This window comes from Pelecanus crispus, chromosome 5 (assembly GCF_030463565.1).
Source record: "Pelecanus crispus isolate bPelCri1 chromosome 5, bPelCri1.pri, whole genome shotgun sequence".
In the NCBI taxonomy this organism is placed as follows: domain Eukaryota; kingdom Metazoa; phylum Chordata; class Aves; order Pelecaniformes; family Pelecanidae; genus Pelecanus; species Pelecanus crispus.
In genome coordinates, this window is record NC_134647.1 from 38,393,432 (window position 1) to 38,681,789 (window position 288,358).

General features: G+C 38.1%; 1 protein-coding gene across 2 annotated transcripts in view; it reads right to left on the reverse strand.

Moving 5' to 3' along the window:
• Positions 1-284,299: 284,299 nt before the first annotated feature.
• NUP35 (nucleoporin 35) overlaps positions 284,300-288,358 on the reverse strand; it is a 9,478-nt gene continuing 5,419 nt past the window's right edge. For both annotated transcript variants that reach the window (XM_075710961.1, XM_075710960.1), the window contains exons 6-9: positions 288,125-288,194; positions 287,906-288,034; positions 285,680-285,847; positions 284,300-285,316 (exon numbers count right to left, since the gene is read on the reverse strand). In XM_075710961.1, coding sequence (XP_075567076.1) covers positions 285,239-285,316; positions 285,680-285,847; positions 287,906-288,034; positions 288,125-288,194 — 445 coding nt within the window. In that variant the 3' untranslated portion in view covers positions 284,300-285,238. The remainder of the gene's footprint in view (positions 285,317-285,679; positions 285,848-287,905; positions 288,035-288,124; positions 288,195-288,358) is intronic.

Genomic DNA, 288,358 nt, shown 5'->3' on the forward strand with positions numbered 1-288,358 from the left:
TTGAATGTCTCTAAGCAGTTTAGGTAATTGCTTCAAACAGTGTTCCCTGCTTGAGAAATGCAGTGCACACCTCCCCACCCACTCCATGGCAGCCTACAAGTTTTGATTTAAAGCAATTAAAAATAAGTGGCATCTTGTCTTACTCATCACCATTTTGCTCCAAAACCGTTATATAATATAATGTCAAAAAGTGACGTAATTATATGTAATATTACAATGAGAACCCAGGGTCGTGGTTTAGCCCCAGCCAGCAACTCAGCACCACGCAGCCGCTTGCTCACTCCCCCTACCCCGGTGGGATGGGGGAGAGAATCGGAGGAGTAAGAGTGAGAAACACTCCTGGCTTGAGATAAGAACAGTTTAATAATTGAAATAAAGTAAAGTAAAATAATAATAATAACAATATAATAATAATAGTAATAATAATATACAAAGCAAGTGATGCACAATGCAATTGCTCACCACCCGCCGACCAATACCCAGACAGTTCCCGGGCAGCGATCGCTGCTCCCTGGCCAACCCCCCCCAGTTTATATATTGAGCATGACGTCATATGGTATGGAATAGCCCTTTGGTCAGTTTGGATCAACTCTTCTGGCTGTGCCCCCTCCCAGTTTCTTGTGCACCTGGCAGAGCATGGGAAGCTGCAAAGTCCTTGACTAGCATAAGCAGTACTCAGCAACAACTAAAACATCAGTGTGTTATCAACATTCTTCTCATATTAAATCCAAAACACAGTACTATGGCAGCTACTAGGAAGAAAATTAACTCTATTCCAGCTGAGACCAGTACACCCAGTCTTCAGGAAACAAGTATAAATCCAATATGCTGAAAATCAGCTTTTAAGAATTTTCTTTGCTACAGTACTTCGATTCTAAAGGTTCAGCTTGAGACAACGTTGTAGGTCCATGTGTCATAAAAAGCTACTTAACATTTATTTTAAAAACGAGAAGTATGGCAGTCATCTGTTGTGTGGGGACACAGTAAAACACGTTAAATGTGAAGTTTGCTGGAACAACAAACTATGCTTACCTTCAAATATAAATCTGAAAAATGTAAAGCTGTCCAAAGCTTGGTCCAGTGCTCAGATTGAAACCTAACTGGTCTTTAATCCTCTATCACTGCAGAAAACAGGAGAATTACAGATTGCAAATGACAATGTTGCTAAACCCCAGGAGTGTGGAAGCTTCTCAAAAAACCACTGAAGGGATGTGTACTATGCTGGTTTTGTCATTAATTTGCCTATCCTAATTTATTTTGAAGAATCTTCACACAATAAAAGCAAAGCAAAACGGGGAAAAAGTTTTAAGGCAGAACATTTCTACTATAGGACATACCAGCTTTTGATTTTGCAGATGTCCTACCATATGCAATTGATGTGCAAATTCAGTTACTCATAATCAGTGAAGTACCAGGTTTTGTATACTATAAAATCTTAAAATGGAATAGAAGTATAGTCAGACACTCTGACTACAAAATTCACTACTCTGTAGGATACAGAATTGTGTCCAGTACTGAACCCAGAGGAAAAAATCCTTCCAACATCACCAACATCACAGGAAAATACTGATATCTATTTTTATTTGGGGGGGGGGGGGGGGGGGGGGGGGGGGCGGGGGGGAGCAGGTGTCTGCCTCTTGTATAAAGTGGGTACATTTTACAACAATTTTACTAAGACCATGTGCTTATTGCTTGCTTTTGCAAATGCTGTAGAGGTCTATGTACAAATCTTTACCAAAATTTTATTACATCTGCTACTTTACCCTAACCTCATATCCTTCTCATTTAAGCATGTTATGAGCAGTCAAAGAAGAGGTATGATTTGATCTCGACAGTCCAACATATCTACAGCTTATTCTCAGTTCCTACATATATACATACGGATTATTTAATTTTACAGCATCTTCTTTGCCTTTTGTAATTAGGCTGCCTGCTTAATATTTCCTGAAACACTCTGTATGCCATCTGCCTTTGGAAATAACACTTATTTTGGGCCATCTCTAGTTCTCTGGGATTTTACCCAATTTTAAGCACAGTCATTGCTTTAGTTAGTTCTGAAATGCCCTAGAGTAAAATTCATCAGATCCTGTTTAGCTGACAGCATTAATTGATGTAAGAGTTCTTTGACCTGTTCTTTATTCTGTTTCTGTCCCCTGTTGTGTTTTAATAATTGTATTAAAAATAACTAACCTTTTATGGGAAAACTGAAACAGAATAGGCAGTTAATACTCTATCTTCCGCTCTTTGCTCACCTTTCTCATGAAGTCATTTGCACTAGTTTAGCAGTAATTTATTTTAAATGTTCCTTAAATTAAATGGCCACACATTTTCATATAGACAAAGTTTCTATTCTACAGCACAATCGGATCTTTTTCTAAACATTCAGGTTCAAAGATAGCCACTGTACAATAAATTGTGGCAGGATTCAGTAGAACATGGAAAACTTTGCTGCCATTAAACTGTACAACACCAAATATAGCCAGTAAGATAAAAATCTATCAAACCTATGAGTTTTTCCACAGTGCAGACCTATATGGAAAAGACTGACACACACCATCACATTAAGTCTGTATATATGCCCAGCATGTCTCAATTAACACCAGCAAGTCTATGGTCACAAATGTAAGGTAAGGAGATAATTCTTGACTAAAAATCATTTATTCCAAATAAAACACTAGCAATTATTTTTGCCTTAAGACTGCAGTTTTACCAGCAGTGATGAATAATACTGCAGGCAAGAACTAGAAGCTTTTTTTTTTTTTTTTTTTCCTAATTCGGCCACTGAATCACCTGTAAACAATGCAGCAATCCTTTTATAGTGGCTTGTGCATGAAAACTAATTTTGTTGTTGATTAAGCAGAAATACATCTCAATAGCTACTTTTCCATCTCTTAAAATAATGGAGTGTCAAATGCTAAAAACCTTTGTTGGATACCAGCTATTGCCTCCTGATAATCATCATGCATCTCTTTTATAGTGCCTAAGACAGATCCATAACATTACCGTCATTACTCTCAGAAGCAGACCTGTCTCTCTGTGTATTTATATAAAAGTACTGAAATCTCAGACTTTGCCAGGACCCTGTTTCAGGTGATACCACCTCCGTTCACAGTTCCTCACTGACAACTCAATAATCTACTTTGTTTTTTACCACATATGACTGTAGTGGATATCGTGAGTTATATACTTAAATTTACTTCCCTCAGTGCCCTAGTTTACATACATGACTATGTTCTCCTGTATCTATGACCCTAGAAATACCTCTTAAATGGAGGATGAGAGACAGTATTTGATTATTAGCATCAGATAAGAAAAATATATAATTATAAAAAGGCAATCTTCAACACAAAATGAATGCTTAATTTTGATGGAGAAAAAGTCCTTGCCTCTACAATATGTTTTCAGGAAGCATCCTGCACAAATAGCTATTTCTCAGGCTTTCTTTTGCAGGGATCTGGTTTTCATCCAGCAAAAATCAATGCGGATCTACTGATTTCAAGATTCAAAAGTATTTGATCAGGTGTTTTGCCTACTGAGGACTCAAAGATAATCTGTCAAAAGATACCACAGGACTTTGTACTTTGGCTGAAAAAAATATGATTAAACATCTTTCCTCTAGTCTTGCAAAGGATGAAGGGCTCAAAGCTCTGTGTTTCACTTCTGCTTAAGCTCACAGCTGTAAAGTAAAATATTTAGTGATTTTGAAATACCACTAGGACAAACCTCTCTACACTCCCTTTTTTAACTTAATATAAGGGGGGGAAACACAAATATTTCCCATGTGGCCAGAAAGAGGCAGAACACAGTCGTAATGAGTGGTTACTTCACATTCAGTAATCAAATGTCCTTATCTCCCTAGTACGCAATCTCACCACAGGAATTATTAGTGTCCCTACTATACCAGTCCTAATCTACAGTTTGAAACACATCAGTCCCATGGAAAGAAGTAATGTAACAACTTCCGAGATTACACAGTGGAGTGATTAACCCTAAAGCAGATCAAAAATATCAGTGGTTTGAGCTTGAGGATAAATAAAACCTGATATTGGTAACAGGTTAATTGTGTTTCAAGCTGCTCATGCTAGTGATAAAAATTTGATAAGACTGAAGATTTCAAAGGCTTGTTGGTGTTGGTTTGTTTGGGTTGGTTTGTTTTGGGTTTTTTTTTTTTGTTATGTTATGGCTAAACTAAAGGTCTAAGCTTAGACCATAACTCAATTAGGCTGAGAGATAGATATGAACAAGAAAATAAAACCAAGGAATTTCATCTTATGAAGTGTGATCCTAACTCTGCTACACTGACAACCCAATGTGTCATTCTTCAAGTATGAGATCAACAGCAGGAGGCTGTTCTGCTTTGCCAGCTTAATTTAATGGAAGTTTTTCAGTTTCAACCCAAGTTTCCTTAGAAGATAACAGGGGCCAGGATCTGACCTCAATGAAGCTGATTCTGTACCTTTGTGATCTTCAGCACCCGACAGGAGATTGTTCAATGTTTTCTGGCTCTAAGAAATGATGTAAATACATGGAATGTGGCTTTTTTTTTTCCCCCCCAAGCTATACTAAACCACTCAGAGGTAAAATTGTGCATTATTGAATGATCAAGCCACTAAAAAGCAATATGGGTGTAACCAATAGAGGCAATTAAATGCTTCTTTTAACACAGTATATTGACATTAACATTTTGCCTCAGATTTGCTCTGCATTACGGAAAGCCTCCTAAACAAATATGCTTAGAATATAAGTACTCAACTTTTTGCATAGTGAAGTGAAAGTAGTAAGATCTCATTTACACTTGAACTCCTTTATATTTTCCAACAGTTTGAAATGGTTTCTGGTAGCAGTTAGTTAACAGAGAGGCATGTTATAAACGAGTTACATGGAGTAAAAATGATTATTTTAATGTTGAATATGATTTTTCTCATTTAAATGATCATTGGATTCAAGGTGACTCAATCATGTGCTGAATCCAGGGTAGTTCAGGAGTGAAATTTAATCATAGAAAGTATCTCCTGAGAAACTAAACATAATCTTATTGTGGTAATATGGAAGCAGTCACTTACAGAAACATCTCTCATTTCAGCCTTAATTCCCCTCAGAGTTTTCTTTTTTGCACAAAACTCTGCTTGCTATCTGGAATTGCTCTTCCACTGTTTGTGTGTTGCTCTTGCTGACCGGAATATTGGAGTTATATCTGTATGTGGCTGTAGTTACTTACATACACATTCACCCCATCTCTCACTTATGTCTTTGCATTTACTGATTAACTCTAGGGAAGAAAACTGTCAAAGGCATCCCTGGAGACTGCATGCCCAAATTCCACTGATTTCCAGAACTAAATTTTTTTTCCTCCCATAGAAATTAACTGGCTAACCTTTGCACATTTGAAAAGCTTTGCCTATCACCACCAACAGTTTTTTTTGCTGAACCTCTGTGTTTTCAATCCTAGTAATCATATGTGTCCCTGTACGATTTTTACGTGTATTTTTTTTTAGTAGACAGATGCGTTATATAACTCTGTGTGTGCAGTTAGCTTTGAGAACCTGGTAAACATTAAAATTACTATCTTTCTCTTTCCCACATACAAATCCCTTGCAAAAGATGTTTTCCAATTAATGTTTTTAGATACACTTGCCTTTTTGTCTACTTTTTAAATTAAACTACCTTCTAATTCAATCTAAGTAGATGCCCAAGATAAGATTTCAATATTAGTTAAGAAGCCTCCTGGTAAAACTCACTGTAAAAGAAAAAAAATACAACAGCAGCAAGGCTCCTATAGTGCTGTATTTCCTAAATAAGAAATAAGGCTAATTAAAATTCTACCCCTTTTCAAAGGAAGAAAAGTTTTCCTAATCTCTGTGTAAACAATTATAAAACACAAATATTTGTCCATTTATGTGTAAGGAAATCACCATTTTTCTTTCCAAAATAAATAGGTGTGGAGTCAGTTTTAGCAATAGTCCCTGGACTCTGTAACAGCCACTATCTGACCAGACCAGCAGACAAAGTGTGAGGAGCACCAGAGAGTTGGAGTTCATCTGCTGCCAAATTAAAAAAAGTTTCCACAATATTCTTATTCCACAAATACGACTCAGATCTGGAAGTTTTTCACCACAGAATACTCTTTTATTTATTTATTACTAGGTTAACGCTTGTGCTTTAAATATGTAACACTGGGGTACCTTCTAGCAAACTACACATTGTACTGTTTAATGTCACTAAGACTTTGTAGATACTGGGGAGCAATATTTCAAAACAGGTGATCTGACCTTTAGAGTCTTTCTGGGGATTCTAGTCATATTTGTCTCAGACAGAAATTGTATTTTGTTCTGGATTTTATTTGATAATGGAAGGTTAGGCAAATACAAACAGCCAGAGCAACAATCGCTTGCTCACGTACAGATACAAGTGCTGAACGTCCCAGCTGTACTGTAGGCATCTTCCTAATATTTCCACACATGTTAACTTGTAGCTTTGTCTCTTATCTGTTTAAGTTTCCACTTTTACAAAATGTGATTGTTGCTGCTTTGAGGCTACATTTTTCTACCGGTGAAAAAAAAAAAATAGGCCAAAAAGTGGCACTAAAATTTAAACAGACCATAGGGCAGATTGTCTCATCCTAATCCTGCTTATTATTTACAATGGTTTTAATCACAAAGACAGCAGAAGGTCACTTCTCTTAAAAAAAAAAAAAAAACACGACAAAAAACACAAACAAAAAAACCCAAAAACCAAACAAACCCCAACAACAATTAAAAAAAAAAAAACCACAAAAAACAAAACCAACTTTGCTACATTTAGATCTTCCACAGTGCTGGAGCAGTGCCTTATGGAAACATACGCTAGGCTGTTTTAATTATGCAAGTCATCAGAAGAGAGGCAGAAACCTTAGCATCCTTTGAGTACAAATTCTGATCCTACCCAGCAAAGCCTGTGGAAACTCCACAACTTTCAAGCAGGAGCTTGTATTTCAGAGTCATCTGCAAATGCAGATGTAAACTAAAACTGATGAATCCCAGTAGTAAGAGAAGGATGAAAGGACTTGCAGCAAGATGAAAGAGAAAGAATAGGGCATAGATCAATAAACCAAGTACTTTAATTGGACTGAGCCATTTGCAGGGAATATTTCAGAGGAATGAAACATTATTAGTTATTAACAGACATATTTACCGATCAATTATAGACCATTATTTGCCCAGATAGGAAGCATTTAAAAAACGATACCTAGTTACATTTTCTGCTGAAAGTACTCATAAGGATAGGTCCTTGCTTTCTAAGAGATAGTGCACCAAAACTTACCTCCTGATCTTCTGGAGTACCCAGTGACCAAGACTACATATTTACTGCTGGTGAGAAAATTAATGTTTCGGGACATACAAACTACTCATAAAACTTTAATACACTTGCTGTGTTGAGATTGTGGAAGAATATCATCCCAAAAAGCCTCCTACCACATCTTACTGAGTCACTTAAAACATATACTTGAATTTTCTCTTGAAATATATATATACACACACACACCAATTACAGTTATGCTCTACATGTTTTATACAGCCTCCGTCCAAGAACAAATAATTCTTTAAGGGATTACAAAAAAGTTATGTTGGTTAACTAGAAACAAGACCAACCAATAGTGAGAGAAAGGAAGAACTAAAGAAAAAACACCAAGGAGTAGGATTTATCTAAGCCTATTTATGAGAAGTTCATCACAAATATACAAGGAACTTAAGAAAGGTCAAACATAGACTGAACATCAATAAATGTTCCTGACAGTGAAAATGCAGGCTAAAAGCAAGAATTATTCTTGACAGTGAAATTTTGCAGTTGGTGAATCGATCTTCCAAAGGAAGTGCTCGGTGACCTCTTCGGCTGGAGTTTTGAGAACTAAACGAAGCAAGAAGGGATGTGCAAAATTTTCAGAACCTTGGGGTTTACATTAACTGTCCAGATGCAGATTGGCAGGACCTACCCTGGGTGACATAAGAAAAGCTGTTTCTTTCTCGCTTTGTTAGTAGTTTATGGTAAGACACATCTGAAACTGCCAGTGTACCCTTATGTACTTCTCTAGGTGATTTTTTTCTTAACATTCATTTTTATTACTGGAAAAGTTTTATTTCCAATTACTGTACAATCCATATAAAGACTGTATAAAAGGCATTTATAAAAGTAAAAAGTGGGAATTTCTAACAGAGCCATGAGTAAAGCAGTATACATTTCTCTATAATTAAAATTTCTGCCCTCATCACCAAAGTCACTACCTTTATATAAATCTCACAATAGTCATCTTGTTTGCACCTAGCTGTGAGACAGAAAGCAACTGCAGTAAAAGCAGTATTAAAGGCATCCTTTAAAAGAATTCCTACTGTTCCTTTCTTTTTCTATTTTACCTCAGATATTATTACTTTATAATGGATTTTAGCAATACCTAACAGATGTAGAATTAAAAGCCCAGATTTAAAAACCACACAAACCTTAAAGATATTATTTTTTTAAAAAGCTTGTGACTCCTGGCTATCATTGCCGAAAGAGTTATTGGTATAAGATGGAGCGGGTGGGTGGAGCAGACGGCCCAGCTGCAATGCAGAACAGCAAAGCGTACAGATCTGCTGCCCCTCAAGTATCTATCCCAGCTGTATGGCAAAATAGTCATTTAGTGAATAAATGAAGCAGTGAAATTATGAGAACAGGGAGGAAGTCCCCCAAGGATGCTAATTTTCATGGACTCTGTAAGGCATTTTAGTTTGTACTTTGTGTGGGAACATATTTAATACAGTACACACAACACAAGTCAGCACTTACACCAGTACAACTCCAAACTCACCTCCAGTAGCAAAATAAGTGTAGCACACATTTACACCAGTATAAACCTAGAGTTGAATTTAGCATTCTAATTATAACAGTTCATACTTTCTCCCTTGCCCCTCACCCCCCCATCTCGTTCATTTAAAGCAGCAACAAAAACAAACCAAAGTCCCCAATACAGCCATTACCTCTTCATTATTGGCTTGGGGGATGTCAACCTGCAGTTATTATTGTAGGAGTAACCGTGGGTGAAAACTTTCTGAATGCCTTTGTTTTGGCTCAGTGCAGCATATAAATCAAAAATTGTTATGTACAGCTTGCATGTTGTTTACTCTCCAGCACTATTCTAGCTGCATTTTTACAAGCTTAAGCTCAAAACAGACATTATGGGGAATTTTAGACACTTCAGGGCCCATCATTGTCATTAACAGGAACTAAATGTCTATATGGACCTGTGAACTGAAAACTGTTCTAGGTCTCATCTGTACCAGTGAAGTAGAGAGAGCAAGATTATCATCTTATAACAAATGCCATTGTAGCAATCATAATACAGTTGTGGATGAACTATTTTCAAACTGCTGAGGTATCTGAACTCTGACAGGACTGCCTTAAAGAATTCACTGCAGAACAGTGATTTCTCCCAGAAGAATCTGGGACCCTTCCTATTTAGAGATCTGCAGAGTATCTTTCAGGACAGAGCACAGACTGTTCCAAACAGGTGTTAAAAACCTAGAGCTAGAGAAGCCTCCTTGATTAGAAAAGCTACTGTTCTTCAGGGATGAAAACTTAGCACTGAGTTTGGATGCCATGTTTGCACAGCCTCTTCACCCTTTCACTGTGTTAATATAAAGCAACACTGGGAAGACAATTGTTTACTGTTTTCTCTGCAATTTTGCTAAAGACTTTCTACATACATTCCGTAGATGTCTTATTGACAATAACTTTCTCTCTTACAGCACATCATCTGTGTGCCATCAGAGTTCACAGTCTTCCAGGAGGTTTTTGCTTTCCACATTGTGAAATATATAGGAATTAAATGCCATCAGAATATTGTGGACTACTCCACAACTCCTCCATTTCACTTCCAGTGCAACAACATTGCATTATGCACACGCAAATAGTAAGTGGCAAATTTAAGCTCTTTAGACTAGACTGATTCATTTTTACCAGTCTTCCTATTATTAAGCAGTTTACTTCTGATGATGTTTTTCTCTTTACACTATTTAAATGTCTATGGTTTTAAGTTCTGCCTGATATAGCTGCATAACATACTTACAGTACGTGAGAGAGAGAGAAATCCCTACTGAAAGATGGCCTTCAGTGATCAGAAATGAGGATTTGTGAATTATACCCATACTTTAAATAGCTTTAATAAATTCAGGCATTTTTTTTTTTTTCTAAAAAAAGCATAGTAACACTTTTAGATCAAATTTTCCTAAGGACTGCACATCACTGAAACATTGAAATTAAATAGGCTGCAAAAAATTTTGCATTTTCTGGTTCACCTGTTATGTATTTCCAATTTTCTACCCAACATATGTGGAGAATTAGTACTCGCACACAGAAATTGTTTCAGTGCCAAATAAGTGATGGAAAAACTGGAGGAACAAAGAGTGGCTCCTATTCAGAACCTACAGGGGGAAAAAAAAAAAACAAACAAACAAACCCAAATAAACCAAGAGCAACAGCTCTCTTAACACTGTCCTAAAAGGCTTAATTAAGCTGCATAGTCTCTGAGTCGCTCTTAAATTTATTCCTACCATAAATGCAATGGAGTGTTCTGGTTCCCACCATCTCTTATCACTTCTTCCTGGCTTCCTCTTTCCTATTTTGCATTATCTTAATTATTTCTTCCTTTGCGATATCACGGATTTCTCTGTTGTATCCCTGAGCTGTAATGCTGAAACCTCAGCACTCCTATATACATGAAGTTCAAATCCAAATTTCCAGGCGATTACCCTCTAGCTCTGTGACATACTGTTTTCCTGAACTGTATTACAATGACTGTCAGCAATGGATCACTCTGAGTATAAATATAAAGTAGTATTTCTGCTTTTAGCTTTTTGCACACTACTTCTTGAAAGGATCTATAGACCAAAATAATTAGTGGCAGAGCACTGAAGATCTGTCAGTGAATCATGATAGCTCTAATAGGAGAGCAATCAATACTTCAGTAATGGTCCATAAATACCTGAATAATTATTTTCAGTCAAATCACAATCACACAGTGTGCATGATTTACCTAGAGTATGATTTTATAGCAAACATTACGAATATAGCACACGGTGTTAGCAAAGGATTGCTTCAAACAGCTTGCAAGCCATCCAGTGGCACCTGCCATGTTACACACTGCAAAAACATCCAGTAAACTGTTCAAACAGCCGTACAACTACACCTAGGTAGGTGTGCATCTCGGTTGTCAGATGATTTAGCAAACAAGTTGCTGCCAGTGCTGTATATACATGCTGGCTTTGCTCTGAAATGTTTCAGAAATTGCATGCAAAGAAAGCATAAGGTATCCTGGTAAATGCTTAGTAGCAGAAAAGAAAAAGGAAAATCCAGAGTTAGCTGCATTAGTCAATTGCTAAATTAATTTTTTTTGGAAAGCAATAAAAGCCACAAAACAGGTGACATTTGAGAAAACAAAAACAAAACCAACTTTACTGCATTTTAAAAATTATGAACAGCCAAAATTACTAAATGTTTACAGTCCACTGAAAGCTTAAATCAGATTAGAATGCTAGAGGCTGTAAAGTGCCTTAGCTTTGAATTGAACATGAAGGCTAGATGGGGATGTCAGTAGAGTCAAAATAATCCAACATGGGCAGGATCAGTCACACAGTGCTGTGCAGAAATGGGAGAATCAAAAAGCCTACTCCTTATAAATAGTAGACCATCTCTAGTGACATTTGACCTTGCTTTATAAAAAGCAGTCAGAAAATTGTAGGTTCCAGTAAAGTTCATGAGCTCAGTCTGCTTCAAATATTTCTAATTAGTATTATTTAATTTCTATCCTTAATTTTTAAATAGTGCCATAACATTTACCCACAGAAACATCAGCTCTCCTACCTAGCTATGGTTTCATTATCCAGCAAAGGCTTTTTGTTACAAAGGAGTAAAGGTGGGAGTAAGTAGAAGCATGCAACTAACATCTCAGGATAAATAATTAAAGACTAGCATGATTTTTTTCTCATAAATTGTCGCTCTATGTATGGTATTCCCTGCACATTGCAAAACATGCTGCTGCTGCTGAGTTTTACAGAATAAGGTAGAATTGGAGGTGGCTAGCAATGGCACATGGCTACTATCATACTGTCTGTAAAGGTAAACTTCCCTGACTGGAACCCTCTAAACCATGACATTTAACGAATCTCAAGAGAAAAAAAGATCAACATCTTCAAATTGGAATTGCTTGCCTTGCTCTGCAACTGGCAGGATTGCCAGAGAGAGAAACAGAATCTGACCAGGGTGAGAGAGAAAAATAATTCATGGTAATTCCACCTTCCCCACTGTTTCATTTCTTAAACTGGCTTTTCACAAAAAATATCCTTCACAAACGCTGCCAGGGGAGATCTCACTACAAGCATAAGGGCAAAGCAGATCCAGGAGAGAGTGCAAAAGGTTCTTGCACAGCCCTCTACCTTTTATTTGTCTTTTATTTTTTGTCAGAAAAAATTATTCCTTTTTTTATCCCTTTGTCATTTCCTTGGCAGCTTACATCAGCTCACGTTAGTTTCATAGCTTTTTCTTTTTCTTTTCTTCTTTGCATTACATTTTGGGCATTGCCATCAATTTTACACAGCACTATACCTTTGCCAGTGAGGAAATCCAGAAAGAAATAATCCATATAAATATCCAAAAGTTCAAATGTTCTGGGAGCCATGATCTAGAAACAGAACTGGAGGTCCCTCCAAAAGCAGCTGTAACGTAAGCTCATGAAACAGCCTGCATTTTCACAAATGCAAAAAGGAGGTAGGGGAAGAAAACAGCTACCGTTGCCATTTGTCCAGACACCTCTAATACAGCAGACAAAATTGGGACATATTACTATGAATTAACTCACAAAGTTTTTTCATCTGATGAGGCTTACCTTTTATGAAACCCCACATTAGAAAAAGCGTTAAAAAATTTAAACACAAATTTGGTGCAATCCAGCTGATCTAATACCTTTAAAAGTGCAGAAGACAACAGGAAAAAAAAAAAAAAAAAAAAAAAAAGAAAAATACACCCCCTCCCAACAACAACAATAGAAAGAACTGTTGTGCCTTGTGGCAAGTAGGTAGGATGAAGGGGAGGGGGCAGTGATCTGACACTGGATACCGGATAACCCAACCTTTCGTCGACCCACTGGCTTCCCCCTAGGCTTCAGGTTTTACAGGCAATGTGTTTTCCATTGCCCCTTCATTTGATTAAACCAGTTCCCGCTCTCTGCAACACAATGAAGAGTGTGCGAAGGGGAAAAAAAAAAAACTTAATCAATCTGGAGAACATGATCCTTATTTAACAAGCTGACATCTCAGAAATGTGGGACGCTGAAAAGACAGACAGACCCAGACTAGATAGGAACATTGCCCAGTTAAGCTAACCTTTCTCTACTACGCTGTAAATACCATAGCCTCTATTATGTTTTTCAAAGCCTTTTCATGCAAATTTTAAAAATTATGAATCAAAAAGGCTAAAAAAAAATATAAAAGTTCAAGCAGAAGCCAAATTTTAGACAAAGAAAGCACCCCAAAAATTAAAAATAGATGTATGGAATAAAAACATTATCATCAATTTTTGGTCCTTAAGTTCAGAGCCTCATGATTTCATGACACAGTGCAGTAACATCCTTGGCATTAGTGCTACCAGAGAGACTTGTATACCAGCCAATAGAAAGTCTTGAGCATCTTTGTTCTGGCAGCAGACAGCCCCAATCATTGCTGCACCCTGCATTTCCATAATCTGGAACAACCACCAAAGATTATATTTATCTCAGTATTTTCTTTCTCCACTGTTTGTCTACCCACCCTTATATCGTCCTGCAGCCTCTGCTGCTACGCGTTATTCATGGCTAATAGGGAAAGCAAAACATTTTCTTCACAGCATATATAAATGTAAACAAACACAGCAGCTGAAAGTATGGTTGGGTTTCTGTTTCACAGTGACTCATGTGTTAGATCATGCACAGAGTTGATCACCATAGCAATGAGGTGCCAGAAACCACTTCCAAACTTTTGTGAATATTTATCATAGAATCATAGAATGGGTTGGGTTGGAAGGGACCTTAAAGATCATCTAGTTCCACCCACCTTGCCATGGGCAGGGACGCCTTCCACTAGACCAGGTTGCTCAAAGCCCCATCCAACCTGACCTTGAACACTTCCAGGGATGGGGCATCCACAGCTTCTCTGGGCAACCTGTTCCGGTGCCTCACCACCCTCATAATGAAGAAAGCATAGGCAGAAAAAAATCAAACATTTCTATAACAATGTTTTGCTTCTCTTTCAACTCACGAACTGTTATGAATGCCATCCTGATTTTCTTAGGATCCTTCATTAGTCACAATTAGTCATAATTTTCAGATTAGTTTTAACAAATAGTTGATACTATTATTAATGCACTTTAATTACAGCCACAATGTGGAGTTCAGAGTTGTGGCACAAGGTCACATTGCACTAGTTACTGAAAAACTATAGAACAGAAAGATGGCTATGGCCCCAGTAAATTGGCAGGTATCACAAGTTATTAATCAGAAGTGTTATTGGAGAACACCACACATTCAAAAGTTATTTAGTGTTATTGGAACTGGAGATCACTATTCAGTTCCCCTTAGTGTAATTGGAACTGGAGATCACTGTTCAGTTCCCCCTCTGAAGAAACATGGGCATATTTTCTGCACAGACCTGGGGTAATTACTCTGTAATTTTAGTCCAAAACTCTCATTCAGCAAAAGGGAAAATAATTTTCCAGAATTACTACCAAAAGCTAATACAACAGGTTTAGAAGCATAGTTAAAAACCATTTTATTTAACAGTCTCATAACTAGACTACACAATAGCAAATGATGCCATGATAACTCAGCAAAATCAGAGTTTTGTAAAGTAAAGTATTTTGATTATGACCCTGTTAATGCCTCCTTTAAAAGGTGCAAGAATTTTTTTTAATTTGTACATATTAAAAGTATTAAGATACAAATTTTCTAATAAAATTTTTCCCTTCTATTACTAAACTCCAGGATTCTGCCTCAACCCCACCCCAAATTTAAGGCAAATAAGATTACCAGACCTTCAATATTTGCTGTTAAAGTAAATGTAAAAAACCCAGTGTCTGAACTTGCTCCAAAAGATGATACTGCAACATTTACAAAAGAACTACAAAAGTAAAGAAAGAAAATTGTGTTTCAGCCATCGTGCGCTTCTGCATTATTAAATGCATAATCAGTTTCCAAGTCCTCCTGAAAGAAAAATCCAAGCAGTAAATTCAATCTCATTCTACCTTTTAGCCTGAATCCTTACATTTACTGCATCCAAGTACAGAAGACGTCTTCCAGCCAAAACTCTATCCCAAACAAGCCAGCTCACTGCCTGAGAGCTGACGTACGAATTTTTATAAGTCTTTGAACTTGCCATGAGCTCTCATCAAAAGTTATTCTTCAGCTTTAAAGCCAACAGAAGACCAGATTTTCCACCCCACCACTGACTGCCCCTCTTTCCTCACTCCCACTTTCATGATTCTGTAACATTTCAAGCCACATCTATAACAAGAGGACCCTTTTTCTCCCCTAAGCTTGTCCAATAGGTAGAAGTGCCAACTCAGATATGTCATTGCATCAAGAAATCTGATGACTAAATAGATTTTTAGGCTTCACATTGATCCAGATGTGTATTTATAACCTCTATACATGACGTGTGTGTAGCGCTCTCTCTCACCCAGACTTTAAACAAATGTCCAGTTTCTCACTGGGCTGAGTTTGCAAATAGCTACATAAACACCAAAAGTACCAGCAGTGTTTTACCCAAGATGATTTAAGGATATAAATACGTCAAGGATTGGAGGGAGAGGCAATATTTTCAATCGTTATTTTTGGAAAGACATAGATTATCTTTTGGACACTAGAGCTTCCTTTGATCTGAGCAAGAAACAGAAACCTTTAAAGCTAAAACAGATGGAGAAAAATTGCCCAGAGTTTAAAGTTGATTATACTAATCAATAAAAGACTAAAAAGAGATTGCTCCTTTCTACAGATACTGCTGCATTGGCATGGAAGCCAGCAGTGTGTAATGTCCCACGTTGCTCCCAGCTACAAAATCCCAACGTCCCAGGTCCCACGAGGACACTTTGAGGGCAGGAGCATTCCAGCTACACCCTTTTCAACAGCACTGGAAAACAGCACAGACCCAGCTCTATGCCGTATTTCTCTAATTAATCTTAATTTCAGGTCTAAATCTGTTTTGTGCCATAATCTGCATTAATGTGCAGAGGTTCAGGTCCAGAAAACGTCAGTTGTAAAGGCAGTATTTGTCTTATGGGAAAACAAGCAGATAAGTTCTTTAAATAATAACATTTCATTGGTTTTAGATCAAGTTTTATTGCAGTAAAAAAAGTTTACCTCTATCAGAAGTTTTCTAACTGCTTCTCTGTTGCCTACATTACCTTTTGACAAGATAATTGTTGGCAAGACACGAGCAAGCAGAAAACAAGGCGTCAGAGAGACAACCTATTCCTTACCAAATTAAATCAGTGTCTCTTTTCAGCTTGGTTTCTCTAGAAGAAAACAACAACAGGAAATTAAGGATGATCTGGCTCATTTTGGCCAGAATGTTTGGATACATTCTTAACTATTTTCGGAGGGGGATGTATGCACATACTCCATCCCCCCCGAGTATCAACTGTTCATGAGCATTTTTATACTTCTGTTTTGATTATTATAGTCTAGATATTAGTAATAATAATAAATGTTGATCCAATTCAGATCCATTCTGAACCGACTACAAAATTACTTGAACAAATGCAAAGTCATTAGGAGACACAATCTGTTTCTTTCCTCAGGAAGTGAAAATTTATTTTCCCATCTATTAGCTAACATAATCTATTCTTTTGCTCTTCTGAAAATTGAAATTTCAGCTATGGGTTATTTATTAACAGCAGAAACAAACTTTTAAAGGCTAATTTTCCCTACAGCAAATCAAACCCTGAACAATTTGAAGCATCTTCTGCTATAAAACTTTTCCTTTTTTGAAAAAAAAATCTTTGCTCAAGGCTCAGGGGTTTTTGCGTATTGCATATACCATAATTAAGTAATTTCAAATTTAATCCCTTAAATTTTGAAATATGGAGGTTGATTTTCATTCATTCCAAATTCTGCATTTGGATGCTTAAATTAATGTATAAAAGAATTTTTCTGGAGGGAAACATATCACTAAGCTGTGTGTGAAGCTCTGATATAGCAGCGTAACACTCTCCGATGTTTGATAGAGATGTGTATCAAAGGATCCCATTCCATCTAAAGAAAACAGCCAGTTCCCACAGACTGTAATCAATATTTGGACGTTCTCACAACTTACATATTTACCAAATTAAATATGTAGTTAGAGATGGATGACAGTGTAGCTACTCTCAATTTGCCTGCCAACTGCTTCAGCTGCTCTTAAGTTAAGAACATTCAGTGTTCAAGACAGACTTTGGATCTCTGGTGAGAAGGTATTCCAGAAGGAGACAAAGAGTTGGTCAGGTGTTTTGGCTTGGGTTTTTTTCCCCTGCCTTTTTTCTCCCTGCCTTTCTTTTAAGTTTATAGAAACCCTAAGTAATAGCTTTCGTATCACTTTAGAGACTGTTGAGGGGGTAGCTTGAGGGGGTTATATGACATTTTGAGGTAACAGGTCTCTTTCTGTCCAATAAATAAAATCTTTATTTTTGCAGGAGAGTTTTGATCAGGACTTGACAATAAGCATTTAAACAATGTGTATCTCAGCCCTCATTGTTTGACATGTAAAGCTGAGCAAATGATTGAAAATTGCTGTCATCTGATGTTCAATATATTTGCAACTGCTCTAAAATTTAATGTGAATATTTAGGTTAACCTGAACATTTTTCTTTAATCAAGTTACTTACTTCAACTAGGACTTAAGTCCTCAGCAATTTGAGTATATGACTGACCATGGGAGTAACGTGGAATTGTTTTGGCAGCTTGACTGGATGAGCTTCTGTTGTCCTGTATAGGATTGGTGATTTTGGGAACATGAAATATGGGCAACTGCAAAGAGGGTGAAGGCAGCAAGATTCATCTCTCTTACAAAATATATTCCAACCCCCTATTTTCCACAGCTTTTTTTTACTTCCAGAATAATGTTGAATTGAAGTTTACACGAACAACTGTATAAGAAAAAATATGGATACTTTTTTGATCCTTTCACTCTTAAAAGCTATAGATTTTCTTGGTCTAAAACTATCCATCTCTGCTCTGTTGCAATGCCCCAGATCCTTCTATATATAGAATATGTGAAGCTGAATTTTTAAGCAGACAAACCACAACAACAACAACAACAAAGCTACCTGAAAATCCATTCCCTAAGCATAATTCAGAGACAGCATTTCTTGCAAAGGACTCACTGTGAAATCTTACAGCAGGTCTTACAAATTCGGTTGATTATGGCGGATTTCAAAGTCATACTCTGAAGAGCAAGCAATTAAAATTAAGAGAGAGTAGTTCACAGCAGGTACAGACCAGGGTGTTCAGAGTCCTGTTCTGTACCTGTGGCTGGCTACCACTCATGCTACTCCTGAATCACTAACAGTCCTAAATAAGAGCCTTAGCCAGTTAGAAAGTTGGGAAAGCTTATTGAGAATATTTAGAGATTAAGACTTCAGGCAATTATATGGTTTCAGAGACTGAAAATGGACCAAACCTATCGACAAGTAGTTTATTATTTGAGCAACATATAATGGCTGCCTAGAATGAAGGTTTCCAGCACATGCAAATCTCATTTTTACATGATAAAATAAAGCTTTCTTAAAGTGATGCTTTGTCCAGCATCCCAACAGCTAAACAGTTATAACACCTCACAGGTCAGAAAGCTGAATCCAGCCCCTCCCTCCTGTTTCTCACTCCAAATAAAACTCTCAAAATCCTCTTCTGCTGAACGTGCACATCATTTCCCTTTTAGCTGGATCCATCATTGAAAAATAATCACAACCTGAATATATACCATTTGGACCTATGTCTTTGTTAGAGCTTAAAATTAATTTCTACATCTGAATATATTTGTACAGGTGTCAAGGCAGGAACACACACCCTCTTTTCTCTAGAGCTTCCAAAGCCATTCTTATAAACTTCTCAAGGACCTAAAATTAAATAGGTTAGGAGAATAGTTAAATCACCATATGATGATTTTGTTTGTGTTTCCTCTTTTGTGTATCTTAGGCTTTTTAGATGTTTATCTTTCAAATCTAGATTGGCTCTTGTTTCTTTATACACTCATGACAAGCGCTCTATCACAGATCTCTCAAAGAAAAAGAATCACCAATAGTTCGTCCTAAATTTCTTCAGTCTAAATCTATTCAAAGTACTTCCTATACACAGTGCATTTAATTCAGTCATAAAAAAACCAAGAAGGAATCGCTTAAAAACAATAAAAGAAAACCTGTTTCAAGATACCACTTCGCATTCTGAGATGAGCTCATATTCAGCAGAAACTATGTATTTCAGGAGAAATCCACCCTGCGTATTTATCACGTTCTGTCCTTATGGCTATTGCTATTCTTACGACTTCAGCATATCCATTTTGCTTTGTTCCCAGGGTGTACAGCACACAATGCTTTATATCATTTGGCAGCTTATGTATTAGTCTTCAGACTAAAATTACATGTCTAAGATTTATTTAAGGGTGGATTTATTGGCACGGAGTTGTACATTTGCAAGTATAGTTTCACACAATCCCACATGTCCAGTTTTTGGGTGTGGGGGCTTTCTTTAATATCATTTACAGATCATGCTACAAGTATTTTTATAGGTATAATCAGCATCACTCAGAATGGGTGTCACCAACAAATACTTTTTACACATATACTGATACTGGATTTCGTAACTTTTTGCATGACCCTTAAGACAACTTTTATGGGAGTCCAAACTGTGAATTATTTTGTTTTGCCGCTAATTATTTTTAATACATAAAACAGGTGTCTGACAATTATACATCACTGTGCATTCAGAGATATACACTTATAATTCTCATCTTAATTTGTGCTCTGTTTAGGCCTTGGAGCTCAGGATAAGACACACTAGGCACTCTAGGAGCACAGAATAGATCAGTTTCTGCTAGAGGTTTATATGGTTGAAACAGGAGGATATGAAAACACTTGCGACTTAAGTCATTATGTGTATTCTTTTTCTAAATAGCTCACATTTTTCTACTAAATATTTCTCTACTCTCTTGCACAATTTGTTACTGTATTCTTACTTTTTTTTTTCTCCACTCTGCAGTTCTGAGAATACATTAAATTGCAGTATACTGGGAATACTTACATTTCACCTGAACCTCTGAGAAAACCCATAGGAAAAACTGCATATTACTAGAAACATCACACTCTCTTTTTGGTGAAAGAAAGTAGTATAGTAGACATTTTGAAATGTTTGTTTTATGTAGGATGGGCACAAATAATTTGGGGGGTAGATATGGAAAGGGACTTGGATCAGACACCTGTCATAAAAGATGCAACCAGTATTTATTTCATCTGTAATTTTCATCTGATTAGAAAAATTATATTTGTTTTCCCCCAACCCTAACAGGATGAAAGAGAGCACACAAAGCCCTTAAATTAAGGTTAACTATTTAAATATGATGGTTTGAAAAGCCATTTGGGGATCTCATTTCTTGGTATGACTGAGTCTGTTTTCCCTGTAAATAGGAATATTCATTTAGGTAAAAACAATACTATGAAAGCTATAATTGCCTATCTTTGCTGTTTTGAGGCTATGTCTAATGTACCTAGGATATGGAAACCAAAAGCACTTCTGAGGTACTAAACCATGACTTAGGTTCAAACAAGAACTAGGTAACATTTTCTTCCCCTTGGTTCCTTTTCCTCTCCCCAAGTCCCTGATTTCTACAGAAAGGCACCCCAGCACCCAGGCTGCAGATCCCAGGCACAGAATAGCTGAGGACAAGGGCTCTGGGACACCCCTGGGAGAACATTCCTTTCAGAAGAGTTTGCATTGGTTTATCTGTTGGCCTCAATATCTCAACTATGTCACGCTGTCACAAAATGTTATATTTTAAGAAAGCTTTAAAGCTCATTTTTCTAGTCCTAAAAACTAAACTTAAAATAACAATTTGAAATTTTTAGCTAAGAGTTTATCTGCAAGATAGTAAACGCCTTTTTTGAACCTGTACAAGGACTATTACTTTCAATGTTAATTCCTTCAAAGCTGTTCTCTAAGCATAAATTTTCTATAAATTCCAAGTTCCATGGTAATGCAAATAATTTTACACACTAAAATCTACTCTTCATATATAAACCTTTTGAACTATTAAAATTCATATTGTAACTGCATTTACATGATAGTAGGATTCACACCACCTATTTTTGTGAAAGTTCATAGGACTGGAGGTAGTGCCTAGAGGTTATGTATGTCTACCTATGAATAAACACCAGAGAAGGGATAAAGAAGAGATCCTACTAGAATGAAGAATAAGAGTATCTGAAAGAGGGAATAAGTAGAAATATGCCAGGCAAGAAAAAGGAGGTCTGGAGAAAGACTGACAAGGGGCCTTGAGGGCTTTCCAAGAGAACGGGAGCAAGAGCATCAGTGCATGCACTAACCCAGCCTGCCCCAGAAAAAGGTTACCAAACTGGTAAAAACAGCCCACGTGAGATGCATCTTCCACAGTAGAGATGCTCTCAGGCATTTGTATGTGCTAGTTTGGGCAACTTCAGCATCACTTTAGCAGATGGCTCTGTAGGAAAGATTTCTCCTTCACTTTTTGGAACTAATTAAGTTGAAGGTCATAAAAGGGGTTGCAGGGAAGGACTGCAGATCACGGGGAACACCTCACGTACTCAGGTGTGATTTGGATTTATCTATACTAATGGCTTTTAGCCTGTGAGATGTTTTCAAGCTGTGGATGAATAAAGGGTCTTATTTTACAACAGTAACATTCACCGAAATCAAATCCTTTATTAAGCCTGCAACAGTCATCCTTAGAATGCGGTATAAGAGAGGCAGAAAGAGGAAGCGACACAGAAGGATTCTGGTGTTTGGCTAACTTAATTTGGTTTTCCTTTGCATTAGAGTAGAATTTAGTCTGTTGACAGAATAGATCAGATACTTAACATGTAATATGTCAGATATAAAACTAATTTGGCAGTTTTACAACAGGGCTTAAATTGCCCCAAATAGTTGCCTTATTCCTCTCTTGTTTAAAACAGAAGTATGGATTGTATTGAGACAACTTCTAAGCTACACTGAAATCTAATAGCTGGCTGTACGTTGCCTGTGGCATGCTGCTCATATTTTGCTGTAGGTAGAGTATTTATTCAGTGGGGCAAGCACATAGCTGCTAAGTAGCTGTGCATTTCCAACCAAAATGCACACCTACCCTCTTATGCCAGAAATTCTGTGCTATATCCATAATGTACATCCAATGGAAGGGAGCTCTAAAAATGACCTTTCAGATAGATACACATAACACTTTTATTCCCAGGCAGAATTTTTACATTTCTAGTTTGTCAGTAAAGATCTTACCCCCTTTTTATGCAAACAAGACATAAGAATTTACTCATTTTTCCCTCCATACCACACAATTGGAGTACATAACACTTTTTTTCTTTCCAATACAGTATTTTCAACTGAATCACAAATGGTAGTAGCAGACTGGAGTTAAGTGCAACCAGAGACTCATACAGAAGAACATATGGGTTGGAATATTGTTACCTAGACTATTTACTGTTTATTGTGCCTTAAAAACGGAAGAAAACTCCTCTTTTTGAACACAACAACATGAAGAATAAGATTACTTAATAGGACTCTTTAGTACATAGCTTCAGCACTTGGAAAAGCCTAGCTTTTTTGAGAGCACACTGTCCAAGAAATATTTTAAGGAATTGAGAAGGAAATGTGGGAACCTGCACTAATGTAACAAATTGTGAGGTATTTATATTGTTGTCTAAAATCCCTGTCACTGCACACGGTAGAGGTACCAACCTATCCTCAGGGAGAAATGCAAACAGATTCTGTTAAAGCACCTGAATTATCTCCAGGGAACACAAATCTTCGCCTGATTTTTTTGTCCTGTATTAGAAATGCTTTACCCTAAATAAAATAAACATGAGATTCCATGAGATAATGCTTCCAAGGTATTAATTATTTTTATGTCTCAGTAGGCTACCTGCTACAAGAGGAAAAGAGACATTAATTGTCTTCTAGAAGACAAATGGAATAACATTTGCATGCACATTTTTTCAGTAAGTTAATGCATACGTCCTATGAAGTCTCTACCTTATTGGCTAGATGATGTGTAATAAATTAGGAGACGATCCATTCACAGAATAACAGGGTTTCATAAGTATTTGATTTAGGATGCATACTCTGAACTGTACACTTCCTAAGGCAGATATCGTGAGAAAAACAAAATACATTATTACACATCCTAGTGCTTAGTCATCATGCTTACATTCAAGGAACAAAGTTAGTTTGCCTAGATGTAAATTCACATATGATATGCATCTGCACTACCTTAGTATCAAACCAAATGGAGGATTTGCCAAGCCATATGGGGACAACAATGAATTAAACCAGTATTTCACTTTTTACACTTTTATTGTCAACGCAAGTGGAACACTGTTCATCTAACTCTTGAGGCCGGGCCAGTACTTAGAAATCTTAAAGTCTGAAAAAGAGCACCAGTAGAAGCCAGGGCTGCTCTTGCAGTCATGAGACTCACCGGAGACCCAGCTAAGCTTTGTATTGATCCTTGCTCCCAGGACAGAACATCCCAAGACAGTCTATATCCACCTGCATCTATGAATGGATACAAACTACTATCTGGTGACAAGTATGAATAAAATCACTGCTTTCATTTTGCCTTGGGAGACTCCTAGAGACATTTTATTTTCACATCTCTTATCATTACTGAATATCCCTGAATTAGTCTTCTCTAGAGCTTATATTTGCTAATTAAGGATACAACACAGGACCAAGTTCTGCTGGCAATTTTGAAAGAGCTTTCAGTGTTTCCTTCAATAGCAACTTATTTCCTCAATCCAGTTCTTTAGTATACAGATTGCAGATTCTTCTGTTGGAGGTTTCACATAAAAAAATGAGCTACCTTTAAACTAAATTGCTTAATGCTATAGTTAAAGCTGTGTAACCAAGAATCTGTGCCTACATCCCATAAACTTCCAGCTACGTTTTTCATAGCCCATTGTAGCGCAGCAATCAACATTACATGTCCTGAAAAACTGAATCCCGTGGTGAGAAGCGATGGCAAGACAGGAAACAAAGTGCCAACTTGTATCACATTACACAGATATTAATGAATGCCCACTATTATTAATGGGCTGAAGCTCCCAATAAATTTTGAGCAAAGAGAAATATCTATCACTGGGTTCAGTATTTGAATGGAAACGAACTGTTAAAGTATGTAAAAACAAATTAAGGTGGCTCAGTTTCAAGAACAACTTACGCCCTTTTTTCAGCTAATTTTTAGTAATGTACATGATGGCTAAGGAAGGAACTTAAGGAATGTTCAGCTATGCGAAGTTGTGTATTTTTCTCATGATTTTGCAGCCTGGTTGTTTCAGTGGAAGGAAAGCGAGTAACAGTGCAGACAGGGTGCCTTTGGCAAAGAGAGGAGGAGCAGCCTGACAGCAGCAAGACCTCTGGGACTTTAACACACCTATTAATGTCTATTTTATTCTGCATACATTTGGTCCACTGCATTAACAACAGCACTGGCAAGGAAAGCTTAGCATACAGCCCCTGAAAGGTCAAGGAACACAGACGAGAACAAGCAATATCAAAAAGTAAAATGAAGAGGAAATTGTCCTAGAACTGGGGGGGGGGGGGAGGAATCATTAAGAGAATTATCTCTATAACCTTGAGGTTGTGAGAAGAAGGGAAAAGGAAAATGAAACAGTATAAGGAAAAATAAGATTTTTCCTGGATGGATCTTCAGAAGAAAAGGACTCTTTAAGGTAACACCTTTTCTTAAACTTGTAAGTGAAAAATTAAAAACCTTTCTGATTTCAAAAATCCTAATAAGTGCTTGGAACAGTATGCACATTTAATGTAACGTTGTACCTCATCAGAACAATGGGAAAAAGGAGTACAAGTGCTGAATAGACTTCATTCACTATGTTTTCTTAACGTGTTAGCTGTGGAAAAGAAGAGGAAAAGAGAAAAAGAAACTTACAAGGAAACTTGGGCTTTTTATTAGGAAAAAAATTAACTAAAACTTAGTCTGTAAAGCTACTGATAAATAACACATACACTGACTTGCGCATTACATTGGTCATTACAGGAGAATATGACCATTAATATATTTTGGTCACATCAACATCTCTGGGTTGCCTACTTTTAAACCTATAAAAAAAATATAAGGCAGTAGATTCTGAGGCCAGTAGTGATATAGTAGTTTGTATAGGGTGGCATAAAAGTGCACAGAATCACAGCAAACAAAGCCCTTTCTAAAAAGAAACCATACCAATACTATGACTTTCAGTATCAACACAGAAGAGACCATGAGAAGTGAACTTCTCATGGACTGTTCTTTCCTTCCCCATTAGGCAGTGTCCTGGTTTCGGCTGGAATAGAGTTAATTTTCTTCCTAGTAGCAGGCACAGTGCTGCGGTTTGGATTCAGTAGGAGAAGAATGTTGATAACACGCTGATGTTTTTAGTTGTTGCTAAGTACTGCTTATGCTAGTCAAGGACTTTTCAACTTCCCATGCTCTGCCAGGGGCACAAGAAACTGGGAGGGGGCGCAGCCAGGATGGTTGATCCAAACTGACCAAAGGGCTATTCCATACCATATGATGTCACGCTCAGTATATGAACTGGGGGGGGCGGCGGGTTGTCTGGGGGACAGCAATCGCTACTCAGGGACAGGCTGTGCATTGGTCAGCAGGTGGTGAGCAATTGCATCACTTGTTTTTTTTCTCCTGGGTTTTGTTTCTCTCTCATTGTTCTCCTTTTCATTACAATTTTTGTTATTACTATTATTACTACTTTATTTTATTTCAGTTATTAAACTGTTCTTATCTCAACCCAGAAGTTTTCTTACTTTTCCCTTCTGATTCTCTCCCCCATCCCACCAGCGCAGGGAGGGTGAGGGAGCAGCTGTGTGGTGCTTGGCTGCTGACTGGGGCTAAACCACAACCGGCAGTGATGCAATACTTCCAGCAGGGGTAGATTTACTTACACATATCATTAAATCTTGGCAGACTGACTTTCAAAACTTAAATGCTCAGCATTTTCTGGTGGCAATCTGTATAGGCATCTGAAAGCCTTTAATGAATACTAAACTAACAATCTGTAACAAGAGTTTACGACTCAAATATCTGACTAAATTTCTCAGCAAAACCCCAAGAAGGAGTGCGATAGAAGTTGTTTGTATTGCTAATGATTACTGCATCATGTCAAGACACTTGAGCTGGTTTTCCTGAAGCTCTGTTGTGGAAAGATGCAACAGTAAAGACACAGTAAGAAACAGTTCCCAAGTTCTTGTGTAGGCATACCTTATGGAGAATTTCAGTAATATTTTTATTGGCCCTTACTTCTTGGTTTTCATCTGAGGAGAATCAAGAAGTCTAAAACTGAAATGTATTCTAAGCATCGGGTAACTGCAGATAATAGAAAACTACCTCATTAATCAGGAAAGCACAAATATGATATTGAATTAAAAATAATAAAAATAAAATAAAAAGAACAGCAATTTCACATGAGGAGGCTCTGACTGTCATTTCATATCTGTGCATATGTGGTGACTAAATAAATGCTCTTAATTTCTATCTATTCATGTTACAAATTCAGGATTTTAGCTAATGTGCTTTGATTATTTTTATAACCTTTTGAAGGTTAGAAAGACTTCTGTCTCTGAAGACAGAAATTAGTAATGTATTTAAATTACCTACTTATGCACATGGTATCTGTCTTAGGCATGGCAAATACAAAGCAAAATGGACACTATGATTTAACAAAAGTTGTTTCAAAAACAAATTCATTATTTCTTCAGAGATCTTTCATCACTAAGTTTTCATAAAACTACAGTTGGACAGAAGTCAAAGAATAAAGCATTACTATTTTTCACATAAATTCAAAGTTTTTCTTTTCTTCAAAATTTTCCAGGAAAATACTTTGATTTTGAAAAATGTCTTTTAAATAAGATTTTTTTTTTTTTTCAGGATGAAAAAACTATGTACTTTCTGTCATATTTTTATGTACCTCCACACATCTAAAAATAATGCCTGGATAAGTCTTTTTTAAAAGAAAAAAGAAAAAACATTTCCATTGAAGACTGACAGAAAGCAATTGCTCAACATTTCCTGTCAAACAGCTTCAGAGGTTTTGGGGACCTGGAAAAGATGACAAGTCAGACAGTTTTTTCCCCTCTACCATAAGGCTTTTGCAAGTGGCTCTCATTTTCAGAGCTGTTGTAACACATCTCAGCTATTTGGGAATCCAATCTGTTTAACCAAAGCAAACGCTATGATTTTTATATATATATATACACACACACACACATATATACATGCACACACCCACCCTTTCTGACTTGCATGTTCAGCACACCTTTTTTTTTTTTAAATATTCTTATTGACAGCAACAACTAAGTCGAAGTCAAGAAAGAGCATATGGACTCCTATAGCCTGCAGTATACTTACAAGTCCTGTTCTCCTGGGGCCCTAGTGAAGCATACTATAAACTTACATCCAGATTTTCTTCCAAGAAGAAACATTGACATTTTTTTTTTCTATCATGAAGCTAGGTGTAGCAAGATGTGCCCCTGTAGCCCAAACCATAAGGCATATCTTATCCAAGGGAAGCCATTTTCTTCTCCAAGCTCTTCTCCTGACATTTTATATTTTCCTTTTCCTCTTTTCAGTAACTAGATTAACTCTTTGCACCTGGCCTTGCCTTGCTAAGTGTTTCCTCATCTGTAAGAGACCTACATACGGTAAATTAACTTCTGATTTCAGGATTAGGTCACACAGCTATTTCAAAAACAAACCAAATCATCTCATGCCCTTTACAGATTACATGGTGTCTTTTAATTTTGTTTCAGAAAACCAGTAAAAGGAGATCTGTGATTTGAACTCACTAGAAATGGTTGAGCTTTGGCTGAAGATAAAGGAGAAGCAATGGGAAATGCTTGGTGAAGCAATAGACAAAATTTTCAAGGGCCTGTAGCACAACAGAGCAGTGAGATGAATACAATGACACGAACATCAAAGATACAATTATCTGAAAAATTGAAAAAAATCATTAGACTGGAAGTGTTAAAATAGGCAGTGCATTGAAAAATCCTGAACACACAAAAATTACTGTCGTTCCAGTGGCTTCAACTTATACCACCATCAGGAAGAGCTCAGAGATAGTGGTGCCTCCATTTATCTCCTACTCATTGTACAGCGCCTAGCCATGAAACAAAGCATACATCATACCTTGAAACAGCTTATTTTTATGGAACAGATCATTAGCTGGGGTAAATCACCATGTGGCGCTAAAGTTTCTCTATAGTCTACCAATAAATTAAGAGAACTCATTAAATTATAAGAAAAATGAGCATTGAAGAATAGTGTTTCTGAAGATCACGATACCCAATGCATTCTGCAGGACTGATGCTAATGGGGCACATCCTTAATTGTTAAAAAAAATTCAAACTCTTGCCACCAGTAATCAGAATTTGAGCTTTACATGGTTATTAGAGACACTGTGTTCAGTATCTCTGTTTCTATATCTACTCATTTATGCTTTTAAACTAGTGCAGTGCTACTGTATTCCAGAAAAGCCATAAGCACACAATTCCTTGCTTGTTAAAACATCTTTACTAACAAGTTGCCTGTTTCACTTGTTTCGGCAAGATGGAAATAAACATATTTTCATTTGTGTTTCATTAAATTATTCCGCAACCCATATGCAGTGTCTTGATGCAGTTTGAAAGGTGAACAGATGGGATTTTATTTTTAGCTCACATTAACACAGCCCATCAAACACTCATTTGCCTGATATACTATCATAATATAGCTTACTACTCAGCCTTTAAAGTATATCTTTGCCTGCCTTGTAACATCCAAATGACAAAAGAGAACTGTGTGATAAATATTTAATTACAATCATGATGATTGCTTTGTCACTGAAAACTAGCAATTGTAAGTGAATGAAAGAACTCGGGTTTTAAAGAGGAACATTTAGTAACTACATGCTATTGAAATGAAAGCACATTTTTTAATTATAATATTTCAAATATGGGTTTTTCAAGATTGGAAGAGTGCTTGCAGGGACCAAAATAATGCTTTTATATTGGTACATCAGGCATTTGCACCACCTATTATAGTTAACTATATATGTCTTCAATTGCATTTTGGATACAACGTAATAGTGTGTATAATAAAATATCGTCTACAAAAGCATAGGATAGAATGATAAAATAGATGTAAGAGCTAAAACTGACTTGTGCTTCCTCACTCAAATAATTCATGAAATAAAATTTAGTGCAGCCTCCACGCCAGAGTTTCAAACTTTGTTTTTTACTGAGCATTTATACAATTAAGCAGAAGAAAGACTGAGTTTTCCAGGTTTGCATGGTACGACTTTTAATTTTACTTGTTCTCAGCACACACCATTCTACAGTGAAACTACTAACCCCTTCAGTGGGATCTATTGGACAAAGGACAGCAGAATCAAACCCCAGCCCACCACCACAGAGAGCATTTCTTTCACCCGAATACCTCACCAAGTGAGAAATGCAGTTGTGAGAATTATGAAGAGACAAGAGAGCAAGAACCGTCTAGGATATTTTGCAGGTATCTGAAGGAAAAGATGCAAATGGTTCACCAGAGCACCTCCTGTCCTAATGACCGTCTTGCATGTTTTAGGGAAATACAGAAGAAAAAAGAATCACGACGCTGCGACAGAGCTGCAGCAAGGTATTCTATGTCCTGGAGAAACCGCCACCAGCTTTCTAATACTGTATCTTTGACAGCGCTGACGTATGCAGTGAAAGCCTGCACACACCGCAAGTTTTATTGGAATCACAAAAGAATGCAATAGACTAAATATCATGAAAACTAGAAACAATCAAATTTCTGTTGGAATCAGGGCCAACTTGAGCCCTACCACATCAGATCTACATGCTTCAGTATCTACATCAAGAGTACGATCCTTCTGCATCGGCACCTTCAAGGGCAAGACAGCCTGTTAGTACGTGTTAGCTGTTGTTAGAATCAACATAGCAGCTTCTCTCCAAATAAGAGATGCATCTCTGCAGAGAAACGGCTAATAATTTTCACATGACAGAGGAGGGGAAAAGTTTTCACACGACCCAAACACTGCCTTTCATTTTCACACAGGATTTCTGCTGTGAGGAGCAAAATACCTTCAAGAAAAATTACCACAAGAACCAACAGAAGGGATTTATATTAAAATAGAGCTATACCTTTAGCGATCATCAATGCTGTTAATATGGAAATGTTGGGAAAACTTGGAAAAATAGCAGGCTGAAATGTGAAAGGATAAAGTAAGGTCCTGGTGTCTCATGGAGCTTGATTTTCATACTTGATAGGAAAGACTACATGTGCTTACATACCACTTACTGCTAAATCAATTGACAGTAAGCAGATGCTACCCTCTCCTTCAAATCTTTGCTCGTGCTCTGTGCTTCTATCCATATTACAAATGTGAGAAACAATAGTGATAATAAAGTACCCAGAAATAGTACAAAATCCCATGTGAAGAAGATAAATCAAATGAGACAAGTCAGCTATATATAAAGGCCCTAAATTATTCAAGCTGCCTAAACACCCAGAAGTGCACGCACAGCTTTATGCTGATTGCAAATTCCAAACAGCATCACTATATTTTTTCTGCTTTCTTTTTTTTCCCCCCAGTTAGGCACATAGGAATTAAGTCTTTAAATCCTTATTTAGTCAGCAGACACTCTGTGCTAATTAATATGGAAAACAATGACCATAGGAAAGGAGCAGATGGTTTGAAGATAGAGAATGAAGATAAGCTGAGAGAGATCTGTGTGAGATACCAAGTGCATACTCTAGCATTTCTTAAACACTGATAACCTACAATATAGCTCTTTAATAGATAATTTGAAATAACATTTTAAGCAGAAAGGTCAGATGAGTCTCCACATTTAGTCAGCAATAAACCTTTCTTCCAAGCTCTTTTTTTAATCAAATCGCATGAGAGAGAGAGATAAGATTATTTCCCATAGGATGCTGATCCTTGTGATGTTTAAGATTTTCTCATCATACACTAATAGCTAGGAACATTTCTTCATCCTTTGTTGGTAACTTTTCTAATGCAAGAATTAAATCTGAAACAGAGAGAGAAAGCAGAAATGAGACTAGCATTTTTGCAGTATTAAAATTAACTAATTTTTTTCCTGGATCATGTTTCTGATACATGGGTTCAGAAGACAAAAGAAGGAAGAAAATGTTTTGATAATTTTAGATATGAAATGAGTATTATTCTCCCATGTGAAAACTGACTCCTCAATAGGAGGATAGGTATGGGATCCTTAGAAAATTTTAACAGAAGAATCACGATTCTGAAATATTTCAATTTTTACGTTATACTTGGTAGTATCACTGAAGCCTGTAGCCCTAGAATAATACTGTAAAGCATTTGTATTCCTATTAATTCATAGATTCAAAAAACAAAGGAAAATAGCTGCAGTCACCTACTGTTCATAACTATTAATCAGGGAACCAACTAGGCAAGCTGATGGGAAGCATCAGATTTTAGCTGTGCTGGGTTTCACTGCCTTGGGCTCATTAGCCAAGAGAAGAAAGGGAGGGACAGGTGTCTGGAAATGCCCATCAGCTGCTACTGAAGTAGCAGCAGCATTATGTTAAGGACATAATTAACACAGGGCTGAAAGGGTACAGGAGCATTTCAGAAGACAGCTTGGCTGAAGAGATTCTTCCAAGGGCAGGAATATCAGGAAGGACAGACCCTGCTTTTTCAGGTAGGAGCTGTGAGCTCCCAAAAAAGTACATATGTGATTTGGAGGAATAATATATAAGAATAGAAAACAGGTAGATGTATAACCTCAGACCCTAAGAGAAGAACACCTGCACGGCATCCAGCCATTTCGTATTATTTCACTGATTCACTCCCTTTTCAATGTGCCATAGAGCTGTGACATAAAATAAATCACCAAAATTATTCAGGTTAAAAATCCCCCTCACCTCCCAGAACTACAGGGCTTCACCCTAAACCTCAGTTATGGTACTAGCACTAAGAAGAGAAGTTGTTCTAACAAAGTTTTACATCTGTGAAAGCATCAAAGCAGTATATCCTAAATAAAACAATTCATAACTGTTAAATAAAGCAGGGAAAAACTTAAGGAGTAAAAAAACCCACCATGTTACGAAGACGAACACAACATTTTGCAGAGTCTCATATTTTGTTTTTGCAGATATTGAGTAAAACACACAATATACTTTGAGCAACATTTCTTGGCATGAATTTCAAAATATGGAGAAAATCAATAGCAGACATCTATTTCAGGTGTTGCACGTTTCATACTGAAGTTTAAACCTCTGGCAAAACATTCATACTTTGTACATTTATTGAAGCTGCTCTCTAATCTAGGTGCTGACACTAACTTTCTTTGGTTTTCTTTGCAGATGCAGTAACACAAATTTTAATCAACCTTTCTCCTGTGCAGGCTCTTAAATACTGTCATACTCACACCCAACCAGCAATCATGTTAATTCTGCATTGTTAATTCTTTTTGTTCATTAGTCATCCCTGCCATTCAGTATTTGCAACATCTAGTAGGGGACCTGGAAGTTTAAATCTCTCCACAGGATTCTATTTAGGGCGAAGTACTTCAAAAATTTCTTCAAATTGCTGATTTTATACTGCATTAAATCTTCAAACCTTTGCTAGTTCACATTTTTATGCTGTGATAATCAATTGATCTTTTCCCCCATTTTTAGCATCAGAGACCAACAGAAATTATTCTAATGAAAGTCAGGAGCTTCTCCAGGAAGCAAAATAGGACTTTTTTCATCACAACTGCATTTCCAAAATGACAGTGACATTACAAACTGTAATTTAACAGGTTTTTACTAAGCTGTCTACTTCACCTTCAAGAAACTTCTGCATTCAACCTCTGTGCAGCTTTCATATGAAGCCTTAATACATGGGTAAGGTCATGCCACACTAGAGGAAAGGAAGAAGGAAGACATTAGAAACAAGGGAAGAAGTCTGATTCTTAACCAAGGAAAGGAAACTTTTGTTAGACCTAGTGGTGTGTGTCACTGCATGTGACTGATATGCAAATATGGTCAATTCTGTTCGATACCATTCCCTAAAATTATCCAAAAATTCTTTCTCTGTAGACTTTTTTTTTTTCCTTTAAACTACTTTTCTAGTAGGTGTAACAAAAATATGATTTTTCTCAGTGCCTACCTGCTACCACACCGTAACGAGTTTTATATCCCCAGAGTAATTTTCAAATGAGTTTACTTATTTATGGTTTTTTCCATCAGCTTTAAACATAATTTTAAAGTGCTGCTTCAATTGATTGCCAGTTTTCGTGGTTTTGCAGGTATATTTCCCTATTAAAATAATCAAAACCAGGAAATTATGTAACAGGAAGGTTTTTGTGGGCATAAATGCTGCAGTGCAATAAAGAATGTACGCATAACCCACACCTAAAAAAGTAGTCTTAAAAGCACTTTACTCAAAGTCTCATTAAACTTCAATTTATTTCTATTATGTTTCTGTGTCCCAATATATAACTCTTTAACCTTTCACCTTTCCAAGATGTAAAATTAACAATACTGACATTTACAGGATATTGGTTTAAAAATGTCAGTAGGGGAAAATGAAAAACTAGAAACAGAACAATATTTATCAGTTGCAAAGATTTGGCCATGATAAATGCTAACATTACCATTGACAAAATTACACACCTAAAAGTATTTTTCTCTTCGAAGTAGAAGTTTCTGTATTTCTGGCAGGTGACATTTATATAAAATGTACGACAAGAATTACTATGGTAACAAAAATATATAAAAAGAAAGGATTATTTTTTCTATTTTTCTTTCAGAATAGGTTATCTCGGAGCACTAAGAAATCTTTATATTCTCTTTCTTGAACTCTGCTATCGAGCTCCCTTAATTATTGACCTTTGGCCAGAGATGCTGGGCTGTCCACAAGTCACTGTACTAACAGGTCTTATGTCGCTCTGCGTTTCAGATGCTAAGGCATGTTGCAAATCACAACTGTAATACTAAATGATTCCACCAAAGAGAGACACTTTTTTAAATTGCATATGAAAAATAATAGGTACAAGGCCCATCTCTTGGGATATTTAAATTAGATTGAGAAAAAATCCTGGTAGTAAACATATCATCCAGTAGAGAACAATCCCAAAGAACATGGAAAGCACCTATTTCACTTCTATTTCTCTTTAACTTACAGGATTCTGTGCTAACAGACATATAGCTCCATTTCACTGAAATAAGAATATTTTACTGATTTCAAACTCTCTCATTAACTTGAAATATTTTAATTACCAAATAATCCATTTTGCATTTCACAGACAGCAATTTGCTGAGCAACATAAACCTAACAAAACAATGTCTGATTGAAAATGTGAAATATATTCCTGTAAACAGAAAGTACCTGGTGTGTCCTTGAAGTCTATTGTTTTGGGAAGGTGCCAGAGAAAAATATTAAAACCCATAATGCAGGAGAGGATTGTTTTGCTTTTAATAAGTCAACTTTTGAAATTCCCATAGATTAACAGAAGCCAGAAATCCACCAACATCTGCTCCTCAAAAATGCTCAGAAAAAAATGCTCAGAAAATGGGGTAGGGAGATAAAAGGCAAGTATCTGCTATAGAGTCCACTCTGAAGACAGACAAGAGAAAGTTGATAAGGGTGTCCATTCATTGATGTTAAAAAAACCAAAAAAACAACAAACCACCACCAAAAACCATCAGGATTGTTCTCAGTCTAACGTGAAGTAATTCCTAGCAAGTTAATAACAGCCAAAAACTTCCTTCAGAGTCCAATACTCCTCTTAATACCAGTACAGTAGCTTCAAAGCAGTGTTTGGCAGCATTGTAGCTTACATACAAAAGCAAATTAAAATCTCTGCTCTCCTCATCTCAGCCTTGCTGACTGCTACGCTGCAGCCCAGGCTGTCACAATAACTGCTCCAAGCTTTCACATAGCAAGTTCCCCTTTGCAGATCTGAAGGCAGTTTAATTATAACAAAGTATTGCTATCCTTACTTTACAGATGAAGACACAGATAAACAAAGAGGTCATTACATATCTGCAGCAAGTATGAGATATTAAAGTCTGATCTTTATCCTGAAGACCATACCAATACGCTGCACGGTCTGTCACTTTTCTCCTTTATTAGCATAAATATTTTTTGGTTGTGTCAATCACTGTGGGTGCAAACGCATTTGAAAACTTTTGAGGTTTGTATGTGGTCCAGAGAAGTAGCACATGTTACAGTTGAACATAGAATCATAGAATCATAGAATCACAGAATGCTTTGGGTTGGAAGGGACCTTGAGAGATCATCGAGCCCAACCCCCCTGCATGCAAGACTACTCCAGTTCTTAAAGTTAGGCCAAAATCAAAAAGCATAGATATGAAAGTAACAGCTCTCCCCACACTACATAGCTCTGTGGACTCCGTAATTTTGATTGAAGCTCTACATATCATATGATAAAAAGACATGGATTCAAAATGTCAACTGTTGCTCAATGTCAATACATATACTATGGTATTCAAATTACAAATCTGCTACAGCAATGTAGTTTTAAAACCTGCAAGAAGCAGAGAAACAGAAATTAATCACTGTAAAGATAAAGTAAGCAGAAGTGTAGTTTTAAAACCTGCAAGAAGCAGAGAAACAGAAATTAATCACTGTAAAGATAAAGTAAGCAGAAGTTTGTTTTGTTTTTTTTTTTTTAAGATTTAGGAAAAGTTATGGCCTTTTTTCAAGATAAAGTAATGCTTCAAAATTGAACTCAGTTTTAATCTCCTTTTTTGACTTGCTTTCATTTCCCAGTCCACATTCAATCTGAATGAATATCTAAAATGTTTTGAAAAACACTGTGGCTAGCCCCTCAACTAAACTCCACCAGAAATTTCCTTTAAAATATTTCAACTTTTTTTTCTTTCCTTCTGCTAACAGCAAGACAAGGGAAAAGGGGGAAGAAAACTGAAAAAACAGTTGGTTTTGCTGGAAGAAGTGCTGTGGTTTTCTTGGAGAAAAGTTACCTAAACCCATCCCATCAGCACCCATACACTGGCATGAGCAGTATATTAGAAGAACCCACAATAAACAGATCAGATTAGCCAGCATTTGCAAAAGAAATGAAGTAGCAAATCATCACGTATCTCACGAGGTTTTCTGCTGGCTGTTAGCACTGCCATATGTGGCCATCACACAGTAATTCTGCACACAATCATTTTGAGTGGATTTTTTACATCAATATCACGGCAAAAGTCATTTGGGTGAAAACTCTCTTCACTGCAAGCTTTTGGGTGCAGATATGCAAGAGACACAAGAGAAGAATCCAGCTTTCTCTGAGTTTGGATGCAATGTGACATTTCATTGCATTGTGCCTGGAATTTAGCATTTAAATGTCCAAGCCTAGTTTACCCTTCTGTTTATTTCAATTGTTCCTCAAATGCACTGACTCTCACTTCTCTCCCCCTGACATTTCCTTCTTCCAGAGACAAAGCTAGAAATGCTAAATATAGCACAAATACAGTGTGTGGGTCATCCATATTCTTTCTTTTTATGCCACAGAACTGTACTTGTTCATCTCCAAATTCTTCCAATGTTTGACATCTGAATCATGGTGTTTGGTGGGTGAAGCACTGCAGCGGGAGAAGGCAACCCCATCCTTGGGGCATCAGAGCCCAGGAGAGATCTCTATTTTTTCCCTCTCACGGACGGAGAAAAGAGCAGGAGAAACCTGAATGCCTAGGAAGGGAAGCTGAAGGACAGCCAACGCACAACGAAGGGCCGGCTGAACAGCGTGGCACCTCTCGCTAGATGCAGCTCCGGTCAGTGGGCTGCCCAGGGCTTTATGAAGCATGAAAGATGCACTGTTGAATTTTGTGCTTCCTAACTCTGGCTTGGGATGCTGCCCACTGGTTTTTGAGCTGCACTGAAAAACCTCAGCAAATAGTAAAACCTAGCCATCTTCTGCAACCTTTATTTCCAGTTTGGAGGACATTTTTCTGATGGTTTTGGAGCTTTAAAGTTTTGGAATAAATCTGGTTTAACACCCATACTTAAAAATGCAAATAAGCTTTTCAACAACGAGGCTCCTGAAGAGCCTTTCCCCCTGCATTTATTGAAAATGTAAGACTCTTACACAGTAAGCCACATTATCCAGAGGACACCTGTGGGAAGAGAAAAAAGTGAGCAAGCCCCATGCAAAATGCATGAGTCTTAATAGTTTTCTCTAGTCCACCATATGCATACTTCATGAATTAATTACAGAAACTACTGCATCTATAAGTCAAATAAGCCAAATTGTTCAAATAAAATGACCAGCCTGATACAGAGAAAACAGACGCTGTTGGAGGAACACTGACACTCTCCAAGCTGAAGCTGTTACATGGCTGTCAAGGCTACTGATTGTCTTGTAGACTTGGCCAGAAGGAGAAATAGGAGAAGAATATAGTTATTTCCACAGCATCTGCCTGAAGGAAAATGACTAAAAGGCTGTTGTAACCTAAACACTGATCCTCAAAAACAATTGTAGTAGCTGAGCTACAAACTGTACTTTCAGTCATTGCTAACTCACATCCAAAACAAAAGTTCATAGATAACAGAAGGCAATCACAATCAGGATCTGCATGGGGAAAAACACTAAAAAGACAAGAAGGATGGAAAGAAACTAGCAGTACAAAAATATTCTGTGGTTCCCGCTATCAAACTGAGTGCTATGTATTCTATACATGAAAAAAGCTTGAGAATAAACTGGGAATGAGAAATCCAGTGTCACGGATAAAAAGACATGGTGGTTTAGTGCTTTTGGCAAGGGCGTATACTAGTTTCAAACAGGGCTCAACACTGCTTTATGGCTTCCATATGGGAAACCATTTCTGATCACCTGCAAATCCACTCCAGCAGGCACTAGCTACAGGCAGAGCCCCTTCCCACACCCTGGAAGCGGGTATGAAGGAGGTGGGAACTCATAGCCTACACAGCCCTCAGATCAGAAATTGTTAGGACTGTGCAAAAGTATAAAAGAGGTGGCCAATAGCAATGGAAATTGGTTTTCATCTAAAAGCACCAGCAGACACACCCCTAAGAAAGGCCCAATCGTTTACCAGCATGGATACACAGAAATTCAGAAGTACTATTGATTTGGCTGATCCGGTCTGAACAATGAAGAACAATAATCTAAATACCTATTATTCCTTGTGATTCAGATAAAAATAGAATTTAGACCCAAACACCTCTAAATTTCAAACAGCAAAAAGCAATTCAAGGTTTTCAAAATAGAGAGTCACAAGGAATGTCATGGGAGTGTTTCGGACGAGACCAGGAGGGTCTCACCATCACCCACTCCATCCTTCCACACACCAGGTCCCACACTGAGCACCCTCTGAGTGCATGACCTGGGTTTCTTTTGGGTGAAATGAAGCAAAACAGCTATACTCCAGAAGTGCACCTAAAGCTCTTCCACACATGGCAAGCATTCAGTCCATGACACCAGACTAGAGAGAGTTCAAAATTGGGGAAAAAAAAGCATATGTCATCACGTACTTATACCACTTCACTCTTGTGAAAACATTGATCCAATCCTCCTTTCCAGCACAGACACAACCAAACAACATCTTAGGTTTTCCTTACAAAAAAAGGCCAAAATGAATCATTTAATCATTATGTTTTGGAGGCACGGAAATTTCTTGTTTTCATTTCTCAACCAGTTTGATATTCATTCACAACCAAACCATGGTTTTTAAGAGCCACTTACACTTAGCAGGCTTTCAACTTGTCACTGTCGAAGAACTGCCTTAAAAAAAAAAAAAAAAAAAAAAAGAATATTTAACCTTTCTTCTCTGGGTGGAAAATAAATGAAAGTTTGTGAACTTTATACAGTAACATTTGTGCTTTGAATGAGCTTCATGTGCCTCCAGCAAAGCTCTACGACATTCGCCACTTCACAGTTTAAAAGTGTGTTCTAATAAAAGGTCAAGAGAAAGAAGCAAAAAAAGGAAAGTCCTTCAAGGTTATAAATACATTAGACAGGAAAAACATTTCTGCTCTGCTAACTGCCTGTTTAAATATAAATCTATTAGTCTGATGAGGTTAAGACCCTAGAATGTAAATTTACATCTGATTTTGAAGGGACAGTTGTGGTGTTCCCTCATTTTCCCTCTTCCCCTATTTTCTAATCCTCTTTCTTTCCTCCTCTGTTCTTTCTAAATGCTCTAAAGTTCCTGAGGCTTTGGACTTTAAGATTTAAAAATCAAAACACAAGATTTTAAAAGTAAGTAAGTAAGTAAATAAATAAATAAATAAAACTTATCTTAACCTTCTGGGAGAAGGGATATTGATAATATTGATAAATGTTTCAAATGGAGAAATAAACTGTATGGCTTTGAAAAAGTGTTTGAAAAACTGGTCTAAATAGCTTGTGACTGAGAAGCTACATGGAAGTTCCAGGTTTCTACTGTATCAGAGGCTATATTTGTCCTGCAGCTACATCACTTTTGCCCATCCCATGACACTCTGCTAACCTGAACCTAATCAAATGTCTTTCATTGAAAGAATTAACATGATACTATTAGCTTATTTTAAAAGAATTTATTCTATTTCTCTTTAGGTGAGGGCTATTAACAATATATTAGATATGTATTCAAATATTTCAAGATGTAGTTGTATATTCCACCTCAGTAAGAAATACATACCTTTCATATTAAGTTTTATAATGCCTAAGCTCCTGCTTTTTACTTTCTAATTGATGATTTTTATCACAGAAAGGATAATTCTAGCATTTGTAATAGGATATACTCATTTAAATTAAAACATATATTCAAAAAATGCCATGCACAGAAGTTGATTGAATAACGTAAAACTTGCACTGCTCTAGTAATTTTTTCCTCATTTTTTTTAACCCTGTTTTATATTTCAATTTCTAATTTGTTTTGGTTGATATACGGTAAACTTTAAGGTTTGTGATCACTGCTGCACCTCTGATCACTTTGGCATTTAGGCTTAGAAACTTCTTATCTTCTATTAACATACAAGCCTCAGCCTGCAAATTCTTGCAGGGTAACTTCTTGCATCTCCTTTTGAGATATCCAGAGAAAAGCAATGATTAAATGTAATAGTTGAAGTAAAATTTGGTATATAGTTTCTAAAGATCAAGAAATCAAGAATTGCAAAAAAACCAAAATCATGCTGATTTACAGGTATCCAGGATCTGATATTCAGGGTTTACCTGAATATTAGTCTATAACAAGAAAAACCTTGCTTCTAGAAGACAAAAAATTCCAGCATTCCAAAATTCAAAAAATTTTATTAATCAAGTTCTGAAAGATCTTAAGGATAACCAGGTTTACAAACTATAAGACCTTGTATTTGCTGAACTGAAAACTGTGACATTTTTATTTTTTTAATATTTTAGGAAAAACAAAACATGGGAAAATCTGGAAAACCCAAGCTGGAAAAAAGTTAGACATTGATTTCTCCCCTTATGTAATTCTTGCTAGAATGGATATATTTAAATCCTTTGGTGGGGCCATTTATCTTTGGTGCTCAACAGCTAAAAGCAACTTTTTTTTAATCACCAGAACCACAATGAAAGATGAAAGAATGAAAGACAAACTGAAGGCAACCTCATTTAAAACTTCCTTTAAAACAAGCATTAGATCCACTGCATTATTTAAATTAGATATATTGAGAAGATTTTTTTTTTTAAACAACACTCAAAGTAGTAGGGAAAAAAGAGCCTATTCTCTAGCCTGCTATGTTTTCACTTTATGTTTTCACTCTGCTGATGCTTTAACTCCAGTATGCTCTTAAATCTTTGCAAGTGTGTTGGATGTTGCAAACATATAGGCAAACAACTTTAACTCTATCTGGACTAATACACAAGCTTGGATGAAAAAATATTTCCAGGAATTGATGAATACAATATTTAACTGAACTAGTAAGCCACAACAGAATAATAATTGTATCTCTAATATTACAAGATTCATCAGTATAGTGGGAAATCCATTGGTTAAACAATCACATAATTTGGAGTGTGAATTCCTGCCAGGCACTCAAACCCAAGCTCAAGCAGTGTGATGCTTTAGAAAGTAAAGACTCAGCTTAAATGTAACACAGTATTTAGTAGAAACGCCTATATTCAGACAATATTTCAAATATTAATTCAAATCAATGCATATTTTAATAATGCTTATTTGCCCCCCCCCCCCCCCCCCAAACTCCCACATCAAGTGAAAGGGTGAAAATTTGCATTAGACTATTAAAATAGGCAAATTCTACACTACTCTAGTGTGGCAGACTTTTATTCTGATGGCACTCCTCACCTCCCCAAATAACTTGCCTATCCCTTCTGTAGGCTGTAAGTAATATGGTAAAAAGACTTTAAAATGTCACCTTAAAGGGCTGATAGCTTTAATTCTAGCTATCTGGAAATGTTTAGATAAAACATTTCTTTTAACAGATAAAGACACTTTGTCAAAACCTAAAAATTTATGTGAAATAGAATTTAACATTTTCCCTGACACATTTTATGTGCAGATGTTTTCAAACATCTTATTGTCATAACTGCAAATTGAAGATTCACTGGAAGTGAATTTTTTAAAAAATAGCTAAGTAACAGACATAAGCAATTTTTTTGTTTGGTTTTTTGCTTGTAAAGATTTACAAGATTTGAGATATCATCCCGATTCAGGATACAGTTTTTCAGCTATAAAAACGCGTCAAAATATCAATTCCTACTTAGTGCTACTACACACAGAGTAACAGCCTCTCAGAATTAAAACTCTACATGACAAATAGGTTTTCCATTCAACATGCATCAACTTTGTAAGAAGTCATTACAAATTTCAGAGGGGGAAAAAAGGATTTTCTAAGAACTCCACAGATTCATACTTACAACAGTTATCCTTCTTACCACTAGGTCAACTGCACCCTTAGATGGAGCTAGCCAAATCACATAAATACGAAGAATCATCCTTTAGCAGGGGATTTCAGCTTCTATGGCTTTTTAGGATGATGTTCAGATGCTTCTATTTCGGCAAGTTGCAATTCTACATCTTCCATAAAATTCCTCTACTTTAAAACAAGACCCTGAATTGAAAGTTAATTTTTCTTGGCTTCCTTAAGGAAACAGTAAGAGTTCATGGCTGTAAAAAAGATTGTGACCATGTAGCCACGAGCATGCTAACAATAAAAGCTCATCATATGCTTACTTCACCTTAATCTTTGAGCCTCACCTGCTTATTTCACCCTTGGTGACACCCTCTGTGCTTTTATTTACTTTTTACCAGACAATCATTGTGTAACAGTTTCCATACCAATCCCTTACAGTTTCCTGCAAACTGGCGAACATCAAGTCCTTAACTCTTCCAGAAGACTAGAAGGATGAGTGAAGAACATGGGAAATGTCTTTAGAAGGTGATTATAAGGAGTTCAGTGTTATCTGTTGATCTTTTAAATTGTCATTCAAAGCAATGTTTCAAAACTTAAGATTATCAAAAACTGAATGAGCTGCTATTAGGTTCTGCAGAGCCCTAATGAAAACTGATTAGAGTTTAAACATACTGCTCTAAAGACTCCACTACATAACTGTAAAAATATATTCATTATGTATAAAAAATTCACACTATCTTTATAGCAATGCATATGTATGTCTCTATTTCTGTCCATCTCCAGGAAGAATATTAAAGTCTATTAATGCACACAAGGTGAGGGACAATGGAAATCTCCAGTGGTTTCAACCAGATACAATTAGGAAAGAATGTTATCGCTTCCAAAATGTGTCAGGCAAGTTATACACACCAGGACGTATTCTCTTTGTAAAAACCTCTATACGCTACTTATAGCATAATATTAAACAGAAAAGGATATCAAACAGGTTTTTATAGCTTTAAGCAGATAAACAGGTAACTAAGCAGAAGGCAATTGCTATATAACGTACCCCATCCTTAACATCACTGCCATTTGTTAACAAAAAGACATTGTTTATACATTGTTTATAATAATCGTTGACTGCTAGCTACCACCTCAGAATCATTTTCCTAATACCATGTGCCCCGTGTCCTTTGATAACATTTTTTATGAACTACAGCAGAGGATGCCACCCTCCCACCGGGGCTCACCGAGGATTTCAGACGCCAGCTAACACACACATCACTTGCCAGCGGATTACTTCTCAAGCACTCTTGATATCAAATGTTTGAAAAAACAAGTGCTACTGTAACTAAATACAGCTAAAAAGTACTTCACTTTCTCACATTTAATGAGCTGCTAGCCCTTCAACAATTTTCTTGTGGAGCAAAGGGATATTAACAACAAATAATAGAGAGCAATAAGGCAATTTATAAAAGTGACATGAAATCCAGTAAAAGTAACTAGTTATTTAAACATAAAATAGCTGTACTGAGCTACATCAAAAGTTCACACAGACACAACTCCTGTTTCTGACAGCTGCCAGCCACAAAAGTCTGGGAAGGCATGCAGGAACCATGTAAGCATAAAATGCTAATTAGATATAATGCTCTTCCAGGTTCCAGTCATTACTACCTCAGGGGCTTTCAACACCAGGGATTGCATTTTAGACCACAATCATTAGAGAAGACTGCACCCAACACCCTCCTGGATTTTTTCTTAGGTAAATATGTCTGCTAACTTTTTGAAAACTCACAAATCCTGAAAAAAATTGATTACACTAAATTACCAATGATTCAGAAGTCAGATTATTATAAGAAACTGGAAATGTCCCAAGTGAAATTATAATTCTTTACAAATAGTAGAAATGGTACGATTTTATGACACTACATGCAGTTATAACTCAATTGAATAAAACAGCAAAAACACATGCATGGTTATAATTGGATAGGCACTTGTATAGGGCTACATCCACACACATAGATGCTTAACTGGACACTCTGAACAGTATTCTCATTAGGTTTGATGGAGAAAACTCTACTCTAGGCTGTGTTTCCAGAATACTCTCAAGTTTCTAGAAAACAGGCAAGAAGCTGAACCCTTGAGGGCTTATTTCATCATCCAGTTTTAATTCCCCCATCAGTGGTGAGGAAATTACAATATAAGGAAACATCCCAAAGTTACTTCAGCTACACTGTCTGGAAAGGAGAGTTTTAAACAAGTTTCAGATGATGGACATACGAGGCGACAGTGTTCTAGACTTTACTTTAAAATACACAAGTACAGCAAAAGGATTATTTTTCTGTGTTTTGTTCCATGTCCTTTAACAAATATATTTTTACTGCATTCTCCTGCATTTTGAAGTCATTTACATTGTACGTGTAACCAAGCAAACGGCTTTGCATACAAAAATATTCACTAACATATTTTAAAATATATTTCAGAGCAGTTTATTATCTCTATGCGCATTAAAAACAGTTCACATGTGAAACTATAAATACTGAATATTTGAAGCAATTCCTCTAGTAAGGAACCTGAAGAAATGCACTGGCTGAAATAGATCTTTAGAAAACAGTCAAAACAATGAATAAGTGAAAACAGCATGAGTTCACTAACAATTTGCAAGACAAAGAGCTAAATTCTATTAATACGTTCTTTGCTCTATATTCCTTTTTTTTCCTCTTCTTCCAGTTACTTTGCATAGCATTTTATCTACCTTGAAATACATTTTATAATAATTATGCATATACAGGCTATTAATCCTTCAATTTAATATTCTGTAAGACCCCCCAATAATTGTCATTTCAAAGAAATTATCTCCAAAGAAATGCTTCATCTACCTTGGTTTTTTTGGTTTGTTTTTTTTTTTAATCTATTCCAGGACATTTCCATCGGTTTTCAATGCTAGACCCATAAATCTGAACAGGGGGAGAAAAAAAGCATATTATGAATCAGCACCTCAGGTGAAAAACACAAATTCTGTTTACACTGAACTTGCTGGAAAATCCCAGTTGCAGCAGGATTCCAACCTCTGCACAGTCAGGGGCATCTGCTCAGGACACCAGGCAAGTCCTCAGAGCTTGAACAGCCCCCTGAAGGCAGCCAGGAGGTTGCTATGTTTGGGGGGCTTATCTGAAGCAGGTTTTGACAGAATCTGACTGTATCTAGGTGAAAGATAAGGGTAATAGATAAGGATAAGGTAAGGTAAAAGAAACAAGGAGAAAGAGACTCCAAAAACTGTGCAAGGTTTGAGTTGCAGCTGACTGGCTTTACCATATGAGCTCCTTTTCTGCAGTCAGCTTCCATCTCATAAATACTTAGGATCATAAAATGTTGTAATATCTTTCTGAGTAACAGATGTTATTTGGCTTATACAATGGCTTCAAGTACCAGATTGCAATGACTTATAAGAATCCAGAGTACAGTATGTTTTTCTAATACTTGACAATCTGTGAAGTTGAAAATATGAAGTATCACAGAAATCAATGTACATCTGTAATTTTTGGATGGTAAGTTGCTGTATAGGAACCTGTAGGTTTTTATTAGGAATTCTGTATTTCAGAAACGTCTATTCAATAATTTCTAAAAATAGAGATATGTGTTGCATACGAAGCTGGTGGGTTTATAGTATCCTTTCAAAGCATTTACATGGACACAGCCCATTGCTGGCAGATCCCCCACCTCTCTCCTTGCAAAGAAATGCTCAGATTCCCATGGCCGAAACGTTTACATCACAAGGAAATACAATTCGGGGTGCAAATCTTGAATGTGTTGCAAAAACCCCAGGCTATCTAGGACTGGTCCTTCCTTCCAAGTAATCCCACAGAGCAGAAGAACTGAGCGCATCTGCATTTTGCAGGTGAAATTCCTGCTTCTAGAGATGTTTTTTCCCCCCAGTCCTTCTCCCACACACCCTTCCTGCACTGGGACTCTAACTGTTGAATAGGAAATACTACAGAGGCTACAAAACTGTCCACATTTCAATTCCCAGACAGAGGAGAGACTCACCCCTGTGCACCACACAGTTCAGAGGGTGGCTGTGCTGTAATATAAAGAGAGATGCGCTGCCTCCGGATTTGCATTGTGTGGAAAGCACGGCACAGTTTAATTAGCATTTAAATTCCAAAGGTTCAGAATATAACTGAGTGCTGCAATGTTTGCTCAGGCTGCACCAGGCAGTCTGTATATTTTATGACTAGTTAAAACAATGTAAATAGTAATGTATTAAAAATTGCATACATAGAGGGTAGAACCCTGCATTGTGCCATACAAGTATGCTTAGGGAATAAAAACTATCAGCAAGTAATCTGAAAGTGGATTTAGCTCTTCAGGTATTTTACTTGAAAACAAAAAATTAAGCCTAAGTACAAGCAACTTAAAATATTTTGGTAGATAATAATAATAAAAATAGAATAAAAAAGTGGATACATTTTGGACTCCAGAGTTAAACAACTGAAGTAGTCACAAGGTAGTGGATTTATAGAAACTGTAGGATACTATTAAAATGCATATGTTTGTATCAGGAGAAGTGAAGGTGCAGGCTGCATAAGTGAATAAAAATTTGCATGCTGTAATTGTTTCTACAAAAGACTGAGAATGTCGCATTAAATGACAGCTGTCTCATTCTCTGAGAAGCAGACTTTTAACTAGCTTCACCACCTTTATTCGGCAGTCAGCAGATAATGGGGTTCTTTTGGAGCATTTTGAGCTATCCACAATCACATTTTTTAATCCTTTTTTGCATGTAGATGGAGAAATGTTTTTCTAATTGCAGTTGAAAATGTAAAACTTATCAAGAAATTTATTCATTAGTACCATTAACTGGCATGGTGTCAACTATGCAAGATGTTACCAGGCCTGTTGCGATAATTTAATTTTTATTAGATAGACATTCTTTTAGCAATATTCTCTTCGCCTGTGATAAGCATACTTGTAAACAGGTAGAACTGGTATCCAGATATACCATAATGGGGGGGGTGGGGGAGAGGGGGAAGATTATAGTCTATCATCCAGCTTTTGAAGATAGATACACTTAAATCAGGAAAACTTTGCACTGGAAAGGAAGCAGCACAGGATGCAAAGCCTTCTTTGCCATCTTATAAGCAGTAGTAAAATTCCTGCTTAGGATCTACAGAAAAAAACCAAAATATGCAGAGAAATAGTCCTTCAAGGGACGAAAGAGCTTCTCAGCCAGTACGGAGCAGCTGAGGTACCCTTATCTGCAAATCTCATGGAGTGTGAACATATGCAAGCAGGATCCCAAGGAGATCCCTTATTGCTCATACACTAAGCATAAGGAAAGATATAACTCACTGCTCTTGGCAGCTTTATTTGTAATGCGTAAGTGCATAAATGAAGGAGACATTTCCCTCATACTCACTGCCCAACTTCTCATCACACAGTACCTTAAGCACACTTCTTTAAGATGCTGTGATGCTACTTTAAGATAAGTGTTACTAGCATATTTTTGTCAGCTGCAAGTAACATGACACGTATTATCCTCACAGCCTACATCTAGAAACAAATTTGCTCTTACTACAGATAACAGCAGGAGACAATCAGCTCTGAATTTGTTTTTAAAACATCAAAAAGTTTGAAATCCTGAGCCAAATTTGAAACGGCATTTAAACATTGGGTTTGAGCACATAATTTACAAACAAGAGAGCATGGAAGCAATGCAAGCCTTAAGCCTATGTATTTAAAAAAACATTTTAATGCTATATTACTCAAGATACTAATTGAACAGAAAGAGCAGAGAGATTAGACCAATGTGGTACAGAAAATCTCAGGGCTTAAAATGAGCGATGTAGAGAAATTGCTATTCTTATCAGTACTACTACTTATTAATACTGATGGCACAGCAGTATCTTATGGTCTATATGAAAAGCAGAGTACTTTGTTCTAACAATGCTTGCCACGTACTGCAAAACAGTCAATTTATGGTGAGAGAAAACTGATAATAAACATTTCATTCTGTGGTTAGATTTTATATCATAACTACTAAAGGATTAACAAACATTATTTAAAAATACAGTGAAAATAAGAGTCTGATATATTAGTAGCAATCAGTGGTTGACTTGTAATAGAAAGCGTGTTAAAAAAAACAATAAAATGTAATGAGTGAACACTACTCACCTACCAATGCAGTGCTGCTGGCCTCCTGTAAGACGGCTATCATTGTGGAGACCCACAGGCTATTTATAGTGTCCATTTTTTGGAAAGATTTTCTATAAAACTATGTGAAAACACCTCCTGATATTTAGTAAGGAATCTCTCCAGACACTTTTTCCTCTGTAAGGCATCAGATCATGTAATTAGCACATCTAGTACTCAGTAAAACAGTTTTCTTAAAGTACTTGCTTAGCCAGGATTTTACTTGCCAAATAGCTTTAGCTTTTATTATATTCATGAAAAAGACAATTATTTGGAACTATATCACTTTAATAAAAAGCCTTTTATAATCTCCTGAGTTTCCTTTTTCGCTCTTATACGATATGCTAAGAAAGAATATAGGGATATGTCATAATAAAGATACTGAAATCAAAGCTATACATCCTTCCATTTTTCATATGTTTTCCTAAGAAGATGCCCTTCACTGGGACTATTATGCACATCTCATAGGAAAGAGCTGAAAAATGACTACAGCTATCCTTACAAGGTCTCATGATGTAATGTACCATTTATTCATTGAACTTCACTCCCTATATCCCATTTAACACCTTATTATTTTTCCTCAACATTTTGATGAACAATTCTGCCCACCACTTAATGCGAGAAAAAACTGTGATGAACAGGGCTGTGATTGGAAGCTGCGGAGTCTTTAAAGTCAGATCTTTGCTCTTCTTTCTGCTTCCTTAGCACTACTGCAATTATTTAATTATTCAGGAAAGTAGCGAATAGATGTGTTTCACCTTGAAAGCACTGAAGGCTTTCCACTTACACAAGCCAGCTTAGAGGACCTCCTCCCTCACTCCAGCTCAGCCAGGGGAACAGCTAACGTAATAAGTTTTCATCATCAAAAAAGCCAGCGTTTGAGAATTGCCTCTATCAAAGTCTTCACCAGGAGCCAAACTGGCTGTGGTTTCAGAAGGGAAGTGCAGTGGCCTGGGTGGGAATAGTCCACCTCTTGGCAGGCAGGAGCATTATTCACCCTTTGGCCAGCCAGTCTCTGCCAAAAGGGAGAACAAACCCCAACCGAGAACTGTGCACGTGGGCAAAGTTTCCAAGGCAAAGTGACATTGAGCCTACCCGAAGTAAGGGAACTAACCATGCTACTTCTCTTCCTTTTTGGAGAGAGAAAAAGAATAAGAAAAAAACCCTATTAATCGGTAAATTATGAACTGAAGCTCAACTTAGAAGATGTTTCTACTGGGCATTACAAGAATGACAGGCAGAAGGAATGAAAGGATCTGACTCTTCATTACAAAAGTAACAAAAACATGAGAAATCACACATTTGAGGAGGTTTTAAACATATAACACAAAAGCACAAAATATAAAGTATCTTAAAGCATCACAAATTCTTAACAAGATTGAACTAGGTTAAACATCCATTAAAACACATTTTATTAAGCTGAATATTTTGCACTTAAAGTGAATCCATGTAAGTAATAAGACTATCACAGTGACAAAAATGGCATATTTTATCAAGGTATTACTTTAAAAATGGAGGCAAGGACTATATCTAGACTTTCCAGCATAAAACCAAACTTTTTTCCATTTCTAAAGCATCTGCCAAAAAATAATCTGTGAAATTATTAAAAAATCAGAATTAATTGTATTAAGAAAAGCTTTGTTCTAAACAAAAGCATTCACTACATATAAAAACATAATGTACCTAAAAAGTGCAATTCCAGTGTCTAGCTTTATTGTCATTCCTAGACTCATTTGCTTTTGCAGCTACTTCAAATTCAATTTAAAAGGGGACAATTCAACTTGGAGTTTGTGTAATGGGACTTTACACACAACATTATCTTACAGACTTTACATAGAGTCTAATCTTGGTAGAAATATCACCTTTTTTGTTACCCAGTAAAACTCTCAGTACCTCAAAATATCTATTTTAAACTGCAATAATTTCTAATGTAGATTCATTTGAATGGTAACGTTGCTTAAGAACAGCCATGTGCATTACACCCCGAGCAAAGTTATTCCTTAAAGACTGAATAGTGGAAGCTGGAGAAACAATCTACTTTTTAATACATTTTTGCTGCAAAATGCATATATTCCTATTACAAAAGTTTTTTTAGTGACACCAGAAATATTTTCTGTTCTTTCTATATAAATTTGTGTGCAGTAGGAACAGCAGACTACTCTGCTAGCCAGTACTGTACCCACACTTGTGCAATATTTTTCCACTGAGCCATTAGCCCAACGCCCAAAACAAAAAGGTCATTCCAGTGAAATCTGAACTGATGTAATAGGCATTCATCTTTATATTCTGCACACTTTGTTAATGATGGACTGAACAACACCATGCCTACAGCCAACTGACAGGAATTCTAACCTGATTAAATGTCCCAGCATGTTTTAATACCCTTAAATGGTATTTTTATGGCCTGTTCTGCATGCATATTACTAATACAGAACCATCAAAGAAACCACAGACATGCATAATAGCTCATCAATTTGTAGCTAGGCACTTTTGACCTTGAAAAATCAGCTGTCTTTCAGATTAATGCAGCTATGTTTTGGGCAGAAAAAAAAGAAGCTATAAAATTATCATGCTTATTTTTGTCACATGTCAGCACCGGAGTAGGGAATAAAGGCCACGCTGCTGGCTTTTTATTGATATTGCCGTCAACCTCAGACATCTGAATTAGAATCTCAGAGACCTATTTCTAATAAAAATCCACTTAGACATTAACATTTCAGCTATAGATGCTCTGCTAATGGGAAGATGGCGTTTAGTCTGACTTCCACTCCCCCATCAGTGGGTTTTCACATTTCCTGTCCTTCACAGAAAGCCCTAAAGCACTTAAAAACCAGCTCTAGTTTGGAACACAACATCCACCCACAGAACAGGTCAAAGGCTCTTCTGGGGGAAGAGGCAGTGAAGGAAAAGGGCAAGTGGAAGATACGAATGCCACCCCTACCTCTAAAAGAGGTAGTAGCACATACAGCATACTGGTGATAAATTAATAATGGTTGAAATATTCAGGGAACAGAAACATATGTAGCTTTGGGAACAAGTTTTAAAATTAGTATGTTGGGAAAGAAACGGACAAAAGGAGGATGAAGGCTGTTTTAAAATGAGTATTTTCATACTAGAGAGAAGCTGCTAATGGGCTTTCTGAAGGACTGGTCTTAGAATCCAAGACAGGGCAATGTTCTCTAAGGTAAAAGGAATTGCAAATCATTCCAGACTGTAGAACAACATTTCTTTGTATAACTGAGGAAAAGACCTAGGGAAGAGAGTCTTACAAACAGATTTTTTTTTTTTTTTCCTTTCAGTATCAAATGGCTCACTATCGGTTATTTCTGAGTAGTCTCTCCTGTTGGAGCTGTTCAACTTGCATAAATAACCAAATGTATGTTTAATCAGACATCTCAATCCTGGTCTTCCATTTTCCAGCAAAATACCCAGGCCACTGGGCTACAGGAACCATCTCTCATGCATTCAAAGAAATACTTATTATATCACTAAAGTCAAGATAGGTGCTTGACATTCCAATTTACCAAGATGATTAACTTAAGGAGTGTGCTTTAATTGCTATGGACTTGATCTAGTTAATTTTATTATTTACATAAATACTTTGCACTAGGATAGACTTCCAAAGGAATTGATTTTTTTGACCAGACTTCCAAATACTTTTAGCCAGCCTGAATCTGCATTTTTTGCTGCATGAATATGTTCCTTCAGAAATAAAAACCAAAAATTATTCTCCACATTCTGTTCTTTATAACAGACTTGTTTGGAAAATTGAGTAAATCACAATTCATATATGTGCTTATTTTTAACATAGACTTTCAGTCTCAGTTTTCTTCTTTTTGTCTTTACTTGATTTGTTGGGAAACAGTGAAAGTGAAAAGATTCTGCTTCTCCTGGTCTGGCTTTTTATCCTTTAGTCTTTAGAGAAATTTAAAAAGAAATGCCAATAAAAAAAAAACAAATGAGAACAGTATGAGAAATACTCCCACACAGGGCTTTTAATGCTCTCTCTAGCTTAACAACCTGTGCCATCCAATCAATTAAAAACCCAACCAAGATAGACATCTTCCATTCATTTGTATAATTACTATGTGGCATCCAGAAGAATCATTATCGTAACAGGTGACATATCTCCGGTACATATTACTATTAACTTTACCCAATCTTACGATTACATTAATGTCTTTTAAAGAAGACATTATCAGAGGAGGCACATACAAGCATTATTCACTACTGATATCGATATCTGACAAAGTGAAAGGAGCTAGACCAGCACTACAAACCGTCATATTTTTGCCAACAAAAATATAGCTATTAAAAGCCAAAGGCAATACTGATATCTCCCTCATGCTCTGAATTCTATCAGGTAAAGATTCGAAAATAAAATGAAAAGTTTAAGGTGCCCTTCTTGAAACACATTCAGGATTTTCTGTGAGATCTAGAAAGGATTTTGAGACACTATTACTTAGCAAGGATAATCTAGAGGCAGTGAAGGCAGAAGCAAAAAAGTGAGCAACCAAACATAAAATCCTGCAAGACTGTAATTTATAAGCCAGGAAAATCAGGCAACCTACACAACAACCAAAGACTTCTTACATACAAAAATCAATACTAACTGCTACTTTGTGATGTTCCTAAATTTTGATTTTAGCTAAATGTCAGGCTCCTCCAAACATGGTAATGACATTAAAATCACCAAGTTCTCCTGCAATCATCTTAACACCATCCTTATTAGAAGTGTCCCAGAAATAACACCTGAGCAATTTATCCTCACCAAAACAATCTCATGTTTGTGCCAAGCAGAATCAAGGAAGGAGTGAAGCCCACTCCCAGCCTACACATAAATACCAAGCATGTTCCCACAAATCATGGCAGGCTGCCTAAAGGTTTCCAGGGCTTCATTTTATCTTATAAGACTCTTCTCCCAGAGATTATTTTTCCCAGAGCAGAACAGTGACAAACAGTCTGGTAAAAACACTTCTGCTCTGTTACTGAGACAACACATTGAACGATGCAATGAAATATGCACCATCCTTCCAAACACAGGTGTACTGCTGCAACTAGAATTCCCAACGCACTACTGAATGACTTCTGGAAAAATGAAAGCAGCACAAGGACATAAGGGACAGAATCCAGGTCTTTGCAACACAACAATAACAGTTGATGGGTTGTCATTTTTGTTGTTTTTAAGAAGACACTCCTGATCATTACTGTGGTATAGTTTGCCTAATGAAGTAGTCTTGAAGCACATGAAGGGAATTCTTTGGGGATGAAATTGAACAAAAAGGCAGCATCCAGAAGTCAAACTAAACCACTTCTCTCAATTGACAGGACCCAGCCACAGATGTTACAGAATAATCTCCCCTCCAGTGCATTTAATGCAGATGTATCATCCTCAGACCAGCTCTTCTCCTCTACCAGACTTCTATGGGGCCATACCACCTGCTAATGCGGATATATTGTCTTACACATCCTTTTGACAAAAGGGTTGAGTATGCATAGCACCAAATAATCTTATGGCATACTGCTGTAGCAGCTGTGCTATAGTGTGGTATTTTCTGCAGATCTGCATTTCTTTTTTTTCAAAGTTTTAAGGCTTGAAAAAATTTACCTCCTTAACCCAAATATTTTGGCTAAGCCGAATGCAAAATTCAGACGTGCAAAGTGCACAGTAAAACTATTTAACCTCTGTGTTAAAGCTTTCTAAAGTTCAGAGTAACTACAAGCTCATTAGTCAATATGAACGAGGTGGGGAAAGCTGTTAAATAATTGTGTAAAAAAAAAAAAAGTTCCATGCTTCATAATAAAAAAATAGTTTATATGTTTTACCCTCATGTTTTGCCAAGTAGAAGAAATAAGGCTGACACTTCTCATTCACACCTCATAGCAGGTCAAATAAAGCTGACCACAGCTTGTGTATTTATTTCTTTAAATTGCTATTTGCTCTTGTATTTGCGCCTCTCTGATATATCATTGGAAATGTGTACATAAAAATCTATATGGCCAAAGGGTTTTGGATTTCACAGTACATAAATACTCATTTCCAAAGCTAGCTCAATTTGTAGAAGGAGTTTGGGTGTTCCCCCCTGCCCCTCTTATTTCCCCAACTGATCTGTGGACTTTGGTTAACATTCCTGCAAATAGAGGAAAATGATCTCAGATTAGTTAAGAGGAAATGACCCTGTGCTGTCTTTTATCCCCATTAGACTAACTTTGATCCTAAAATTGTGACAAACGCTGTAACTCTACTCCGCAGCAAGCAGCCTTGCTACAATCCTCCAGACTGCTTTTCCAGTCTTCAGCATAGATTTCCCTTACACTTCTCAACAACTGTTCAGAAGCAAATGCTGAATGGGGTAAATATGCCTCGGAAATGTGTCTCCACATAAAGGACTGATGTTACGAAAGGAACATGAGCCTGGACTAACTGAATCATCAACTTCAGGTAACACCTCAGCTATGAGCACAAACAAGACCCTAAATGGAGAATGTGCATGCAACCTCTTGGAAAGCCTTCACTTACCATCTGCATACTCTTGAAGATTTCAGAGAACTTTCTGGGAGACATTAAGTTACTTTAATTATATATACAATCTGTTAGCAAACAACACAAGCTATCTAAAGTGTATAGTCTCTATATAGATCTTCCTTGTCTTTCATGTAGCAACTATACTAAAAGCAAAATATCTTAATGCAAACAAATAGCTAAATTCCATTTTGCTAAAATGGAAAAAACAGTTCTTTCAGCAAAAATGCAATTTCAATCAATTTAAGCCTGCCAAAGCAAATGATTATAGACATGGAAGAGAGTTAACTGTCATGGGTGTGACAGAGTAAATAACAACCTATAATGCATCTAGGTACCGGGCTTTACTTAAGAAACAATTAGATTAGAGATTTTACCCTATTTATTTCAGGCACACACAGTTGTTCCCTGCACCACCATTTCAGCATCAGGTTCACTTGGTCTCAAGGTCCATTCCCAGGACGGAGGTCCAGGAATGTTGGGCAGAAAGTCACATCACACTGTGCTGTGCAGCCTCTCACAGCTACTGGTCCTGGGTAGCATCTGTCTCCATGCATCCCTCTGATCTCCAGCACCTTCCTCTGCTTCCAGGATCTTTCCTCCAGGCAGCCTCTTCATCCTCCTGTGATCAGCCTTTTGTTTTGCGGTTCTGTTTCATGTCCCTTTAATCATGACAGAATTCAGGACATGCCACTTCTGTTTAGCCCATGCCTTAGCAAAGTTTACAACCAGCCTGGACTGGTTGCAGCTAGCAAGCAACAGTTCAGTTCTGCCTATACATGCCCACACATATGCCCAATTATCTGCCTGCCCTCCCCAGCATTTACAATTTAATTTTTCTTGCCAAAAAAAAAAAAAAAAAAAAAAAAAAAAAAGCCTTTGGTTTCACTCTGAATAGTAGCTGTATTCACTAGTTAGTTTTTCATTTCTGATGGTGAATTTTTTTGGTTGCTCCCTGCCCCCCCCCCCCCCCCCCCCCCCCCCAGCACTACAGTGCAATCACAACAAAGTCCTATTTTAAATATCAATTTTAGCAATTCAAATTAAAATACTGAAAACTTGCACTGGCACACTGTTGTTTTAGAGGAATTTTGGACTCTATTCACAGAGAAGTAATTAGACCAGCATTTTATAGAGCAGATGATTTCTTTTCAAAGGTAAATAAAGGTGAATCTGTAGTTATATGGGCAGAGAAGGTATATTTCATTCCTTATCTACATAGAGAGCTGTGTTCCCATTATTGACAGAGCAATATCTTCACAGGGCTCTAAAATTGCATAAGAGTTTCAAAGGAAGCAGGTTAAGTGATAGATTTGCCGAAACCATTCAGGCCAAAATAAGTATTTATCCATAGGTTTAATCATACATTGTCTGAGAAGTCAAAAGTATAACTTCTTCTAGAGATAGCACTGATAGGAACATGCATCTGAATTATAATAAAAACTACCCTTAGACTTAGAAAAAAGAGAGAAAAATGTTGCTGATAAGTAGTGAAAATCACAGGGTGTAAGGAAAGGGATTATTGGAAGAGAAAAGAGCTTCTTGCAGCACTGACAGATCCCAATTTCCATTTTAGTTGCATCAGCTTTATACCAGCATAGCCTTCTTGACTTCACTGGTGTTATTTCTAATTCACAGCAGTAAAAAAGAAACAGCATACAAAGAAAACTAACTACAACCACTGCAAAAAAGGGACCGAGTTTCTGTATTACCATGACATTGCTAAAGAACATTCAATTCAATGCAAGCTCATGTTTTCCTTGAATTTTCTGTAAAAATATTCTAAAAAAGTGATATATCTGCAGCAAAAAGAAAGCTGTCTGAATTTTAATGACTTAATGCTATGATCATTATGATCATTCCTGTTTTATCATTCTGGCACTTGGTAGGGAAACAAAAGACACATATTTATTCTACCATTGACCATTGCGTTTCTTAGCACCAAAAGAACAGGCAAATCACATGATATAGAAGTCTGTGTATGCAGAAAGAGCATGATATTGCAATTTGCTGGTACTACTTACAGAGGTTGGGCTCACCTTCCTTCCAAATGCACAAAAAAAAAATACACTGCATTTCTTTAACTTTCATACTTTGGAGAAAGAGACCAGATCAATAAATAAGGTATATCACCTAAGTTATAAATACTACCTAAGTATTAATTCAGTCTTTCATTTATCATTTAGCCCAAGACTATTTCCTGCTCCTAGTCTTCTTTTAATTAAATTTCTGTCTATTTTACCATGAGCTACCAAGTACTATCTTCCTATGCTTGTTTCTCCCAGATACTTGCAGACACCAGTAGCATGGTGTCCTCTGGTTTTCCCCACCTGACAGGTATTTCTCCTTTGTTATTTTAAGGATGAAAAGCAAGGCAAGAAAATAAACCAAAAAAACCAACAAACATAATAAAAGGCTGTACTACATTTTCAACTTCACTTATAAATTATGTACTAACACATATTATATAGAGCCAAAACACAAAGAAGTGACCTAAAATCTTTGCAATATGATGTGGGGGAAAGGTGCCATTTCTTACTAACCACAAACCAATTTCAGATTTAGCACCCATTTTTCTATATTTTATAATTTTTTTTTTTTTTTTTTTTTTACTGTACTAAATGTATGAAGATTCTTGTTGTTGTGAAAATAGTCATCATGCTGTTATTCTGCTAAATGCATAGCCAGGACAGCTGAATAACGCCAGCTACATGCATAATTTTTACCTCTGACAAAGCAAGTGTGTTAGTTCTTATGCTTAATAATTAAGAACAGTGACCATCTGCATTCACAGATGTGCAGAACAGATTGTACTTCAATTTTGAGAAGGAATTCGTGGTTCTGTACTCCAAATTTCTTACCTGTTTAAAAAAAAAAAAAAAAAAAAAAAACAACAACAAAACCACCAAAAACAAACCCCCAAAACCCACCAAACCACAAGACTGGAGAAGTAGACCCCGATTTTCTGTTGCAATGCTGCTCTCCATCTGCCTTCCACATATTTGGCTATTGCTGCTCCCATACCCATGTTGATTTGGTCCCTTCCCGCCTGTCCTGTGCTTGCTTTTTCTTTGGGTTCAGAAATATTTCTTCCCACAGGAGAGTTTGTAAAAAATAAATGTCTTTTCTGACGTAGTCTTATTGATATTAATTTAGCCATTCATACAGGTATGCCTCAGTGGCTTTTACCAGGATATGGCTACCTCTCACAGGCTGAGACTGAACTCAGCAAAGCTAAAGGAAAGGCTGACCAGATCCTGTAGCGGTATGGTGAAGGCCAAAAGCACTTCTGTCATGAATTACTCTTTCAGATAATTCAAAGCAGATACTGGATAAAATAACAACAAAAAAAATATAGTAGACTAAAAATACTTTCAGCATACTATTAAATACACATAGAGCTAGCTTACAGAGAGAGTCCTGAAGATTTGAGACCTGAATCCAGACTTTAAACCTCACCAGAGTTCACATGCATTTGGAGTATTGCTTGTGCTCAGCGGACTGCGGACCAATTGTGCAGTGCAAGGGCTGGTTGGGATCCTATCAAAGCTACCAGAAATGAGAACCATTTGATTTGGTACTTCTATTCTGCATGACCTCTAATTTCTATTGTACACAAAATATGTGTCCAGTTTGCCATTCTCACGTACTGTAGTTAAATCTGTATATTATACTCGTATAGTTTTGTGTGTCTGTGTTCGCATATATATAAAAAAAATATATAAATAATTCTGTTTTTTTCATTCTAACACCAAACCACATTTTCAAATATTGGAAAAAGGCATGGTGATTTTCTGGACCATAACTCAGTGTCCCAGAACACAGTTATTAACAGTTAAAGGAGAACACTTAAATCTGGCTAACAACACTTCAGCAAATCGGCACTTAAGAGAAGCACATATGGTTCTGCCTTATGCCTGGCTGCACGCTGCCAACAGGAAGAATAGGAACTTGATTTAATGTTGGCTCTTACTAGGAATCTTTTTTGTTGTTGTTAGTAGGAGAACCTCATTGCTTCATATCCCTGGCACAAGATGGACAAACTTTGAGTAGGGTGACTAAGCTCCCCACACAAATAGGAAGCTCCATTAAATGTATTTACAAAGGTTCATGCAGCCCACTGAGATCAGTACATCAGCCATCTACTGGATTGGTTTAATTTTGAAAAACGTGGGAGCCATTTCACCTGTTTGCATGAAAAAAATAAGCAGCGGCTTTTACCTTTGCAATGCAGAGAGCCATTCAATTAAACACTTCAGGATCAAAAGCAATGTTGAGCTCCAAACTCGTTATCCCAATCTCTCCTGGTAAGGATATATATATCCAGCAGACGCAGTCAAGTAGCCAGAGGAATTACGTGGGACAGAAGCTCTGTTTGCACATGAAGAGGCTGGCTGGTGCTGCTACTGAAGGTGGACGAGCAGGCTGCTTTCCTCCTGGCCCACAACCCAGGGTATTTTACACAGTTTATCATCCCTCAACCCAACTTTTACTATATGCAAGTTGCACTGATTTATCAGTCTTACTTTCCTGCACATTAACAACAGTTAAAGAAATTAAACTTTTTTATGTAATGTAGGCTTGCCAAGAATGGCAGAGGGGGAAAAAAAGTACACTTTTAAAAATACTTGACATTCAGTGGAAGTTTAGAAGTTTATTTCCTTAATATTTCTGCAATGAGAGCAGCAAAGCTGATCCTGCAACTAACCCTTCCTTAGCCCTTCCAAGTCCCATCAATTCCAGAAAAGACTAGGTCTGCATCATCATGCAGTCATCATAGGCCTTGGATTTTCCATGCCAAAGCAAGACACGTCAATGGTATGATGATGCTAGCACAGGAAGGTTTCTTTTAAGAATTGCAAAAAAATCATAAACTCAAAAAGTCTTTGAGTGAAAAGAATTTGGATGACAACTAGCAACAGTCTTGTAATCCAATACTACTCTATGGTGAAGATTACCATAAATGAACTTTCTGTACAAACATTTATTAGCAGTGAAATCCACGGGACTGGAGAATATAAACACTTTTATGTAGAACTGACAATACGTTAAGATTTTCAGTTTTATATCTGTGTCTTCCTCCAAGTTTTCAGGAGAACAAACTTATTTTTGGAAGTTCTCAGTTGATAGCTGAGATTTTAAAGAAAGGAAAATTCTATACAGAGATACATTAATATTTTTATTTAAATTAGCTTACGGTAAATATCTTCCTTTATCTCCCTTCTCCTTTTAAATAATCAACTTTAAATATTTATGATCCACCAAAGGATTAATGAAATTGAGCAAAACCTGCTACAAGTCTTTATAATGCCATTTGATTTGTCAGAAATTTTAAAATAACCTGAAGAAAATGAAGGAATTTCCATTAACACCGGATTGCTGCCTGAGGGCTCCAAGATCCTTAATACTGTGGCTGAGTTTGCAGCTTTGGAGCTGACGTACAGTAGTTCAAAATTTGAGAGGATACAGGCAGATGTATTGGCAATCATTTAAGTTCTAATAAGCTCTGTTCCCTGTTGACTACATAACACTGCGTAACGGAAAAAATTATTTAATACAAGAAGATAGGCTAAAGCAAAATCATTATTCCCTGTAACCTGACTCAGACATGATTTCTTTAGTATATTCTGCAAGGCACACTTTGTATGTGTGGTCCCAGTTCTAATTAACACCCCTAGCAATTACTGATTTTAATCTTGCTGTACTATTTTAGCTCAAGTCCAAGCTGCCTGAGAGATTTTTTTTTCTTCTTTTGTTTCCCAAATTAATTAACAGTTGCTGTTATCTTGCCAATGGACCACATTTTCATTTGCTGCTGCTTCACCATCCACATACAAAGCTCTGGATTCCAGTGATTCAGTTGTGCTGACAGTTCACACTGGTTCTGAATGAAACTATACGTTTTACCAGTTTGTATTTATTTTAAATAAATCTTCTGCAAAGGAGATTGCAAAGGCTGCAAGGCATGGACATTGTTTTCATGGGGTGGAATAAGATCTCATTTTTCCTTGCCCTATGAACACCATCACACTTATTTCCATGTAGTTTTGGTATTCCTTTAGATGACAGACTACAGCTCTGCTGGATCCTCAATGTCATTTCTTATGAAATGTTTGCTCTTATGTATTTGAAGTTGGCTCTTATGTGTTCCCCACCGTTCACCTGAACTGCACTGGACAAGCACCACAATTCTGCATCCATCCTCTTGAAACACAAAGAAATTTTAGTGAAAAGTGTCTCAGGTAGGCACTATTACATTAACCCATTGTCCAGCGGAGGGAAAATGCCAAGAAACAGGAAGCAATGGTAGAGATCAGGCATAAGAATAGCCCTAAAAAGGGAATAGAGTTCATCCTGATTTCCAGACCTGATATAAATCTTTCTAGACCCTACAGTTAAAAAGATGTATCTTCCTTTAAAGTGAGAGAACATGCAGGTCAGACAAGGTAAAAAAACCCCAATGTTTCTACACCTCAATTACTTAGTTCTGCAGTTCAGACATGAAGATATGAAAACAATCAGGAGAGCTTGCAAATTTTTTCAAGTTAACAGAATTCCAAATTTTATCATTAAATCATGTAACAATTAGTTTGTGCACAGTGGCTGGTTCTAGGAGGTAGCAGAAGCTCTGAGACCTCAACAGTATCATTCAAATGTCAGCATGAACCAACAGACTGATGTTCTCAAGCAAATTAACCATTGAAAAGAAAAAAAGATAATCCCCAAGTATTGGTCATTTGATCTTATCTTACACCAGCACAGCAGTCAGTGCCAGTGCACTCTGCAAACCTTCTTTACACAGCTGCACTCAGACTCACTATAGGTATTAAGGTTATAGGAGTAAATTGGAGACCTCACCATCTTCTATTCTTTCTTACTCCAGGAAAATGAAGACACCGAAGTTGTCTTATAAATATTACAAGAGCCTCAAATGAAGACCAAGAGCTTATTAGAGTCAAGTCTTAACTTCTTGGTGACTAAGAAATCTCTCCTACCTGTTATGAAGAACACTTTTGTGCTATGGCTTGGCCATGGAAACCCCACTGCCTGTGAGGTTAGCTGGGACCATCGACTTACCCTTCTCTCCTGCCTCTCTTGCCTGTCTGTTGTTTTCCCTTCACTACAAAGACTGACTTGCTGCCCTGGACAGATTTTTGAAGTTAAAACTTTAATGCAATATCTTCCTTTGTACGATATAGAAATCTCTGACTTCCCTCTCTTCAGGATTCTACCCCTCACTCGCATACCCCTCAGAGCTATAGTAGCACCAAACATTTCAACAAATATTCTTCCTAAAAATCTGGAATTAGAGTTTGGATTTCTCCACACACCATATCCTTTAATATAAATAAAGCCTAGAGCTAATTTAAAGCAAATAAAGCACTTGGATCTTCTCAGATTAAGAAGTTTTAAAGTCTTTTAAGACTGGTATAATATTTTATAAATGACCCATCATAAGAAATATATCCAGTATAAGAATCTTACCAAATGAACTTTTTCTAGTTTATTTTTAATATTCTCTTAGATAAAAAGTTCCAAAATTCTTTATTCCTTCCATTTTGCACTTTCTTGTTACCTTGACCAGTTGAGTTCATATAGAGTGAAAAGACCAGAGGTATAAATGTGAAATATATACTTTAATATCTCATATTAGAAGACAGAAACAAAGATCTAGATTTTGTGGGAGAAAGGCATTTAAAACAGCAATATATGAAACTGAATTATGTATCTAGGGCAAAATCAGATTGCTCCCTTTCTAAGCACTGCAAGAGTAGATACAAATAGAAATAGAATGATTACTGTCTGATAGAGTAAAGAAAGAGGAAAACAATCATAGACAAACATATAATTGTCAGAGATGTATATGTGGTTTTCCCATATATACAATTAACAGATGTGTGTCTGCATAAGTACAGACATACACGTGTGTAAAAAAGTGTAGGTATAGCTGTATGCATCTGTGTTTAAAATGAACAAATAAAAGCAGCTCATTATTTCTAATGTGCCTACATGCCCCTTAAAAATTTTCTTAGCTAGCAAGAAGAATTGTATTTGCTCTAATTGTCAGTTATGGTACATAGGCACAATATTGTCCTCATTTCTTTGCTGTTAATGGTTTTCTATAGTTTTATGTTTTCATAATTTAAAATCCATCTATAATAATCTTATTCTTGTTTTGCTTAGCAGTCTAAAAAGTTATTAGCAATATATTAGTTAATTGAAAATTTCTTCCAGTTTAGGTTACCACTGCCAGAGTATTATGAGATAAGGTACCAGCTCAAAAATAATACTTAACAAATATTAAATTATTAAAATGTAAATGAAGCAAGAGCAAAATGAAACTAAGGAAGAAAATTATAATTTTGTATTTCTAATTTTGTTATGATCATGTCTTTAGTCCCAGATGAGAAAATATTTTACTACTTTTCTCATTATGGCTTACCATTCTTACTGTTCATCTCCTTCATGAACCTTAGCTTAGGCAAAATACTTGAAGATAGAGGATATAAATCACTTTTGTGTTTATCATTCTGTCTAGAACTAGAAAGAAGTCTTTTATTTCTTCAGTGACTGAATCCATCAAAAATTAACTTATCTAGATAGTAAATTGATATGTACCTTTCTATCGTCACTTCTTCTGGGGCTTGCATTAGAGTTACAGAACATTCATCTTTTGGTCAGCAACTTAAAGTTTTTGTAACAGTCAGAAACACTGAGACACATATCATGAAAGAGAAAAAAATAGTTCATCCAGACTGTTTGTCAAACCTGAGAAATGGAGTTGGATTTTGTCTTGAGGGAAGTAACCAAGCTTAGGTATTTCCCGAGACAAAAATATTCTTGTGGCTGATGCTAACCTACCTTCATGTGATAATGAGCACAATACATTGCCTGGTGTTCACACGAGTTGTCTGGAGAATACTCAGAGGACAGACAGGTGCTATATAGTAGAAGAGTAGGATATCTTCCTGAGCAGCAGATTGATCTCTAAGCACACAGCTATAAGAGGGACTGCACTGGCGAGATGGAGCAGTGGACCTTTCTTTTTCAGCAAGCATAATAAGTCTGCGTCAGACAGATAGTTTGCAAAGTCTTCACCCCACCGGTTAATACTTCTGCCTGTCTCTCAAGGGAAGGAGAGGAGAAGGGGAAAAAAGAAAAAAAAAAAAAAAAAAAAAAAAAAAAAAAAAGCAGTAAGTAGGCCTTTATGATAAATTATTTGCTCACTTACATACTGATACCCTTGCTCCAACAGCAACCAAGTCACGAATTATGCTATTTAAGAATCTGAGCTAAATCCCTTTAATGCAAATAAGAAAAGGCTTGGTCCAAAGTATTAGAGTAACTCCATTCATATAGTCAGAAATGTTATTTGTTTAAAGTTCTAACATGAATTCCTGCTTGGACTTGGGGTTTTTTTTTGTTTTTAAAAATAGCTTCCAAAACATTGCTGATTTCTGGGAAATCTTTTTTGCAGCACACTATGGTGCTAAGAACTTAAGAGAATCCTGAAGTGAATTTTGCCGAGACAAGGAGAGAATGTCATCTCGCTAATTAGAAGAGGTTCTATCATTTAAGACCTTGGAACTATTTTCAGGCTGTTTAGCAATTAGAGAAAACTACTCAACACTTCTCAAAAAGTTATAAATAGACTAGTTGACTGCATTAAATTATTAAATAATCCATTTGCTGCACAGTAGCTGCATGGTTCCTCTAGTCCAACTTCCTTCACTTTTACAGTAGATGAACTCCACAAATTTGCTCCTCCTGAGTCTCACAGGTAAAATGTTTCATACAGAAAACATTCATAGTAGAATTAAAACCAGAGGAAGGCGCAGTTCACAAAAAACCCCTCACATCAGCCCACTGATGCGGTAGCACTTGAGGCACAAAACCTACCGAGTCGGTGCTGGAAGAAAGCACACCTGATGGCGTCCCAGCCCGCACGGGAGAGTGGTGCCTGGAGCACTGTATCCCTGGACTGTTCCCGATCTTTGTTCTAGCAAGGACTAGAGGGAACGATCCAAAACAAAGCCAAAAACCTGATTTTACACTTAAGTAATGCAGATTATTGGGGTACAGTTCATGTGCTCTCTGACCTTGCAAACACAGTGGAGACACAGCTCAAGCAAAGCCAGATAGAAATTAAGCATTTCTTATGCACCAAGTCTTTTTCTAAAGAGACTGCACTAAAGCAGTAGTTCCTTGTGATACAATTTATAGTAGTGCCACTACATAGTGCTATACTAATTTGTGAATGTACATGATAATTTTTTTTCAAGAGGCTTATTCTGGTTTGGTGAAGAAATGAAACACTTCCCAGCTCTGCTCTGCACAATTCTGGGAACATAAACTAGGTCTCCTCTGATTTCACTAATGCCAAGAAATTCTTGGATTTTATACTGGCAGTCTCCCAAGGAGAGGAAGTCAGTGATTTATAGGAAAAGACAGCTATAAAAAGCTCTTGCTTTCTTCAGTTTTAATCGACTAGAGCATCATTGGCCTTTTGGATTTACTTCCCTTCTAGGTATCTTTTTAAGATACAACATACATTTTGCGAAGTGGAGATTAGACTGCATCTGTTTGTTTTGCCATTTCTCTTCTAAGAGAAAACCTCAAGAACACAGATAATGAGAATGTGGAAACCAGAGTCATGTCTGTCCCAGCCAGGCCCGAACCTGCCTGGGAAGGCATTTCTCCACTGTTACCGTTTCCTATCAAAACCGTGGATCTTCACACTGCGGTACCTCTGACACAAGTGTGTACATATGAACATGCAAGGCATGAGTCCAAGCCTGCAAACACCTCTCACCAAGCAAACCCTTTAATACTGACATTACCACCAGCAAAGCATCCTCTCAAACAGTGTAACATACTTTTATTTTGAATAGCAAAATTACATACTGTTCTGGTTTGCGGGGACATGGGATGTTCAAATCCTAGTAGGAAACCCTACTCTAAAGAGACTAACGGAACCATTCTCACCCTTAAACCTAGAAGTACACATAAACTAGACCCATTCTGAATAATGATGCACCCTATAAACCCACTAAACCCCCTTTTCACCTGTTTGTGCTGCTCCTCAAAGAAATTTCCAGACGGTATAAAACAACAGCTGCTCAGGAGGGACTGAGGCTTGGCCCTTCAAAGCAACCCTAGTCATGTCCTTCTCCGTGCCACTGCTCTTGGTACAGAAATGCTGTCTGATTAATTGTTTCTACTGCTGAAATTAGTAGTATTTGCCTTCAACACTGAGAAGCAAATGTATTGGTACGATATTAAGCAAATGATCACACTACAGAGAAATGCCTGGGTACACAGCATGTAAGTGATCAGAGAGCCATCCAGTGGACCAGTAGGAAACAGAAGCAAAAGTCATCTCAAAAAGGGAGATGAAGCTATGTCCAGAGAAATAAATATCATTCCCCTCTGTGAGATGTTTTTTCCATACTTATCGTGGGCAGCGACCAACAGATAAAACTATAGTTATTTAGAGAATGGGGAAATGCAGAATCTGAAATATAAGGAGACTCTGCACAGATGTTAAAGGACATATTTTCCTAACACACAGCATCATCTCCACTTTCTCTTTCCACAATAAAAATTGGAGGGTAGGCAAGTATGTTGGGGTTTGGGGTTTTTTTTTCCCCCCTTTCCTGATGCCCCAGTGCTATTTGCATCTGTTTCTGCCTCTGTCGTCTTATTTTTACACTGAAAACTCCTTCATGGATAAAATATTCATAACCAATTATTCTTGATCAGTCTTCACCTACTTCTACATCCTCAATACCAGAGAAAAAATGAGCTTTCTTTAAATAGCTTTTCCCAATGCAGACCCTATATTTTATTTTAATCTGAAACAGCACACATTTTAACTAGCAAGGCACAAGAAACCCCATACCCTTTACAAATATTTACTACCTAAACTCCTCCCTTTTGACTTGTTCTCAGTCTTTAGCAAAACAGCATTTATTGTTACAAATGGTATAGAAGAACAAAAAGGTTTTCTGTAGTAGGAAACAGCATTCAGTTAATGAAGACAGCAGGTGAAATAGAAAAGCCTCCCTGGAATTATAGGAATATTTACACTAGAATTTATTTAATTTTTTTCCCCACCCATTTTATAATTTATTTCAGTTTAAGCAATGTGGTATTTATTTTTGCCTTGGCATACAAAGTATTGAGATCAACAAAAAGATTTGGTTTGCTCCAAAAGGTACGAGATTTTAATTGTAACCATCTGAAATTTTTAAGTAATCGCCCAAGACTTTGTCACGCCTACAAAAGAGGAAACGGGACTTGCAGCTGATTAGATACCCTCATGGGAGAAAGACCGCATGGAGTCCCTGGATGGGACACACAGGCTAGTAGTGCTCTCCTTGGTGGTCCCAGATTATGAAAGGGACATGATTTAATTTGCTACAGTAAGCAAACATGTTCCTAGATACTGCGGGCAAGAAACAAAGATATAACTCATCACTCCGCTAAAACCGAGAGTGCCCACCAGTGTTACTGAAATAAGCTGCAGTTATAATTAGATCTCTTCTCCAGGTAACCCTGTCTTTCCAGAGCATCACATTGGATCACCTTTGACAAAATAAATGGCATGCTTTTGCCTCAACCTGAACTTGCAAATTGTTCAAGCAGCACAACTGTTAACAGAAAATGAGCATTTCAGAGAAGTGATTGAAGCATTTTGACCTTGATACATTCCTCCATATGGATTTATGCTTGCAGGTCTACCGCTATATGCTTGCTTGAGAAGGATAGTAAGAAAAAGTAGTACCACCAACTAAAAGAATCAACACTGATATAAATCAGCTGTTTGTTTAAGGACATCTCCATGCCACCTCCATACTACATCACACACGTTACTCGGTGATTGTAGTTCTGTACCGGAAACAATCCTACAAAAAGTTATCCTTTGTAAAAGAAGCTGAATCTTATTCCTTCATTTGCCAGAGACATAATTTAACACAATTCTGTTAAGAAGGATTTCTAGGGTTTAAATGTTTGCAAAGGGGAAATTTCACAGTTCACAGCAAAATGACACAAAGTACTAAAAATAAAACTATAGGCAGGTGAGACCTTTCATTGTAGGGTTGGTATTCCTGTTCTATGCATATGTTATAGTTTCCATGCTGGGTATATGATTTTTTTGTATATTAGGATAAGTCATTTGTATTAAGGTATATACCAGATGACTGAATAGGGTTGAGGCTGCATGCTTACAGAACAAACCAGAATATTTATGTTATATTTCATACATGCTTTGCAAGTACATTCTGATTATGTTTTGTCTTTTTAAGATCAAATCTGGGGTCTTTCCTCTACAGCATTTCTATCACACTCAGAACTCCTCAGAGAAACACTGAACTTCTATCTCATATATAATGTAAGATAATGCTGAATACTATTTTAAATACTGTTTGAAAGTTATATTACTATTTTTGATTAAAATAGACATATTTGCATGCTATTTATCTAATCATTGAAAATACATGGAGGATTAAAATCAATGGATTAAGGTATAGGTGGTACTTAGTGAATTGACTTATTTTATTCAGTTTACACTATATTACATTTAATAAGCAGATATATACTGTGTTTTGATACAATTATTTCAATACATTAGATCCTTGTTAGCTGTTTTATTGTGATTGGAGTATACCCACAGGTATCTTTTGTTTGATTGTATGACAGAATTAGTGATAATTAATCTTTCTATGGAAGTCTGTGATGGTTCTAGCAGGACTCAGGTGCGTAGAAGAAGCTGTCATATGTTGAAAGGACTCATGAACTGTGTGAAGAAAACCCAGCAGTGTGGCCTGATCCTGCATCTCTATGCCCAAAGTATGGATGCGATTCTCCTTCCATTAAGATTGCTCATCAGCACTATAGTATGCTAAAATAAAATGGGATTTCTGAATTTTAAAAATGGAGCATAATAATTCACATGAAAATGACTCTTCAGTTGTCCTTTGAAGAGATACCTAAATGTGAATATAATTGCAATAATTCTTCATATTAAACAACAGTCATAGCCAAAATGCCTAGAAGAGGTCAAGAAGTCACCTAGTAGATGTCAGCTATACTGCACCCCATTCCTGCACATACTTTTCTAACCTTTAAGCTCTTCTAGAAACTCCTAAGTATTTTAGTCAAATGCTTAATTGTTATATTTCCTAACACTAATTTCTACAATACAAAAGCCTAAACTACAATTAATTTAAAAATAAGAAAACTCTAAAAAAAAAAAAAAACCAAAAAACCAAAAAAAAAAAAACCCCAAACAGGTCCAACTATATATATATATATTCATCTCCTTGAAACTCTAGACAACTGAAAGGCAACTGGTGTAAGGGGCACAAAGGACAATTAAATAAAGCAAATACCCTGAAGGCACCTTTACTGTTTCTTTGCAGAGATATATAGTGTGAGTGTACGTGTTTCCTTCTATGAAAAGGGACATTTTAGTAACATTACAACACCACTGCACAATCAACTTTGATCAGTGCCCTCCTATTATACAGATAAATTTGTATGTGTTTATACATAAAAGCACAACACTCGATTCAAAAGAATTAATGGGGGGAAGGTGCATCCGTCATAATACTAAAAAGCAGAAAAGAGGACCAAGATGTATTTCCTGTAAATTTAAAATGTATTTTATTTCAAATCAAGGGGACCTGAATAGAAAAAGCAACTTTTAAAACTATCTTTTTTTAAATTGCGTACTTTCATAGGGGAAAAGCATTTTTCAATTTGTCTTTTCCTCAAATCTAGGGATTGTTTTGAGTTCATTGTGTTAATGTCAGAAAAAAAGATCAATATAGTAATATACATCAGCCTCCCTCTCATCGATAGAGTCCAAGAAAGTCATGAAGCAGATTTAGACTTCTAGCAGACAAACAAGCTGCAGTGGAAACAGCAGTTCACGTTGCTGGAGGACAAATACAGAATTGTTAATATAGAAATAAGACAAACTTAAAGAACATCTTATGAAGTACAAGAATCATATAAAGGAAGGAAGATAAACAGAATTTCTCTGCAGACAACTCTGCAGAAAATTGAGAGCGATATCACAATTTATCATCCTTTTTCATATAGATGAAACATCCATCTTATGTCATAAAATTACAGGCATTGTAGTGTTATTGAATGCCCAAGATCCACCTTTTCATAGGTATAAGTGCAAATCTATCACAAAACATATCCTACTGTTTCTTCTGTACTCAGCAGTAGTTAATATGCAAAAAAAAAAAGTCATGCAAGTTTCGTAAAGATGAAGACTCACACAAAATATACAGGTGTGTATTTCAAAACACCTTCCCACTCTTTGCCAGCTTCCCATTTCAAGTGTTACTTGTTTTCATTGCTATTCACTAAAATAATCTAAATATTCCAGCTGATATTATAAGAAAAACATAGAATATGGCAAAGGAAGTAATCAGTCATGTAATAACGCTTATTCATGTTCAAGTAGATTAAGGGCAACAAATAACCAGTATATACAAGTCTCTGCAGAGAAATGCAGTGGGGCACTTGTTACCCTTGCCTCCCAAAATAAAATTATTCCAAAAGAGCAACTGCAGAGACAACTAGCTAAAAAAAGCACAAAGGACTCCCTTTCCCCACCCCACCCCCATGTGTTACAATACAGACAAAAGAACAGTACAAAGCATCTAATATGGTAACACAGGCTCTCCAGATAGAAAGTAAGTAAACAGTGTTGGATGTCCTTAACTTCCTGCACACAAACTCTTACAACTCTTACAAACAGATTCTTCCACTACCCTTTCACTATGATTAAAAACGTAGGAACTACCCAATTCTTCCTCACCATGTGCAATAATGTAGTTTCCAATACAAACTAGCATAACAGTTTACATTTGGAGGTGAGGTATGAGAAGCATCGTCATGAACAAGTAAGATACAACCTGCCCATGGAGAAAATTCATTTTCAGTCCCAAGTAATTAGTGATTGACTTATAACATTGCACTTGTTGTTTGATATCCTTTATGAAAATTGTATCCTAATGCAACTGCAAATGATTGAACTATCTCCAGAAATATCTACTCCCTCTTTCTTTTTTCCACCCATTTATGTTGCCAAAATGTATACACAGATTTAGGGTGTTAAGTTCTCCCTTTGAACAATTAAAGTGGTCCTTCTTCCCCCATCGGAAAAAAGGAACCTGGAGCTGGCTGATGTCTTTTACACACCAAGTCCATCCTGCTGTCATGGCAAACACCATGTGCCAAAAAGCTTTTATTGCACTTATCAGTCCCCACTTTTGAAAAGCAATTTAGTTATTCAGTTCCACCATTCCCCTAGCTTGATATTCAATAAACTGAATTCAAATCTTGTTGCTGGTATTTGGAAACAGAACTGAAAAAAAATATCTCTTGCAAAGCATTATCTTTTCAACCAGATATAAACATAGGATTCCTCCAACACATTTCTGGTGGCGTATAAAGTCTACTCTAACACAAGAGAAGGCAAAACTCCAAAGTGCAAAAAACCTCACCTTTGAAAACAGCATTTACTGTAAGGTATTATACACTAGAGAACAGCAACTGAAGTAGTAGGGATAAGGGGGAAACAGACAAACAGATCTGAGAAATCATGTGTATTTCATCTTCAAAGTAGCATAAAAACAAAGCAAAACTTCTCTCTATTTTAAATCAAAGCTGACTTTTTAAATCAGTGTTCTGCCCATTAAGTAAGGTAAAGCTCAGAAAACCTACTTGTTGCCAAACTCACACGGCTAGTTCAGAGACCAGGGGCTGGAACTTATTGAGGCTAGCTTCCTTCAGCAATCACACCATTTCCAGAAATCTTTTATTTGTCACAGAAACCTAAGCAATGGGCAGAAAGCCAAGCTTACGTACCCCTCTCTCCGCTATGCACATCCCACTTGGCATTTATTTCACAACCGAGAGAGTTCTCTTCCAAGAGCTCGCCTAAATCGCAGCGGGCAGCCAGTTTAAGCGTTACGTTTTCCTTTAGGAATATACGCCATGACTGACATTTAGAGTAAAATATTTCATTTCGGTCAGACTTCATCTATCTCACTTACCAAATGAGACCCCCCGAACGCCAAGATGATTTCCGAATCCTCAAAGCAGCATGTGTCAAGATCTTACAAAACACCGAGACATGAAACAACTGCACTGGCAAGGCACCAGCTCCTTGACAGAAGTGACAGTAGTTCAGTGTTGTTTTGCTGATTTGCAAAAGTAGATTGCAGCCACAGCTGCTGTGCAAACTGAATCGTACTTTCCACAGAGGGAAGAGAAAAGGAGACATCTTTCAGAAGACACACTGTCTGAAGAAGTACTTCCAGATGCATCACCATGTACAGGGTACATTACCTCTGCTTCAGCAGAATAGGCAAACAGCTCGCAGAAATTACATGAGTCCTTCAGAAACTTCAGGCACAAATAAGCCCTTACAGATTTGCCTGGTTTATCATTCTAGGTGTTTTAACTCATCTTCCATGACCTGTGAACTGAATAGGTCTGCAAAAAGGGTGATGAAGATTTGTCTGGCTTTACTGGGGGAGGTGAAAGGTAATATATGACATCGATAGGATCCCGTGACAGTGATACTCAGAAGTTGCACCAGGAAGGATCTGTTCAAGAGCAAAGCATCCTGGCTTATAGAACCAGATGCTCACCTCTGGCTTGTTTTTATCATGTGTGGGAGTATTTTTGTTTGTGGGTTTTTTGTTGTTGGTTTGGGGTTTTTTTTTAGTACTTGGCAAGCAATAAATAACTTTGATATATGATTCTATGATATCATAATATATGTCAAACCAAGCATAACCATATCAGGCTGAGGAAGTCTTCTAGCCAAAAATAAGGCTGGAATAATATGAGGGAGCAGGAATATCATATGAGGTTTTTGTCCTGACATTACTTTACCCTATGAATCCATTTATGGCTATAAGGTAGATACAATACAGCTGTTTCTTCATATACAAAAGGAGAAGTTTTCATATGAAAAGTAGCTGCATGTAAAATCTGACAAGCTTTTCTTAAGCATTGTTTCCAGTGTTCATTTCTGGATATGTTATTGTTAACTTGGACTGAACTTAAGATTCCATTCTGAATTAACTCCAATTTTGTTGTAATAATTTTTATTTGTGAGTGGGCAATAATTTATTGCAGCAAGTAAATATTGACAAGTAATGTCTGTCATGAAACTTAAACAAGGAATACTCAGATTGGGGTTCAACTGTCCCAGATTAGAAGCATTTTATAATCATACAGCTTTTCCATTAATACCCATGGGAAAACACTAGTTTTCAAATTATTTCAAACACCTGTATGACAAATGACATTTTAAAAGCACAAGGAGTAATAGTATCTCTGTCATTTGTCATTTCTTTTCACCAGCTACTGTTTTGATGATTCCTTCCTCAGGAAATGAAAATTTACTGTATGTAATATGTAGAAGTGAAGGGAAACATAAAATAGAATAAATAGATTCAGAAGAGACTACTCGGAAAGAATGTGAGATAGATTTTCTTTGCCTTTTTAACAACATACACCTGATTCTCAGCCAAACTAAATAAGTATAACACCACTGAAGTCAATATTTGATTTTTTTTCCATGAATTGTCATTGCTGTGGATGCAGCCAACAAACTTCTTGTTTACCTTACATCATCTTTTCTCAAATGAGGATGCTTCATATATAAACTAACTAGCAAAATGAAAATTTGCAGATGTACCCAAAGGTAGAATCTATCCTTTCTTATTCTGGATAGCTATAACTGTGTCTCAAGAGAAAAGTCCAAAACATGGCAGAAAGTACTCTTTTCAAGATCAAGAGGACCAACTTTAAGTTGACAAATACCAAAAAAGGGAAACACTAACCAAGAAACTCTTGCTTAAAATGATAAAAGGATTAATTATTAAATCAGCAGCGTATCCCTGGTTAGTAAAAAAGCTGAACTTCATATTGGAGTCCAAATTCACCATTGTGCTGAACATGGATGAACATACTTATTTCTGCATTGGATCATCCACTATTGCTCAGTTCTCCATGTGGAAGTAAAAGTACTTCAAGAAGTTAGAAACCATAGCTTTAGCATTTCTCCCCTGTTAGAACAATGGCAGTTCACACTGGTGCAGTTATATTACAAGCAGTATGGAGCAGATTTCTTGAAATAGAAAACAATTTCTTTCTAAACTGTTTAAAGAAAAACAAATATATAAAATGCACATATTTTATTCCCTTATTAATTTTTAAAATTGTTTCTCTAGCCTGCTTACCTTACAATGTTTCACCTGATTGCTTATGTCAGATATATTACTGTCATGTCACAAACCATGCTGTATTCCAAAGTAGATTAATGATGAATATTTGGTTAGAGATGAGAGAACAACACTGCACTGATTTTTGGAAGGCAAGGTCTGAGCAGAATTAATAAGGCAATCTGCACAGAGCAGAGACCTGCTTTGCACAGCATCAACATTAACCACAGAATCTGTGGGTTGGATAGCCAAAAAGGCAGGTTGATACAGTCAATAAATGTTTTCAGGCAATGAAACTTTAGCAATTATTTTTCTGATAGAAATAGAAATTTTTGTTTGGAAGTCAAAGTTTCACTGAAGTAACAGGACATACAACATAATATGTCATATTCTACATTTTGAAATGAATGCACTTGCTTAACATAAGCAGCTGAGAGTTAGCAAAACATGGAAAACTCTACCTAGATCTATATCATTCAGACTGATCATAAACAGAGCATCCCATGGAAATGAGTTAGAATTTTTTCAAATTACTACTTTCCAACTTCCCCCTAAGGTACTTCAATTTTTTCTCTGGAGCTGAGGCAAAATATATTTAAGCCACTATATTGAATTCAGTGCTACTTTTAAAGAAGGACATAGAATCATAGAACCATTTAGGTTGGAAAAGACCTTTAAGATCATTAAGTCCAACCGTTAACCTAACACTGCCAAGTCCACCGCTAAACCATGTCCCTAAGCACCACATCTACACATCTTTTAAACACCCCCAAGGATGGGGACTCAACCACTTCTCTGGGCAGCCTGTTCCAATGCTTGACAGCCCTTTTGGTGAAGAAATTTTTCCTAATATCCAATCTAAACCTCCCCTGGTGCAACTAGAGGCCATTTCCTCTCATCCTATCACTCGTTATTTGGGAGAAGGGACTGACACTCACCTCACTACAACTTCCTTTCAGGTAGAGAGCGATAAGGTCTTCCCTCAGCCTCCTTTCCTCCAGACTAAATATATTTATAGGAGGCAATATCCCTATTTCAAAGTGTTCCTTCTCCAAAATTCCCAATTATGTGGAAAAAAGCTCACTGAAATCACAATTCATGATGTGCATATATTTAGCAAGTGTTGTTGTACAAGTAAATATTCTTAGAATCACTGTCAGCCTGAAGAACCAGCAGTCCCAAACACCGCTCCATCCTTTATTCTTACACAAGAAATATAAGCTACAAATTATTTTGATGAACTTACATCAAGGATAAATGGCATTCTGGCTTCACATTTATAAATTCAAAACTTGACACGCTCCAACACACTGCTTTCCTCTCCTTTGCAGCTTCCCTGTTTGAAATCTGCTGCTCCAGAGACTCTCAAATCCGTTCCCAAACCTGTTTCTTAATGTCAGTGCAGTGTTCAATGGTCAGGCTGCAATGTGCTTATCTTAATTTGACATTATGAAATGGAAATTCTTGGCAGGGAGAAGAGGAAAAACAATTTTCCAGATGCTAAACTTTAAGTCCATTTCTAGGTAAACTTCTGATATGTTCATGACTAAAAAACTTACTATTTTATCACAGGAGTGCTTGGAAATGTTCAGTTTAGCCAATGTTACTTTACAGTCGAGAAACAACAGGCCAAGCAGTGCATGTAACGTTTGTTCTACTGTGTATTCTGCTGGTTAAGATTTTGTACTGGAGAAAAGCAACAGAATACAGAATATTTACACTGTACTATTTCTCTATCAACTACATCATGCATTCACCTACCCAGTTCCCAGGAAAATCCAACCAGCTGACTGGAGCAATGAAGTAAATGGGACATACAACATTGCTTATGCATACGAAATCTATGCTACCAAATATGTAATAGAAGGAAAAAAACTGAAAGTCATTTATAAACTGTGTACAGGTTTAGAAACAAGATTCATGGGAAGGGATTATACTGATTATACATCCCCAAAGCTCCAGCATCATAGGTTACATCACTTGACAAAGCAGATAATCCTTTATAGGACATAAGTAGGCATACCTTTGAAAGTTTTAACTGGACAGCGTCACTTAAGTGACCACTGCAGAGAGTATATACATCCCACAGGATATTTAGTTAAAGCTTATTTACAGCAATGTAGTGACAAAAAAGCAATTCTGACATTTGATTGAAAAATCAAGTTGCTAGCAAATGCTGGCTTGGCAGTTTACCACCACAAATTTAAAACAGTCCTTCTGTTTACCCCATTAATTTTTTTTGTCTTCTAGATCTGGTAGGAAACAAAGAGAAAATGCAAATACAGCACAACTGAATAAGCAGTTCAAGGACTCATTATACTTGAGTGGGTGAGAGCTGTCTTAGGAAAACACTCCATTCTTCAAAGTGTAAAATACCTTCTCTTATATTGCTGAGTTCACAATATTTATTCTGTATCACAATGTGTTTTTTCCCCAGTACAATATCCTAAATGATTGCTAATATAATTTGTTTCAGAAGTTAGGCAAATCATCCTGGTTTCTCTGAAAATTGGAGAAAACATTTCTATACCTTTAAGTCATGACAGATTTAGGCTGGTTATCTATGGAGAGAGTATTAAAATTTTCGTCTTCATTTTTTAAAAGTCTCTCCCCACCCCCCCCAACACTACAGATATCATACGCACATGCTGTAAATCGTAACTCAAATTCAAAATACCGACTGGATAGTACTTGCTCAGAATTTACAACCAAAAGCTGAAACAGACACTTGCCTACTGTATCTGAGAGTTGTCAACCACGTAAAGAAAAATCAGTCTACCAACTAACATGAAATTATCTTTTGTTACTTATTTTGTGTGTCAATCTTCATCCAGATGCTTTCATCTGATCTTTCAAAGTCTGTTAAAAATTTGTGTCTGAATCTTAAGTGATTATTTAAACAATCTGATACTTTATTCAGTTGGTTTTTTTATCCTCTGAACAGATACTACACCAAATTTTAGCTTGTAGAACATGAACAGAGTGAAAAGAAATGTTTCAGACGCATCCTTTCTCTAAAGGATGCCACTGAGGACCACTTAGTTGATATGTTCTTCTACTATTTTTGGAATAAAAGGAATACAGGCAGAAACTTGTAGAGTGATTCAGTATCAGTGAATAGATTTGACAGAGCATCTTCTTCACTGTTAAAGTACACTTCCCCATTTCATGTGACTGTGAATAGGTATTTTTAAATTCTTTGGCATTTTTGTAACTGCTTTGTCCAACACAGAAAACTGGCACTAAATTTGCCTAGATTTTTTTTTTCCTCTTTCCAAAATAAGTTTTTAACCAAAAAAGCTTCTGCCTTCTTGAAAATGGAAGTTTTGGCCAAAATCACAAATTAGGTTTGATTCAATTTGGGGAGGGAGGAAAGAGAAGATGATATACGGTTGATTCAGAGAAGAACTACCATCATGTTTTTACCTAGCAATTCAGTATTGAGGACAAATTGTGTGAACAGATTTGAACTCTTAGCACTCACAACCCAGGAGAACACCAGAATAACTACTGTCATGTGCTCAGGAACAGGTCGTCTAAACACATTCTGGTGGTGGTTTTCTACTTGGCATAAAATCATAAAATATACATTGCGAATATTTATTCTACCTCCAGATGAGAGTCAGACACAAGACTATGGAGATATTCCGTCTCTCTTATTCTCATTAAATATGTTGAAACACATAACAGTGAATACCATGTAGACTGAAGGGTGAAAACATCAACACCTGCTTAGCCCAACTACTACTGTAGTGTTAATTTGATGATGGGCCCTTAACTCTCATATAGCTGTCATACTACAGATTCATTCTCTTGCTCCATTGCTATATCTGACATAATAAATATTTAAGTATTTTATATAAATCACCACATTGGGAACACAATAAAAGAAAGGCAATTCAGCCCTAGACTACCTTCTAGCACAGGAACACTCTGAACAGATTACTGTCCTAGACTCCTCAAGCAGAATAAAGAAATAAAAGTCACCTAGGTGAATGCCCTAATTCCAGGGTGGAAGTGAAAACCACCTCCTACAAAAAGCAGTTGGGAAATTTGTAATTTCTGCTGGAAATGGTGTTTTCAAGAACTCATCACACATACATACCACAGATGCATAAACACTGTTCTCTCGAAAATATAGTATTTCTTATTATGTGTACCATATATTGCATTTGCTTGTGTTTACTTTGTGGGTGAACTAACATATAGTTAGTACTATGGAGCACTGCTTGAGCTTGTATACAGAGCTCTGAGTTTTTGATCCTAACCAGAAAACATCTACGTATTGACTAGAGTATCCAAAGTTCAGCGAAACAAGGATGGGTCACCACAAAGCTGCAAACGTTTGCTCACTTTACTGCAAGCGAAGTAGCTGATGATGAATTGTCATATGATGATGGCCACCGTACCACTAAACACTGTCTATAAATGCTAGAAATTGTATCCTGTCTGTCAGCTTTCATGGCTGCATTTTACAATTTTGGTTATCACTCAAGTTATACAAACATTTCATTCTTTTGTATTATTTCTGTTGATTTTCACCAAGACAAGCAGCACCTGCTGGAAGAGTTTCAACACAGCAAAGTAAACCATCATTATCCTAATCTAATTCCCCTATGTTCCCCTCTTTGCCACTTCACAATATAAGATGAATTGTATGCAAAATTTTAGATGAGCTTCCAGAATTTAAAACAAACTAAAATTAACATGATCCATGTATATATTAATACATTACTAACATTTTAAATTCAATTGTTCTTTTCCATTTCAATACAAATATGACATTTTTCTGACTTGATCCATTTCTGTAAAAAACCTGAGACCTTCACCTGTCACAAGTTGTTCTGAAGAAACTCTTGCACATACATGTGAACATATTTCAAATAGGTAAAATGCAGGTTTAGTAGCTAAAGAGGTGACAAAGTGATCAAAGAATTCATTAGACTGCCAAAAGTTCCTTATCAACTGAGACAGATGGAAAATACATCTAGAATAAGGAATATGTTGAGAATATTTTAACTCACAAAATCAGCTTTTTATTTAGAAGTTACAATTTTAAGCCATTCTCTTTGTTCTCATTTTGCTAATGAACAGTTGTTTACTGTGTCTATGCTGATTAAAAACCAGCACCATTATGCTTGCAGTATTGTCCTGACACTTTTAATATAGGAAGAATAGAATAGCACAAGGAAGAGTGATGGGATGCATAATTATGCACAGATGTCTTATTAGCTAAAGTAACCCCCAACTGTTTGTGATAAAGCTTCAAGTGAGGTTAATAAATCAGCATAATTTTTATTTCATTAAAAAGGATAAGGATGAAATAAAGAAGCTTTACTTACATCCAGGAAGTATCCAAAGCTCAGTTTTACAATTGAATCTAGATGAATACTGGAAGAAATGTTTATGAACACATGTCTGCATCCTTAAATGTATTTACATTAATTGTTCAGTCACCTATTGTGTTTATTTTAGAATCATAGAATAGTTTAGATTGGAAAAGACTTTTAAGATCATCAAGTCCAACCATTAACCTAACATTACCAAGTCCACCACTAAACCAATTAAGGGTAGAGTAATAATTAATTTCATGTTTCGTGGCTTGCTGGCTGGACTGTTTTGTAATGAAAGGAAAACTAGGAATCATTAAGGTTGGAAAGGACCTCTAAGATCATCAGTCTAACCATCAACCCAAAACCACCATGCCTACTAAACCATGTCCCAAGTGCCACATCTACCCGTTTTTTGAACACCTCCAGGGATGGTGACTCCACCACCTCTCTGGGCAGCCTGTTCCAATGCTTGACAAATGCCAATATTCCAGCAAGAAGTTTGATGACAGAATCTTTATACAGATTCAGATAAATCTTTATACAATTTCACATGAATTGCTTTCTGTAAGTATTCTGACAATTCTAACACAAAGATTCACTGGAACAGGAAACAAAAAATCTGTGCAATTCCTGCATCCTATCAAACAGCTTCAGTTTCAAATGGCAAGTCTTTGGAATTTATTATGCACAAACAATTTATACCCTAAGAATTTTCCACGCCAACTGGTTGCTCTACACTGCTTGATTCCAAATAATAAATACATCTGAAGACATCATTGTTTTGGTTGTTTGGGGTTTTTTTTGTATTAGTGAACTATTCACACATCACTTCTTTCATCACTAAGATTATGTCTAAAATAGGAAAAAAAGCAGTAATGATTTTAAATGACCACAGCAACACTGATATGATCATGATGATGAAAAATTAGTATGGGCCCAGTATGAGCTAGTGAACACAGGTATGTGCACCTAGATTTTAAAATTCCTGTGGAAAACAGATTGCTGAGAAAAACCTAGGAGTAATACAAGTCCCATAAATGCTGAAGTTGCCAAATACAGATCATTAGCTAAAAAAGGTAGGAGCATGAAAACAGTACTACTGTTTTCTTATTTGCCCTTCTAAAAAGTTATTTTTAGTGCAATTGGAGACTTCAAGCTAGATGTGAAACTTTCTAGTTCTTCCTATATTTTAACCTATTTTTAGAGTAAAAATTGTTTCTATTTTAGAAAACAGGAAACCCCCTGCTCTGTTCAATCCCATTTGTTATGAGATAGTAACTGTTTAATGATCTCATTTGAAGAGAATCTCCTGGTATAATCAGACAAGAGAAGAAACAGCAAATCCTATGGCTTTGAGAACAGGCTTCACATCAAGAAACATTTAAAGTGTGAAGAAACTTATCATCTCTTTTTCAAACTTTATAATGTTAACCCTTAAACAAACATTACTAACCATCCAACGGTCCCAACAACTTTTCAAAGACAGAAGGCACATCCCAGATCTGACATTAATTACCTTGGGGATCTAACTGTTCCTGTCAGCAATGGAAGAATTAACATTGAATTCCAGTAGTGTTTAATTGGTCTCTAATTAATCAGAAGGAAACATTTTATCCTTGGTCACTAATCACCACTGGCCAGCAGGTTCTAGACTAATTATTTTAAAAGATCTTACAGATGAATTGACTATGCAATTCTTCTGAGTTACTGGAAGCAAAATTCTGTCCTTCATTTAGTGGGGCAAAAATTATTCTATTTCATAATATTCAATTTAATAATACCTTTTATAAACCAGTTTGCTTCAATTCTGACAAAAAAAATATTAACTGAATTGCTAACAGTTACGTAGACTTTTCCCATAACACTTCAGCCACTTTTGCCAGAAAATGCAGGCATCACAGATAGCTTTTTTTTTGGGAGCAGCAGGGCATGGTTCTTTTTATTTGCGGAATATAATCTTACACTTTGTAGTTTCACTTACCCTCAGGGCTTGGGAGGGATTTCTGCTCATTCCAACGCATTCTGGCCATCAGACTTTTGGGTGTAGCCATGAAGTTCTCTACTAGGTCTGCAGACAAGGGAAAACCGGAAAACAAACTTGTTTTAAATATATGCACACTTATTTGCTGTTTCAGTCATTAGAGTCTAGGTAATCAAGACCAGACAGGTTTGTATAGTTTGTCTCTGACAACTGCTGGTAGAAGAGCACAGGGAAGATCACTTAAATCAATATTCTTAGACCATTGCTACATTTGCTGTTGCCCGCACAACTATAATCCACTGGACAGTGGCAGGGAGGGGCAGAATCTGGCCGCACCTGACCTCTGCCTCCTGTACAGAGCAGAATGACAGAGCGTAAGGTCTGATTTCTCATCTTGATAATACAAAGTAATATTTTCAGACTCTTCTCCCAAATGTGACCACTAGAAATAAAAGGAATTCCAGAACAGTGTTTAAGTCATCTTTTAATATCTGTGCATTATTTTAAGTGATATATTACATAGAATATAAGTATCATCTAACCAAGAATTTAGCATTGCTATTGTAAAAACAGCTAATGAATACAGTGCCAAACCTAGAGTTAAATATTGATTTGGTAAATTAATATTGCCATTTGTTAACCAGCATTGCCAGACGCAGAACCTTTGCTCCTGAAGGAAGAGCTCAGCTACAACCTTTTTTCAAAGATCGGTAACAATCAGTCTTTCTCCTGGATAAAGAGGAGCTACCAAGTGCTCCCTTTTCACCAGCTGAGGCAAACACATTTTTGAAAATTGTGTTGTATGCTCTGTGGGGAGAAGCAGGTATGTGGTTTCACCCAGTCTCTCCATATAACTTCATACACAAAAAGCACTGCTTACGGTTTCACAACCATTTCCTGCTAGTTTATTCCCTGCAAACTGAAGTTTCGCTATCACAGGAAAGGAAACTCCAAGCTGGAAAAGCTCAAACATTTTTAACTTGGTATTTTTAAATGAGTCACTGAGATTAAATTTTGCTAAATATACCATGAAATATTAAAGGAAACAAAACCAAAAATTCCTGTTAGTTGTTTGTTACATAGGAAACCATTTCAAGGCTGAATGACAAAACAATCGCTTCTTCAGTTCGAGTCAGCATATTGGGTTTTTTTACTTCAACACCTAAACTGAAAAAAACCATTTTCTGAACTGTTTTATTTACATCAAGCAATTTTTCTCTCTGGTCTGAACAAGGTCAACAGGATGGGAATTACTTTTTGTACATGAGCAAATAAGAGCTGAGAAATTAAGTGCAGCTTAAATGATTAAATGATTGCTTTAAAATAAGAATAATCATGGAAAAGATAATCCCCATATTCCCAAGCATTACACACACTGGCATTTGAATCATAGCTCGTGTATGTTCAGTGGCTCTGAATTACACTAAGAAGTTGCAACTTCTACAGCTACAGAGCAGGTATGTAATTTTAATGCCATGTTAGATCCGAGCTGACTACTGCTTAGAGGAAAAGCACAAAGGCTACACTGAAATCTACTTAAATTGTTTTCTTTCCCTTTTAGGACAAAGGGTTTATTTATAACCAATATAGTCCATTTAGGACAAGAAAAAAAAGACTTCTACATTTTTATAGGTTTAATATATCTCCAGGGATCCATATGATTCAACACAAGAAACAGTAAGATAAACACCTCTGTTCTCTCCACACATTTGTGGCAAAAGCTTTTAAATAGAGAGGGCTACATAAAGAAAAAAAAAAAAAAAAAAAAAAAAAGCCAGAGTTAAAAAACACCAAACAAAATCAATACTTTTCTTTCATTAGCTATTCAAATATGTATTCAATCAATAGTATGTATGGTAAGCATCTATCTCCACTTACAATGGAATAATTTTGAAAAGATTTTATTGCAATCCTAGTTCTGATTTGAATTGGAAAAAAAGTATTGGGAGAAGTTAAGAGATTGTTAGTGTGAAACTGCTATTGGATATTGATTATTAAAAAAAAAGTATTAAATATAAAGTAAAATGAGAACACCAATGAATGATCAGAGTCAAAAAGCTTCACTCATCTTGGTTCAGCTTGCAGACTTTCTCAGGTTAAAAGATCTGCAATAATTTACTCTTGATGATCCCATCTCTGCAGCGTCACTGTACTTCATTTACTCTAATTGCATTGGCATAGACAAAGATAATATTTGGCTTGAATACAAAGCCTGTTCCTGGAGCAATGCTGTCAATCTGATTTCTTCAGCCAAATTTTAAAGAATTCCAAAGTGGGCCAATGAAAGGACAGGACTAGACTAGAAGTAGAATATTATAATCCCTTTGAAGTTATATTGGATTTGAATATTCTGAATAGGACTCTGAACTGGACAGGACTGCTTTCCTCAAACCTCTGCGTCTGCACCGAATTCAACAGAAGTTATTCTGTGCCACTGAAGTTGGATTTAAAAGCTTCCCTTTGTATTCCTCAGCCCAGGAAATAAAAAGCATCTCCAGATGGTGTTATGAAAGGCTTTTTGCCCTCCCCCCCCCCTTTTTAATATCAAAAGGATCTTCATTTCTGTGCTAATGTCAAAGTCAAATATCTAAATCTACAGTTTATGCAGCCATATTTAGCACTGTACATGGGCCTTCTGAAAAGAAATCAACAATATAATTTTAATCTTGAATTTAATTAAATTATTTTCAATTACATATATTTTAGACACACACATTTCTGTCATCAGAAGTAAACTTATTTAATTGTGAATAAAATGTAAATAACCTCTTTGGACAGAAGTTTATAAACCTTTAAATCAAACAAACTTTTATTCCCGTGGTTTGTCTCTGGTCAGAATAATTAATCCTCCTGCACAATACCCAGCCAGCCAATATCCTGATACATGTGACAGAGGTTGAAGTTCAACTTACACATTTAAGTTCATTTAGTCTGAAGCTAAGAGATGCTGGGTCTTGAGTCTTGCTGCCTCAGCATCTTAATATACTCACAGTCAAAGCTTGCCGAGACACTTTAAAGAAAGGCAGCTAAATGTTTAGGGGAGGTTGAATTGGATCAGGAAAAGAGTTGCAGCAACTTTTCATATGAATTATGATGCCTTGGCAAAAGTGGCCCCTTTTAAGCAGATTCCTAAATTAGAAATACTTAGTCATCATTGAGTAAGTCAGTCCAAAGTGTTACATACCACTTGTTAGCAGCAGTGGAGGATCCCAGCACAGAGATCACAGCACAGGTAAGAGCACCCAAACAACCACCACGTGGTTTACGTGATTCAAAGTGTATTTCAAGTGAAAGAACAGCTGTCAACAAGATGGTAGTTGGAATGGTAAACAGATTTACAAGAAAAAGGCCATACTAGCTGTTTATGGAAACAAGGCGGCATATGGGAGGAGAGGAAGAGATGAAAAATGCTATCAGAGATTTTAGGGAGAAGCTCACCAGCTACTATCAACATGTTGAGAAAACTGCGTTGAAAATCTCCACCCAGAAAATAGATGTGTTGGTTCCCCTACCAAGTAGATACCCTGTACAATAAAATGCAGAGGACAGTGAAGAAAGTGATTTTACTCCATGAATAGCCTTAAAATAACATGAGTTGCTTTGCAATAGAATCATAGAATCATAGAATCGTCTAGGTTGGAAAAGACCTTTAAGATCATCCAGTCCAACCATTAACCTACACTACCAAGCCCACCTAAACCAATCAAGGGTAGACTAGACTAAACCATATCCCGAAGTGCCACGTCTACCCGTTTTTTGAACACTTCCAGGGATGGTGACCCCACCACCTCTCTGGCCAGCCTCTTCCAATGCTTGACCACCCTTTCCGTAAAGAAATTTTTCCTAATTTCCAACCTAAACCTCCCCTGGCGCAGCTTGAGCCCATTTCCTCTCGTCCTATCACTTGTTACTTGGGAGAGGAGCCCAACACCCACCTCACTACAACCTCCTTTCAGGTAGTTGTAATCATTAAACAAAGAGAGATTTAGGCATGACAAAGCAATATTTGTATGTGCGTTTTCTACAAAAACTGTAGCTACACCAGAGGCACACAATTTCGTAACATGCAATAGTACATTGACAGGGATAAGTTTAATATCTGCCTCCTGTCATATATACATTTGTCCGGAGTTTAATACAAAGACAAATAACCCTGATCATAGGCAACTGTTACATCAACATATCAACAGCATCAACAGCTCTAAATTCAGCTCAAAGAATAAGGAAAGCAAAATCAATGATTTGTATATTGATTTCATACATTTATCTAGTGTGATACGATCAGCCTAAGAGTACTTTAAGTTCCATATTTAAATGTAAATTACTCACCAAGAATTAGGAAGCACCATTTGTACCAATTTTGTTGGAATATGCTCCCTTGAACCATCAGACACTAAAATCAAGATGTACATTACAAATATTAATTTTTAATATGTAAGATAAAATTATTTGCATTGTTTTACAGACGTGCAAGGTGATGTCAGTTTTAGTCAGATCAGTATCAGTAAGACAACCAACAAGCTAAATTTAAGTTCAATAGGTCACACCAATCACTTGCATGTTATTTTTATTTTGTCATTTGCTCGGATAATCAGATTATAGCTGCATTTCAGTCTTTCACAGTTCAATTAGGCAAAGCCTTCATTCATTCAAGCTACTTGCACAATTATGGCAGATAATTTCAGGATGTAGACAAAGATGAAGAAGAAATCAAAGCTGACGATGCAGAAAAAAACTGAACTAACATTTTCTCTTTGTCCAAGAGGCTCCTTCTCCACCTGCTCTCCCTCTCCTCCTCTTGGGCATCTATCTAAGCACATTATTCACAGGTGTTGACAGGTTGACAGATTGCTGTTAATTTTTCAGATCTGTAAACGTCCACTCTTTATTTAGCAGTGATGCCCACCAGTTACAAGCAGCTTCAAAGCACTGCTGTTTGTGATGTGGTCTGGGGTCATTAGCCACAAGTGCAGCCTTTCGGTGCCAGTACTGCACAAGAACCAGGAAGGCTTGTGAAGGTCAGAGGAACATTTTTCAACTTCTAGTAGTTAAAGATCCAGGTTGAAAACTTTGGCAAGTCTAGAAAATTCTGCCATTGCTGTGTTAAAAAAAGACAGCAATTTTAATACAAATAACTTTGCTATTTTTGCTTACCTCAATGTAGAGGGAAACCTGTTATTCAACAAACAATTCAATATTCAGTTGCATATTCAGTATGCCTAGTTTCTAGTCTACTTTGTTTGTAAGCAAGAGGCATACAAGTGAGTAAGAGTGAGAAGGAAGGCAGTGTAAAGTGTTGGAGTAATTACTTGTAAGGTCTGTTATAACAGTCTCTAGAGGTGCTATTTGTTGACACAACAGCTACCTACAAGCCACATTTGGATAAGCAACCGATACAACAGAATTTCAAACCACTGCTCAGAAACTAAGGAATACTAAGCATTATTAGAGAGTATACATCTTACAGTATTCCAGAAGCAAAAGGGAAACCTCCCCCAAAATTAGCTACATCTGATTTCAAAGTAATTTACACAGAGAAAATAATGTTTTCCTACTTTTTAGATGTCATATCAATTAAAATTTCTCAGACAGACATGGATTAAAACTTATGAGCTGCAAACTCTGCACAGCACAGTTTAAAATACAACAGCCTGAAATTCAATAAAACAAGCAAATGACTACAATAACTCCATGATTGGAAGAAAAGAAACGAAGTCACAACTCCAGCAGAGTACACAGACCTCCAAGCACCAACCTCAGGTAGGTGTTAACCCAGCCACAGAGGCTGGAAATTTCCACATTCAGCTTACACTAATGTCTACAGTATAAATGAAAACAGGATGAAGCAAAAAGTCCATAGATACTGCTGAGTACATTATGGTATACCAAGTCATTATAAGGCATTTGTATCAAAAATATAAAAAAACAGAAAAAAATAGCAAAATAGGTAAGTCTCAGAACTTATTTAGTAACTAAAAGAACTACACTACCTATATACTAGACCTATATAAATAACTATAGCTCTATCACTGGTACTAGGGCTGCTGCATCAGCAAGTTATGCATGCATCTATATTCATATATAGAAGGAATGAGTTTGTACCATTCTCCACTTACAAGCTCTGAGACTTCAGTGCCATAGGCAGGCTCCTGTAGTTGATAATCAAAATACTTCATCATCTGGAAGCACCAGACCGAGACCTCTGAATATTATATGACTTCAAGAGTGCTGGAAGAGTTAAAACTAAGGGACGTGCTAGGTTTCTTAGTATAGAAGAGAGCCACAAAACAATGCTCCATCCCTGCTAAGAAATCCCATTGCTTTTAAGTGTCAACACATGGTCTGGCATTTTGTAGTATGTCTGTCTCTATTGACGTCTTCTCTGAAGTTTTTACATTTACGCCATTTTCCATGCTTACAAAAAGATACATTTGTGCCCTTCAATTAAACTGCCCTTTATTTGTGTTTATTTTCATCTCTCCATTTCCTGCACTACTAGAAGTTCAGCATGCTTTACAAGTCAGATATTCAGATGAACACAGAGAGCTAGGATGTAAGCTAAAATAAGCTTTTCTCTTTCAGTAGTGAGAAGCTCAGCAAGCGATTGATGCATGAGAGAGGTACTGAGGAAATTTATGAAGGGTTTCCATTTGAATAAAACTGCTGAATAGAAGTAGGACAGTTATTTGAACACCTAAAGTTACAGGAAATTACTGCCAGAAAGCTTCTCAAAGACTTTTTAATCACAGTTTCCTTGGTCAGTTCCTGGATCACCATTTTTTTTTAATTGAAATAATTTGTAACTGACTCCATCTCTCATGACCTGTCACCCCTTTGAAACAAGATATAGCTGTATTTCAGCTCTGGCAGTGTTTTCTTATGCCCAGTTTCTTAAGCTCAGTAGAAAGATCACATATTTTTCTTTCTGTAAAGCTTCTTCTACCATATATTAGTAGGACAACAGGTAGCCATCAGCATTTAGGTCCAGAATTCAGAATAAAAAATGAAAAGGTTCAAGCACTCTTATATTACCTGTTTTATTTGAAAGGAAAAGCTCAGCTGATGAAGCAGGCTTTGGGGATTTATTTCAAATGACTAAGAACATGGAAGGATTTCTTGTGTTGGTGCTTGATGAAATTAAGGACAGCTCAGGTAATTTACAATTCTTTATAACTTGTCCAGAATTATGTAAATACTGACATAAGTACACTGTGCTGTGAGATTGAGAGCCCTCCAGAAATCTTACAAATCTTTCATGATGAAATAACATTTGATTTAGATCCTCTAGGTCTTTGGGTTTTATTTCAGAAGTTTGCTTTCTGTTTTAATGTAAGCCTCAGGTCCATCTAATTTTTTTTTTTTAAAGACTTTGGATTGTCAAAGAAAAAATCCACTTTGCAAATTAAATAAGTGGTGGGCAGGAGGTTACCAGGCTATGTAGACCTTGTGGACTGAAAACAAAACAAATTCTTAAAAATACACAAAGGAGTGAAATAAGCTACCCAGCATCAATTTTAAAAAATAATTAAAAAAAAAATACTGGCAAACAAGAGATGAGAAAAAAATTAAATGCAAAATCAGAGACTGAAAGGACTAAATTTTCAGTAACAATTAAGTGTTTATGCCTTCAAAAATACTTCAGTCATCAGAAGTTCTTTGGTAACTAACCTCCACCAATTTGAGACTGGATCTTCAGCGTTTAAAGTCTCAGTAACCTAGAGTCCTTCAGGACAGATCCTTACAGAGATGTAACCTTAAGCTTAACTTCTTTGATGCTTGATATCAAGATATCACACCATTTTCCCTTTTAATAAAAAAAAAAAAAATCAAATGAGAATGTATAAGGAAAAGAAAAATTCATTTCATTATGGTTGCATGAAAATCAGTGAATATCAACATGAGATCATTAAAAACAATGAGGACACTTCTGAACACTGATTTCAGGGAGGGTTCCCCTGATATTTCTAATAGAAGAATTTAACTGTGAATCCACAGTGGAAATAGCCTTACAAGTTAGCCCTCTCTTCACTATATGCAACCACAGTATCAGATTCATATGTTTGACTCCAAAACAGTCTGCTTGCTTCATTTGTAAGAAATTAAAGACATTGCACTTTGAGGTATTACAGGGCACCTGTAATGCAAAGAATCAGTGCGCTCATTTCTCTAGTCTTACTAACATACTGAAAGGATTGACAGCGACAGAACTGAAACTTTTGAATAAGCAGAAATTTTTTTTCAAAAGAATGAAAAAATTTTCACAAAACCCACATTAAGAAAAAAAAATTAGTATTATCAACAGACCAGGCCAGAAGAGAAGTATGTTCACGTTAGGCACTTATATTGCTCTATCTTAAGAACTGAACTAGGTAATTTGGCACTTCCACATGTGCAACAGTATTACTTCTACTTTATTTCCATCATTTTTGCTTCTTTGAATCTTCTTTTCATATAAGAAGCTTAAAGGCTTTGGACTTTGGCTTCTTCTAACCCAAGTGATGCTTCAGAGAATATTTCATTGGGAGACATTAAAGAAAAGATAACTCTTTAAAGCGTCAGAGATTCAGGTGGAAATTTAAGACCTGATTCTTCTAATGTCTTGGGGAAAGCAGCATAGCTGGAAATACACTGAAATGCAATATATCATTATTTGTCATGTATACTGCAGTCACACTTAGAAGATTCAGAAGACTCGGATACACATAGCAAAGGAAGAAAACACATCTTTAATTCAGAGTTTCCACTCTAACAAGAGATGAGAAGTAACAGTATGAGATGGTGCTAAATATGCTTGACTGTAGTAGTCTCTGAGATGAGCTCCTCTCATCCCTTCTACCCCAAGTTCTCCTATGAACTTGCCATGCTGCGCTAATGTCCTTATGCACACAGTAATAGGAACCGAACAATGTGGTACAGCAAAGTATAGTTTCCCTCACTATACCAACACAGTTCAAGAACACATTGCATTACTGAAAAACGCATTTCCATAGACAGTCAGGTACCCTTAGAGAACCAACCCAGCTTGATGGCTTTGGGAGTGGAAGAAGAGCAGAGGCAATCTCTAGTTCTTGTAATTAATTTAGCAGTACTAATCAATAGGGTTCCCTTATTAACCAAAGGTTTTACATGTCTTTTGGTAACAAAAGTCATCTACAGGCTATTCCAGTCACATTGACAAAACCTGTACCTTGCGTATCTTGTTTTCAGGTGCAATAGAAACTTCCCAAACAAGAAGAGTTATACACTGCTAATATGCTGAGGCAGATCTCAGGCCCTACTTCAGTTGCTTCTGAGATGCAAAGCAGTCAGAGGATCCAGTCCTTCGTGAAGGAGAAAAGTCCACACACAGAGAAAAAAAATTAGATACAATACATCTAAGCTTCAGTGATTCACAGCTACTGCAGTAACTACACCAAATATGAAGAGCTGGCACAAAATACCACAGCACAGGGCTTGCACCGTTCTTGCCCGTGGGCTTCGACTCACATTTGTATCTAAACAACATCCTGTGAACACGCAGAACCCTTTTAATTTAGATTCTACCCTCTAGGCAACTTGATTGCTTTGCTGCTCGTGCATTAGCACAGTATTTTTTAGTGAAGTTTCACTTCCAGGACCAAATATTAGGTCAAGTTCACTGAACTAAGTTAATTTCCTTTCCTTAATACAGATATACGATAGTAATGACATGACATTTGCACTGCTCATGATACCACTTCTGTAGTGTAAAGCCATACCAGGGATAAATACTGTAAAATGGAGGGGGAGGGAAGAATCAGCTAAGTAAATAACTACTTGCCAGCTTCAGCAATGCAGAATTGCTTCTAAAGAGAAAAGTTCCTGCCCAAACCTGAAGACTGAAGTCTATCAAATACAATATTTAGTTTGGCCTTGTAACAATTAGTACCCTGCATAAAGGAGATCTACCCAGCTGTTTCATTCACAAAGAAATGAGCATTTGGTGTAAACTTTACCCTCCCTCTACCCAAGTGTATGCAGGATGCTTTAAAATACAGTGTTCTTTAGAAATACGCAAGTTTACCATTTCTATTTGCTCTGATGTTACTGATTCAACATTTCTGTAATGCCACTCCTACTCATTCATTTTTGCAATTATTGTTGTCAGGACCTTTATTTTTTGCACATGAAGATACAGCTTCTGCTATAAAAAGCTTTCTTCCCTTATCAGTACCCAGAATGGCTTTGAATTTTTTTTTTCCCCGATCTTGCTTATATTTTTGTTTCTATCAAAAATAATTTATAGCTACTAATAGAAGGCAAAATGGCCAACAGAGAATCTTAAAGAAAAAAAAAAAAAAAACCAAGAGGTGAGATTATTAGGGATAGCAAGAATCTCTTGCAAAATTAATTGAAACATCTACATGCCCTTCTGCCAACTGCCTTGCTATGCAATTATGGTAACATGAAAGACAGGCAGGCTGTGAATCATAGCAAAGAGTGAAGAATAAGAAAACCCACCAGTTTTAGATTAACCTAGACACCTTCCATGAAAGAGAATTTAATTGATGTCCAGGGTAATTTGTGAAACTGGTGAAAATCAAAAGTTAGGAGAGAGACAGCAATTGACAGCATTTTTCTGACATGTTACATATGTTTCAACTGATCTTGTAGATAATATTCAACTATATGCTAGAAACTAAGAAAAAGAGAAATCACACACTAGAAGCACAACCGAAGCAGAACAGAGTTATCTAAACAAAACTGAGCAGAGGCAAGCAGTCATAAGGGAGTCTGAGACATCTTTAATGTTAAACAAAGAACAGACTGTCTGAACATTGAATGCAGTAAGGTTTTTTTCTCCTTTCCCCCACCCCTACAAAAAAGGCAGAAAATTGAGAAAGTTTTGAAATTACTAAATCAATAGAATAAAAAACCAAAATCATAATAATAAAGCTCCACTAAAGTAAGACAGGTCACAAGCTCCCTAGCTATATACATCATCTGGGGGGGAGGAATATCTGAGGGAGAAAAAAACCTGTAAAATTCCAGAAAGTAATACATCAGCTACATCCAGAATATTTTTGAAGGAAATACATTCTATTAGTAGGTCAAAACCCCAGCACAAATGGTGATGGGATAACTACAGTTATTTTTCTGTCTGGGGTGACGAGGGAACAATAACCGATGACAAGGATGGCATCTAGGAGAAAAGTTTTATTGGCAGCCATTCAAGAACACATTTCTCCAAACATGAAAAATGCCAACATAAAGCTAAAAATAATGAATTTCATAGTTAAAGCAAAAAATGTTTAAGTAATCTTAAAATGGTGTCAAATCAAAAATAATACAGAATTCAAAGTTACTACTAAAAATATCAATAAAGTGGGAGTAAGAAAGAGCTATCAGTTTTATGGCTGATTTTCATAGATGCTCTACACTAATGCCATAAAACAGAGCCCAACAGTCCATTTTCTTTTGCTTATTTCATCTGTAAGTTCAAGTGACTTCAAGTGTGGACATATAAGCATCACAGCACCTGATTTCTCTTTGCAAATAACATTTGCAGGAATTAACCCCGAGTTCATCAATCAAGCTATGGTTTAGGTTACATTTCCTTATTCTGAAGGAGGTATGGCAAATTGATGCATATTTCATTAAAAACAGAAAAAGAAACCACCTTATGCCCCTTCAAAGCAACAGTAAGGAGATTAGAAACATACACCACTGAAAAATTTCTATTATAAAGTTTTTAAGCAGCAAGTGAAATCAGAAGTTATTCTACTTTAGATAGCTAACTTTTTGCTATATATGATATGACTTTTAGATCAGTTATTTTTGTACAAAATATCCTTGAATATATACGTAATAGCTAAAACTCAAACCCAACTTTACTCAGTGATTACCCTCAGTTTGGTTTTAAGGAGAAAGGATAAATATTTAAACTGCATTTCAGAGGTTTCCTTTCTTGGCTCTTAGACAGTACTCCTTCTTAAAACCATTTCTTTTAATCAGCCACTGGCTCATTATATCATATTTGATCAGGTGAAAGACCAGGCATTTCAGAATTATAGACTGTGTTGTGTGCTATTCCCTGAAGAGGCATCATGCAATTTAACATGAAGAGAAAAAAAAAAGTAGTTAAAAAAATGCTGTATATGCAAGAGCAACTTAAAGAAGCAACTAGACCTCTTACTGAACAGATGTTCACATATTTTGGACAGCTTCTCACCTTTTAAAGGCTGAGTTGAGAGAATTACAAAAGAATGGATGGTAACTCCATTCTTTTGCACTGAGATGGAGTGAGATGAAAGGCATTGCTGCTAGCAGTTAAACCTACTCTAGAAAAAATAGTTATCGCCACTGAGTCATTACATGACTATCACCTTGCTCAGAGATGATGTTCCACGTTAGTCAGAAGGGGAGGCAGGGAGAGGGTGGCAGCAGAATATAAAGAATAAAATCAGAAACTGAGCTAAAGGCATCTCATGAAAGTCAAGTGCTAAAATATTTTCAGGAAAGATAAAAGGCAAAAAATTAGAAAGGCAAATTAGAAAGACCACATGATATCAATCACTACCTAAGAATGTTAAAGGAAAAAAATGTTTGGTGAAGAAATTAACTGTTATGTTTGAGGCATAGTAGAAGCACACAGTGGAACAAATGACATTTATTTTGGTCAGCTTACTGGGAAAGCAGCAGGTGATTATGATGGCGATTTGAATGTCACAGGAATTTGATGAGGCATACCTAGGAGCTCAGCAAATCCTGCACAAAAGCAAAACCAGAGGCAACTCAGTCTAGTATAAGCTACACGTGGGTAATGTTTAGCAAACAGATTATAAAACTTAGTAATTTTCCCCAGGATTTGATCTCAAGAGACACAGGCTATTACAATGTGTTTGCGAGTTCGTGAAGTCTGGTTCTTAATTTATTCAAGCAAAATGCCAGCCAGCAATAAGAAAACATTCTCTCTAGAGAGCAGCAGAGCTGCCCCAGGAAAGGAGAATTCACAGGAATAAACTATTTGCCTCCAAACACTCTGATGCTCCATACTCTTGTTCTGTCCTTTGCCTTCCTCCTGAGGCAATGCATTTTTGGGAAGGCTCAAGTTCAGATCTGCCAGCCAGACAAAACCACTGCTCCAAGGCTACCACCCCCTTTAAAGCTCTTAGTCTGTTGGGTAACAGTCGCTCAGACATTTCTAATACATTTCCAGCAATACTGATCACCATACCACAAGCCAGAACCATTAAAGTCAGAGCATCAGTGTCATTGGGAATCTTGGAATGCACGACAGCAATGCTGCAACAAGGAGATATTTTCTGTTGTGGATATTACACCTTACGGAAGATATAGACCAGTGCTGAGCTAGTGGCGTTACCAGGAAATGCTGACAGTACTTTGAAATTTGGCTTCACAGACGCAACACGTCACTGTCTGGAGATGGAAATCCTGAAATTCATCTCAGCTCAAGTGTAAGAGTTTTGCTTTCATTGAAGAATGAAAACCAATTCCATTAGAGCTATAAAAAGATACTTTTAATTAAATCCGTCTTTTCCTCGAAAAGTAAAGTTTGATAAACTTTATTTTCCAGTGGGAAAAATATGTGAATTAAAAAAGAGAATTCCACCAGCTCTAAAATGGCACTTTTTATCTCCATTTTAAATAAATTAAAATATTTTTTAAAACTGACATGTTAAAATCCAAAATAAAAGACAATTAATCACTGTAAAGTGAAATAAACATGATCACCATTAACATACGTTATCTCCTTCATAATGTTTATCTGTCATAATAAGACTATTTTTAAAAATTAATATATGAATGCATTGAACAAGAAATAATTTTTGCTTCTATTTCTTATGCTTAAGAATTAAGGGACTACAAGTATCATGGAACCAAATTATTGAAAAAATAGCCATGAAACAGCGCCTAGATCTACACTAGTTATTATTAACTGGCATTTCACTGGTCTGCACTGAAAACTGAAAACTGAACTCCCCTGAAATGTTTTCTCCCCACTTGGCAGCCTTTGCTAAAACAGCATTATTACCTGGGTACAGCTTGACGATGTTTTTGGCTGTCCTCTATAAATTCTGTCAGCCTCAGTGTTTTTTCTAGTCACTTTTTCAACCTTTGTAATGACAGGATATAGCCTTGCTTGTCTGATTTGTTGTGGGTTTTCATGGGTGTTTTGTTGTGGGTTTTTTCCCTAGCTTTACATTTTGGAAATAGGTATTTGTCATATATTGGAGATGTAGTTTCTAAAGGACTCTTTTAGCTATTTAGCTTGATTAGAGGCATAGGTACGTAGGCATGAACATGTGCATCTAGCTCGCTCTTTCTCATGTCCAGTTGGCCTCACACTCTTTAAAAACTGTAATGCAATAAGTACTTCCTCACAACCAAATCCATTTTCTGTTCTCAGCCTCCTGTCTACTCTTCCCCTTTACTCTCAGCCATCCTGTATGTTCCCTGTGATGTTAACAGCACCTGCCCCGCTTCCACAGCTCCGCAAGGAACAAGGCGCAGCCCAATGGATACCTGTCTCTGCAGAAAGGCAGAATGCATCATCTCACCTGCCCTCACTACCTCTCTGTCTATCCATGCCAAGGTGTAGTAAGTCCTCATGTCATTTTGAGGTAGGGCACCACAGCCTGTTCCCAGCGCAGCTTCATTCCCAGCAGTTACCAACTGGCAAGGTACATGTCACAGAAGCAGGAGAGCTTAGCAGAAGAGATTCAAGGGAAAGGAAAAGACAACCATAAGATGCTGGCTCCAAAAATTCTGGGAGAGGCTGTTTTGCCTTGCCCTATCAGCAATTCATCTTTTCAATTACTCATGAACATTTTCATAGATTTATTTATGCATAGGTATCTGTCAATAGGGTCATAAGATAAACATGTTTCCTCCTATGATTTTCCCCAAACCATATGCTCTGTGCATTCACCAGGTAAAAAGTGCATTGAAATTATACTCCAATTATTAATTAGTACTTAAATGGCAAAGAATATGAGCCTTTCTATACACAATACTTTGTAAATTATGAGATAACCATAAAGGTTACTGATCTACCACTCGCCATTTAATTGATTAAAGGCAGATGACTTCTCAAAAAGTACTACTGTCCTCTAAGTAGTGCAAATAGCTTTTCTTGAGAATGATGTTTGGATCAGATGTTAGACTTATCTGAATACACTGAAAAGCAGCCTGACCACCCTTTTCCCCAGTGCAGGTGGTACTACAGGCTGTCTATACTCCATCCCACTCCCTGCAACTCTAGCTGTGAAATACCTAGCTGTACACCAAACCACGATGCACTGCCATCCTCTTGCACAACATTTCTATCCCAATACTCTGGTGTGCTGCACTAGGTTTTTCTACCCAGGCACTTTGAGGAGGACATCTTCCCAGAGTTCACCAGAGCTTAAATAGTACAGATAGGCATAGCAGACCTGGGAGAAGACAGGAACATAAAGGTATCGGAATTTCCTCCCATGCTTAATCAACAGAATGAAGCCTGGAGAAGTTAGTTAAGCACTTAAGTGTCAGTTCTTCAAACCAAAGAGTAAGGTGGATGAAGCTCAGTGCTGGGAATCAGCAAAGAATGTATAAGTTTTCCTGAGCTTTTGTAACCAATCTGCACTTTGACCAGACAGATGCACTGGTGCCTGTTGAATGTTAACCAAGCTGCCATATGCTGTGGTAGTGTAGGCAAAGTTTTGATTGTAGCAGAGAAAGTGAAAGAGCTGAAGAATTGGAGGGAAGAATACTTAGCTCCCAAAATATACAGGACTTGTAATAAACATTCTTCTCAATTGGAGATTTTTTTTAAAAAGCCATTGTCCCATATAGTAACCCTATGCCTGTCAATTAGAGAAATTTCTAAGGCAAGCAATCATCAAATGGTCACATCCAACTCACAACAACAAAAAAATATTGCGGTAAGTATCTGGCTCAGCCTTTCTTTTCCAGTTTATTTTTGAGAAGACAAAGTATGAAAAGTTAGTTTAAGCACAAATAAACTTTATGAGGAATTAAAAATATGTAAAGCAGAATGAATAGAGGAAATCCTTACACTTTATGTTGGGTGCTTTAAGAAAATGAGTTTTCTGTTGAAAATTCTTTAAGAATAGTCTCCACAACTTGAGCAAGTTATTTGCAGGGAACAATTTATTCATCACATTTAGCCTGGATTTTCCCCTAATGAAAATGAGCTAAAAGAATTACATTACACAGAAATAGCTTTAGCTAATCCTTTATAATGCACCGGGGATATATGCAAATTAATTTGCTTCTCAAAGTTTAAAACATTGCATAGTGTAGAATCATTTTATGATTGTCTGGCAAATTGTTGTAATGTTTGTTTATGCCTGATAATGCATACAAGAAAAAAAAAGCAAGAATTTAACAACAGCATACCAAGGGGACTTATAAAAACATTGTCATTTGTTCAGTGTAAAATAAGAGAATCAAGTCACATAAGGATGGATTATTATAAAGTATTGGGAATATCTGCAGCATCTCTATGGAAAAGCCTCTACAGGGAAATTCCATAGAAGTCATCTGAAGATTTTTTTTTTAATAGCACATCAGTGGTTCATACAGGAGCTGATGTCTGGAGATCTTCTAGAATATTTTCTTTTGGGATCTATCTACAGTAAATATTCCTTATGGGAACCAGGGTTATACAATGATGATTTGTCTCATGGAGAAAACCCAGAAGGTAGACTGTGAAAGGAAGAAGGGAAGAAAACAGAAGGATCTCCTTCCCTGAAGTACTTGTGTGCCAGTACAACAGCTAAGCACCACCATCCACTCAGCTTCAGGCAATTCCCTAGCACATGACATACATTAGTTAGAGCTAATGCTTAATGGAGATAACTTTAACAGTTGATTACTAATTAAACCGTGTCTTCTTTAGAATGACTACTCCTGCAAATGACTGCCATCAGCTGCAGAGTCATCTATGAGCCTACATGACTTGGTATCGAAGGGCATCAATTAAAAGAATAACTACCTGAAGCCATGCTGCCATCCCACTGAGCTGAATGAGCCTCCAGAATTTTTTCTGGTGATGGGCAGTACAGAAGCGAGGAGTTGTTCTGTAAGAGTCAGGGAACTGTTGTATAAACTCTAGTAGAAAGACATCAGAACATCAACCATGGCCACCAGAAGCACTCCAAGATAGCCATCGTGGAGAAAAGAATCAGATATAATTTGCAGTTGAAGATTAAAGACAGCAAAAGAATCTAATAATGTGAGATATCCTAAAATATGACCTTGAGTCTTTGTTTCTGCTCACCTTTACACCTCTACAGCAGTTTGATATCTGCACCACATTTTGCAATAGCAACGTTTTTAACCATTATGTGTCTATGATGCACATTAGATAACAGCCCACAGAACAACACATGGCCAAAAAAAAAAAATCTCCACTTCTGTGCAAATGCATCGGAAATGGAATGGACTTCCACATGTTCCTAAAACATTTATTAGACTATAGACATTACTGGAAACAAATGCACTAGTGTTTATATCATAATTCCAGGCCAGAGTAACTCCATCTATTGGTATGTAATGAGCTCTTTCACATAGGTACTTGTCAGGTCTCATGGTCAGCCCCTAGAAACATAGAATGATTTTCCAAGAAAGGAGCAAACTCTTCCTCCTTTCATCTTCCTCCTCCTCTCCTTCACCTGTTTTGCTTGGATGGCTAAGATTTCAAAGCTAAATGTACCCTAAGTGTAAAGTTGTAGAGAAATCAGGAAATGAGGACGACTCTCTAGATGTTAAATAGAGACTTTACTAGTGACCTTCTGTTTTGCATTTATGTCAGCATCTGCTTGGGCATCTCCTAGTCCTGAGTCACTTCAAGTTCAAGAAATACAATTTATTCCACACGATATTTTCTTCTATGCCAAGTGTCACACAATGATTATGATGAAAGCAAAGACTGAATATGTACTTATATTAATTAGCAATTATTAAAAGACAGGTCCCAGTGATTACTGCTTCACAGACATGAAAATGAATTCATTACTAAAAGACCATTACCACTGAGTGAATAACTGATCAGCTTTGGCAGATCAAAAAAGCATGTTAAATAAATGAGTAATCAAATGATAAAGTGTATCATTTGTATACACTACTAAAGGACAACCTCCCCTCCTGATTGAGATGCTCAGCTTTACAGAGATTATTTACGTAGTTTCACACAGCAGGCAAATCCTTTGTTCCTGCAAGTCGCACTTGCAGAGAGAATGATTGTTACAAGACAGACTGGAAAAGATATTGACTCAAATAAGAGGTTTCTGTATTCTGCCTGATGGTTCCATAGCACACTACTACAGCCTATGACAGGTTTAGATTTTAACTGAATAGCCTTTTGACCTACACCACACTATTTCTATTTAAAAAAACAAACAAAACCACACACACACACACAACACACACCCCCCCCCCCAAACCAAACCACAAAAAACCCCAAAACTCCTCTCAGTATGGAGGCCACTTATTTATCAGATTATAGAAAAGAAATAGCTGGCAGCAAGGAAGTTATTGTAGAGATTTGATTGATATAGATTTGAACATATGTGGGGAAAAAAAAAAATTATATCCATTTCCTCAAAATTGATTTAAAATAGCTATTGAATATGCTCCAGAATTCCTTTCTGCATGTTTTGCTTAGATCTGAATAGTGGCCAGCAAGTTGTGTCTTCAAAAGGACTGATATTTCAAATTAATCCAAATTTAGGAGTTGTCCACTTCCTGATAAAGTTATATTTTCCAGATTTTTCTTATTATTGGGTATGTCTCTTGTGGATAAGGCTTTCTTTCCTGTGAATATATTCAACAACAATGAAAATTATTATTATTCAGCCTATGATTACGAAGTTAAACCATGTATTTTCATTTTTCAGAGAGGCAAATAAGGTGCACAGAAACTAGCTGAATTTATCAAGTGAATCAGAAAATTATTCATCAGATCTGAGGGTAAACTTCCAACATTCTGGTTGCTGTTCTTTGGTCCAGTTACACATCCTTTTTCTAATTAAAAAGCTCTTGAAGTCCCCACACTTCCACTAAAATGTTATACTCTCCCCAAAACTTACCCTCACACATAATTATATACCTATATGCAAGCATCACTATGGGTAGATTTTTAGTCAAAATAATACAAAAATGATATTATATCAACATTAAATATTTCAAATTAAGAAAACTTTTCTGCTCCTCCTTAATACCTTTCTCTGTATACTTTACTGGTTATCTTGTTTTGGATGTTTTGATTATCAGTGTAAACAATGCTTTTGCTTATATAGTATCTCTGAGACCCAGCTGACCATGATTGTTTATTCTGAGCATGAACTGACAAAGATATTCACCTTGGCTTCTGCTTCAGTTAAAATGCAATCAGGATATAAATATATGTTTGCATGAAACTGCAATTTGTGAACGTCTTTAAAGATGAAAACTTCAAGATATACATGGCTGAATATCCTGCAAATGTAAGCTTCCAATGAACAAAATAACGTAGCATATTTATTTAAATAATTTTGAAGCTATAAAATTGAGTATGTGTGAAGAATGGTAAAAGTTAAACAAGAAGCAGTAAATTTTTTTTTTTTTATTGACAGAGGGGCACTAGGTAATTTGTTCTGGCTTCCCTATAAAACCAACATGGAACTAATTGGGAGGTTCAATTGGTAAAGTTCAATTATTCAATTGCTATTTCAATTTAGTTACAAAGTTTTACTGATGAGTAGCATTCAGTTATGCTGTTTGTTACAGAATGATTGCACCTAGTTATCCACAATCTGTAACGAACTTTAGAAAAGTCAAAGGATTAGTACAAAATTGGCACCTTCCTCCCCACCCTCCAATGCTCAGGGCAATCTGGAAGTCCAGTCGCTGACTTAGACTTCTTCTGATGCTCTACACCAGACCATTAGCTGGTACACACAACAAAATACAGATGCAAAGCAAGTAAACGTAACAGAAACAAAGGCATGATCAAGCCAGTATTCTACAGCACATGTAGCACTTGCGCTTTAGCAGCTTCTTGAATTTGGGATCATCCATGGGTTTGTCTTTGAAGAGAAAGAGAGCGTGTATAAGCATCCAATAATACAATAATGGAGTTGCAGTATACCAAAATGTCTGACAAACACATACTTGGAGTGGCACAGCTGCTTTTGGAACATGACACTCAAGTATGGCTGTTTTAAATAGTATTTCAGAGTCATAGTTCAGGAAGTATAAGATCATCCACCAATTTATTTTCCTCTGCTTTCAGTTACTAATTTAGTTAACAACATTTACTAACTTATACATCATACATCCTTACACACACCTATCAATGAAGTCTAGATATTTCTGATATCCTACCTCAGAACATGGATTTTAACATCATGCTGAAGCAACTCTCCAATATTTCAAGATTATCACTTTTTTCTTACTGAGTTCTTGTTTGGTCAAAATAGGTATACACAATCTGTTTCCTCCTCAACCAAACTTACAGCATTCCTTACAAGTTTTGTTTCTTTATCTAGATTATGGGTCTTAGCGACCCTTTCTCACTGAGACACCTAGATAAGTTGACATATATAACCTACTTCTAAAGCTTCATTTCATTCCTACTGCTTTCCACTCAGTTTTTTTTCTTTTTCACAGTGTTGCTTTATATTTTTAATCTCTCTCACCTATTCCCTCAAGATTTTTCTATCATAAATAATGTATACACATGCCTGTAACAACATACTGAAACAAAGCATTAACCATATTAATAAGATCAAATACACACAAATTCAATACGCTGACAATTGGCTCAGAAGTTCTGAATTTTAGCAAATACTTGAAAACAATTTCTTGAGCAGAAAATATTTACAGAAAGTTCTACATTCATCTGAGTAATTTTTATTATTATTATTATTATTATTATTGTCATGGTTTGACACATTGCAACTTCAAATTTTTGTGAGGTTGATTAGCAAAGTGGCATTCCAGTTTGAAATTATAGGAATGTATTTTATTTTCATCGTTTCAGTTAAACTAGAATAAAGAAATTACTTCACTAAAGGTAGACAATTATAAAATTAACATGAATATTTCAGACTCTGAAAAGTAGGATACATCTAGCAATATTGGTCATATCAGGTTATGTGTACAGTCAAGCTAATTACCAAGGCACTCTCTACAGTCAGTGGAGGTTGACGGACACAGATGACATTTTGTTCAGTAGATCGATTAATTAGGTAGACTGAATCTGCCTCTTAAAATGCCTGATTTTCTCCCTTAAACACAGAGGCAGTCCAGGCAACTATCTTAAACTAATGACACAACTTTCAGACAGCTGAAAGTAACTAAGATGAATGCCATCCTACCAGTGTGACTTTTAAAGAATAAGTAACCCCACTCTTCCTAAAATTCACAAGTCACTATGATTAATGGTAACATTGATAGATTTTCATAATGATGATGGAGTGCCTTTTTCTGCAGAAATCCGTGACAAGTAAAAAAGAGTAGTACACACCATCACTGTTGTCCTGGTTTTGGCTGGGATAGAGTTAATTTTCTTCCTAGTAGCTGCCATAGTGCTGTGTTTTGGATTTAATATGAGAAGAATGCTGATAACACGCTGATGTTTTAGTTGTTGCTAAGTACGCTTATGCTAGTCAAGGACTTTGCAGCTTCCCATGCTCTGCCAGGTGCACGAGAAACTGGGAGGGGGCACAGCCAGGACAGCTGACCCAAACTGACCAAAGGGCTATTCCATACCATATGACATCATGCTCAGTATAGAAACTGGGGGGAGTTGGCCGGGGGGCAGTGATCACTGCTCTGGGATGGGCTGGGCACCGGTCAGCGGGTCGTGAGCAGTTGCATCACTTGTTTGTTTTTTTTTTTCCCTTGGGTTTTGTTTCTCTCTCTTGTTCTCCTTTTCGTTACAATTTTTATTACTATTATGATTGTATTTCAATTCAATGTAATTCAGTTTTTAAACTGTTCATATCTCAACCCACAATTTTCTTACTTTTGCCCTTCCGATTCTCTCCCCCATCCTACCAGGGGGGAGGGTGAGCGAGTGGCTGCATGGTGCTTGGTTGCTAAACCACGACAAGTATTCACAACGGCTTCCACAGCCCCTAAACTATGGGCAATTTCTGGATAACTAATGCCATACAAAAAGTAGTTTCATGATTTAGTCATTGGTAATTAATATTTAGTCTTATTTTAATGTTAAAGACAAGACATAAACGTTGTTTACTGCTACAGAAAAAAGATGAAAAGTATTTGCCCACAACAAATCCTACTCATTTGTTGCATTCACGCACAGGAGAAAGTATTAACTGCACCAGTGTCTGGTAATAGTTAAACTGTGATAGCTATTGAATTCAACATGAAGAAATTTCCAGGTGTAAACTTCTATCTGAACAGTATGTGGAGGATGATAATTACAGAAAACCTCGTGCCATCACCCCATCACAAAGTAGAAAAAATTGCTACTTTCAAAATATTCCCACTTTGCCAATTAGTCAATGGTTATTCAAGGTGGAAATTCAGTAACTGCTCGCAACACCAGAATGTCATTCTTATATTTAAACAGATCTAATTAGACTAAAACATAGAAGTTGTATTGCCTGCATCTAGCACCTTATGCCAAGACACACAGGTCCCTGTAATTATAGGTACTGGTATTTTAATTGATTCTCATTAAGAGCCACTGAACTGGTGTGCAGACAGTAACCTATTTTGACTATAGATCTGTCAAATTAGAAAGTTTCTTTGTAAATGTACGTCATCCCATTTGCAATTTTTCTAGATATGTTCCTTTGTTAACTAGGAGATACAAATAATAGGTGTGCCCTAAATTGAGAGATCCTACTAGAGACGGACCAGACTGACCAGAAGCACACCACCCTTCTTGTATACAATTAGAAGGCACCAAAACCAACCACAAAGCCACTTTAAGAAATACATATGTTTTTATATACATCCCATGTTGCACCAAAAAGATTAGGAAAGGAAACTTAGAAGCAACTGACAACACCTAGAATCACTATGTGTATTAAAGTGCTTTTCAACAAGAGCCCAGATTTCTACTCAACATAGTTAAAGTACACTGCTTCAAGGAGCCCTCCATGTCCATGCCAGATCCTATAATAGAGACCTTGGTGAGCTTCTGGTTTATTTTTTTTCATGAAAAAGTTACCTACTCTAGTGCCAGGACAAGAGCCAGGCATCTTTCACTTTAACATCAGGATTCAAAAGTCATTTAATTCACATTTAAATATGTAGAAAATATAAACAAACTCCTAACTACACCTGACTAAAATAAGGGCTTCTATTTTAAGATTTATTTCAAATTAGAATTTAATACTTCCTATTCTCTGCCTTAAGTAGAAATCATGCTAAAACTTTAAACACCGGTGAAAACTGGAAAGTTTCCACAGCCTCTCATGAGCTCTGCATTAGATCCTTACATTTTTGGCATTGCTCTTGGTTATGTTTCCACAATGCTATCAGAAAAGGTTTCATCCGATAAGCCTGTTATCAAAATGAGATAACAACCCACATAAAATCATCCGACCAAGGAGTTTTGAACTCTTTATATAATTGATCTCATATTTCATCTTTCACATGGCCAGTCCATCGGTGAATACAAGTGTGATACAGACACTGCATGTCAAATACCTGATCTGAGTGCCACTTCCCAGATCAACAGCATGCACAAGGTGTTTGTGAATACTAAGCAGTTCAGCACAGTTTAGTGTTAGGGTATTAGATGACATTAACATGCAACATTTGGCTCCCATTGGCTTTCTAAGGCTTTGAAATACTTTCTGTACAAAAGAGTTTATTGGTAAGGTGGCTACTCTCCAAATCATTTCTTACTTTGATACAGCCATAAGCGATAGACAGGAGACACAAGTTCAGTAAGAATTCAGTAGTTTGAGTTGCTTTTGCAGTCTACAGCATAGAAGAAAACTGAGGATTTGCAGTGATACTTAAAATACCAAATACTCACTGATTCCTTACACATCCAAGCACAACTGAAAGAAAAACAAGCTAATTTGTAAAGTTAGTTGAATAACATGCTTAGCACTATCATGCATGATCTGTCACATGTAGCAGTCCAGATCCCAGAAGGAACTGGAAAATGGAATATTGATCTAAAACCCAGAATATTCATCAAAAGTATTGGAAGCACTGGCTATCTAATTAAGTGATTAATCAGAAGCAGTATGACTACTTTAGCATAAGCGTCTGGGAGGTGTTGAACTTTCATTAACAATATTTTCATTTATAGGCATTCTAATATATACTAACAGAACTGAAGCACTGGCTGAAAATAGAAAAACATGTTTACAAGCTTGAGAAAACTGTATTTGGTCCCCAAACTTTTCAATTGTCAAAAATATCTTGTGAAAACAAGCATGAAAGATTGAGAGCTCGTAAAAGATATGCATAGCAAATTAGGAAAGAAACATGTTTAACTGAAAGCAGTTGAATTAACAACAGAAAAATTTGAGAACATAAGATAATATAATCAATTGCTGTATATGCATCAAAATTTCTCTGCAAAATGCTTTTTCCAGATAGCATCCAGGTAAGACTTCGTAAAGCAACCAGATAAGTTTTAATTGGTTAACATCACATCATCTTAAATGACCCTGCAGAGAATTGTGTCAAAGGACATATTTCCATCCCTTACGAAATTGCACCATAGACTGATTTCACTAGAACTGCAAATACAGTTTTGCATTTGCAAAGATGGTCATCAAAACTTTCAGGGATTACAATGAGAAATTAAAATGCTTGTTATGCAAATTTGTAATAAAGTACCTCTCATCAGAAAAAGCAGCAAGTGAGCAGTTGTATTTCTCTACTTCATCACAACTTCTCCATCAGGAAAATTAAGCAATGGGAGATTTGGGGAGGAATGAGGGCAAACATTTTTAGACTATTAGAGCAATGAACTCTAACTGCATTGTAATTTTTCCATATTTTGAATTTCTAAAAACTGATTACATTTGCAGAAGATTCATCTTTACTCTAAAAACAAAGTAGTGTTAGCTGTACATGAGACAAATAAATTACAGGGATATGACTGTGACATTTAAGGGACTTTGATACATGCTCCATCAGGCTTGGTGATTTTGCAGATCTTTCCTGCCTCAAATTCCATAAAACCATTACATAAATTATAAGAGTACTTATATTATACTTATTATACTTAAATTATATGACTCCTCAAGCTTGCCAGTACTTGATAATTAATATGGAGAATTATTTTGGAATAAAATTCCATGAAGTCACACTCATCTTAGAATAATAACACACTTTTCCATTAAGTTAAACTAATCCCATAATTCTTGTTCTGGAGTATGACTGCCTGTGTGGGAAATTTACATCAAAGCAATTTTTCAGAAAAATTATTCCGAAACAGTTATTTTGGGACATTTGCATCTGCAGACAAATCACTAATGACTCTACTTGAATGAGGGAAAAATCTTGGACACAGGCTGGACTCAAGTTATATTCCCTTTACCTCATTAATTTAAGACAATTCAGTTTAATAGAAATGAATCATCCTGCTGCAGCTTCAACTTGTCTCTAATTTACTTGATAAATACTTTGGAAATTGCCTGATTCTCTCTTAAGTGTCTTGGACATCTATCAGCACTGTAATAAACAATAAACACACAAACAGTTATTTTTAAGAAAAAAAAATCATTGCATACAATTTTACAATCCCTCAATTTTAAGTGACATAATGAAAATAATTCACAGCTGAAGAAAATAGCATTTGGTTTTGATTCAGCTGTTTAAGTGACTGGAAGTGATACGGGGAGATATTAGTCCTTTAAACAAATTACTCTCAGCATCATTTTCAGCACTTTTAGTATGAATACTCTGCACAGTTCCACTTGCAAAGAAGTACGGTGTGATTTAGTACTAGCAAGTTCTAAAGCAATAGAAATTAAAGTATAAAAATCTACCCAACATACATTTATCAGAAATTAAGAAAGCGCTACAATATATAACTGGAAATGGTAGATCAGCCCTCAAGAGCAGAAGTCTAAAGCTTTCTAGCCAGTTTGAAAACAGCTTCTAATTACATGTGGTTCAGTCAAGAAATGTGCTCAGTATGTGAAATCACTTCTCTAAGGCTTCTTCCACACAGACTTTCAAGTTGTTCACATCAACTTACAAATGCATAACTTTGCAGTTACGTTTATGTATTGGGTTTGCACAGTAAGGTTTGGGGAATGGGGGACCTACGGGGGTGGCTTCTGTGAGAAGCTGCTAGAAACTTCCCCTGTGTCCCATAGAGGCAATGCCAGCTGGCTCCAAGATGGACCCACTGCTGGCCAAGGCTGTGCCCATCAGCAACAGTGGTAGTGCCTCTGGGATAACGTATTTAACAAGGCGGGGGAGGGCGGGGAAAAACCCTGCACAACTGCAGCCAGAGAGAGGAGTGAGAATATGTGAGAGGAACGACTCTGCAGGCACCAAGGTCTGTGAAGAAGGAGGGGAGGAGGTGCTCCAGGCACTGGAGCAGAGATTCCCCTGCAGTCTGTGATGAAGACCATGGTGAGGCAGGCTGTGCCCCTGCAGCCCATGGAGGTCCATGGTGGAGCAGATATCCACCTGCAGCCGGGGAGGACCCCATGCCAGAGCAGGTGGATGTGACCAAAGGAGGCTGTGACCCCATGGGAAGCCCACGCTGGAGCAGATTCCTGGCAGGACCTGTGGACCCGTGGAGAGAGAGGAGCCCAGGCTGGAGCAGGTTTGCTGGCAGGGCTTGTGACCCTGTGGGGGACCCACATTGCAGAGAAAACACGTGATGAACTGACCACAACCCCCATTCCCTGTCCCCCTGCGCTGCTTGGGGGGAGGAGGTAGAGAAAAATCAGGAGTGAAGTTAAGCCCGGGAAGAAGGGAGGTGTGGGGGGAAGGTGTTTTAAGATTTAGTTTTTATTTCTCATTATCCTACTCTGATTTGAATGGTCATAAATTAAACGGATTTCCCCATGTTGAGTTTGTTTTGCCTGTGATGGTAATTGGTGGGTGATCTCTCCCTGTCCTTATCTTGACCCACGAGCTTTTCATTGTATTTTCTCTCCGCTGTCCAGTTGAGGAGTGACAGCACGGCTTTGGTGGGCACTTGGCATCCAGCCAGGGTCAACCCACCACAGTTTACATCATCTGAATTTGACTTAGAATCAATCCCTAGAAGAGTTCTGTTTTCCAATCAGACCTACAGTGTTACTTCTAATTAAAAACAAGTTTACCGAAGTAACACCAATACCCCATTATTATGGACATTGCACATGCCTAATTTCCATTAAGTGCTAAGAATTTAGGACTTCTGAATATCATACCACAAAGCGGGGGAATAAAAAAAAAGAAAGGTCTAGCTTGTTAGATGAGAGGGTTGGAGCACTTGCAAGGAGGGACAGATTGTGTGAAATACAAAATTATAGTTTCTATTTCAGAATGCATGAGGTCCCAAACATTTGTTCCTTCCCTCAAAACACAACAATGGGAAGTGCCTCAACCCCATGCTGTATTAAATTCCATAAAAGCAGTGCTGGTAAAGCTGCAAGCTATGAGTTTCAAAGGATGCAGAGATGTTTCTTCCATTCTTCCCCCTCTAGCTCTAGGATAGGTATTTTTAAAAGGTAACAATCTAAACCAGTAATTAAAAAATGAAGCTAAATGTAGTGAGAGGGGAACGTCATTGGCAAAATAACTCCAGTGAGTGAATGACCTGACCATATGTGAAATCACAAGGTAAGAAACTAATTTTCATGGACCTCTGCTCAATTATTGCGAGCTGGCACACTGTTGTCAGTTCTAAAGGTTAATGCAGTAATGAAAGATGACAATCTCTCCTAAGCGATTACTGAATGCCCAAGCAGGTATTCACATTTTAATTTAAAGGTGCTCCAAGCAGCCTCAGGATATAAGGTTTGTCCAAAATCTCCACCACAGCCTGTGTAGAGTGCTAACTGAGGCTCTGTTACCCTGAAGTGTCATGTAGCTTAGAAGCCAAGATGATGTACAAGATGATAGCAAAGCTCTGAATGTAATATTCTGCCCAAAACTGGGTCAGAAATTTACATCACTTGAACTGTTTATAATTGAATCCAGTGTGATTTTTCAGAAGACAAAACTTTGGGGTATTTGCTCATATGTTGATCAGTGTTTCCTAGAATCTCATTTAAATTCTGTTAGATGTATTAGGTAAGTGGGGAGTTAAATTACAAATTAATAATCACAATTCCAATTCCCTTTTTTAAAAACCTTTACAGGCCAATCTAAGCTCACTGATGGCTGTCATATCTTTATCTGGAGATAATGTACTCCAGGGACAGACCCAATACCGAAACATCCAGCATGCCCAAACAAATGCTCTGTTAGACTCCCATAAATTGCACACAGATAGGCTACATGTGATGGAGCTAAGGGAGGGGGAGAGGGACTAATACCCATTTACACTGGGTAATGTCAAGCCCACTGAAGTCTCCATTATGCCGTTCACAAATAAAAACAAAATTAAATGATAACTAGCTTCAATGAACTAGAACTAGTGGGCTGTTCAGACATACATTGCAACTAAGTCTTCAGCCCTGCCAGCAATCACAACACCGAAATAGTCTCTTGGCCTCCTCAGCTTTAAACAAAGCAGTGGTAATCTCACATTCATATGTATCACTAACATCTATAAGATTTACTAAGTACCCCCCAAGCAATTCATTACAAGAATGACAACAATTTTAATAATGTCTCCTTTCGAGGTGAAAGGGCTTTGTAACTAAGTAATAGATTAATCTTGCTTTGACAATTTCTTGCAAGTCTTGGGTCATTTTTCAAATAATCTCTGCCGCTGAAATCTTGGAAAGCAAGCCTAAAGTTTAATTTCAAAGTTACTTTGTATTAGCTTTAAGCAGATGAAGAGGGGAAAGGTTTAATAAGTGAAAGAGCATAAAGACAGTGTAATCACTGCAGCCTCCTCCAGAAAAATAAACTGTTATCAACTTGCCAAGATGTCGTAAGATATGACACTCAGAAATGATAACCAAACAGAGGGTATGCAGTTTTATACAGAAGTAGTTTAACTTGTAGCTTTTACTAACATGAAGATTTAGGAAAGGGTAAATAGCAAGTTCTAGCTGGAAAGCAAACCAAAGGGAGATGGTACATGATCAGTGCTCGAGGAAGAGGTTTTAGAGAGCCAGATTATAACGAGTCAGTTTTGATCTTAAACACACTTTTTTGGTATTGTTGTAGTTGGTGTTCGTAAGACAGTTATTAGTTTTAATAAGGAATATTCCATTTGAATCCCATACAAAGTGGGAAAAGGGCAATCTACCTTTTCCTGTAATACTTCATTGGCTTAAATTCATGGTTTGTACTAATTCCAGTGCAACAGAAGTGTCAAAGATGAAACTGCAGGGATGATATGTCCCACCATGACCCGAGGCTATGTTTAATCCCAAATCAGAATATAAATCTGTGTCTTTAATGATGCATAAAAAGTCATTATTAAATATCTTAAGGATGCTGGAATTCAAGCCTCTTCATGCCAGCATGACAGACATCCTGATGAAAGCATTGAGAAGTATAAAAGGAGACATTGTAATGATGATTCTCAGCTCCAGGTAGAATGACAAACTAGTAGTTTCTGCTGAAAATGAGAGACATTTAAACTTTTTAATCTGTAAACAATTCCAAGAAGCTAGCACCTCCATGTGAAGTTTTACATATTCCTTAGAAGAGCAAGAAAGCAAAGTAAACCAGAAGAAAGTCAATTAAAGTACTCATCTTTTAAGCATTTACCATTGATAACAGTTTTTGCTGTTAGGATTACATAAATGATATAGTGCTCCTGTTAAGAGTAAAGGTAACACATCCACCTGTCGCATTTGAGCAAGAGAAATTGCTGATTGAGTGTTTTGGAGAATGTAGTTGAGTTCCCCTCTTGGAAACAGGAGCAAATGAGTGTCCTAATCCCATTCAGATTACGAGGAAGCAGAGACAGCAGTTTTCCTGGATTTAAGTACTAATGAGATTTTGATTTTTAAGGCCAGCGTAGCATCCTTCAAACACTGGGGCAAGAACAAATACAAAATGATAAAGTCCTAACGATTTTGAAGTCACTTGGTCTTTTGTTGCCAGAGAGGCAAAATGCTTTGATTCACAGAGAAAACATCTTCTCCATAGAACACCAAAACTAATAGCTTCAAGGAATGCTGTGCGATCTCTCTTGAATGGCTGAACTACTAAAACAGACCTGTTATTTACAGAAGTACAGCTTTTTTCATGATATTTCTCATAAGGGAGTGTTTACTGCAGTCCACAATAGCTGTAAGACACACTCAGGTGCACAGATGTGGCACAATCCTGACACAGAAGGAAAAACTTTCTCAGAGCATCATCCGCAGAGCTCCTGCCCTTACAGATTGACTCCCACTGCGACTCTCTTCAAGACTCATTAATCCCCTTCAGATCATTTTGTGTGTAGCCATAGCAAGTCCTGTTTTCAGCAACACACACATAAATGTGTGTGTGGATATCCAAAGTGGCAAAAAGCTACTGAAGCTGTCACTTGAGATAATTAAAGTTATCTGTCCTTAATTATTTTCATTTGTAATTTTTTCAGCAATGTGGAAAAGTTCTCCGCAGTCCCAATTCTGGGAAAGATGAGAAAAGAAATTCAGTATTAAAATGAAATATCCCTAAGATGTTTCAAATTTTTAGGAGTATAAAATTAAGTAATGCAAGTCCTTATTTAATAAGATATTCAGACAAAAGGTTTGTGCAATACCTAGACATGTTGGTAATTTTTTGTTGGGAAAAACACCAGAAAAAAAGAGAGGTAAGGGAATGTAATGACACTTTATTATTCAAACTACAACTTAACTATAACATTTTCAACCATCGTTCTTTGTGTCATTCATTACCACATACTTTTTTCTTCAAATTAAAACGTTCATACAATCAGAAATGAGTTTTATTATATTTAGTACCTGGCAAACATTTACTGACTTCAGCACAAAAGGGTTTTAATTCCCGCCCAAGAGGAAGACATTAAGCCTAGGGTTAAATGCAAAGTGAATTCCTACCAGCTGTCCTTTAAGCAAACTGAACAAAATGGATTGAAAAATAGAAAACTGACCCCAGTACATACAAAGTTCTTTGTTTTAAAATATTTTGTGTTTTAAACAAATCTCTGTTATTCTTCATGTAGTTTAAAAGCAAAAACTTATTTAATATGGTAATTATTAGTGGTATCCTTTTTATTGCTCTCTATTATTGCTTACACTTTTCCTTTTAAATACTGGAGGCTGATGGAGGATAATGAAACAATCAGGTTTAAAAGAGTCTACATTTCACACAGTATTATTTTTGTCATCCTGCTCCTAGGTCAAGGTCAGAGAGGGAAATACTGTTCACAGGCTCTCTTTATAGTCTCAGTGGTCTCCCTAATGGAGTAATTAGACTCAGTCGAGCCTGACTGCAACACCACACCAAGTAGATGCATTTGCGGTCCCAGCTGGCAGAAAGGGCTCATTCTGGTCTGCTTTTGCTGGAAAAAGCTTTTTAAATCCTTCCTTTGCCAGACACAGCTCAAGGCTTGCAGACAGAAAGGCAGGCACTGGAAAAAAAACCCACATCTGTGAAAAATACACGTATAGCAGAACTGGCCAACGTTATATTAAACGCTTTCCTCAAATCACTTAAAAAGGTCCTGCGGAAAATAATATAAAGGTAATACTTTCTGTAGAATGCACATAGCTTAGTGAATGCTATTACAAACTCATACAATTTTTTAAATTCAGCCTCAACACTGCATCTTTACTAAGTTTGCTCAGAGGGAGAGGCACATCAGACAATACCAAACTGTTTTCTGAACCCCTCAATAAAACAATATGCAACTTCTCAGTGAAGGTGGGTGTTTCAGCAACAAAAGCATAAGCGTTTCACGGGCGAAATGAAAGAAGAAACTGAGACGCCACCCAGTCCTAGAACATGAAGAACAGCTTCACTCCTGACCTCCTCTCAGAGGACAGCAATACCTAAGGGTATTCACAGCCTGCAAACTGCTGTTCTACAGTCATTATGTTAAACAATCTGAAAAACACACTAAAACGCCAAATAATTATGAAATGATGAAAGTTATACTTGTATATAATTATGTTACACAGATAAATTTTTTTTCATTAACGAAATCTTTCACTTTTCATGGTCCTTCTTATCCAGACTCCTCTAAAGAACTGCAAATCCTTCACATGCACCATACAACTGTATAGTTATATTCTACATGACTTTACATTAAAGGTGAAACAAGACATTTTTCTTTATACTCCTGCATCTAAGCTATCTTGCTATAAACATACCTTTATACTGCCCCGCATGTGACTAATGATATAGAAAATAACAAAAAAAAAAAAAAAAATCAGGTGGAAAAACTTCCAAGTTCAGGTTATAAACTATACCCTTTTACTTCTTTTCTATTAGAAAATACACTACTTTTATTGCTATTTCACAAGACCTTCAAAGGCCATGCTATTCTTAAATACAGCAATCCTCCAACAAAATATTGTCCTTTTACTCGTAAGCCTTTATCTGCTAGTTGCAGATTATATCACATCCACTTTTTAAATAATATTTAAAGGTCAAACCAATAAGGCATAGAAAATGTTGTACATCTTGTAAAATTCAAACAAGGCACTGCAGAAGCCACAGGGGGGTACTTGCTAAAATGATCGAGCACTTTTTAACATATTTATTCAATGATTACCAGGGGCACAATGTAATCCACTTCCAATGGAAACCCATGGGAGAGGAAAACTCTGCTGAAAATTAAAAAAAAAATCTTTGGAGTTTCTTCCTCATCTGCTTTCAAACCATACAAAGGAGAAGTTATAGCTCAGAATACATCTACACTACAGTTTATTATAAAGATACCCAAGCTAGTTTTAAATTGCTACCCAAAAAAACCCCTTTGGCAACAGGGATTCCCAGGTGAGGGAGTTGACCAAGCTGGGAAGCACAGGGGTCCAGGGGCAGACAAATACCATTGGTCTGGGGAGAGTCTTGGGGTACTCGGAGCATTACTGCCAACAGCGGCAGTTTTTGATACAGGATAAACTTTTTAGCTACTTAAGCAATTCAGTCTCACTGGATGATTGCAACTTTGCTCTATATGCTATCAACCCATCCTTGAAGTGCAGAAAATACAGATAGGAGAAAGTGTTGATTTTTATAGTTCTGACTAGTACAATTTACCAATGCAAATCTTTAGTCAGTCTGTATCAGATGCTTCTAAGGTGATCTAATCTACGTGCAGAGGTAACAAACAGGTAGATATTAAATGACAATCCTGTTTCTATTTGAGATTAAGTGTCTGCATTTTTTCCTATGTCATAAATTTGTTCAGGTTAGAAGGGACCTTAGGGGAACATATAACTTGCTGCTCAAAGGGTCTCAATGAAGTTGCTCAGGGCTTTATCCAGACCAGTATTTATGGCCTGCAATGCCAACTTCTAGGTGTGCAGTCTACAACAGCAGTCCCTGAAGCCATAAATTCCTATACTGTGCCTAAAGAGCATTAAACATGTCAAAAGAAAATTCAAAACCAATAGCGACTCAGAGAGGTGTTTTGAAGTCAGCACCTTCTACCCCTGTAAGAAATAGAGCTTTCAGTTCTTCCAAAAAGAAGCATTTAAATCAGCTTGCTTTCTCCCTGCATGGGTAATTACTGCAATCTATAGGCTGTCACATACGAAGTGTCAGACATTTCTCTGATCACACACACACACAAAAGAAGAGGGAGACAGATCTGTGTTTCATGAGAAGTCACATCTTGCTGGAATGCCACGTAGGATGCTGAGCCTGCAGGAGATGTAGACATGCTGGCAGAAGGACCACCCCAGTGCTGACAAGAGACAGCAGCCAAGATCCTCCATCCTTTCAAAGCTGAGATAGTTTTGCCCCACCAGAAGAACAACTTTTGATGCTAAAGTTAGGGGACAGCTTGCAGATGCATAGACAGGTTTTGACTGCCAAATGTCTTCTCCCATGGTGAATCGAGCCCTTGTTCAGATCCCCGTAATTCTGGGCATAAACTCCACTTTGAGGTACCAAGAGTGCTTGAGCGCAGTCTTTTTCAAGCATTAATTTAATTTAAACAAATGCCTACACTACTGTTCAGAAATGCAACAACTTCTAATGGTAAGATATGAAAAGAAAGCTTTCATGACAATACAGATATGTTCTTCTTTGAAAACTTATACATAAACCCTGGAGGAAAAATAGAAAGAGCATAGTAGGAAAGAAAACTTTTAAAGCAAAATTTGACTTCCATTACTGCTGCCACATGAATGAACATTTCAAAGTACAGCTGTTTACCGGACAAACTAACACTTTGGAAGTGTGTGGGCATATATGCCTATATACAGACATTTATGTATGATATTTATGAGAATTTGTATTATATTTATATATGTAATTAAAGTTACTATATTAATACGATAGTAATGAGAATTTATGTACTTGTTGCTATAGTAACAAAAAGTTAACTTTTATGTGTCCATCCTACTACAGCAGAGCTGCACTGCACTTGCTTCAGGGGAAAACTGTCTCCAGAAAAATGGGTTTTAACAAGACTACTTTCTTAGAAATCCCTTCTAGCAGGGTGTTTGAGAATTTCTGTTGAGTAATATTTATCAGTTTTTGCAGACTCACCTCCCTGTTTCTGGAGCATCCTGCTCCAAGTTTGATTGATGAGTTAATTATTGTGCCAGCATTATCTCACAACAGCAATACAGTTTTCTGCATAGCTTGTTGTTATCATGGGTTTTGAGTTGGTATTGATAGTCCAAACACCAAAATGCAATTTTCATTTTCTCAGAATGTTTATAAAATATAAAGACATTCCTCCTGCTCATGGTCAATCTTTGAGACAAATCCTCTCTCCTTCCACAGAGATCTAAATACTGTATTTCTATATACATATTATTAATAATATATATTATTATAATATATATTAATAATATATTATATATATTTAAAAATATACAAACCTCCATCTTATTCAAAAAGCATCAGAAATGCCTTGATCATTTATAGAGGTTTGGGGTTTTTTTTAGCTTGCTTGCTTGCTCACTTAGACTGAATGCTTGTGTGAATGGATGCATTGCGTGTAGAATATATTGAGGATATTTGGTTCTGAAAACAAAGGTAGCCCATGATCTTCTTATTCAGTGAATAATAAATCCATTTTCTATTCTAGGTCTCACCTCATTTCATCTAGATCCTCATTTCAACCACTAGCGAGAGCTCCATATCCTCCTGGGAGCTTCCCTGGTGTGGTCAGCACCACTGGTGTCACCAGCTGTAGCTACCAGCAAGGCTCCTAAAAGCCGTAGGAAAAAAAGACAGCTTTTCCAATGACCAAGACTTGACCAATGGACATCATAGGACAAAGACAATGAACTAGAATCCAAATTCAATTAAGCTTCCACAAGTAACACATTTTGATTAGTGATATACATCAATAGGTCAGAAGGTCTGAGGAAAATCAGGGGAAGAAACATATGCTGTCATTTTAGAAATGTTCTTTCTGGGATTCAAATGGGTGATCAACATAAGTTTCATACATCACAGGCCTAGATTGATCCAAGTACACCTAAAATAACTACAACTTCTATTTAAAATTCAGTAATAAGTAACCTACGTTTGTAGCTTTGCTGTGCTGCACTTCTAATGTCTGGAGTAATTTTGGTATTTTTCTCACATTTAAAAACATGGGAGAGGAGCAGTGGGGTGAATTCTTCTTTTCAAGGTATCTCCAGAAGTGAACATCCAAGTGCCTGCATGCAGAGTAATCTCAATTTTGATGCATTTACCCGTAAACCAATGGTGTTTACATAGATCCTACATTATAAGCAATTAAAAATGGCCTAGCATTTGAAATACAAAGCCTGTTTAATGCTATGGCAAGCACTTCCTTAAAACAAGTATGTAAAATTTACTAAAGATATACAGAAAAGGTAGAAACAGATGAATATTTAAAATATAAGTCAGAAGCTGTACTTCAATAATATTCCTTTTCTCCTTTCACCCCCAAATTTATAATGAAAATATCTTGCTTGACAGGCTTCTAGATATTAAAGATGGTATTAACCACTACTTTGCCAAAAAAGAAAAGAAATGAGTGGAACATGTTTGCAGCTCTTGTTGCCATTGTTAAAAATTTAATCCCATTCTGGAAAAACTACATAAAGATATGAAAAAAAAAAAAAAAATAGCACAAGGAAAGATGCAGCTTCATTTCTGAAGAAACAGAGAGAGAATAAATGTTCTGATCAGCCTCTTCTGAAAAGGTGGAAACAGATAAAAACAGTCCAGTGGTGAGAGTTTCTCAGCAGTGCTGGAAGGAAAAGTGAACAACTGAATTGCAAATTTAGTTTTTCAGGTGCTTGTCTTTATTTTCTCAACTCAATGCAGATAGTGTTGCCATCTAATTCTTCCCTTGCTAAGCTCCCTCTTTCTACCTGGCTTTGTCAATAAAGTCATAATATCTTTCAGAAACAGGAGGATGGGCAGGGTGACTTCTAGGAAGCTGTTTAATGGACTAATAAAACAAGTTATATCAATGTTTCAATCCCTAAACACTTTTTCTCAAAAGAGCAACAGAACATCCTATTTCCTCATGAGCTTGTCCACTAACTGGATCTACTTTGTTATATTAGTATCATTCCAATAATTTCCAAATCCTGTTTAATGCTGTTTTCAAGTCACAGTCTAAACATGGCACTTGAATTAAGTTCATCAGAAAGCTTGTTCCTGAAGCAAGTGGTGTCTTGTCCCATACAGGAGGCAGTAAGGAAGTGAGATAACATACTTTTGGGATGATGGACTCTGTTTGTATACTTGTTCACTTTTTCTTACAAAGCAGCTGAAATATGCAGTGTGTAGACATCCCATTTTTGCTTGGTTTGCACCAGTCTTCTAAGTAACCTGTGGGCCTCTCAGCACAGGATATTACAGTTCCTATCAGTTATACGTGATTTGAAAGTGACTGGAAAAAATTCTAAAAGAAATATAGGACTATTAAATACAAAACCAAAACACAGTTAGGTCAAAGAGTCCATGAACTGCAAATTATTAACAGCTGGCAGACCCCTCTGAGGAAATCTCACTAAAAGCTTGCCTAGTTAATCTATTTTTTCCCAGGTATCACCTAGTAGCCATTTAAGATACAGGGCTGGATGGACAAAGATCTCATCTGGTCAAGCGTCTCATTTGTTCTAGTGGAAAAAAAAAAATGCTAAAGTATCCTCCAAGGGCTTTTTCTTTAAAAAAAAACAACAAACCCACACAAAAAAAACCCACAACAACACACAACAAAACACAGTGCATTCTATAGATGAGTATCACAGTCATTTATCTTTCAAAAACCGGTTAGAACGAGTAATGAGAAAATATGAGTACATCAACAGTTTCTTAAACACATGGATTTCTTCCCTAACCAGACATCAGACTGCCAGCCTTCTACCTCAAAACACTTCTCCCCTACCCTACTCATGTCCTCATTGGAAGAAAAATTGCCCATTTTCTCTCCATTTCTCTGTTCCCAATTAGTATTCCCCTGCCCCGCAATCTGAAAAGCGCATAGACAAGGGGGAGATGGTTACAATTGCAAACGCATTCACTTTTAAATGTATTTTGAGAAGTGAAAATTGTGCTGATTATTCCAAATGTAAATAATGCCACTGAAGTTATACAAGTCAATTGACTTAAAACTACGTGGCAGCAAGATTTACGTTGACCTTCTAAAAACTTAAGTCCACACTACACACAAATAATCATGCACTGTATTGTGCTATGCACAGCCTGATCAACTGAAAAGATCATTAAAAATGCACCTTTTTTTCCCCAAGTGCCACTAGCTAATAATAGCTCTGTCAACTTCTGTAATTTTCCTCTTAGAAACTATTTAAAAAGAAAATCATGCAGGTGGCCTGAGTTGACAAGTTCAGGGTTCAGTTGGGGTGTCAGTAGATGACCAAATTTTTCCTTTTTGTCCTTTTAAAAGGATTATGTTGGTGGTTTTACACCATAAAATACAAACTATGTATTCAAGATACTCCACAACTCAGCGCTTTGTTACTAATTGTGATCTACTTAAATAGCTGTTTCAGGGATTATTTGTACAGTACCCAGCAAAATGGGTATCTGGCTTGTAGATAATGGCATCATTAGCAATAGAATAGATCTTAGTGACAGTTTACATTTTTATGGATCAGCAGAGTTGATGCAAGAGTAATGGAATTCCTTTCCCTTTCAGAAAGGAAAGTGGCATCACGATTTCTTCTCAAATGTGTCCCAGCCCCACTAAAGCAATAAGTTTCAGTTCTCTATGTTGAGACCTTCTCAGGAAGAGTTCCTTTCTCATATAGATTTCATTATAACCCCCCTTGAAGTTTGACTTTATTCCTTGATTCCATAAAAATACCCTTTCACCAAGTTATTGTTATCTAGAAATGCAAGCCTAATTCTAAACATTCTCTCAACTACTTTTGTTTGTTTTGTTTTGATCTACAAGAAAAAAAAAAAAGTCACAGTAAAGTTTAACAAACTTAGAACTGCTTGCTGTTATTTTTCTTAGGATGCATTTTATAAATAAAATTTATTCTACTTTATCCACAACTTTGCAGTTCAAAGAGCAAGAATGAGACCGCTCCAGATGTCAAAGACCTAGTGGGCATACACAACTGGTGTGCTGGGTGTGCACAGCAAACCTAACACATCTGACAGATAACTCATGGTGCAGCAGTGCTGCATCACACACACAGCAAGTGTTTTTGCATGCCTGATACATTTCCTTCCTATAAGCTTTACAGCAGAAAAAAATTGGAAACAGTGCATTTGTTTCACTAAATGTTAATTCACTAATGTACACTTTTTGAAGGGTTTTTAGTCCATTCATTGCACTGTTAACACTTTTTTTTCCCCTACTGTTTCATTCAAGCTGCTGTTTCTTGTGAAGTAAGTTCTATTGAAGTGATTGAATGGCAAATTTTTTAGAAATAACTTCATTGTTTCAGTCAAATCTACTGCATGGTTAAACATCACTGCTTATTTGCATGATCTTTATAATGAAAGTGTCCTCAGTATGCTGGCTGACTTTGCTATGTTAGGCCCAATATACACATTAATCATGTAGCTAATCTAGTTCTCATCTGACCTTGATTTAGTAAAACCACAATATTGCAAAGAAATTAGGTCCTCTGGAGGTATTTTATCAGACTTACAAATCTTTATTGCTACCTACTTTTTCACTTTGCAAAAGGACTGAAAGGTTATTGGATACTTTGTTCATGTTCTGCCTCTCACTATCACCTCTTTCTCCTCTCTGGTTATGAGTTTCAGCCAAACATTTCTGTGGGTTTTTTTTCCTTCTCCCTGAGGATTTCAAAATAGTCTTGGGAGAAACAATTATTTTCATTAAGGCTGTTATTAAAAGATTCAATTACAGGCAAGCATACAGTAATAAAACTATGAAGGTGCAAGTCCACACAGCCAGGTCATAAGCTACTGCCATGACAACACTCCCTTGGCATGTTTAATATTAATACACAGACTATCCCAATCTTGAAACTTTTTATAGTAAGAAAGTGGGGAAGGAGAACTTGACTTTTAATTATAATACAGGCATAAACATTCCATTGTGCCCTAATCTTTCTTCCATGAATATTTATAGCCTAACGAGCATCAGTTCAAAGGGAAGGGAGAGACATGACAGGTTCACAGGGGACACAAGCTCTCATGGACTTCAGAACGAATTCTTAAATGCCCTACATATAAAAGCCACAAAGAGAATAACTGGTACTGGAGGGATTAGATACAGAGTCGAGTAAGTGTTACTTAACCCCCAGTGTCTCAATTTAACCAAAATCCCCTCTCAGATTGCAGCTGAGAGGCTACAGAGACTACACCATAGTTGATGTGCTGCAGGAGCAGTTCCACTGCCCTTCTCCCACCAGAGAAGTCCTCTGTGCTCATCCTCTTTGCTAAGGATTTATGTAAGAGGGGAGTGAAGCTGTTAAAATGCTTTAAAAATTGTTTCAAACGAAGACTTTTTTTTGACCTTTTGGTGATGAATATGAACTGAGAGATGCTAAGGTTCACCCTCCCATGACGATAATCCTCTTAGAAACCAGACCAGTATTGCTCCTTGCCTCAGGCAGGTGACAGTCGCGGTGAGGACATGCAGTGTCACACTATCAAAACTGGACAACTTTAACTTGGCACTGGAGGGCAATCTTTAGGCTTGAATCAGGATAGTATAAGCCCCTGTATATTCCAAATGTTTTATTCCACAGATGTTTATCCTTTATTAAGTACAGTGTGAGTACTGCTCCCTTATAACAGTGTTCCAAGTTTACCTGGATGTTCTGCCATCTACAAAACATAAAAGCTACAGGAGAGATGCTAACTATTGAAAATAAGCACCAGAGAAACATGTCAGAGTAAAGGGAAGGGTCCAATAAGAGTTTAACCTGCTTACACTTGATTATTATGAAAAAACTGATTTTTAACATGGCAATCCTTTCATATTATGCCTGGTGTCTTGCCTCAAACTAAGAGTAGCCAGTTCAATAGCCTATTTCTTTCCCTCTATCTATTTAACCTTTTCCAAGGCTGGGGGAGGCTGGGGGGGGGGGGGGGGGGGAGTGGGGGTGGGAATCACACTTGTATGGTAGTTTGTTGGTCCAGGTAAACCTGCTTCAGGTCCCCATAAATACTGGGCTCCATGGTCTTTTTATTTATCTCAGTATGAACTCAAATGAGGCATGCTCAGAAGCCAAGAGAGAAACTGCTCTGAAGCTACTGGTGAATGACATAGTAAAATAATAAAAGCAACATGGAGAGCCACATTGAATAGAGAAGTTGGGTCAGAAAGCCCAGATAATTTGTGAAGTTCTATGAAGTATATGTCAGTCAAGACCTTAAGATGACAAACCATGTTTACACTTTTCCCTCTCTCTCAACCCCACAATGTCCACACAAGTGGCTGTGGACATCATTTACCTGGACTTCAGCAAAGCCTCTGACACAGTCTCCCATAGCATTCTCCTTGGGAATGCTGGCAGCTCATGGCTTGGACGGGTGTACTCTTCGCTGGGTAAAAAGCTGGTTGGGTGGCCGAGCCCGGAGAGTAGTGGTGAATGGAGTTAAGTCCAGTTGGCAGCCGGTCATGAGCGGTGTTCCCCAGGGCTCCATTTTGGGGCCAGTCTTGTTTAATATCTTCATCAATGATCTAGATGAGGAGATTGAGTGCACCCTCAGTAAGTTTGCAGATGACAGCAAATTGGGTGGGAGTGTCAATCTGCTCAAGGTTAGGATGGCCCTGCAGAGGGACCTGGACAGGCTGGACCGATGGGCCGAGGCCAACTGTATGAGGTTCAACAAGGCCAAGTGCCGGGTCCTGCACTTTGGGCACAACAACCCCATGCAACGCGACAGGCTTGGGGAGGAGTGGCTGGAAAGCTGCCTGGCCGAAAAGGACCTGGGGGTGCTGGCTGACAGCCGGCTGAACATGAGCCAGCAGTGTGCCCAGGTGGCCAAGAAGGCCAACAGCATCCTGGCTTGTATCAGGAATAGTGTGGCCAGCAGGAGCAGGGAGGTGATTGTCCCCCTGTACTCAGCACTGGTGAGGCCACACCTCGAATACTGTGTCCAGTTTTGGGCCCCTCAGTACAAGAAAGACATTGAGGTGCTGGAGCATGTTCAGACAAGGGCAACAAAGCTGGTGAAGGGTCTGGAGCACAGGCCTTATGAGGAGTGGCTGAGGGAACTGGGATTGTTTAGCCTGGAGAAGAAGAGGCTGAGGGGAGACCTTATCGTTTTCTACAGCTACCTGAAAGGAGGTTGTAGTGAGGTGGGTGTTGGTCTCTTCTCCCAAGTACTTAGCGATAGGATGAGAGGAAATGGGCTCAATCTGCACCAGGGGAGGTTTAGATTAGGTATTAGGAAAAATATCTTCATGGAAAGGATAGTCAAGCATTGGAAGAAGCTGCCCAGAGAGGTGGTGGAGTCACCATCCCTGGAAGTGTTCAAAAAACAGGTAGATGTGGCACTTCGGGATACGGTTTAGTCTAGTCTACCCTTAATTGGTTTAGTGTGGACTTGGTAATGTTAGGTTAATGGTCGGACTGGATGATCTTAAAGGTCTTTTCCAACCTAAACAATTCTATGAAGTGGCCTCTGCCTTTCGCTGTTCTGAAAATCTGTCCAAGGCAGGCTTCTGTCCAAGCTGCAGCCTCATGTTAATGAAACAAGTCTACAACAAGCTTACTATACATCCAATTAAAAAAAAAAAAAAAAATTAAAGAATAAGATCATTTTTATTGTATCTACAAGCAAACACATTCCCATTTCTTTTTTACTGCATCTATGGTACTTTTAAATTCTAATACATATTTACATGGGTAATTAAGCATAGTGGCTTAAAAGAAATTTTTAAATGGTAATTATCAACTGGAATTATTCCCAGAAGTTATTTCTAAGATCTGGGGCATTGCACTTGACTAAGTTTCAGTAGTACTATATAGCTTCCTACTTTTCTTTTTCCCCAGCTAAAGGTAGATCACAAAACTATTTGATCCAGATGAAATTGCTACGATAAACATGAACTGTGGCTTTTCACAACTAGTACTGCTCCTCCAGCAGTTTCAGAGGAAATCTGGCACTATAGCTAAGACTGCAAATATCTAAGTAGGAGACACCCTGCAGTCTGGAAAGAAAATGTCAACAAGCACAACACTTGCACCAAGATTATGTACAAGAACAGTACAGCCAAAAATATTCTAAAATACCAGGAACTGAAATTCCCTTTACTTGCACGCACATGAAAAGCTTCTTCCTTCTCTGAAATTCAACATGAGCTATTGTAGCTGTACCTTCAATTTTGACGTTCATAACTGATAGCAAACTAAAAATATTTGTCTGTTGATTCACCTGTTGTTTCTTCTATGGTCACTTGCCTCTTAACACCTCCTTTGCAAACACCAAGCAGAACTGCTCATCACCCCAAAATCTTCCTACCAAGCCAATATAATAACTTACGTGAAGTTTTAGGCATACCTATTAAATTTTAGTTTGCCCTCTCAGGTGATGTGCTATGATCCTTCAACAAGGTTAAGCCAAGTACCATTATCCCACAGGAAAAATTAGTTGAAACCACTGTGACAAATTATTTTGCCATAGTTCAGTGGAAGATTGAAAAAGTCTTTCCCATCCTTCCTTCGTTACACTGGCATGTGTGCGCCAAGTGATGAACTATGCTGGGGATCCCATCAGTTAATTAGCTAATACAAAAAACCCACCAATCCTGTTCATCACTGGAGAGCAGAAATTTTCATGGCTGGTAAAAGAGGAATGGATATCTGGACACAAACAAGTGGATGGAGACCACAGGGGATAGGATTGTTTCATTTGGCATGAGAAGCAACTCGTACTGACTCGCAGGGCTGGGGCAATGACAGCCCGGACTCTCAACAGACCAATACAGTAGCTCCTTGCAAGCCACTGTATCAATCCACCATAATCCAGATGTGTTTGATGTTACAACACCCCAGAAAAAATGCTGAACTACTTTCGGTGGAAAAATGGCAGGAAGTGATGAGCACAATGGAAAACACCATATGAAAGAGTTGAATGTAGCCAAAATGAGGATTTTCAGAGTGGAAAGGTACACTTCACCATGATTACAGGTATCACAGCACTTGTCTTTCATTATAGGGTGACAATTCCCATTTTAATAGGTTCTCATGAGAAATAACCATTTTACACCTCCATAGTTTGGAGCAGCCCTTTGATATTTCACCCTGAATCATCTTAAAGGACACCTTTTCTTCATGCTCTGAATTTCCTCTCACATTCAAAGTGGTTTTGTTTTTAAAGAATTCCTTTTCCTTCCTCCCCATGAACATGCGTTATGAAACAGTCTTTAACTGCATAACCACATTAATTTTTTTTCCATAGAATTCCCACCTCATTTAGTGTGGTTTAGATTCAAAAGAAGAGATACAGCTATCACTTAAGCTATCGTAATTTTGTAATTTCCTAAATTTTGTTGCTTGACTCAGCAACCTAAGTAACATTCTTATGTATGTTTTTATGTGTAGGACCACTATGCATTTACTTCAAACAACAGTATTACTTCTCAATAAATATGCATTTTTGGTAATTTACCAGTAATTATAAGTGACCACCATATCCCTGGTCTATACAGTTCATAATATAATGACATAAATATATCAATCTCCTAGTAATTGTTAACCTCATAATAATTAGAAGTGCCTAAAGTCACATTACCTAGAAACGATTTGCTTTTATCACCAGATCTTTTCACATCTGAAGGCAGGTCAGAGATACCTAAATATATGGCTTTCCCTCGAGACTATTTTTTCCTTCATACTGGTATGAACCTGTGAATAGCATCTCTACGAGAATCGGTAGCTGTGGCCCCAGCTAAACTAGGAAAAGTACGAAACCCACTAGGAATCTTCTATGAAGCTTCCAAAATGGGTTCAGTTTACACTATTTCTATTTGAAATATAAATCAGTGTCCTGTGCATGAAATTATCCCAGAACAGGCCCATCCTCCTGCAGACCTTTCCCAAGATAGTCTACTACCAGAGTGCAAAAAAAAAAGCGTGCTATGCATTTAGTTTAAGAATGCACATTTAGAATGCACGTATCTATGCCCAGTCTCCTTTTTCCCTGTGCCACTCCAGTTGTCAATCCATTTTTTTAGATTATAATCTTTCCACGAAAATACTGTAAACTTATATAGCATTGGGCATCTACATATCTTAAATTTAATTGGCCACTAGACACAACCACCACAATAAACCAGCCTTTAGCCTCAGCAGCAGCCTTGGAGTCTTATGCTGCAGCCACAGTGATGAAGAATTTAATCTACAGAGTTCCCACAAGACAGGACTTACACCTAAGCATCTGCTTTTGATAGCACAGCTTTCTGTATAAAGCGCATTCTTATCTGAACACTGGTGCCTCTGCTATTTGAAAGTAATTGACAGCCTGATGCTTAGCTATTCCTGTGGTTAAATTATTTTTACCCAAAAATGAAGTGCGATCCACTTTGAAACAGGGCTTGTACTTCGAGTGCCATCATGATTCATACCTTTTTCCTCATGATATTTTGAGTATAGTATGGCATACTAAGTATTAGAAGGATTTTTTTTTATGGCTAGAAAATTAACTGATTGTTAATTACTTTTGCTCTTTCATCAAGCTGTTTTGTTGGTTGCTTTTCCAGATGAATCATTTAAGTCAATTCAACAACTACATGATCAGATGAAGCAGATTTTAAGCAGCATTAAACACTACTTTAAAATATCCCCCTAGTTCTGTGCCTTACAAGCTATTATCAGTGTGAATACCACACACTCCAGTGAATTTGACAGCGTTCTACACTGAGACCAGAGCTTAGTCTAAGGCATATATTTTAATGCATTTTTCATTAGAGGATCAATTCTTTTCCAGATTTTGTTGGTGTCAAAAACATACTACAAACAAGTTTCTCAACAGTAAACAGTTATAAGAAAGAACAGAATAAGAACTGGTTAAATATTCCTTAAATATTCCATATTTGCCAAATAAATGCTTTGACACTTCAGTCTCAAAATTCAATAGATAGAAACATCTCTTCCATAATTTTTCCCATTGATTTTTAGAGGTAATTATCCTATATTATTTTAAGTTATCAGGCAAGTAGATACACCAAAAGATTATATGCATCCTTGCGGTCATGGTCTTAAAGGACACCTGAAAAACCTCAACAGGAAATTTCTGTAGATGCATTCATTTGTATTTTGCTGTGGGCAAAGGAGCAGTGCATTTTCTAACAAATCAATGCAGGCCAAACCAAAATTAGCAAATTGTCCGATATGACAAAACCAAGTTGAACACTCGCCTTCAGGAGGAGGAAGCTAGCAAAGCTAATAATACTATTTACTCTGCTACTAACAATCTGTTGTGGCATAACATAGATAGTTCATTAAAAAAACAAACCCACAACAATATATTATGAAAACTCAAAAATAATTTCAAGTATCTTTTTTGCAGCTCACTCCCCTTACTTCTATTGGGATCACATTGACTAACATGCAAGTTCCCAAGATTTCCTACTGCTCCTTTTTGAGCTCTAGAGGCGACTGGTCAGGCAGATAAAAGGTCATCATGCAAGGCAAGAGGAAACCTCAAATAGAAAGCTATGCACTGAATGGTGGTGTCTGTGCTCTACTACTGCAAGAGCAGAAAAATCTTACCGCTCAATACTAACCAGGCATTTCCCACGTAACAGCCTTCCCATCCAGCTCTTCCTGCAGAAATATAGCGACGCAATTGTGTCTCCAGAGCAGGTCCCACTGCTGAGACAGGAGTACAATGTCACCGCTGTCAGAAGTACTAGCAGAGCACCTCGCGGGCAACGTAACAGAGGAACTGTGTGGGACAGGACTCATATTATTTACATCCCTGGCTAACTTTTGATCGAGCTAATTAAACATTTGTACTTTGACGCTACGCTAATTTCAAGAGGCTTCACAGCTCTACCTGGCAAAAAGCTCATGTCTGGAGGAGACAAGAACTCTATGGAATTCTACCATTCTGCTTCCACAGCTAGTACAGTCTTTTTGGACAGGACCAAATGCATAGGTGTTTGGGATTCTGTGGGGTTTTTTGTTTGGTTTTTTTTGTTTTATTTTGGTTTTGTGGGGGGTTTGTTTTTTTGTTTGTTTTTTACCTGGGCCAATAAGTAAGCTATACTTTTTAAAGGTCAATTCTGGCAGTTTAGAGAGCAATTCACCTGGATCTGAGTGTGGCCATTGGCCTGGAGCTGCAAGTTCAGGAAAACTATTGGTGTGACCTTGGTATCATCCCTATCTGAAGCAGTGTTAACAGGCACTCAGATTTCTCCCCTTAAACTATTCCTTTTTGTGCAAAAACTCTCTATCACGGGAAGTTACATTCCTCCTGATCTGGATTCCTAAAGCAACTGTAGGCACTGGCGTACAAGCACAGCAGCCTCAGGGGAGCCCTAAGAAGTAGAAAACATGATGAAGCTTTCCATGTTCTATTCTGCAATACACCAGCTGCAAAAGCAGGAGAGTCTACTGTTATATGTCATTCAGAAATAACATAATCCAGACTGCTTTATTATAAAGCTATAATGGGCATATTCTTCTTGAATGATAACAATCTACTTTTCTTTTTGAAATTTGCTGTGGATCCAAAGAGACATGTTTCAACTACCACATAACCCACCATACTTTTCACGCACAAGCTATATATGTGGTATATGCATATAATAAGTTATATTTAATAGGTCATAAGCAATGCTATTTTTGTTTAAAAAATGTGCTGCATCCTATTCTATAACTTTTCCTGCCTTTTTGCTTGCAGATATGATTCCTGATAGATTTATTAATAATTAAGGTGATACAACTGGCAGTCAAATATTTTATACAAGTTGTTGAGAGGTTAAGCTGTAGACCAGGTTATTGTTTCCCTGATTAGAAGCAAAATGAATACATGTGCCAGAATAACCTATTCATTTCTTACAATTCCATACCACCAGGGCCTTCTCTTCAACTTGTCAGATGAAGTGCAGATTAAATATTAGCAGATTTAAATCTAACATGTTATGAGTTTCTTTTTATGCACTTTAAGTATATTTTGCTTCAGCTCATTACACACATCAACACAATAAACTGTATGTGAGATATATTGCTACAATATAGAGGCACTTTTTTTTTTTTTTTTTTTTTTTTAAGATGTGTTACAAGCTCCCACTCTAAGAAACTCTCAACTTGTCAAAAATCAGATGGTCTTCTCAACACCTTTTCAGGTTTTCCTTTGCCAAGTTCAGTTATAATTTTTATTTTAATGCTTATTGGCATTTCAGACTTCATGAAAATGCAGTCAAGTAGGAAAGAGGCTTAAACTTATCTACCAATAATAGTTGAGTCATCAAACTAGGTTACAAAGTGAAGGTTCCTTTTTGACATGTTATTAAAACAGTATTGAAAGATATAATCATAAACGTAGTGGAAAAAACGAAAAGACAGGACTGAGAATTCTGATTTGGCATAACCAGGACATATCAGTAATAACTTTGATCAAATCAGTTATTTCACTACAGCATGAAATAAAAGTTATTTTCCAGTTCATATATAGTGCTATAAATCTCCAGTGGACTCAGTGCTTTGACAGACACAGGGCAAGAGACTTACCACCCCTTGCCCTCTGCTCACCTCCACAGGCAACTCCATCCCAATGGCAGAGACACTTGACCTACTCCTCAACCAGCTCTAGGACCATAATAGTTTCAGACAAGCAGATTTAGGTAAACTGGCTAAAAAATATGCAGTCATTCAGCAACTGATTCATGATCAGATTTGATAGACCTCTCTCGGGATGCAGCAAAAACTAAAGATTTGAATCGGAGAACAGTGACAGTGCTTCTAATTTTTCTCTCTACATGTAACAGAGACACGAGCTAACAGAGGTCCAAGCAATTTTATCAATGTAATTATCAATGTAGTATTACCAATGTAATATAGCATTTTGCTTAGAACTGGATCACAGCTGCAGAATTCAAAACAGACTTAGTATTTTGGGTATTCAGAGTCCAGTTATAAAGCAATCACCCCAACACATCCCCAAGTCTAGGCATGGTTCTGTGTGCACGTCTGCTCTTCTTGATCCCTGGGCATCAGTCATTAAATGATTCGGCTCTACAACTGTTACACTACTACATAACAAAAATATTCCCGGTATTAAACAAAACCAAGCTGACGACGACAACTTAAATGGCGACCTTTCTTCAGGTTCTGTTCAGCCCATATGTGGGGGGATGATACTTATCTCCTGGCATTTCTTTTCTCTCACCATTAAAGGAAATTAGTTACTCAAAATGAAGCTAAATTATCAAAGTCAGAAGTACCTGATGCCAGGATCTTGACCCGGCCAACTATAAAGTAGTGTTCTTAAATCAAGGAGGGTCTAGCTTTTGGTTTATGGCTCACATCCATCCCTGCTATTCTCAGCCATGCTGCTGACACATTGCCAGATTCATAAAAGGGATCATTTTAACACACATGCTGGAAAAATAGATGGCAAAGCATGCTGATGTTGCAGTAACTGGAAGAATGTTCTCTATTCCTCAGCTGCAGAATAACATTATTTTTAGAGGGAAATATATCTAGCCATCACTGGAAGTGGAATCTATAAAAACTGCTGAACCTCTGGTTTGTTTTATTAAATCCAATGGGAAGCAATGTATTGTGATGCAGATTTCCTGCAAAATACCTCTGTGCAGAAACACTGAGTAATCAATCTCTACTCTTGTACTCGATATGCGGTTCTGGCACAATATTCATGATTGCTGATTGCTTATTCATCTGATTTTTTGAGATGGAATTAGAGGATCACATCCTGGCATCCCTTCCGAGCATGAAAGCAGAGAGATTTCAATAGGCTTTCAAATCTAGAGGAATTTCTCCCCTGAGAAAGAAGGCCTTACCCGTATTATGTTCAAACCTTGTTTTATGGGCAAATAGGAAGCACGTCTTTCATTTATATATAAAACACCTATACACCAAGAATTTATTCTTAGTCTATGTGATATTTTAAACAGTCTCATCATTTTCAGTTGAAATTAACCATCAACAGAAGAAAGAACAAGAGAATTTCAGTGTGCATATAAAAATTTTTACCTTTCTGGTGTTATGCTGCTCCTCTGAGAACTTCAGCCAGGGGTTTCATTCCAGTGTTGGTGTGGTTAGAGAGCTGTCACCATCACTAGTCCTTTGCTGGGAGGAATAAGATGTTCATACTGACGGTTTCTTCTTCCTTACTCCAGGATGAGCACCTGGCAGTTTTTCTTAAATATACATTTGCTAACATTTTTATATCTTGTTCTTTCTACATCAGTTTGCAGCTCCACTTTACATGCATATTTACTACATGATACCTTTTAAGGATTTTAGGCACTATTACTTTGTTCTTAAAGCCCATTTTGCCCAGCTCAAGTGGTCTGCATTTCTTTGCATGACCACGGCCGAGTCGCTTACAGCCACAGTGGCACCATGTGCCCGTGCACCTCCACGCGCCTCCTGTATCTCCACTCTTCAAGGCCTACCGTTACCACACCAGTCCTGGATTTCTCTATATTATGTCATTTGTGAGTCACAAAACTGTGGTGGCACCGTACAAGTATAAACAAAAAGTAAAACAGATTTGCCACAGGCGCTTGGTCAATCAGAAAAATTGCTGTTACAGCAAAACCAGATAAGACAAAGCTGCAGACAGGTCACGAAGAGTCCAGCCGGAGCAAGCCTGACAGGCCTCAGTCATGATGCCTGCCAAACTCAGTACAAAGCTGAGGGCCTGCTATTAGCCATGGTGGTACCGCAGTACAGGGCTACAGACTTGTACCATTTGTATTGCCTCCTCTCAGCTCCATGACAGGTTACACCAGTACTGAGAAGGCACAGAGGAAAGGAGGAGGCAAAGTAACTCATGGCATGGCTTTTTAAGGCCAATGCCTTCAAGCCATTTCAAGCAACTTGAACATGGTTCACATGAAACTGCAGAGCCGCTTTCCACACCACCAACAGTACTGTTGGAGTCAAACAGCATAGAGCATAGTTCTTGTGCTCGCATTTAATTAAAGAAGTATCTCATTGCCAAATTCTCATTTAGTGTACAACTAAATAACCAGTAAAAAGATTTTTACCTAAACATGAGAAAAATCTGCTTTGATTTTTCAAATTAAAATTATGAGCTCCACGCTTCAGCTTAATTTTGCCCACAAAGCTACCTTTGTTTCACTGCGAGTTTGATCAGCACTTAAATTCAAAATTTATCTGTTGCAAGAAAAACTCTTTATAAAGAAATATTACTTTATTATGCATTTAGTGAGATGAGTATAGTACATCTTACTAGTCAAGTTTTTAGTATTTAAACAACAAGAGGAGTGAACAGCAACACACTCGACTGCACACAAGCCTCGCGGCTGTTCAGTGTCTCATTTATCGGTGACGCTCAGATGATCTCCAGCACTGTGACACAGACCTCTACTCTTCATGTAATGCATCTGTATTCTAATGTACTATACATATTTAAAGTATGCAATTCAGATGAGGTACCTTTCCTATAGATGAGACAAAAAGGTAGTTCTATGGAGAGGAAGCTTCTGCACCTTCATAAACAGTTTGTAAAAAAGCACATTCAGTCACAAAAGCAAAACTTTTGCCTTAAACATAAGAACCAGCATGACATGGGAGTACCTATAACAGAATTGAAACAGAGTTGATAAAGACTAGTGGTGTAGTTAAGAAAACTGAAGATCCTTTCAATGGAAAAAAGACAGTAGTAACATATCTGCCAAATTTTCAAGTCATGAAATACTACACACTTCTTTCCTGCATACTAAATGTAATCCAGAGAAATGAGTAGACCTAGGTAAATCTCATCCTTTCATAAGGGTTTTTTGGGGTTTTTTTTCCTGACAGTATTTTTATTTTATTATTTCTTTCCAGGCTTCCCTACATTTTGCTGTCTTCCTCCTGCTTTCAGTTCCAGAAAAAATTTTAGAGGTTAGTAAAACTCTATTTGCCCCAGTACTGCAGTGCTCTGTTGAACTCTGGCCTCAGTAAGAACCAAGTGAGAGTCTAAATTGACATAATTTAGTTTCCCAACTGAATCCTTTAAGGTGCAGTTTGTAATTCAGCACAGTTTGAACATCAAAAAGGTTAATTAGATACTCTAATTCACACCCACACACCAACCTAGAAGTTACGTGCTCCAATACTGCCCATATTCCCATTTTTAGCCCACTGTTAAGCTTTATAGTCAACCTTATATTGTAGTCCATTACACTACTATGTAGTATATATTCAGGCATAGTGCAATATTTTGGCCTATGATGTAGAATCTTTTGAATTTGAGGACGTTAAAAGGTAGCATAAGTTTGTTTCATCTTCAGGTGCTATACTGCACCAGCTGAAAAAGGTAGCAACATTTACTTAAGTCTTCTTCGCATCTTACTTTCCTTTGTCATAGAGCAAGATACTGCACTGGAGTATCTTTCACACACGCTGCTGCAGTTCTGCAGAACCACAGCCACCTAGACCTCTACGTTAGGCTTGCTTAGTTTGTTGGGAACACTTTCTACCTGGGGGGATCTGGCCCTTCCAGATCAGCCTGGGAAATTGAAGTCTGAACAAGTGTGACTCAAAATGTAACCTAATGAAGAAAACTGAACCCTTACAACACTTGGTTTTCAGTGATGGCTAGCTTTCACCTTTAACCCAACTTTTATTTTGTGTGCCTTATACACACAGAGGCCATATAACTTATAAAGGTTACAGGAGAAGCAAAGAGCTCTCAGATCTGTTCTCAAAAATGCAAGGTTGCAATGCTTTCCTCTTCTCCCCACCTCTAACTCCGAGAGTTGACATGCCCTAATGATATCTAGACCATACTTAAATCTTATCATTTAAGATTCGCCTGCTGAAAGAATTAAGCCCTGCACTGCTCTAGTTACATGGCAGCTTCAGGCCTTTGCATGGGGATACCCCTCCTGACCCTGACACCACAATTTGTCAATCGCCCATGGTATTTGTTATCGCAGATACCCACAGGGGACAGCTCTAAAGATGTCTCACATGGTACAATACAGCAGCAGCATCATTCCATCAGTTTCAGGATATAATGGACCTGCGAGCCATCCATAGCAGATGGCTGCTGAAGCGTGAAAAAGAACATTCTTCCTAAGTGAGGGCTGACTGAAAACAGGAGGTGCTTTTTAACACCAGTAGAAATGCTGCTGGGTCTGTACTAAACCTATAGAACAATTATGTTTAATGGTGTATAGAAAGGTTATTAGCAGCAGCTAGGGCTAAAATGAATTTCACAGAGTTCATAGGATGCCATCTGGAGTCTCCACCATGGCCTCCAGAGTTCACCAAATCACCTAAAAACAGCATTCCAGTGAACTGCAATAAAGTATTTCAAAATAAATTATAGGTTTCATTTCCATGCAAAAACAATGTTAAATTACGTTTTTGTGAGGATTTGTCAAGTGAAATAAAAATGTTCAGAATTTTAAAACTTCATAGAACGCTAGAAGTGTAATACAGGTTTGCTTCCATAACAGCAAGAAAACAGTGCATAAGTATCCATTAAATCATCTTCACCAATTAACAATAAGACTATTCTGATAGGTCTGATTTGTATTCTAGATGTATTTCACACAGTTACTCATGCTTTTGAGAAAAGCTAATGAGAAAAATTACAAAGAAGAAAATGCAGCAAATGTGAATGAAATTATCTCCAACTAATTAATCAGTCATTCCCAGACAAGAAAAATACCTAAATAAATTCATACTCTGCTTTTACCTTAACTATTTTTTCCCATTGAGTTTTAGGATGCAAGAAAACTATTAAAAGCATTTAAGACTATTTGAATGCTATCCAGTTAGAAAAGAGTATGCAAATAAGAAGGGAAAGGCTAAGCTTTACTATAAGAGGTAACTGATATGAAAGTGTGATAAATCCTACTTGGAAGACATTTTATGTGTTATAAACCACATCATTCATATTATTTTTTTAAAATCGGCTTCACGTCTAAGGGCAAAAGAAGTCAGGAGAGCGCACAACTAGTTTCAACTGTATTCAGGGCAGAAGTTCAGCACATGCTTGTCGCTCTTCTGACCCTGTCCCTTTCTGTGGTGCAGGACATCAGACCACTGCACCTTCCTGTGTTTCTTCCAGTGAGGTACCTTCTAAACGTTGAGAAAGCATAAGAGGGTAAGACCATCAGCAGCTGCCATTCCCCTTTTCTCCTGCATTGCAATTCTAGTCCCTGACACCAAGTAAAACATTCAAAAAGGTTATGGGCATGTTCGGGGTCTTTCCAATAGGTTTCAGAAGATGATTTGAGGTGTATCCTCATGATCCACTTGATCATACGTTACAGATATGCACGAGCTTGTAATTACACATACTACATTTACATATTTTTGTATATGGAGATCAAAAGGTATATATATAAAGTGTTTGCAGAAAGCGTTTCTTCAATTTCAAGTCAGTTTTGAAAACTTCAAGTAGTTAACCACGTTAATTTGTAGGATTACAAGGAGACATTTAATACATGCCAATTCATAATGTATTTTGTTATCAACAGTTACAGCTGTAAAGAAGTTGGATTTTTGTTAAGGAAGTTTAAAATCTTGTGGGCTGTGCAAGTTCCAGGTGCTGGTCTGTCTTCCAATGGAAGGAAAGAGTAAGTTTACTACTGTTGCAGACAAAGGCTGTCCTGTTCTTCCCTTCTTCATAAATCACACAGAAATAGTCATACCAGTTGTTTTTACCTCTGGTGTAATTAACTGTAATCTCATCAATTGCTTTACAATCATTTATATACTCTGAGAAATTTGCAGCAACAGTCTAGAACTGGACTGCTACGATTGCGGCTGCCTCCCTGCGTGGCCCATCTCTGTGCCAGGTGTTGCTGTCCCGGACACATCGCATCTGATCTGCTTGCAAATCCGCTCTCACATCACTTCATGTTATGCATTTAGCCCTCTGTAGTAAGGCAAACTGAAGCAGAAGTTAGTTACCATACTATGCCAGACTGAAAACTGCTGTTCTTCAGGACCCGATTCATGAGTTGAGCAGACGTCCCTGCCGCAGGGACAGAAAAATCCATCAAAGCGACGGAGCAAATGGCTGGGGACAGCAACAGCGTCTGTTGTCACGTCTGATCCTCATCCCCTCCTGTGTCTCTCTCAGAGCCTGTATTTCCCAATGAGGATTAGGTTAAACCAGAAAATATCTTCATGTCTGCAGCATTGCAGCAAAGTCACCAATTTCAGAATGAGCTGTTTATTTTTGTTGAGCAAAATTAGAACCAAACCACTGAAATTTATGTTCATGCCCTTCTCTGTTTCTTCAATGTTACACCAAAACTAATTAAATAGAATATTTAAGATTGTTCCTAGACACTGAATGTATTTCTAGTAGTCAGAGCTCTACAATACAGCTGCATTTAAACAAATACCAATGAACGCACATTAAAATAACTTAGTCTGAACTAGTAAGAGTGAATGGTAAGAAAATTCAGAGGGAGAATAATTGAGGATAGGCATGACTACTTTGAAATCACACACTTGCAAGCATTATGATCAAATATATTCAGTGGCAGTGAAATTAAAAGACGTGTTATTTCATTTTGGAGATCAAATATTTTAAGATAAGATGACTTGAGCACCTTAATGAACTACCTAGTTACTTAAAATTTTCTTCAAAAAGCACCAATTTGCTGCTAGAAGCAGCACATGGCTATCTTCACCTAGACCTCAGCCTAGCATTTAATTTTTCTTCTGGCCCTTGAACTCCTTATTTTCAAGTCAATGAGCTACAAGGAATGTAACTGAATTGGAGGCAGGTTTTTATCTGAATATTATCGACAAAAAGTTATTTTGTTACTGGGAAATAATATAGAAGAACAAGCAAGCAACTGGACAAACAGAGTGAAAGGGTGACTTCCAAAACAATTTCACTTTAACATATTATTAAATCAATTCCAAATAGGAGAGATGGGTAAAGGGGAATGGTCACAGGATTAAAGGTACGCTGTGGAAACAGATTATAACATACTATTGTGTTTACATATGCCTATAGTGAACTGATACTGTCTAGAGAAGTTTGAGATCATCTTACATTTGAGGTAGTAGCAGATAAGACCAAGGAATTGTTTTGCAGATTTATTAGAGTTTAGCCTTCAACCTAAAGATATTAGTGTATTTTCCTTAGAGAAGCAGAACTACACATCTTAACATCAGAACACATCTAATTTCGTGGGGGGAAAAGGATTGCAGATGAACTCTTGCCAGTTCTGGAGGCTCAGAGAAGCTGAGTTTCAGCTGATCACATCCTGTTACAGCCTCACTCTCCCCAAAGGATACTAAGGTCTCTTACAAAGCACCTGAAATATAATTAAGTAAATTTTTATATGCTTCTGCATATAAAGACTATTTTTCAGCCAAAACTCTCTTGGCTTTTGGCCAAAATAGTTTCTGAATTTGTTCAATTGCTTTGCAGGAAATATCTCCCCAAGAATCATTGTTTTCTCCTGGCTGAACTAATTTCAACAGTTGTTTCCCTAGAAGACAACAGATTTGCAGGGGTTTGCCTGCAGATAACAATATAGCACTAAAAATACTGTGTACTGTACTTTACTGTGTAAAAATACTGTGTGCTTTCCCGTATAGAAGACATTTAATACCACTGAAAGTTCTCTCATTTTTTAATCATTCAACTCCAACTAAGAAAGCCAATTTCATTTAATTGGTAGCCTTACATACAAGCTAGGACACCTCAATTTTGCTCTGTTATCTCTGATTCTGCACAAAGCATTGTCAGAGGGGAAAAAAAAGAAAAAAAAAAAAAAAAAACCACACACCACAAAACAGCCAGCTCTCAAAGTCAAATTTCCTGGTTCTTCTGACTTATAGGAAAATACCACCTAGAAAACAAGTTTATGATGGCAGCAATTTTGCCCAGTGTTTCCTTGCTGGTTAAATAAGCATTGTCTCAAGAAGGTCTGGGTTTTGCCGAAAGTATAAAGGCATAAGGGAACAACAGATCAACTGAGAAACTCAGCTCTGCAATTTTAGGAAAAGTTGGTTTGGCCACCTTCTGTAGTAGTTTATTTTGAATCAATAGTTTTTAATATGCAAGTGAAATGAAAAATCAGGAGCTGGGACTAAAAGAATTGTAGCACATCATCATACCATTTTATTGCAACAGTTCAAGTGGTAAGAGGTAAATGGCACCTTGTGCAAACTTTAGCAATTTTACTAAGTGCAAGTCAGGGTATTGAGAGAATGAAGGACTGACATAAACATCAGGTAAACAAAACAAAAAAAAAATACAGACTACCTTTTTTTAAAGATCTAAGTATGTAGTATCTACCAGCCACAAAATCCTTACAGAATACAAACAGACCACGCACCTGTGGAAGAACAAGCACTGAGATATGTGACGGAGGGAATCTTCCAGGGGATAGGAATTCCAGCAACCTCTCTCAAATATATATTTGAGAGCCATTGTTTTCTTAATGTACATTATTCAGTCCGGTCCTTTATTTTCCTATTTTCAGCCTTTCATACTTTACGTCAGGTATTTTTTTATCTGCTAAAAGCATCTTTAACACTGTGGTCAATGCTGCTGGCATTCTCTCCCACTCACTGAAGCCACAAAGGATGAACACGTTCATCCAATACACAAGAAATAGATTTAATAGAAAAGTTGTATAATGTAAGCCACAGCAAGTGGCACATTTGTCTAGAAGCAAGGCCATGAGCTGGATGAAAAGAGCTGTGAGTGGCAAGATGAGCATTTTGCTGCTGGTTTTATTTTACATGAAACAGGGTTAACAGGAAAGCTGCAGCAAATGCTTAACAAAACCATTATACAAGCAATAAATAATAATAAAGTATTTGCACAGTGAAAGCTATTTTTAGAAGTAGAAAAAAGCTTTAGAGAAAATACCTATAAACACAAAGTACTAGGAAAGCCCTAAGTTCAAGTTTCCATTTTCAGCAGTGTCTTTTTTATAGCATAGCTCTTGATCCTTTGAATTAATAAAGCTCCTAATAGCAAAAGCAGAGCATCATTTTATTCACGGTGGTCCATCCACCATAGGTGCCAAGCAAGAGCCCACCCCCACAGGCAGCATCTCCAGAGCCTGATGGGTCACATCCATAAGAGAAGCTCATCTCCTACCACCCTCTCTGCACCTATACATGCAGCAATAGCTCTGACTGCCTGCACAGTCCCATCATACAAATTCTGCCCACAGTCCACCCCCAGCCAAGTACGTATAAGTGCTCCTACTATAAGTACTCTTGGTTTTATTTGGTCTTACAGAACGTCTTTTTGCCCCTTCATTTCAGTTTCATTGCAATTACTATTTTCCCCTCCTAACATCAACTCCACAAATTCTTTATGTATTGTATTACGAACATTATTACAAAATATTAACAGTGGTTAGTTACATTAATAACTACTTAAATACTTTGTTTGGACTAGAAAATTCTAAAATTTACTTCTGCTCCTAGATGTGAAATCTTGAGAGTCACAATATATAAAGTAAAAACAGTCCATGAAAAATCTTCTGAAAAAAATTTATTATTACCGCACAAAAATTCAACTGTAGTTTAAGAACACATTTGCTTGGCTTCTCCTTCCCCACAAAATACTGAGAACTTTCAAGCAGAATGTTTTCACATCATTAGTAGCCCTAATGTTGGTTTTCAGATTTCTCCCCCATCACACTACTATCAACTTGTTTGTATCATAAAATCATAGAATGGTTTGGGTTGGAAGGGACCTTAAAGATCATCTAGTTCCAACCACCCTGCCATGGGCAGGGACACCTTCCACTAGACCAGGTTGCTCAAAGTCCCATCCAACCTGGCCTTGAACGCTTCCAGGGATGGGGCATCCACAAGTTCTCTGGGCAACCTGTTCCAGTGCCTCACCACCCTCATCGTAACAAATTTCTTCCTTATTATATCTAGTCTGAATCTACCCTCTTTTAGCTTATAATCATTACCCCTTGTCCTACTGCAACAGGTCCTACTAAAAAGGCGCTCTCCATCTTTCTTATAAGCCTCCTTTAAGTACTGAAAGGCTGAAATAAGGTCTCCCCACAGCCTTCTCTTCTCCAGGCTGAACAACCCCAACTCTCTCAGCCTGTCTTCATAGGAGAGGTGTTCCAGCCCCCTCATCATCCTTGTGGCCCTCCTCTGGACTCACTCCAACAGGTCCATGTCCTTCTTATGTTGGAGGCCCCAGAGCTGAACACAATACTCCTGGTGGGGCCTCACAAGAGCAGAGTAGAGGGGAAGAATCACCTCCCTCAACCTGCTGGTCACGCTTCTTTTGATGCAGCCCAGGATATACGGTTGGCCTTCTGGGCTGCGAGCGCACATTGCCAGGTCACATTAAGCTTCTCATCAACCAACACCCCCAAGTCCTTCTCCTCAGGGCTGCTCTCAATCCATTCTCCACCCAGCCTGTATTTGTGCTTGGGATTGCTCAGACCCTTGTGCAGGACCTTGCACTTGGCCTTGTTGAACTTCATGAGGTTTGCACAGGCCCACCTCTCAAGCCTGTCCAGGTCCCTCTAGATGACATCCCTTCCCTCCAGTATGTCAACCACACTACACAGCTTGGTGTCATCAGCAAAAACTTGCTGGGGGTGCACTCAATCCCACTGTCCATGTCACCAAAGATGTTAAACAGCGGCGGTCCTAATACTAACCCCTGAGGAACACCACTCATCACTGGTCTCCAGTTGGACATTGAGTCATTGATCGCAATTCTTTGAGTGTGACCATCCAGCTAATTCCTTATCCACCACGTGGTCCATTCACCAAATCCATAGCTCTCCAATTTAGAGACAAGGATGTCGTGTGGGATGGTGTCAAATGCTTTGTATGAACTAAAATGGTTATTTCCACAGTATACTACACAGGAAAAACTAAAGACAAGACAGCTGTTATTTTTACTTTGACGAGATAGTACAAAACACTGCAACTTAGGAAAATTACACAAAATGGTAATGCAAAGTCAGTGGGGAACCAGCTCACTTCATTAAACATCTGCATCAGAAGGCTGAGACTCTCATAGAAATTAAATTGGTTTACTATAATCCATAATATTTATTGTAGCATGTTGTCTCATGTTTTCTAATATAAAGTACTAAACAAAACGAAATAAGTCATCACTTCTCTTCCAGAAATGTTATGTTTCCCTTGCATTTAATCTATAAAGCACTAAAAATGTAGTGATTAAGGTATATTCCCATGGTTTATGGAAGAATTTGCTTACTTTTGTTCGCCTACTTCTACCAATTACTGCAAAACACCAAATACATACTGACAGCATAAACTATGTAATCTAAACCCCAAGATTTCCCCATAACCATGTTCTTTCACACTAACTGTCCATAGCGAAGTACTAGCAAATGCCATAACAACTAATACTAAGCCAGTCTGTGTTCCCCTGGAGTTTGGCACACTGAAGGCTGAAGACAACATACAGAGAACTGCCTACAGACTGCTTTTGGAAGGAGATCAAAACAGTGCTCTAGAGAAAGGGGGCAGGAATATAGAATTAGAAACTTAAGATTGGAACTAAAGAGCTTTCTGTGAAGAAAGTCACCAATCTACAGATTAAGACAGTTGTCTGCAGGTATATCAACGGACAAGATCCTTAAATTATTCATATGAAATACTTGAAGTAACTTCAAGTTTTTCCCCCTCTGCTCATAAAACCTTAAACTCTGCATTTCTATAGACCAGTCACTTGCAGAGGACAAGTTTTCAAGTTCAGAAGAAACCTCACACCAGTGAAGTTCAACACTGAACACAAACTGCACCAGGTATATACTGTTCTTGATTAGCGACACCCAGCAATAGCTTTGGCTGGAACCCATTACTTTGTGTACTTGGTGCTAGAAATGCCTTCCCACTCCCATAGGACTAAGATACTTGCTAACGGATTTCACGTTACTCAGAGAGACAGAGAAACCTCCCAGAGATCATCACACTTTGCTTCTCAGAAGGCATGGAGATAAAAAGTCTAGGGTTTTCTCTCCCCTTCCAAGTTGCCAGCTACTCTAGTAATGCCAGGGTGCAGATACAGACCCAGCTTCAGCTTAGGACAGAGGACAGAAGACAACCTCCTGAGCAGCACTTCCTTGTGCATCCAAACACAATGACATGAATTGCATTATTGAGCCACAACAGTTTTCTGGTATTTCCTCCAGCAGTGTACCAGCTGAATTGTCCTTTCCTTTCAGACAAAAAACACTGCTGAGCCCACCGAATTGAACAAAGTTACTACCTCCATAGAGAGACAGACAGTTCCCTCAAAACCCAAAGAACACAGATCTCATCTCACATTCACTTGCCTTAACCAACACACAGTGCTTGCCTTCTGTAGGATGAAAGGAGAAGACTGTTACTCAACTTGAAACATAAGGCAACCTATAATAGCAACATCTATTTCAGGGATAAATTTGCTACCTGCCTTCTCAGTAAAACACAAGTGTTTAAGGCAGATAACAAGAAGTTGTTCTATGAGGGAAAAGTAGATTAGTATTAAGTGATGCTGTAATTTATCCTTAATTAGTTGTTTTTGGCATCTGCAGCTCAATCTCGCTTAAAACCCAACGAAACATCCTCATCGTACATAAATACCATCAATTCAGTTACCACTATGTATTATTGTAATACACCCATATAATAATATTCATGTACTTTTCATATTGAAGGTGAGGGACCATAACATAAATGCTTTTTTCAAAGTTTGTCATTTATACATCAGAACAATGATGATACAGCATGACCATCCTGCATTACTGCTTCAGGAGATGCAGATTGTTGCACACACTATTCTGGAGCTTCCCGGGCAGTTGGGCATCAGAGTCCTACCCAGTGCTCAACACTTTGGCGAGCCACGGGACATTAACAATCCCATTTCCCAAACAAAGCACTTGAGCCATAGCTGTAACTAGCACTGGTGCAGACACTCAAGGAAATAAATCTCTATTTTCACTTAGCTTTGAAGTAAAATAATCTTAACCAGTTAGCACTTTGACAGCTGGTCAAGCTTTGGCACTGGAGGCAAGGCAGAGATTAGGACTAAAACAACATGAATAGACAATGTTGTTAGGACTGACCAACAGCATCAGCACAAAATACTGTAGTAATCACAGGCTCAGTCTTTACTTACAACTGTTCAGGCAAACAATTCAGTCTAAACACTGCACTAAGTGGGACTGCACTGAAGAGTGCTCTGAACTGGCACAGTAAGCAAAAGTATGAGGAATTTTCTAATTATCCTTTAAAGACATTTTGGATATGAAATGAAGTCAGAGAACAGTTACAAAGAACTTAAGAAAAGGGCTTGTAAAGTCCCATTGGAAGAGAAAAGCAACTGGCCTGAAAAGAGGGAACAACTGAAGTAGAGGCATTAAAGAGTGATGAAACAGAAAGGATGCTCCAAAGAAAAATGTGTTTTGCTTCTTCATATTCCTCCACATCAGTCCAAAGCACATGTCTGCATACATGACATGTGAGCACAATGTAGCAGCACAAATTAAAATGCATTGATTTTTGCCAAATAAATGTTTGTTTTAGTGAAAGTCTATTGCAATTACTTAAAGTATCCTTTTTCAATAAAAATTAATTAATCTACAAATACACAGGCTGGCTGCAGTGGCAAAACAATTACAGTGCCTAGCCTGTACAAAATGACTGACCTTTGCAATGACCTTGAATTTTGTCCTTTAGAAAAAACTCATTAAAAACTCTGCAGATATTTGCCAGCATTGGGGTATTTTTGCATTATCACTTCCAAGTCAATCTCACCTATATTTCAATGTTGGATGTATATAACTGTCCTCATGCCTACTTTTTGGCTTTCAACCGCTACTTTAAATCAACACAACTGTGGTCACAAGTCTTTGCCCAAAAAGCTTGATCGCTTCCATATCTTTTGGATTAAGATCCCCTTTCTAAGGCAGTCTTTTTCCACCATCAACTCTAGTTACATAGAACACAGAACTCTGAAGCAACATCTTTACAGAAGCATCACCAGCCTTTTCTACACAACTCATATGTATCTCGGCATCTGGGGACACTGCTACTGAACCCAGCTAAATGCTACCCTTTGCTTTTCACCCACTGTGAGTACTGGAGTTTCAGACATTGTCTTAACCCACAATCAAACACTGAATGAGCAAAGCTGGTACTTCATTTTCATTCTCATTTTGCACAAAAACATGAGGTCTGTCTTATACATGCCCTTCTCCACCCTTTTCAGACAACTCTGCAAGGCAGGCATCCTGGATCTGTCATATTTCCTAGAATGAGGTTCCTAATACCTTCCAAGCATTTAGTAAGCCAAAAATCTGACTACAATTTAAGTTAAAGAAACATATTACGGTACCCTCAGTTTCCTAGATGTGCAGTCCAAATGCATCCAGTTTTAATGCAGATCCAGTTACAGAAAAAGGCAAACACGCTCAGGGATCTAGTGTCATTAAATTAGTTGTTTTTATAAAGCAACTCCAAAGAATCAATTTATATCAGGGTTTTCTCTTGTCGTGGTTTAGCCCCAGCCAGCAACTCAGCACCACGCAGCCGCTCGCTCACTCCCCCTACCCCGATGGGATGGGGAAGAGAATCGGAGGAGTAAGAGTGAGAAACACTCCTGGGTTAAAATAAGAACAGTTTAATAATTGAAATAAAGTAAAATAGTAGTGATAATAGTAACAGTATAATAATGATAATAATAATAATGATATACAAAGCAAGTGATGCACAATGCAATTGCTCACCACCCACCGACCGATACCCAGACAGTTCCCGAGCAGCGATCACTCCTCCCCGGCCAACCCCCCCCAGCTTACATATTGAGCATGACATCATATGGTATGGAATAGCCCTTTGGTCAGTTTGGATCAACTATTCTGGCTGTGCCCCCTCCCAGTTTCTTGTGCACCTGGCAGAGCCTGAGAAGCTGAAAAGTCCTTGACTAGCATAAGCAGTACTCAGCAACAACTAAAAACATCAGCGTGTTATCAACATTCTTCTCCTACTAAATCCAAAACACAGCACTGTGCCTGCTACTAGGAAGAAAATTAACTCTATCCCAGCTGAAACCAGGACATCTCTTCACTTCCAAGAGGTTAGCATAGTCTTATTATGCCACCAATATTCCCAATATATCCATGTAAATTAATATTCTTACAGGGACTGAAAATAAGGCTCTGTCAGGAACCTTGCAAGAACTAAATGAAGATGTTCTCATACTCTCATTCTCTCAGCTCTGTCCCATATTAATAAACACACTGATTTCACTAGCAAAGTGTGAAACTATTATTCAAAAAGGAGAAAATATATGTAAACTACTTGGGAAGCAAATTTCTGTTCAACTTCCAGTGAATGAGAAACTACTCCTGCAAGTTTACTGATACATGCTATGCTGGAAGTGATATACTTTTGCTTTTTCTAATGCTGCTAACTACCTACGTAAAATCCATCCCAAATAGGATGGCTTGCACTGTTCACCATTTTTACAGAACTATTCATTAAATACAACACCAGGCGACAATTAACTATCTTATTGTTACATGAAGTCTCGTGCTTTTAGGTTATACGCTTAGCTTCACTAAAACAAGTCGGGGAGCAAGTCCTCTTGGAACACATTTCTGGACACATGAAGAAGCAACAAGCAATTAGGAACAGTCAGCAAGGATTTACCACGGGGAAACCATGCCTGACCAACCTTACCACCTTCTATAATAAAACAACCAGATTTGTGAACAAGGGGAGAATAGTAGATAACATTTACTTTGTCTTTAGCAAGACTTTTAACAAGAGTCTTGTATCCAAGTTTTGATGTTACACTCTAGATGGATGGATAGGTTAAATAGTTGGATGACCAAGCTCAGAGGGTAGTGGTTAATGGGTTAACCATCTCTCTAGATGGAGACCAGTAACAGGCAGGGAAACCTTATTCACCTTGCATACCTGCAGCAAGGTCAGGCCTAAGGCAATAACTGAGGTAAGGAAAAGTGCTAAAAGAACATGAATGAAGAAATGTTCACCCAGGTCTTGTCAAGAACAGATCAGCAGTTACCACCATTGAACTGCTTGCTTTACCATCTTCCCAAAAGTGTGGTAGGGACACAACCACTCTGTGGGTTGCAGCTGAAAGGAAGACTTTTGTGTTGCTCTCAAGTAATTTGGATGATAATCCACCTGGAAGAGAGCTATTTTTTATCTTTATTTCTCATACAACAACATTAAGCTGCATTAATGCTCATTATGTTTCAAGGTTTGCTTGAAAGTTGTAAGAAATGGTGAAATAACAGGCTGTGGGAAACCCTTGCATATTCCAGATGGGGATCAAGCATACTGTAAGTTTACTCTGGATTTTTAGCCAAGCCAAGTTCCAGTTTAAGATATTCACCCCATTTTTGACATTGCTTCCTCCCGAATATTGCTCCACAGCATTCTGGCAATGCTCAGCCCTACAGCATACAGCCCTCTTCACTTCGATCTCAGCAAGAAAAACTTCGGAGTCAATTCTGGAAGCATTTCAAAAAGCATAGTCACAATATTCTTAGCAACAGTTTCCTACAACTAGAGATTCATTTTTCACTAATGAAGTGCTAATATATAAATAACTGAATATTTATTGAAGTTGAACATTAACAATGAACACAGTAATAAATAGCACAAACAGCCATTTAGTATGTAATTATTTGTATTTTTCATTAATTTGTATTTTGCTACTGCAATTCCCTTCATAGAAGAGCAACACGTTAGCTTGCATTATAGACCACAAATAGGTGATATGTGGATGCTCTCTCTTAATGCAAAGAGCAAGGGCTTAAGCTATGAATTTAGAGACTACTTTTCTGTGGGCAGAACTCACCTTTAACTGTGGATCTATCTGCTGCACAGATATTGTGCCATCCCTCTCAATCAGTAAAGTCATAGATTTTTCAGGCACCTATCTACAAAACAGACCGCTGTGAAGTTCCAGTTGTGCAGCGATTTATATTCCATCTAAACATTAATTAACTTTATACAGAATTCTTGAGGTTTATATCTGTAAACCATTGATGTTTTTATACCTCAGGAAAGCTTTCTATTAATTGATTTAATATTGCCTGTGAACAATATGCTTGCAGCACACCCATGATTCATCACAGTTGCTGATATTTTTATTCTATTTTAGGTTTAGTTACTTTGTGTTAATGTCCAATAAGATAACCGGATCAGAAAAGGTAGTGAGAAACAAAGCTGTAAATGGAGACCAGAGCAAGGGCAATAAAGAAATTCCCGGAAGGGGGGGGGGGGGGGGGGGGGGGAAGAAAAAAAAAACCCACCAACCCAAAAAAACACACACAAAAAAAATCCAACCAACTTCACAGAAGTGTAGAAGTTGCATTTTTCATCATCAATGACATTGCCATTGTCATTATTAATATGTCTCCTTACATTACTAGCACTTTGTTGCCGTTAATGGCCCATTTCCCATGCTATCTCACACTTAATCTATGTCTGTCTGTATTAAACTAGTAGTAAGTGAGCAAAGACAGTACTCTTTATTAATGCCTTCCAATGAAGATTGGATGTTGCATTGGTTTAAACACAAACTACATAGACCTTAGAAATATTCATATATAATAAATAACCCATGCAATTCATCTCTTAATATCCATAAATTCCAAGACTCTGTGGTAATTCATTTTCAACCCATATTTTATTTAAAAAATGGACAGAAGGATCCGTTTCATTTGCATGAGTGTATTCAGCCACCAATGCAGCATCTTTGTGCTTAAGGTGTCACAGATTGGAAATACTGATACTAGTGTTGGTTTTTCCACTTACTACTGATTTAATATAGTCAAACTGATTTTCAGTAATTTAATAACAAATTATTGCTCTATGGTTACTGTAAAAATAAAACATGTATTTAAGGACAAATATTCATTTTTTTCCAAGAAGGACTACAGAAAGTATTTTCAAGCAATTCCAAGGAAATTAAAAATACAAGCCAAAATACAGAAATAGCTATCACAAGATGTTTTAATTACTGTTTCATTACCTAATAAAAAAACTTTAAAGAAGTGACCTCTGTTTGCTACAGGGTTTTCATACAAAGAGCAGAAGTGCCAGAACTGCTGGTTCTCAGGCTTACTTTTTTCTCCCCTTTTTTTGCACCTCTGTTCCAGCAAAATAGTCATTAAGTGAATGTGCAAATGTTAATATTATGTTAGGCCACACTACCAAGTAACTATTTATCTGGCAGAATTTTGCAAACAGACTAGATCAAGGACCTCAAGAAACTGCCTGAACATTTCCTTACAGCTGACTATACTGGTATGGGAAGGTTACTCATAAATTAGCCTTTTTCCCTGCTGGAGCAAGCAAGGAAGACAGGGACACTTATTTTGCATCAAAAAATAACTGTTTTGGTACAAACACAGAAATCCAGTGAAACCATACTGGATTACAAAATTTTGAGGGCAATAACTGAAAAGGTCTGCTAATCATTGTGCTTATAAAAGTAATTGACAATTTTCTAGCATTGTTTGCAATGGAAAGCTGCACAAAGTCAGTTTTACCCAATCTTTTCCTACAGTAAATGGACCTCTTGATATATCACTGAAAATAAGGAAAAGCAGTAATCTGACTTTATTTCAGAACAAAAATACTCCTTGAGAGCAAAAAGGACAAGGTAAACTGGAATTTTGTGCCCAGTATGAGGTATAGCTCTGACTGAAATAGAAAAGGGGAGTGCAAGTTTCATGTCCCTCAGGTTTTTTTCCCTCCTGGAGAAGAGGTAATCACCTAAACATCTCATCTGTCACAAAAACCTGACTACTGCATTCAGTTTCTTTGAGACTTAGATCAACTGTGACGATATGTCATTCGACTTTGCGAGGCTCTGTAAAGTCATCCATCACATTCTTTAAAGCTTTGCATATCACCTTGTGCACAGAAGATGCTCGGGGGGGGGGGGGGGGGGGGGGGGTGAGGAAATCACCAAGATGATGCTATGTCACCCTGTCAAGTTACACTATAAAATTGGCTTCAGGGGTGATACAGTTTTTATCCACATAATGAGAAATAATGAAATAAAGACATACTTCACTTCATGTCCCTGGGTACTTCTCTAGAAACAGAAACACTCCTTGTAAACACAGATACTTATTAAAAACATTGAGGCTTTCTACCATCCAATTATGCACAATGCTGTATATAGAATGATTCAGGACAACCCATTTACATATCTGGTTTTCATAACCCATATAACACTCAAATCTTCAGTCCCTCCTCAAGTAAAACCACGTTCCAGGAGCAACAGCATAGCATCCTGTCCTGGTTTCAGCTGGGATAGAGTTAATTTTCTTCCTAGTAGCAGGCATAGTGCTGTGGTTTGGATTTAGTAGGAGAAGAATGTTGATAACACACTGATGTTTTAGTTGTTGCTAAGTACTGCTTATGCTAGTCAAGGACTTTGCAGCTTCCCATGCTCTGCCAGGTACACAAGAAACTGGGAGGGGGCACAGCCAGAAGAGTTGATCCATACTGACCAAAGGGCTATTCCATACCATATGACGTCATGCTCAGTATATAAACTGGGGGGGGTTGGCCGGGGAGGAGTGATCGCTGCTCGGGAACTGTCTGGTATCGGTCGGTGGGTGGTGAGCAATTGCATTGTGCGTCACTTGCTTTGTATATTATTATTATTATTATTTTATTGTTACTATTATCATTACTATTTCACTTTATTTCAATTATTAAACTGTTCTTATCTCAAGCCAGGAGTGTTTCTCACTCTTACTCCTCCGATTCTCTTCCCCATCCCATCGGGGCAGGGGGAGTGAGCGAACGGCTGCGTGGTGCTTAGTGCTGGCTGGGGCTAAACCACAACACATCCAAAACCCTTGCATGCCATTTAAATCAATGTACAACCTGTACATTCAACACCTCCAAGGCTCTTCTCTCAACACCAGCCTCACTTCTACACCTCTGTTTTGCCTCCAAGATTGGAGAAGTTACACTGGAGAGCCAAAACAAGGAACTGGTTCAATACCACAAAGTTTGACCACCAATCCTCACTTGGTCACAAGCCTAAATACCGAGGTGTGAAGGGGAAATGGACAGACTGATGTGTGATACAATCTTTATAGAACAGAAATTTATTTTCCCCAAAGGTGGTGGGTTTTTTTCTTCTCTGTAGCACCCTAATTAAGGGGCAAGGAGATGTCTACGTCAACTTTCAAAGCAGTAATTTTGTTTTAATCATCTGACAAATGAAAAGTTACCCTAGAAGGTATTTGGGAAACAAATCTCTGCCATGGCCAATACATACTGAACATAAAAGAAATCCAGCACTACACCTAGCTGTATAAACATCTTTACTGATTAGTACTCGCTCAATTTATTAACATCCCCCCCCCAGGGTCTACAGACCATTCGCAAACAGCTTTGTTCTAAATGCATATTTGTTAGCAGTAACTTGCCATTTATGAAGTTTTTTTGAAGCACTACATGCCCTCAGCTTCACCCAAATTCAGCCCCTGGAGCTCAAAAACTAGTTTGCTCTGGTTTTTGCATCACTCCAGTTAACCAATATATGAAACTAGTTGTGCAACTGAATTAAGGTTCAGTTACTGTTTCTAAGATTGAAATGACCTATGCTGAAGATGAGAGTTTGAAGGTTATAACTCTTTAGTGGAGATTCCTATTAGTAAATTCTATTAGTAAAATTTGACCAGCTGAATACTATATAAAGCAAGTGATGCACAATGATTGGAAGTAAATACGTAAGTGCAATGAATGTGAATAAACCATATTTTACTTTCAAAACTTCCAAAAAGACAACAACATATTTTGTCTATTAATTGGTCTTTTGGTTAAAAGGCAGAATGTATTTGTAATACAAATATCTGTTTCTGCAGCCATTCTATGTAGTCTTGTTTTAATTATTCCTAGCTTTATCTTTTTCTCATGAAGTGAAAACAGAAAGCCTTGATGACTAAGTGTATGCAAAATATTCTTTGTTAGTCTTTCTGAATTGTCCACCTTCCCAAGCATTAGTTAGTTCTGTGTTTATTTTTCAGTGAACCAATACTTGTGTGGAAGTCAAATGGGTAAATACAAACATAATATCAGCCAGCCTAGATAAGAGACTCTTACACAGTACAACCAATAGGGCAAGATGGTTCAAAAAATACATGAGGAAAATGAAATCATATTTTATATCTCTTACAACTGTACTTAATGAGAACAGCATATACGGTGATCCCTAATGCATTTCTAGAATTTACTGAGTACACATCAGCAAACCACATCTGTAGATTACTCTGTGATACAGCATACAACACAAAACAGTAAAGCTTTGAAATAATTAAATAATATGCCGTGGAAAAATACTTTTCTCCCATTATAAACTGATGGTGACAAACATCTTATGTCCCATTTGCTTACTTTGCACGGAGAGTCATCAGTCTAAATGTAAGCTCGTGAACAATACATCATAGTACCGGGTCCTGCGCTTCGGTCACAACCCCATGCAACGCTACAGGCTTGGGGAAGAGTGGCTGGAAAGCTGCCTGGCCGAAAAGGACCTGGGGGTGCTGGCTGACAGCCGGCTGAACATGAGCCAGCAGTATGCCCAGGTGGCCAAGAAGGCCAACAGCATCCTGGCTTGTATCAGGAATAGTGTGGCCAGCAGGAGCAGGGAGGTGATTGTCCCCCTGTACTCGGCACTGGTGAGGCCACACCTCGAATACTGTGTCCAGTTTTGGGCCCCTCAATACAAGAAAGACATTGAGGTGCTGGAGCGTGTTCAGAAAAGGGCAGCGAAGCTGGTGAAGGGTCTGGAGCACAGGCCTTATGAGGAGCGGCTGAGGGAACTGGGGTTGTTTAGCCTAGAGAAGAGGAGGCTGAGGGGAGACCTTATTGCTCTCTACAACTACCTGAAAGGAGGGTGTAGTGAGGTGGGTGTTGGTCTCTTCTCCCAAGTAGTTAGCGATAGGACAAGAGGAAATGGGCTCAAGCTGCACCAGGGGAGGTTTAGGTTGGATATTAGGAAAAATGTCTTCATGGAAAGGGTAGTCAAGCATTGGAAGAGGCTGCCCAGAGAGGTGGTGGAGTCACCATCCCTGGAAGCGTTCAAAAAATGCGTAGACGTGGCACTCTGGGACATGGTTTAGTGGGCACGGTGGTGTTGGGTTGATAATTGGACTGATGATCTTAGAGGTCCTTTCCAACCTTAATGATTCCTAGTTTTTACTTTCATTATAAACAATCCAGCCACCAAGCCAGGAAACATGAAATTGCTACTCTACACTTAATTGGTTTAGTGATGAACTTGGTAATATTAGGTTAATGGTTGGACTGGATGATCTTAAAGGTCTTTTCCAACCTAAACGAGTCTATGATTCTATGATCATGACAAGCAGGAGTTAAAGAAATTCCTTCATATTTCTAGTGGTTACTAAAAATCCAACAAATGTGTATATATAACACTGGCAAAGGCAAGAGACAAGGGTGTTCCTCACAAGCATACCACATCTTTTTTCTTCCTGTATTGTATTCACCTAGCCTATTGAAACATTTGGTTTGTGTTTGTATAGTCTGTGTCTTTGAAGATGCTGTGAATGAAGTCTAATGCCTCCCTATGGTCAGCTCATAATTATGAAACAGAGAAAGTCAGTTCACAGAAATACTAAATTCATAAGTGAATGTCAATTAGCCCCCAGAAAGGCCAAATACGCTACATACAAAATAAGTCAACGTAGACATTCATCTATCCACCAAATTATACCCACAATCACTGACTAACACACAACTTAAAGCATGCCAAAAGTTGTAAGCGATGATTTTTCACAACCTTCAAAGATCCAATGGCCTTTGTTGGCTACACCAATAAAATGGTTTTTGATTCCCCTTCCTCCTCTCCTCTCCCCAGGTCTATGGGATTCTCAGGTCCATAAAGGATTCACACATACTACCGAGAGGCATGGAACAGATGTACTTAAAATAATTCAAAATACACTAACTCAAAGGGAGCCTAGGAATAACTCCACAAATTAACCACTGTCCTATCTTTAGGATAGCAAAAAGCTTTATCCATTCATAGAATCATAGAATCGTTTAGGTTGGAAAAGACCTTTAAGATCATCCAGTCTGACCATTAACCTAATATTACCAAGTCAATTCATCACAGCTTGAAGTGGTGCTGGAAGTAGACTACCTACATTTTAGTTTCCATTCCTGCATGATTATTTACACGAAGTTGAGAGTTAATAGGCAGGACTTAAAACAAAGAAAACCCCTCAGAATTATGTGCACAATAATTCTCCTAAAAAGCGAGAGTTCACAGGTACTAAGGCAGTGCAAGGAACTGATTCTCGCTCACTCAAATATTGGATAATTGCTTTAAGACTTGGCCTACTTAAGACACCAGTATTCATCATTTATAATCCTATATTGGAAACCTTATTTCTTGTTTGAATTTGACCTAAATTCATGAACAGTTTCAGATCACATTTCCCTGTATAGGCTATTCACCGAGGGGAAGACATCCCCAACTCTGAATATTAAAATTATGAGAAAAATATCTGAAAATCTTTCTCCAAGAAAGCTCATGGAAGAATACATTCTAGTGTGGAAATTTTTCTGACCTTTTGTTAAGCATTAATATTAAAAAGTTTGGGTCTTTTTTTTTACCTTTTAAGTCACTCAGCAGTTCAACTTTTTCTCCCACCCCCTTCTTTTTGCACACTGGCAACTCCCAAGTGCTACCTGCTTGCTGCTTTTCAGCCCCAGAGCACTCTGTCCCCCTCTACACCATTGCATTGCTGCACATCCATCATTCTTCCTCACACAGAGCTCTGACATTCGTGCTGCAAATCTAGTTTTGCACTGCATTCAAACTGACAAGCTGCTGTGTTAATTTTTTTTTCCCCTCCTTTTCTTAGGAGGGGAAAGTCTTACAGTAGGCCACTGACTATCAGAGATGAAGAGGTAAAAAGAGCAATAATCAAGAAGCCATGTTTTGCATTCTCTACTATTAAAGAACAATTTAAATGCAGAAGTCATGTGGAAGCACAAAAAAGAGCTTCCTGCAACAACCTATTTAGGTAAGGCACAGAACAGATGAAAGTATTGTTCCTATAAAGCCCAGAGATAATGCTATATGCGCTAAAACGTTGTTTAACACTTCATCCATTAACTATTCATAGAGACAGACATCTTACAGATTATTTTTGTAACAACTCCCTGCTCTAAGTGTGATAGAAAAAAATTATGTGAACTATACAGTTCTTAAAATAACAAAGTATATCTATTGCTCTGTCATTTCACTCAATCTTATTTTCGGTCCCTTTGTCATCTAACCCTTAACTAATGACTGCACCACTAGGTTTTCTGACATAATTTTTGCTAACTGCTGAGGGTGACTTCTAGTTACATGGCATCACATAGTTTATGTCTGTTTTAGCAAAAAATTAGTCTTCCATTAGGCCTGATACAGAGCTTGAACACTAAGATTGTGACCACCTCTATCTCCAGATAGTAAAAAGATTGTATTGCTGTTTCAGACCTGTCAGACAGAGGCAAATTCACTATTATCTTCCACTATTCTTCCTTGTAAGTTTTAACACTGAAATTGGTTACAACAAAAAACAAGACAGACAATCTTCAAATATAAATACAGAAGAAAATCGTGTCAAGTATCAGTCTATCCTTTTTTAATTCCTCAGAGCTAATTATATAATCTTATATAATTATAACTTACTGATACACAAGTCTATTGTATAAGCAACCAGATACAATACAAAAATACTCAGTATTAAATACATCTGGAAAATCTGCATAGAATTCCTAGAATAAGAGCAAGAGGAATGACATCACTTAGAAGTTCTGCATACAGTAACTGACCATTAACATTTATCCTATCTTGAAAAACTATGCTACTGAATTGCCAAGAATATTTTTCACAGTTCTCAAAAAAGTTTTCTTGTGTGATTAGATCAAATTTTGTCCCCTAGGTAAGTTAAAACCCACAGGACATTCAAAAGGAAGAGTTAGTTTTCACTAGGAATGCGACTGACTGGCTGGGAACATCTTTTTACAAAGTGGCTCTTGATGAATAGATGTTTTCAGAAAAATCAAACCACCACTTACGTGGCTACGACTGAGAATGTGGCAATTTCCACTCTGGTGGTCTGTGAAGAGCAGCTTCCAGCCTTTTAAAACCTGTTTGAGTACTGAATCTGCAAGCTGAGATAATGCAAGACACCACTTCCAAGTGATGGCTTAGTCATCAAAGGATTAGAGAGTGATTACTTCCCTATCACTTCTGCTGAAAAAGCTGAACTAGCTATAAATGAAGTGCCTTGTACTTCAGCAACAACTGCCGATCTTGCAATACAAGCACACTGAATGCTACATTTGACTACAGGTAGTAAGTTCCCACCTGAGAAGTAACCACATTTCTCACCTTCAGATGGGAATCACAGTCAAGCAGCACACTGAGAGCTTTGAGGGAACAATAAATTCAGAGTGAGCACTTTTGGTGCCTCAGTTTTATTCCTCCTTCATTTATCAAATATTCAGTAAAGGGCTGGGTTTCTAGTTTTGATGGCAGTGTCTAAAATAGGATCTTGAGACCGATGTTTTCATATTGCGTATGGTGGATTACAGAGCGCGGAGTTTTTACTACCTTATCACTATAGGCATACCTGATAGAAGTAAGCACACTGCCAATGTTAAGTAAATTGCCTGCTATGACTAATCATTCAACAGTTAATTGCAGGAAAAGCAGCCAGGCCCATGTTATTAGACCAAGGACTTCATATCCAAGTAGCATGTATGGTCATTTCCCTCAATACTGTTCCAAGTTTTACAAATCCTTATGTTGTCAAAGATGACATAAGAACTCTAAACCTGAATAATATCTTCAATATGACTACCTAACTCACAGGCATCATGAAAAATTCTTTGCAGTAGCACCTTAAGAAAAAACAGTTTATTTTTATTTTAGGAAAAAAAGATACCCTGGAATTAAATATTCAATTATTCATTAAAAGGGTTACCCACTACAAGGAGCAAAGCAATATATAGGCTGACCAGAAATGGACCTGTGTTCTCATAAGGATTAGGCGGTTGAGCACAGATTTTTGTTTCATTTTTGTTTTAATAACCAATACAACAGTTCCAGACCGCTACTTCTTAGCCTTTGCTTTCTCTAGTTCCATTTTGATAATTTTGGTTCTTTAGCTCAAAGAACTGATTTGCTAAGAGTCAGTTGCTTTATTACTTCACTGCCTCTAAACAGTGATACTGTCATTATATTTTTAAAAGCTGAATTTTATTGGTATTTTTATTGGCAACTACAAACCAGTATTGAGAACAGTTTCTACAGTAAGAGCACAAGAGTAGGGTGATGGGATATTGGCACCAACGTGCTAGGTGGAGGGGGGAGTTGGTTTGGGAAAGGTTCTTTTGGATTAATCCTATATCAGCAACCTTAATGCAAGTCAAATAGATAAGAACAGTACCAAGCTCTAGCCAGGTATGGTCTTATAATACCTAAGTTATATTTCATTAAGTATTACCATTTCTTACAAAAGCTTCATTTAAAAAAAAAAAAAAAATCATTTAACACTTCCATTACAGGTTCAATTTAAAGACTAGCAATATTTTAGCTGTACACTCTATTCAAGATTAGAGCAGACAGGGCATTGAAGCTATTATAATGACCCTACATGGAGAAAAGATCTTAGTACCGAAATCACCGTTATGTTTCTACAGTAAAATCACTGTCATAAGACCTTAGTACTTGTCTAATAATAGATACATGAAACAAGCAAGCTCAAATGCAAAACAAAGTAAAAAAGTTTACTGAAGTATCTAAAAGATGACAAATACTTTAGTAGGTCAAGGGAGGCAATTCTCCCCCCCTACCCAACTCCCAAGCCCCCACCTGGGGAACTGCATCAAGCTCTGCAGTTCCCAGAGCAACAGTTTTAAACTGAAAGAGGGTAGATTTAGACTGACTATAAGGAATTTGACACACACAACGGGGGTTGTGAGACACTGGAACAGGTTGCCTAGAAGTTGTGGATGCCCCATCACTGGAAGTGTTCAAGGTCAGGTTAGAGGGGGCTTTGAGCAACCTGTCTAGTGAAAGACATTCCTGCCCATGGCAGGGGGGGTTGGACCAGGTGATCTTTAAAGATTCCCTGCTGATCTAAACCATCCTATGATTCTAACAGTAAAAAGCTAGACTTAAGCTATGACTATTCTTAACAAATCACAACACTTGAATTACTATTTCCTTAAGTTGCAATATAAAACAATTTGCTTCCTAGCATAATTATGTAATTTCTGTCTACATTTTCCTCATTTAAACATTTATAAAAATAATAATATATGGAAAAGAGTAATGTCTTGCACAAGGAGTGCTTCAGCTCGCTAAAATTTTTTTCTAGATATGCCTTTACAAGATGCATGGGACTAAAATCTTATGTTTAATTCTTTTGAGAGCAAGAGACACTAAGGAAGAAGAGACACTCACTATGAGGGTGGTGAGGCACTGGAACAGGTTGCCCAGAGAAGTTGTGGATGCCCCATCTCTGGAAGTGTTCAAGGCCAGGTTGGATGGGGCTTTGAGCAACCTGGTCCAGTGGAAGGTGTCCCTGCCCATGGCAGGGTGGTTGGAACTAGGTGATATTTAAGGTCCCTTCCAACCCAACCCATTCCGTGATTCTATATCAGGATTACATTTCACATGTCATTATGTCATCCACTCTGCAACACAAAAAAATTTATGCCGTGCATGTTTTGCCACTCATTGGGAAACTATATAGTAATTTGGCATGGAAATTAAGTATACCATTGGACTTGTTGAGTCTTCCACATGTGATGGGCAAAGCGTTCAGGCTCCAGAGGTAGAAAGTTTAAATTACTATATTTACCCCTCGGACAACATTACGGCATCTGAACCAGAAGAGAAACTGGATGCCTATCTGCTGTAGCACCTAAAAAAATAAACATTTGCCAGCAGTGAGATCTCCTGCTGGGAAACACTTCAGAAGTACAACAGACCAGCATTGGGAGCAATGATTCCAGCAGGAAATTGAGATATTCCAGTGAACTCTCCCCTTTTCCTAGGAAACACAGGTTAGGAACAACTGCTGTTCTGCAGTTTAGCATTTGTACTTGGTTCACTAAAATCCACCACCAATCCTTGCATATTTAAATTTAGTTTGGTAATCAAGTATTTTTAATAGTTAAATATTTTATATGACTTTCAAGACAAAGTTTTAAGTAGCACTACAATATCAAATCAGTATTTTTATCTGCTGTTCTGTTCATTACTTTCATACTAAATCACCAGATCCTGTTAGCTTTCATATTGAAACCTCCAAAGTTTAGTCCAGGACTCAGCTGTGCTACATTAGAAAGAAATTTCACATTTAATTCTCCCCGAATTCCCATTTTCCCTTGCACAGCATTTTACTCTAGCACCAGTTACTGCATCAGTAAGCCATGGAAGAGTATGAGCTGACCAAAGACAGGAGAGTGAGGAAATCTGTACCAGTCTGTAGTTATTTATAGCACCCTTTTATTTCATATGAATTCACATTCATTTAACATAGATATAAGGGAAAAAGAAAATGGAGAAATTTAATAAACACTGCATTAGTTATGGGGATTTCAGAAATTTGAGAGAGAATTAGAAGATGAACTTAAAATTTCATACCATACTAAAACACACAGATGAAGAATAGAAGAAACAGGGATGATTAAAACAGAAGGTATGTGTATTAGTCCTTCTTTGGAAACATAATAAGTAGAGTTACTTTTTGCATAGAAGTTTTGTTTTGGTTTTTTTTTTAATTTTCCTTAGAGTTGCATGGCAGTTATTACCTCTCAAGCATAACTTGTTATCACCATATACTGAACAGCAGCTAAGAAACAGTGTATCTGGTAACACAAAGTGACCAGCCATTACATAAACAATACTACATTTCCACATATGATTTTCTCACTTCTCATAAATAACTGCTTTTCATTAATTTCATTCTTTGGTGTTTGAAGGTATTCTTGCTTGTATACTCTTGCTTCACTTTTGAAAACTCCCCACCGCTGGGAGATTCTACTTCTATCCGTAATTCCTGTTCCATAATTGCTCCAAAGACAAGACATCTGTTGCTGCTAATTACCATCTCTCATTGCTGTGTATTTCTTACACATTTAAAAAGCATCTTTGATTGTGTAATCATTAAAGGGTTTGGGGGTCTTCTGCAAAAAAGCACCAAACTAGTTAAAAAAATAATTCACAAGAGACTTTCCCATAAAGGTGTCTGGTAGATCTGAAAACGTAAAGAGAAATTTAAAGGGATTTTAGGAGTCTTTTGTTTGAATTTCATATACTACTGCAACATTTTTTTCATTCCACGCATACGCGGACACAGAAGAGCACCTGAAGAAGGTATCCAAAGGCTGAGCAGCAACAGAGGCTTATGAGCAACATCCCTGTATCAGGCACTAAGCGGCAATTTTCTCAGTGCTGGCACTACAGCACCAGAGGATCAGGACACTTCCAGCATGCCAATGTGCTCCACACAGCTGTCCTACCAGAAACTAGCTATTTACTGCCCAATTCATTACTGTTAATCTAACTCACTGGACTCACCAAAAAATTAAGTGGGCATAGCGTTCTCTAATAAGTACACTCGCTTACTTAACACGTACCTTGTTGCCACTTAATCTTTTACTTCAACTTCTAACTACCCCTTCCCACAGATATTTGATTTAGCCATGCAATGCTTCCTAAGGGGTTCTTTATTTTTATCCCAAATTCTACACGCACATGCTTGGCTTCTCAGCGGTTTTTTTTTTTTTTCTTGTTGGGTTTCAGGTTTTCTTGGGGGGAGGTTTTTTTGCTTTAAATTATTAGCTAGTTTTCCTTTTGTTGCCTGAACTTCCGCCGCCTTCAGCAGGCCCTTCAGGTGGGCTTTGTTAGTTCAATTTGAGCTCTTAAGTACCCTAAACTCCTCAGCTACTAAATATTTCTCAATGGCTACAGTTATCCAATTCAAATGCTTGTTGAAAGCCTTAGTAAAAACAGATACTGTTTCCAACACAGACACAGTACTGAAATAATTTTCCTGGGTTTGTTTATTTTTTTTTTCCACACCCTTAAATATTTCATTTTCTTGTTAAATGGAGTTTTCAGCTAATTAGACACACTTCGTTTCAGTTGTAGCTTTGCTACTGGTTTTGTCTGCTATGACAGACATCACGTATCTGAGCCACTTACTCAACTGTGAGACTTAAATAATGATTTCTGCAAGAACTGTCCAAATATAATTCCTATAATTTACCTTTGAAGCCACATAGGGAAGAAAAGATTGGGAAAGCATGCACACAGCCAAACAAGAAGTAAAAAAACATGTATGATGTTCTGCTGCCTAAGGAAAGAAGCTGTACACATTATTTTTTCTTAGACAGGAGTACTACAAATTCAGCCATTGCCAAAATTGGCACTATATTTCTTTTTCATTCTGGTCTATGACCTATAGGCATGAGTAGCAAGTAAAATGCAGGACAATGAGATGAAGTAACTAAGTACACAACCCAACTACTTGCAGAAGTCCCATCAAAATATTCTCATGAGCTATATTTTAATGCTATTTCAGTGCTTCCATATTCTTCTTCAGTTTTTCTTTGCATTTAAGTTCAGTCAATAGTACCTGACTAGCATTAGTAAATAAGTACTGACCAACTTCATTTAGTACAGACAATAACTATGCTATTCCCACTGTTATTTTACTCCCTTAAAGCCCATCCCTAACTGACTACAAGTTACACCATCTAGACCAGATCTTCAGTTCTAAATCTCCACGACATTGAGCATCTTGGCCACTAACTGGCATCTCAGGATGCTGAAATGTGCGTAAGCCTGGATCAGCATCAGAAAGTGCAAAACCCAAGAGCTTTGTACACTGGCCAGTGCTTCAGAACTACAGAGAAATACAGTTCTATAGCTATTGGGTCACCTAACAGCCAAGTTGTCTACATGGTGCAAGTACGTGGTTCAGCTTCTACTGCTTCTAATGCTTTTCTATTTCTGAATGCTTTTCTATTTCAGTACTTAGTGAAAGGATGTCCCTGCTACACAAGGACAGAGCTGCACTGTATGATCTGTACAGTTGGTATCTGACAATCATGCCTGTAGCTCCTAGAGATACAGGAATAGACAGACAAGAAGTTTGCACCAAAAAGATTTCTTGATGGAAAAAGGTGGCAGGTGTATCATTAAACCAATGCATGGCACACCTCTCTCTATATATGTGCATGTGGAAAAAGGATATCACTGCTCTTTCCAAGAGTGATCTTTACTGCAGATCAACACTGCACAGGGCACAGGTCTCAGCTAAGTAAGGTGCTGAGATAGCATACTGTCCTGTGCCACACTTCAGGTACCCTCAGAACAAAGATGTCTTAATATGTGTAGATCTAAACATGGCTTTGGCTTCTTGGTATGCTTGCAATGAATGTCCTTGTTGCATTTCATTTTGATTAATTGCTCAGTAATCAACATAAGTCAAGCATTTACAATTAATCAGTGCTGGTCAAGAAAGCAGCAAGCCATGCTACCCCCCGTTTGGGGTAGCAGCATATATGTCTCTGAAATAAAGTTTTGCTTTCATTTACCATTCCTCACATGATTCATTAAAACAATAGTTAGCAGTACCACCTAGTCTTCCCCTGTCTATTGAACTCAAGGTGCTTAGGTAAACATATATAAATAATTGATAAACAAATATAAAATTGTCCCATTTAAAAAGTAATGAGGTATTACTTGCTGCTGTTATGCTGTACAGACTTATTTGTTCTGAATTAGTTTATGATTTTAAAAGTTTAAACGCAGATGAATATATGGATTTTTTCAATAAGCTAATCAGCAGTCTATTCATTTCCACCTTCATCTACCCATTCCACAGCAAAAATTATCACTTTCTAGGGTAGCTATTAGCAAAATAGTTCTGAGCTAATATTTTGACATATTGCCTAATGGCAACAAGTCATCAACTGAGCTATTTCAACCAGACACCATGAAAAGGCTTTTAACATACAACAGACTTTTAATATTGTTTCCCTGGAGAAAACACGTGAGCCTGACTGGAGTCTTCTGCAGTACATAAATATTTTAATACATTGAAGAGGCTGCTGATGAATATATCTGGACTGAAGAGATTAAGCAGATGGACACATTTAATAAAAAATTACTGTCACTTTCCCTAAACGGAGGCTTCTGCTCTTCAATGCTGAAGGTACTTATAGTATATCAAATGTCTTTGAAGCTATTTTAATTTCACAAGAGTGTCAAAAGGACAAACTTGTGCAACAAACCTTATCTGAAATGTTGTTGCAAGCTAGTCTGCTTAAAACTCAGAATAAGTCATTCTGTTCCTTGAAAGCATGATTTAAAAAATGCTGAATTTTACTCACACCCAATAAATGATACTTAATCACACGAACTTAAACTCACTTCAACAGTAATCAAAATCTAGCATGTCTCTCCAGTTGATCATCACATCAGTCTTTAAGAAGAGAGCCCATTTCCCTTTTGTATAGCTATGGTGGATGACAAATACTGCTACACAAATAATTCAATACAGGACATGGCCTGAAACAATGCACCAGGAATGTGTTTAAATCTCCCACTTATTCACCTCACAAGAGTGCTCTGTTGGGCAGGATTTCCAACTCTACACGACATACTGCTCACAAAGAGCTGAGAAATAACAGCTGTTGTATCCACAGACAAGACCAGAAACAATTTCTGTCTTCAGCACAGCACTCAGTTGCAGGCAGAAAGGGATTTTGAGTGTGCCATCTTGTCCCACAGACAAACCACACAAACACCAAATGCAGTGGTGGAATTGGGAGCCAGACAGGCAACACTATGCCCGTGTGTACTGTACCCAATGTGTGATCAGACATATACATGCCTGAATAAAGCAAACACCATGCCTTTTTAAAATATAATCTTGTTGAATATTGAGAATTACATAGAGAAAGTGAACCAGAGTTCAAAAACCTTCCTGTCCCCAAAACTGTAACACAGAAAGCCTCAACCCAGTGAGAACATCAGTGAAAATATTTTAAGCTAACACAGGAAAAAAGTTGGGATATCTTGGTTTCCTACTTTTTTATTTGAGTCTGGACTTTCTTTTGCAAGGTCCATTTTTAAGCACAGAAAGAGCCAACTGTCAGTCCATCTGCATGTGAAAGAGCAAATCTAAATGCAAATGAGCAAACACTGAAGTACCCTATTTACTCATGCCTTGGGTGTTAAGGAACACCCTGGTACGCATGCCCTTCTGCCAGGGTTTGACTTGGGAGCTGAGAAGTCCACAAAGAATAACTAGAAGATCTGTTAAGAGATCTGAAATCTGCAGATTCAAGTCACATTTCTTAGCAGAGACTTTCAAAAGTCTTTGCAGGACTGACTGAGAGGTAAGACACAAGGCATAGGATAGTCAGCAAAAAGCCAGTACAAACTGGGATATATGTGTATCTAACATTAAAATGATAGACCAGAAATAAGACGTTCCTAGTCCTATTCTGTATTAGAGCTTTCTCCTTCAAATACCTAAGGAGGAGTATGCTAATACCACTATCATCAACATAACGGTCAACTAAGACACAGCCATAAAAGGGTAAAATTTGATCTTTTGTGTAACAAAGGCAAACAATTTTCCAAGGAACAGAAGCATATTTGTGATCCCAGGTAAGTACTGCAGACTGATACCAGAAGCAACCTATAGGACTGAATCCAGTATTTCCCACACAAGAGGGCTGGGAAGTGATTGTAGCATCCTTTCACTTAGGAGTTTCTGCTTTAAAGCAGCAGAAAAAACATTACTGAAGGTACTCAGTATTTAAATATAATAAAGTTCCTCCTAGCTGTTTATTTAATAAAAATCCCCTCTCATTTAACATCATGCTTAGACATGAATTGAAAACCATCAATCAGCACATTATCTACTGCTCTGTACAACACTGTTCCATCAGTGTCAAGATACTGATTCACAATATCAAGTTTTTCAGTGCAAATGTGGCTGCTTGTCTTCAAGTGAATAGGAGAAAAACAGACAACAAATGCACAACTACAGTAACAGAATACCTGAATTGTGTTACAGCAATTGGCTCTAAAAATTCCAGCACCACAAATACATCCAGTCTGACTTCTTAACAATACATGGAACTGAAATAGTCTCAAGGCTTTAAAAGTAAAAAAGATGCAAGGTGACAGGGCACATTTTAAAATAATTCAAAAGATCAACATGTGAGCGTACTTGCAGAAACCAGAAAGGTAAAAGTAATCTGAGGAAGCAAAGTCTATAAAGGAACTAGATAAATTAGCATAATGAATTTAATTGTCAGGTTTTTAATCCTTCCTATTCAATGTTAGACAGCCTTACAGATTTACCCGCCAGAGAGGGGAATCAGAACTCCAGGAAGGCTACGGGACTTTCCCCCTATTCTTATTCTCACCTCCCTCTGTACTGTGCCTTTGGCTGGTCTTGTCTGGAAATACAAATGCAACCGTCATTTCTGAGCGAATGATTCATCTCTCATCTTTCTATTCTGACATCTCCTTATGGCTGTTGATATTTCAGCTACAGCTTAACAGGCAAAAATGGAAATCCTGACCCTCCCACCCAAGTCAACTCTTTTCTGTGTCATGCTAGGCAGTACTCTGCTCCCTGTCACTCAAACTTATCGCTTGCATGTCACTACCAATTCTTTCCCTCCTATCCAATATCTGGTTAAACTTTCATTATTGTTCTTGCTATCTTTCAGGTCAGGCTTTCCTATCCATCCATGCAACAGGTTTTCACAGCCACTATTCTCATCACAATACATGTATACTACTGCAATATGCTCAACGTGGTCGAGAAACACTGCCTTGCTTCACTTTCACATTTAAAACGCATCTGTAAACACCACCTTCCTGATTTACTGTTTTGATCATTATCAAAGCTTTTTCTTCGACAATCCTGGGTCACAACAACCCCACGCAACGCTACAGGCTTGGGGAAGAGTGGCTGGAAAGCTGCCTGGCCGAAAAGGACCTGGGGGTGTTGGTCGACAGCCAGCTGAACATGAGCCAGCAGTGTGCCCAGGTGGCCAAGAAGGCCAACAGCATCCTGGCTTGTATCAGGAATAGTGTGGCCAGCAGGAGCAGGGAGGTGATTGTCCCCCTGTACTTGGCACTGGTGAGGCCACACCTCGAATACTGTGTCCAGTTTTGGGCCCCTCAATACAAGAAAGACATTGAGGTGCTGGAGTGTGTTCAGAGAAGGGCAACGAAGCTGGTGAAGGGTCTGGAGCACAGGCCTTATGAGGAGCGGCTGAGGGAACTGGGGTTGTTTAGCCTGGAGAAGAGGAGGCTGAGGGGAGACCTTATCGCTCTCTACAACTACCTGAAAGGAGGTTGTAGTGAGGTGGGTGTTGGTCTCTTCTCCCAAGAGGTTAGCGATAGGACGAGAGGAAATGGGCTCAAGCTGTGCCAGGGGAGGTTTAGGTTGGATATTAGGAAAAATGTCTTCATGGAAAGGGTAGTCAAGAATTGGAAGAGGCTGCCCAGAGAGGTGGTGGAGTCACCATCCCTGGAAGTGTTCAAAAAACGGGTAGACATGACACTTCGGGACATGGTTTAGTCTAGTCTACCCTTGATTGGTTTAGTGTGGACTTGGTAATGTTAGGTTAATGGCTGGACCGGATGATCTTAAAGGTCTTTTCCAACCTAAACGATTCTATGATTCTATGATCCTTCGCTACCTCTCGTTAAAAAATTGGTGCTACACACAAGCTCCAAAGCACAGTACTTGTTACTGGCTATTCAAAGCCAATACTAGAATATTGCTTACAACCCTATGGAGCAAATCTTCACTGACTCACTTGTTAATATTCCAGTAAGTCCTTTTTCCCCTGTGTATTGCTATTCATACAGGGAAGAGGGCCCTATACACATTTGCAAGCCAGTTCATTGGCCAGTCCTTCAACTTCACTGACAGCTCCCCCATGCTTTCCCTTATTCACCACTATCTTAACTTAAATATAATCTCTTTTTAAGAGGAAATTATTTTTAAATGCAAGTGTGTATAGTGCAAACACAGAAGCCGTAGTTGAAGCATGGCAATCTTCACTGGTCCCAGCTGCTGCTGAGCCAACTACTGCATCACCATTGCCACACACACAAAATAAATAATGCAAGTTACTGCATTCAAAGATGAGGAAGAACCAGAAATTAAGACTGATGGGAAAACTTCATATATCACACACTAGACCAGGCATGTAACAAGGAAAGGATGGGGACAGAGCGGGAAAAAATGACTATTCTGAAGCAGAAGAATGTCTGTAAGGAGCAAGGACATAAAGGTAAGAATGAAAGCAGGCAGAACAAAAGAGCAAGTCTTTTTTATGACACAAAAGGGAAGTGGAAGAAAACATAAGACAGTGGCTGCACAGAGAGAGTGAAGGCAGGCGATGGTTCTATGTTTGCCAGAAATCTCCCCTCTTTCATGGATTCTTCACACGTAAGTGATTTTGAGCCAAACTCCTATTTAACAGTGATGGGAGCCAAAAAGAATAGAAAATGCAAAGAAAGGAAAAAAAACAAGATGTGATAAAGTTTGAAGTGGAAAGGTCCACAGGGTGAAAGGATGTTCAGATCAGAGATAAGCTGCACAGACAGACAAAACCATAGCTCTGATCTGTTCAAAATCAATAGGAATCTTTTGAATAGTTTTAAGTCAATGAATCAGATTTTGGTTTGGAGGAAAGGACAGAGAGGGAGAATAAATAAATTCAAAGGTGAAGATTAATTAGAAAGAAGGACCTATCCTGAATGAAGTTGAAACAGACTGGAACACTGATTTTATCCATTCTTATTGCTAGATTCATGAATTTCTAGATAAGTTACATCTTCTGCAATTAATATTTCAACAGTATTCTTTCATCAATATAAATACAATAGAATACACAGTAATTACACTAGTAATGTCAGTCATGATTGTTTTAATTAAAATTCACTTACTCAACAACTCTCTCCTTTCCACATAAAGTATGCGAGGACAAAAACCCTATGACTACCAAACTAAAATTTTAAACCCATCTTTGTACACCTTAAGTTTAATTACAATCCAAACTCCTAAACATAACAGAAAAGACCTGATCCATACATAATTACTTGAATCAAAAGATTCAAGTAAAATTTGAATAAAAAGATTCAAATTCAGAAGAATTACTTTTAAATCACATTCAAAAATAGTGTAATAAAAATGAGATACAGAAGTTTTGCAAACTGAGACAGCTCGATTTCTTATTTAAAACTACATCTGCTACATATATTCTTTATTTTCAAGCCTTGTTCAACATTTCCTAGGACTTACTGATAATTTTCTCCTCTAAAAATATCCAAAAATCTTTGCAACAAATGCTGAACAAAATGCTGCATATCCCTTCTGAAGAAAGCTCTCACACAGTACAATTAGAAATGTCAATCTGAAAATGTCAAAATATCTCAAAAATAAACCATTTGAAATTCCAGAAATTTAAGTGTTTCGGCATGCTGATCTGAAAACTTTCTTTCAAGTCAACAGAAAATGGCACACTGCCTACAGTGAAGCTTTTCAGTTTGATACCTCTATCCTGTCCTAACTATTAGAGCCACTCAAATTGTTTTCCTTGGCACACAATTAGCTGATCAACAGATTACCAGATAGAATTTAGGCAAATTAAAAACTCCATCACTTGGTGACAGAAGGTGTGAACCTCCAGTGCTCGCCTACAGAGGAACATGGAGATGCAGTCTGAGCTATCAGGACATAAAAGAGATTGTTTCATGGAACTGGTTTGAGACAGCACACTTTGAATCCGCTCAGCATAGCAAAACATTATACTCTGAGAGTAGCAGTGAAGCCTTTCCCTATAGTTTCTTCACAGGCAAGTATCAGTTTACTAGCAAGTGATCTCAGAAACTAGGTTCTAGTCTTAAAAGCCAAAATACACCTGTACCTTATATGTATGGAAGAGATTACTTTAGTTCAGACACGCAAGTCTTAACATTACTTTTTCTTGTTTTGCTCCAGAGCTGAGCCTGTAGATTCAGTTCTGCAGGCTTTTTATTCAGGAAATCAATTCTATCTGTTCCCGTAGAACAACTAGTGTACTGGTGTAACTACCACTACTCATTTCTACAAATATTTGCATAATTACAATATAGAATCATAGAATGCTTTGGGTTGGAAGGGACCTTTAGAGGTCACCTAGCCCAACCCCCCTGCAGGGAGCAGGGACAGCTTTAACCAGATCAGGTTGCTCAGAGCCCCAGCCAACCTGACCTTGAATGTTGCCAGGGATGGGGCCTCTACCACCTCTCTGGGCAACCTGTTCCAGTGCTTCACCACCCGCATGGTAAAAAATTTCTTTCTTATGTCTAGTTTAAATCTATTCTTCTTTAGTTTAAATCCGTTATTCCTTGTTCTGTCACAACAGCCCTTGCTAAAAAGATTGTCCCCATCCTTCCTATAGGCCCCCTTTAAGTACTGAAGGGCCACAACAAGGTCTCCCCGCAGCCTTCTCTTCTCCAGGCTGAACAACCCCAACTCTCTCAGCCTGGCCTCATAGGAGAGGTGCTCCAGCCCTTGGATCATTTTTGTGGCCCTCCTCTGGACCCGCTCCAACAGGTCCATGTCCTTCTTGTGCTGAGGGCCCCAGAGCTGGACGCAGTACTCCAGATGAGGTCTCACCAGAGCAGAGTAGAGGGGCAGAATCACCTCCCTCGACCTGCTGGCCACGCTGCTTTGGATGCAGCCCAGGATATGGTTGGCTTTCTGTGTTATAGATATAGATATTCCTTAGCTGGAAATGATACCTATGTGAATCCATGTCTTTATCAAGAATGAGTGTTTCTACCCCCCATCCCAACATCTTCTCTCACCCTCAAGCAGACAGATATATCTTCCTCCTTCCAGTATTCAAATCATTAATTCCCTTTTAATTTAGACTGATCACCTTTGCAAGCCTGACATCAGCTCAGAATTTGCATTTCTGTTTTCTGAGAAGGATTGAACAAGCATTCAAAATTTTTCAAATTGAACCCTTTAGTTAGGGCAAAAGCATTGATGAGAAGACACTTGTGGAATGATAAGTGGAGTCAAGACAAATGCCATGGCCGCTACTTAACCCCTGTCTGCTCTGTAAGGCCACAAGCAGTACAGCACAGGGACTCCTGGTGAATCCAAGGCAGTTGCTTGCACGTCAGTTGTTCTACTGAGCAAGAATAACTGGATATTTAAAGGCTAACTTTTCATGTTTCAGTAATCCCCATACCAAATGCTCTTTATGGGCAATCATCTTAAGCTATTCCCACTGCATACTGCAAGCCTTTCTTTGCTTGATGAAGAATTGAGCTAGTGAGGCTTCTGCCAATTTGTCCGCTGTTGGAAATACCCATTAGTCACCCATCAGAAATTACGATGTCTTACAGGACACTAGGCAACATATTGTAACAGAGTAATGAAGAGATCACATATCTGTTGTCTGGCATCTTGCTCCCAAGGCCTTGTGTTTGTCACATACACCACCCTTTTAAACAATTAGAGTTTCTAGAAACCTTCCTCTTCTTTTTTTTTTTTTTTCCTTTTTTTTTTTTTTTCTAAAAACATCACACACCATACACAGAAAGTCCTTCATACGTTCAGGCCAAGTTTGGTTTTCAACTTTTGCTCTTCCTTCCAGAGGAGGAGACCAACCCAATGTGTTTCTTCAACTCCTTGGAGAGAAACAAGGGGAAAAAGATTTGACACGCTCTGCAACTGCTTCTGTCTAAAGAAAAGCAGCATGGTCCATCATCTCCTTAAGACTTAACAAGGGAACACCAACTGGCCTGGAGCAATCTTGTTCATCTGCAGAGCTGGTCTTAACACCTGCCATTTTCTCTACTCCACCCTGATACTTCCACATACCACCCTTGCCATCCCTATTCTTCATACTTGGAAGCATCAGGACAGCTAACACTTTGGCCAGCTACATCAAGAATCTGCTGAGATTCATGTCATTTACTGAAAGGCATGGAGTTCTTAGCTGAAGAGAAGCCATAAGTAGCAACATCACAGAAGGATGGCACTGACAACTATATTTTTTTCTTATCATAAAATGTGACCATTAATCTCTCATTGTGATTACTACCTCCACACTTTTGTGTGCATGAACTTACTGTAAATTTTGAGTTGGCAAGAATTTTAAAATTTACACTAGGTTGTAAAATACAATTTTCAGTTCACGTTCTTTAATGATTATCCTGGATTTTACTTGCAAGTAGAGGTGGGAAAATTCAGAGGTGAGCCAACTTTTGTAGCCAAATGCTAGGAAAATGTGAATGAAACCAGGAAAAGACTGACATATCAAAATAAACCACAGAGATTTAACCTCTCTCATAAATAGTTTCCATCCATTGTCTCTTAGTAGAAACCTATTTCCAGAAGCAGTTTGCTCTAAAAAACACTGAATACCGGAGCTGGGCACATATCTTAAGGAAAAACGTGTCCACATTTTCGGAATATTAGCAGATTAAATGCAGACCTATCAGCAACTTTAAAGAAGAGTGGAATACTATTTAGGAAAAAAGTATTTGAATTTATAAACACTAGAAAAATCCATTTTTCAATTGGAGATGACTAAAGTACTCCAACATTTTGGCATGCCTTTTGTGATGTTTAGCTCAAGGTTAGAACTACTTTATGTACTGAATTTAGTGCAGCACTGACACAGTCAGCTGGATCCTCTGAACAGGATTCTTGAGGTCCTCCTTGAAAGAGGAACAGTCACAGACTTGATGGCAGTGGACACAAGTTATCTTCATAAGCAATCGAGTCTTGGTGGAGCATATTTTTGTTGCCACACAGCTTGGTCATCTCTCACTATGTTATAAAAGACTAACTTCTCCAGATGTGACTGATCAAGGCTCGGGAAGAGTTTCAGATTATGTAGACCAGGGCACACACATTCATTCCCAACATGAACTGAAAACTACTCATCACTCACTCTGAACTCCCAGAACCCTGCTCACAGATTATCTGCGAATAGAAAGGTATGACAATGACTCAACTCCTTACGCATTGCAAATTATCTGCTATTATGAATTACTCATTCAGGCTCTAAACACCATATTTAAACGTGTGAATCTTCTCACTTTCTTGTTAATAGTGAACGGCACTGTTATATTTACATTTCTCCTGGAAGACTGGTAAAGCAGTTTATGCCAGTTTCTCCTGGGGCAGGAAACTGGAAATTGGTATAGACTCCCAGTTGTTTTTTTTTTTCTTAAGTTACTGTTATTTATCAAACAGTTTTATGTCAGAACATATAAAAAGTATCTCAATTCTTTCAGTGTCATGCCCACACCAACAGAGGAAAAATCACCTGCTCTCTTTCAACAACTAGTTATTCCCCAGATAACATTCGGGCAATAAACTCGTAAGTGTGGCTGGAGATAAAATTAATTTATAATCATCACAGCTGGAAGAGAAAGATGTACCTTCATTAAATGTTCTGCTTAATATGCTGTAATGTATTATTTAAGTGATGACAGAGCCTATTTCTGTACAAAGCGCAAATACAAAACAGGCCGTGGCATACACTGTAGTCTCATACAGTCTCATACTTTTCCGTCTTGGATACATCTTGTATACTGGAAGGCATTACAGTGGTTTAATGACTTTCTTAATTTATGCTTCAATAAAGCTACACAGCAGTGTCACTAGCTAAAACCAAGAGCCTTCCCTTAAGTCACATTATCTTCTTTAATACAGAGGGGTGCCCTTAAGAAATGCTCTAGAAGCCATAGAGAGACCACCAGGACAGTTCACCCACCCTGAACCTAGCATAACATCCAGGCACGGCAACATCCCTCCTGCTGCATTTTCAGTAACACTGCTACTTTTCATCATCTATCCTTAAGCATTAACTCATGTAAGTAATCCTTACACATGGAAAGCTTCATACAGTAGAAGCAAAACTGAGTTGAATCCTCAGCATTAAATGTTTCAACATTTGTATTAACAATTAACACAATCCATATTACCAAAGGCACAAGAAGCAAGCACTGTCCCCCACCAAACACTGGGCTTTTGATGCACTCCCATCCCACTAAGACATGTGCTCGCTTTCAGAATGTACAATATACTCGTTCGTTATGTCCCCAGGAAGAAGGGGATGGGGAAGGCAAGTCAGCCTGATTTATCATACCAAACAATAACACTACATATAAATTGCTTTGTGTTAGATAATGCTAACTCTTGTCCACCAGATAACACACTTGACAGTTAACTAACATCTGCAAAAAATTTAGAATGTCAAGAAAAATGGAATTAATATAATCAACCCTAGCTGGCTGGACTCAGCAGTTCAATGTTATTTATTTTTTTATTAGTGCTTGCCTGATATTTTGGCCTATTTTCAAGATTTGTACAGCTGGGAATACCCTTCTGAAAGCAATTAGTAGTAAATTAAGTCATTATAGAAAAATATTCTACTCCAAAATCCATTCGTTGGAGGGGGAGAGGAGGTGTTCGAGGTTTGTTTGGGTTTCTTATTCTAAAAACTTATTCTTACGTAGCATGCCCAAATGACAAATGCATCCTGTTCTTACAAATGTTTCCTTCCAAAGAAAATAAGTAGAAAAGCTCAGTCACGATCATAAAACAAGATATGCATTTTCATTATATCTACTCTCAAATTTCTTGTATTTTTAATATGTTTTTAATAAATAGTTTTAATATTGTATGTATAAGATACATAATGACATCTAAACTACAGACCACATCTATTGAAACATTTTAAGTAACACATTAAAACAGACTATAATGAAACATCTTATAACCAGAAAATCACGTTCATGATACTACTGAAAAGCTGAAAAAAGATAGTTCAAATGATGAGACAAAACCACAAGTATAATATGGAAACTTCATTTTGCTGATTTGGGGGGTACAGATACGTTGGGAAGGGGGTAATGCAAGTTAGAGAAGTTCATCTCAGTTTGCAAAGGAAACCGTATGTACATAGAACAAATGAAAGACAAGACCATAGCAATTAATATGAACTGGGAATTTCAAGTTACACACAGTAATAAGGAATGTCAAAGAGGCAGAATTTGGGGGCAAAACCTAAGTAAATTTCTCAAAGCATACTGAGAAGTATACAACCAGCAGAACTGAATAAAAAGAAATGTCCTACTACGAAAGCAGCAATTTCCAAAATATTGACACTATCACATGGTAATAGTTGAACTTCATAATAGAAGAGGAAGAAACAGTCAAAAACCCTTTGTCACCTTTTTTCTCCAAAATGCAGAGCTATACATATGTGACAAGATTAAATGTTTTATTCCGAAACTAACCAAGGAGGGTATTTAGCAGCTGCTGCAGCTAGTGAACTTTCAGAACATCAATAACTTGATGAATTGCATTCAGCAACTTTTAGAGAGCTGGTCAAGAGCTGACCAGATCATCAGAACCAACCTGTAGTGCTTTACAACACTGCCTACCAGGCACTCGCTGTACCAGATTCCTGCATCTACAACCAGCAAAACAGGGTAACATGGGAGCCAGGGAAATAAATAGTGGACTGGCTGATATATAACTCAGTTGAAAACTGAGTGATAAATAATTATCACATGATTAATTATAGCATCCATCGTATTTATGGAACTAGACTGTGTCAATATAGCCTATGGCAAAACATTTGGTTCTACTCTAGCTATATCCATATGGGATAAAAGATATTTAGGCATCAGAAATAACATTTAGTTATATCCGATGTTAGATATTTAGAGACTTCCAGAAGGTGCCTGCAATGACACTGAATGAGCTTTTGACTAAGACAGATGCCTTCAAAGTATAAGATGCCTAAGATGGTATATTCTCAAAAGTAGAAAATACAACCAGAAAACAGAAATTATTACACACACACGTTGCTGGTGAAAGTGTCCAAAGGGGGTGCCTCCCTCAACCTCACATTATTTGCTGCTTTCATCAATATCCTGAAGATGCCACCAGATCGCTTCTGCCAAATAATATGGGATGCATCAGTAACACATGCTCAAATAAACAATTCTTGGCTTCTTTTAAATAAAAGGCAGTATTTTTTAGGGATGAAAATAATCATATGAATTAAAGACTTGTTCCTATCATGCCTTGATATAAAATTTTTTTCTTGTTCTGTAAGGACATGTATATAAAGTATGCAATCAATGAAAGCGTATGTACAGCCTTATTTGCCCCCAAGCAACTCTATTTAATCTAATTTTATTTCACTGAAATTGGGACAAAAGTTCACTGCTAAATCAATCCAATCTTGTGATATTCTGTCTTTATAAAATTGAGCTATCCCAGGTTTTTGATCACCCACAAAACTGTAAATTGATGGTTCTGTGCTTGAACTCAGTCCCGCCGCCCTTCCAAAAAAAACCCAAAAAAAACCCCACACAACCAAAAAACCACCAAAACACACCACACAAAACCCAGACCTCTATTTCGATATTTCTCATTCAGAATGCAGTAGCAATCCTGACGCATTTACCAAAAGCACTGACGTTACCTAAGTGGCACGCCAAAAGGAGCCATCAGAAAGGTATATATTTGAGCTGTGTGGGAGAAGGGGGTCTGGTATCACTTTTATAGTTTGAAATGCAAAAGCAGTTTAAAAAAAGGATTCAATTAGCTCATGCATTTACTGTGAGTAGGAGGTCTCATTGGGGTTGTCAGAGGAAATGGTATTTAATCAACATGATGTCAGTCAAGTGCTTGTCAAACCTACTACAATTTTTCAAAATCCAAAATGTTTCATACAATAATTGATGAAAAATTTTATGTAGAGATCTGGCCACTTTAAAATAAATTACAGCATTCGAGTCTTTCTTAAGAGTTTCTGGCAGGAGACATTGTTACAAGGTTTATTTTAAAAGCCTCCATTTCTGCAATATGGAGGAAAAGTTTAATATAATTCTCCCCCCCCCCCCCCCCAAGAGTATGATTTGGACCATCTACAAGAATGTTTAATTACATAATTATGAAATTACACAAGACAGGTATTCATTTAAGCTGTACCATTTTCTACCCGACTTGCATTATTGCAAGCGTTTCTGAAGAGTGAACGATCTGATCATCCAGAAATCAATCCTGGGGAAATCAAACCTGCTACTGGACTTGTCCCACATTAGAGGTTAATTAGCTTTACATTGGGCCATTTTAGCAACTCTACCTGGTGCACAGAAGGATTAGACTAGTATTAGAAGGCTCGAGAAAGGAGAAAACTAGAAGAAACATTATGAACAAGGTTCAGAAGAAGCTGCAAGAAGTCAGCTCAGGGCTAACACCAAAATCAGGGCTATCGTTAAGTCTCAAGACCAACTGCTGACCTTGGCCAACTGCTGACCTTGGCTTTGATGTCTAACTGAATTAAGTCTAGAAAACCCTGGATTGTTTGCACACTACTGTGTTGCCCTCCCAGCAGGTATCTGCATGTTGAAAATCCCCCAAAGGGCCAGAGCAAGTACTTGGGAGACAGTAGTAGACAAAGCTCCACATGAAAATCTTGTAGAACTTCATTTGTCCGAAGGACTGAGGATCAGAAGCTCTAAAGGTTTATCGGGTATAGTCTCCAGAGTCATATCAGTTTACTACCTCTACCCATATGCCCAGGGAATTTCTCTTAGGTAAAAGTAATTCCCTGCCCCCCCCCCCCGCCCCCCCGCCCCCGGCATGGAGTGGGGGTCTAAGCAGCAACTTAAGTCAACAGTATTCAATAACTCATAACTACTACTGTCTCTTGGAAACACTGTTTCATATCACGCAGAGATGTAGGTTAGAAAGGTTGAACTACAGGGAGTGGTGTGGTGGGGCACCACAAGCCTGATGATATTAAGAAGCTGTGAATGCTACTCCAGAGGACTAAAACCTCTGCATCAGCTTTCCCCAATAAAAAGCAAGTGCACTTCAGATTAGGGTCAGGTCACAGAGCAGAGCACATTCTGACTTACGCAGAAGTACATACAAAATATGATGGATGAAACAGCTTCATAAGCATCTACAAGCTCCAGCAGGAGCTCTCAGCACAGATAAAGGATTGCAAGTTCAAAAGGAATTATTCATAAGAGGAACAGACGTTGAACAGATGAACAAACCACTAGCCCCAAATCAAATGGAAGACTTCTTATTTCTAAGTTTGATACACTGGTTGCCAACTCCCCCCTAACTGAGATGAGTTTACAGTGACTACACAAAACTGCACTAGGAGACTAGAGGTAAACTGATACTCAGATAAACTGGAAGAGAAACAACTTACAGTACTTAGTAATACTGCAGTGAGGCCCCATTCAAAGCAATAGGTACTTTACTTAAAAAGCTTAGTTTGATTGATAAATGTTTGGAATTAATGCACCCATGAGAATTCTTTGCTGCCTTCCAGTAAGCTCAGGTTATAAGAGATGTGTTTCTGAGAAACATAACTTCATTTTTCTTTGCTTTGGAGAATAACATTCTGGAGACAGACTTTTGAAATCACTGGTTTGTTTGGCAGCTACTGCCAGAATCAGCCAAAAAATAAAGACAGTCTCCTTTAATCATACTGAGCTACAAATTGCGATTAAGGCAGCATGTCCTTCTGCAAAGCACGATTCAAAATTATACACCTGTATTATATACATACATTCAATAAAGAAATTCTAGCAATGCATCTACACATTTAGCAATACCTGAATGTCCTGGTTTCGGCTGGGATAGAGTTAATTTTCTTCCTAGTAGCAGGCATAGTGCTGTGGTTTGGATTTAGTAGGAGAAGAATGTTGATAACACGCTGATGTTTTTAGTTGTTGCTAAGTACTGCTTATGCTAGTCAAGGACTTTGCAGCTTCCCATGCTCTGCCAGGTACACAAGAAACTGGGAGGGGGCACAGCCAGAATAGTTGATCCAAACTGACCAAAGGGCTATTCCATACCACATGACGTCATGCTCAGTATAGAAACTGGGGGGGGTTGGCCGGGGAGCAGCGATCGCTGCTCGGGAACTGTCTGGGTATTGGTCGGTGGGTGGTGAGCAACTGCATTGTGCATCACTTGCTTTGTATATTATTATTGTTATTATTGTTATTATCTTGTTATTATTATCATTACTATTTTACTTTATTTCAGTTATTAAACTGTTCTTACCTCAACCCAGGAGTGTTTCTCACTCTTACTCCTCCAATTCTCTTCCCCATCCCATCGGGGCAGGGGGAGTGAGCGAGCGGCTGCGTGGTGTTTAGTTGCTGGCTGGGGCTAAACCACGACACTGACAAAAATGCAGCTTTGTTATTTGGAAAGAAAACTGCACTCGATCAGTAATTTGCCTCAAAGCCATCCCCAGTATCACTACAGGCTGGCGGACGAATGGATTGAGAGCAGCCCTGCCAAGAAGGACTTGGGGATAGTGGTGGATGAAAAAACTGGACATGCGGCAGCAGTGTGCACTTGGAGCCCAGAAAGCCAACCATATCCGGGGCTGCATAAAGGCAAGTGTGGCCAGCAGGTCAAGGGAGGTGGTTCTCCTACTCTACTGCACTCTCATGAGACCCCACCTGAAGTACTGCATCCAGGTCTGGGGTCCCCAGTACAAGACAGACATGGGCCTGTTGGAGCAGGTCCAGAGAAGGCAGAAAACTATTAGAGGGCTGGAACACCTCTCCTATGAAGTAAGACAGAGAGTTGGGGATGTTCAGCCTGGAGAAGAGATGGATCCAGGGAGACCTTATTGTGGCCTTTCAATAAATAAGGGTGGGCTTATAAGAAAGATGGAGAGGGACTTTTTACCAAGGTCTGTAGTGACAGGACAAGGGGCAACAGTTTTAGACTGTACTATATCCAGTTTAGATTGATATAAGGAAGATTTTTTTTTTTTTTCTTTTCACACACACAATGAGGGTGGCAAGACACTGGAACAGGTTGCCCAAAGAAGTTGTAGATGCCCCATCACTGGAAGCGTTCAAGGCCAGGCTGCATGGGGCTTTGAGCAACCGGGTCTAGTGAAAGACACTCCTGCCCATGGTAGGGGCATTGGACTAGATGATCTTTAAATGTCCCTTCCAACCCAAACCACCCTATGATTCTAAGAAGCATCCAACAGTTCACTTGGATATACCTCATTTGTAAGCAAGAAACCAATACCATAGTCATTTGGGTTGTTTTTTTTTTTCCAAAGTTCATTAAATCCAAGATATTTTAGATAAACAGCAGACAAAAAAAGTAGTTAGTTGTAGAAACGCATGTAGCATTTTATACCATGTAACTGGACAATCAAACATGCTGAGCTTCACTCTCTCAAATGCCACCAACAGAAGCACTTACAAGCTCAGAATATTGAGACTGCTTTGCTTAGTATCTTTGAAGTGGACCTCAAAGTGTTTATTATTATAACAAACCGTCACTGGAGAACCACTCTTACGCAGCACATGTGCTATATATAAATACATATATTTTAGTTAGAAGCCTGAAAACCCCAGATTCTCTGCAAAACAGAAGCATTTGTCAGACAAAATGATGATGCAGAACCTAAATAGCATGTTTAAAAGCCTGTCTATTGCTACACCTAACCTCTGCATCTTCAAAACAAATCTACACAACCTATTCAAAGAGACTTCTACCTCCACTAAGACTCACCATTTAAATGGACTTCTGTTCCACATTGATCACAAACTCTGTGGTCCATTCCACAGACACAGGATTATAATTTTGTTTGGAGCTTTTTTTCTTATTGCCAGGTTTCCCCAATATCATTAGAAAAAATGAATGTTTGAATTAGTAATCACCCAAGTTACACTTTTGCTTCTTTATGTTTGTTTGCCACTATGTTTCAAATAAGCTCAAATGCAATTTTCAGAATTTAATACAGCCTATTTTTAGGAGCGCAGAAGGTCTGATTACAATTTTTTTTTCATTTTACTATTTGGTATAAGATGGGCATTCACATTTAATCATATCCATAGATTACTTCAATGAATACAAATGTGTTACATTATCTTTAAATAAATGAATGTCAATATGTTCTAGGGTAACAGAAGTAATTGCATATTGATAACAGTCATTATCATAAGTCATGGTTGCTGGCAGAAAATCCACTTGTATTTTCTAATAAGGTGCAATATTATGGTCTATTTTGAGATGATAGCTTTCTATTTCCCCATACATAATACAATATCACTTCAATATAGCTGGCAGACCCTGGGAATAGATAAAAACTCAGAATGTAAACCTGCAAATTGTAAGATTTTTACAGTCTTTTGAAACTACGGTGGATATTCCAAGTACCTCAGCAAAACCGATATGAGGGAATCATTATCTGTGCCAGGCTGATGTACCTTCTGTTCCGCTCACCACAGCAGATAACAGCAACTAGCACATTATCCTGAACTCATACAACCAGATATTTCAGATTTTGCATTGTAGTTTATTGCAGTTTGCAAAGTAATCTGAAAGACACTTGAAAAAGGGACATCTCTCCCTCATTTTTTAAGAGGCACAAAATTTTAAATCTAACTCAGTCTGGATGCATCTGCTACTGGAGAGTAAGGAAGTTATAATATCCAATATCAAGACTGGAGGCTGTCGTTCTGCACTGCTGCTCCACTTTATTGCTTTAAAGTAGCAGAAAGATAGAACTTGATAAAATAAGCAGACAACTGCAGTGTCCTGCACCATGGAGAGAATATCCCCATGAAACAGTACAGTCTGGACATAGACCGCATAGCAGCTTTGCAAAAAAAGAAAGATCGGTGGGTTCCATCTGGACAGGGATTTTAACATGAATCAAGTGTGTGGATCAGCAAGAGCACAGCAAGGTCAGAGAAAGCAGAGCGACTCTACCCCCTACTTGTAGCTGTGAGGCCATACCTGGAATACTCTGCCGAGGTTTTGAGCCTCCACACACAAGAAATACTGACTAGTGGAACAAGTCCAGTAGAAGGCCACTAAAATGGCCCTCAGTGGGGGCTAAAACGGAGCAGACCTCTACCTCCGCACTAAAGCAGAGGCTAAAGCTCATAAAGCGTAGAAAGAGATGGAAGAAACAGGTTTTAATCACCCTGGAGGATCAGAAGGCTTCTAAGAGGTGGATCTTACTGCTGTCCTCAACAGCCTAAAGCACGGATAGAGAGAAGACATGACTCCTACTCTTCCCCAGGACAGACAGTGAAAGGACAAGCAGCAGCAATCACAGGTTGCAGCAAAGGAAATTCCAATTACACACAAGAAAAGGGGAATTTCAAAGCAAGAGTGGACAGGCACTGGCACCCCCTGACAGAGAGGAAGCACCACCTCTGAAAATTTTCAAAACTCAAATGGACAAAGCCCTGATGTACTGGGCCTGGCTAGGATCAAGTTAGCTTTCTTCATAGCAACTCATATGGTGCTGTGGTTTAGATCTTTACCAAAACAGTTGTAGCTTTTGCTGAACAGCACTTGCACAGCATCAAGGCTGTCTGTTTCTCACTCTGCCTCACCAGTGAATAGATTGAGGGGAGTGCAATAGGCTGCGAGGGGACAACCAGGCAGGTGACCCAAACTAACTAACTAGGTATTTCATACCATATAACATCATGCTCAGCAATACAAGAGAAAAGAGGGGGGTTTAGGAGGGTTAGCCACCTTTTGCTCAGAAACTGGCTGGGCACTGGTCTACCCACAGGAAGTAGCAAGTGATTGCCTCTGTATCGCTTGTTTTGTTTTCTTCTACTCTTCCACTTATCAAACAATTTTTTTTTTTTTTTTAAATCTTGACCCCCTAAGTTTTCTGGCTTTTATTCTTTCTTTCTTCTTCCCCCATCCCACTTGGGGCAAGTGGAAGTGAGCGAGCAGCTGTGTGGTGCTTTGCTCCCCACCAGGGTCAACACACACCACACCCAAGCAGTGTGGTCCAACTCCAAAGTTGGTCCTGCTTTCAGCACAAGCCTGGACTAGATGAGCTCCAGAAACCTCTTCCAACCTAAATTACGTTGCAGAGCAACGCATGAGCTTCTTTATTCCAAACTTCTCCTGTAAAAATAGCTCCCAGTTTGAGAACAGCAAATGCCACACTCAGAAGACCATCTGAGCCACCCCCCTAACAGTCACAGCACAGTTGATGTATTTGCATGTGAGATTTAGAAAAATACAGGTAATCAGCCTGGCTGGAGTGCTGTGCTGTCCCGTGGGAACACGCCACTCCAGCCCTGTCACTGGCTCACACCAGGCCCCATCACTATTACCATTTCCTGAGAAACATCCACACTGAGCACTGTAGGGAGACCCGCATTTATAATTACTCACCACACTGTAAGATAAATACACAGTAACATTGCTTTGGAGTATAGCTGTGTCATTTTAATGAAGTCTCATGCAGGCAAAAGGAAAGCATCAGCTCTAACTTAGGATAGTTATAGGTAGAAAAATAAACTGTTCTGGCCCCAAGAGCTGGAGTAGCCAGTGATCATACTAATCACAAAAGCTTTCTCCTGAAGTGAGGATTCTTAGGAGAAAAAAAAAATTGAGCGTTCCCCTGAACGCATTTATAATGAAATGCAATTAAATCTACAGGTTTAAGTTTCTATGCGATTATTCAATCAAGACTTCAAGCCCCAAACTTCCTATTCAACATCCAAAGCACCCGGTCTAGAAAAAGACGAATATTTTAAACTGTAAGTAAGAAAAATCCCCCAAGACCTGCCTTGCATGCAGGCTGCCCTGCCCCAGAAGCACCCCGAGGCCTCATGCGGCAGGCGCTCGCACCGCAGGCCGCCTCACACACTAAACGCTGCCCCTCACAGGGAGGCAAGCGCTGCCAAACCCCTGTACCGCACCTCATCGGCTCTGAGGCACGCATAAGGGGGGGCTTTTTGGGTTTGGTTTGTGGAGGGGGTTGTTTTGGTTTTTTTTTATTATCTTCACCGCAGAGCCAGCGCCCCCGGGCCTGCCCGGCCCCCGCTGCGCGCGCAGGGCCCAGTCAGCCCGTCGCCTAGCAACCTCAATCCGCCCAGCAACCAGGGCCCCGCGACGGGCGGCTGCAGCGGCCAATGGCAGAGCGGCGAGCCGGCGCGCGGCCCCCCCCCCCCCCCGCGGCCCGCCCCTTTGTCCTGGCGGCAGCGGCGGGAGCCCGCGGCCGAGGGCCGTGCCCGCCAGCCCCCGGGCCGCTCCGGAGCCCGCAGCGGACGAGACCCCCGTGGGTTTTGTCCAGATGTCTGCTGAACCAGCACAAACTTACGTATTTAGATGCTGCCACTGTGACCTGTTCCGTACGGGTAGGACGGGCTCAGCCCTCGCCCAGCTGCCACAGGCAGCGGAACGGGCGACACAGCCGTTCCTGGTGTCCAAAACTGTTGCTGCCGTAGGTGTCCGTTACAAGGCCCTACCCTAACTGTGCTTTGGTTTAGTGAACAGGTTGTGCGAGAGCGGCCTAGGTGATGTATTACTGACTTGATCAGTGCACCGTGAGAGGTTGCTTGAGATCTGCCAAGAAGGACATGAGGGGAAAGGTAATGTTGGGGGGGGTGGGGGGGAGACACGGTGGCTACCACCAACTCACGAGCCCCCTGCCACAATGACGCCCCAGACTCAAACTGAAGGGCAGCTGAGCACGCTCACTCACTCACGTACTAGGCAAAGAGATTGGAACCAATCGTAGCACTGCATATGGATTAGGGAATTCAATATGGCAATGAATGTGTATAAATCGATGCTGACTTGATGATTCGGTGTGCCAGCTTTGCGGAATTACCACCTAGCACCCATCTCGGCGCAGAAATAGAACAGTATCTTGTCTCAGCGTGCAAAGATTGGCTTGTTGCACACCAGGTAAGCAAGCCCTATTTAGGACAACATTCCCACACCAGCGTGAGGGTAGGCGTGCACCCTCCCAGGTGAGGAAACCAATGCCCTAACGCTGCTTCTGCAAAGCTGCCCAATTAACCTTCCCGCTCCAGTCAGCAACAACACAGGGCACTGCCACAAGTTAATAGCCACAACAAAGACCATACCTTCCTCCAGGCTGAGTCGCTGGTCTTCTTTCAGAGAGGAAAGATATGCTTCTGTCTTCTCCACATCTACTCCTGTAGGAGTCAATCCTGACTGAGAAAAGGGGCATTGCCACACCCCAGGTTGTGTAGGCTGGGAGCCTGCTCTGATGTGCTGCAGCAGCACCTGGACATTAATTAGCACTGTTAATTGGGACCAGTCAGTGGGTGCGGCAGGCCCTCAGAGGTACTGGTGGGAACACAGCCAGCCCCAGGTGCAAGTGGTAGAGAGGATGTGGTGGGAGAACCTTGCTGGAAGGGCTAGAGGACTTGGGGGATCAAGTTTGGGTGTTCCCAGGGCATTGGCTGTGTAACTGGGGCTCACCTAACGGACCAGTAGCCTCACAAAGCACATCAGGTGTTAGGGCTTCTAAAAGTTGTTCTGGATGGGAGTGATATGAAGGAAAATCACCCCTTTCCTTGTACCTTTCTTGTCCTTTACAGAAGCAATACATTTCCTGAGAGTACCAGGAATCTTACAAAGCCTCTGGGATTCTCCACAGCCCCAGACCTTCACCAGCTCTGTGCATGAGACGTTGGAAAAACTCCATTCCTCTGTTGTGTGTGTTACCTAAAGATACAGCCTCTGCGAGGAAGAATGGTCAACAAAAAGATGTCCTTCAGTACTCAGTTGTGACTGACTACAAGCCCTTAAAAATTGGCTTCAATATTCACACGCTAATTTTTTTTTAATGGTAGATGTCTGCCAATGTTGGTATTCTTGCAAGCGTAGTGTAGAGTCAACTTGAAAGTGGGCATATAGAAATACTGAATTTGTAATATTTTACTGCCTCGCGAAAGGCATCTAATTTGGACATGGAACATTTTTGCAGTGAGTAAGCATTTCTATGAATTTCAATATACATAGTTTCCCACAGATTGAAATTTTTATGGAAAGTTGCACATTTCGGAGTTGCAAATACAGTGTGTGCTTAGTTAACAGAACAGCAAAGTTGTGGTTGCTATTGGGTGTCATTTTCTGCTGTGTGCTCTTTAACTTCACAGCAAGTATAAAGGTTGTTCTTAGGAGAAAATCACCTTTCCACTGAGAATTAATCTTTTTTGGTATGCTCCCTATTTCTGGCTTCCACTGTTCTGCTGCTGTCAATATATCCAGGTTCTGTACAAGGTGACTTACACGTTGAGTGCCCCTTCTTTCTTTCATTTTTAATAATAAAGGATCTGCAGACATAATGATTTGTTCATGCTTTTGTGCATTTTCTGGTGAAGTAATTTTTCCTTTTATGTAATTTCTCTTTTTCTCCAATTTTACTAATTTTTTGCAAATATTCCAGTTACAATTAAGGCTGAAATAAAGAGCAACGCTGTTAAAACTATCCAATGGGGACCAAAGAAGCCAATACTTATGACCAGCCTGTCCAGTCCATACAGTGTGTTTCCTACAATTTTCAGGGTTCTTTTAAGATTTAAAACGATTCTCAGTTAACTGTAGCAACTCTCAAATTGGACTAAATTGTCATGGGTAGTTCAGTGAAGGTCTCTGCTCAATGAAAGCAAAAAGGGGATCAAGATAATAAGATGTATAAGGAATGAGACTAACATTGATAGTATTTATAATGCACTTAGGTACAGTGGTAATAGTGTTCTCAATATTGATCAGTATCAGAAAGTTATGCAACAAAAAGTGATTAAGGCAGAAAAGGCTATCATTTGAAAAGAAACTTAAAAGATGGGATTGTTTACATTCAACAGGAGACACAGAAGGCAATATTTTAAAAATCAAAATAGTTCAAATATTTCCATGCATCTCATAATGCTGGAGATTCATCTCTGTCTCTGTGCATATATATAGAAACTACATTATAATGTGAATTATCCAACTAAAATTACTCCTGGGGGGGGGGGGGCGGGTAACATTATAATAGCAATTTTAATGGATTTTCAGCGTGGAGGGCTGGTAACTCTGTTAGAGTGATGTAAGTGAGATCAGAATTTAGTCTAAAGATCTGTTCTCCATTTCTAAACCAGTTATCTCCCACTATGGCAGGTGTGAATACATATGGGCGAAAGAACAGAACAGATCCATCTAGTGGGAGGACAGGAACAATATACATATTGCTATATTATATGAGACCACAAAGCAAAGTTAAAATTTACACATAGAACATGGATATATGTATATGTTTCATGTATGACATATCTTGCATTTTTAATAAGCATTACATTTAAAATCAGGTAAAGTGATATCACATAAAGATATGATAAAGGAAAATCAGAAGTTATATTGTTAGCTATTCTTTAAATCAACACATTTGCTGTATTAGATTTATAGCTAATCTTAGCTTTAGTATTTTTCTGTTTGAGCTTGGAGTCCTTCAAATATACCTAATATGAACTGAAATATTTCTAATAAGTAATGGGGCACAGTGGAACTTTTTTATTTCTCTAATTCTTCATCCTTGCCCTGTCTGTATTCTCACTCTTAATGCCCGTAGTATGTTTTTTTTTTTCACAGTGGTGACTGCTCTTATGGAATGGATTTTCCAAAGTGAGTTAGTGATTATCATTCATTGTGATGGGATTTTGTTGATGTTTGTGTCAAATAGTACCAAGCTATCTTTGCAACAAAAGAGCTGAACATCATGATGCAATTTCATCCAGAAAGTTTCTGAATTGTAAAAATGGGTAAATTATGCAAAACTAGGTCTTGCCTGAAGGGTGAGAGACAAGAAGCCTTAAAGTTGACACAGTTTGTGAAGTGAGAAACAGACCTCATTCTTGTGCTGTTTTTAAAATGTTAGGAAATTCCAAAGAGAAAAGCCTAGCTAAACTGAAAGTAACACAACTCCACAAATCTGAAGTAAATATTTACTGAGATGATTCATTTGCTGGTGTGAATGTCCAACAGCTTGGAAAATGATGGTCAGCCATGTCTGCTTTAATGTGACATGGGTTTCATGAATACTTTAACCAAGTTTTTCCAAAATTTTCACATATCTATCCAAAGCAGGAATAGTAATTCAGCTGCTGATTTGGTTTCTCTCTCTATTCTATTCTATTGCAAAAGATGTTCTCAAAATGGATTTGCTGCTGCCACAGAAAAGTGCTTTCGATGACGAAAAATGCATTAGATCAAACTATTCCTTCACAATGGGCACAGACTTGCAGGAAAAGGATGAAGGTGTTATATGATACTGGAGGATGTAATTCTTGCCCCCCAGGATGATACAGGTAGATTCTAGCAGGGAGACACACCCATTCACCTGCCTATTGTGTTGTGCACCAGTTTTATTCCTGTTCCATTAGCCCATGTAACTGGCTGGAAGTACAAGAGAAGTGACAGAGCTTCTAATTTAGACATTTGAGTTAGCTGCCAAATGGCAAGAAGTATAAATATCCCCATTTTCCTTTTTTTTAAAATACTTCCCTGAGGATCTCACTTCACCTTAGGGGTAATGTACCTTTTTAAAAGTAGCAGGATTAAGCCTGTAGGAAAAAAAAAAAAAGGCAAAAAACCCAGAAAAAGAATAGAAGGAATAAAAAACAGAGCTAACAAATAATTTAGCCATTTTTCTATGTTTGCATTTCAACCACTTCTTTATGTCTGACTAAATCAGGACATTCAGTTCTATTTTCTATCTAGACATTGATTTTTTTTATCTGCCTTTTCTGAAGTTATCAATCTGAAACAAATTTTTAGACTACAGCAAAAAATGTGTATTTCATCCTGAAATAGTATTTGTCTTGGTTTCGGCTAGGATAGAGTTAATTTTCTTCCTAGCAGCAGGCATAGTGCTGTGTTTTGGATTTAGTAGGAGAAGAATGTTGATAACATGCTGATGTTTTTAGTTGTTGCTGAGTACTGCTTATGCTAGTCAAGGACTTTTCAGCTTCCCATGCTCTGCCAGGTGCACAAGAAACTGGGAGGGGGCACAGCCAGAATAGTTGATCCAAACTGCCCAAAGGGCTATTCCATACCATATGACGTCATGCTCAGTATATAAACTGGGGGGGGGGGGCTGGCCGGGGAGCAGCGATCGCTGCTCGGGAACTGTCTGGGTATTGGTCGGTGGGTGGAGAGCAATTGCATTGTGCATCACTTGCTTTGTATATTATTATTATTATCGTTATTATATTGTTATTATTATCACTACTGTTTTACTTTATTTCAATTATTAAACTGTTCTTACCTCAACCCAGGAGTGTTTCTCACTCTTACTCCTCCAATTCTCTTCCCCATCCCATCGGGGCAGGGGGAGTGAGCGAGCGGCTCCGTGGTGCTGAGCTGCTGGCTGGGGCTAAACCACAACAGTATTCAAGGTTAAAATAGAAGTCAGTGAAGGTAGATACAACATAAAATAATCCACTTTAAAGATACAAATTTGTGCCTTTTTAATTCACCTGGTCTAAAAATTTAGAAATGTTTGAACTTACGTGGTTCACATGAAAAATGCTGATTTGGTTCTTGCCATTCCTGAGATTCAGAAATTCTAAGCCTCACCTCGGGTCTCTTCCAGTCCATTTCTTCATTATTTCTTTTCACTTTTCCAGTTTCTAATTTTCTACATAAAATTGTATTTTCATTAATAGATATGACATAAAGTAAGTGTAGATAGCAAGTGCAAATTTTTAACAAGGGTAATTGACCATTCAAACAAACTCTGATAAACTATGGAGTATTCATATATTTATCTTCAAAGTGATATGAAGATGTGCATTATGAGAATAGTAACTATTAAAAAAACATAAATTAGTCTGTCCAACCTCAATTAGGGTGTTTGATACTTCTAACACAGAGGTATTAGAGTAAACATAGAAGCCTGTGCTTTACTAACAGATAGACAAGATGATCTGTATGTCTGGTCCATCTCTACAGATACTTGATATTTTAGTCATCGAAGCAAATGCTTCAGTCATAACAAACTCCTGAAAATTACAGTTTGCAATGCAAGATCCAGCATTGCCTTCTACATTAGCAAAATACATATATTATTTAAACGTATGTATATTTACATGTGTTATCCATGCTACTGGTCCATAGATTTAAACTTATGTTTGCAAATCACATGACTGGTGGACTCTGTAATCCCAAAATCACCAAGTATCATGAAGCCTTGCTGTAGACTAACAGGGCAAGATGCTGGCATAGAAAATACTGCACCATTGTTCCACAAATAATAAACCACGCAAAAGAATTTAAAAGGTAAACTTTTTTTTTTTTATTTTTATACTTTTCTAGGGCTTAGATAAAAAGTGAGCCAGCTGAGCAGAATCTTAGCTGGCGTGAATCCAGATGGTGCCCCAATTTCCTTAAGGAGACATCGGTGTGTGGTCTGTTTTATCTGTTCTCATAAGAATAAAGAGGACAAATATTAAACCCTATTAAAGTAACCCATATGGACTCTATAAGTGATAAAGTGGTTGATGAAACAGTACATAGTGTTCCTTCCATATGCTGATTTGCAGCATAAATTTCTGTTCACTCCCCTCTTTTCTAACCAGAACTACTACTATTTGTAACAAAAGAGAGTGCATGGAGCAGAACAATAGTCCTGGAAATAGCAATTTAATCACTTGCTGACTCGACAACAATTTAGCTAAACAAATGGGGTCTTCAAATTCAGTTATCAATGGGGAAAAAAATGTTTTTCTTTTTTAGACCTACTGAAAGGTCTGGAAAAAATCATGTATATTCTCACCATGGAAATCCCCCCTTACTTCTGTTAAGTGCTTCTCACCCATCTCTACAGAGAAGATGCTTACATTAGACTAGAGGCTGGTGAGATCTCTTTCATATGATATACTTTGATTACTATATATAACATGTATTACATTTATTTTCAAATATTAGCCAGTTTCATTAACTAAACTTTTCACAAAACATTTATTGAATTTGTATTTATAATAGAGATCAAGAGAAAGTAGGAAGTGGAAAGAAACAAGAGAAGTCAATGGAAAGGGAAAAGATCAAAATCAGTCTGATAAAAGTAAATGTAGGAAGAATAAAGTTTATTTTAAACATCTGATGTCTGGCCCAGAAATGTGTACTATCAGGAGAGTAGAACTCCTTTTAGAAAGGCGTACAGTTGTATCTTTAGTCATGAACAACTTCTTGTGCAAAACAGTGGTTAACAGGGCATATAATTTAAAATCCAGCTTCCACAACAGATGGCTTTATTGACCATGTTTAGAAACTTTACACAGGGAATCTTACTGGAAGCGCAGTTGTGTGTGCTGCAAAATAAACAGATCTGGGTCAAAAATCAGACTGCCCTAACACTTGGTGCCAGTGTTTATGTAAGATTGTCACAATCTGTCCAAAGCAGAAAATGATCCAAATAATTAGTCGTATTTAGTGTGTGATGTTTTCCCTCCTAAAATAATTGTGACTGTGTCACAACTGGAACACCCATAAGGGAGCAGGTTTCCCGTGCTGCTTTTTTCCCCCTTGGTACAGTGCTTGCAGTGTGACTTCTGTAATGCCCATTCTTGCCATAAAGACCTATAACCATTCAATCTGTCAACCTTCTGATAAAGTCTGGGAAATATGAAGCCGTGTAAAAATCACAGTGTGCTGAAGGGTGAAGAGTGGCTTGTGAATTGAAACACTGAAGAGCGGCTCTAGGAAACACTAGAACAAAAGGCTGTATTACAGCACAGGAAAACACTACTCGATCCTCTTTAAGTTTCGTTGCTGGTGAATGTCTTGGACCTAAGAAAGTACCAAGTGATTTTTCTCTCTCCTTTGTTTTATAGCTAAGAACGCTGTCAACCAGTATGACCAGAGGAAAGGTAAAAGGTGCTGTAGCACAAGGGCACCCAAACAAGTAATCCAAAGGAAAAACTGGAACACAGAAGGCAGACTGGCAGTAGTCTCTGTTATGTGATGGGGAGACAATGTTTTGTTTGGAGAAGGAATTGGGCTTAGCTAAAACGGAGATGTTTCTTGAGTTCATGGGCATCCTGCATTCATGACAGAGCTGCTAAGAGCTGATCTCCCTTTCAAAAAATCCTTTCCCTCCTAAATTCAGTTTCTTTCCATCCTGTTCGTATAGTAACTAATAGTAACTAGTTTAAAAAAAAAAAAGTAATTAGTAAAAAACCAAAAAATATGGTTAGTTGATGGATCCCAAGGATTTGTCTTTTTCAAATTTGTCTAAAACCAGAAGTAGCTTCTAATGAAATTAAGGTCATTGACTCATTCCAGAGTGTGATTTGCTATTAGCAGTAGTAGTAGGACCAAATTTCCGTAGTTGTTCAATCCGTAAGCCTGTCCTAAAGTGTATTTTCGTGTTGTGTGCTTCAGAGGAAAGTCATTAGTACAACATAACTGCACTGGTCTTACTGGACTTCTCAGGCAGATCTTCAAACTGTGGACCCAGAACAGAGAAAAAGAACACCACACCGGCAGATAAAAGCACAGAGAGAATTGGGATGGTCTTCCACATTACTAGTTTCTAAACTAGCAAACAATTACTACCCTAGAACTGTTACTAATTTTAAGTAGGAATGAACCAAACAAGAGTTTTATCGGTTTAGTAACATAACAAATTGCTTAAGGAAAGTAAAAAGAAAAGAAGTGATACCAGCACTCTTATCTAAGGTTTCATTGCTATTGTACAAGAAACTGAAAAAAGGCTGCTCAATACTGTTGCTTGTCTTAGGCTAGAAAAATTGTTTGTTTTATAGAGACATTCACTGAACAGCATAATCAGGATCTTGGGGGTCTTCAGAAAAAGAAATGAGGGCAATTTTAAATGCATTTTTTAGAAGTAAGTGTATGTTGCAAGGGCTGGCAGGCTGATTAATGTTACTTTGGGGTTTATGGCTTGATTAGCTATAAATTCTATGTAGCTGTGACAACACTGAGAGGGCCAAGTTTTTTATTAGATTTTTTTTTTTAATTGTGGCATTAATTTCTGTGTCAGATTCTCTCATTTTTCTCATACCAAAAGTTTGTTGACTCACTGATTTTTACACTGTTGACTGTTCAAGCTGTGGCTGACTCCACTGAACGAGTCTGATATCTTGGCTCCATTAAACCAAGTGGCAAGCTGACTTTTCACTGAGAGTAGGATTTCATGTGTTCACAGCAGATGTTGTAAGTTGCCTCGAGGGCAGTCTCACTAAAAAAACAGGAGACTACGACAAAATCTACTGTTTCTAACTGATGCATATCAATAGGCTGGAAGCCTATGCAGAGTTTGAATGCGCTGTAGAGGTATTTTGCAACATATCAAGGTCAGAAGTTGCTAGTTCGACACTTTCCATAATGATTTCCAAAGAAAGAGGTCTAGAAGCCAGGAAAATACATGGGTTCAGTGCTGTGCCAATTGTGTGTCTTTTGACATCAGCCAGCTCTTTTGAAGTGTTAATTTAGAGAACTTGTCTCTTTACTCCATAAGTTTAAGCATCATTTCTTGTTAATAGGCAGCTAAAGCACTCTGATGGTGATACATTTTTGAGATAAGATATTTGATAACAGTTCTAAACCAGAACAGTCCTTTTCTTCTTTAATTTTGGGTAACTGTGTATAGCATGAATTTCTTTTTAGGAAGACTTTTGGCCCCCCAGCAAAAACTAATTTTCTTACAAGGAAAAATAAATAAATTAGTTGTCTATTTCTGAAAGGGCAGGCAAGCTGATTAATCGATATTATGGCCACAATACTTTGTATTTTCCTCCATCAAAATGGTGGATGAAATTGGAGGAGGGGTGGAGAGAGGGGGAAGAAAGGAGAGAAGGGAACACTATTTTTTTATGTCTCTAACAATACCATTTACTTTGCTTTTGACATTTTTCCTGATAGCAGTATTGTCTCTTCAAGGAAGTAAAGGTACCTAAATTATTCCTGTTTGTGGTTTTGCTATTAATACCCCTTGCAAGCAGATTTCCCACCGAGTTTGATTCTGTGTCTTTCCTCGGCCACATCTGCCGATTGTGCGAAAGCATGTGTGCAAGATTAGTGACATTGAGGAAAGGCAGTAAACTGACACCACATTAATTCTCCATAGCCAGGCTGTAAGTACGGTGTACGATGGAGCAGTGACCCTTCTAGCAGTGGTCTCTTTGAAGGGCAGGCTGCTAGGCAGCAAGAGCTTAGCACTGCGCCTGCAAAGTCTGAAAGAACCTCTGCACATCTGGGTCTGCAATAATAAACTAAGAGACAGGGATTACACACATGAGTTGAAATTTCTGCTTTGCGGGCTTTGGTAGGAGTTAAAGCAACAGCAAGCAAAATGTGAGTTGAGTTTGTTGAAAAAATTAATCAATGTGATTGTGAAAGTAGCCACAGAAAGGACCGTATTCTGACCTTCGTGAAGCCAAAAGACTGCTTTTGATTTCTTGGGTCTTTTTTGGGTACTGATTAACAATTGATTAAATAAGAGGTTCAGTATTATTTCATTATCTCATTAACATTTTTTTTCAAAAGCACAGAATTTTGTTTGACATTGGCATTGTGCCCATGGACATAAAAATTCAGAAGAAATTTTGGTGACTTAAAATCATTAAGCTAACATCTGAAAGAGTCCTATGGGAGGTGTTTGACAGTTTGAGATGTGCTGATAGTGATGGATGACCACGTACCAGGCCTTCTAGAGTGAATTATCACTCTCTCAGCGAAGTCACGGTTAGCGGAAGGTGAGTGTGGAAAGTCAAGTCCCCATGGACGAGTTCAGCCCTCCTTCTCAGTACGTACAGCTGCCTCTCAGGGAGCAGGAAGTCCTGGCCTACCTGCTGGGACTTTCCTTCAAAGAATGGAGTTTTGCCTTTCTCTGACCTGATGCTGATCTGTTACTTAGACATCAAAAAGGGCAGTTATTTTAAGGCTGATATGGTTAACCCTACCAGCAACACGCACCTAAGGCAAAAAAACCCCGAGCTGGCTGTGTATTGAATGGATGTGACACTGAAAATGTCTGCCTGTAATTAGGAAGGTATATAGACTGACAGTTGTTTTGGGGTTTTTTTTTTTAGTTTAACACATCATTAAAAAGAAACAAGCTTTGATTTGAAAGAAAAAGAGAGAAGACAAACTAAAACATTAAAATTGTTTTCAATCATTTAAGTTACATAGTTCTCACTCCAGAAGCTTTGATCATGTATAATCCTGTTGAAAGGCTGAATTGTAATCAGCCTCACATACATTATGTTGCAGTGCTGTGGCACTAATGCATGGCAGAATTTTATTTTCCATTAGTTCATTCTTTGCTGGAAATATAAACACTCTATATGCTTAATAGTCCAAAAAATGAATGTTATTGCTTTTTAAAATTGCCTGTTAATGAGAATTCTGCTTGCTATTAAAAAAATCTGAGTGCCTTAGGACCATCTTTTGAATGCTGACATACCTATTTTCAACACCAATAGTGTTGAACAATCAAAACAAAATCATCCTAGAGACTGCTTGTAGTAAAAGCAACCATGTTTTTTACCTGATCAAAATGGATGTTTATAGCATCTGTGGAACCAGGACAGATTTTAAAATAGCTTTTCATTGAACTGTGAACAATTTCGTATCTACTCCAGTGCAGCAGTGATGGCTGTGCAAACACGTATGTGGAACAAAGACAGTTATTTTTCTAAGGAAAAAGCCCACTGATTTTAAGTAGAAAAAAAAAAGATGGTAGGAAAGGTTGCATTGACCTGAGTCATAGAATCCATGCAAATACTCAAGAAGTGAAAGGTACAAATAGACATCACTTTGCTTTCTCTTCTGAGCTTGCACAGGGTCTGATTTTCTGTAGCACCCATAGACCTTGTTTGGAATTAAGGATAGCTGTTGTTTCCAAAAATCAGGACCGCACAGTGTAACTCTCATCACAGACCCGTTGAAACAGCATGCTTTCCTTGCCTAACAGCCGGTATCTGATAGGAGAGAGACTGTCGGTGGAAGCAAAACAAAGCGAAGAGAAGGGTGATTGGAAAACTTCCAGCACATTGCATGTACTGTTAATTTGGTGGTCTGTATATGTGACACACTTGACAGGGTCTGGCAGAGCTGTCGGCACTTGCAGGAAGAATCATTTACCCAGAGAATGGGCACTTTTGACTGCGGGAGAGGGCTGAAAGCACACTGGTGTGTAGGAAAGGCTCCTGCAAATCCCAGTCATACCCAATTTATCCAGCTGTGCCAGCAGAGAGGAGATATTGGTAAAGGCTTCTGTATACGTGCATATATATATATAACAAACCACTTAATTAGTAATAACTACGAGTGCAACTGTGCACTCCAAGGAAAGAATGGAATTCATAATGTTACCAGTTTTACAGAATATGAATTAATGGTTCTGTTTTCCATCATATCGGGGAAAAGAGATCATATGCACATGGGCACACTCAAATGTAATATATGATTAAATAATCTTCATCAGAAATAATCTTTTCTTTATATTCTGGTAGGATACAGAAATACTACAGCTAAAAATATTTCATGCTATGCTTCTCATGTCCTGTGGTGGTGTTCTGAGAGGGAGCTAGAGAGCTATAGTATTTTTGTAATTGTTATGTTCTAATTCTGTGTTAAAATGGAAAAATAGAAACAGAAACAGAAATTAAATTTAGGAAAAAAAAAATATAGTTTACCTCCACTCAGTTGTAAGTAAAAATTCATTCATGTCACAAAACCTTCTTTGATGCCAGCAGGTGTAGTAACTGATAGAAAGGTGTCTTTGTTGGACAACTCAGAAGGGAATTCATGGGCTCAGTGGGTCTGATTAATGGTTTGAGATGACATGCTTCCAAAGTGATCACTTCTGTTCCTGGTTGAAGCATCTTAACAGGCAGGTGTTTAATACTGTTTTGGCCCATGCAGTGTTACATTTTGTCTCCAGGGCTGTCAATCTGGCATACTTCATAAGTAGTTAATTGTGATGAGGGAGGCGGAGGGAGAGATTAAAAAAATCTCCTGCATTTATCACTTGATAATGCATTTTAGTTCTTTGGCAGCATATTGGGATACTTTTTTTTTCAGCCATTTGCATTTATTTTGTAACAAGGCTTTCTTTTCTTAAATCAGTACTGGGCAAAAGAATAGAAATAAAACATTTTTTGAAACTCACTTGTCTTAAATGAAAAAACCCATTCAGTCTGAGAAAAAAAAATTCTGCAGGCAAATGTACCATCTACTTTCCCTCTACCGAAACCTGCTGAAAGTATTGTACATCGCTAACTAGCAAGCTTACATGAAAGGAGTCGTGGTTTGTTGGTTTTTTTAAATTTGTTTGCTCCTGTTCCTATGGTGCTGGCTTGGTTGTTTGTCTGAAGGAGGAAGCTAACAAAAGAAAAGTGAGATTAAAGAAAAGAATGTTTTCTTTATTGTTATTTTTACTGAAAACTGAAAATAAATTTAAAATAATGCAACATAAAACTATGTGGCTTTTTTAAACAAGTTCACTGAAGCTGCATTTGTAATGATATGTCCTGGGTTTTTGCACAGCCAGTGAAGTTCTATATGAAACATCTAATAATGTACCTACTGGATATTCCCAGGTATAATTTAGGAAACCACGTATTCCCAGCACACCACTGAGAATAGTGTAAAGAAATACTTTCTTTCATGGTTTAATTTCCAGCCTCTCTGCTTGTACGAACTGTGCACTACTGCATTATGTATAAAAATATTTTCTTTCCCTACAAGCAATCACCACAAAACACATACAGGGTGCAAACCTTAAGTATACATAAATAAATAGTCCCAGAAGGTCCTGCTACTTAGGCTGTATTTTCTGATATTCAAAAATATATTCTCATGCTCTTTTGTTAGATCCCTAATTTCATCATGCATCTAAAAAATATGGGACAGAGCCAGATCCTCATACATTAGAAAACCCATCCATGAACTCCACAGCACATGGAATTAATGGCACAGAAAGTCACTAGAAGGGTGCCCAGTCACTAACACTTCATTTGTTGTACCAGTATTTCATACCAATTCATGTGTTTCAGGCATGAATTGTAACTACAGTGTAACCTTTACTGCACTGCTTAATATTTTGTCCTCAATACCACAAAGTTAGTACAAAAACTGAACCAGAAATTAAATCAGTTCAATCTGAAACAAATATATTTGATGCATTTTCCTTGCTAAGCAAAAAGGTCATTTGCACACAAAATACTTTAGTTGATCTGGAACAAACCAGACCGCTCTTAAAGGCTGAAATGTAAGATTAGATTTCACAAAATAGCAGGAGGAGGAACCACTACCACCTCTTTCATCATTTGATAACTCATGCTATAAATCTTCAATCTCATCTTCTACGAGATGTGAAACTACTTGTCTAAATTTCCAGGCATTCTGGGATGAGGATGATGAAGGAACTAGGTGGAAGAAGGAAGAAGGGCCTTTAAGCTCCTCTGTAGTAATCGATCAACTTGCTATGAATAGTTCAGTGCCTTCACCAGGACAAGTGGAGCAGATGCTGGCTGGGCTCAGCTGCCAGGTGAGCAAACCTGTTCCTGTGCTTGATAGCTGTAACCCCTTGTGCTCTGCCTGTGCACAAGTGGCACGGTGTTGCTGGAAGGTGGGGACGCCCCAGTCCCTCATTCTGAACCCCCACTCTGGTACACAGCACCCCCCCAGAAATGCAGAACAGGCAAAACAAAGTCCTGTTTGATGGGGGGCGCTTATGGTCCTAAGAGATGTGCTCGAGCCCTGCTCTGAACCAAGCCAAGAATTTTATTTTCTTTCAGTGGAAAACTGTTGTTTTGGACATTGTATAATTATGACTGCAAACTGATGTATGATATAAACTGCAGATGTCAAGGAGAGAAGATTAGCCCTGTATGAAAAGAGTTTACGATTACTTTGCTCGTCTGCTATATTGGTGTCTGGAATAAAGTGTCAAGTATTAAAGACTAAGAGTCTGAAAGAATGAGGAGGACTATGTCTCCCTGGCACCTAGAGCCCTGTTTCTAAGGGTAAGGAAATTGAAATCTGCTGAATTCTGTCCTCGTAACCTGGTTGTCTAATAGCATCCTGTAGCACTGTAAAGTGCTACCGATGTTAATAAACTGGAACCTCAGAGTAAAAATATGTGCAATATGAGGAGAGACGATACAAATTGAAACCACATCATCTTAACATTATCTGAGGAGGAAGGCAGTGATGTAATTAAAGTATTTCAATTTTTGAATAGAATAAATGAGGTCAACTTAAGTTGCTATGTTCACTGCAAAAATAAAAAAAAATGTTAATCAAATAAAAACCAAATTTGGAGCAGATGTTTCTAAGTACTTTTTCATGTACAGAGTGATAGTGAAACAGCAGCCTTACCAAACACAGAAAAAAATTACTAGCTCATTCGAGAAAGAGCTAAAAAGAAACCACACAAACAATAGGCTATAGAAGGAACCTGGATGTATTACTTTTAGATGCCTGACTTACAGCCATTAAAAAAATGGTTCTCTGGATCTCATTTTGCCTTTAGTTTCCATAAATTAATAACACATATTCTGGCAGAAACAGAACTATATTGCACACTTGCCCTAGAAAACATGGGTAAAACATGTCTCCTCAGCCACACAAATCCAGGTTCTCTGTATACCAGCTCTAATAAATGTCTGTGAAAGCAGACTTTTTTTCAAGCATTCCTGACCAAAATAGTTACTAGTCTTCTCTGTGTGCCATACTTCTCTCTCAAAATGAGTTACTAAAATGTATATCATAACAAAGTTAAATTCTCTGATCAAACTTTTGGAAACTAAATCATTGTAAGCTTCAGTTAATTTCCCATGCCAAACTATGGCATTTCTCTATTTTATACTAAAATAATATAATGCCATTAATGTCCACTTAGAAAATTTAGAAGACTAGATATAGTCTTCTCCAGAAGTGATGGCAGTTTCCATGAGAACAGTGTCATTTTCAGTACAGAAGAAAGAACAAATCAGTGACAGACTAGATATTAAGATTAAACACAGCAGGGGTTAGGAAAACCTGCTTGGATTTCAAAAGGATAGTGTATGAACTGAGATTTTAAGAGTAGAGTAGACTTTCTCTGACTTCGTTATTGTCCCTGCATCGAGCATCAGAAAACTTTCCCTTTGGCTCACACACCCTACTTCGTACATCTACTACCCAACAGAAACACTAAACAAATTCAGCAAATTTGTTCAAAAAAAATTCAGAAAATTCAGAAAAACTAAACAACATCAAACATTGTGTAAAACTGTTTTCTAGTTTTACCTAACCTTAGGTCAGCATCTTCCGTCCAATGAGGTCATGTAAGAAAGGAAGCGATGCCAATGGCATCTCCTTTATGTAACTCACTTCAGATCTTTCCCAAGGTCAAGAATTTTTGTCAGTCATACTTCACAGAATGGACGGTGCTTCCTCTTGCAAGAGTTTGGGTCCTGTGGTGCAGACAGACAAATAATCCCTTTCTGTAGCATTGCCTCTGTCATTGTTGGCCTTCCGTATCGCACCCAACTCTGCTGAAATACAGAGAATTTTCAAATTACAACTAATTTCCTAGACCCCTTCTCTGAAAAGGAGTTTTCTTTCCCAAGATTAGCGATGATATTCTGACATGCAGTATACTTCACTTGGCATACACAGTCCGTATATTAGTATCTATGCCAAAAGAAAAATTCAAACTATTCATTTGAAAATTAAGTTCTTAAACTTTCCAATTTTCCCTCAGAGATGCAAGCCAAAATGTTCTATTGCCTGAAGGAGATCAAGAACATCATTGTGATTTCTTTATTTTATTCCTCTAAACAATTGTCATCTGAGAAGTTTTAAAAGTGATTTCAAACAGAACCTGAATACCCAAAGACACAACTGTATTACTTTGCAGAGAGCTATGCTCAGGCCATGCCCTTGCACACTGTTAACTAGACTTTTTCGGCAGCTCCCATGTCAGGAAAAAGCAAGCATTTCTTCGGTATATGATTGATACCTGGTTCAAAAAGCTTCACCGGAGTGTAGCCATTGTGGAGTCTCCATCCCTGGAGATACTCAAAAGCTGCTTGGACATGGTCCTGGGCGGCCGGCTCTAGGTGGCCCTGCTTGAACAGGGGGCTTGGACAAGATGACCTCCAGAGCTTCCTTCCATCCTCAACCATTCTGTGATTCTGTAAGGGCCCACAGTATAATTATTAAAGGCTTAATAGGCTTTAGTAGGCTACATGAAGTATTTTCTACTGGATTTTTCCCCTAGGTTGGATGTTTCTTCTTTTATCAGGCCTTAAATTGTGTCTTTCTTCTCCATTTGAATCTTCATGATTGCACTGAGGCTGTCTGCAAGGTACATGGGTCATATAAATGAAACTATTCAGCGGATTGAGACCATTTCAAATTTAAGATGCTCCATATGGAGCTTGGTACCTTGACTTCCTGAGTGGTAATTTTAAAGTGATTATTCTGATGGATATTATTCTTCAGGTTTCTTTGTGATAATTTTTCTACGTGTAAGTGATTTCTCCTTTATTTACTATATTTTGTTGGAAGTTGCTAAGACCAGCAGGAAGCCAAACAAGAATAAAGGTCCAGTGGTACCTTAACCTACAAATACAGGAGCTGATTATGTGCCATCTGACCCTTAAATGGGATCTTTTTCTAGCTCTCCAGAAGAATCAAAACAAGCAACTTGGTGAAGAGGTATTTCCAAAACAATTAAGATCTGATTAAAAAAAAATCAACATTCATCTAATCATCAACTATGCAAAGTCTATATCCTGATTCTCTATATGAATACCTGCTAATTAAAGATGAAAGGCTCATAATAAGACTTTCATCGGAAACATGATTTGCTTTCTCAGCAATCCTTCAAGAAAATATAATGTCCACATTTGCTGTTGCACTTGTCAAATGTGCCGTAGATATGAGCCCCTCACTTTTGATTGCCTTCATTGATTGCCATGTTGTGTTGCAGGAATGCAATGCAATGTGACCTTTCTGATACGGTATGGCAGAGCAACAATCAGTTCGACACATCTCAAGCAAGTAGTTTTTGAAAATAGGAAAGCAAACAAGCAGGCCAGAGGAAAGCCATGAATTAGCAGTGATTCTTTCTCAGGGTCAAAAATGTTTCTGTTCAGATGAAAACTGGCACTGTTTTCTTGCCCTGAAGTAACTGATGTCGTCTAAACTGCATTACACAGTCCTACAGGAATTGGAAGGGTGAAAGCAGGAAGCAATTTCAAAGAAAAAAAAAAACATTTAGGAGTTTCAGGGTAGGGTTTATCACTTTGTTCTATGCCATTAATTATACATATCATGTATCGGATCTGACAGTTTTATAGTGCTTTGTATCTTTAATGAATCCTTTCCCTGGGAGGGAGGAAGGAGAAATTAAAAACTTGCCAGGGTTAAAACTCAGGAGGAGACCTCCCTTGTCAGTACAAATTTTTTTCAAAGTCTATACAGTTGCTGACCACAATTTTCAAAGTGAAAATTTGTGTCTAAAACTAGGACCCTAACCTCACACTTCAGAAACTTAAATAAGAAGCTTGATGTAGTAATGAGGAGCTAGTAATCCCAGAAATGCCAGAGAACTGCTGAATGTTATGCAGTTTGAAAAATCAAGCCAGCTAACAGCAGATACTACATTTTCAGGTTTTCATGAAAAGATAGTTGTTGAAAATTCTCTCATTAGTTGGAGAATAGAGATCTGGTTATCTTACAGGAGAAAAAGGAAAAGGGATAATTTAAATTCAAATGCAAAAAACTGAGGTCTAGGAAAACTTGCTTCCCACCTAACTCTCAATCTAAGTTTTGAAACTTCACCTGTAGAATGGTAATAACATTTTTTCCTATCTTTTCTGCTATGCTCAGAAGGTCTCCAGAGACCCAGTTCTGGTGAAACTTATATGCCCAGACACTATTTCAGTGTACACCAGGTTAGGGAACACAGACTAGTGCTAAATGACTAGTTTTTAAAAATCAGACCCGATTATTAGAATAAAAATCCATCTTAGTTCATTGTCTCCTTAGTCCTCCCTCTCCCCCTCCCTGCATTCTGTCTTTGTTGGGTGCTCAGCCCTCAGAACTGGACCTGTAGATTTCCCCCAGGGTTGTACATTATACTGCCTTCTTCCATCTACAGAAACGATAAGTGAAATAATGTGGCTCTGTGATTTTTGGTGAAAGCATGGCTGTGGGCTTTGGTTCCTTTGGTTTTTTTAGGACCTTAAAATTGAGGAGAATTTAACATTAGGACCTGGCTGAGCACCTTCCTAGTGCAACACAGAAAGGTCCTCTCATCCAGTTTCTAGCTTATTGATTTATGGGAGAGATTTTAGGCTTCTTAACTCACCTCCCAAATGTGCCGTCTATTAATAGGAAGCTTGACGCAACAGCAGGCTCCTGCCCTATAACTTTAATTTAAGTGTATATCCCTCGTCTGTGCTCCAGCTCTACTGAAGAACAGCGTGGGAGCTGGTGAGCACCCTTGCCAAACTCCTGGTTTGCAAAGCACACGAGTTAGCACGGGCAGCAGTCACTCCTAATAAGAGTTTGCACTTCTTCCATGCACCTTGAAGCCTTGTTTTTGAAGCATGTAGCATCAACCTTCTGTAGTTGGCTCTTGCTGTATTTATCAAGTATCTTTTGTTTCAGCAGCTCCTCTGCTAATCTCACACTTGTGTGAAATTGCTGTTGACGAGGTGAGACCCTTTGTGGAGCTGACTGCTGCAGAGGACCTTTAGCTTAAATGAAAATGACAGCACTTCAGCAAGGCCTAACGTAAATTCTTTGACAGAATATAGATTCACAAAGAGAAGTAATTCTTGCCGCTGTCATAAAACATTGCTTTTTTCAAATGTCAGTACCATATGGCACCATCGTGGATAGAGCAATTGCTAGCACCATCTACCGGTAAAGTCATTGAAGTGAAAAAATAGAGAGGTTTTTACTTCATTAGAGTGGATCTCAAAAGAAAAAAACAAACAAACAAAAAAAAAACCCCAGTATATGATCATCTTTCAGATGTGCACTAGTCAGTGCCACACTAATCACAGCTCTGCAGTTGCACTGGTAGGGAAGGAGCCTGAAGAATGAACTGCAAGGTAAAGCCTATTTGTTCCCTCCAGCCCATAGGTGATACTCTACTTTTCAGCTGGCTATTCTACTTCCCACACTTTTCCTCTTACCAGAAAAACTGCATTAGGATGTGGTGCCCCAGGAGAGTAGCAAGAGCATCACATCCAAGTGCTAGAAATATAGAGTCCTGACAGAGGACTTGCCTATCTGAGAGGAATTCAGGATAGATGCTGCTGTGTCAACATTACAAAGGAACTGGGAATTATAAAAGAATTTTTAAAAGACTGTGCATCTCAGAGCGATGGTGATGTAGTTAAAGATATTAAGCACAGCCTCCTGTTCTTTTGAGCTTAGACATTATATGAGTCAAAGGAACATGCAGATATATAGCATCTTAATTTAAGAAATCACAGTGGATACTCCCATTTTTCATTGATACTGATTGAAAGATAATTGTGAGTCTTGGATTAGATTCTAACATCAGAATAGATTAACACTGTTGTATTCGATCCATTTTGGTTGTGTTCTCTGCATAAATCAAGCCCAGAAGAGGTCTTAACTAAAAGACATTTAACTCTGATCCTTTCACCTGACAGTAAAAACAGAGCCAGATCAAGATGATTTTATGCTCATTTAGATTGTTGAAGGGGATCATAAAGAAATTCACGAACACCTGTGTCAGAATGAGAATGAAGTACTCAGACTCACAACCAGACAAATCAGGAAGTCCCAAAGCCCTTGCCCCACATTTCTTCCTGAGCAGTGCATGGGTCATCTCCACTCTAACCCACAAGACAAATGACAGCCTGAATCTGGTCTTCTACCTAAACGTGAAGATACCTGACAACCAGTCACTCTCTTGAAGAGACTATCCTGTTTGAGGCAGTGGTCGGCAACTTCCAAGCTTCCCGACGATGATGCTGATTCATTACCACTTAAATCTTCACAATTTCCTGCTATCCTTTACCGGATAGAGGGCAGAAACTACAGCTAAATGCCAAAAAGCAAGAACTGGTACAAACATGATGTAACGCAGTAAAGTGCTGAGCCAAATTCTGTTGAACCAGCCAAATTGCATCCCAGTGAACTCTTCAAAACCATAAAACCGTCAGTTCTGAGAAGCTGTACTCTACACAGTGCCCAACACCAAATACTGCCAAGAATTCTTACTGTATTTGACTTTAAGTAACCCAGACATTTGGGAAGCTTCTCAGACAGCATGGACCCCCTCTGCCTATTTCCATCAGCTGAGAACCCAGCTGTGCTCCCACAGTTCATTGTACCCACTCATTGAGAGATTATGATACTTTGAAGAAATTTTGACCAAAAGTAGGTGATCCAGTCCGTGGTTCTGTCCTGTCTCAAGAAACAGCCCCTTGAAGTATCATTCTGCTTCATTCAGGAGACAGTTCTCCTTTTCTCTCCTCAAGCTAATGTTTCTTAATGATGTTTCTTGAAGAAACCCACCTTTCACAGGATATTTGTGTTGTAAAGAGCTGCTGGGTTAGGACTCGTGATGAAATGACCACTGAGATCTAAGATCATAAATCTTCCCATCACATTTTATGTGCAAAGTATGTGTCTGTGTCATTGTCCTAAGACATATATGGAGTCCTACTGCCAAGATCCAAATGTCAACAAGATCCAGGCTTGAATTTGGAGAGTTCACGAGTAAAACAATTTAAACTGCTACAGAGTTTGTGTGGTGAAGTGCTTCCACTGCCTGTGCCTCAGTCTCCTTTGCTCCACCGGCCCCTCTGGGCTTGCTACTAGCTTTTGAACCTAGTCCTGACAGCTTTGTCACCAGTTTGTGTTTGGTCAGTGCTTCCACACACACGTAAAACAACCATGCTCCACATCTGCCTGTCGATCCTTTAACTTACTCCTTTTTCCCTTCACTAAATATCAACAGACCTCTCTTCATTTCCAGGTTGCCCTCCCCCAGCATTCACTGGGGGCATTGCCTTTGTTTTAGGCCACAGCCACCAGGCTTACGGATGAATTTTCATTTAAAAGAAAATCTTTAAACTTTGTTTGATGAACACATACAACTGACCTGTTTCTTCCCATGCAAGAGGGCGAAAGACCATCTCATGTCAGTTATGACAGTTCTCAAAGTCCTCCAAAAAGTAGGTAAGAAACAAGAAAGCAAAAGAAAGTAAAATAGTTTGATCCTCTGTCCACCAAAATAATGCAATTTCTCTTATACTTTGTAATTAATTTATATCAGAATTAAGGTTAGAAACCAAAGTGAATAATTCTGGCTTTTTCTCCTTTTTCCACTTCCTTTTACAATACTGTCACAAATTGTATTTCTTGACAAAACCTGTTACTTTTGCTTCAATTTTTTTTGCTTTTTACATGGTCAGATATTCCAAGTAATGTTGTTTTGCTCCATGAAAAATCCTTAGATAGCCCAAGTTTTATATTTGGCCTCTTCACTTATCCTTAAAAGCTAACTGGTTTGTTGTTTTTCTCCAAGCCCTACCCTGGATTTTAGTAATCTGTGACTGCAGGAAGATAGTTTTCTGGTAAAAGTATAGGCATGGTTATAGTCTTGATTCTCCATCACAATTACATGACTTCCTGCACTTCATAATTCTGGGCCTGATTCTGAGTATATAAATCCTGTAAGATGCTGGAGGTACAAGATGTCTTCATTTCCTACTGTGTATTTTATGAAGACGTTCAGCACATCATGGATTTAAGCTTTGTTGGTGCCAACAGCTCCCAGCTGGGTGACAGAACAGACCCACGCACTCTGTGCTTGTATCTTCTTTAATAAAGAAAATTGGGAGGCATTGAAAGCATCTAAATACTTTTAAATTAATCAAAATTCAGGTGTTGAAGTGTTCTTTTCTAAGGTGACTTGGTCATTAGAAGCCTAGTTACTACGCCACATCAGTAGGACTTACATACTCCTGAGAATTTTATGCAGTAACTGTTTCTTCTGTTGCAGCAGTGCAGCAATGTTTATAAATTGCTCCAAGAGCCTTAGATGAAAGGACTTGTAGATGTAGAATGCATTCTTAACTCTCATTAATTCATTTCATAAACTACCTCTATGACCCCCTCCTGATGTCCTTCTTAAGTTGCTGCTGCATCTGGAACTGTCTCCAGTTACAGTTGGGATTAGTGTTAGACAACGTGCAAATTTGAATAACCTGGCTATGAAAGGAAAGGAACAGGCTGTTCACAGGATTTCTATTTGTGTTACTATGTATTTTTATATAGCCTGTAAACATTAATGAACAAACAAAAGTTGACTGTCAGTCTACCTTCTTTCTGAATAATGAATTTGCTCATTTTAAGCTATGATCCTTTACTTTTTCCTTCAAACCACGTTGCCTGAACTATTCATTAATTTTCCAACTAAAAAAATTCTTCAATTAACTATTCTGCATGTTTATTGCTTCTTTAACTATCCAAAGAGTGCTGGACAAGTACCAAAGAAACAACTGCCATTTCAGAAATGGGAAATTCATATTTATTTACTGTGAAGTAGAATAGGTCATCTTAAAATTAACTGACTAAGTAACACCAACAAAAATAATGCCATGGGATTCAAGTACAATTGATTGGTTGCAGCTGCTTTAAAAACATGACCTTCTTCAAAACATGTTTTTTTCTTCAGGGGAAAAAAACCCTAAAATCTTGAGGATAAGATTATCCCTTATTTGATGTAAAAGAAAATAGTTCACTGTAATCAGTTTTCTTCATCTCACTAATGAATAAGTCAAATTCATTTCAGGAACAGATTAGATTTTCTCATGATGTGACATACTCTGGAATGCTATTAATGTCTTCTGGTGTGCATATGGTGTTCATTTTGAACTACCTGTACGCTGTTCACAGCACTTTAAATGATTACGTAGTAGGTATGTGTTTATATATAGTATGTAATCATCTCAAATGCTAGGATTGCAATGTGAATAGGTAATAAGAAAAAAACTTTACTTTGATTACATAGGTCTGTGATTAATTGTTTGAACTTTGGTAAATGAAAAAGACTTAATTAGCTTTTTTTTAAAAAAAACAAACAACTGAAAATGGGCTGTTATTATTTAAGGTTGATATATATTTTATGGGGTTTATGTGCAGAGTATAGCACTTTTTTGGGTTTTGTTTCATTTTTTATTCAATTTGGTTTATTACTTTATTCATTGATTTCCCATAATAATGTTTGTGCTTATATACTGCCTTTCATCTGAGGCTCGTAAAGTACTTTACAAACAATATATTTTTCTCACCACTTTTATTTACATTGCCCTTCTAATGAAACTATCATAGACCAGCTGTGTATAAATTTCACTGATGTAGCAACAGAAGTAGAAGACAGAACATGCACCGGGGAAAAAAAAAAAAAAAAAAGACTAGAATAAAAGCCCAAAATCCTACATCCCAGGTAGCTGTTCTGCCTTCTAGTCTGCCCTCCCCAAAAAGAAGTAGGATTGTGGACAGTATGGCTGCTTTAGGGCTGCATCAGCTATACAGTGATCACTCAGATGTTAGTCTAACCTGTTCTTAAAAATTTCCAATTATGGAGATTGCCTGGGGAGAGCACAGAATCTATTCTCACACTGAACTACCCCCACTTATTAGAAACTTATTCTTAATGTGGAATCTAAATCAGTTGCTTCAGGTTTAGCTCATTACTTCATGTCTCATTCACTTGGACATGGAGAAAAATTATTCCCTATCTTTGCAGCAGGCTCTTCTGAATTTGAAGGCAATTATCAGGTAGCACCTGTGTCATCTTTTCTCTTTAGATAAAATAACACCAGTTTGTTAAATCTTCACTAGTACAGTCATTCTCATTGCCTTACACTTGCCATTCTCCAGTCTCATCCTCCATGAAGCATAGTGTTGAAAATGGACGCCAGGTTGCCTTCACTTGTCCTTCAGGGCATGCTTCTTCTTGTGCATCCAGTGGGTGTTTGTATTTTGCCCAACAGCTTGACAGTGTTTAAGTGTTTCCACTAGTGATGCTCAATAAGATCCCAGATCTTCCCTTGCAGATCTGCCACCCAGCTTATTCTGAACTGGCACAGCTGGTTATCATTGTACAAGTTCAGCACCTCATATTTGCCCTTATTCAACTCCACTCTATTTTTCAGACCATTCCTCTAAATTATCAAGTTCTTTGAAATTTTTCCTTATTTTTGCAATAAGCCTGAAGCTGCCTAGGAAGGCATTGTCTGCATATTTACTAAGCATAGCCTTTGTTTCACCATCGAAGTTATTGATGAAAACGTTGAGCACTGCTGCAACCAGAGTACATGGGATCCTGCTTGATAGTTTAGCAGTGAATCATTAATAACTGCTCTGTGAACATGGCTTTCCAGACAGTCTTGTACCAACCCTAGGGCAATTTAATTACAGACACGCTTTTACCAGTTTACTTTTGAAGCTGCCATGTTATGCTTACAAAGGTCAAAGTACACAACACTGGCTAGTTCTACTATAGCCGCTCTATTCTTTCATAGAAAAAAGTAGGTTCGAAACTCAGATAATTTTTTTTTTGACAGATTTTTGTTGTTTCACACTTCCTTGGGTTGTTTTTGGTTTGGTTTTGTGTTTTTTTTCCCTTACAAATGATTTGATTGTTTCTTCAGTATTTTTTTCTGGGAAGGCTGACTGGTCTTCAATTTCTCTGATCCTCCTTTTTTTCCTTTTTTAAAGACAAGGATTGCATTTGGCCTTTTCCAGGGTCTAGGACTTCATAAATCCTCCATACTTTCTCAAAGGTAACCTTTAGTGGCTCCATTTGATTCACCTCATTCTTAGCTTCCCAGTGAAGAGAGACCAAGTCCAGCCAATTTCAAAAATCCAACCTTGGTTAATTCTCTCTAATGATTTCTTCTGCTGTAGCCCCCAGTCCTGCCTTTTTGCCACCAGTAATGTGCAGCTGATCTTCCTACTAACAGTTGAACTCTGATCCATAAAAAAAAATATGGTATGAAGTACATTAGCTTTCTCAGCGGTACCTATCAATAAAATTGCTATCTAAAACTGTAGATCAGTACTCTCCATCATCATTGATACTCCCTGTATTCCTTCCTGGTGTGTCTTATTTTGTGCCCTAATGAAAAGGCTGACTACTGCAATGACGAGGATAAACTTCTGCAGAATCCCACTTGATACGTCCTTCTACTTTTGTCTTACATTGTACAATATATCATTATTAAACCACTCTTATCAGCATAAAGAGCTATTTGTAAGACAAAAACCCATTGGGCATCTTCATATTCCTTCCACTTCTTGTATGAGATTGTTACAGAAATATAGGTTTGGCAGGAGTCTTAAGCAGTTTCCAAAAAAGGTTCTTTAACCACAGGCACTCACCACTTTCATTCTGCTTGACATTTAATAGATTTCACCTACATGGTTACAATATATATGGTGGTGATATAGCACTTGACATCAGAAGAGTTCAAAGCACTCTCCACATTGAACTTTTAATAAGGCAACAGTAAGTAAAATGACTTTCCTGAGGTCGCCCAGCAAGTTATTGGCTGAGCCAAGAACGCAGTCCAGACCTCTGGAATCCCAGGCCAGTTCTCCATCATTATGCCATCCAGCCTCCCATATTATTAATGCTTAGCCTAAATACATTCTTGTAGCAATTGATTTAATGCCATTAGTTTCAGACAGCTGATCCAAAGCTCCTTTAGTTATCCAGCTTCCAGGGATTTACTGGAACAAAGGACTTCAGGACTGATCCAGAAAATAACATGATAACTTTTTCAGGAAGCCTAGCTACTTTTTTTAGTTGAAAAGTTATTTCAAAGGGAAACAATCACCTATAATTCTAAATCCACTGAAAATCAAATGGAAAGTTTACATTTAACTGAGTATGTTTGTGATCAGGCCCACAATGTTTTTCTACATTTAATTTTCAGACTGTAACATTCAATAAAGATGTACGGTAGTAATTAATGGGATGAAGTCAAGATAATGATCATAATACATGAAAAGAGAATTAAGGAAAAAAATCCTTAGGGTCTTAAACAGATAACGGGGCGGGGGGTGGAAGTAGGGGCTGCAGAAAAATTACATTCATCTGCCACCTTTTGGGCACAAGAGCAGATAAATGTTCTGTGTGAATAACAGAAGCAGACCGGATTAGAACAACAAGAGGGAGATAAAGTATCTTCACAAAAAGATATGAAAAAGACTTCAGAGTGCCTAAGTCCTTGGGGAATGCCTAGAAGGGCTCAGTTCAAAGACCTCTGAAGATGGCAGAAAAGTTGAAGAGCTCAAAGTTACATATTCATTAATCGTGTGTGTGAGAACACAGGGGAATCAGGACAGTGAGGAAAAAAACATGCTAAGAGAAAGATCAAGAAGAGGTACAGAAATCTTCATATCAAATAATCCACATAGTTTTCTATGCTTTTGACTTTCATAATCCATCATGTTGAACTAGGTGGAAGAGCAGAAGGTAAATACACTTTTCAATCTAATATCTCAGATCTGTATATAGATTTTCTCACTCATCTAGATTTCTCTATGGTGTAGTTTCAAGTTGCCATAGCTTTCAGAAAGCTCTGCTTATGCTGCGTGTTCTCCAGGATTGTATATCAAACAATGGAATATTCTCTTCTTTCCATTTACGTTGTATCTTTCCTTCGCAGGACGTTTGTTTTTCTTGTACAGTTAGCCTTCTTGGTGGTCTTTGAATCAGACCTTATTCTTTATAGTGTTTTTTAGTTGCCATTATATAACAATTCCAATTACTAAGTTCTATGTCAATGAAATCTACCATATCTTTTACAATTTAGAGTAACTTATTTTTATTACCTTTGCTCCAATATGGATGTCAGTGTTCTTTACAGCAAATCTGGTAATGTAATAGCTTCTGTTTCCCACAGCTGAATACATTAAGAGAATGCCTTGTGCTTCAAATATTCTAATGTGTACACAGATAAAATATAAAATAAAGATATAAAATACAAAATCAATGATTTAAAGAGAAAATTTAAGAATTGCAGTAACATAGAATGGAAAAATAATACTCTCTGACTTCTAAGCAGAAATAGCCCTGAACAAAAGAAAAAATTAAATGTCATCCTACCAAATTTTCCTCGTGTTGATACCACAGTTTTACATGGATATAGAGAGACTAAACATCTGAATTTTCCTTTATATTCAGATTCAGTGTCCACCAAGCATGATGCGTTATACCGTCTGAATACATTACAGCCTCAGAAGAATAACTAAGGTTTGAAATGGTATGTCTTAGAGATGGAATATTTAGAGAAATTACAGATTTAACAAAGAAAATTTCTCATTACATTTCATACAACAAAGACCACTGTAGTGACCTATGTTCCCAAGCTGAGATTTAAATATACTTTTACGTACGTAAGCATATATGAAGTATATACAAATATACTTTTTATAAAGTATATACAAGTATATTTTAAATACACTTTTCATGACAAAGCAGAAGAGAAAAGCCCATGACTCACATTTAGGCTGTAGAGCAGGCTTACATGCAAATCTCTCAAGTCATTCACAGATTTTTATCTGTAGGCAGAAAGCAAACACCTCTCAATACAAATCTCATGTGATTGATATCTTAGTGTCAGAACTCAAGCTCTGAATCTTCAGTAAATTGCTCATCCCACATATAATATGTTACTGTATATATATCTGCCATGAACCCTGTTTGAATCCACTGCTGCTCATTTTATGTCAGACTGTTTATCACCATACTGGTCTCAAATCACAGGAGCAGTCAAACATCTGCTTCATACGCTCAACTGCCAGGTCTGAACTCTGAGTACTTGAAGAAAACCATTATAAATCTCACACACCGTAATTTGCAGCATTTTATCACCACCCACTAGTCACCGATCATATTGCAGCAGTCCACAGTCCTTCAAGCCTTAATCCTTGCAATTTCTACTGGTAGCCCATCAGCAGCCTAACCTGCATCATCACCTATCTCAGCAATACATGACTACACAAGCATTGCTTATACCCCACCCAAGAAAAGAGAAAAATTTAAAGAATCCTACTTTTTCCTTCCTAAAACTGTATGGTATCTCCTAACTTTGTTCGTGTTCCCTAGTTCTCTGTAGTTCTATTTTCTGAATCAGATTCCGGTAAAAGTGTCAAATGAAATAGTCCTATCGGACTTGACATTATGATTTCTAACCACTTGTTTTGTTTGCTTTGTCATCTTTCACCTTCAATAATGAGAAGCAAAAGCTAGGGAAGGTCACTTTTATTGCCATTTTGGACAACAGTAGGTCAGGGATGGAGATTAAAACTTAGAAAAACAGCCGCACTTCCTTGCATGCTAAAGTATATTGCCTGTGCTAAATTCTGATTATAGAGGGGCCTCCTTTTTTGTGTCGGCTTTGTTAGTGCTGAGTTGCTGTCTTCTGTTAGCTGAGTGTAAACCTCATGGTTTTAACAGTTTTCAGAGAAGTTCATTTTGCCTTTCACCTGAATAAAATCCAAGCCTTCTTTCACGCACCAGGACTGACATTGATGCAAAAACCTGTGCAAACACATATGTATATACTAACTTGAGCTGATAATAGATGGCTATGAAGTAGCAAAAGGTTTTTGTGGTGCAGGTGTGTTTGGACATTTTCCCTTTGCATCAGTCATGCTTCCTCTGTGTGCTAACCTACCTGTAAGAAGTTGCTTAAGAGTTTCTTCAACTGTTCTGTGCTAATGGAAAATTTATACTACATCAGGCTGATGTTTCCCATCTAAGCTGAGCTGCGACTAGTGTTTATAGAGGTAAAAGCATAAAATAGCCAGGAAGTATCTATTTTCTTTTGTGAAATTTTTCTGTGGGTCAAACTTATGAAACGGTCCTGACAGAATTCAGTGCATCTCCTGAATACGTTTTTTCAAATATCCTTTCAAACAGCAAGCCACCACATATCTATAGAAGTCTACACTTTCTACATCAAGGACTGTGTTGTATGAACGAGAATTGTTTATTTTTACAAAGCTGAAAGTTGGTAGCATCAGCATTTTTAATTCAGTTCATGAAAGGAAAATGATAATGGCAAACTCTTTTTATGGAAGCATCTAAAGAACCACTGAAAAGAAAAAAACCTGAAGCTACCTTTCTCTTTTGAAAGTGACATTTCTAAATGCCATACATCTTTTCAGCAATTGAAAATATAATTATAGTAGAAAGTTTCCTTTATGAATTACCACAGCATTTTTTTCTACTGGAACATGTTTATCAGGTAAAGCTGCAGGAATGTTATGATTATACTAGTTCACAGATCTTGACCATCTTCCCAAAAAAACATAACTCTTAGCCTACCATAATAATTCTATTTGGCCAAACACAGTGAAAGGACACATACATGCCAGGAGGACAAAATTATAGCATTTGATGATATTTCAGATAAGTTTGCTGTAACAGCCAACTGGGTGGGGTTTTTTTCTTTAGATGAACTTTTACAAAACACACGCCTTCTAATACTAAGTCTGGACCTTATAAATCTATAAGAGAAATCTTAAGGCACATACACTTTCTTAAAAAAATAAACTTTAAAAGAATTTTGCATATTATTGCTACACTCTTTATTGGCAGCCTCTGATAGCCCAATAGTAATCTTATTGAACCAGAACTTATTTGTTCATAAAATCCAGGACAGTCTCACACAGCTAATGAAGCAGCTGATGCTTATTCTAGTACAGACAGAAGTTTTTACCTGGGGCATCATGAAAAGTTTAACCTTGAGTTCATTGATGTTGAAGAGAATAGAAGAAGACAAGAGATAAACATTAAAACTTGCATAAATTAGATCAGTTTTTCTCATGTATTAATGGAGGCAACTTTCTGAGGACTTTCAAGTCTGTTTCACAGCATTCATAAATAGTCTTAGAATTCTTTGTTTCCACTTGACTTCAAAATATAGCCCTGATGGAGCATCTCCTCAGGTAAATGTCATCCTGATTTTATCAGGAAAACATACCAGCCAAAAAAAGTCTTTGAACTATTCTCTTCCATTGACAGCCGAACAATTTGTTTCATGTTGGAAGGACAAATATTTTACTGTGACAGGTATTTTTAAAGCTAAGTCAAGGCCTGACCTCAGTATCTGCAAATGTATTATACATTTGCAAACTAAATTATGAAAGCAAAATTCAGTAACTGCATCTCCAAGTGCCCAATTCACTGTTTGATATTTAGAAACAAACTAAGATTTGTTTGTTATGTGCAGTGAATTAAAATGCAAATCTCCTTAGTATAATAAAGGCCTTAGTATAACAAAGGCATATTGTACACAGTGCTGAAAATTTACACAAAGTACAAAAATAAGTGAATGAATGGTTGCATTCTTAGCCTATTCACTTTTACTCTTCTAATTTTTCTCATCCATGCTATTGCTAAAGCAGTCATTTATTGAAAACTCATTTCATAGTGAAGACCGAAACTATTAAGAAAGCAATTCCTTCCACTACTTTGAAAGACAACAACTTGACATGCTGTGTATACTGCCTGAATTTAAAGATCTTTAGTTTGTCTTTCAAAGAAGATTGTGACAAAGCTGTCTTAACATAACCCATCTTTTAATCACAAGTTATAATAATCATGAGAAAGGATATTGCTGGCCTGTTTCTACTGACTGTATTTAATGTAAAATGCATCAGTCAGCCACGTCAGAAAAATTAGACTCCAACTCCAATTTGTCTGCAATATCAAATAATCTGGTAATGCAAATAAAAACACAACACATCACAACTTGTAACCCAAGTTTTGGATTGCAGAATAATGGTATGAAATAATAACTGACACATTTAAGTTTAGGATAGTTCCAAAAATAGTTAATACTGCATACCGTAAAGAAATATTAATAGAATGGGCCACTTAAAGATCAGAGCACCTGTGCTTTTTGTCACTGCAATTTGGCATTATATACTTGCATTTCAATGAAACACATCACCAAAGACAGATGGCTATTTTCTCATACGGATGCAGTCTTTTTCATTTAAATTCAACTGCAGTTCAACTCTTAGGGGGCCATGGTAAAAATGCTGACCTTTCTACAGATTTATTTCTATGTCCAGTTATAGCTGCTGTTTTACACTGTTAAATCTCTTCCTTTTTCCCCTCCTCACCCCATTTTTACTCTTACAACAAGCACAGAACCAGTAGAGCAAGGAGCGTGTGAGCAGGTTACATGTCACCAGAGCCATCAAACCTGTTTACTATGATCAGAGTAGTTATATTATTATCCATATTAGTTGATTAATGATGAATGATGGAAAAGTAGACAACAATTGAGTTGGGCTCTCAGATCTCCTTTTGAATTTCTGTGAAGGAAGCAAACAGTTCTGTGAACAATAAAGCTACTGAAAGGGGGTCCTGTGGGTTTATGTCCTGTGGTTCAACTATCAGTTGTCCAAAACTGCAAATTCTCATTGAATGTCCTCAGTGAGTGAGAAAAAAATTTAAGAGAGTATTTCTGTGTGGATGTTGTGGTGTCTAATGAGAACTGAACCACCAATATATTCTCTCATTTATTTGGATGCCTGTTTTCATTGTACATGCAGCACCTTAGTATTTCTGAGACATTTTCAAATCTGACTGAAATTAGTGAATACATAAAAAGCTCCTAAGGGGGCTGAATGCACAGATAGGCACAAATTGACATCCACATGCAGACATTGAGCAAAGTCAGAAACACCATGGTCTTCAGGAAACTGGGTTGAAAATATGAGTGGAAAACAGGATTTACAAGCTGAGGCAACCCTGGAAGCCATAGAATGTTGAAGGTCATACTGAAGGAGCTGGAACAATCCTGTAAGACAAGCCAACAGTACCAGCACTCAAGACCAAACCTGTTGTGTCTTTCAGGAAACTGTTAGATTGAGTCACGCTCCTGACTAAGCCAAAAAGCGAAGAGGATAACTGGAAAAGCAGGAATAAATATGTACATACTAGATTTCAAATTCTGCTTAATAGGAGGAAACCATGAAAACCATTTTGGAGGCGACATAAAAGTTACATAGCTATAAAATGTCTTTCAGATTATCTTTTTGTAGCTGATACTACATAAAAGAACAAGCTTTACTAATAAAGCATCCATACACTGTAGAATCCCCCACTCTTTCCATTTCTTTCTAAAATAACATCTTATATAAGACAAATCAAATGTTTTCACGGGCAGTTGGGAATTTGGAGAAGACATTTTGAACTTATAAAAGTGTAACAGCATGTAATTACAAATTGCAACATACACTGTGGACAGTCAAATATTCAACAAATTAGTTTGATCATTTCCTTATATATTTCAATAAATGTTAATTTCCTGCAACTAGTGTACCTGATTTTAATTCTCACACACTGTAAAACAGTCCAGCCAAACCTAATGTTGTCTACATGATTTTCCAGTAATTCACATTAAGATTGATGTAAAAACCAAATTTTTTTAAAGCAATTTTGTTTAAGCTACAAGCATATGAAGCTTTTGTAATGAAGTGTAAGACAGCTCATAATCCATTCTTTCCCACAGAAACATGGAAAATAGCTCTTCTTCAAGAACAAATTTTTAAGTAGAAAAAAGAAAAAATCAAGCAGTACAGGTCCTCACTGAATTCTGAACACATGTATATAATTTCATGAAAAAAATATCAATCTTTCAGAAAAAATTAATAGCATATTTGCATCATTTCAACTACAAAACTGCAGGGCAGCCATCAAAAAGCTCATGTCCTGGTGACGACTACATCTAATTTACAGCTTTGAATCACTTTGGACTTTTTAGTGCTAGTTTGCATAAGATCAGCACAAAAACATTTTCCAGCAGTTACTCAGACTAAAAATGTCTCAGTGGACTTATTCCTAAACATACCTTTGCAAGTGAGACTCTTGCTTCCCACAAACTGTTGTGTGGATTCTGATGATGTGATATGAGCTTCTGTTGACAATTTCATTTCCAATACGTTGTCACTGTTGGCAGAATGAAAACAATTTCGCACTGAGTTCATGTTCGATCCTCCTATTGTCTTCCTAAGATTTTAAAAATCACTAGATAACATTCCATGTGTTGGAAGTAACATTTCATTGATTTATGAACATTAATAACAATTTAAACTTAAATTTTCAAGTTATATATATACATGAAGATATGTGTATACATACTTTTATGCGTAAAATTTACACACCTACAAGGGTAAATGACTGAAAATTACATACATACACATGTAAATATATAGAACTAACATATATAGGCATAGTTTTCCTCCACAGCTAGAACACTGAAATGCAATAAATCCATTTATAATCATCCTCCAAGCACAAGAAAAGTTTCCCATAAATGTTGTCATTTGACCTTTTCTGAAAAGGTCACCAAAAGGCCATCGATCTCTCATTGGATTTCGATTACACACACTTTTGAACCAAGGATCTTTACATTTACTGCTCTCATTTATCACAGAATGTTGATTACAGGAAACATCCAAATTCAGACATTTCAAAGGTCAATTTGCAATTTTAAAAATTTCCCCTCCATTATTCATTTTACTGCATGCTCTCTTCCACAAGAAATCTATTAGAAACACAATTTTACTTCTTGATCTAAATAATTTACATCAGAAGCTCAGATTTAAGTGGAATTAAAAAATACTAAAATGAAAGACAACTGATTACACTAGTTATTCATCGGGGAAAACATTTTGCTCAAGATAAACATCTTTAAATGTATACAGATGTAAGCATGGTTCATTGGGGGGGGGGGGGTGAAGGGGTTGCTGCTGCTGTTGTTTTTACTAATTATACTCTAGATAAAGGTGTGATACCAAACTTGAAAACAAGTGGTGTGTATAGTTTTAATTTCTGATTTACAATGTTGCAATGCATAATGTCAGTACCATTACACCTCCTCACATTCCTTGAGTTAAGCCCATGCTTAGGCAATGTGGCAGGTATGTCTAATCAGCTCCTACATTCTGTTTCAACATTTCTGTGAAACACATTCTCTTTTTAAATGCTCATAAAATACATGTCTTCTCCCATACATGTTAGTCATTTGAACCATAAGAAATATCATGGATTACACAGGAAAAATAAAGAATTTATCCAAAATCTTAATTTGTTGTTCTGTTGCAATAATAAAGTGAAATAAGTTTTCATAGTCCTGAGCATTAATGTGATGCTCAATTTATTAGGAAAGGGGAACACTCATCTTTGATTTATTTTTTAATGAGACACAAAGGTACTTGCTTCCCTTACCAACAGTAATTCTGGAATCTTTGTGCGAAGGTATTTCTAATCAAGCTTGAAGAACTCACAGGTGTACATCTTCATATAGACACAGCTACTGTAATGACCTGTAAAAGGATATTGGAATGTGAATGGCTTTTTATGTGCTTTATCAACTCTTTGATATGTGCAAATACCACTAAGTACATTTGCAAGATCACCTCCAGGTTTTCCTTTTCCCCCCACACTGTCCTACCTGCCCTGGGATTTTGCCACAAAATTACATTTCCCTTTTAATTAACTGTGGATGTTTAACTTCAAGAGAAGGACTGATCATTTCTGAAGAGGTAGGTCCCTTGCTCCGTAACTACTTCATATAGATGAACCCTGTACAGCTGTTGACCTCAGTGGCCTTGTTTGTAAAGTGCTATTTCAAATAAATGGTCCACACCAAACCTGGTGAGCTCCACTGACTTGCATTAACCAGGCATTTATAAGCATCTCAGCAGGTATCAACCTGTTAGAAGAAAAGCTATAGGACTGGAGGACAAATATGCCATTCTTAAACTTTGAGAGTAACAAAACATGAAACCTAACAAATTGTCTCAAAATTACATTCAGGAATCCTAAAGCATTTTTTGGTGCACATTTTTGTAGGTTGCGTTGACCTATGGTATTACATCTTGACTTTATTTCGAGCATATATATATCCTGAGGTATATTTTGATAGAGACTATATGGGATATCAGGGGCTTTGCATAATGCAGTGTTGCAGAGTAATGATATACTTAATCTGGAATAGCTGAATAAATATCAAACAAAATCAATCTTATAACTCTGATATTGCCCCAGGACTGCAACAACATATGCCCTTTCCCTTTGGAATATTTGTTCAGCACTTTAAAATGCATAACATAAATATGCTCAAGAGTGGTGTTATGACTTTTTGTGTAGGAAACAGTTTCTATATCAACATTTCATACTGGCTGCCATTCCTGAAAGCCATTTTTATTTGATTGCAAAGCACACAGTTAAGGTCCAGAATCACTAAAATCTCTCAACTGTTTTAATGCCATAGAAGATGGTAACAACCGTGAAGTGCCGTGACCAAAATGTTTATAAACTGTTGCTTCTGAACATACAGACTCACGATGCAGAATCAGACCTTTGGTGTGCCCATGTAACTTGTCTACAAGTCATGGAAAAAATCTCCCTGCATTAGTAAATTCCTACATGTTAAAGATCAAAACAAAAGAAAAAAAAATTTGCTTCCTATTTCCACAGCTCAGACTTTTTTGACTTGTGTTTTCTGGAGAGCTACAGCATGTCAGATGGCTGCTCTTGTTTAAACCAAGAATTGAGCTGGTCCCTTAGGTCCTTCAGATCTGAGAAATGAAAAAAAACTTTTAAATTACTTCCTTCTTCCTCACTTCCATGCCCTGCACCGATTATGGGTTTTCCTGCTTCGTAATTCAAATGAAAGAAGGAATTCTATGAATGAATTCTAAACCACAGCTGGCAGGATATTGTACTCCATTTCATTAGTCTTTTTAATACAGACTAATAATATTCTCTCATGTTTTGATGGGATGATCACACTTCCTTATGCATCATGAGAAGCACTTTCTCTAGACTAAATTCCAACTGGTCCTGTATGATCATCCAGGAAGAGTTATTAGGAGTTCTTTTATTTCTCTGTGTTTGATAGACATATGGTAAGTATATAGCAACATAATAGGGAGATGACATGCTATTCTCTCCTCCCATAAACCGTCCTTTGCTCTCCTCCTGCACTGAACCGCGCAGCCCAGCTCAGCACACCAAGATGCAGGGAACAGAGAACAAAGCCATTAGGAAGGAGATTAAAAAAACTGAAAGAAGCTACAGTTTGCACTTGCAGAGAAACATTTTATCCCCACAGATTTTCCAGAATGTACGTTACATGCAATATTTTCTCAACCCTCATGCAGAAATATTTAGGATTTTATAGTGTTTGCAATGTTGCTTAGATTGCTGTTAATCTTCACAATATAAACAAAGTTAGGCAAACACTAATGAACTATACCATCATTACGTTATACATTTGAGCAATGTATTTCTTCATAGCGTTACAGCTCTTAATTATGCATTAGATTGAGTAGTCTGGATTTACTAGCAGCACCTTGATACTCTATGAAAAGTTAACTTTAGAATTGAATGGGGCAGCTACATTTTGCCTGAACTAATTTGCCATGTTAAATCTAATTGAGCAAGAGGAACATTTCCTACATCTAATGTTCTAAGTAGAATTACAAATGCAAACTACCTGAAAGGGCTGTTTGATACTCACCGCAATAGCATAATGCAATTCTTTTTATGTCCCTTAACTCAGTCCACTTCATAAAGTCAATTAATTCGTGCTGTAGATATATCAACTGTCTTGCATTGCATTCTACATGAAAACTATTGCTGTTAGCTGAGTAACGTTTTCCTCTTGCTGAAATGTACTTATGCACTAAACTAGTTTTAAGGTGTTTTCATTAGCATGTTTGATAGGTACTGGCTTTGATCTCATAAATATCTACAGCAGCAGGAGTTCTTTGGAACACCATGCCTCAAAAGATGTATTAGAGACTAAAGCAGAACAAACACCTGAGTGTCAGCTATAAAGGAAAGCAAGAAAAGCATGCAATGTTATAAAAACGTTGAAGCACTCCAAAAATATAATGCTGTGTAACTGAGCTATCTGATCTCCCTGTTCTGTTTCATAGAATCATAGAATCGTTTAGGTTGGAAAAGACCTTTAAGATCATCCAGTCCAACCAATAACTTAACATTACCAAGTCCACCACTAAACCAATTAAGGGTAAAGTAGCAATTTCATGTTTCCTGGCTTGGTGGCTGGATTATTTTTAATGAAAGTAAAAACTAAGAATCAGTAAGGTTGGAAAGGATTTCCAAGATCATCAGTCCAATCATCAACCCAACACCACCATGCCCACTAAACCATGTCACAAAGTGCCACATCTACACATTTTTTGAACTCTTCCAGGGATGGTGACTCCACCACCTCTCTGGGCAGCCTCTTCCAATGCTTGACTGCCCTTTCTGTGAAGAAATTTTTCCTAATATCTAATCTAAATCTCCCCTGGTGCAGCCTGAGCCCATTTCCTCTCGTCCTATCGCTGACTACTTGGGAGAAGAGACCAACACCCACCTCACTACACCCTCCTTTCAGGTAGTTGTAGGGAGCGATAAGGTCTCCCCTCAGCCTCCTCTTCTCTAGGCTATACAACCCCAGTTCCCTCAGCCGTTCCTCATAAAGCCTGTGCTCCAGACCCTTCACCAGCTTCGTTGCCCTTCTCTGAACACTCTCCCGCACCTCAATGTCTTTCTTGTATTGAGGGGCCCAAAACTGGACACAGTATTCCAGGTGCGGCCTCACCAGTGCCAAGTACAGGGGGACAATCACCTCCCAGCCTTCTTGGCCACCTGGGCACACTGCTGGCTCATGTTCAGCCGGATGTCTACCAACACCCCCAGGTCCTTCTCGGCCAGGCAGCTTTCCAGCCACTCTTCCCCAAGCCTGTAGCATTGCATGGGGTTGTTGTGACCCAAGTGCAGGACCCAGCACTTGGCCTTGTTCAACCTCATACAGTTGGCCTCGGCCCATCGGTCCAGCCCGTCCAGGTCCCTCTGCAGGGCCATCCTACCCTCCAGCAGATCGACACTCCCACCCAGTTTGGTGTCGTCTGCAAACTTACTGAGGGCGCACTCAATCCCCTCATCCAGATCATTGATGAAGATATTAAACAAGGCTGGCCCCAAAACAGAGCCCTGGGGAACACCGCTTGTGACCGGCCACCAACTGGACTTAACTCCATTCACCGCAACTCTCTGGGCTCAGCCACCCAACCAGTTTTCTACCCAGCGAAGACTATGCCTGTCCAAGCCATGAGCTGCCAGCTTCCCAAGGAGAATGCTATGGGAGACGGTGTCAAAAGCTTTGCTAAAGTCCAGGTAAATGACATCCACAGCCTTTCCATCATCTACCAGGTGGGTCACCAGGTCATAAAAGGAGATCAGGTTGGTCAAGCAGGACCTGCCTTTCATGAACCTGAATAGTTTTAGTTTCATATAGTTCCATTCCACCATTATTACAATTGAGTTAGGACAATTTTAAAGCCACACAGGTGCTTTCAAGATAGACAGCTGTAAGATACAACCAACCAAAGATGGAACAACACCCCCAGTTCTCCAAATAGATACAGTGTAGGTCCCAACTGAAATACAAGTCACTACTGGTTGTATAAACCCCAAATCTGAGTTCAGCTAAACAGTGGAATGTTTGGATCTGAACTTAATTTCTCAAAGTCTAATTTACCTCCATTTCCCTCTACTACAGAATCATGCAGTGAAACTAGCTACGCTGAAGACTGACTGTATGAAAAGACATATTTTCTTATTCAGTGGGGTGTCCCCCATTTCTCTATTCAGAACAGAATTTCTGATGACATATGAAAACCGTGTTTTATTTTCAAACAGCAGTAAGTACCACTGAGATAATATCCTCAAGAAGGAACAGGCTAGACCCTTTGGAACATAATTTATTTTTACTGTTTTCAAAACCCTTACTGGTCTAATAAAATCCCTGGTTTAAAGCTGTCCTGGTTTCGGCTGGGATAGAGTTAATTTTCTTCCTAGCAGCAGGCATAGTGCTGTGTTTTGGATTTAGTAGGAGAAGAATGTTGATAACACGCTGATGTTTTTAGTTGTTGCTGAGTACTGCTTATGCTAGTCAAGGACTTTTTCAGCTTCCCATGCTCTGCCAGGCGCACAAGAAACTGGGAGGGGGCACAGCCAGAACAGTTGATCCATACTGACCAAAGGGCTATTCCATACCATATGACGTCATGCTCAGTATATAAACTGGGGGGGTTGGCCGGGGAGCAGGGACCGCTGCTCGGGAACTGTCTGGTATCGGTCGTCGGGTGGTGAGCAATTGCATTGTGCATCACTTGCTTTGTATATTATTATTACTATTATTATTATATTGTTATTATTATTATATTACTTTATGTTATTTCAGTTATTAAACTGTTCTTATCTCAACCCAGGAGTGTTTCTCACTCTTACTCCTCCGATTCTCTCCCCCATCCCATCGGGGTAGGGGGAGTGAGCGAGCAGCTGCGTGGTACTGAGTTGCTGGCTGGGACTAAACCACGACAAAAGCATAGATATAAATGTAGACACTTCAGTAAGCTTTTTTACAATCCATGATGGGCCAAAGTTCTCAGATAACCTGATACAAGCAGAGAATTTGGCCTAAAGTTATCACAAAGAGGAATTTACCATGAACTATTCAGTATTGTAAAAGTTGCTGGCAGTTTATAAACACATCCTACATATTGTAATTCCAGGGTTGTTTTGTTTTGAAAAAAGGTCTAACTTCTTATAACCACTCCAACTGATTGTATTCCTTTCACAGTGGATTTTATTTAAAATAGCACAACCAAATATGCCCTATTAGAAAAGGAAAAAAATTCTCATTTATAAAATTCCTCTTTGCTGTAAATGAAGTCCTCATAAGGACTTTCTGATCAGAAATCATATGCTTAAAATCCATTCCTCATAGCCAGAAGGCTGTATACAATTCTCTAATTGCATTTATGCACTGCTTCAGGACATGACAGGTGTATACAGGAGTTATATTCAGCAAAACTCCTACAAGCCACTTGGGTTTAGTTCAAAACTTTTTTTAAGATTTGAGAATAGGAACTTTTTGGACTGGTTCAATATTTCATGTGTGAATAAGCATTTTTGAGGTAGGTACACCCTCTGGCACCCCCCACTGCTCTATATACAACACTAGAGAACTCACACCTGTAACAGACCTTGCCAACTATCAGTTTAGTCAAGATGTTAGCACTGTTTGTACCAGCGAACACTGAGTATCAGCATTAGATAAAGCACTTAAGAGATTATTGTGGAGGATAGTCTTTCACGATGCTGAAAGCAGACAGATTAGAAGACTGAGCATATCTTTCAAACTCAGCTACTGTGTAACTATGCTTTGCCTATTGTACACTCTCCTTTTGCATTTTCTTTTTACAGCTTTTCATCTTGTGCAGCAGAAAGAAAAAGCTTTGGGAAAAAGAATCAAGCTGAGCCCAGAGATGGTTGAGCTTTGAAAGATCAGAAGATTTTGGTTCCAGTGAGGGTAATTCCAAAGTTGTCTTTAATGGATCTATGATTTCAGAATGTAAGTACCTAAGACACTGGAAACACCCATGGACTTAATTTGAACTTCAGGGTGGGGTTTGAATTTGTACTTGAAATTTTTTTGAGAAGAGAATCTATCTGCCCTCCTATCTGCCAGAAACATTGTCAGAATTGCTTTTTTAGTGATCCTTAGGAAACTATTCCTTCAATTAAATGGTGAGTTCCAGGCACTAGTACCCCAAGTGTTAATTTAGCTGACTGTTGCTCACTACGTGACTCGATTTCAGCATTTAACTGGGAAAAATCACAATTGCTTTGTCACTGAGACAGGATCTGCTTCTGAAAGGCCAGCAAGAGTTTCATACCCAACATATCCAATTTCAGAAGACTACAAAGAGAAAGATCAGATTGTGCATAAAGACAAGATTGCTAACAAGCTTTGTGAGCTTTTCATGTTGTGCCTTCAGTCTTTGTTAAGTGAGAGAACAAGAAAAAGGAACTCCAAGCAGAGACAATTATATATGGTCATGCAACACAATCATAAGATTACAGACTCACAGGCTTGCAACAGTAGCTGTGCTTCACGTCTGCCTGTTGATACCCGTGTCATTTTTAAACATGAGCCATGAAAAATCGCTTAATGTCAGGTTAATTTCATTTATTCTTATGCAGCCTGCTATTGTAAAGAAATAGCAGTAGGCCTGAAGTCAGAAGGGTGAGTTACATTGCCTGCTTTTTATATATTTTGTATATTTTTTTCTGGGTGGGGAGCTGCGATATTTCTTGTCGTTCAGCCTTGTTACACTCTTCACTGAATGCAGAGGTCTATATACAGATATCCCAAGAACACGATGTACTGTGCACTGTCGTCATAAGGCCATCTCTGATACAAGGTGTCTATATACTTTGGCTTTCAGTTCTATTCAAGTTTATTATAACAGCCCTCTATAACAACCCCTCACAGTGGGAAGAAAATTACTGAGCTCGGCAGAGCGATTTTCGGGAGATGGTGTGCATACTTAAACCAGCTGTGCTGAGCGGAGAGTCTCGTACGTTTGCAGCTCTTGACCATTTCAAGGGTACTCACGGGCTGCGGTACCACTATTTTCCATTTTCACTGAAGTAATTGACACAAGAATAGATTTATGTTGTGCCACTTGCTGTTCTCACAGCCTTTGTCTGAAAAATAAAGACTCAAGAGTACAGTATCTCATTTGTCAGGAAATTGGTAGAAAGTGTACTTCCAGCTTCTCCCATATTCTGTAGTTCAATTCTCATCAGTTCTGATTTTTTTTTTAAAGACTACAAAGAGAAGAAAAATGGTAATCACAAGTAAATAAAGATTTCATACCACAAAATACCTTGCATGTGAATGTATTACAGCGATCATGACCACAAAGGTTCTTCTGGTAGACGGTGGGGAAAAATGAACAGTATCTCCCTCATGTCAACAATTTCCTCCCTAATAGGCTTGCTTAGGGATAGTCTCTTCACCAAAATAAAAACCATTCGCTGTTATCAAGGAATCTCACTCTACAACCACAGTTTACATTTAGTGTTCTCTTTTTATATGCTGTCAAACTAAGATAGGGATGTACTCCATTAACTTTATGAATCAGTAGTAAAATAAAGACCAAGATACAATTAACTAACATTCAAAATTAATAGCTAGCATATTTTTAAGCAGTTTATGCCATACTAATCCAAGAAAAAATAATACCTGAAATTTATTCAGATTTCCTGTCCTGAATGAACCAAATTGTTGAAGAGCAGAGGAAGGCGAGTTGCTCATGGACTGAGACCACACTGACACACTTTAGCCAAAATAAATGAGAAGCATTCATTCACACAGAAGAGGGATTTAGGATGGAAAGATAGGCATGGCCTTCAGGCATGGCCACTGTAACAAGTAGAGCTCAGTATGACACTGATGGGACCAAATTCTAACAGTGCACATTAGTATTAGCCAAAATTAAAACCTCCATAGGATAGTCTGAGTAGCCAGCGGGCTGACTTACGCATTTGCATTTTAATTGCACTACAGGAATTGTTGCTGACTGGCATGAAACATTTGCTCTTGTGGATTGTCAGGGTGAAAGAGCAAGAAACTGGCAACACTTTTGTTTCCCCTTTTATCTAAAAGGCCCATCAGCATCTCCAAGACCCAAAGTCCCCATTTTACAGGAGCAGGCTTAAAAACCCTACACCAACTTACCTGAAATACACAAAACTGACTGCACCTCTCGTCACCTTTTCTCATCATTCCCATTTCTTGTCTCTTGCTCTAGATATTTTTGTTTTCTTTCTTCACTGGCTCTCAGAATAATCAAGAACCTATGGCAGCCTCCAAATATTTGCTTTCAAAGTAACCTTGAGGAAGAAAAAAAAGCACTGACGTTTTATGGACAAAGACACTTTTAAAACTTTCTACAATAATTTCCATTGAGCTTACTGAGTCCACTGTCTTTCATGTGATTGACTCATTGTTTCCCATCAGTTTCATCAGTGAAAATGATTTCCAGTATTTTTCAGAAAAACTCAATACTGAATTGCTCTTGTACAATTCTCTTTGCCCTGCAAAGAGAGACATTGCAGTATCAATTAGGTTCAGCAAACATTTAATTTAAAGTAAAGAAATGGAAGAATAATTAGTTTCTTTGGAGTAAGGTGGCAGCATAGGTAACAGTGCAACTAGAAAGAGCGAAATGGTCTGGAAAACTTATTTACATAAGAAATTTTATCAGGTGAGCTTTTATTAGATTTGATCCTGTAAGAGCTGTCACTATATGAATCCATAATTCTTGTGAGCAATTCATTTGAATAAGGGCTCTTTGCAGCAAATTATTGCACTGGCTCAATGACGCTCTAGAAAGGGTCAGTGAGAACAGAAATGATAAATACAATGGACAAGTGCTGAGTACTCAGGCCCAGTGAATTACACACTGTAGCTATATTAAGTGTTAATTTGCTGAGAAAGGAAATAGCCGAATGCTAAAATATTTACCTGTCTGTTTGTGTATCTTAAGTAGTTTTTGGGTTTTCATTTTGTACAAAGTTACCCTTAGCAATACATGAGTAAATTGAAGATGTAGACATGTATAGTCACATATTTCTAGTTCTTACAGATGTCACAGGATTCTCAAACAATGATTTTTATTGGGAGCATTGATGTGCAGCTTTCCAAGAAAATTTAAGTAGGGAAGATAGAGATGGTAACAAATAGATATGTGCAAGATTGGCATTTCCAGTCTTTAGCATGTTGAAGGAATAGCACAGAGATAGATACCGAAAGAAACAAAAGTGGGTCAACTGGGAAACAATTACGGGGTAATTGTGAGCTGAAGAGAGAAGGTTCAAGAGGCATGGTAGCAACAAAGAATAATATGAAACATACAGATTCAAGGATACAAGGTGGGTGTCTTGAAGTTACTGGGGAACAAGAGCACCCGGTAACAGCGTGATGGAAACACTGTTAGTGAAGACTCCCTTTATTTCCAAGATTGTCAAAATATACCTTTTTGCACTCATTTCCTTGGGTGTTTTTTTAGCACGTTATGTTGCAATATGTGCAGAGAGTTCTGTGATTTCAGTGCAACCCTCAGTAGCCTTCCAACGAAATTTTCCCTTTACAAGAATAACATCGTTCAGTGACTGCACCAACAACTTCAGCTGAAAGCAGTTCCTCATACACTGCCAAATCAAAAATGCCATTGTCAATAAAGGATGAAAACGACTAGCACTGATTTGTTTCTCCAAGAGCTTGGTGTTACAGCATCAAAGGGCTTCCTAATAAATGTGCCAACTTTTGAGAAAAATAATTTTCCATTCTTCAAAACAATTGCATGTTATAAACTTATCTTTTTCCCAATCAGCTTATATTATTTTTTACAATGAATCATAGTCATTAATGAGTATTTCTCCAAAAAAACATTAAAAGTTTGAGCATGTGTTTATAATATAGCACATACAGACAGATAAATACAAATAATATTTGCTCTTGTTTTTAATTTTTAGATTTCAGAGCATTTGGTAATAGAAAACATCATTAGTGCCAAGGACCTTTCTTCTTGCATTGCAGCTTGAGGGATGTTTTCATCCTCTGTTTAATTCTGGGAAACTGCGTATAAGCCCTTTTTTCTTCTGGCTTTTTTGAGGGGAAGGAAAGAGTTAAGAAAGTTTTGCTCCTACCGGAATAAAGGCACTTTTCTCTCATGCTTCCAGCATAGAACAACCATAGTAAGATGAATATTAGTTTCATGGAGATACAGTATTGTATTCCCTATATTGACGATTCAGTCTCCTGTCTAAAGATCATGATGGTATTTGCTATTAACCTCTAGTTCAACTGTATGACTGTCTAAACTAAATCATATCACTAATGATCTTCCACCCCATCCTGGGATTTTATACATACTTAAGCAGCAATTTGCTTTGACTTTACTAAAAGTATCTGCATATCCAGATATTCTTTAAGCCTATAAGCGTATTTCTATAAATTATATATTCACTCTTTGCTATGTGTCCTTTTTAGCATTCAAACGAAAACCTAAGTGGCAGATCAGTTTTACTGCAAATTCATCCAGACTAGTTTTCTGACTCCAACAGTGGCCATTAGCTAACTATTCGTTAATGGACTAATAACTCAGGCACTATTCATTAATGGACTAATAACTCAGGCACCATTCCTAAAAGTACCTCCTGCAGGCAGCTTTATATAACATCATTGAAGTGACAGAAAAAGCACAAAATTATTATGCTTTTGAAAAGAAGATGCTATTGAAACAAATAGCCCACCAAAACAGTGACAAATCTCACAGTCCAAATGTCTGTGTATGCTAGACCTGAATACAGTCGTCACATTAGGCTCATGCTTAGGATACCCTGGGACAGCAACTCAGCATATGCTTTAGGGGTAATAGTTGAGAAATAAAGTCATTAAACATTAAGACTGGTCAGAAATGTTCCATTTTCTAAAACTAGGGTTCTGAAAAAATATCATGGAAAATTCTGTTTCTACAGAAAACTGAACACTCATCTGAAAACCTGAAACTGCCAAAATGGTTTGTTTTCTTGAATGGCTATCCAAAATGATTTTTAGGATTCCTCAGAAAACTTAGGAAAGTTTGGATGAATATTCAGATCTGCCCTCTCAATAAAAGACTTGATTTACTGGCAATCTGAATATATATACACACACGCACACACACACATGTATATATATCTTCTAGATTCTTGAACCAAAAAGTAGAGCTTTGAATCCTACAATCATATGGACCAGCACTGTTATTCCAGTTAGTGGAATAAGTCATAGGTATAAACCTGCTGTCTGACTACAGTTTCCATTAATAAAACCGTTCTCAATGCAGATGCCAGGGTGAACAGAGTGCTCAGAGCTGTTAGTAAATAGGCTGAATTAGAAAATGTCTCTATAGGAACAATGCGTTTGAGCTAGCCAGGTTAGAGGATTATGTTTCCCACTGCAACAGTTTATATTATGATGACACAGAAATGTCAAGGACAACAGAAGTTACTGCTGAGGCATTTTTAAAAAACTGAAATTAAAAACTATGACTTTAAAACAAAAAACCAGAAAGATTCACAAAATAAATTAAGCAAGACTCTGCAGAAGTAAATAAACCCCGAGTAGAAATTATTGAACTGAATTGAAAAAAGTCATTAAAAGGTCAGGTCTGATACCATTCTGTGTGACACATCAAAAACAGGGGATGTACTTTCTAACCTGCAGAAAGGGGCATTTAAGATAAATTTCATCAATTTACCTCTTTGTAATTCAAAGCTTTCTAGAAGTATATTTGCATCTAGGGAGTTACAGAATGTCTTTTTGTGAGAAAACTAGTTATTCATCTTGCTTTCAAAAGACTGGAGGTGGGGTGGGAGGGTGTCCTCAGAAAGAAGAACCTCACGTAAAACAAGCCAAATTTCCTAAACACAGAAACATCTTGCTTTGAAACCTTATCTCATTTTCTAAAATGATGTTCTTGTTCATTTTCATTGTGGTTACCATAACAGCAGTATTTGTTCCATCTTGCAATTCTTTTTAGTAATAACTGCACAATAAATTGTGCATTAAATAACCACATCAGCAGTAAAGAAGCCAAGACTGCAAGTTTTGGCATTCTGCTGCTGCCAGTCACAAAAATTTAAAACACGAAGAAAGCAAAATACAGTTACAATGGAAAAAAACCAAAACCGAAGACAGAGCTCTGTCATTACGTATTGTTAACTCTTTAATTCTATTGCATATTCTTGCTAATGCCCTGGAGGATTCTTCCTGTTCCCTATTGCCTCTCCTCTGTGTCTCCATCTCCTGGTTGACTAACTTGTCTCTTTCCTTTATATTCCATTTCACCTTAAGTCTTTTCTTGCTTTATTTCTTACTCCACTATCTCCAACTGCATCAATTTTCTACCTGCATAAGCTACCTGATTGATAACTCCTACCCTCGCTTTTCCTTCCAAACTTAGTGTTTATCTAATTTTTTTCACTAGGTTACACTTAGTGCCTAGATCTTTGCTAGGCCTACTACTGCAGACAATGCTTTTGCTACCGATATGCTTTACCTTGGCTGGAGCATAGGCTCTCCCAGTGTCTGAGCCGAATGTGGGCACTACAAGCTGCTCCTTTCCCCTCTGACAACATCTAAAGCTTTTATTGGCTGAAACACCACCTCTCCTTCCTGCAGGCTATGGAAGGGAAAACACTGAGACTTTGTGAAGTTTCCACTTCCAGCAAAGGTAATGAGCTTTTCAATCTCAAGTCAAACTGAAAAATCCATTTCTCAGACCAGAGGACAGAAAGTAATTTAGTTGAGAGTCACAACTGCTAGACTTCTATGTTAGACTGTAACAGGTTTTTTTAAGGTTGGAAGCATAGATTATGACTGTGGTCTGTGTTACACCTTTGATGGACAGTGTGTGGGGGGGTAATAATTCATTTGCCCTCTAGTTATTGCTCTGTTCTGCCTTAACTAGATGATCACTTTATTTTAATATTGGGATTAGAAAACATAAGAAAACCCATAAGAATTACTAGAAGCTCACATTAAAAAAAAGATCAGTCTATCCCACAACTTATGGAAACTTCTTTGGTTCAAAAAAGTGGGAATTACTATCTTTTACTAAGTTAATTACAGAGTATAAACAAGATAGCTAATGTCTTTGAAATACCACAGCCTACTCTGAATTTAATAAGTATTTGCTTTCAGTTTTCTAAAAGCTGCTGTTTCAACAGTGTCTTTTGCATTGTTGAAAATAGTTTTTAAAAAAAAACATTATGCTTGTATGATTATTAGAAGGACCGTAAGTAATCTAAAAAGCCTTATGAACTCTATAACATGTTATATAAACTACTACTGTGTGATTTAAACTAACATTTGAGAGACTTTATTTTCAGCATTTCTTTAATTTTCTTCAGATTTCTGACACAAACAGCTTCTCTGACTCATCTGTCTCCCCAGTCTCCTATCGTTGCTCTTTTTGCTGTGACTCACACAGTATCATCCTTTTACTTTAAATCACAAACAATTTTGCTACGCTAATTCCACACACACAATAACCATCACATTCTTTTCTCTCTTTTATGACTTCGCATAGTCACAAGGTAGTACCATAATATAACAAAGATTCAAACATCATTGTTCTGTCCTTTGCCTTTTTTATCATCTCTTTGCAATTGAATATACTTTTAATAGTCTCCCTAGTCTTTTGTGGCCATATGATATGGTAGTATTTCCCAGTGAATTGTAACCAAATAACATGTTTTCTTCTTTCTTTTTTGATCTGTTACAAAGGTCTAATTTCTTTTTTACCAGAAAAATCTTGTTTGTGAATTGGCAATAGGGAGTTCTGCTCAGTCATACCTAACACTGCAGGCAGGTTGTTCCTTCACACTCCATAGCAATGACAGAGTCCCAAGCTGCTACTATCACGTATAGCATCCTTAGATAAACCTGTCTTGAGTTTAAAGAGAATTCACGTGTTTATCCTGAATATGTGGAGCTGCCACCTTGCTCTGAACAGGGTATGCTTAGTGGTTACAACATAACTCTATACACAGCAACATGACAATTTAGGAAAAAAAACCCAAGAATTAGACAATAAAATAAAGACCGTAGATTAAGGATACTTTTTTCTGGATTGGCAGTTGCTCGGCCCAGACCATGCCACAGTAGATCTTCCTGTAGCCCACCAAACTTTGTCTAGAAGAATGGCATTGTACCTGATGCCTGGTGCCTCTCTGTACCACACCTCAGAGTCCTCCCACCCTGGGACACAAACACACGCTCCTTTTCTTGAGGAAAATCTATTCACATGTCTTTGTGAAGCAGAGCAAGATCCAGAAGGGGGGCTTAGCTTCAGCATTGCAATACCCAACTCCTTGGCTTCCTACTGTCGATGTATTTTGTCACAGTTGTGTTGTCCCTCAGCAAGACACCCATTGCTTACAATGAATCAACATTGGGCTCTATCTCTGTGTGTTAGAAGTTTGTAATAACCCCTGAATTGAATTGCTTTCTTTTATTCTGCTGAATAAATTGAATATTTTGTTCCTTTCTAAAACCTTGTTTTATAACTTCTCGCAGACATGGCAAATTGCTGTGGGATTTTTGTGGCAGCCTGATTAGACCTCTCTTTCCTCACTTGCAGCCTGGTGCATCAGTGCTGTATTTTAACTCTTGTACATGAAGAGTCACAGCTGGGGATGCAAGCTGTTTGGGCCAGATGCCTCTTGGCCTTACTCAGCAAAATGACTACTGACTTCAACGAGATTTTTGCTCAGTTAATGAATGTAAAATGCAACTCTGTATTTTACGATGGTTTCTATTAGGGCCCTGAATACACAGCACTTACACATATACTTAATTCTATGCCTACGGACCCTGACTCAGTAAGGTAATTAAGCACATGCTCAACTTAAAATACATGAGTGTTCTCAGTGAAGTCAATGAAACAATTTGAGTGCATACAATTAAGTGAATACATGAGTGTTTCCAAGGTTGAAGCTGATTTTCTTTTTGCAGGTAACAGTCACAGCAGAGGTAGGCTTTTAGGACACTTTGATTGTGCCACTACAACCTAAGACAAAGCAAGAAGGAAATCCGTAACTTGACAGGTAAAGGCTGAAGACAACTCAGCAGCGTTATTTTGAAGTGAATTAAAACTGTCTGAAATACAGCCAATTGATCACAGAAATAGTAGGACATACTCCTATAAAAAGAATTATACTTGACTGTTCCTAGTCATTGCTTGTAAGACAAACATCAAACTGTTTGACCTTAAAAACATTTGACAGGGACAGGAGAGAGCTATCTGTCCAAAACTCATATATTCTACGGTTTTCTTAGTTTGCTGCTAGAGATTTCTTGAACTCAGTTAGACCACGAGTTTTGGAGGCTCGTGGCCAAATTTCTGTCCTTGCAAGCAGTACAGGGTAGAGGGATATTAATGGGAGTAGAGGATACTGCTCCTCCAAGCCATCCTTCTCAAGGCAGGCTTGTTTGAAAGACCAGGCAGAGCAAGCTTAAAAACACTCTTACACAATTAACCAAGAGCCATGAGCACTTCTCACCACATTCAGTGTCATAAGGACCTGGTGGCCATGCCCTTCAACCTGCCAACCCTACTGCTGTCTGCCATCTCATCTGCCCACATAAGATGGGGCCCAGTCAGAGAGGCATTTGAAACACCTCCAGACATTTTATTGTGCAAATGCATGGCAGTTTAGAGGCAGAAGTTGCCTTTACTGCAAGTTCATCTAGCCAGAGCAGGGTGCAACAGAACCTTGTCCTTTATATCAAAACTATTTATTTTATATGTACTTTTAAAACAATCTTTTTCTCTCTCATCGCATATACACTGTTAATATAAGATCCTGCTTGTAGTAGGCTGGGCTACAGACATCTTTGTACGAGTTTGTGTGAGCTAGGCAACCTGTGAGTTACTCTGGATACTCACTGATAGAAACTATCTGAGTGCAGGTAATTTTGCACAGCTTAGTCCTTGGACTGCCCCTAGAGATAACCTTCAACCATTGCTATCCTATTCAGTCTTTCATGGATAGGGTATAAATATATCATTACATTCCTCATCTGAAAAGATTCCAACTAGAAAATCTTTCAAAGACACTTAATTTGCCAGCATGATGTCATCTGAGAGTCCTTTGTTTTCAAAAAGTTGCAGTCTAAGGTTTTAGATACAGGGATTCTGGGACAAATTCTCCCTGAGCTGGGATTGCTTTAGGCTTAGAAAAACAACCCTAGAAGAGAAATGAATCCATTGAAGGAATGAGCATAGGAAGATTGTCAGCAACATGCAAGCAGTATATTAAGCTTTACCACAGTCATCACCTCTATGGCTGACATAAGGATGTGGCTGAGGCAACAGGGGATTTCTGGGATTTCTGTGAAAGCCTTGCAACCAGACTTTGTCCTCACAGTGCCACATGATCCCCAACATGGACATATGCCATTTAGAGCAACGTTTAAGCTGTTTTAACAGGAGAAACCAAGTGGCATGCAGTGACTTCTGGAACTGGGAAAGTATTGTGCAATACAATAGTATTAGGGCAAGAATCTCTGCTCAACTCCACTTTTGATTTTCCTTGTTTCCATTCTTTTGAAGCTGTATATAAATACTGCTCTGGAAACTGTGTCATTGCTGCCCAGTCTTACCATGTAAGTCATGGACATGTCTTCAGCCTGTCTGGAGAGGAACAAATATTTCTGCTTTTCTTTCTGTTCTCAAGTCTCTAACACACTCTTCCAATTAGTGCCCTATTTGTGGGCTGTTACCAAGTAAATCTGGTCAGACGCCATGTCAGCATAGTTTCACATGCTGCATAAAATTTACTTCACATTGTCTGGCATGAGAGCACTCTGGTCAATGGAATTACACTGGTTTTAAAAAAGAATCAACCTCCACGTGAAAGCATAAAGCCTAGGAGGCGTAAAAATGGATAAAAGTAATAGGAGTTAAGTTCACTACATGTCACTTACATGAGTATAATCTGTAATAAGCTACTTTTAAAAGAAAATTGAACAAGGATGAAGATACAATGAAAAAAAAAGTCAACCTATCCATGCAATTAATCATCAACCTAGAAAGAGCATCTCTTCCCAGGCAAAGGTTTTGGAGCAAAACTACTGGAATCATTCAGCAAACAATTAGATGATCCTATGGGGAATGGTGCACTACAAAGGTAATGAGCCGCCTAGTTCTTACTTTCATAATAAAATCGTCCTGCTGTTCTTACAGAAAGACGCTGGGGAATGCAATACCCAGTGGGCACACCAATACTTAAAATACAGTCTGTGGAAAGCTAGTTGGCCTTTGGATACCATAGGTTCCTAATGTATAAAATATACCATCTGTATTTAGAAACCACACTCTCCATTATGGGCATTATTTAAAGTTGTTTGACTTATTAGAGACTTACGTATATGCTAAATGCCTTTCTTCAGACTGCTGTTCTTCTGAGCTGAAGAAAGGCAGTAATCACAATAAAAAGAATGCTTCAGATGACCAAACAGACACAATAGCTCAGCTGACAGCTGCCCGGGAGACGTCCATGTTCCCACCACAGGCACGCTCATCCCCAATGTCTGCCACAGAAGGGGCCTGGGAAAGAAGAAAGCATTAACCTCAAACTCTGGACCCCTTGGTAGGAATCTTACCTGCCCTGCCTAACAGTTTCACTATCCTGAATTTTGGAAGTGCTAGAGCCTGGCTAGGTAAGAAGGAAAAAAGGGGTTAGATGCCTCAGGGCGATGCTCAAGGAGGGCACAGCCACAGAAGGACAGTTTAGTCTGTTAATAAGTTTGCTTATTGCTAGTTTGCTCGTTCCTCCCTCTGACAATGCAGGTAACACCGTTTTAAGACACTTTCTGCTAAGTCAGAACATAAATAGTTTATTCCAACACTGCAGCTGTTTTCCTGTGTACCGCAAAAGCAGCCCCATATGGCAAGTGATTTGTTGTAATAGATGGGAATTTGAAGAACATAACTTGGGATCTGTTATAAACAGGCATCAGTACCTTAGGGACAAGAAGCACCACAAATGTTAGTGAAGGACATCTAGTTTTATGTAGGGTATAACTCAAAACATATTGACAGGAAGGAATTTTGGATCCGTCTGCCTGTGTGGCAACTATAATTGGCTAATCATCACTAAAACTTTCATGGCTTCAGGATAAGACTACAGTACTTTTTCTATTATTTAGACACTTATTTTAGTGAGGAAAAATACAATGCTACATTATTTTTTAAATGACAGTGTAACTGCAACATAAGTATGCATAGATATTCATATTTTAAATAAACCCAGAAAGGCATTTTAAAGGTATACCAAAATCACATATATAAAGATAATATGCAAGCAAATGAGAGAGTAAAAAGGTCATTTGTAGTTGCTGCTTCATTTAATTTTACATAAAATAAGTATATACTTTCTACAAGTAGCGTCGGTCTTGAGGGACAAAAAGGAAAAAGTGAATTTTATTTCTGAGCTTTGAAGACAAACATTTTTGATGAGCAAAACAAACATCTGCATTTCACTGATGCTGTGTATAGCTCAGCAGGATTTGGTTCAGTCTAAATAGAAACAGCATTTACTTACTTTACTGCATGCCGATATCTTTTTGTTGTAATTGTAGCACTGCTGAAATCATCCAAGTTATGATAAGAGAAAGCCTGTTCTATATCTCCAAGTCATTTCAATATAACACGGGTCTGTATTTTGTTTCTAATGGTACCGGTTTATCTCAGTACATTTTGCAAGAAGCGCATGTCCTTGCTTAGAAATCAAGTGTACCAACACTGGTCTGCTGTGCTTGGGCGGGGGGAAGGCTGAAGTCTGACTGTCTCTAAGGGAGAAGGAAGAATTCCCCAAGAGGGAAGAACTCCACAGTTTCTGTTATAGATGGGAATATGCAGCACTACTCACCTGTACTGATTGGATTTTGTGTCCTTCAGACATTTCAGACACATATTCAGTGCTCGTGGAGAGCGGAATTCGGATTTCAGTAATTTAATAGTCTAACCCAGATTCATTTGTGAGTGCGTGACCCACTGCCTTCAGTCAGCACATGTAGGCATATGAAAATTTATGTAAAACAAGCATGCAAGATTCAAACCTGACATTTGGTTATTTCACAGCTGTCAATACAAAGTAGGCATTTTGTAGCAGTAGAAATTGACTTAAAATGAATAAAAATGACCTAGCTTTAAGCTTAAAAGAAATCATTTATTATTGAGGCATTGCTTAAAAAATGTCTCATGTTTGACACATGATTAGCCTCTGGAAGAAGTAAGTTCTCTTACATAAAGATTATTATATGCTATTTGTAGGGTGGGTTTGGGGGTTTTTTTTAAATCTTTAGTTGACAGGAGACTGCCTGAAAAAATAAGTGGCTCACCACTGTAAGCCAACAGGGATTCAAAGCTCTCATTCACATTATTGTCAAATGCAGTGGAAAAGTAAACCCCCTACAAAGTGTCTTCTTGGTAGAGGGTTACGCCAGACTCCTGACTGCAGTACATAGGCTGACACAGTTATTTTCTTTGGCCTGCCAAAGTTAGATTTGAAACGGCATGGAAGAATGGTTCAAGGAAATGAAAGTATAATTGTTCTGTAAATTGTATTTCTGACTCTGGCAATCACGTGCACATTGTGAGAAGCAAGTTCTTCAGTCTGTTTCATTATTTTTCTGGTTTGTTTTCTTCCTGGGAAGGAATAATGATATCTTATTTGCATAATTCACTGTAAAGAAGAAAACAATTTTTTAATAGGAAACAGTAAATTCTGAATTAGTTCACCTCATAAACACTCACCAGTTGTTGCTACGGGAAGGAGGAAGGAGGAGGTCTTGAGGACTATTTGGCAGAGCACTGCATATGAGATGGTTAAACATTATTCTTCACAGAACTCTATGACTATGACAATGACATAACGCTGTCAGGATAACCTGACACGTAACTCTAACATGTCATAAAAACAATGCATGCATTTCAAACGAATAATGGTGTTTGATTTAAGGAAGAACAAAGCTCAAACAGAAAAAATAAAGTGCTTATTGAAGCATTATTTTGAGCAATGCTTTCCTTCCCTGACAATTAGGTTAAAGTAAAGCAGTAACAAACTTTTTGAAACAGAATACCTTCCTTTTCCAACATTTCCCTTTTCCAAGGGAATCTGATTTGTTGCTGTTTTAAAAAAATCAAATTTGATTAATTTGAACTCTGCAAAACAGAAACAACTTTAAAATGTTTTTCAGCTATCTCTAACTCATGCAGATATTACAAGACACAATCAAAATAGTTAATAGCAACTTTCCTTTAGAAGAAAAAACAAGATTTTGGTGGTGAATAAACTGCCTTGGATTGGCAGCAGTTAAGGAAAACCCACAAGCACAATGGAGTTTCCTTTCTTCCTTGACTTTTCACACTAGAAACACTTCTCTATCAGAATGAAATATCTTGTTAAGCAGCAGAAGCCCAGTCCCTTGATGATGTATTGTCAGGAGGCCAAGTTAAATAATGTCAGCAGTACGGAGTAACACAGAAATATTAGAGGTTATAGCATGGACTGGTACCCATTGAACTCTTTTCTCCTGGTCATTTGAAGCCTACCATGACACTGCAAAGGTGGTGGAATGGACACTGGAAGCTGTGCAGAGCTTTGCCTAAATCTTATCATAAACACAAATGTTTGCTTGTATTGTCTTCTTTTTATAGTCTAGGTATAGAGGTCTGCTTATATTTTTTTACATTAGTTCACATTAATTTTTGCCATTGACTTCAACAAATGTATTTTTGGTGTAACACTTGGGAGGCTTATGCTTCAGGGCAGGGGGGACTGGGCAAGAGGGAGATTAAACTGCGTAAACAGAAATAAACCTTCCTAATTTTCTTCAGATGGTGGCAGTAAATTATCCTGTGCCTCAGCAAATGCTGTTTTGTGCATTCAGTTTCCAATAGTACGGTCCCAGCACACCAGGTATTGGTTTCCAACTTGAAAAACTCTGATTATAATAACCCTAACTGAATTCTAGGTTTGTTACAAGATCACATGCCTTGCAGTGGTCCCACTTTGATCTTCGGTAACACAATAGGATCACCCTGTTGGATCTCAGGAAAACGCTTTGTTCTACTGCATGGTAATATCTCATATACTTGATTGGAATGGAGACTTCAAACTTTTCTTATACAAATAACTAAAATATAAATAAAAAAATCAAATATTTTCTCCCATTGTCTCATTTTCCTCTTGCTCTTCAAAGGCATTATCTAAATATCCACTAGTTCGGATACTCTAAAACAATAACATGATTTAAGACTATATAGCGCAATGTAGATTCACTGCTGAGTTCTTTAGTGAGTTATTTTAACTGGCAGTGAACAAAATTTTAAATAAGTAATACCTAAAATTAGTAGCAGGAAGATGAAATACATAAAGTATCACAAGATCTTCAAGTTCTTAAACTTGGAAGTGCCACTTCTTCCCCCCCATTAGTTGCATATGCCAAGGGCCTCATTTGGATCAACTTCAGCTCTATAATGCATCCACAACATTAGCTGCCTCAGCCAGACCGATGAACCGCTCGGCTTTATTAAGTTTCTTAGCCATTTCCCAAAACTTCCTACTTAGTCTTTTGACAACTGTTCTCACTGCTGTAAAAATAGGCCATGCAATTTGTTAATACATAATATTTCCTGCTCATTTTCAATTCTGTACTCTTGGGATTCACAGGTGAGGAGCCTACATTACAGGTCATGAAATGTTACCATGGTGGAACCCTCCATGCAGCATGAGACCGTGCATGGAGATCACCGTACAGGGCTTGTGAAAATTTCATTAGGCAACTCTGTAGAAAGTCTAACTGTAGTTCAGAGTAATTTTAGCTGCCAGTTAAAATCTCTTCGCATTACTACCTAAAACCGCCAAGAATTTCTGCTTGGCCATCCCCAAAGAAATTTTTCTTACGCTTTCTGGGCCAAAGCCAAGCATCAAGAATCAAAGCCCCAAATCTTCCTCATTCTCTACCTTTCCTTAGTAAATAAAGATGAAAAATAACAGTCTTGTTTTCACTGCTCCAAATTCTTATTTCTTTTGAAATTGTTTGAATGCAGCAGGAGATTATCATGAGGCAGTAATAGGCCTCTTGACCACTGGCTTTCATATATCTTCCTACCTTTTGCAGTTCGAATTTGTGTTGCATTTCATAAGCCTGACGTCAGATACAACTACATTGTTATTGCTAACAACGTTTTATGGGTGAAAGGGAGCTCTCTTTTAGTTGTTTTTGGCCAATTTCCATCTACCATGAAAAATGAACACAAACAGGAGAATCCTGTATTACTGCTCTACACTTGTTAACAGAATAAATCTCTGCTTTCTTTTCCTCAAAAACCTCACTGAAAACATCCCTTTTTCATGTCCTTCATACTTGTCCTGATAAGACAGAATTTACTGAGATTTTTCTCTTGTGATATCTACCATGTTTATGTCCTGAAAAAACTATGCAAAAAATAAGAGGGAGGGAGAAATCCAAAGAGGTCAAGGAGAAACACCACTGAAAATGTGTTGCAGCTTACCAGGTCTCATTTAAATTATTTGCCTTCTCATTGCTTGAGACAACTTTGCCTGTTGCATGAAAAATCTCAGGACTCACTTCGACTTGAGCAGCAACTTTCCTAAAGATTTCTTGTCACTGCTGTTAATTTAAATTTTAACAAGTGGCTGAACTCTAATGCCTTCTTCTTCACTAATATAAAACCCACTGCCAGTGGGATAAAATTATGTACCAGTTGGTTTAAGGATTTAAAATTTTTATAAAGGCTTTGCTGTCAACTTTTCACATTACGTTTGGGAATTAAATCCCTCAAAAAAAAAAAAAAAATAGCCTTATCACCTTCTGCAATTAAGTCAAATGATACAAATTATTTTCTTACCATTCTTTTTGCACAAATAAATACACTGGAGTTCACAGCTCTGTTTCCAGTTCTCCTTTGACACAAGTAGTGCCTGAGACTTACCAGCTGGAAGTCTGCCAGAGCTTTGAACTGTTCCTTCTTCTTCTGGCTTGGTGAGTCAGCACTTGCTATTAAAGGTAAAGAATTACAGAAGAGGTTGTTTTCTTCAAAGCCTGAAAAGGGGGGGAAAGGGGGTGGCAGGCAGGGCAAGCCTGCGGGTTTTTGCTTGGTTTTGGTTTTCCTTTTGTTGTTTGTTTAGTTTTGGGTTTTTGTTTGTTTGTTTGTTACACACAATAAGAAAACTAATATTTAGCCCGTGGATGTCTTTGACCTCCCTTGGGCTTCCTGGCCCTTTTGTTTATTTGTCTTGAAACACAGAGTATGTGTAAGATTAGATAAGAAAGGGGAGAAGGGAACTGTCAAAAATTGAAACTTTTCCAAGAAAATCCAATAAACAGACATTTATAATGCAGACATTTCTGAGCCATCTTGTTGAGCACCATTAAATTCACCTTTATGCTGCAAATCCACCATACCAAAACATCTGAGACATGCCAGCAAACTGAACCACAAAGGAGTTTCTGTCAATATACCCAAGCCTCTGAAAACTAGCCTAGTGACTGTTATTTATAATTTAAATCTTTGATAGACACAAACCAAACTTACTTGGTGCAATAAATGCAAATGTGCTATCAAATGCTGGTGCCTTTCAGATTTCAAAGCATGTATTTTCTTGTGCTGTTTTCCACATAATCTGGCCTCAAATAAAGGCATCAGTAATTTTGACTTGATTACACTATAATTATTCAAATATCTTTAATTTTATACTCTGGACTAATTTCCATATCCGTTGTTATCATTAAAAGAGATTGTTATAGATAATGTATCTCATGTATTTCCCCTAATTGAAAAATGCAGTTCTTGAACAATAACAGTTATGACAATAACAATCCTGCTTAAAGGCTACTTTGGCAATATAGCTGTAATTATTGCAAACATAAACTATGGCAAGCCACCATAATTAATAACAGAGCAGAAGGACAAGCTGCCAACAGTTAACTTTGTCCTTTTTGCCTAGTTTCTGTTTCTTCACCATGATGCAATAGACAATGCTAGAGGTTTGCCAGGGAGCTCACAAAGTAAGCTTATTTTCTTATAAAACTCTATAATATCCAGGCTATATCCCAAGCAAATTTAGTGTAGTTGTCTTGCACTGAAGACCCTCCAGAACCCCCCCAGCTGGACCTTCCAGCAATCAGTGACACCCAGCACAGCTCTGAGTCATGGTGCAGCATCATCTTCTCTATTAAAAGGTATGCTTTCCCTGAATAACCTTTCTTGTTGGTGGATTCTTGCTGGATATGGAAAGTGAGGAGGGGTAGAACAATTCACCAGAAAAAGCGCAGCTAGTGCAAATGAAGAGAAGAGTTACTTCTTCCCAGATCTCCCCCAAAACTGGAAAGAGAACCAAGAGGGAAAATGTCACACAAAAAGAGTGCACGGAAAAGGTGAGAGAAGGGTGAGAAAGGTTAAAAAAATGGAGACTGAGACAATAGAAGAAATAGCAGAAAAGGAGACCAGAAAATAAAAGAAGGGGAAAATTAACTGTGAGAAAAGGAACCACATGCTGAGAAGAAAACCGAAGGATAGTCAGAGACATAAAAGAGTGCAGATGCATGAATTTCATACTTGCCAAACACCAACACAGCTCTGAGGAAGAGGTTCAGGTGCCATGTACCGGAATAAAAGAGAGGATGGAAATACCAAATGAAATTATGGAAATGAGAAGAAAAAACAGTGTGAATAAAGAGTGGCATTAAGATTAGAAGCTCTTCAGGGGAAAGATTGCCTATTTATTGTGTGCTTTTGCAGAAGTCAGTAGACTAGGATTTTTAGCATAACTCTCTTCTCCGAGTGCTACTTCAGTACAAATAATTAATAACAATAACAGTCAAAATAATTCATAAGACTAATGACTTCACAAATGATTTTGTGCAGTTCTCAAGGGTAAGTGCTCCTTTCCCTCAACGCACTACCCAAATATCACCAGCAAATCTAGCTGCTTCCCTTGACAGCTCATCTTATCTTTCTCCTTTCCTTATTTCAGCTTGAATTATGGACCAATTAATATACTTTCTACCTTATAAGTGGAGCCAAAGAAACCCCCTACAGTTAGCTCTGTGCTGAAACTGACTGCATGTTGTGTTGAATTTGTAACGAAAACCTTTCTGCTGGCACTCGGCACTGCTTTTTCAAAGCCAAGTATTTTGGATAGGTAAATAACAAATGCTGGATTTGTCAAATCTCTAGAACATTGGCATTTTACTGTGGATATTGCAGTGTCTGATTACCACACTACAATGTTAATGTCTCTTTTTAAATGTATGCTCTCAAGAAAATGAGTTTCCCCTACAATCACATTTGATCATTAACTTATACTTACAAAATACGGACCAGTTCCAGCAGAGCCTACTCACTCTTCCTTCACACTGATGTTCTTGTCTTCCATTACATACATTGGGCTGATTTTTTAGCAAGAGCAAAAACTACAAAGAATTAAAGCTGGTCTGGTTGCAGACATGAGCTGTGCTCTGAGCTGTCCGGATGTGAGGATTCACATCTAGATGCTCCAGTCTAGATGCATGTACCCATGGCATTCAGCACATGCCAACGGCCCCACCTTCATCAGGTGCACCAGCGTCTGCAGTGTTCTGCCAAGGTCCACCCAATAGCACTGCATTTCTGGCAGCGAGCTCTAAGCTGAACGTGGGAATGGTCCTATACACCCGCTGTTCACTGCATTCGTCCATGTTCTAATTATCCAACAGCGCTGTATGTTGTAAGAAAAGGGAGAATGGGATAACCTTAGTGTTGAAAGCCTTTTGTTATCCTTCTGTGACCTCCTTCTAGTTTCTTGCTATCTTGATTTCTAAGTGAAAATATTCTTCAGGTGCAATTTCTCAAAGAAGAAAAAAAAACAAACACAAAAACAACCACCAGAGCATATTATCACTTTGTCTTACAGCCCTTTCAAAGTAAAATAAGTGGACTAGCAAGGATTTATCTTTCTTTACAGTCATGCCACTATTGTGCATGTGAATGACTCTCTTCCCAAATTCCAGTTGTCAGATAGCACTGTTGTATTTGATCCAAATGCCAGCTGTCAGATAGCAGTGTTGTATTTGATCAGTGCAATTTTAATTTCTGTAGGTGAAATAATTGTAATTGAAATAGAATCAGTACAGATTAAAAGGCAGGCAGTCTGCTAGGCTGATCTTCTCCAGGATCCTCCTCCGTAGTTCTCTCCATCCTTCCTCCATTGTTACCTGTTGACTAAGATGTAAGACTGAAGGGAAAATGGAAGGCAGTGGAGATTTGTATTTACAAGAATAAGTTATTTTGTTTGCCTATGCATTTTACAACATTGTGGACTCTCAATTCTTGAAAAACTGGTGGACATATTTTAAGAGAATCCAGGAAGAAAAACTAATTTGTCACCTTTGTGCTGTTCTTACTAATATTTTACCTTTCTGCTGTGACCCCAGCACATATATATTGTAGAGCTGCTTTTTTTTTTTTTTTTTTTTTTTTTCAGGGGTAGAAAAGGATCTGAAATGTCACCAGTTCTGTTTACCAGCAGAAGCCAAAAAAATAGATGGGCCACCCATCTGTAGACAAAGCATTTCCTCAGTTCATAGAAGTAACTTGAAGAGATTGAGAGGAATGTCACTGTGCTGAAGGTCAGTTGCCACCTCTGCTGTTCTGGGGCCACTGCCACCACAAGAGTTTTTGAAACTTAAATGCATGCATTTTTAAGTCACAGATTCATTATTTCTAAATAAAACCTCACCACTATCTCTAAAGAACCCACTTTTGTGCTAGCAGCAGCTACATTGCAGTAGTATAAACTTTTACTAGTGTGCACACTGATCGTGTCTCAGCACCTTTGAATGAGCAAGGCTCCCCTGTAATTTCAGTTTTGTTATAAATCCAATAAATAATAATGCAACATGAAATTACATTTGCTTTTTATGCTGTCATATCACATCATAAATTCATATGGAATGATTCGTCTAGTCTCAAACTAAAGGACCCACTCAGCAAGCTGCTCTCCAGTTTTTCCTTCTGTTTCTAAATAGTATTCCCTAATACTGTTGGGAGAGCTAAAAATGAGCTTGGGGCGGGGGGAAGTGTGTGTTGCCTAGGAGGGAAAATATCCTCACATGTTCATAAAAACAAGTGAAAACAACAAATCTGCATCAACTTTCCTTAAATAACAGCAGTCACACAATGGCAGGCAGCAGTACTCACAGAGACAGCTGGTCCTTATTGAAATAAGGAGGGGAAAGACAAGAAAACAGAAATCAGCATCCTTGAGTACTGATATGGTTTGTTTTGTAAATTGTAAATGTCTCTAAATAGCTCCTACAATGCGGGACACAGTTTCAGACAAACCTATGGTAGAAAAACATTTCCAACTTTTCCTATATCAAGAGAAAATATGATTTGTAGCAGCTTCTGGCAGTACTAACATGAGCTAGTACCAGTTCTATCCAGCAAGTAATTTATAGCTAAGCCAAAGTGACGCTTCAAGGAGCACCTTTCAGCAACAGGGAGGAACTGATCAGTTTGAGGAATATTCTTAACACTGGAGCTGCTTCCTCACTTTCAAAACCACCTTCTGATGTAGACATCCAGTGCGTGATTGATCTGACACTAGGTCCCAAGTGTTCTTGACAGCCTCCCACATCTACTGTAGGCAGTAAGCAGCCTGTTGTCTGCTCTTCAGAGGTTCAGCAATTAACAATTCATTTTATCATGCAATATTAACAGCTGTAATAACAAAGCCAACCTCAGCAGCAGCAGTATGAATAACAACAAAGGAAAAAACAAAACCTGCAACACCCAGAGGACAATTAAAAGGAGCTGGTTTCTTCAGAAAAGTAGAAGTTATTTAGGTTATTCAGGGATGAAAATAGGGGGAAGAAAGGAGAAACGCTGGAGCCAGAATAGATGCCTCCCCATGTTGGTTCTGGGCTGAGGAGATGCAGCTGGTTTGACTTCTTTGAAACCAAATACCAAAACACATTTGCATTCAAGGCAAAACAGGTGCATGTACCAATCCCTGCAGCTCCCCGTACATATCACGTTTCCCAGCGTGCCACGTACAGAGACCACCACTTTTAACCAACCCCTGGGGCTGCCTCACTGGCAGTCATGTTGTCAAAGGGACCTGTTAGGAAAAAAAGAAAGTGGGAATAAAAGAGCTTGGCCAGTTGTCTCACTAGATGGGATCACTTCACCTGTAAGCAAAAATCACAAGGAGGAAAGGTCTGCACATGCCACAGAAGGTCACAAAAGCTTCACTTGTCCCCTGGTTTCTATTGCAACTACATTAACAATTTTCTTTCTGAGTTTGGCAAAGGTTTTAATAAACTACTGATGGGGCAGGATATTTCTGGTAGTTATGTCTACAGGCTGATACAGCCAGAGGCCTGAACTGGGGAAGAAGTGGCTGACCATCCTCCAGTCCAACAAACACCAGCAACAGGTGAGACCAACTCCTCAGTGGAACAAAAGACACAAAAACAGGGGTTTAATTTTATGTGTAGATATAAATACAGGATCACACAGCTGCAGGTACAGAACTGCCCTTCATCAAAATACAGCTGTCCAATTTCCTCAGCCCACTGCAGACCTCTACAGGCATTCTCAACTTGTTTCACATCCTGAAATCCTACTGGAAGTTATTTGTGCAGACCAAATGCTGAACTGAATGCAAGTGATCTGCATTGCAGGTAAGGGAGCTAAAAGACATGCTTGGGAAGGAAAAGTTTAACTGATTGGCTAAATTACTTGACTTAAATACTTGTCTCCAAAGATTATTTAATCCTGTTGATATTTGCATGGTGATAGCTGGGGTTTATGCTTTAATCTGTCTGAATTAAAGTGAATAAATTGGATGATAAATCTTTAAAAATCAAGCTGGACCTCCTATCTCATTGATTTTATCTTTCCTTTGGGACTCAATGCTATTTTGATTAGATACTTGCCCTTTTCTCTGAATCCCATATTATACCAAATTCATTACAATGATTGCTGTAATCTGTGTAGCCCTAACTGTAAGCCTTTTCAATAAATCTCTTCTGCTTTTTTTTTCTGCCAGGTCCTGTAACGTCATCAGGACATGTAGGAGAGGACAGTCTCAGGCAAGAGCTAGCCTGTAAGATCACTTTGCCCATCCCATCGCTGCTCCAGTTCTGGTGGAGTCGAGGAGCCACGTTATCACTTGTGGTGAAGCCCATACGAATGATATAAAGGAAAAGGCCCTGACCCAAGAGACAAACAATCATCTTTGAAAAACCTACAGAGATCATAACAGTAATAACTTACTGCTTTAAGATATATGGAAAATGCCAGTTTCCTGTTGGCTGGGAAAGAAGAAAGAAGAAAGAAGAAAGAAGAAAGGGAGGGGGATTTTGTGAATGCAGTAGATAGTTAGAAGAAATCAGCTTTATAAAACCCACAGAGTTTCAAAAGGGGAAATCTTAAAGTATTTCCCATGAAAAAGTTAGTTAAGATTTATTTAAATAATTACAAGGCTAACTCAGTTGCCATCAGAAAAGTTATTTTAAATTAGCATTCTAAATCAAATCCTCAAAAAGAAACAGAAGGGGTCCTAGTCCTGCAGCATTGCTGCTTAGTAAAAGCATTCAGAATTCAAATCAGACTATTGAATGCAAAAAGATAAAGAATAATGCACAGCGATTACTTTTGTTCACTGCTTCCAGCTTCGCTTTATAGATATAAAATATACTTAAAACTCTGGCACTTTATTATCTCTAAAGTTAGTACTTGTTTATAGTGAAATCCTGGTTATGCTTTCCTAACCATAACTGGATGTGGTAGAAAGTTGAGCTTAAGCAACAATGACAGGCTTAAAATTATAAACAAAAGATGCTTTATTTATAACCAGTGCATAAATTTTATCAGGAAATAATAGGCTGTATACACCTCCCTCTCCTTTGCTGAACAGATAAATCAGCAGTGCTATTCCTAAACCTTAAAACCAAATAGATAAATAATCTGTTTAATTTGGTAATTAAGAGTTTGCCTGGGGCATTAATATATGAGATTAAAAGACTTAATTTCTGAGTATTAGAAGAGTATCTAAGAAGTAGCACAACTCTGCAAGCCTCTGACTTGGTTTTGCTTTTCCCGACTAACGTTAATCAATTGCTGCAGTCACTGGTCCATGTTCGTTGCACTGTGTGTAAAACATCGAGTGCCGTTTGCCTCGCTGCAAAGTGTGGGAAGAGGAAAAGAGCCTGTGCAGTAAAGGAGTCAATAAATATCCAGTGGGGTCAAAAAACAGGAATGCCTGCTGCGGTCATGCTGGATGAGTTGGAAAGCAAGGGTCTGGTAACTGACCGGTCTATGCTGACTTCCCCAAACGAACGTTTTGTCCCCAAATTCCCAGGAGGAGAGTAAAATGAAGCAATTCCTCAAATTATCATTCACAAACCGGAAATCCAGACTGTCGGCAGCAACCTGCATTTCACAGCCATGTGGGCATAAGAGTGACCCAGGAGAAAAAATATGGGGACTGCCAGCCAAGGGGCAAAAAGGCAAGGAAAGACAGGACACGTGTCCTGAGGAACAACCAAGAAAGGAAGAGCAGCTCATTCACACACTGGACAGCCCATTTAGGTACTTTATCTCTATGCTTACTTGCGCTGAACGCCAAGTGTGCCTTATTATTCCTTACTAAATTTGCCCCATCATGCTGTGCGAGAGGAAGATGCTCACCTGTTTAAATATTGCCAAAGCTCCAGCTATACTGCATATCTATTTGCAGATCTTACAAGGAACGAGAAACCAGATGCTTGAGGGAAGGGAGTACTCCTGTCTGTTCATGAAGACCACACAGAGCAGCCGCATGTAGTTACCTTTGACATAAATTCTAGCGCTGCTTCTAGCCTAGAAGACAAAACAGAATAAAAGAAAATGGTGACTTGTCACATTAAAGAACTGACTTAACAGATTGTCGTGGTTTAGCCCCAGCCCGCAACTAAGCACCACGCAGCTGCTTGCTCACTCCCCCTGCCCCAATGGGATAGGGGAGAGAATCGGAGGAGTAAGAGTGAAAAAAACCACTCCTGGGTTGAGATAAGAACAGTTTAATAATTGAAATAAAGTAAAATAGTAATGATAATAGTAACAATATAATAGTAATAATAATAATAATATACAAAGCAAGTGATGCACAATGCAATTGCTCACCACCTGCCAGTTCCCGAGCAGCGATTGCTGCCTCCCGGCCAACTCCCCCCTGTTTATATACTGAGCATGATGTCACATGGTATGGAATAGCCCTTTGGTCAGTTTGGATCAACTCTTCTGGCTGTGCCCCCTCCCAGTTTCTTGTGCACCTGGCAGAGCATGGGAAGCTGCAAAGTCCTTGACTGGCATAAGCAGTACTCAGCAACAACTAAAAACATCAGCGTGTTATCAACATTCTTCTCCTACTAAATCCAAAACACAGCACTATGCCTGCTACTAGGAAGAAAATTAACTCTATCCCAGCTGAAACCAGGACACAGATTTATCAGATTTTGGTTACTGAAGCATCAGGTATTGATTCTATCTTTATGCAGACAAGACACAATCAAGGGGCTTCAGGATTTGACTCTAATAATTACACATTGTGAAGTGCATTGTTTGGTTTTTTTAAGTATTTTCGTAGTTTTCCTAAGAATTCCAGCATTACGGACTACTGCCTCTTGGCAACAATTGTGGAAGAGCTTATCCTCTGAATCAACCAGACCCTCAACACCTCCAATCAAAAAGTCATTACACTGTATCGCTGTAGCACTCTGCTTCTCACTGAGGATTATTATCTTGGACAAAGCCTTGCGCTACTGCAATTACAGAGTTTCCAGTTTAGATCAGGCCCACATCTGAATGGCTTAAAATGCAAGCAGACTGTAGCGGAAAAAAAGACTGCATAGGTCTTAAAGGTGCTACAAATGTAAATTAGTTATAAGTACAAAAAAAGCTAGGGAAGACTCATTTTTCTTTTGCTTTCACATATTTTATTAATCAGGACCAGTCTAGCAGGGAAGCACTTTCAGAAAGCACATCAGTCAGCAAATCTGACACTGCCTCTCAGTGAAAGACCACATTGATGTTATGTTGCAAATTAACCTCCAGTATGGCAAACGAGAAACTCCCCAAAACAAAAATCATCACAGAATTAAAGGCTGAAGAATGGTTCAAAACTCAGTAACATCACATATTCTTTAACAGCCCACAAGACATGACAGATGTACTACTCTGCACCCTCATAATGTCTGTGCCACAGTCAGACTTTCCAGCTAAGACACATCATACTCTGTGACTTGTCAGTCATAACCAGAGGAGTTGCATCAGTGCCTGCTAAACTAAAAGATTTCTATAAAATGACAACAAGAGCTATATTTCCTCCTACAAGCTCGCTGCTTTTTCCATGCTTCCACCCCACAGCAGCCTAAGAAGTTAGTCTTTGAACTCTGGATGTGAACTTGGATCCCAGTACTCATATTTGTTAAAATAAACACTAAGTAGCCTATGGCTGATTTACCACCAAAATCCAGCAGGCACAAGAAAGTAGGTAGGTCGGTACTAAATTGAATCTGATTGTGTTTCCCAGAAGCATTTCACACACATTAGCAGTGCATTCAGGAGCCCACAGAAGGGAGAGTTAGAAACACAATTTTAAGAGATTTAAAATATTAATAGACTGTGGTTTCATGAGTACAATAAAACCTATTGCACTTTTGGGGCATCTCCATTGTTCAGGTCTTCAGCTCTATGAGGAGTTTTCCATTATTAACAGGAGATTGGCAAGTAATTTAATGGTTCTTTTAAACACTATGAACAAATTGTTGAAGCAAGCCCATATAACCCTGGAAGGAATTTTTGCATGCCACAGTTTGACTCTTACCTCCAAAGATGACATGATTTTCTCCTTAACTCATCACTTCTGGCTTCAAAGCTAAATTTGTGCAACTTACTCAGAAATGGAGTAAAAGAGAACATAGAAGAAGTATCTGCTGCAAGGGATTTAAGCCTCTGTAGAGCTCCTGATTCCTCAGCATGCATTTTTCAACATGACGGCCTCTCAGAAGTTTTGACAAACTGGTGGGCACATTTTAAGAGCATCAGAGAAGGAAAACTAATCCATTTCATCTTTGCACTGCTTTCTCACCAAGATTTTCTGATACTGTGATTTCTGCTAATTGTGACCCCAACATACACATACTTATGTCTATACACACACACACACACACATATAGATATGTGCAGGGATCTTTTTGTTTGTTTGGGGGGGTTTGAGTGAGAGTTGTAAAGGGGCCTGTGATGTGATCAGCTCTGCTCATAACCAGAAGTGATATCTCAGGCTGTTCTGTAGAAAGTTGGTCAACAGCATTTTGGCCTGCCATTTCCAGCACCAAATTAACCCTTTGATTTTGTATGAGAAGGGCAGCATCAACAACATATAGGCAGGCTGTTTATCTGTCTGTGCAAAAAGCAGTCTTCGAATTAATTGTAATTAATCATTATTAAGTGGAAGTATAGAGTTGTCTTATCTGGCACTGACTATTAACATCCGGAAATTACTGTTTGGGGGTAGAAAGCAACTGGTTTTAAACTGCCAACTGGTTTTAGACTGCAAACATACTATACTAGGAACTGACTTACGCTCCTACAGACACAGCTTTAAGCAACTCTTGTTTCTTACAGGAGGCAAAGGTGCTAAACCCCACTTTGTCAGATGCTGTGATAATCATGGGTGACAAAGACTGCACTTCTCCATTTGTGGGGATTAAGCAAAGTCATGGCTTCCCCAAAATCTTCATTCTGTTTTCAGAAGTGTTTATAAGGACAGGGGAGGTATTACAGAAATACATATCACATTCAACTGATTTCTTTAGCACAAAAATACAGAACCTGTATATTCTTATTTCTAAAATTCTTTTTTTTTTTTAATGTTAGCTTCAGATCAGAGCATATAAATTTATTTCATTTAATTTCAACCCAAAGGCTAAGCATTTCTGTAGCTAAAAAAAAAACAAAAAAAAAAAAAAAAAGCACATTGCACCATCTGCTGGACACTTTTTAAACCAAGTTCTGAAAAAGAAACCACCGTCCAGAGGTACAGGCTACTTATTTCACACCCTGAACTCAAGCAGAAGCACTGTGTTAAAATGCAATAATTGCAATCATGTAAAATCATTCTGAGAGTCAGGATTTCTGCTGCTAAAGGTAAAAGTGAAGTCGGAGCTTACCAACATCAAGGGTAAACTTCTGACCACTTTCTGGTTTGATATGACAGCCTGGTATAAGGAAGGATGAGCAAGCTCTCCAAACCACATTCAGCCATGCATCTGCAAAGCAGAAGACTGGCTTGCAGAAGGGGTTTTTTTTTTGGTTTTTTTTTTTTTGGTTGGTTTTGAAAAAAAGTAATTGCCATACTTCCCACTGCTGCAAACATTTCCCCACCTTTTTGAGAGGTTTATACATGCAGCTCGTACCAACTGGCAGTGTATCTAGTACATGGTAGATATAAGCAATATTTGCATAGGTTTTAAAATCTGAACTTGTTAAAATCTAGGGGTTTAGGAAATCAATTTTACAAGTTCACTGGCAGGTCTAGAAGAATCTTTATAAACTTTTAGTATGATTGTATCACAAAAAAATCCTGGGTCCTACAAAAAATAATTCTCAAGCCCTGCAGGTAACTTGAATCCAGACAGGATCCTGAATATGAATCCTAAATGGGCTATATGGCTATACAGCCTGACTCCAGGAGTAAAATCATTACTGTCATGGAGATCATCTTGATTTTGCCAGATAAAAAATTCAGCTGATTTCTAGTCCATATTTTGATGTTGGCTTTAACCAGAAAAACCCCACATGGCTCAAAACTCCCAGTCCTGACACAGTGATACACTACATCAATCCATCCAAAATGCCCAAGCATCTTATTTTAAAAAGGACCAAAGGGAAGAAGGGAAGGAGAAGTAGTATTATGCTTTTACATTTAAATTTATCTGGCTGTTACATTTTGGTGAGCAGTTCATTTCAGACACAACTTTTCTGCTGACAGAAGCAATGATCTCACTTTGAATTCCATGAAAATGTGCCTATCACCTGCTTGTTCATTGTACGCCTTTTCTGTCCCTGAATGCTTTCTCAGCAAGCCTGAAAAGACATGAAGAAAGTGTGATTAATATATTCACAGATTTTACATTTAAATTTGGACTTTTAAGAAGCAGGTATTAAAAGTTAACACAATTAATGAGGAAGAGGAGCAGAAAAACCTGCTTGAGAACTCCCAAAGACCACACCATAAAGCTTGAATTTCCCTATAAAACAGTTTAGGCATCACAGTGATTGATGCTACAGATAAAGCAGAGATGGTTGGCGTGTTTGGAAATTCATGCAACATTTCTTCCTTGTATTTGTCTTTCTTCTCCCTAACCCAGTGGTCAGGGACTCAAAGCCAGTTTCTGCTCAAGCACCCTGTTATTATCTGTCTAGACTATGGAGAAGTCACATTTTCATCAAAACTGCAGGTATAAAACTCAACAGCTCTGTCTACTACTGGCCAAATAAATAATTGAACAGTGCTAAGTAATACTTTACACTGTTTTTCAGTGACAGTAGTACCCGAAAGCTACATTTCCTTTGCTCTTGGTGAGAGGGGCTCTGAACGGGGAGAAGAGCAGTCCTGCCTGGCAATCCCAGGCTATTCTAGAACATGTCACTGAAAATAATCTCTTCCAGCCCCAGCCTGTAGTTTTATGCACCTACAATTGAGCTCACACTGTTGCCCTGGATTCCTCCTCCTTGTTAGTGATTAAAATGGCTGAAGTAAAACATGAAATACTACCCTATTTCAAAAATCTGTTTGGGAATTCAAAACCCAGGGACAACTGGACTCTGCAATAGCTCTTATGTCCTACTGACACTTTAAAATCCTTTTCTCCCTCCAGTCTCAGCAGTAAAACCAGCTTTAAAACATTTCTGTTTTTTAATGTAGTTGACTGATTTCTGCTGAGTGTCTTTGCCCTCTCCTCCCCTCCTCCTTCAGTTGCATCAAGTTCACAGGCAGAGAAAGAGAAGTTAAAGCAAGAAACATCCAGGAAAAACTGAAATCCTAGCTCACTCTGCCTCACGCAGACAAGGCAGGCATGAAAATCTCCTGAAAATTCAAGTTTCCATAATTTTTCAAGTGCACCCTTGAGAAACTCCCTAGTAATCAAATTATTCCTAGATCTGCTGGAGCTTATTAAGAAACACCTCCGTAAGCAGAAACAACAAGACCTCTCTGCCTACTGTTTTATCTCAGTGGAGAATTTGTTGGGTACGGGTCCTAACTGGCTTCTCCATAATCTGGTCCTGACACCAGCTGCATATATGGAGAGGTCTCCAGAGGCTGAAAGACTCTACTGCTGTTGCAAGCACAAAACAGCTTCCAGGGTTTACAAGACTGAAGGCACTCAGAAGGGGTTTAAGACTTCCAACCAAAATTGTACAGCAATGAATCAGCAGTCAGTAAGTGCAGGACCTCTAGGAAATAAGCTGGATAGAAATAAGAATTATTATCATTTCAAGCATCTTTTATCCTGACATCCCTTATGTGTATATCAGAATACATAGGTACAGCTTAGACACTAATATGATGCAGGTAGAAATCATAGCCAGACAGAATAAAACACAAAGTAGTTTTGGCTTCTCTGAGCTGACAAAGCATTGGTTTGGGCTTATTAGGTAAGTACTCAGCTGGGAGGCTGCAGAACTGGGGTCCCCATTCCTGCTAATGACTTCATGCTCTAAACCAAAAGTATTAAGTACACAATGTATTTCATTAGAATAGACATCATTGTGGATATGGGTGTAAAAAGCCCCACTTGACTCTCAGCATGCAGCACTGTTGCTGGAAGACAAATTTAGAGCTAAGGATAATGGGGAAATACACAGAATTACAGCTCTACTGCACATAAGTGCATCCTTAACTGCCCAGGAGACACCCAAGTACCAAACACTGCCCATCTACCCGGAAAAAAGATATTCATTTTCTCTCACATTTGCTCTGGCTGCTTACCAAGAGTTTGCACACAATTTCCACGTGGATTTACAGACTTTCCAGTCGTCTTATGTTTATATAGATATATCTCTAGTCTCAGTGCACTCAGTAAGGTGTTTGGAGTGTGATCAGCAGAGACCTGGAGGGGAGCCAGCTTCCAGAGGTCGCAATACATGCAAAGGAGACCCATGGTGTTTGAAGATGAAGGAGATACATATACACACATACATACACACACACCCTCTCAGAACTGGTATTCTCAGCAGCAGAAGAAAAATTGCTCATCAGATGAATTCTTATTCCAAAGAAAAACTGTACTCAAAGGCATCCAAAGACCATTGAAATAATGAAAAGTCTCAAAGTGGTTCCAGAAGGAGATGTACCAAGTGCTCAGTCCCTGTGCGGGAATGGCGGGTTTGGACCCTGGGCAGGGCATATGTGTGTTGCCACACTCTTGACAGATGGCTAACAACCAGAGCCATTGTTTGAACCCTTTCAGTCATGCTTTGGTTGTCTCTAACCTCGAGGAAGCAGAGCCATAAACATGCTATGACAATAAATCATCTACTGTTTTCATGAGGGAATCTCTACACACAAATAGGCTGAAGAATGATGCAGACGGAAGGTCGTATCACTAGAGCAATGCAGCTGATGCAATTCCATTTTCCACGCACCAAATGGTAGCTATTTTTTTTTCCCCCAACTCATAGACATTTGGATAAGATACCTTATTCTGCCTTGTGATATAAAGCCATTCCTAATCACTTACCCGCTGAAGTATGGTGAAACAATCAAGGCAATTAAGATTAATTATTCTCCTAGTCTGAAAAACAGCATCCCAGACCTTTATATTATAGATTAAGAACACCAAAGATAAAAAGCTACTCAAGAACCCTCTCCAGAGGACAAAAACTTCCCTTTTCTCATCCAGCAAAACAAAAAAAAAGAAATAAACCAACTAACTTTCTTCCAGAAATGGCTTCCCATACTGCCATTATTTAATCCTCAAGGTGACCTGCTTTAGACTGAAAGTACCAATAGATTACCGGGAAGAAGGAATAAAAATAGCACAGAAATGGTACGTGCTGTTCTCCTGAGACTCACTGTCGTGGTTTAATCCCAGCCGGCAACTAAGCACCACACAGCCACTCACTCACGCCCTCCCGGTGGGATGGGGGAGAGAATCAGAAGAGTAAAAGCGAGAAAACTCATGAGTTGAGATAAAGACAGTTTAATAGGTAAAGCAAAAGCTGCGCACGCAAGCAAAGCAAACCAAGGAATTCATTCACTGCTTCCCATTGGCAGGCAGGTGTTCAGCCATCTCCAGGAAAGCAGGGCTCCATCACGCATAGCGGTTACTTGGGAAGACAAAGCACCATCATTCCGAATGTCCCCCTCTTCCTTCTTCATTCCCCAGCTTTATGTGTTGAGCATGACATCATACGGTACGGAACATCCCTTTGGTCAGTTGGGGTCAGCTGTCCTGTCTGTGTCCCCTCCCAACTTCTTGTGCACCCCCAGACTACTCACTGGTGGGGTGGGGTGAGAAGCAGAACAGGCCTTGACTCTGTGTAAGCACTGCTCAGCACTAACAAAAACATCTCTGTGTTATTAACGCTGTTTTCAGCACAAATCCAAAACATAGCCCCATACTAGCTACTATGAAGAAAATTAACTCTATCCCAGCCAAAACGAGCACATTCTCCACCCCTTATTCCATATAATTTATGTCATGCTCAGGTCTCACAGTATCCAATACACCCTCATTAACCACCACCACCCTTCCCGCCCTTTGATATAACACACAGATATTCCCTTAGTCTATGGACCACCCCTGTAAAACGTCGTTAAAATGCCCACAAATGTCCACAAAATGTTCACTGAGTTCATTTAGTCCATGTCTTTCGGGTCCATATGTTATGGTGGTCACTCAGGACAGGATAGGTGGTGTGTTGCATGGAGTTACTGAGCACCACAGCCAGCTCAGGTTGGGTCACTGCTGCAGTTGCACTGCTTCTTATAAGGCTTCTCCTCCACTGGTTCAGGTGGTTCGCACTATAGTAATTCCCATAATACGCAACTCAAGTCATGTGTTACAACAATTTAAAGGTATTTCCATTACAATCTCCACCCCTGGTCCCTTTGGGCCAGGTTGTAGGGTTTAACATTGCAATGAACTCCCCTTGCCCCTGCTCCAGCTTGGGCTTATCCACAGACTGCGGTTCCTTAGTGTACCTGCTCCAAGTGGAGCCTTATCGATGCGCCACAGTCTCTCCAGGGGTACATCTGCTGCGGCACGGACTTACCCACAGCCATAGTTGCTTTGAGGTTGTCCTGGTTTCGGCTGGGATAGAGTTAATTTTCTTCCTAGTAGCAGGCACAGTGCTGTGTTTTGGATTTAGTAGGAGAAGAATGTTGATAACACACTGATGTTTTTAGTTGTTGCAAGTACTGCTTATGCCAGTCAAGGACTTTTTCAGCTTCCCATGCTCTGCCAGGTACACAAGAAACTGGGAGGGGGCACAGCCAGAAGAGTTGATCCAAACTGCCCCAAGGGCTATTCCATACCACATGACGTCATGCTCAGTATATAAACTGGGGGGGGTTGGCTGGGGAGCAGCGATCGCTGCTCGGGGACTGTCTGGGTATCGGTCGGCGGGTGGTGAGCAATTGCATTGTGCATCACTTGCTTTGTATATTATTATTACTATTATTATATTGTTATTATTATTATTTTACTTTATTTCAATTATTAAACTGTTCTTATCTCAACCCAGGAGTGTTTCTCACTCTTACTCCTCCGATTCTCTTCCCCATCCCATGGGCGTAGAGGGAGTGAGCGAGCGGCTGCGTGGTGCTTAGTTGCTGGCTGGGGCTAAACCACGACAGAGGTGCACCTGTTCCAGCACGGCCTTCTCCATGGGCCACAATGCCTTCATAGATAGACCTGCTCCAGTGTGGCCTTACCCACAGCCACAGTCCCTTCTGCAATAAACCTGCTCCAACATGGCATTACCCACGGCTGAAGTCTCTCCAGGGGTGTACCTGCTCTGCTGTGGGCTTATGCACGGCCACACACTTTGAGGTGCTCCAGCATGACCACACGCACAGCCACTGATGCTTCGAAGTGAACCTGCTGCAGCACGGACTTATCCTTGGGCCAAGGAATACCTGCTGCAGCTCAGACATAATCACAGCCACAGACGCTTTGAGATGTAGCTGCTCTGATGTGGACTCATCCACAGCCACAGATGCTTTGGGGTGTCCTGCTCTAGCGTGGACTCATCCACAGGTCACAGTCCCTTGCCTCGAGTTCACACTGGAGTTCCAGCCTGTCCGGTACAGCGGCACAGAATCAGCAGCCATGCCCTGGCCATCTGCCAGCCCAGGCGTGTCGCCATTGCTGTTATCAAAATGTTCCCAGGCACAGCAGAGTGAGGTGACGAGCAGCACAGCAGTACAGCAAGCAGCGAAAGCAAAAAGCAGCCACTAACGAGCGCTAGACTCTCATATACAGTAAGGCAAGCAAACCCCATGGCAAGCACAGGAGCCTGTCGATTAATAGCTAAATAGCAATAATAGCTATAAATTCGATCTAGCACATTCCTATCAAACCTGTCTTTATCTCAAACCCTTCAAGTCCCACATTGGGTGCCAGAAAGGACTGTCATGGTTTTAACCCCAGCCAGCAACTAAGCACCACACAGCTGCTCACTCCCCCCGCAAGTAAGCACCCCCCCCCACATTCAGCACAAATCCAAAACATAGCCCCATACCAGCTATTATGAAGAAAATTAACTCTATCCCAGCCAAAACCAGCACACTCATGAACACGAAGGGCAAGATTCTGATCTTGCTGTCAATTCAAGCAAAAAAAGATGAAAGAAGGAAAAAAAGTGGCAGAATCCAACCCCCCCTCCACTCTCCAAAGCATAAACTTCCACCCTCCCAAAAAGCCAGGTCTGGTGAACAGATAGGCTTTGCATTCTTTAATAGAAACTCTAGCAGGACTTTAAATTAACCTACAGATTTAAGAGTGTCATTTTCTATAGTTTTGCTGAACCGTGGGAAGGAATTACGAATCATTTCAGAAAATGATTAGCATGTTCTGAATTCTTTGTATATAGATCAGGAAACAAACATACTAAAAATGCCCTGAAGTAAATCCCTCCCCCAGAAACCCTTTCTGTTGAAGCTTACCATTTGTTCTATATAGAATATCCATTGTGGTTTGCACATAGCACATTTTAAATATACATTAGTGAGGTGGGGGGTTTTTTCCCAAGCATTTTATGCCTTCCTAAGGAACACAACATCCATAGTGGCAATCACTTGTTGAAAAAGTCCCTTTTCTACAAGCACCACTGATGTCAACAAGTGGCAACAACTGTGACTTTGTCAGTAGTTTAATATCTGGTTTGTTTTGATTTCCAGAAGACTGCCCCTCCTCTAGTATCACAGAGAAGGAGAAGACAGAATGGGAAGCCCAAGAGAGACAGCAGCTGGAAACAGACCCTTCGTACTCCCCAAATGTAAGGTGTTTAGGAATCAAAGAAACAAATTTTTTTGCTGCTGCACATCCAAAGAGGTAGATAAGAGTACAAAGGCAATATGGTAAGATCTGGTTTTCACTCTCATTTTCACCAGCAGGAGCTTGCCTCACCCTCCTGTGCACAACAAGCTCCAGGAAAGGCATATGGTACTCTTGATCTCCAGCAGTACACATCAAAAGCTATTGCTCCCACTGGTCACCTTAAATTATATAATAAACATAGCAGAATTTGATGATGTCTACAGTATTTTCATGCAGGTGTGGAGGATTCTCAGTGTTAAGGGGAGCTCTGTGTAAATCCCCCAGTATGATAGAGGATTACAGCCAAACACAGCCCTACCTTAAGTAGCTGGGCTTTGTCCTTCATCTTCAAACACCATGAGTCTCCTGACCATGTAGTAGGACCTTGGGAAACTGGCTCTCCTGCAAGACAAGTCTGTGCTGATCACACTGCCAGCACCTTACTGAGCACCCTGCTATGCCCCACATCTAACAGTGTATCGCTGTCGGTGATAGTGCTTCCAGTGCAGAAAAGGTACTGACAGATGGCAAGTTTCTGTTTACGTACAGTGCTCGGTCCACTTATTGTTTGAACTTCATTTAAAAAATGCAGAAGAAAAAAAAAAAAACAAAACAAAGAATGAATACTTGCCATAGCTACACCAACAAAACAGGATTTACAAAATGCAGAAAAATATATGTACTTACCCGCATATGATTGCACTGAAAAGCACTTTGGTTTGTGTGTTAAATGCATTAAAAGATTACAGGCTTGCATTCAGGCATACTGCGGTACTTGCTAGCCAGCATAATCAGTCAAGAAGCTTGGAAGGAAATAGTAGGAAATTCCTTCTTTGCTTTCTTTTTGCAGTATTTGTGCAAAACAGAAAACAATCGTTTGAGAACATCCTGAAACCCAAAAATAGACATAGCTCCCCTAAGGATCAAATCAGCCTTTAGGTACGTACACACTGTTCACTCTGACTGCTTTTCATAAATATCTAGGAGAACAGCCCTACAGCCCTTAGCAAAGATTTTTAACCATGTTGAGACCAGATTTTGCAAAATAAGAGTGCAAGTTCAGAGTAAAACCTATTCTGAGATCCAGTTCTGCAGGTAGTGTGTTTGATTCCTGTCTTATTTGCAGCAATAATTCCACAAAAGCCACTTTGCTTCACTGATTTGTGAAACAACTTCAGACACTTCAGGACAGGTTTTCAAATAGAGGGATATAAATCCTGCACACTGTCCTCATGTATACACTGAGCAGACGATTTCTCTGCTAATTACAAGAAAGCGTGTGTATGGGGTTTGCGTGGCAAGGTTTTGGTAGTGGGGGGGCTACAGGGTTGGCTTCTGTGAGAAGCTGCTAGAAGTTTCCCCGATGTCCCATAGAGCCAATGCCAGCTGGCTCCAAGATGGACCCACCGCTGGCCAGGGCTGAGCCAATCAGTGACAGTGGTAGCACCTCTGGGATAACATATTTAAGAAGGGGAAAAAAAAAAAAAACCAAACCACCCAAAAAACCCAAAACCACACACAGGGACACAAACTGCAGCTGGAGTGAGAATATGTGAGAGGAACAATTCTGCAGACACCAAGGTCTGTGAAGAAGGAGGGGGAGGAGATGCTCCAGGCACCGGAGCAGGAATTCCCCTGCAGTCTGTGATGAAGACCATGGTGAGGCAGGCTGTGCCCCTGCAGCCCATGGAGGTCCATGGTGGAACAGATATCCACCGGCAGCCCGGGGAGGACCCCACGCCGGAGCAGGTGGATGTGCCTGAAGGAGGCTGTGACCCTGTGGGAAGCCCACGCTGGAGCAGGCTCCTGGCAGGACCTGTGGGCCCATGGAGAGAGAGGAGCCCACGCTGGAGCAGGTTTGCTGGCAGGACTTGTGACCCTGTGGGGGACCCACGCTGGAGCAGTCTGCTCCTGAAGGACTGGAAGGGACCCACGCTGGAACAGTTTGTGAAGAACTGCAGCCTGTGGGAAGGACTCACATTGGAGACATTGGTGAAGAACTGTCTCCCGCAGGAGGGCCCCCATGCTGGAGCAGGGGAAAAGCATGAGGAGTCCTCCCCTGAGGAGGAAGGAGCAGCAGAGACAACGTGTGATGAACTGACCGCAACCCCCATTCCCCATCCCCATCCCCTGCTCAGGGGGAAGAGATAGAAAAAATCAGGAGTGAAATTAAGCCTGGGAAGAAGGGAGGGGTGGGGTGAATGTGTTTTAAGATTTGGTTTTGTTTTCTCATTACCCTGCTCAGTTTTGATTGGTAATAAATTAAACTGATTTTCCCCATGTCGAGTCTGTTTTGCCCATGATGGTAACTGCTGAGTGATCTCCCTGTCCTTATCTCGACCCACGAGCTTTTTCATTTTATTTTCTCTCCCCTGTCCAGTTGAGAAGGGGAGTGATAGAGTGGTTTTGGTGGGCACTTGGCATCCAGCCAGGGTCAACCCACCACAACTTGGTAAGTCAAAGCAGATGAAAGTTCTGCTATTAAGGAAATTATATTTGCGTGAAGCTTTTCATTTGTTTGTGGAATTTCACAGATATCTAGATACCAGATATTTCTAATACAGATAGATAATGCACATTGAGTGTAGGAAGGATGAGCCTCAAGGATGTGTTCACAGCTGGCACACACTGACACTTCCATTGTCCTGTGGTCTTCTACCCCACTCACTTAAATCATTAATATTAGAAGACAAACAAGCAGTGCACAAAACAGAACCCTTCCAAACTGCCACTTCTTTAAGAAGAACTGCTGTTGATGAAGCATGACACAAATGACCACTTATAATTAAAATTTAAGTTGAGCATAACAGATCGACCTCTGCATACTACAGGTAAAATACAGGTATATACCTTTTACTTTTTCATTTATCATTATGTACCCCTTCAGTTTACCATAAAAACCACAGCATGTCTCACCACCATGCTCTCATCAGGAAAATTAAGTATACACTCATGAGAGGAAAAAAAAAAATGTGGTCAAATGACCGACTTCGGCAAGGCAAGCTGCGGTGAACACTGTTGTAGGTCAAGTTGGCACAGCTCCGGCTACCCACCCTATGGGCTGTGGTGCCACCACGGCAGAGAGGATGTGTAGTCCCTTTCATGTGGCAGAGCTTTTGATCATCTCTGTTGAAGCAGTTCACATCGAGATGCAGGACTATGAGTTAAATCATGTCTGCTGCAGGGACAGAGACACTCTGCCGAAGGGTAGCAACATCTTGAACTGCTACAGCTGTTCATTCAGTGAGCACGAGCCCTAAATCTTTACTCTGTAGCTAGAGGATTAGTCCAGCTTTACCACTATACTGTCTGAGACAGGTTAATTCACCTCTTTACATCTATTTTTTCCCCCATCCCTTCCGTTCCTCTCACGTGTTTTGATTTTTGCCATTGGTAGAGAGGTGGTAGATCCCTCAGTCTGTTTTAGGCTATAGCCCCTACTATAACAAAAAAAATAATTCTTAATGGTAGTTATCACAAAAGCAAATATGCAGGCAGCAAAACGAGTGATTATCCCAATATGAATATTTGGTTGGGTTTTGGTGCTTTTAAGTGGAAAAGGACTGCTTAGAAATTACAATAGTCACAACCAAAAATCAGAAACTATACATATTTGCAATTTAGTTGCCAGGATTGCTACTGAGTAAGAGTCAGTAGCCATTAAGTTCTCACAGCTCCTCTGTTTAGGCTACCTCCTGGCATCAGTGGATTTGCACCACAAGAAGCTTCCTGAGAGCAGGACCAGGCTTGTCAGCCAGCTTCCGCCCCCACACCCCCCACCCCATTCCAAGAGTTACTAAAAATTTAGAGTATAATGCCTTCTTAGTCATTGCTCTGTTACCCAACATGAATCGTATCTACTTCTTTTACTTGCAGGTTTCTTTGTGGAATGGAGGAAATTTGGTCAAAAAATAACCTACGTATGAACTTCTGCTCTTTGGTATGCAGCTGAGTCCCTGAGTGTGATAAAGAAATAGCTAAGAGAAATTCAACCATGAATCTGTTACTTCATGGAGTTATATATACCCAATTCCTTAGCAGTTACAAAAGTTTGTATTTTAACTGGAAGGGCAACAAAATTCAGAACTGCATCCTTGAAATATCATCATGGGTACTCGTTCTCTGAATCAGAAGCAGGGGGGCGGAATCTGTAGTGAACTACTCATTTTGATCCAGGCAATAGCTACTGTGTTTCTTTTCCCTTATGAACACAGAAACAAAAATAAATGACTCCACTGGCCAGTAATTTTCCTCTTCTCTAAGGAACTCTGAGACTAATATGTCACTTTCAGACAAAAAGAGGCTTGGGCCGCAGGCTTGTTGAACACAGAGAAAATGACTCTGTTACTTCTGGGATTTTGTTAAGAAGGCAGCCTGCCTCTTGCTGTTTCTCTCTTCATTTTGTTGTTTCAAAACACTCAAACAAGCAAACAATTAGCTCAATGGGCTACTACTGATTACAGTCCCTTTGGAAGGAGTGAAGCATGAGCTCTTCAGTTGCAGAGCGACAAACCCAAAACCTCCAATAAATACCAAAAAGGAAAGGGGAATACTGTTTCACCATGAACAGCCCTTTCCTGAGGTCCTGCTGTAGCTGATGTCTCTATCTCAAAAAGGCCGACAAACACAAAATCCTGGTGGCAAGTCTCTCCTTCGCAGATAAGTATTTCTAACCACAATGAAACTAAACAGCAAAATGCCTTTTTGCCTCCACCGCCATGCCCGCCTCTCAGTACTTTTTGTGCTAATTTTAACCAGCTAGCAAAAAGGTTTGCAAAGCTTATTTTTAAAGGGTTTGGGTGTTTTGGGGTTTTTTTTGGTTTTTTGGTTTTTTTTTAAAGACTCCATCATTGCTGTTGGAAAAATTACTCTTGCCAGATTGCTGTGCTGCGTCAGGGCTCTCCTCTCCTGTTTGACAGAGGCCTGAGGCTACAGACCGAGTGCTCGCTCTCTGCCACTGGCTTCAGGACTCAAGTTCTTCGTTTTACAGTGTGACTGCAGATGCAGGCAGTGCCGCACTCTTTCTGAATGCTGTTTGGAAAATAAGAGTCTCAACACTGAGCTTTTATCCACTGTCCCTCAGTCCAGAGGATCCCCAGAACAGCAGCAACCTATAGATCCAGTGATGAATAGCATTTTTGTAAAACAGCAACTATGAAACACATTATATCACATAATGGAGAAGAGTACTTTTTGTAGATGAAAGTGGTATAGATCCCCAATATATATACACACACATATATAAATATATATATATAAAAAAAATAGAAACCTTCAATCTGCCCAAGAAACAAGCAACATCCAAGTTCTTATTTATCTACTTTGCCTGGAGAAAAACGTAGGCTATAACTGCTGGATTTTGAATTCATGACTCTTAAGAATTTAGGGATTAAGTTCTACTCATCTCAAAGCTTAAATCTGAGGAAGGTTCCACCTTTTCCAGGGTGGTTTATGCCAAAAATATTGAATGCCTTAAAATTCAAACACTGGGTTTTGCTGTGGATTATTACAGTGAAAAATTCTGAAGGAAAGATGCACACCACCAGTGCTTTAACCTCTTTCTCAAATGGCTATCCCTACACACGCCGAATATCCTCCCACCCCCCGCCCCCCCAGTTCCTGTATAGACTGGTGGGAGAGCATCCATGGAAAGGAATTCACTCAATCTTCCCACACTACAAAGGCCTGGCTAAGGAAATTGACAGCACAAACCATTTGGCCAGTTTAGCTAATGGGAAAGCTGCAGATGTTAAAGCGAAAAAGAATGAGTCTAGTACATCTACTTGATGACAGGTCACAGCAGATTCAATTTCCGTAATAGCAAGAGTATTTTAGACTTAGATTAAGAGGCTTTCATAGCCTCTATATTTGCAGCACAGAACATGAGGTGAATTGATTAATCTTCATCAAACTGTAGGCAGTACAGCGAACAGAAGAGTAGATACCCTCAATTTTAAAGCTGATTGTTTTTCCTGGCCTTAGTATAAACTAGTGTCCTGGTTTCAGCTGGGACAGAGTTAATCTTCTTCCTAGTAGCAGGCACAGTGCTGTGTTTTGGATTTAGTAGGAGAAGAATGTTGATAACACACTGATGTTTTAGTTGTTGCCGAGTACTGCTTATGCTAGTCAAGGACTTTTCAGCTTCCCATGCTCTGCCAGGTGCACAAGAAACTGGGAGGGGGCACAGCCAGGACACCTGATCCAAACTGACCAAAGGGCTATTCCATACCATATGACGTCATGCTCAGTATATAAACTGGGGGGACTTGGCTGGGGGGCAGCACTTGCTGCTCGGGAACTGGATGGGTATCGGTCGGCGGGTGGTGAGCAATTGCATTGTGCATCACTTGCTTTGTATATTATTATTACTGTTATTATTATATTGTTATTATTACTATTTTACTTTATTTCAGTTATTAAACTGTTCTTTTCTCAACCCAGGAGTTTTCTCACTCTTACTCCTCCAATTCTCTCCCCCATCCCACTGGGGCAGGGGGAGTGAGTGAGTGGCTGCATGGTGCTGAGTTGCTGTCTGGGGTTAAACCACGACAATTAGTTACTCCTAACCTGGAAAAATCATGAGATCATTTGATGTCAAACTTCAAAAAGAATGGCTTATAGTACTCATCTATTTAAAAATTTAATAAAGTTTAATTAAAATCTGTCTGCCTCTTTTCTGCATCCATGCTTCTGCAGAACAAGCATTTGGATGTTTGTTCGCATGCATAAGATGGGAAAATGAGCTTTGAAAAGAATGGCTATGGGATTGTATCTATGACCACTCCAAAGAAACTCCAAGTTTCCTGTAGCTAGAGTTTGTTATCCTCCAGATACACTGTGTAGTTTCTGCCCAGTTAGTTTTAGAGTTGCATCTTTATTGTGAAAAACATCTGTACAGCTTTGCTATTCTTGCTAACCCTTGATATTCTCTGACACAACACTGACTGAATTGGTTATGTGGACCATATCCTCTGCTCTTTACTAGTGATCCCAAACTAAAGGCACTTCACCATGGATATACCAAGCAGCTCAGTTTTGTTGCTCATATCGCAACAAAATGAGAATTTTACTCTATAAGCAATAGTCACACAAGTATGACTGTTTACTTCTATCAGTTTAGCACCTCAATTCCTGGCATCTATCACTGCAAGGTTTTGGTCTTCTCAAACATGTGAGTGCTTACACGGGTTGAGCTCAGATTCTCTGTTGTAACTTGATTTGTTTTGTGTTCCCAGCAATTCAGGGTACACTATTTGTAAAAACAGGCAAACATACACAAAGATCAGGTGAGTTCTGCAGCACACAGACTAATATTTGATAACACTCAATATCTTTGGTCCACCACACAGAAAATGCTTATTTCACTACAGGGTCAAGGAAAAGCATCCTGACAGTCATTAGCACTACATTTCTGACATTTAAGCATCTATCATTGGCAAACACAGCAGCTAAACAGTAATTACCGTGCAGTGCAATAATCAGTAATATTCATAAGAACCCAACTAAACCTTTAATTCCTTCTCAAACAAAAGGAGGAAGGAGGCTGATTATTTTAGGATTCATAGCAAAAGGTGCTGAACTATTCCTGGAAATTCTCAAAAGGCGATTCAGACGCAGACTTCATGCAGGAGGTAAGTTTTGTTAGCACTTCTAGAAGTTACTCCGAGTTTTACAGAATCAGATCCTAAAGCAAAGTCCTAGGGCAACAGCTAAGGGACTTCTTTCCTCCATTGTAAATAAATCCATATTGTTCACTGGGCCCCTGCAGAGATGCTGTAACAAGCCATGTTTAGTTCCCATTTCTAGTTTTCACAGTTCTCCCTACAGCTTTTCTGACAATCTTGTCACATTTTCAAGAAACACCTCAAAGGTAAGCCTTATTTAAGTTACTGTAATTCCATCCAACGCAATGGAGCTGCCTTGAGCAGCACAGATGAAAATTTCCATTTCATCTGGTCTGCTTTCCTATTATACTTTATACTATACTACATTTATACTATAATATTATACTATTATCTTGTAAAAGCATATAGATAGGTTGTCTTTTATGCAGTTTCTTTGATCCTTTTCTACCAAAGCAGAAAGTTAACTCCTCTAAGAAACTGTATTGCTCTAACTTTTTCAATCCTACAATGCATACAAGTTTGTTTCTTCTACCTGTAACAGCAAGAAACTTAGAAACTACATAACCAATTTACTACTGTTAGTGCCATACAGAGTAGTGACACAAACCCCAACCTGAGAGTGAACAGGTCGTCCCCACCAAATACATCTCAAAATGTAACAGAGGCACCCTGACAGAGGTGTTCTGACTAGGAGACAGAATAATGTATTTATTCATCTCAGAATTCACGTTTTTCCCAAGACAAAGTACCAAACCTGCAACTATAAACATCTGAATACAGCTGTTCTTATAGCTCTGATAACAGCCTCTGCTCACTCAGTTACATTACTCTCTACTGTAATCTGCATGTTCTTTAACATGATTATCTTTTAACTTGTGCTTTTATTATATTTTTGTACATAATCAAGCTCTTTTTAGTCAAGCTGGCAGTAGAAGCGGAATGTGAAGTAAGTTGGTTTTCAAGGCCACTATGACACCCCAAAATTAGTAGGGGAAAAAAGGTAGTAAAGCACAGCCCTGTAAGATTTTGCTTCATTAGAAATTATTAAAAAAAGAAAAATAATGACTGTTAATAAAAATGCCAAGTGAATTGATGTGTCATTAAAGCAAAAAATTCGAGTGGCACAAAAGACTAATTCAGGTCTTAACACACCACATATTAACTGTTTACTGTTACCATAAATAAAGGCTGAAATATGTTTGCAGTCTGGTTGTCTGTATATATATTTATTAAACCTAAGGCAGCTACTTTGGGATGTCAATGTCCTTTAGAAAACAACTACAACAAAAACAATTACCATATTTTAAAACAAAATTACTTGAAAACCAAGAAGCACAATACATAACATTCTTCATAGCCCATAATCTTGACCTAAAGACAAGTCATTTTGGAAATTAGACACTTACCTCTTGAGTATTTTCCTAAATCAGAGACTTTGTTCATAAATTATGGATTCTCAGTTTACCTATGATGTATTTTTGCATTATTTGAAAGACCCTGGAAAATGGAATAGTTGTTTCAGAAACAGAAGCCAAACCCAAGAAAGAGGGGGGAAAAAAAAAGGCATGGGATAGGATAAAATATTGTTACAGTGCTCTAATTCTGGGCTACAGGCTAGCATAAAGAAGTGCCGAAGGGCAGTATTTTAATACGGTTAAAAACAACAGCTATAACTTTCTTTGACCTGTTTCCAGGCTGCTCAGTATGGTCCATTCTTTATTCATTAAGTAGGTCACCTTTTCCTCCAGTTTAATAAATGCTTACAGGACAATTTATGGACTTCCATGAAAGCTTAAGATCAGTCGTGCTTCTAGTTGTGTCTAGAAACTTCCAGGATAGGAACTCCCTTACAGAGCCACGATAAGACCTTTTGATCTCATGGATTTATGTATTTGGTTGGTAAACTGTTAACACTAAACTACTATTACAGCAATCAGGAATGACATCATTGAGTTTTGAAAAATAAGAGAAAAAGAAAATCAAGGAAAGCCCATTGTGCTAGGAAGATATGGTATATGGTAAGATGTACCATATATACAGAACATTTCAAATTCTTTCCCCACATAGCCCATTTTACTTCCACTCTAGCTTTTAGGTTTCTTCTTGAAACAGTTTTGGGTTAGGACTAACCCTTCCACAAGAGACAGGCTCATAAAATAGCAGCACTTAGTATGAAAAGGGAAAGCGTGAAATTAAAATTTGCAGACACATCTCACATCTTGATAGCTCACCTCTCAATTTTTTAAGTCCTGCTTCCCCAGTAAAGGGATTTTCCCCCTGTCTATACATAAGTTATACACATATTACACATGTAATTATGCACATAAATTATAATGATTAAATAATTTTAATTGCTCTATCTGCTTCAAAAAGACAGATACTCTATTCAGTATGCACACTCTCCCTCCATGTAAGCAAAGTATTTCTCTGCTCTGGAATTAGATATAAACAGCTTAAAGTTGTATTGTTGAGTGAGAGAATGGAAGAGTGTGAGAAGAATAGGTTTGAGGCTGATTTCACCTGCACATAGAAAACAGAGATACATTAAAGTAGATGGATAAAAGTTTGTTCAAGTAATCCTCTTTCATGCTTAAACTTTTACCAAAAAAATTACTTATATCTAGGAAATACTAAAGAGCTCCTTGCAGTCACACATACATAGCGGAGAGGTGGCTGCTGTTACAGAGGGAGACACACATACAGACTATGTTCTTCATGAAAAGGCTACTTTGGGTCACAGCTACTTATTTTAGATACTTTCAGACTATGGAAGTATGATGGTCACACAGCATGATTTTCTATACACGTTTCCCAACTAAATCTTCATATCCCATACTCTGGAAACAGATCCATTCACTTCCCCCCCGCCCTCCCCATTTCAGTGAATGCTTTGTGTTCTTGAATCCATCCTGGATTTAGGTAGTTATTCACAAAGCTATTTAGCAAGAACAATGGCAAATCTTTACTTTCAGAGTTTGCAGATCCAGTTTCCCCATAGAGCACAGTCAGTGTACAAGGACTCTAGGGGTCAAACCCTGATCACACAGGAGTCGGTGTTTTTCTGATGATTACTTTCAGCAGTGGCAGAATTTCTTGCTCTATTTAGAAAACACTGTAAGAGTTTGAGAAAAGCCAATATTCCAGGAAATAAATATTGCTGGAAATGAAACCCCTTTTTTCTCTTTCCCTTCATTTTACATTTGACAGATTTTACTTTTTATAATGCTACCCCCCTTTACCCTATATCATGACTACTTTTGTACAACAGTATTGTTATAACCACTAGGATTTAAGTAGGGCTGTAACTTTTCTGGTAAGCACAAAGAAAAAGTTGGTCTTCCAAAGACAATTTGAAAAAATGTTAACATTGTATTCCATATTGATGTTATAGAACACAAATTATTTTTTGAATTGTTTTCAACCTCACAGAATACATTTTAGAGATATCACTTTATTTCAAGAAACACACAAGACTTTTCTTTAGAGATAATTTTCGTTACAACATCACGAATTAAGACTGCCACTTTTCTAAATGGGTAATTGTTGACAAGAGCCATTTACGCTGTCACACATGCTAATAAATAGCCATGCACTCTGTAGGCATTTGGAAAAGAAAAAAATAGATTAAAATTCTTTTAAGCTATAGAAGAAACTGAGCTGCGTAAGTGGGAATAGCTTGTTTCCAAGAGCAGGGCAGTGCTCTAAATGAGTACTGCCAGCCCACAAACACAGCGGGACAATTAGATACTGCAGTGAAACCGAGGAGTTCAAAGTTGGTATCAAGCTCTCAAGGACAACTAGAACTCTGCTGATGCAACTGTCTTAGCTTTAAAGCATATTCTGAAAAACTGACCTCCAAGAGTTCTTGAAGCAGCTACTGGTACTGAAAATCTCTATCCATTTTTATTGTCTGCTGCTGCCAAGGAGTGCATCAACTCAAAATAGAAGTGCCACACAATACATCCTTCAGCATAAAATCAGCAATTGTTATTAGTAACAAGTACATTTATTATTCACAGGAATTTTCATTCTGATGCTTTTAAACTGAAGAGGGTTAACTTGCCAAATGGTGTCCTCAGTTTCTTTTTTAAAATTTTGATTCTTAAAGATCACAGTGTTTCCAGCCAATGAATATACAGTAACAGTTTTCATTTTCAGAACCAACATCAGTTTGCTGCACCGTTGGTTGAAATCCAAGCATTTAGTCAAGCTTGTTTCCCTCGCTGCCTGGCTTAGCACATGTAATGAGAATTATGTCTTTCACGTTTATGCCAACTTGAATACATTAGATGCAAGAATAACAGAGTCAGCACTATATCAAGATAGACAGCACTGCAGAAAATCCAATGCATTCTTACCCAGGTGGCATTCCAACTCCAAATGTTAAAACTAATGAACCACAAAAAGCTAATGATAGAATAGAGTTTACTTCTACAGCCTAACCCTGCTTAGTTTAAACTGTTGCTGGGTGCATTTTAAAAAGTATTACCTTGAGAACATACCCTGTTCTATACAGGTTAGGTATTGTCATAACATTGCTTAAGGAACAGGATGAAAACAGGTTTGGGTCTTTGTCACCTCACATTCAGATTGCAAAAGGAAAACACACCCTTGAATGTCAACATAAAACACTAACTTTTTGCTCTTTTTCACTAAAGACTGCAATCGAATCTCTGCTTTGTGTACATGATCTTGCAAACATACTTTCACACCTGAAAACTACAAAACAGGTGAGTTTTGCACATGAATGCATGTAAGCACAAATGAAAGAATTAAAAGATTTGTATGTATTTTCTTGCTACCGAACAATTATGTTTCAGTTTTTAACATATTTCTGATTTCCATTGTTTTTTCTATTCAGCAAGGTATCGATGCAAAACCTAAGCCAATAGGCTTCCTGTGAAGCCTACGGTTAAGTCAACTCTATCTAAGCACATGGCTTATGGAAAGAAACTTTCCCTGAATAATTTGCTAAATGGAGATATCATGAGAATTTATGTATTCCTTCTTTGAATTGGGACCCTCACCCTCAGACTGGCTGAACATGAACCTGAACTGATCATTGCCAAGGAACAGTATTATCCAGACTGTTGTCAGGCTGTTCCACCCGTATATGTTTAAACAGGAAATAAGCAGTTCAGCAGTACTCAACAGTTCATTTCAATAGTATTAAGGTATAAAATACCCCAAAGATTTTATTAATACAAGAATATATTAGAAGAAAAGCCTCAAGGAATTTACATAGCAAGACACAAGAACACTGCAGTGTAATAACCAGAAACATTCAGTGGAGATAACTGAAACAGTGCTGGGTGGACAGTTTGCTGTATCACCATGACAGCCTTCCTTGTGAATCATAATGGTTCCAGTGCCACCTTCTTCCTCTTTTTTTATAACTTTCTTCCTCTTCCATTTGCTTTGGTTCTTTTGCTCTAAGCTTTCTTAGGACATAAAGCAGGGCATAAACACCTATATGTGGATATTGACAATTTTATATATATAGATATAGATAGATATGGAAAAAATATTTTTATGTATAATAAAAAACATTAAGATCACTTACCTTACCTATATGACTAGTTTTCCATTACATGGGGTAGTAGACAACTGGGATAAATCAAATCTAGATACTCCATTACCCACACAGGACTGGGTGCCTCTGTGCCTTGCTCCCCTGCAAGCCCCATGCCAGGACAGCTTATTAGTTTCAGTGCAACATGAACGTGTGAAGCCAGCTCTCTTCCTGAACTGTATTAACACAATGTGACACTGGAACTAGTAATCCCAGGTGGACAACAGTACCCCCTTGAAGCCAGCCTGATACAGCACTTGCAAACCAGTTAAGCCAGACATGAGATAGCACAACATAAATCATGTTTTGAATTACAGGTTTTCTATTTTCTTGAACATAAAAATACTTGAAAATAAAATAATAAATTATTTTGATAAACTTACCTAGTATTTCCATGAATAGAAGGACTCTCTACAGTGCTAGAAGAAGGACAGACAATTACAGAATGAACTGTTCAACTGCATTAAGTGACATGCAACAACCTGACAGACTAGTTAGGTAAGCACCACTTCACTTTTCTCCAGTAAGACTGTGTCCGGTAGGGAAGGATTTACAAGTGGAAACTACAATCAGTTATGAATTGATCAAATACCTGATCTCTGATTTGGGCCAAAAGCAGACTTTCCATTTTAAAACAACATAACAAATTTTGCATTTCAAACACTAATAATACTGTGAGAGTTTCCTCAATTTTGCTAATATAAAGCCAGAGTTAGACTATCATCATAAGACCACCAAAACAAACTGACTGTTCCTATCAACTCAGTTTGACACAGAATTTGTAAACCAACATCAAATAACCTATCTATTGCTCTGCTTTAGGGTTTTTTGTTTGTTTACTGTAACACGCTTAGCCAAGCAGTTATCCTGTGAAAGTACTCAGTCCATTGCAGAACTAGGTTCCACGTGCCCTCATGGTGATAGAGAAGCAAAACAAGAGCTTATACTGCCAACATCTGATGAAACATAATATAAATCTAAATGACATCATTAAACTGATGACACTATAAAGGGGTAGATGCAGTTTTAATTACTTAGCTTGATCTTCTAAAAAGTTAGTTTGTTTCAACACAACAGCAGATATCCTCATTGTCACTCCCATGGCAATCGATTTCCTTCTTTTTTTTTTAAACACAGTATAGGTTTTAGTTATTTGATTCAATTCTTTATCTCTTCTAAATGGTATAGGACCTGCAATCCAAAATCAATCTAATATCACTGCTATTAATATGACCTAAATATTGGAGTCAATACAGTAAGTTTAGAGTACAGTAAATCAGCCTTTTTGTGAAGTCACTATCAGCCACAAAGTGACATCCTTTTCTCCCTCTCCCTCCTTATTTCTAGTGGGTAGAAGCAAGACTGAAGTGCCTGACCAGAAAATGCCAAGGGGAAGGTGTGCAAGTGTAGGCGCTCAGCTGGCCACACTGCCCCAAGCAGCACTGGTGCCTCAAGCCCTAGTGTCCTTTTTACATTTCACAGAGTTCTTTCTCACCCGGGAATCTTTTGTTGGAAATCTTTGTTCAAAACCAACCTGCCAGTAGAGAGACCACATGAAATCCAGTAAAAATCTTAGCTGCAGCAGCCACTTTTAGGATCCAAATTAGATACATTTGGATCAATACCCGAGATGGTCTCTTGCACTGCTTCAAAACACCGGGTCATGAGCTCACTACTTTTTGCAATCTTCTTTGCCAACTTTCAAATCCACGCAGCCTCTCCAGAGGTCAAGGCCTTCAAAGCCTGTGATACACACACACTTTCCTTTTGCACAGGCTATACAGAAGATACATTCTTTCCTACTGCCAAGATGCTAATTTTAAGCTTATACTCCTTATCCTTGGGAAGAAAATATACACAGTAATTCATACAGATTATTAAAAACTGAGGAAAAAAGGAAGAATGGAAAATTTGATGTATCACTTCTATTTGTCACTGAAATCTCAATCCACCAAAACACTCTTACCAAACTTATGCTTTCAAAAAACAAAAAAATCTTTTTTGCAAATATTGGGACATATATCAGTTTTGTGGGGTAGCTTGGGCATTTAAATCTCAAGCTGAGAGGGCCTCTGCTGGGAGAAAAAAAAACCCAAGCCTTCTTTCCCCTCAGTTACAGAAGCTGTATTACGCAGTTAATACTTCAGATACGGGAGTATTTTCTCTCCTTTGTGTAACACAAGATTTCTTTGTTCTCTTCTATTGAGAGATTTCTATTGTTTCTGCATGAGAATAGGACTTAACCTTCATGTACGTAATATTTGCTACTGCTCCGTGACACACCAGCTCCCCTCTGCTATTTCTATTCTCTTCTTTGCTATTATTCCACAATAACAGCTGCATTGCAGTGACAACACTTGTGTACTGCTCTTGATTTTTAGCTGATAAGAGGTGCTATAGCATTTTAAGATGACAAGGTAAAGTAACACATGAAGGCGTTATTTCTACCCCACTCAACGAACTTGTCTTCCTGCTCACAAATACAGAGCAAGCACAAAAGCAGGGCGAAGAGGGGGGCAGGCATTTCCATCTCTGTATGTTTATGCAACAGAAGAAAAGGTGCACTAGTACAGCCTTAACCAGCTTCCTAGCAGAAGCTACCCAACACCGAGTTATCTTCAAAAAAAAATTTGCTAGTTCCACAGTGACGTTAGCAGGAAGTGAAGAATTCTTTCTATTACAGTGCTAAACCAGACTCTGGTCTACATGTATGTGTTCTGCTGCTCCAGATCTACTGTGTAACCCTGGAATCAGTCATTTAATCTTTCAGTTCATCAATTTTTCTTATCTATACAATGAAGATCCCAATTTCCATCAATTTTACATTTCCAGGTTGTAAGTTCTGCAGGACAGTACCTACTTCTTCCACAGCATCTATGTAGTGCTTACAAAGGGCACTATGACAAGAACTGGAGTCTAAAACCAGTATGAGAACACAGGCACCAGAACAAATAGTTCTGTGTTCCAGAAGGTCCCAGACATCCATGCAGGATTTGAGACATTTAAGTTACCAGAAGATTCTGGGTATTTTGGTGAAGACAATCTTCAGCAAATAAAAGAGGAGATCCCTGGATTCTAAACAGAGATCCTCCTGCAAGAGCAAGATCCTTTCCACATAGTAGTGAAACTCTGGAAACACACTTACATAACCACGTAAAGCTTCTAGGCCATCATGTTTTATACGATTTGCTATTCCCATACTTTTTCTCCCCACATGGTAAACATCATGCAACTTTTTCCCTGCCTAGAATCTTGGCAGTTAAAATGTATAAAAAGAATTCATTGGTTTATCACATGATTTGCCAGGTATTGATGTCTTCTTATATTGAGGAAGGCTTTTCCTGCTGTGCCAAGGTCAACCTGAGATATAATGAGAACAGATATGATCAGTGAGTCTCTGAACACTGACACAACACAAGAGGAAAAGGCTTTATATGCCCATTGAAGTACCCTTAAGAAAGGGATAAAGGCAGTGCAATGGTGGGCTACATTCTCCACTGCAGAACATTTATTTGTATCCCACAGAAAGCAAAACTATTTCTTTTGAACATGAGCATGGAATAAATTGGGAAGAAAACTGTTGGATAAAAATAATGGATAGGATAGAAAATTGTGATCAAGAGGGAATCATGATCAACCATGATTGTATAGTATGCAGGTTAATAACAGATACTCTTCCATTTTGCAACTAGCTGCAGGAAAAATGTTCGTATTTAATTCCAATATATGCAAAACTAAATCCTGTCTAGGCAAGCACTCTGACCTAATATGCCAGGTTGCTGCTTGAATTTGCTGCAGTAAGCCATATTAATTTCTTTTCTTTTTGGAAAGAAAGTTTATATTCTCCTTAGAATCACAGAATGCTTTGGGTTGGAAGGGACCTTTAGAGATCATCTAGCCCAAGCCCCCTGCAGGGAGCAGGGACAGCTTTAACCAGATCAGGTTGCTCAGAGCCCCATCCAACCTGACCTGGAATGTTGCCAGGGATGGGGCCTCCACTACCTCTCTGGGCAACCTGTTCCAGTGTTTGGCCACCCTCATGGTAAAAAATTTCTTCCTATATCCAGTCTAAATCTACTCTCCTTTAGTTTAAAACCATTACTCCTTGTCCTGTCACAACAGGCCTTGCTAAAAATATTGTCCCCATCTTTCCTATAGGCCCCCTTTAAGTACTGAAGGGCCACAACAAGATCTCCCTGCAGCCTTCTCTTCCCCAGGCTGAACAACCCCAACTCCCTCAGCCTGTCCTCGCAGGAGAGGTGCTCCAGCCCTTGGATCATTTTGGTGGCCCTCCTCTGGACCCGCTCCAGCAGTTTCATGTCCTTCTTGTGCTGAGGGCCCCAGAGCTGGACACAGTGCTCCAGATGAGGTCTCACCAGAGTAGAGGGGCAGAATCACCTCCCTCAACCTGCTGGCCACGCTTCTTTTGGTGCGGCCCAGCCTACACCATTAGCTGTAACAGTGCTGGGCTGTTGTTGCCAAAAACCCCACACCCAAACCAACCAAACAAAACCCAAAAACTCAAAAACCATTTAATGCAAATGTTAAGATAACTTAAGAGGTAGTGCTGAATGTTGAGACAACTTAAGAGGTAGTACTGAAAACTTGAGACCTTCTTCCATTAGCTTGTGAGCTGCATAAAAGTATACCCTGCTTTTACCGAATTTTCTTTGATGTCATTAGTACATTTGTTTGTATGAGGTTATTAAAATAATAAAACATACCCACAATTAGTTTAACACACTGTCAAACTCACCAACTATTTAAGTCCTGTCATTACATGGCTGAAGATTTCAATTTTAAGATTCCCACTGACTTTAGGAGACAAAAGTCTGAGAAAAAATTCTTATGATTAAAAACACGGAACATGAAATATAATATTGTAAGACTTCAGAAGAGAATAATTAGATTTAGAGTTGAAGTAAAATGATTTTTTTGGCTTTTAGTGGCTTCAGAGAACAATTACAATTACTCTGTGACTGGAATTTCAAATACAGTTAACAGTAAATGATCTGGTCAATGATCAGTCCTACCCAAAAATTAAAGTCTATATACACTACTTGCAATAAGTTAGTTTTGGGGTTTGGCTGTTCTGTTTAAGGATACCAGTTTTCTACTCCTATTGACTAACATTTGTGGTAGTGTTCCTCAGGTTTTTAATAATATATTTTCAAGAACTCCTTCCTGCCATCAAACCACATCTTCAGTTTTTCTGCCTTGCGTGCATTATGAAAAAAATTCTTTTAAATTACATCCATAAATTATTGTACAAGTTTACCACAATATAGCATTTATATATAAAGAATTAGAGGAGAACACCCATAATCTTATGGGGAGTATCATTCATGTTCAGTAACAATGTTTGACCTGAAGCTAACAAACACAGTGACTGCCAGATATTATTTACACTGGTAGCTCAAATTTCAGTAAGTAAAATACTGGTGCAGCAATACTGCTGCAAGGAAGCTTGTAGAGCTACAGCGTATCTCTTTCTCTTTAGGAGAGAAACAGTGTTTTTATATCTGAACAACAGCTGGCATGATCTCATTTTTTTCAGTTCTATAACAAAGCCGGCACATCTTTCAGTGGAACCCACCTCTCCCAATTCACAATGCAGAATTTTTGAGGAGACAGAAAAATGTAATGGAACCAAACACAGAGATTGTGGAATCAAATCCCTATACAGAATTTTTTATCCAGCCTGAAGAGTTCATACAAACTGTGTGCATAGTTGTTCCCAGTCCATCCTACAGGGACTCAAGTGTCAGCAATTCCAGATGGTCATAGAATGACACCCACAAAACCACTACTAGTTGTTAAAAATAAATCCTTCAACCAGCAAATAAAGACCTGGCATAGAATGCCAATCAAAAACTTGCTAGGTAGAGAAAACACTGCATTTCTTTCACTACAAGCCTTTACAGCATTGCTATGTCAACACAGTGCAGAGGTGGCGGTTTTTTCAGGAACAGAGCTGGCAATTTTTATCATGCTACTTTAATTGCACAAAAAAGGGCAGAGGAAGAATACTGAGAAAATGCTACTAAACCATATTTCTTTCTTTATGCTGTGATAAGTCTGAAAGCAAATGACAAATTTATGTAACCTCGGGTTTTTTATGCAAGGTGTTAAGGTTCAGAAATAAGTGCACCATTGTTATAGTTGTATGTCAAAGTCAAATTTAAGTCAGAGTTTAAACTTTTCAAACACATCTGAAATGGCAGAAGATATCAGAACATAAGCTTCCAGTACTTGTTGAATTTTACAGTAGTTCGATGATAAATATTTGTACAGTAGAAAAGTTTCCCAATCACTTTTTCAGACTATTCTTCATGCCTTACAAATTTTGTTATTCATTTTTTAATAATTCTTCAATTATTTGAATAATAATTGGTCTTTGTCACATTATTTATTCCATCGATGATACACTGAATATCTGGTATACACACGTAACATTTCTCAAGGTTCATTATATACCCATCTAGAGTCAGATGCACAAAAATCTTCTAGGAATAAAGAAGCTAGGCAGCTGCTCCTGCATCACATTTTGATACGCTATTACGGCTTTAATTCATCCAAATAAACTTGTTTGCATCTCCTGGGGCACAGAATGCCAGCTGCTGCCACTGTACTGCAACTAGTCCTAAGTTATAACATGTATAGTGCCGTAGCTGTAATGCCAGGACTTGGACTTGATGATCCTTATGGGTCCCTTCCAACTCAAGATAGTCTATGATTCTGTATCTTTCAGGACCTTTTTCAGTGGCAACTCTATATAGAGCTGGAAAAACATTTCAAGACTCAACTAGCAAGATGCTCAGCAAGGACTAAATGGTCAAAGCTGAAAAGACATTCATTACCATCACCTACTCCATTAAAATACTAACACTGCAGTTAATCATTGTACATCTATTAGGTTAGTTGTCTCTGTAACCAAATAATTAAAAGTACATTTTATATTCTTAATTACGCAAGTGTCTGTGAACAATGTTAGATTAATTTTTAGGAAGATGCTCTAAGTCAAGATCTACATTCATCCTATTCCATTCCTGCAATTTACCCAGAGTGAAAGCTGTTTGATACTTCTCATTCTAAAGAACCACCGCATTTGCTAGGAACCGGAAAGCTGGTAAGTCTAAATAAGTGCATAGGAATAACAATTAATGTCGTCTTTTTTTTTTTCCAATTTACCATTAGCAAGAACAAAACCTACACTATTCAATATATATGCAAGCTCCATCGTTAATGCAGTCATCTGGAAAAAACAATGTAATTAATATTAGACTGTTCTCTAGCCAGTATATAAGGTTGACCTCTGTGCAATTTTTACTTTATGACCTTCAATCTGCAAATGAACATTTTCATATGTTCACGAGCACAATTCAATTAAAGAAAGAGAAACTATGGCACCTAAAAATCAATAGCCCATTATAGTATCCTATGATGGACAATTTTAACTCTATTTCACCTACTGAAATGTGATACTACATGCTATCATATTGCATGCTTGGAAAATACTGCAGGCCTTCGCTCAATTTCACTGAAGTCAGCAGCATGATCTTATCTACCACTACAATCCTACAGTCCAGTAAGTCAAAGTACTTGGCAGCTGAGAAAGCATGTTGTGCAAGAAAAGTTGGTTACTTTGCAGCAAAGATTTTTTTTTTTTTTTTTAAATAAAGAGGAAGTTTCATTACAGTTTTATGACTTTATGGCAGCAAGGTCTGACTTCTGTTGCAGTCTGGATTGCTGAGCATTTTTGAGCAGGAGACTAGAAACTGACACTAGTTGAATTTATAATCTATGTTATTAATATATGAAAAGATTTAAACAACTTAATAAACTCATTTTACAGTGCTTTATGTCATGACAGCCAGTGTTGTAACCATGATTCTTTCAAGCCACCTATACGTTTAGTTGCCAGGAGGAAACAGCAGTTTTGGCAAAAGAAGAACCACCAGTTAGCATACGAGTACTCAAAAAAACCTCCACCAGTCTGGGTTCCAACTAAAATATTCAGCTACCGCACTTTATCTGATAACTGATTTTGGACTATCTTCAGGTTTCAAAACAAATAGTCTATTAGTAACTGGACAACCCACATGATGGAACTATCATTTCCAAGATCTCCACAGACATCTATTTGTCAGGTTATCCTTGCTTCAATGTTACCTTCTTAACACCAGATCCTTGAAAAAGAAAACAGCATTTTTTGGAACTTAATTCTGCAAAAAGGGACAGATTCTCACAGAACACACAGGGCTCCAAAGGCAGCTAAACAAGATACTAATTAGGTGGCTGACATACACAATAGAAAGGGCGGGGGGGGGGGGGGGGGGGGGGAATCATTGAAGAGTTCTCTATTTTTCATACTGAAAATTCAATTCATCCCTACAATGAGAAATATGTTCATGAACTGATTTCTGCAGTAAACTATACTGAAATCTGAAGTGATAAACAACTGAGCAAAATAAAACAATGACTGTTCAAAGCAATTCCTTACTTTCAAGCTGTTTCTAATCAGAATAGAGTCTCCAACTTCACACACAAAAGGACTTTAATGAACAAAAACCAGCACTTCATCTACAGAGACCAGAATTTTGGGGTCGCTTTAACTGCATCTGCTTACATCAGCAATGAATTCTCTATTTAAGCTGAAAGTTCACTTACAAAACTGAAGAACTTCAAGAATCAAGGCATTTGATTGTATTATATAGGATGTAAGCATTTACAGCTTCTCAGACATGCTCTTGATTTCAAGATGAGTTTTACTTCCAGAAAAGTGAAATATATTACTTTGTTGGTAGAAGCACAGTTTATATATATTACACAAAAATGTACTTGAGTCAAAGGATAGAAGACCAAAAACATTTTACAAAGTTATTAATTATGCATTCACTTTGAAAGGTAACTTCACCAACTGAACTCTGATTTATAGACTAACAGAAGTTTGACAGTCAGTACTGTTTGCACTTTGATTCTTATTGAGACACACCACACCAAAAGAACACCTTTTACTCTTGTTCAAGCAATTAAAAAAAGGCAGCATTACCACAAAGCCATGAAATTGCCTGAGGACTGATGTTTTTACTAGAGGTCTAGAATGTTTATTCCATAGCCTTCTCACCTGCAGTCTGAAATTCAGTAAACCAACTCGTGATTTCAAGTTGTTTATAAGCCAGTTCATTTTGTTTTCACTCACTTGACAACTGAACAGCCTACTATTTCCAAAAACATTTAAGCAGTACATTTGTGTAGACTCATCTGTGGTCTAGTCATCCACAGCCAATTAAAGAAAACTGATGCAAGTCTTGTATTTTTACACATGTACTCAGACTATCAGAAAAAAGGCAATTATGTTTATGCAAAATGGATTTTGTGGCATAAAATAACACTTGGTCAGTTTATCCATCTCAAAATGGAGAAAAGTGAACGCTGGTAAGATTTTAAATAAAGTTTGAGAACTATTTCATTAAAGCAATATTTAGAAGTCTGAATTACTCCCGAATTAAGATATTTAGGAAACTTATCTTTGTCCATTCTTCTTTTATTACTAAACCACTTCAACTAAGAGACATTTGAGCACTGCTATTTTCTCACAGTACGTTTTATGCACTTCCTAACTAAAGTGTAATTAAGATATCATATTCCATTCAGTATCAGCTAAACCTCTTATTAAAGTTCTGAAGATCTGCCACACAGTGGAGGTAGATGGCTACAACTTGAAAGGAGAGGCAGACAAGATGTACTCTAACATTTGATCTTCATTTTGTGTTAGTGTACATGGACTACCCAAATAAACATCACTCACTCTGAAAGTAACTAAAGCTAAATTAAGGAGGGGTAGGAGGGAAAAAGGAGGACAAAAACACCCCACTATCTCCAAGTTATAAAAGTCTTTACCAAAAAAATCTGTTAAAGTGTAGTGAAATTACCATTGAAACAATACAACAAATCCTTCTAGAATTTAGAATTGTGCAGATCTATATACTAAGAAAAGTGAATTAGATCCCTGAGTAACATGCTTGTGATTGAGGCAGACAACAGAAAATAAGTATTCATGAGTTTTATTTTAAACTGAAGCCATAATCCTATGAAAAATGTAGTCTGCAGTCTTACAAGAAATGCCATACAACTGAAACCAGAACTGAGTTTCATTCGTATGTTACACATCACCAGCTGAAGACCGTAACTTTGGTTTTAATGTAAATGAAATCTAGCTACAGCTAGAAAATCCTTCCTTACTGCAAAGCAGCAAGTACACAGTTAAACAGGAAGAATGGGATTTTTAAATGCAATGCTACACAACAACAGTAGCTAGCCTTGAAAAGGTTTACTTGAAGACCTTCCAAGTGTTTCAGAGATTCTTCACACATGTACTTCTCAATATCCTCTGCTCTTTCCTACATGGCCCCCGTACACTCATATAATTCATAATGACGTTATCAGGAACTCATTGCAACAAAGCTGTGCGCTGGCTTGCGCAGCATGGGACTATAATGTTCTCGCACTTAGTAAGCCCAAATCATTGATACCAGGGTTTAACTAGTGCTCAACAAAGACAACATATTAAGTCTTACCAGCAGTCTTCACCAGCAAAAGCCATATGAAGATAATTCCTTAATGATGCTGTCCAGAAATACACAGATCTATATGTTCTAAACTTTGTTCTCCTCCTATTCACTACCTGCAGAGCAAAGTAATCATCTGCTACTCCCAAGTGCTTTTACTCTACAGGAAGCTGCAGTGACCTATTAGTAAAATCATTCCTAAAGCTATGAAAAACAAGAGACTAAGGTAAACAACTCGGGGCGGGGGGGGGGGGGAGGGGGGGAACAAACAAAACTTAGCACAGTTTTAAATCTGGTACTTATTGGTAAAATAGGTCAGCCAAGCTACTGACTTTGACTCCAACTCCTTCCGTATGTATTTAGCTTCAGACTTCCTTGATCCGAATTCAAACATTCTTTATCACTCCACTGAACTAAATTCTATACACATCATTACAAGTCTGAAGAGCACCAGAAGTGTATTTTGCAAAGCAACTAGTAAAACAAGAATTTAGCTGAAGTCTAAATTACAGAAATACAATTTCTTTCTGAAGTCACGTGCATGACAAGTATTTTTCACCAAGAAACACACAGATGTATTCCAAGAAAACATGTTCAGATATTAATTAGGTTTGAGCAGCTCCTTTTGATCAAAAGCAAATGGATGAGTAGCAAACAATATTCCAAAAGCATCAGCCAGCAAATACAGTAAAACACATCTCAAAAATCTCTGAATCTGCCTGCACATAGGTTACTAAAGCATACAGTGAAGCACAACGTGCCCTGAGGTAGAAACCTGACTTCTCACTAAGTGCTTTGGGCATTTTACTCAGGACTGTCCCTAGCTTAATCCTGTAAACTGGACGTCCATTAGCATCTGAGGGACATTAGGCATGCTCCTGGACTAATCTTTCAATCTAATTTGAGAAGTGCAGTTGAAGAACTTTGAGAGTACACTGCAGTCTGAAGCAAAGCATGGAAACGGGTATGACTGGATATTCACCTGACCAACACAGTATTGACCCAAACTAAAATGCTGATGTTGACCCACACTAACACAGCCACAAAATCAAAAAAGTAATAGTTGCGTGTAGTTTCCCAAGTATTGAAGAAAAAATTACTCTCTTCCCAGACAAAAGAGACCTTTATCTCAAAGAATATGAGCTTACATGACACACATGATTACCTGAGAGTCTCACCTCCAAAAGAAAACTTCAAGGGGGGGGAAGTTCAATTTTTTTAAAAAAATCATCATTCAGCCAATACCTTAGAGAAAATTTCTTAGAAGAGTCTTGAAGTGAAAGCAGCTCTGGTCACTGACACATTACATTTTTCTATTCGGCTATTCCACCTCAACATTTTATAGCTTAGAATGCTACAGTTTGTTACCTGTTAAGTGCACTCTGCTGTAAAATACCCATGGAGATGACATTTAAACATTAGCTGGTTTTAATGCTGGTTGGTACTGCTTCAGTAAAAATCAGCAGCATCTGCTCTGCTGGTAACACTTTAATAAACATTAGGCAGCATCATACTTAACTGTTAAGAGTACTGCAAATAGTTTTTCCTAACAGAACTCATACTTGGTTAAAAAACAACCTAAGAAAAACTTAACTTTATTTAGCTTTATTAATAAAACAGAGTTAAAAGGTTGCTATGACATTTAGAACATGATGCCAGAGATAACTATAAAACAGTGATGAATCCTAATAAAAAAAATTAAAATCGCATATACTAAGAATAGTCCCTGTCCCTGGGAGCCAGCTGTGCATAGTGTTCTTCCTGCAAGTAGCCCATCATCTTTCCAGAAAAAGAAAACCCAGTAAAGTTAAAGGCATCAGTAAATAAAGCTGCCATTTTAAAAATGTCCAACTTACTGGGAAGTAATTCACAGAAAGTAATTACAGTGGAAGAAAAAGTCAGTGCTGATATTTTTTCTACAATCATGCAATCAGAGCACAAATGGGAAAAAAAGCACTTATTTACACTTACTCAGTTTTTAAAACCATGTGTACATTGCCATCATTTAAAGTGCAAGCTACATGTCTGCTGAATTAACTGAAGGCATAGCAGGTGAGATGTAAGTTAAAATACCGCCACCAGTAGTTATACAACTAACCACAGATGCCAGTCGCATATTTCAAACCCTGACCAACTTAGTGCATTACTTCCTTTGTGTATTACCAGCCAAATACATATTCCATTGCTTTAGATACAATACTTTCATCTTTCCTAGGAGTTTGTCTGTCAGAAACCACCTAGAAGGCAGGGGGAAAGAAGAAGAGAGAAAATAAAGAGAATTAGTCAATATACAGTCAATTCTTTTTATACTAACCAGGTTTTTTTCCTTTTCCTAAGTGCTACTATGTTTTGACAAAACATGTTTGAAAGATTTTTCAGAACAAGCTCTTAACCTCTGGAAAAGTGAGAAGTCATTAATTTTTTTATTTTTTATTATTTTAGAGATTGAACAGACTGAGTTTGTACTTGAACTACATCTTTAATTAAATGACAAGAGAAGACAGAGGCTAAGGTCACATGGAAGTTAATGAGTGTACAGCCTCATACAACTAAGGGGAGACAGCACAAAGAAACACATGCTTCTGTATCCCTTAAAATACCTGATAGTCACTAGTGGAAGCTTTATACGCTGTTGCAAGAGGTCTCATTGTAGAAATCCTCGTAGTATGATTTGCAGGTTGTACTGGTGTGCCGACAGTTTTTGTAGGTGGAGTGAAAACTGAAGACATTGAAGATGTAGAGCTTCTTTCGAAGTTTTCCATCACACTCTTAAAAAGAGGGTTAACATAATGTAAACAAATCCTAAAAAGCAGCATTTCAAGCTTTATTATCTAGAATGATCTCTTATCTACAATTGTTTGATAAAATACGTTCACATCTCAAAGTAAGCAAAGACCACAGTTAAATTGCCTGTCAGTACAGAACACACAAGTGTACAGCACCACCAAGCATTTTCCCCAGTGCAATCATTTATATGTTGGATCACACCACTGCAAAGTAGCAGTAGCTCGTGATCTGTTCACTGTATGTACTAAATGTCAGCCAAGTTTGAAACAATATAGAGAAAACGAAGTTAGTTGCAAGTCTTAAAATTTAAGTAGTAACTTTTTTCAGGCCCAGTTGAACTAAGTAGCATAACAACCTAAATACATCTAAAACATTTTACCTGACCCATACGGGACAGTCTCCAAGCCCTTACCAACTTGCAGCTTTTTGCTCAGATTCAACTTGCCAAGGAGTTTCACTCAGTCCCCTTAGCAAATGCTAGAAATGGAGTCAGAAGGCTCCATTTTGTCAGCTTATGTTTAGAAAGGAATGCATGTAGAATGGAAGAGGCAGCAAGTGACTTGATGGGAACCATGAGTTCCACAAGAACTCAGAGAAAACAAGACAGGAAATGACAACCTGCCTGGGGAGACCTGATTTGTTGCATTTAGACTCAGCAGAGCACAGCATTCAACCAGCCTAAAGACAGCAGAAATTCAGAAGCACATCTGCCAGGAGACAGCTATCCAAAATACAGGATAGGACTGGCGTCCAGTGTGGGTAGCAGCTGCCACTCTGCTCAGCATGAGGGTAACCCATGGAACTCACTGCTACTTTTAAATCACAAGCCTAAGCACTGATGTCAAATCCATCACATCTAGTTTTCAATTGCAAATAAGAGTTTTACAGGCTAATGCCAAACCCTCAGTGGATTAGTCTCCAGCAATCTCTCTTGCCTCCAAAAATACAGGTTAATGATTATGGGTTTATCTATTGATATTTGAAAGTGGACATTATCCACAAAAGACATAATGAGAATTCAAAAGCAACAAAAATCAGATGCCTGACAATTAAATGTCTTGGATCACTAGTTCTAGAGTTTCAGCTTATAGGCAATCCAGTCATTGATACAAACTGGACACCAAAATAGTGAATAAGATAAGAAGCGACTGGAAGTCCTACCATCAGAAGCCCAGAGGAAAGGGGTACTGAAGTACATCTGTTTCTGAATTTTAATCAGTGTAAGAAATGTTTTGAACTGACAAAAATTGCAAGAAATTGTAAGCTCAATTTATAGGGCTGCCTTCTCAGAACGGCTTACATTTGAAAGCTTACATTACTCTTTAGCATCACTTATCCTCAGAGGAGGCCAAAAAAATAATCTGTGAACTATAACAGAATGACTGTCATTTGCTTAAGCTAATGTACAGTACCCAATGTAAAGTGCTGCAAGAATTAATGGTCAGGGCATTGTTAATGCCTAGAAACTAATATCTCATGATAAAATTAGACTGAAATACAGCCAGGCCTACCACAACCGCTACTTACAAGAAAGGGACATGTTTTTGCGGGGGCAGGCAGGAGAATAGGATCAGGACTGTCTTTCTAACAAATTTTCAGTCTGATGTACTAACATAAACTGAAAAGCCAGAATCAGATAAATAGTCACATAAAAAAGAGAGACAATTAGGAGCAATAAGTCAATCTGCCATCACATATCTATTGCAGCCCCTAAATGCCACAAATTCCAGTCTGGGAAACTCTTTATCTCAACTGCCTCTTACATTATGGTTTTACTTCTTATCTTGTACAGCAATATAATTCTGTGCATTGTAACTTCCAAGAAGCACAGAGATTTCCCATAATGATCCTTCTCAGCAGGAAATTTTGTCAAATACTTATGAAAAACTCATGTACGGTATAATAGACTATACCTATGAACCTGAACTACCTACGCTTTGCAATTCAAAAAGAAAAAAAATTAAAGAGGTCAGGGAAAATAAAGAGGAAGCCCAAAAGCAGAGTGCCTTATATTTAAATAAAAGCAGCTGTTAACTTACTTTATCTATACACGGCTTGACACCAATCATGATAGATTCACCAAAAATTCTTCCATCTTTGCTTAAGGCTTTCCGGGCTTGAAGCTTAGACTGATATCGAATATGCATCCAGTTTCCCGTGTTGGACATCTGTATGGGATTAAGTGAAAATTGTGAAATCTAGCCTTTTAAAGAATGAGCCAGAATGCTTTCAAAAATAAGTCTCAAACTAAGACATACCACATGCTTTAATATGTTTCCATACTGAGCAAACTGTAGAAGAATATATGAAGCTGATGCTTGAGGAAATCTGAAAGACAGAAAAAATACTCAAAAATTATAATGAGTAGTACAGTAATTCTGGTGCGAAAGTACAAGCCTATGAATGGCTTTTAGAAATCCAAAAGAGACCAGTCTATTAATGCCATTTTAGAAGCAGTGACTTGAAGAATATTACCTTCTAGGCATTTTTAC